The 288358-nt window shown below is 43.1% G+C and overlaps 2 protein-coding genes across 2 annotated transcripts; one reads left to right on the plus strand and one right to left on the minus strand.

The window, feature by feature from the left end:
* Nucleotides 1-22011: 22011 nt before the first annotated feature.
* UFL1 (UFM1 specific ligase 1) lies at nt 22012-167286 on the minus strand. The gene is made up of 19 exons (XM_030199083.1): nt 167176-167286; nt 161609-161754; nt 145302-145330; nt 136587-136684; nt 112096-112210; nt 103047-103177; nt 91760-91818; nt 68975-69121; nt 65714-65889; nt 61277-61456; nt 60495-60615; nt 57251-57373; nt 45989-46109; nt 44108-44274; nt 43883-44013; nt 41163-41243; nt 36757-36842; nt 29930-30110; nt 22012-22406 (listed from the first exon to the last, which is right to left on the minus strand). The coding sequence occupies exons 1-19, from the start codon at nt 167250-167252 to the stop codon at nt 22191-22193; spliced, it is 2385 nt and encodes a 794-aa protein (XP_030054943.1). The 5' UTR covers nt 167253-167286; the 3' UTR covers nt 22012-22190.
* Nucleotides 167287-186255: 18969 nt separating this feature from the next.
* Nucleotides 186256-212350, plus strand: LOC115467267 (cystatin-like). Its single transcript, XM_030199084.1, has 3 exons — nt 186256-186780; nt 201893-202006; nt 212063-212350. The coding sequence occupies exons 1-3, from the start codon at nt 186271-186273 to the stop codon at nt 212141-212143; spliced, it is 705 nt and encodes a 234-aa protein (XP_030054944.1). The 5' UTR covers nt 186256-186270; the 3' UTR covers nt 212144-212350.
* Nucleotides 212351-288358: the final 76008 nt, after the last annotated feature.

Genomic DNA, 288358 nt, shown 5'->3' on the forward strand with positions numbered 1-288358 from the left:
TCCTTCTGAACAGGATTCCATTTTAGTAGCCACCCTCTGGACCGACTCCATCCTGTTTATATCTTTTTGAAGATGCGTTCTCCAGATTTGTACACAATATTCTAAATGTTGTCTCACCAGAGTCTTATATAGGAGCATCGTCACCTCCTTTTTCCTGCTGGCCATTCCTCTCTCTATGCAGCGAAGCATCCTTCTAGCTTTTGCCATTGCCTTTTCTACCAGTTTGGACACCTTAAGATCATCACATATGATCACACCCAAGTCCCGCTTCTCTTTCACGCAAAGTTCTTCACCCCCTAAACTGTACCATTTCCTTAGGTTTCTCCAGCCCAAATGCATGACCCTGCATTTTTTAGCAATAAATCTTAGCTGCCAAATCCTGAACCATTCTTCGAGCTTTACTAGGTCCTTCCTCATGTTATCCATACCATCAAGGGGGGTCTACTCTATTGCAGGTTTTGGTATCATCCGCAAAAAGCAAGCCTTACCAGACAGCCCTTCAGCAATATCGCTTACAAAAATGTTAAAAAGGGTGGAACTGTGCCATAAAACAGACTACAAATGCTGACAGAAGAACAAACTATATAGTCGAGGTACAGTCAATTGCTGAACCACCACCAAAACGACCAAAATGAGAAGAATCAGAGGCAGAATTTTTTTTGGAGATTAATTCAAGAGCCAGTGATCAACGAAATAGATACACACATTTCAAGTTTGGACGTGGAATTCTGCTCGTCTCTAACTGCCTACTGACAACAGAGGTCCCATGTGTGCCCAAAATGGACACATGTTGCCTGCTTCCTGCTTGGAAATCCTGCCACCAGGAAATGATTTCTTTCGGTTGCAGGACAAACAATCGAGGACCATAGAACAGAACTGAGCTCGGGCTCTGTAGACGGTTTGTTATATTTGAAATGATTATTGTCTCACAGTCCATTTTATATTTTTCTTGCATGTTTAACCAAGTTATGCCTATAGTTTACAGTTAAATTGTAAGAAGTTATAGGACAAATGTTATGTTTTCTTTGAATTTACAAGATCTTTTAAATGCGAGTTGGGCACGGGGATGGGAAAGAAAACTGGGGGGATGGTGAGGGGACGTTACCAATATAATGGGGATGGTGTGAGGATGGAAACGAATTGACTAGGAATGGTGAGGGGATGGCAGCAATATGATGAGAATAGGGTGGGGTCGGAATAGAATTGACTGCGGACAGGTGGGGATGTAGACCAGATTGTGTCCCCTGTACACCTCTAGGCCTCACTCATTGTAGATGTTTCAGCTGTTTTAACTCGGAATCCCCCCCACCCCCCTCTATTATATTTTGTCTGTACTTATTAGATTTGAAGCTTCAAGAAATAGTGATATGCATCTGTAAAATGCTGCCTAGACCTGATAGTGCTAAGTAAATAATAACAGTATTAAGAACAATAGATTCAAAACCTTCCTGCTCACATTCTTTATGTCACCTGTCTTGCAGGTTTTGGAGCAGGGCACATAGCAATTTTCATTGCATTGGTGGATAAAAGTCTTTGCTCAGATTGGTTGCTGGAAATACTGGCAAGTGAAATAGGTTTCATACCAGGTGTTGCCCTTAAATTTTTGTTTTGTAAGCTCCTGTCAGAAGGAAAAAATGGAACAAACAAGTAAATTGATCTTCTCTACCATCTTAACTGCCTCTCTGTTATATTGCAGTTCAGTGGACATTTCAATTGCAGGCTGGCTGAGAAGGATGTGTTTTAAACCCCTGTGACCTTCAGTTTGGAAATAACAGGGAGGCTGCACAATAATTGTAAAGTATATCACACTGAATAAAAAGAGCTTTAAAAATGTGTACATTGAAACACACAATACTGTGAATTGTACACAACATTGTTTTCTTTATGGGGGGGCATGCACAATTTACAGCTGTTACAAAGACATGATCAGTTCTTCACAATGCTGTGAATTAATTTTATTACATGTTTTATTTATTTAAAGCATTCGTATGTCAGCCTACATGTTTGAAACCCAATAATCAGAGCTGTTCACTGTTTGTAAAACAGTGGCTCAGTTCATCAACCTTCCCTTTCCCCATACAATAACCCCCCTCTGGGTCCACGAGTGGAGGAGTGGCCTAGTGGTTAGGGTGGTGGACTTTGGTCCTAGGGAACTGAGTTCAATTCCCACTTCAGGCACAGGCAGCGCCTTGTGACTCTGGGCAAGTCACTTAACCCTCCATTGCCCCATGTAAGCCGCATTGAGCCTGCCATGAGTGGGAAAGCGCGGGGTATAAATGTAACAAAAATAAAATAGATACTATTGGAGATTCTACATGGAATGTTGCTATTCCACTAGCAACATTCCATGTAGAAGGCTGTGCAGGCTTCTGTTTCTGTGAGTCTGACGTCCTGCACATACGTGCAGGATGTCAGACTCACAGAAGCAGAAGCCTGTGCGGCCACATTGGTGATCTGCAAGGGCTGACCTCTACATAGAATGTTGCTAGTGGAGAAGTGGCCTAGTGGTTAGGGAGGTGGACTTTGGTCCTGAGGAACTGAGTTCAATTCCCACCTCAGACACAGGCAGCTCCTTGTGACTCTCGGCAAGTCACTTAACCCTCCATTGCCCCATGTAAGCCGCATTGAGCCTGCCATGAGTGGGAAAGTGCAGGGTACAAATGTAACAAAAAGAAAAAACAGCTCTGTCTGCTCACTCCCATCCGATTCAAGAAACAACCAAGTTTTCAGCTGTTTACACAAAGCCCTATAGTTTAGCTCCAGTCTCAGGCCTTCAAGACAATGCAGTCCACAACCCTTTGGGGGCTCATTTTTGGTTATCAATAGAAATCAAACAAAATAAAACATGGAAAAGAAAATAAGATGATACCTTTTTTTATTGGACATAACTTAATACATTTCTTGAATAGCTTTCGAAGGTTGCCCTTCTTCGTCAGATCGGGCTCATTTTTGAAAGAGAAAAACATCTTCAAAGTGGCATAAAGCAGCATTTGGACGTTTTTTTTCTCACAAAAACATCCAAATCGGTATTTTCAAAACCTATTTTTCAGATGTTTTGAAATCCTCTGCAGTGCCCCCAAGTAAGGGTGCCTTATTGCTCTCCTGGGATGTCTGGGGGACCAGTTTAGTAAATGTGCTGACTCCTCCTACATCCCAATGGCTTGATTTTCTATATTTTTCATTTGGATGGGGGGTGGTTTTTGAAAATGGTCCAAAAAAATAATGTACAAAGCACAAAAACCTTGTTCAAAATGGTATTAAAAAAAAAAGGAAAGATAAACGTTTTCCTTTTTTCAAAAATGACTTTCTTTCTTATTCAGATTTTGCACATTTTGTGCAAAACGTCCAAAGTCAGACTTAGACGTCATATCAAAAATGCTGGCGCCCAGTTTAGGCACACTTCAGATGAATTCTGTAATTCCATGTGCAATTTTTAGGAATGCCGCTTTTCAGATAGGTACAGAATAGCGCACAGCAGCTTGCATGTGCAAATTCTAATTGATGCCAATTAACTGCAATAATTGGTTGTTAGCATCCAATTGCTAGTTAAAGACTCATTGATCAGTTAAATTGCATGCACAAGTTTGGGTGCCATATGTGGAGGGGCATAATCGAACGGGGCGCCCAAGTTTTTATGAGGGTGTCCTCGCAGGATGGCCCCATAAAGGGGCGGGGCAACACGTATTAACGAAATAAGATGGGCGTCCATCTTACATTTCGATAATATGGTCGGGGACTCCCAAATCATGAAATTTAGGTCGATCTTAGAGATGGTTGTCCTTAGGTCATTTTTGAGATAGTCGTCCCCGGTTTTCGGCAATAATGGAAACCGAGGACACCCATCTCAAAAATGACCAAATCCAAGCCATTTGGTCGTGGGAGGAGCCAGCATTCATAATGCACTTGTCCTCCTGACATGCCAGGACACCATCCGGGCACCCTAGGGGGCACTGCAGTGGACTTCAGAAAAAGGTCCCAGGTGCATGGCTCCCTTACCTTGGATGCTGAGCCCCCCAACCCCCCCCCCCCCCAAACCCACAACTGTGCACCTCTACCATAGCACTTAGGGATGAAGGGGGGCACCTACATGTGGGTACAGTAGGTTTGTGGTGGGTTTTGGAGGGCTCATATTTACACTCGAAAAAAATACCGTACTGCAGATTTAAAGTAAACACTCCTTATCTTAATATCCGACGGGGGCCACTGCCGTTTCACCCTTACAACAGGGCTTCCTCAGGGACAGAGTGTTGAGACGCGATGCTGTGATTCTGTAAAAGTAAAAGGTTTTTTAAACTTAAGCAAAAAGGAACCAGGATTGTACAAAAACGCACAAGAGCATAGACACTTGAATCGGCTTACAGCTTGACGGAGCGCCAGTTCTTTCAAAATGGCGTCTCAACGTCATCAGTGTGTCATCTGACATTTATAGGAAACTAGGTCAACTAGCAATACTCATTGGTTGATTGACTGAGAAAATCTACTGATGAACTAATAGAAAACATGCCAGTCAATTGAACTGTTAAGACCATTAGGTTCTAATGAGTTTAAATCAAATATCCACTGAGCTTTTCTCCTCTGTAATTTCAACTTGCGATCTCCCCCTCTATTTGATGCATCGATTCTGTCGATTGCATAACATTGGAGATCTTCAAATCTGTGATTATTATCCATGCAGTGTTCTACCAGCGGCTCTTTAATGGCTTGTCTTCGAATGTTGGAACGGTGTTCCAGTATTCTTACTTTCAACATTCTAGTTGTCATCCCAATATATAGTTTCTCGCAGGGACAGCTGATTGCATAGACAACATGGTCTGATAGACAGTTGGTGAAGCGGCGAAAGACATAGTATTTTTTGGTTTTTGAAATATATATTTGTTTGACTTGTTTGGTGATAGAGCAGATGGGGCAGAGGCCACATTTGAAGTGACCCTGCGGTCGTGTTGTATCTTGTTTTCTCACTGATCTAAGGTCTGCTGGACTGATCATCTCTTTGATGTTGTTGCACCTGGCATAAGCAATCCGTAAATTACTGTTCCTAAAGGCAGATGTGTACTATGGTCATGCAATACAACGAAGACAGTCCTTTTTTAGCCAGATTAATCAAAAACAGATGGTCATCTGGTCAGTTCGGGCACCTTTTTGATGCTTGGTCATGAAAAAAAATGGACCAAGTAAAGTCGCCCAAGTGTTCATCAGGAACGCCCTTCTTTTTTCCATTATCGGCCGAGGACGCCCATCTCCTAAGCACGCCCCAGTCCTGCCTTCGCTACACTGCCAACACGCCCCCGTGAACTTTGGTCATCCCCGTGAAGGAAAGCAGTTAAGGGCGCCCAAAATCAGCTTTCGATTACGCCGATTTGGGCAACCTTGCGAGAAAGATGCCCATCTCTCGATTTGTGTCAGAAGATGGATGCCCTTCTCTTTCAAAAATTCACCTGAAAGGGTCCAGGGGTATGTGCATATTATTATGCAATAGTGAACATAATTGATGACACTGGGAAGGGAAAAAAAGCAACATCTGGGGGGTGCTTTTCATGTTGGGTTAAAAACTACATGAAACAACATGGGAATGTAACTGACATTTTGCATGTTGTTTCAGATGAGTGTGTATCTCTAATGATAACATGGGTGCTGATATTGTGTTCGTGGGAAGGAGACCAAGGGAAGGAGCCCGGTTAACTCCCGCGGTCAGCAGTGTACCCAGAAATTCAACACCGGCCGGTATCCAGTGACTGGCACTGAATTTCCAGGGGAGGTTTTGTGGCAGCTAAAACATAGCCAGTTAAGCTGATATTCATCAGGTCTAACTTAGTCGGTCAGCCCATGAATATTGGTGCGACACAGACGGTGACCGGGCTAGCCGCTAAGTGGTAATATTCAGCTGAGATAGCTGGCTGTCTCATGCTAAATATTAGCGCTTAGCCAGCTTTAGGCTATTTAACTGGTCAGGAGCGGAGTGGCTGGTTAAACATCAGCCGGATGGTGACCAGAGCTAGGTTATCTTGGAGAGGGGCATTATCAAATATTAGAAGGCTCCATCTGCTTGTCTAAGTGCTAAAAATGTCTAAAAATTGAAAAATGTCCTTTGAAAATTGACTTGGAAAAAAGGTCTGCACAAACCCACACCTACTATTTGCAAGGGAAGGATTACTGTGAAAATTTATGGGATTTTTTTTTTGGGGGGGGAGGGGGGGGGGGATCCAAAAAGTATGCAAGTACAATCTCTACTCTAACCCATTTCCAGCAATACTTTTTCAGTGTTTACAATGCATGCATATATGTTGAGCAATCTTTAAAAAAAAATCTCTGCATACAAAATTTTGATTTATTTATTTATGTTACATTTGTACCCCACACTTTCCCACTCATGGCAGGCTCAATGCAGCTTAGGTACTTATTTGTACCTGGGGCAATGGAGAGTTAAGTGACTTGCCCAGCGTCACAAGGAGCTGCCTGTGCCTGAAGTGGGAATCAAACTCAGTTCCTCAGCACCAAAGTCCACCACCCTAACCACTAGGCCACTCCTCCACTGTTGCTACTATTTGAGATTCTACATGGAATGTTGCTATTCCACTAGCAACATTCCCTGTAGAAGTCGGCCCTTGCAGATCACCAATGTGGCCGCGCAGGCTTCTGCTTCTGTGAGTCTGACGTCCTGCACGTATGTGCAGGACGTCAGACTCACAGAAACAGAAGCCTGCGCAGCCTTCTACATGGAATGTTGCTAGTGGAATAGCAACATTCCATGTAGAATCTCCAATAGTAGCAACATAGCAACATTCCATGTAGAATGTCCAATAGTATCTATTTTATTTTTGTTACATTTGTACCCTGTGCTTTCCCACTCATGGCAGGCTCAATGCAGCTTACATGGGGCAATGGAGTGTTAAGTGACTTGCCCACAGTCACAAGGAGCTGCCTGTGCCGGGAATCAAACTCAGTTCCTCAGGACCAAAGTCCACCACCCTAACCACTAGGCCACTCCTCCACTTATGTATAGAAATATCTCCCACTAAAACTTCTCTTGGCTTTTAAGGTGAACATGCAAGGAAAGCAAGTTTAGTGACTCAGTAATTAAAAAAAAAAAAAATACAGGCACACATCAGAATAAATATCAGTTCTTAGATCCACTGCCTACCAAGACTGAAATGACTTTTCCTAGCTTTTCACGGTAAAAATAAACACTCTGTCAGATAAAAGGAATCTTCATAAATAAAAATGAGACAGCTCTCTTTTCTCCCCTTCAGATTTTCTTAAAAAGATAGCGGGCAGCTCAAGCAAGAAAAAAAAACTCAGCTAAAGGCTAAATTACATCAACTCACGGATGCACATTAGAGAATAACTCGGGGGGCGGGGACAGGCTTGTGCCATTCTCTGAAAGCTTGAGACTAGCCTTAAACAGTTTGTTCCAACTAGATGGAACAGCATCTATAAAATGCTAGTACGAATATGTAAAAACTTAACACATCTTATACAACTGGCCAGTGGCGTAGCTAGGGTAGTTGACACCCAGGGCTGGTCATTTTTTAACACCCCCCCCCCCCCCCGAAATCCAGTACTAGGCATACCGAGAATACAAAACACTCAGGACCTATAGAGCAATTCTACCATACCATAAGCAGTAATTTGTACAAGTCACACAAGGAAAAGGAATGCACTACAGTGAGCACTAGAACATCAATTCACCTATTGTAAAACGAAAACCGACAGATTAGTACAGATCGTCGATCCTGCACAGTCAATGCCAACCGAAAGCCATGTCTTTTTCACAAATAGATACACCCTAATCCACTATAGAATAAGTAATCATAAACTTTCTATTTAGACAAAAATTAAACTGAACCCCCGATGCCAGACTCTGCATACAATGCAACACCACAGAAACAGAAAATGTCCTCTAGTACTGTGCAAAATATAAAGACAGCAGATATAAATTAAAAAAAAACTAACAAATACCAATCACCACTTTACAAATTAATAGAAATAAAACAAATAATATCATTTTATTGGACTAATACATTTAGCTTTCAGAGGCCAAAACCTCCTTCCTCAGGTCAATTCAGTATAGTACTGTTACAGTGTCCTATCCTGACCTGAGGAAGGGGTTTTGTTCTCCGAAAGTAAAATGTATTAAAATTAGTCCAATAAAAAGATTACCTTATTTACATGTTCTATTATAAACATTTATTAACACAGCTACAATACTACTTTATCCTAAAGCAAAAAAATAAAAATATATATTTACAGTTCGTTGTCTCTGGTTTCTGCTTTCCTCATCTTTTCACTGTCTTCCTTCTATCCAGCATCTGTCTTCGCTCTCTCTCTGCCATCCAGTGTCTGCCCTCTCTCCCTTTCATCCACTTCTGCACCATCTGCCCCAGTCTGCCATCTCTCTCTCCCCCTTCCATCAACATCTGGCCTCTATCTCTGCCCCTTCCATCCACCATTTGCCCCAGTCTGCCCTCTTTCTCTCTCCCCTTCCACCCACCATCTGCCCTTTCTCTCTGCCCCTTCAATCCATCTGCCCTCCCTCTCCCATCCGTCCAGGGTCTGCCCTCCCTCACGTGCCCCCCCTTCCATCCAGGATCTGTCCCCTCTCTCTCTGCCCCCTCTTTTCAGCCCCCAGTTCCAGTCCCCTTCATCCACCACATGCCTTGCATCCCCCCCCCTTTCAGCCCCAGACCCATTAACCCACCTGCCCCAGGCATGGACCCATTTTCCCTCCTGCCCCCATGTCAGACCCCAGTTCCAGCTTCAGACCCCTTCTCCCATCTGAGCACTCCCCTCCCCCCCCAATCCCCTTCTCCCCTCTCTGAGCACCCATCTGAGCTCCCCCACCCTCCCTAATCCCCTTTAAGCACCCCTCTGAGGTCCCCCACCCCTCCCCAATCCCCTTCTCCCCTCTCTGAGCTCACCCACCCTCCCTAACCCCCTTTAAGCACCCCTCTGAGGTCCCCCACCCCTCCCCAATCCCCTTCTCCCCTCTCTGAGCTCCCCACCCTCCCTAATCCCCTTTAAGCACCCCTCTGAGGTCCCCCACCCCTCCCCAATCCCCTTCTCCCCTCCTTGATGCTCTCCCACCCTCCCTAATCCCCTTTAAGCACCCCTCTGAGGTCCCCCACCCCTCCCCAATCCCCTTCTCCCCTCTCTGAGCTCGCCCACCCTCCCTAACCCTCTTTAAGCACCCCTCTGAGGTCCCCCACCCCTCCCCAATCCCCTTCTCCCCTCTCTGAGCTCCCCACCCTCCCTAATCCCCTTTAAGCACCCCTCTGAGCGCCCCCACCCCTCCCCAATCCCCTTCTCCCCTCTCTGAGCTCCCCACCATCCCTAATCCCCTTTAAGCACCCCTCTGAGCTCCCCCACCCCTCCCCAATCCCCTTCTCCCCTCTGAGTCCCCCCCCCGACCTGAGATCCGTTCTCCTACCCTGTCCTGCTTTAAAAAATTGTTTTCGAAGCACCGGAAAGTGGCAGGCAGCGCGTCTTGCGTCTGCCCTGCTAGTAAAGAAGATCTCGCTGACGTTGTCGCCCTTCCCACATTGAGTCCCACCCCCCTCTGAGGCAACTTCCTATTACCGCGAGGGCGGGCGGGACTCAATGTGGGAAGGGCGACGACGTCAGCGAGATCTTCTTTACTAGCAGGGCAGACGCGAGGCGCGCTGCCTGCCACTTTCCAGCACTTCGAAAAAAAATTTTTTTAAGGCGGAGCAGCGGGAGCGGAGCACCCCCCCCCACCCGATGACACCCGGGGCGGACCGCCCCCACCGCCCCGCCCTTGCTACGCCACTGCAACTGGCAACTGAATTCAATGATAAAAAAAACTGCAGAAGCTGCTTTTGGATTTAAATGACGCACTGTTAAATGACATCATTTATGTTTTGTCTTGCCTTTGATGTGACAACAACAGTCTTGTCTGCTGATCAGACTTCTACCATTTGCAATGTCCTTCCTTCACATGCCCAGTTGCTCAAGCATCTTATTGTTATTGCAACAGATTCATCCATTGTTGTTGGCATCAAGGAGCAATTCCCACCCTTAATTGATCCTTATTTTCCTGTTCATCCACTACACAGTGTTTGCTCTCTTCTACACCCACATCTGGAAGACATAAGAACATTCATACTGGGACAGACCGAATGTCCATCAAGCCCAGCATCCTGTTTCCAACAGTGGCCAATCCAGTTTAAAGTACCTGGTGAGATTCCAAAACTGTACAATATATTTTATGCTGCTTAACCTAGAAATAAGCAGTGGATTTTCCCCAAGTCCATCTTAATAATGGCCTATGGACTTCTTTTTTTAGGAAGCTATCCAAACTGAGCTAACTGCTTGTACTACATTCTCTGGCAATAAATTCCAGAGTTTAATTACACGTTAAGTGAAGAAATATTATTTTATCCAATTTGTTTTAAATTTACTACTTTGTAGCTTCATTGCATGTCCCCTAGTCTAGTATTTTGGGGAAAAGTAAACAAACGATTCATGTCTACCCGTTCCACTCCACTCATTATTTTATAGACCTCTATCATATCTCCCTCCCCTCAGCCGTCTCTTCTCCAAGCTGAAGAGCCCTAGACGCTTCAGCCTTTCCTCATAGGGAGGTCGCCCCATCTCCTTTATCATTTTTGTCACCCTTCTCTGGACCTTTTCTAATTCCGCTATATCTTTTTTGAGATGTGGTGACCAGAACTGCACACAGTATTGTTTATTTGATCACTAGATGACATATCACTCTAAAAAATGGCATGACCCCTGCATTAATTGAAAGAAAAAAAAAACAAGACAAATGGATATTGCAAAAATAATTAGTGTTCCAAAACTAAGAAAGCAGGAAGATGAGGGCATTATTGTCTAATCATAGCTGCATTATGAAACCAGATTGCTGAGAGGCAGAAACATCTGATGGTGCCAGTGTTTGAGATTTTGCATGAGAAATCTAATTATTCAAATGCTGAGAGCTGGAAGCATTTCATTTGTATGTGTTCCCCTGCCCTCTCTCGTCTGCAGAACTCAATAAGCAAGGGATATGTTGACGATGAAAAAGGGTTGTTGGCCTTTCCTGAACTCCTGGCAGTAAGGGGCCTATGTTTTATTGGCTCTTGGCATTAATTCCCATATCACATGCACTCTAACATGGATGATAATAAGTGATACTTGCCCATGGGTAAGTACCACTTATTATTAAAGCTCTACAGTATAAAAAAAATCTGCCAACCAATCATGACTCAGGAGATAGTGAAAACTGAACAGCAACATAAGAATGTTGGTATGTGTGCATGTGTGTGTGTGTGTGCGGGGGGGAGAATCTCCAGTTTGCATGTGGCCTAAAGTATATAATGGTTAGTGCAGTGGCCTGAGAACCTTGCAACTCTGGACAAGGGGATGCAGTGTGGATGTGGATAAAGGTGAGCCGGTTGATATTGTGTATCTGAATTTTTAAAAGGCATTTGACAAAGTACCTCATGAAAGACTCCAGAGGAAATTGGAGAGTCATGGGATAGGAGGTAGTATCCTATTGTGGATTACAAACTGGTTAAAAGATAGAAAACAGAGAGTAGGGTTAAATGGTCAGTATTCTCAATGGAGAAGGGTTGATAAGTGGGGTTCCCCAGGGGTCTGTGCTGGGACCACTGCTTTTTAACATATTTATAAATTATCTACAGCTGGGAGTAACTAGTGAGGTAATTAATTTTGCTGATGACACAAACTTATTCAAAGTTGTTAAATCGCAAGAGGACTGTAAAAACTTACAAGAGGACTTTACGAGACTGGGAGACTGGGCGTCTAAATGGCAGATGATAATATGAGCAAGTACAAAGTGATGCACATATGGGAAAGAGAAACCCAAATTATAGCTATGTAATGCATGTTTCCAAGTTAGGAGTCACTGACCAAAAAAGGGATCTAGGCGCGTCGTTGATGATACGTTGAAACCCTCTGCTCAGTGTGCTGCGGTGGCTAAGAAAGCAAATAGAATGTTATGTATTATTAGGAAAGGAATGGAAAACAAAAATGAGGATGTTATAATGTCTTTGTATTGTTCCATGGTGTGACTGCACCTCACATATTGTGTTCAATTTTGGTCGTCGCATCTCAAAAAAGATATAGCGGAATTAGAAAAGATACAGAGAAGGGCGACAAAAATGATAAAGGGGATGGGACGACTTCCCTATGAGGAAAGGCTGAAGCGGCTAGGGCTCTTCAGCTTGGAGAAGAGACGGCTGAGGGGAGGTATGATATAGGTCTATAAAATAATGAATGGAGTGGAATGGGTAGACGTGAATTTTTTGTTTACTCTTTCCAAAAATACTAGGACTAGGGGACATGTCATAAAGCTACAAAGTAGCAAATTTTAAATGAATCGGAGAAAATTTTTCTTCACTCATTGTGTAATTAAACTCTGGAATTCTTTGCCAGAGAATGTAGTAAATGCAGTTAGCTTAGCGGGTTTAAATTTAGACATCTTCCTAAAGGAAAAGTCCATAGACCATTATTAAAATGGACTTGGGAAAAATCCACTGCTTATTTCTAGGATAAGCAGCATAAAATGTATTGTACTTTTTTGGGATCTTGCCAGGTACTTGTGACCTGGTTTTGCCCAGTGGCGTAGCCATGGGTGGGCCTGGGTAGGCCAGGGCCCACCATATTTGGACTCTGGCTCACCCAGAATTGTGGCACTTTTGCTATGGCTGTCAGAGATCCTCAAACCCCGCCAGCTGAAGATTTCCTCCTCCTCAGGCACCTGGTGCTGCTGGCTACTGTTTGCAAGAGCGCTGACTGACTGAGCAGGAAGAAATCTTCAGCTGGCAGAGTTTGTAGATCCCCTCCTGCTTAGGTATTTAATATTTTGGGCTTGCAGGTGAAGGGAGAGCGGAGCAAAGCAGAACAGAGGGGGGCTAGGGATAGGGGGCATGAATTCCATGTCCATCCACCTTGGACTTAGGCCCACCCAAAATTGGCTCGCTGGCTACGCCCCTGGTTTGGCCACTGTTGGAAACAGGATGCTGGGCTTGATGGGCCTTTGGTGTGTCCCGGTATGGCAATAATTAATGTACTTAACCTCAGGGCTTTGTTTGAGGGGGTACTTGGGGGGTACTGAGTACCGGCACCTTTTCCATTGTGTGCTAAAATTGACCCATGGTCCCCAAGTTTTAATGAAAAAGCTTAGACTCTACACACCAATTTTGCCTTCTCATAGATTCAGTGACTGGTTGCAAGGGGCCTTGCTGTTGGGATGGGGGGCTGGCTATTGTGGGATGGGGTCCCTCAGTGATTACTCCACTCCTGAAGGGTGGCCTGGCATTTGGGCACCAGCACCTAAGAAAGCGTAGCTTCGATTTTATTCTGATGATATAAAGAAAAACTTGCTTTCAACCTTTGTTTCTTATATGGTAGCTTTTAAAGCTGGTGTGATAAAAAGGACTAATGAAAAATCTTAAATGCAAGTCTTCTGAGAGCAAAACCTTATTTTTCTCTTCTACAGATTGTTTTGCCCTGTTTTATCTTCCCCACGGTGCTGTGTGTAACATCTATCCCTGTGAGAAACAAGGCCAAGTCTACACATGGTCATTTCCTATTATAGACCCAAGTGACAGACAAATGAGCTCAGGAACAAGATGGGATAAGGAATGCGTTAACAGAAAGCTAACCAATGTTCCTATCTGTAAGAACTTGATGACCTTGAATAGTATTCTAAGAGCATTCTATCTTCAGCTAAAAATAGGATAAAATTTTGACCCTGATTAGACAAGTTAGCATTATCAACTGCAATTACTTTAATCAGTCTTGTTCTCTGTCTGATCAGAATCTCACTTATCAAGGCATATTTTGAATACAGGAGCAGGAAAAGGATGAATGATATGTAGAGGCCCTTTTACTAAGCTGCATTAAGCGCTAACACACGCGTAATGCAAGAAAAATAGCCTAAGATATGACACACTAAATCGCTCTGCATTAGTTGTTTCATTTGCATTCGCTAATCCCATGCTAATCAGACAGCACATGGTAATACAGGTGTGCCGATTAGGACAGAAACATCCACTCCCTACCCCCAGATACACCCCCTCAACCAAAAACTTGTAAGTATTTTTTAGTCTGCAGCTAGCATGCCTAAATTTGGAACTTATTCCAGGACATGAGCGCATCCAGCGGTAAGCCTTTTAAGCTGCGGTAAGCACGCGCTAACGCAGGAGTCCTATATTTGCATCACTTAAAGACTCCGTTCTGCAGCAAAATTACAAAACAACCCAAACTCAATTATGAAATTATGTACAAATATTTATTTAGTAGGCTCAAAATAGTTTTGACTATATAATTTCCAAAACAGCTGGTTTGATAAAGAGTGATGTCTTGAATTAATTTTCCAATTTTTTTTTTCTTATTAGTAAAAAAAATAGCACACACCATGAAATGTGAAAACCTTTTCATGGCTCTAAGTACACATAAAACTAATCAAAAGTGTTTTTTAACAAACCAGCAGGAATTTTACACTTGGATCATTTGCTGTCTAAAAAGCAAATATCAATTGATGGATCACAGCTATTTGAGAGCTGGTGTTATTTGTGGAAGTTATAGTTTGGAGATTTCAGTGTCACAGGGTAGAAAAAAGGGCTCTATAATTTTCTTTTTCCTCGGTGCTCCTTGAATTTAATTGCATTTCTTGTATGTGTACAGTGCTGCCTTCTTTAATCTTCAGACTACCAACAGCATCCCTGACAGAGCTGTCAAAAAAGCTGCATGAAAAGGTGCAGTTGGTGCTGCTGAAGTTAATGGAGCGGCGACGCTTGACACACACAGCCAAGAGATAAAAAAGGGGCGTGCTACATGGCAGCCCATCAACTCCCCATTTTATGCAGTTTACAATAAAAAAAAAAATGCCACAATGCTTGCAACCTTCCTTGGCCAAAATATCAATACAGTAGTTTGATTAGTGTATTCTTTGTTCAAATGCACGTAGGCAAACCACAGATATATTTTTCAACATACGATTATGGGTCATGTATTTGATATACCGTCTTTCTGTGGTACAACCAAAAATATGTAGATATTATATGCAGGTACTTTCTCTGTCTCTAGTGGGCTCACAATCTAACCCCCCCCCCCCCCCATTTATTAAGCCACGCAGCAATGCTGACACAGCCCATTAACACACGGCAGTCGCTAGCATGACTTAGTAAATAGGGGGATAAGTTTTGTACCTGGGGCAATGGAGGGTTAAGTGACTTGCCCAGGGTCACAAGGAGCTACAGTGGGAAATCAAACTCTGTTCTCCTTGTTCTCAGTCCACTGCACAATGGGCTTCCTCTCAATGTAAAATTCATGAATGCATCTGTTCAAACGTAACCCATAATAAAAGTGGTTACATCAATCCATTAGCAAGAGGGATAGGCTGAGGTGGTCCTGCTCCCATTGCATGCAGGCAGCTGTAACATTGATTTTTAAACATAAATCTCTATACATGCAATGGAGTGAAACCAGAACTAGTTCAGCTGATCCCCCCCCCCCCTCCACACGGAACAATAGTGTCACCCAGCCATAACCCTCTGTGACTGAAGCAAACATGTTGAGAACGACAGCGCTTTTCAATAAGACTGCTTTAATTTAGGTGTAATTTTGGGTGCCAAAGCATTTCACAGGGAAAAACGGATCAATACATCTCTGAACCTCTTATTTTAGCTTTTTCCAGACAATAAAACTTGTAGCAGGATGCCTTTCTGTTTAGTTTTCATCAGAGAAACCTCTTTAACATTGCTTTTGACTCGTAACCACTTGCCTCCACCTACCCTCCTCTCCTCCTTCCTGTACACATTAATCGATTTGATTACTTTATTGTTTGTCTATTAGATTGTAAGCTCTTTGAGCAGGGACTGTCTTTCTTCTATGTTTGTGCAGCGCTGCGTACGCCTTGTAGCGCTATAGAAGTGATAAATAGTAGTAGTAGTAGTCTCTTGTAACCAGAGCTAATATTGTGATGTCATAATGCCTCAGGCCACCAATAAGAGCCAACCTCAGTGATGTCACAATGGCTTGATTGTCCTATACTTGGCTTACTTTTATTACATAGCTCTTTGAGCAGGGACTGTCTTTCTTCTATGTTTGTGCAGCGCTGCGTACGCCTTGTAGCGCTATAGAAGTGATAAATAGTAGTAGTAGTAGTCTCTTGTAACCAGAGCTAATATTGTGATGTCATAATGCCTCAGGCCACCAATAAGAGCCAACCTCAGTGATGTCACAATGGCTTGATTGTCCTATACTTGGCTTACTTTTATTACATAGCTCTTTGAGCAGGGACTGTCTTTCTTCTATGTTTGTGCAGCGCTGCGTACGCCTTGTAGCGCTATAGAAATGCTAAATAGTAGTAGTAGTAGAGAAACTGGGTATCAGTAATACGCAGTCTTGATGCAACCCACAGCCTATTAGCTTTTTCTCTGTGCATGTGAAAGGCAATATTATAACAGAGTATGTGCAGTTATGCATGCCTTCTGCATGTAAGCACACAGAAAAGTGTCCGTTACTGTGTAAGGACACATATACGTGGAGTACAGGAGAGGAATGGGCAGGAGTGCCACTTAAGTATGCAATGTACACAATACTGTAAGTACTTTTGAATTTTATTTATTTGTTGCATTTGTATCCCACATTTTCCCACCTATTTGCATCTGGCTTATCACTTCCGTATGAAACCAATCACTAACCTAACTATGCAAGTGTCTATCAAGAATCTGTAATATCTTTTTTTTATATGCTAGGAGAAAAAGATCTTAGTAGCTCAACCCTCTAGATCAAGAACATTTATCTTTGAATTCAAAATAATGTTCCTTCCAGCACTCAGTCTACTGAGCAATATCTTCATGAGTCTTAAAAAACAAAAAACCTCCTGGATCATAGTTTGTGATTGGTCAGAATACTGTAAGTTACATGCACTGCATGCCACACTTGGGCACGTCCATTTACAACTACTAACCTGGCATAAATGGGCAAATGTGGGTTTATGCTAGTATTCTATACTGGAATCTGGCTGCCCAGATGCCAGTATAGAATAGACACTCCCTATGCAGCACTGGGGTGCCCAGTTACACAACTGCCCCTTAGTATCCAAAGTGCTGAGCACAATTTATGCTCCAAAACCATTCAAAATCTAGATTTAAAAAAAACGTTTCTTTCATTTTCAAAGGGTTCAGTGCGGTTTACATTAGTGGGGCAGCAATTGCAGATTTCTTTGGTGAATACATTCTTATTAATTAGATATAGTGTTGTACAGCATTATTCTGAAGATCATGGTCTATGTTACGTTAGACATTATTACAGTACTTGGCGATCAATGCTCGGTGGGTATTATGTTGCAGTCTTCGGGAAGGAAGAGGCTGCACTAACCCATCCTCCTTACTGCACTGGAATTGAAGTGTGAAGTTAACCAACTTTTAAATAATAATGTTCCAGATCAAGGGTCAGTGAGGTTTTGGATGAAAAAGAAAATGTCTGCAGGGGAAGAGCTGCCAGTTCTCAACACCCTCTTTTTTTTCTCTCATTTAAAAAAAAAAAATAAAAATAACGTATCTCGCGGTACAATATCTTTAAGTCACTGTTTTCCAGAGGAAAAACTGCCAAGTGGATGCTAATCTTTTAAGGCCCAACTAGGTCCCAAATCACTTTTTTGTCCCGTGGAAACACTGTATCAGGAATACATCTCACTAATTTTCTGAAATTTGACAAAATCCTACATAGAAGAATGACATCCCTTTCTTGAAGCAAAATTCCACTATCTATGAGCTGAAATATAGTGGGACGAAGGAAATAACACATGTATTCCAGTTAAAAAAAGGTGTGCCATACAATACACAGTATGCCACTGGGGTCTAACTTCAGAGAAAGTAAGTGAATTATCGTTGGCTACTATTTTCATATAAAAGTGGGCCCCAATTTGTTCTGCAAAAGCCTAAGCCCACTTCTAGCCAAGTCCCCACGCAATAAGGCATCCACACTGTACAAAATGATGGTAACCTTTCTTGCAAAAACTGTTCTTATCACCCTCATGAAATCTAATTCAGTACACTTACATTTGCCATATTCAAGATGGACTGCTGGTAAGGAAAAAGCAAGAACCTTCAGTCACCTAATTATTGAAAATAGCACTCTGTCTGCTTTCAAGTAACATGTCTTGGAGCTTGATAGTTTAAATTCCTGCATTTTGTGCAGGTGAAAGGTCAGGAAGGCGGCAATGTCAGATAACCTTCTTGTTGGTTTTGACCCTCTTCTCCATCTACCACAAACCAGCCCCATATAAATGAAATAAGAGAAAAAAAGTCTAATTTTGGTAACATCTGAATTTTTCCTATAATTTTAATTCTGCACAGTACAGTCTCGATTTTCGACGTGACCAGGACCGGCACGTTATCGGATAAGTGAAAAGTCGGATAATACGGAAAACAATGGTAATCCTTCAAACCATGCATAAACAAAGGCATAGCGTTCCCAATTTATAAAATAAATTACTATTAACAGCACTATATAGCATATTCTGCAGCATGATTTGAGCGCTAAAACATACTGTGATCACTTTACTATACCATAAGATCAATACAGAAAATAAGATCAATACAGAACTGTAAAAATCAGAAAGAATATGTACTGTATACCTAGTAGCAATGCAACTGGTAAACAAATTATAAGATTGTTTCGTGAATTTTTGTGATTAACGTTTTGTTTTCCCATTTATTTCTCTTCCCCGCTGCAAGGTCACGCCAGCATCTCAAAATTACACTAGTATGTGAAGAAACAGTGTGTTTTCAGCATGTAAAATGTATTGGATATTTTCCTGCATTATGATCTGAAGTGTATTTCTCCTTTTTGGCCAGCAGATGGTGGATGTTTATGCATCAAGCTGTTACAGAGGACTGGCTTCTCTTTCTTTATCTGGCACACAGAAAATAGGAAGTGTCTGTAGTGATGTAACCAGTTTTTATCTGAAACTTGACTGTTCTGGGCTCTGATTGGCCTGGAGTTTTGAAAATTACCCAGCAGATGCTGACTGTTGCTTCAGTCTTAGCCAGAGAGACAGATCTCTTTGCTGAGGCTCGGTGAATTATATGTCATGATCTTCCCAGATACTTTTTAGCCAGTATGCAAATGTTTAGTTAGTGTTATAATTGATCTATATTTCAGTTACCTGTTATTGTTTGCCTATTTGCACTATTTTGTTCCACTGTTCAATATTTTTAAGAGAATAAACATGGAACTTATGCAGGATGTAAAGAACAAATTCTAAAGAAACTTCAGACCGCTCAAAACACAGCGGCCAGGCTTATATTTGGAAAAATGTGATTCGAAAGCGCCAAACCCCTCCGTGAAAAACTGCACTGGCTTCCAATCAAAGAATGTATTGCTTTCAAAATCTGCACCCTGGTGCATATAATCATCTACGGTGAAGCCCCGGGATACATGACAGACCTTACAGACCTACCAACAAGAAACACAACAGGATCAATACAAACATACCTAAATCTCCAACACCCAAGCTGCAAAGGACTGAAATACAAATCAACTTATGCATCCAGCTTCTCCTACATAAGCACACAACTATGGAACGCATTACCCAAAGCCATGAAAACAACATATGATCACCTAAGCTTCCGGAAATTATTAAAAACCAACCTATTCAAAAAGGCATACCACACCGACCCCACTTAAATGCCGGTTCCTTGCAACATAACAAAACCAAAGGTCGTAACGGATATATAAGAACTCTTCCTTTCTACGATTCTTTTCCTCTATAAAATTCCCTAAAGTGTCTGTGACACTTGAACCTTGTTCTACCAAAACATAACTGTATTTGTTCATACCGGAATTGACGAACGCCTTTACGGTACTATGTAAGCCACATTGAGCCTGCAAATAGGTGGGAAAATGTAACAAATAAATAAATAAACAAACAAACATTATAGAGGCTGAATTTTGAAAAATATCCACATACTTCAGCCATTCTTACTCAGTGCTGCGGACTGAGAACCTGGAGAACTGGATTCAATTCCCACTGCAGCTCCCTGTGACTATGGGCAAGTTAGTTAAACCTCCATTGCACCAGGTACAAAGTAAGTACCTGTATAAAATATGTAAACAGCTTTGATTGTAACCACAGAAAGGCAGCATATCAAGTTCCCTTACTTTACTACTACTTATCATTTTTATAGCGCTACTAGACGTACGCAGCGCTGTACACTTGAACATGAAGAGACAGTCCCTGCTCGACAGAGCTTACAATCTAATTAGGATAGACAAACAGGACAAACAAGAGACAAGGGAATATTAAAGTGAGGATGATAAAATAAGGATTCTGAACAAGTGAATAAGGGTTAGGAGTTAAAAGCAGCATCAAAAAGTTGGGCTTTTAGCTTAGATTTGAAGACGGCCAGAGATGGAGCTTGACGTACCGGCTCAGGAAGTCTATTCCAGGCATATGGTGCAGCAAGATAAAAGGAACGGAGTCTGGAGTTAGCGGTGGAGGAGAAGGGTGCAGATAAGAGAGATTTACCCAGTGAATGGAGTTCCCGGGGAGGAATGTAGGGAGAGATGAGAGTAGAGAGGTACTGAGGAGCTGCGGAGTGAATGAGGAGTTTGAACTGTATGCGGAAACGGATAGGAAGCCAGTGAAGTGACTTGAGGAGAGGGCTAATATGAGCATAATGACACTGGCGGAATATTAGTCATGAAGCAGAATTTTGAACAGATTGAAGAGGAGAGAGATGGCTAAGTGGGAGACCTGTGAGAAGCAAGTTGCAATAGTCTAAGCGATTTAGCCATTCTTCTGACTTTGAGACAGGTGGTAGCTAAGACCAATAAATGTACCTTTGCTTTAATACCCTGTTCTCCTATCTTAGTGTGAATGTAGTTCCATTCTTTTAATTTTTACATTGTGCACCTCTCTGCTCTGAAACGGCAGCTAGAGCAGCATAGCAAGTTTTAATAAACCATAATTGACAAATTTGTAGAATCTTGAAAAAAAATCCTGTTTGCAATTTTGGCCTCTTTAATCCCGAGTCCACTTGAAATGCCCCTCCCCTAAACTTCGTCTAAGCCTGAATTTATTTTTAGAAAAAAGTCACAGGGCAATCAAAAGACTGGACTCTGTGAACCTCTGGTCTTCTATAAAACTAGCCAGCTAGACAATTTTTTACTGGCCTTTACTGTTTCCAATGTACATAAAAAATTTTGGTTGCATTCTTTCAGACAAAATACGTGCATAACTGTAAAGTCAAGAATTTTTCACTGTTAGGAAGTAATGATCCTGTAAAGCTGTTTATCTGGCTGTGCTGTAATTGTGTGCCATGGTCTGCTTGGTAGCACCACTTCTCATAGTAACATTTATCGAATTTCCTTTTAGAGTCAGAGCTCTGCAAAGGATGTGTTGGTTTGAATGGTAATAACAGTATAAGAAAAAGCAAGCAGCAGGAGCTCCACAAAGAACTGCAGAGGACTACAATTAACACCTAGGATGTCACCTGAGTACTGGTGCCATAATGTAGATAAGGTTAAAACACTGAAATAGCTATACAGTGAGGTTTATGCATCTATCTCTGATCTGATTATCTCTCTCTCTATATATATATATACTAGTAAAAAAGCCCCGTTTCTGATGCAAATGAAACGGGGGCTAGCAAGGTTTTCTTCTGTGTGCATGTGGGAGTGTGTGTGTTCCTGCCCTCTCTCCCCTCCCCCCTCTGAGTCCTTCATTGTTACAGAGAGAGCGATTTGATTTCCTGCTTTGCTGTTTTCCTTCACTGTTTGTGTTAGAGAGAGAGCGAGGGCGGGGCAGACACTCATGGGAAAACCGGATATCTCTCCCTCTTCACACTTCCGGTTGGAGGCTTCATAGAACGTTGGTGTTGCCTTTTATATATATGTATATATATTAAAAGTTCATTAGCATGGTGTTACACCACCATCAGAATTTCTCACTGGTGGAACTTATCTGCTGGGCTCGTGCTTTACATAACTAGTTAACAAAAAAAAAACAAACAATGACATTTAGCTCATATTTTATTTCACAAGAGTTAAAAGCTGCAACTAAGTGCGAAGCAGAGATTTATCTAGTTTCTAGGGAAAAAAGAGAAAACTGGTGAGCAGTTCCTTGATGTTCTGCAAAAATAAAACAGACTATGACTGATTAATGGACCTAAGGAATTTGCAAACAAAAATATCTAGTCCTCTGTTAATGATGGTTTTTTGGACCTGAGAACAAGATCCTTGATAGATATTGACAGTTCCTGCAGCTCCTTTCGAACAGCATCCACACTATCTTCCTCTTCAGCTTTGTTTTCATCAGCTTCTTCGTCTCCTTCGCAAGTCTTCCTGTTATGGCCTATTAGCTGTTTTACCACAAGCCCCTGAAATTTCACCAAGAGCCTATGCTGATCCTGAAAGAAAAAATACATCCAATATTACTCTGAGTCATGACTAAAGCAACACCTGGTGATTACACAGAACCCAAGTTCCATAAGGAGCACTGCATTCAATACTAAAGATCACATTGCCAGGAGGATGTAGACAGTAGACAGGTAACCCACGTGGGAGCTATGAAACTGGTGCATTGTTTGCCCTAGAACAGGAAGAGACAACTTGGATTTATGCACATGCCTACAAGGCTTATGCCTAGAGTGGAAAAACTGCTGTTTCTCCATACCCTGGACATCTGATCCCTTCCTTACCATCTTGCTTTTCTGACACCCCCTGACTGAAATGCTGAAATCAGTAAGTCAGCTGGCAAAGCCCACAAAAGAACTTAGTGCAGTACCCCAGATCATGAAGGCAGCAGCTGCTTATTAGAGTTTGATAAGCAACCAAAGACAGCCTAGAAAAGAGAACGGGACCAGAACTGTACGCCAAAAGATCACACAAGCAATGGTGACTAATCAGTTCAAGAAGTTGCCCTCCACCTCAAAATAATGAGCCCCCAGTTTCGACAAACCACCACTACCAGTTTCTTAACTGACATATCATCCAAGTATGAGGGAGAGTATGAAAATCCTTTTACTTATTAGAAACATGCAGAATGGCAACCAGCTTTTTCTGCACTCAGGGCAGTCAGAATTACTTCCCCCCTCACCTCCATGCACAAACTTTTTTTTCTAATTTGGGCTCATTTCACGTGTGAGAGTTGCATGGAGCAGCAGCACTGGTCTCCTCAGGATCTGTCAGGACCAGGTGATATGTCAGAATGGAGACAAAGGCCAGCAGATCTCCAGCTACCCCCTGGACCACAGGGGACTGGGCTCCATCAGCGCTGTCATCAAAAGTCAGCATAAGTCATTTTAAATGGGAACTGGGATGTGTCAGTTACAGAACCATTATTATCAAGTAGATCTTGGTTCCTAGAGCTCCAATAATGAGGGTAGCCTGCAACTACAGGTGCTCATTTCTGTGCTCCTTCAACAGCATTAACATCTCAGAAACTCATAAATGTAAAAAAAAAATACACAACATTCTTAAATTTCAATAAAGTTCAAAATGATTGTGAAACAGTCTTCTTTTTTTCTATTTTATAATCTTTGCTAATGTAATAACTACAGGCAATTAACAGGAAAAGTAGCTGAGCCAAGTTCAAATGACAGTCTTTTGCATAAAGCAAAAGAAAAGAAAAACAAATGAGTCTCACTTATCTGCACATCACAGGTTTCTTTGGTTCAACAGAGCTCGTTTCAGTTGACAGGTCCTCAGGAACCATTATGTGAGACACATCAAAAAAGCAGCTTTCCCCTGCTATGCTTGAGCTGTGGAGTAATTGTAACTGACACATCCCAGCTCCATACTATATTGTGGCCATCTCAATATAACTTCTTATGGTGGAAATTTTTGTTTTAGCTATTTGGTATTTTCCAGTACAATTAAGGGGTTCATTTTCTGATCAGAAATCGGCAAACACAAAGATGGAGTTGGCCTGCAACCTTGTGTTCATGGGCACCATGGTGCTCCCTTGGTTTCCATGGAAAAGGTGGGGGGTCTGTGGGGGTCTTTAAGTGCACAGCCATAGGCTGTCCCCATGCTCAATGTCTGCTAATGACAGTACCTGAGGTTCAGTTTGGCTAGGGGAGGAGTATTTGGCCATAGGAGAGAAGGAATTGTATAGCTGTCAAAGTAGAAGGGGATCTATCAAACAAAACAGTCAAATACTCTATAAAATATATATATACTAGTAAAAAAGGCCCGTTTCTGACACAAATGAAACGGGCGCTAGCAAGGTTTTCCTCGGAGTGTGTATGTTTGGGAGAGTGTATGTGAGAGTGACTGTTTGAGAGTCAGAATGAAAGTGTGAGTGTGTGAGAGAGAGAGTGAGTCTGGGTGTGAGTGTGTTTGTGAGAGAGTGTGTGTGTGAGAATGAGAGTGTGTGCAAGTGTGTATGTGAGACACAGTGTGAGAGAGAGTGTGTGTGTGTGGGCGAGAGAGAGAGTGTGTGTGAGACACAGATTCTCTGTGAGAGTGAGTGTATGAGACCAAGCGAGTGTGTGAGTGACTGTGTGGCACATAGAGAGTGAATGTGATACAGTGTGAGATAGAGTGTGTGAGAGTGAGAGTCAGAAAGACATTGTATATGAGAGAGTGTGAGCCCTGCCCTCCCAATCCATGCCCATCTGTCCCCTGCCCCCTCCATTCATCCTTTTCCAGCAATTCCCCTCTCTCCCTGAGCCCTGCCCTCCCAATCCATGCCCATCCATGCTCCTCTGTCACCTGTCCCCTCCATTCATCCCTATCCAGGAATTGCCCTCTCTCCCTGAGGCCTGCCCTGCAATCCATATCCATCCATGCCCATGTGTCCCCTCCATTCATCCCTATCCAGCAATTCCCCTCTCTCCCAATCCATGCCCATCCATGCTCCTCTGTCCCCTGCATTCATCCGTTTCCAGCAATTTCTCTCTCTCCCTGAGGCCTGCCCTCCCAATCCATGCCCATCCATGTTCCTCTGTCACCTGCCCCCTCCATTCATCCCTATCCAGCAATTCCCCTCTCTCCCTGAGGCCTGCCCTGCAATCCATATCCATCCATGCCCATATGTCCCCTCCATTCATCCCTATCCAGCAATTCCCCTCTCCCTGAGTCCTGCCCTTCCAATCCATGCCCATCCATGCTCCTCTGTCACCTGGCCCCTCCATTCATCCCTATCCAGCAATTCCCCTCTCTCCCTGAGGCCTGCCCTGCAATCCATATGCATCCATGCCCATCTGTCCCCTCCATTCATCCCTATCCAGCAATTCCCCTCTCCCTGAGTCCTGCCCTTCCAATCCATGCCCATCCATGCTCCTCTGTCACCTGGCCCCTCCATTCATCCCTATCCAGCAATTCCCCTCTCTCCCTGAGGCCTGCCCTGCAATCCATATGCATCCATGCCCATCTGTCCCCTCCATTCATCCCTATCCAGCAATTCCCCTCTCTCCCTGAGGCCTGCCCTGCAATCCATATGCATCCATGCCCATCTGTCCCCTCCATTCATCCCTATCCAGCAATTCCCCTCTCCCTGAGTCCTGCCCTCCCAATCCATGGCCATCCATGCTCCTCTGTCCCCTGCCTCCTCCATTCATCCTTTTCCAGCAAGTCCCCTCTCTCCCTTCCATGACCCTCCCTCGCATCCATGCTCCTCTCTCTCCCATGTCCAAGCCTGGGCCGCCCTCTTCTCCCCCCCCCCCCCTTCGCATCCATGCTGTCGTTTCTCCCCTGGCCTCCCGCTCCCATTGTTCTACTTTACTGGCCACCCTCTTCTCTCCCCCCAACATCCGTGTTTGTTTTTTGTATTCTTTTTAAATTTACCTCCGTGGCGGTTCCGGCAGCGAAGCGTCAGGGAAGGAGGCGGTGCTCCCGACGTCTAAGTTTCCCTTCGCTGTGTTCCGCCTTCTTTTGACGTCATCCTTGACGTCAGAAGAAGGCGGAACACAGCGAAGGGAAGGCTAGACGTCGGGAGCGCCGCCTCCTTCCCTTACGCTTCGCTGCCGAGCGATGCGATTGGTTGAGTGTCATTGCTCCGCCCTCGACGTCATCACGTTTGACGCGTGGGCGGGGCAGACACAAAGCGATCTCACCCCCTTCACTTTTAGAATGTTGAGGAGTAAGTGAGGCTTCATTCGAACGTTGGAGGTGCGTTTTATATAGAGAGATTATTTTTATTTATTTATTTATTTCACTTGTATCCCACATTTTCCCACCTATTTGCAGGCTCAATGTGGCTTACAATGACCTGTTGTGGCATCGCCATACAGGGTGAAGTGAACATATGATGTTACAAAGTGCACATTTTGGTGTTACAACTCATTAACTCATTTTCCTATCAAAGCTTACTCATATAAATGAGAAGGCACATGGATAGAAATGGTCAATGCTTGATACAAACTTACAGGGCTTGTACCATCCAGTTAATCATGGATTCCTTTTTACACCTCTGCAATCTCTCACCTATAGTCAAGCCCACTGAAAAATTCTTACATTTTACAAGTTGTCATCCTCGATTGTTAAAACCCGTATCAGTCACTTTTTGCAGCTTTATTGCTTATGTTCAGGTGTGGCAAAACATAACTCATAGGGTCATATTCTTGCTCAGAGATTTCTGAAACAATTCTAAAAGACTGGCGTAAATACTGGCCAGTTCTTTTACTGGATGCCATTTTAATTGTGTGGTGTTCTGGTATGTAGGTTTTACTTTCTTACAACATTGTAATTCTTTTCTTTGCTTCGATCTGTCTGTCAGTTAAAGTGGTATATCAAAGTATGAATAAATAAATAAATAAATAAATGATAGTGTTCCATAAAATCATTCAAGTGTATACCAAATGTATATTTTCTTATGTATTTTCACCATTCATAATATATTGTAAGCCACATTATAATATAATATATTGTAAGCACTCATTATAGCTACGTCTTGCAAGGTTCCGCGTTAGGAGTTACGGATCAAGAAAAGGATCTGGGTGTCGTCGTCGATGATACGCTGAAACCTTCTGCTCAGTGTGCTGCTGCGGCTAGGAAAGCGAATAGAATGTTGGGTGTTATTAGGAAGGGTATGGAGTCCAGGTGTGCGGATGTTATAATGCCGTTGTATCGCTCCATGGTGCGACCGCACCTGGAGTATTGTGTTCAGTACTGGTCTCCGTATCTCAAAAAAGATATAGTAGAATTGGAAAAGGTACAGCGAAGGGCGACGAAAATGATAGTGGGGATGGGACGACTTTCCTACGAAGAGAGGCTGAGAAGGCTAGGGCTTTTCAGCTTGGAGAAGAGACGGCTGAGGGGAGATATGATAGAAGTGTATAAAATAATGAGTGGAATGGATCGGGTGGATGTGAAGCGACTGTTCATGCTATCCAAAAATACTAGGACTAGAGGGCATGAGTTGAAGCTACAGTGTGGTAAATTTAAAACGAATCGGAGAAAATTTTTCTTCACCCAACGTGTAATTAGACTCTGGAATTCGTTGCCGGAGAACGTGGTACGGGCGGTTAGCTTGACGGAGTTTAAAAAGGGGTTAGATAGATTCCTAAAGGACAAGTCCATAGACCGCTATTAAATGGACTTGGAAAAATTCCGCATTTTTAGGTATAACTTGTCTGGAATGTTTTTATGTTTGGGGAGCGTGCCAGGTGCCCTTGACCTGGATTGGCCACTGTCGGTGACAGGATGCTGGGCTAGATGGACCTTTGGTCTTTCCCAGTATGGCACTACTTATGTACTTATGTACTTATGCACATTGAGCCTGCAAAGAGGTGGGAAAATGTGGGATACAAATGCAATAAATAATAATATACCACTTAGACCTAAGTGGTTTACAGTTTTGTTTTTTTCATTTTACAGGTACTGGGTTTGTCCCTAGTGGGCTCACAGTCTACGTAATACCTTGTACTACTGTTGTACCTGGTGCAAAATGACTTGCCCAGGGTCACAAGGAACTGAAGAGGGAATTGAATCTGGGTCCTCAGGATCTCAGTTCCTTGGCATGCCCCTAACCCCCCACCCCTGACATAGAGCACAACTGAACTGAGATGTAAGTTCAAACACATGCCCCTAACCCACCCCTCCCAGGTCCACCATCAAAATTAGGCACTCAAGGCCTGATTCTATAATAGGACACATCCCCTTTCAGTTGTGTGACTCACAAACTATGTGCAACTCTTTACAGAATATTTATAGAGAGTTGTGTGCGTAAATCCTAATTAGTGCTAATAATTGCTCGTTACCAGTCAATTATCGCCACTGATTGGCTTTTTAACTAATTTAGATACACACACAAACCAGATTTGCGCATGCATCTTTGGACGCCATATACAGAATTTGGGGTCAGTTTATAGAATAAGGGTGTGAGTTTCTCTTTCCTTTTTACCTCAGATCTCTCAGCTTTCTAAAGTCAGTTTCCTTGTATTCCACCAGTTGCGTGCCATTCTCCATCTTTTTAATCAAGAAGGGTTTCCACGCACTTATTCTCTTGTTTTTTAATGTCTCGACTCTACTACTGTAACATTGTTCATGGTGGTTTGCTATGCTCCTCACTGAAGAAATTACAAACCCTCCACAGCACAGCCATTCAATTGCTTTGCCATTCTCGTCATACCGATCACATCACTCCGTTACTGAAAAACACACTGAATCATTCACAATGTAGCGACATTAACATTTAAGGCCTTTGGATTAGGTTTCCCCGAATATCCATCTGTTAGGATTCTTCGCTCTCTAAATGACCACCATCTAGTTCTGCCCAGTCCCAAACACTCATATCTGGAATCTACTAGACATTGTGCTTTCTTCTTCCTTTCACCCTACACCTGGAATAACCTTCCTTCTTCCTATCCGCAACAATGCTCTGCTTAAAAAGCTTCAAAGCTGAGTTGAAGACATGGCTCTTTAAACAGGCTTTAAGGGGCAAACTAACCTGGATTGTCAGACAGAGCTCTACTCCTTTGACCCTGATTTCTTGTTGTTATCTTCCCCGTCTCCTTTTTTGCCTCTCTTGTGTGTTTGCACTGCTGTCCTATTTTAAATGGCATTCTTCTCTTTTTTCTATGGAACCTATTGTAGATTGTACAGCACTCTGATGAGTCAGTTAGAGTGGTCTAGTAAATATTAATAAACTATAAGAGTTTCATATATAACCTGTCCTAATCTGGGAAAATCTAGTGAAAGGTGGAGGAGTGGCCTAGTGGTTAGTGTGGTGGACTTTGGTCCTGGGGAACTGGGTTTGATTCCCACTGCAGGCACAGGCAGCTCCTTGTGACTCTGGGCAAGTCACTTAACCCTCAGGTACAAATGAGTACCTGTATATAGTATGTAAACCCCACAGAAAGGCAGCATATCAAGTCCCATTCCCTTTTCCCTATGTCAGATTCTACATGGAATGTTGCTACTATTGGAGATTCTAGATGGAATTGGAATGTTGCTACTATTGAGATTCTGGTGCTACTATTTGAGATTCTACATGGAATGTTAATGTTGCTACTCCACTAGCAACATTCCATGTAGAAGCCTGCCCTTGCAGCCGCACAGGCTTCTGTTTCTGTGAGACGTCCTGCTCACAGAAACAGAAGCCTGTGCGGCTGCAAGGGTAGGCTTCTACATGGAATGTTGCTAGTGGAGGAGTCGCCTAGTGGTTAGTGTGGTGGACTTTGGTCCTGGGGAACTGGGTTCGATTCCCACTGCAGGCACAGGCAGCTCCTTGCGACTCTGGGCAAGTCACTTAACCCACAAATAAGTACCTGTATATAATATGTAAGCCGCATTGAGCCTGCCATGAGCGGGAAAGCGCGGGGTACAAATGTAAAAAAAAAAAAAAAAAATTGTATTAATTTAGTCCAACAGAAAGTTATTGCCTTACATAATTTCAATACTAGTATCTTTCATGCACTGTAGCCAAGAAGACCTTCAGCAAAAGTTTGGAAGTGGTAAAACACTTGGTGCAATTGTGTTTAATTACCTCTGGGATTCTGGTGATGAGGAAAGTGATGATCTGTGGCACGCATCTTCCTGGAGCATGCAGCATGCAATGTGTGGCCAACTGGAATAAAAGAACTGCTGTGAGGTGGAGGGTGAGGGCTGGATCCTCAGTGGCCTTCAGTTGTTCAATCAGAGCCTGTCTGTGCTGGAACACCACTTGTCTAGAACAAGAAAAGAGATAGTAATTGTGCTGTAGCCTTAGATCAATCAAATGACCATAATCAAACGTTTGTGCAAGTACTCCTGACAGGATTGACTTTTACCTCTAGCTATGATAAAGAAAGGTATATTTCTAAAACAACCCAAGCAACAGACATATAGCAAGGCGTCTCAAAAGTTTCTAAAGTAATGAAAACCGGAGTAGCTTTCCTGCGATGGGTTCCATTGTTGATGTCACCCCATGCGGTGAGGACTTGCCATTCTGCTTGTATTTTCAGAAACATTTAAATATCTCCAAGCTTTTAGAGTGGAAGGAGATTCTGGAACAAGGAGTTATAAGATTAATGTGGAAGAGGTAGTCTCTGGAAATATATGGATTTTATTTTGCATGAAATTTTTATTGACCTTATTGAATGTAGATACAATGAAAACAATTAAAAAAAACCTTACAAGTAACCCTCTTAATGTTAAAGCAGTTACACCCTACCCGCCACACCCTTTCCTATCTCGCGGGAGCACTAAAGAAATGAATCCACTTGTACAATAAAGTGCACAATAAGGCACACAGTACCCCCTTCCACGCAAGCTACTTTCCTAATATTCCATCTCAGAGAATTTGCTAGAGAAAAATCTGTACATTATACATGAGGATGAGTTTTTAAAGTTCAAATATTTTTCAAAAATCATACTGTCGGTAAAAACTAAAAATTTAAACTGCATAAAAGGATTCTATATTTTATTAGGCTTATTGATATTTCTTCTTAATATTCAGGTTAATTTTTCCATCTGAACCACATCCCAAATTTCCTGGAGCCATTCCTCTTTCGAGGGAAGTTGAATTAATTTCCGTTATTTTGCAATGCACTGTTAGCGGAGAACAATAAAAGGTAAATTAAAGCAAATTTTTATGGAGAGATTTCAACTGTTCTAACCAAAACCAAAAGAAATTCTGAGCGGAAATTATTTACAGACTCTTAGTGGAGGTGGTAGAGATGAAGACAATAGGGTGGCTGGCAAGATGGAACTTCCTTATCCGTGGGCTATAAAAGACTATATAGGTAGTGCTAAAACATGTTATGTTACACCAGTTCTTGTATTCCTATACTTATACAGTTCAAGGACGGATTCCATACAAACAAGAACCATTTTGTCAGGGAATTACAAAAAGAATGTTATCAACCAACAGATCCAGTTAATTAAACAGCAGATAATCCAGCCTTACATAACGAAAAAAGCTTTTAAATTCTTTCTAAACCTAAGGTAATGAGAACATGATCTTAAACAAAAAGAGAGTTGATTCCACAAATTGGCTAACTGGTATTGAATAGAGGAAGAAAGATGTCCAGCCGATTTAAGTCCCCTAAACACTGGATATCTGAGTTGAAAAAGACAATGGGGTGCTTTTACTAAGGTGTGCTGAAAAATGGCCTGCGGTAGTGTAGGCGCGTGTTTTGAGCGTGAGAAGAATCATTTTTCAACGCACCTGCAAAAAAATGACTTTTTAAAATGTTTGCCAGAAATGGATGTGCAGCAAAATGAAAATTGCCACACATCTATTTTAGGTCTGAGACCTTACTGTCAGTCATCGACCTAGCGGTAAAGTATCACGCAGTAACCGGGTGGTCATGACCTACGTGCATCCGAAAATAAAAATTATTTTTTGGACATGCGTATTGGACGCGCGCCAAAAATGAAATTACTGCAAGAGTCACGAGGTAGCCGGGCGGTAACTCCATTTTGGCGCGTGTTGGGTGCGCTTAGATGCTTACGCGGCTTGGTAAAAGGGCCCCTATGACTTCTATAACTTGCAGTGGAGCCTTAAGTCGCTAGATTTAACATATAAGCAGCCATGTCCCCTGTCAAGATTTTGAAAGTGGTGACACAGTTTCAACTGAATTCTCGCAGCAACAGGTAGCCAATGAAGTTTAGAATAAAAAGGCTGGAATGATTCAAATTTAGATATACCAAAAATCAATCTTACTGCTGAATGTTAGACTATTTGTAACTGATGCAAATAGCTAAAGTAAGGTTACAATAGTCTACTCTGGAAAGGATTAATGATTGCACCAGAATCCTATAGAAATCAAACAAAATAAAACCTGGAAAAGAAAATAAGATGATACCTTTTTTATTGGACATAACTTAATACATTTCTTGATTAGCTTTCGAAGGTTGCCCTTCTTCCTCAGATCGGAAAGAAGCAAATGTGCTAGCTGACAGTGTATATAAGTGAAAACATTCAAGCATTACTATGACAGTAAAATAGATACCATTGGAGATTCTACATGGAATGTTGCTATTCCACTAGCAACATTCCATGTAGAAGCCTGCGCGGCCATGTTGGTGATCTACAAGGGCCGACTTCTACATGGAATGTTGCTAGTGGAATAGCAACATTCCATGTAGAATCTATAGAAATCAAACAAAATAAAACATGGAAAAGAAAATAAGATGATACCTTTTTTATTGGACATAACTTAATACATTTCTTGATTAGCTTTCGAAGGTTACCCTTCTTCGTCAGATCGGAAATAAGCAAATGTGCTAGCTGACAGTGTATATAAGTGAAAACATTCAAGCATTACTATGACAGTAAAATAGATACCATTGGAGATTCTACATGGAATGTTGCTACTATTGGAGATTCTACATGGAATGTTGCTATTCCACTAGCAACATTCCATGTAGAAGCCTGCGCGGCCATGTTGGTGATCTACAAGGGCCGACTTCTACATGGAATGTTGCTAGTGGAATAGCAACATTCCATGTAGAATCTATAGAAATCAAACAAAATAAAACATGGAAAAGAAAATAAGATGATACCTTTTTTATTGGACATAACTTAATACATTTCTTGATTAGCTTTCGAAGGTTACCCTTCTTCGTCAGATCGGAAATAAGCAAATGTGCTAGCTGACAGTGTATATAAGTGAAAACATTCAAGCATTACTATGACAGTAAAATAGATACCATTGGAGATTCTACATGGAATGTTGCTACTATTGGAGATTCTACATGGAATGTTGCTATTCCACTAGCAACATTCCATGTAGAAGGCTGCGCAGGCTTCTGTTTCTGTGAGTCTGACGTCCTGCACGTATGTGCAGGACGTCAGACTCACAGAAGCAGAAGCTTGCGCGGCCACATTGGTGATCCGCAAGGGCCGACTTCTACATGGAATGTTGCTAGTGGAATAGCAACATTCCATGTAGAATCTATAGAAATCAAACAAAATAAAACATGGAAAAGAAAATAAGATGATACCTTTTTTATTGGACATAACTTAATACATTTCTTGATTAGCTTTCGAAGGTCGCCCTTCTTCCTCAGATCGGAAATAAGCAAATGTGCTAGCTGACAGTGTATATAAGTGAAAACATTCAAGCATTACTATGACAGTCTGACAGGGTGGGAGGATGGGGGTGGGTCGGAGGTATGCATAGGGACATCAAAGCATAGCATTGATATTCTAACAAGATGGGTGTGGATAGGTGAGGGGAAGGGAAGGTGATCAACAGAGAAATACAGCTTTATGGTTTATAATGGGCTAATCAAGAAATGTATTAAGTTATGTCCAATAAAAAAGGTATCATCTTATTTTCTTTTCCATGTTTTATTTTGTTTGATTTCTATTGATAACCTTAAGAGTGGACTAACACGGCTACCACACTCCTCTACCAGAATCCTAAAAATCTCAGAACTAAAATATTTTCTAACAGCTCTGAGTTCTCTCAAAATAATAAAAGACTGTTTAATAGTTGATATAAATTCATCTAACTGTCCTAGTACTATCCATATAGTGGATCAGGGTGGGAATTAAGAATTATCTGTAAAGCAGTGATAGTCACTATAATTTATCCATTTAGTTAAGGCTTGCTGAATGGACAGTGGCAGAAGTGGTCAGTGGCATATATGAAAATTCAGCTCCACTGATACGTGTGGAGGGGCATAATCGAACAGGGCGCCCAAGTTTTCATGAGGGCATCCTCGCAGGATGGCCCCGCGAAGGGGCGGGGAAACCCGTATTATCGAAACAAGATGGGTGTCCATCTTTCGTTTCGATAATACAGTCGGGGATGCCCAAATCTCAACATTTAGGTCGACCTTAGAGATGGTCGACCTTAGAGAAGATGGTCGTTCCCAGTTTTCAGCCATAATGGAAACCGAGGACGCCCATCTCAAAAATGACCAAATCCAAGCCCTTCGGCCGTGGGAGGAGCCAGAATTCATAGTGAACTGGTCCCCCTGACATGCCAGGCCACCAACCGGACACCCTAGGGGGCACTGCAGTGGACTTCACAAATTGCTCCCAGGTGCATAGCTCCCTTACCTTGGGTGCTGAACCCCCCAAAACCCACTCCCCACAACTGTACACCACTACCATAGCCCTAAGGGGTGAAGGGGGGCACCTACATGTGGGTACAGTGGATTTAGGGTGGGTTTTGGAGGGCTCACATTTACCACCACAAGTGTAACAGGTAGGGGGGGATGGGTCTGGGTCCGCCTGCCTGAAGTGCACCTCACCCACTAAAAACTGCTCCAGGGACCTGCATACTGCTGTGATGGAGCTGGGTATGACATTTGAGGCTGGCATAGAGGCTGGCAAAAAATGTTTTAAATTTTTTTTGGGGGGGGGGTGGGAGGGGGTTGGTGACCACTAGGGGAGTAACAGGAGGTCGTCCCCAATTCCCTCAGGTGGTCATCTGGTCAGTTCGGGCACCTTTTCATGGCTTGGCCGCAAGAAAAAATGGACAAGTAAAGTCGTCCAAGTGTTTGTCAGGGATGCCCTTCTTTTTTCCATTATCGGCCGAGGACGCCCATCTCTTAATCACGCCCCAGTCCCGCCTTTGCTACAGTGCCGACACGCCCCCATGAACTTTGGTCGTCCCTGCGACGGGAAGCAGTTGAGGACGCCCAAATCAGCTTTCGATTATGCAGATTTGGGCGACCCTGAGAGAATGACGCCCATCTCCAGATTTGTGTTGGAATATGGGCGCCCTTCTTTTTCGAAAATAAGCCTGACTGTGGCACAGAATATATGTATTAATTCAAATGCCACGGCCAACTTTTAAATTAACATGCTGTGTGCCATCACTGAAAATCTGTCCCAATATTTAAATTCAGAAAACAAGCACACAGATCTCAGACAGGAAGGAATTGGTGTGAATGAGTAGACTGGACAGACCATTCTTTCTGTCATTATGTTCTATGCTTCTACCGCACAGTTTACAATAAAGTCATCAAGAATCATAAAGCCATTTAACAAAATCTTGAGTGGTAATATTACAATTTAAAAGCTACAAACATTCACATACTAAGCAAAAGTCTGGCTAACAGCCAGAATATGTAAATTAAAACCTAATTTCTTTTTAATGTAGTTTTTTAATGCAACATTAACTTTTAGAATTCCTGTTCTAAGGAAAATTATAAATTCGAACACAACAGAAAAAAATGGCATGTCTTAACCTGTTCAGTTTGCTGGCTGAGTTTCTTTAATAAATTATTCAACAGTGTATTCTGCTAGCCACGTACTCAGGCTGTAGACAGACATCGAAAAATAGATTTTACTGTAAACCACTTTAATACCTTGATTGGGCTAAGTGGTATATAAAGTAAAATCCAATGAAATCCAATCAAAGGTATGCAGTTACATGTCTATACTCGATGCCAAATGTAGATCATGCACTAGGTTTCAGTTTAGTTTATTAGCGTCCGAGTTTAATGCTGGTCATCTAAAATTGCAGCTGGATATTTCAAAGCATGTGTATAGGATTACATACCTGATGTACATTATTCACCTTTAGATGTATCATACATTGGAAACTGGTTTAGCATATTTGGTGCGGACCCATGTTTCTAAGCTGCCTGCTTTGTGAGACTCGGCTTACTTGGTGTCTAACATAGTAACGTAGTAGTTGACGGCAGAAAAAGACCTGCACAGTCCATCCAGTCTGCCCAAGAAGATAAACTCATATGTGCTACTTTTTGTGTATACCTTACCTTGAGATTTGTATCTGCCATTTTCAGGGCACAGACCGTAGAAGTGTTGCCCAGCACTAGCCCCGCCTCCCATTCTCGGCTAATCTTCTGAGGATCCCTTCTTTCTGAACAGGATTCCTTTATGTTTATCCCACGCATGTTTGAATTCCGCTACCGTTTTCATCTCCACCACCTCCCACGGGAGAGCATTCCAAGTATCCACCACTCTCTCCGTGAAAAAATACTTCTTGACATTTTTCTTGAGTCTGCCCCCCTTCAATCTCATATCATGTCCTCTAGTTCTACCGCCTTCCCATCTACGGAAAAGGTTCGTTAGCGGATTAATACCTTTCAAATATTTGAACATCTGTATCATATCACCCCTGTTTCTCCTTTCCTCCAGGGTATACATGTTCAGGTCAGCAAGTCTCTCCTCATACGTCTTGTAACGCAAATCCCATACCATTCTCGTGGTTCCTTTGCACAGCTACATTCCAGTAATTTGACAATTACTGGAATGTAGCTGTGTAAAGGAACTAGTTAGACATCAAGTATATAAATATAGCCTTGAGGATGACATAGTACTTGCCAGTTTATAAAATCACATATACTTTGTGCTCCTCCAAAAGTATTAATAACACTGTCAGAGGGACAGTACTTGAACATTACCTTTCCTTCTTTTTATCTCCTTTTTTCAACATGATACCACAGGCATCAGCGGCAGCATCCAAGCATGAAAGGAAATCTTCTAAACTCTGCAAAACAAGTCATTGCAAACAGCACTGATTCTTTGGGGTCCCTTTTTTATTTTTGTTAGTTTCCGACTGATTTTTATAACAGGATGCCTATAAGTGGAAAGTCCAAAAAGGTGCCTATTTTTAAAAGACAACATAGGCATCTATGTCAATAAGCAATACAACTCTTCTTAACCCATTAGTGCCCAACGTTCCCATATGGGATTTTATTATGGGAACATTGGGCACTAACTGGTTAATCGCCATTTCCCCTAAAAAGAGTCCGGTGTGGTGTACAGAAATACAAATATCCACCAAAGGAATTACAGCATTATAAACATTAATATCAAATCTATTAAAAAGGTCTGATCGATACAACAAAATATTATAAGATTATAATCATACATCAGATACAAATCTCATCAGACAGCAGTAGTAAAGATAAGCTCAAGAACAAAGCTCAGACATTAATGTATTATAAAATATAAACATAGTTCATATTTTATAAAACAGCCACCCAGTTCCGATGGTACACAGATGCTGACAGTGGTGTGAATTAGGGAAATGTAATCTTGGAGTGTACACATGCATTTATAAAAAGCATGCAGATACACTGCAATCCCAGGTCCACTCCACCCACACTACACACAGATGTGTTAAATTCAGCACACATTTTCTGTGGGTGTACCTTTTACAAGTGCATGTTTATAAGAGCTCTTTGCTGCATGCACAATAGGTTCTGCGTGCAGAAAAAAAATTCTTAAATTGCCCCAAAAAGCAACTGTTCAGGCACAGTTTGGTTTTATAGTTTCCTAACAACCCAGCAGGCAATGATGGGATGAACTAATGATGACACAGGAATAAGCAGAAGAGGCGTTGGCCTTCTTACATGTTAGCACATGAACAGGGTCGGTTCCAGGGTTTAGGATGCCCTGGGTCAATTTTTTTGCCCCCATCTTTGGGACAATTTTGCAGTACGAGCTGTGCAGGTAGGGGGAAATTTCCATAAGCATGGTCACCCACTTAAGTGAAAAGCCACTGTTTAACTCAATCTCGCCAACATAACCCTTACAAGTAGCAGACTTGAATACATGAATAGTGCATTGTCTGTGCTGGTATCTGTTTAGTTTAGGTCTCTGTGTTGAGAAAATTATTGAAAAATTAATGGATCTCAGGCCCCAAGGCAGCACAGGTAGGTCTTGTCAGATGAATCTGATTAACTTTAAACTGAGGGACATGTCTCCTCCGCTCTGATACCCCAATATGTCTGTTCCACACGAACCTTATCCTATCATAACATCACTTTGTATTTGTTCATACCGGAAGCTCTGGAATGAGGGGACATAGGATGAAGGTGAAAGTGGAGGGTCTCAGGAGTAATCTAAAGAAATACTTCTTTACAGGAAGGGTGGAATGGCTTCCTGGTGGATGTGGTGGTGATAAAGACCGTGAAAGGGGAGGGTCTCAGGAGTAATCCAAAGAAATACTTCTTTACAGGAAGGGTGGAATGGCTTCCTGGTGGATGTGGTGGTGATAAAGACCGTGAAAGGGGAGGGTCTCAGGAGTAATCTAAAGAAATACTTCTTTACAGGAAGGGTGGAATGGCTTCCTGGTGGATGTGGTGGTGATAAAGACCGTGAAAGGGGAGGGTCTCAGGAGTAATCTAAAGAAATACTTCTTTACAGGAAGGGTGGAATGGCTTCCTGGTGGATTTGGTGGTGTTAAAGAACGAATCTGAATTCAAGAATGCATGGGACAAGCACAGATGATTTCTAAAAGAAAGCAAGAGATAGACTATATGGCCTATCAAATCTGCCTATTTGCCATTGTTTTCTATGCTTCTATTATCAACTTAATATTGCTACTTTCCAGGTAATTATTTGGCCTGCCCATGCTCCTCCCCTCACCCAGCCCATATATAGATACAGATCATATGTGGCCATTTAGCGATTGAAATGGCCAATATGTATCTTTAGTTTTTGAAAATACACGAATAGGCTAATTATACGTTGGGTTGTGTACAAATAGGGGCTCATTTTCAAAGCACTTAAACTTACAAAGTTCCATAGGTTCTGAAGTTAAAGTGCTTGTATAGCATAAAACAACAGTATTTTCTCAGGCTGCAAAGCCTATATCCTAAAAAAACTTCAGATCACCCAAAATACAGCAGAAAGACTCATCTTTGGCAGATCACGTTTTGAGAGTGCAACTCCTCTCCGTGCAAGACTGCACTGGCTCCTAATCAAAGAATGTATCAATTTCAAAGCCCAGACTTTAATCCACAAGATAATACACGGAGAATCTCCGAACTATATGATAAATCTGGTCGACCTTCCAGCAAGAAACATGTCTGTATCCTCACGAAAGTACCTCAACCTGCATAATAAGTACAAAACTTATTATGGATCCAATTTCTCCTTCCTGGGCAGCCGTCTATGGAACGCTCTCCCTAGACCTATCCGAGCAATCCATGACCACCTAACATTTAGAAAAGCACTAAAAACCCATCTATTCAAACAAGCCCTTTGTCCCTTTCAACTGCTTCTCAACCTCTCTCCAAATACTACAAACTTCCATAGGTTATTATGGAACTTTGTAAGTCTGAGTGCTTTGAAAATGAGCCCCTTTAGGTCCTTCAAATCGTCTCCCCTCTCCATCTTTCTGTATTGAACCTCACAGCCCTACTCATACCCCTCACATGTTCACTCAAGCTCTGTTGCCCTCCTAATCCATTGTCAATTTCTTAATCCCCTTGGCCCCACTCTTCCACCCTACCCAAGCCTGAGTCCTCACACACAATTCCATTCAAGCCTCAAGCCCCCAATTACACTCCCAATATCCAGACAATCTTAAAGTCTGCCTTCTTCTGGTCTCTTCCAATTCTATTCGAGTCCCTGCTCTCCCTCACCACCTGTGTGTCCAGTTTCTGCCCTCCTGTCTCTTCCTCCCCCTTCCTCAGCACCCATTGTTTCTGCTGCTCCCCTTTCCTCTCTGAACACACCACCCAAACTCTCGTCCACGCTCTCATTACCTCTCGCCTTGACTACTGCAACTTACTCCTCACCGGCCTCCCACTTAGCCATCTATCCCCCCTTCAATCTGTTCAGAACTCTGCTGCACGTCTTATATTCCGCCAGAACCGATACACTCATATCACCCCTCTCCTCAGGTCACTTCACTGGCTTCCAATCAGATACCGCATTCAATTCAAGCTTCTCCTTCTTACCTACAAATGCACTCAATCTGCTGCCCCTCACTACCTCTCTACCCTCATCTCCCCTTACGTTCCCGCCCGTAACCTCCGTTCACAGGACAAATCCCTCCTCTCATTACCCTTCTCCACCATCGCCAACTCCAGGCTCCGTCCATTCTGCCTCGCCTCACCCTATGCTTGGAACAACCTTCCTGAGCCCTTACGCCAAGCCCCCTCCCTGCCCATCTTCAAGTCTTTGCTTAAAGCCCACCTCTTCAATGCTGCGTTTGGCACCTCTTACTGTTCAGGAAATCCAGACTGCTCCAATTTGACTGCCTCTTTCGGACTGACTGTTCACTTGTCTTTCAGATTGTAAGCTTTTTGAGCAGGGACTGTCCCTCTATGTTAAATTGTTCAGCGCTGCGTAACCCTAGTAGCGCTTTAGAAATGTTAAATAGTAGTAGTAGTAGTATACCATCTTCCTCTCGTCCCCATCAACCATCACCCTGCCTTTTCTCCTCCTTATCCCAGAATCCATCTTCCTCCATATATGGCCTTGCTTTTCCTCCCTCCCTCCTCCTCTGAATGACCAATATCATTTTATTTATAGCGTTCCTTTTTTATTGATTTTATTGAAGTGTAAGCCGCCTTGACTTGAGCCTCAAATAAGGTGGTATAGCAAATTTTAATAAACTATAAACTACAGTATCTGTTCTCTAATCTCATTCCCCTAACATCTGCCAGTCTCAGAACTGCCCCTCCCCCACTCCTAGCCCCACCATCACCAACAGCACTAGCCTCCTCCTCCTGTCCCAGTCCCACCACTGGCACTGTTCCCCCCTCCCATCCCATTCTCACCCCATCATCAACATTGCCCTAGCTAGTTACAGTTTTGTGTAGTAAATTACAAACCTGCAACAGACTGGTGAACTTTTCAGACATCACTTTCTTAACAAAGCAGCATCTTTCAGGGACTGTGCAGACTAATACACCTGGTGCAGGACGCATGAACCAATACTGCTAACTTGAAGAATTCTAAATGAAAAACTGTAATAAGGAATTCTTCACAATTGTTACCCCTGTGCAAAGTGTTTGTAAAGGCAATAAAACAGAATGTTTAAATGATAGTAGTCTGTGAAGCAACCTACCTTTCCATTGAGCGCAGTGTGGAGTTTGGTTAGAGGAATCTGGGTTTCTTCTTGTAGCTTACCTAGCAATTTTTTTCTAACCTACAAAACAGAATATAACATCATGTTATGGATAAAGGTCGATACTTTCTAAATGTTGGAGAAGGCCTCTCTCCCTCAGGGAAATCTCTTGTAAAGGTTGTTTCCAAATTAACTGATACATGGAGAAATCAGATGGCCTCAAGAGTTTCTTTTAAGCTAAGGACCTTGGAAGGAGTGGATAGGTGCTTGGTCAACCTTCAGCAACTAGTGAGTTTCATTTGCACTAGCAGAACCTCAAAGCACCATCCAAACACTTTTTCTAGGTGTTTTATGAAAAGGATACTGCCTGGGTTGGCAAAAGGAATTTGGGGAAAAAATACTAAAGAACCATTATTTTAGGTTAGTTGTTACTCTCCCTTATGTACAGCCATAGGAGAGGACAGATAGAAGTGCTTTTCTTCTGTGCTGCCTCCCAGAGCCTATTGCTGTGTTAGCAGGCATACACAGAAAGTGCTACCTACTTACTACTACTACTACTATTTAGCATTTCTATAGCGCTACAAGGCGTGCGCAGCGCTGCACAAACATAGAAGAAAGACAGTCCCTGCTCAAAGAGCTTACAATCTAATAGACAAAAAAAAGAAATAAAGTAAGCAAATCAAATCAATTAATGTGAACAGGAAGGAGGAGAGGAGGGTAGGTGGAGGTGAGTGGTTACAAGTGGTTACGAGTCAAAAGCAATGTTAAAGAGGTGGGCTTTCAGTCTAGATTTAAAGGTGGCCAAGGATGGGGCAAGATGTAGGGGCTCAGGAAGTTTATTCCAGGCGTAGGGTGCAGCGAGACAGAAGGCGCGAAGTCTGGAGTTGGCAGTAGTGGAGAAGGGAACAGATAAGAAGGATTTATCCATGAAGCGGAGTGCACGGGAAGGGGTGTAGGGAAGGACGAGTGTGGAGAGATACTGGGGAGCAGCAGAGTGAGTACATTTATAGGTTAGTAGAAGAAGTTTGAACAGGATGCGAAAACGGATAGGGAGCCAGTGAAGGGTCTTGAGGAGAGGGGTAGTATGAGTAAAGTGACCCTGGCGGAAGATGAGACGGGCAGCAGAGTTTTGAACCGACTGGAGAGGGGAGAGGTGACTAAGTGGGAGGCCAGCAAGAAGCAGATTGCAGTAGTCTAAACGAGAGGTGACAAGGGTGTGGATGAGGGTTTTGGTAGAGTGCTCGGAAAGAAAGGGGCGGATTTTACGGATGTTGTAAAGAAAGAAACGACAGGTCTTGGCAATCTGCTGGATATGAGCAGAGAAGGAAAGAGAAGAGTCAAAGATGACCCCAAGGTTTTGAGCTGAGGAGACAGGGAAAATGAGAGAGCCATCAACAGAAATAGAAAACGGGGGGAGCAGGGAGGTGGGTTTGGGGGGGAAAATGAGAAGCTCGGTTTTGGTCATATTTAATTTCAGGTGGCGTTGAGACATCCAGACAGCAATGTCAGACAAGCACGCTGAAACTTTGGTGTGGATGCAAGGTGAGATATCAGGGGTAGAAAGGTAGATTTGGGAGTCATCAGCATAGAGATGGTAGGAAAAGCCATGGGATGAGATTAATGAACCAAGGGAAGAAGTGTAGATAGAAAAGAGGAGGGGACCAAGAACAGAACCCTGAGGTACGCCGACAGGCAGAGGGATAGAAGTAGAAGAAGATCCACCAGAGTGAACACTAAAGGTGCGGAGGGAGAGGTAGGAGGAGAACCAGGAAAGGACAGAGCCCTGGAATCCAAGTGAGGAAAAAGAGGTGGAAAAAATACATGTGGCAAGAGAAGAGTGACAGCTATGGGGGGAAAAGAACAGGGGAGGAGCAGCAGAGTGTGTTACATCAGGGAAAAGATGCTGTGGTCCTGAAGAGGGAGAAAGTCCCATAGACACAAGGAAAGAAAAAGACGTGGTAGGGAAATGCAGGGAGAAGAGGAGAAAAGGGAGAAGAATATATGCAGGAAGGAGCAAAAGAGAGTGAAAGGGGGTCAGTGGGAAGTTAGTCCAGGAGATTAGCAGCCTGTCTATGCCCAAGATCGAGGGGTGAGAAACAGACTGTAGTGAAATGTAGTCTTATGGGGAGGACAGAAAGGAAGGGGTGGGATTCTGAATTTAGCTCACACCTTATTCAGGCAATCTATGTATTTTTCCTGTCTCAAAGTCTTACAATCTAAATTTGCACCTGAGGCAATGGAGGGTTACGTGACTTGCCCAAGGTCACAAGGAGCAACACTGGATTTGAACCTTGGATATCCTGGTTCTCAGTTCGCTGTTCTAGACTGCCCTCCAATGGCAAAAGGTAGCAAGTGGAAAAAAAATCATATTTTGAGAAAACCAGGGAAAACATATTTTGAACTGTAGTAATTAGTTTATACAGCCAGGTAACTTTCACAAAAAGGACCATCTACAGCATTTAGTTCAAGCAGGTTTACACGCATGTAAAGTGCTTGCTTTCCAAAGTGAGATAAGCAATTAACCCAATTAAAACAAAATAAAAAATTCAACTGCTTCCTTGTGCCACTGGAGGGCAGTAGACTCCTGCACTCCACTAATCAAGATTTTAACATCCCTGACTTAAATAAGGGTTTTGATGAACTAACGTATTGCAAACAGAGGCTATGTACTATTACACAAAGTAAACTTCTGGGGTGGTTGAAAGAAAGTAGCAACAAACCTCACTAGTAATGGTAGTGTAGTCCTCTGTTGCCAACATGGAATCAGCAGCTAAGAAGTTGAAAATAAGGTTTGTGATGTCTGTACAGACGGTCCTCAACATATGTCTGGCCAGGTGACTCTGGATGTCATCTAAAAAAAATCAATACATATTTCATGACATGAGCTGACACCACCTATTCCAGTTGAAAACATGATAATGTGACTAGGCCATGGGAACGTCTACCTGTAAAAAGCTTAGCTCCCTTTTCAAATAACCTGATGTTGGTATACTGGTTTGAAACCTCTTCCTGAAAGTCCTTCATGGTCTGTTTCCTGCTTGCTCCAGATGCTACTGAAGCTGAAGACATGAAGACGGAACGTACCACCTCCTGGTAACTTTTTGTCAGGGGCCTAAAGACGGAATAAGAATTTCATTTCAACTACAGAGCAAAGATTCATTGAAACAAGGAAGAAAAGCTACCACCTGGCACTTAGGAAAAAATCATTAACTAGTTTGAACTTCTGCAGCCGAATGACTGTACAGATGCTCAAGACAATAGCAATCTAACCAGGAATGTGAAACATGGTGAGGTTGTACTACATACTGGTTTCTACGTATGAAATATATAATACCTTGGTGAACGTTCCACTGAACTGAAATACTGATTTGCTTATGGCACATAAGGGATACATTTTCAACTGGTTAATCAGGACCTGTGTGTGTAAAATACAAAAGGTATGTACTCAACTAGGCTCTTTGGGTTCATGCATACTTACCATATAAAATCGAGGCATTCTGGTAGAATGTTAAAGATTTAAATGTGTAACTTGATTTTTCAAAATTCTAGGTGCCTAGACAGCAACTCTATACCCCATTTTGCAACGGGTAAAAGTTATGCTCACATATTTAGCCATAGAGTGATGACCTTCAAAGTCAACTTTTGCATTAGATTTCAGACTGAATTACTCATCCGCCCAAATCCAAGTTCAAGAATGAGCTGCAAGTTGTACATGTACCTAAGTTTAAACATCATTTTGGCTACTCATATGCTTTAAATTGCATGTGTAACTTTGCAGTTATGAACACTGCTGAAAATATATCCTTAAATATCCTTCCTACCTCAACTAGTGTCGCAATCAATGATTCAGTCTAATACAAGAAGATAAGAGTTAGGAGATTCATAGACCTTGCACAGCAAAGACAGAACATGTACTATATACATTGGTTTTACTAATAAACTCCTAGTGGTGCACAGACTTGAGGATTCAGATATTCTCATCTTTAATAGCTACAGATGTATTGCTTTACATCTCATCTAATATTTCACCATTCAGAGCAGCATGTGATAAAACATTTGGTTAATGTTCGCCAAGCCATTTGTATCACACTGTTCATGACATGCTCTTTACCACATCTGAAGTTTGAACATTGCTGCAGTTGCAAGACACTCAAGTCTCCGGAATGTACGTGCAATGGGTGTGCCATAAGCCAGCATCCTGCAAGCAGAGGATCCCAGGGGCATGTACTCATGAGATTTTCCGGAGAGAAACAGTACATGGTGCGCTTTTAACGTGGACAGTCAATAAATTTAAATTTAATACGATTTGCTAATTACCTTTCTAGCTGGACTGCCCAAAGCAATGGAGTGTCATAAAATCCATCATTAATGAATATACAAAGCACATCATAGCGAGAAATTAGAACACATATAACCAGGGACGGCGGAGGGGTAGAAGGAAGGAATTCAGCATCTTTTTCTACAGCTGGTGGCTTAAATGAGGTACCTAAATTTAGGAGACACAATGTTGACCTATGTTTAGGGGTGCCTTAACTTTGAATATAGGCCCCTAAATTAAGGTGCTTAGTGTCTGTTAAAAATCTGGCTGAAAGTATAAAAGCTTCCAGAAATTGCCTGAAAAATGCAAAGTCAACTGCAGCTCTTTGTTATTGCAGGAAATTACTAATGTGTTTATGGTAAGCAGAGCAATTTTTGCTCTCTAAAATATTTCTTTTGTTCCAGTAATTAATGTAGGACAGAATTGATTAAGTAGGTATCATGGCAGACCACGCCTGATGGTTAATTCGCATTAATTAAATAAGCCCACTAAGTCCCTCTCCCCTCACCTTATTAAATATTCTGCGAGTTCTGTAAGAAGCTCCTCTGGACAGTCCTGGATGTGTTTCCTTAGAACATCCTTAATCTCTTCTTGTGAAAGAAAGGGGATTTCTTGCTGTTTGTTTTTACCTGTAATGGCCAGAAACATTATAGCTCTAAGTTTAATGGCAGGCAATGACTTTTTAAAGCCCACAGAGGTTTTCAGATTCTGAGAAGAAACGGTGTAGTTGGTAAACAGTAATCTTGTGGTTTTACTTTAACATACCCAGACAATATTACAGCACTAAGGACATTTACCACACATGCACACCGGGGAAGCCATTCCAGTACACCTGCTCTTTTGTTCTGCAGCAACACAGTACAAAGAGGTAAACTACAGTTAGAAGGACGTTAATATAGTATATTCTCTGCTCTTCCCAATATATGTGTATACACATACACACATTTTCATACAAACATGCTTTGGTGGGTGAAGGCTGGAGTGGAAGGGGTGCGTGGTCTGTGGTGGGTGAGGGTAAGCCTATTTGAACAGATTGTTTTTTTTAATGATTTTCTGCGTTTTAGATGGTCGTGGATTGTTTTCACAGCTTTTGGCAGTGCATTCCATAGCTGAGTACTTATATAGGAGAAGCTAGATGCATAGGTTGTTTTGTATTTGAGTCCTTTGCAATTTGGGTAGTGGAGATTTAGGTATGTTCGTGATGATCCGGTTCTGTTTCTGGTTGGTAGATCTATGAGGTCTAACATGTATCCTGGGACTACACCATAGATGATTTTGCGGACCAGGGTACAGATTTTGAAGGTGATACATTCTTTGATTGGGAGTCAGTGCAGTTTTTCTCTGAGGGGTTTAGCACTTTCGAATCATGTTTTACCAAATATTAGCCTGGCTGCAGTGTTTTGGGCAGTTTGGAGTTTCTTTGTGAGTTGTTCTTTACATCCCGCGTAAATTCCGTTGCAGTAGTCTGCGTGGCTTAGGACCATAGATTGTATTTTCCAGGAGCAGGGAAATACCTACTGTACATCACCTCAATAGGCTTCAGGCTTACAGGTGTCAAATATTTAGGTACAGTACACATAAGCACCTCCACGCTGGGAAAAGACCAAAAGTCCATCAAGCCCAGCACTCTGTCTCCGACAGCGGCCAATCCAGGCCCCAAGAACCTGGCAAAAACCCCAAATTTAGTAACATATATGTCTGTTTCTGGAGGGCTCACAATTTAAAGGAAAAAAAAATAAAAAAAGCTGAAGTGGGAATTGAACCTGGATCCACTGGTTTACAGTCCACTGAACAGACCACTAAGTTAATGCTCAAATGTGCTTTCTGCTTTGTTCAGAACCGCTATAATACCTGACATGCTGTCATAAAGCCAGGTATTCCTTTCCAGTTTCACTTTCAGGGGAGAGGGAAGGGGCAGCAACTGCTAGGGGGATTCATGAGGGTCCATGCTTTAATCACTCCAGTAGTCAGCTGCTCCATCAGAGCAGTTTTTTTTTTTACTTTCAAGTTTTTATTAGTGTTAATTGAATAGACGGTACAACAAAGAAATCCACAACAAACATGCAAATAGACAACACCCCCAAAGCCCCCCTACTCCAATATACCAAAGAATAAACCACATATGGCGCCCAGCAGTGGTTCTTCAGTGAGCGCCAATCCCTATTAGAAAGCCCCCCCCCCCCCCCCCCCCCCGAAAGCACAAATCCAGTGTCTCAAATATTGGAAAGCAGAAGAGACAGGTCAGTCTATTGCTCCAAGTTCTGAACCACACAGAGGCGAATTGCCCTATCATTATATGTGGGACCAGTGGGTTCCTTCCATATTGCAGCTATTTCACATTTCGCTGTTGCCAAACAAATCCTTTTAACTTCAATTTGCCATTTGCGACCCCTTGCATTTCCAAGGCCCAACAATCTACAGACTACTGCAATCTGCTTCTTGCTGGCCTCCCACTTAGTCACCTCTCCCCTCTCCAGTCGGTTCAAAACTCTGCTGCCCGTCTCATCTTCCGCCGGGGTCGCTTTACTCATACTACCCCTTCTCCTCAAGACCCTTCACTGGCTCCCTATCCGTTTTCGCATCCTGTTCAAACTTCTTCTACTAACCTATAAATGTACTCACTCTGCTGCTCCCCAGTATCTCTCCACACTCGTCCTTCCCTACACCCCTTCCCGTGCACTCCGCTCCATGGATAAATCCTTCTTATCTGTTCCCTTCTCCACTACTGTCAACTCCAGACTTCGCGCCTTCTGTCTCGCTGCACCCTACGCCTGGAATAAACTTCCTGAGCCCCTACGTCTTGCCCCATCCTTGGCCTCCTTTAAATCTAGACTGAAAGCCCACCTCTTTAACATTGCTTTTGACTCGTAACCACTCGCCTCCACCTACCCTCCTCTCTTCCTTCCCGTTCACATTAATTGATTTGATTACCTTATTTATTTTTTGTCTATTAGATTGTAAGCTCTTTGAGCAGGGACTGTCTTTCTTCTATGTTTGTGCAGCGCTGCGTATGCCTTGTAGCGCTATAGAAATGCTAAATAGTAGTAGTAGTAGTACAAACAAACAAAACCAGTCTGACATCTCTAGCAAACTTCAGTAGCCGTATCTGGAAACATCGCTTTCAATTTATCTGGTGTATAATATCAATGTGCAACTATTTTGTAAGCGTTTTCGTAAATCAACACACATATTGAAGCTTTTTTAACTTCACTGAACATCCTTCTCCATGTACTCAGTAAGCTCTTTACCCAAATCCCTTTCTCAATTTAACATAAATTTGTACTTCTGAAACTCCCTCCCAGTGAGGGACCTATATAAAATCAAAATAGGGCTTTTAGTTTACCCAAAATCACCCATAAATTTGCAAGATGTTCTTTATCTTTATGGTTCACCTGCAACAAATTTTGAGAAATAATGAAGTGCTCATTGCAGTTCCTTGTGACTCTGGGCAAGTCACTTAACCCTCCCTTGCTCCAGGTACAAAATAAGCATCTGTATAAAATATGTAAATTGCTTTGAATATAGTTGCAAAAACCACAGAAAGGCGGTACATCAAGTCTCATTCCCTTAGCCTGCAAATAGGAGAAAAATCTCTTGAAGGCAGGTGATACATCTCTTTTAAATCTTTTAAAATTAATGGATGACTTTCCCCCACACCCAAAAATTGTCAAAAACGTACCAATCTCTCGTATTTCCACATTGAGAAAATTCTGCTTCCCCTCCCCACCTCAAACACTGGCTCAGACTTTCATCCAGATCCCAAGTGCCTCGTAAAAGGGATGATAACTCGAGTTCGAAGAAGCTGCCTTCATAAGCAAATGCTTCAATGGAAAATCTGGGAAATGGGCTTGTTCCAAAACTACTCCCGCTTGATGTGGGTAATTTGTCACTCTAATAGTTGACATACCTGCGCAGCCCAATAATACTACACTACGTTGGGGACTGCTCTCCACCCCCCTCAGTTCCACCCTCTGCTGCATAAGTTGTTTAGTGAGCTTAGGCTGCTTTCCCCTCCAAATATATGTATTAACATCTCTTTGTAACTGACCGAATTCAGCAGGGGGAATCGTTATTGGCAAGGTTTGAAATAGAAACAATAACCTGGGCAAGATTTTATTTATTTATTTAGCGCATTCGATATGCTGCTGAGGCCTTCACATAGGCATACAGCAGTTAACAAGTACAATTTTGTATACAGGTACTAGTATTGTCCGTAATGGGCTCATAATCTAGGTATATATTGTACCTGGGGAAATGGAGAGCTAAGTGACTTGCCCAGGGTCACACAGAGCAGCAGAGGGAACTGAACCTGGTTCCCCACGATCTCAAACCACTGACAACCATTAGGCAGCAACAAGAATCAAACCCAGTTCCCCAAGTCCGCAACCCATTTTACTATCAGGCCACTCCTCTCATTTTGATATAACAGCAATGTGACCCCACCAAGAAAGCCACAAGCCCTTCCATTTACCCAGGTCCACCCTAATCTATTGCAAAATCCTGCCATAATCTCTCTATATAAAAAGCAACACCAACGTTCTATGAAGCCTCCAGCCGGAAGTGTGAAGGGGGCGAGATATCCGGTTTCCCTATGAGTGTCTGCCCCGCCCTCTCTGTAACACAGTCAGTGAAGGAAAACAGCAGAGCACGAAATCAAATCGCTGGCTCTGTAACAGTGAAGGACTCAGAGGGGGGAGGGGAGAGAGGCCAGAGGGCACGGACACACACACTCCCACATGCACACAAAAGAAAACATTGCTAGCCCCCGTTTCATTTGCATCAGAAACGGGGCTTTTTTACTAGTTTCTGTAATATAAGCAAGATAACTGTCTCAGGATATGTAACCCTAAATAATAGATCCTCCCATTAGCTCATTTGAAAGGAAAGGATAATTGAAAATAACTCTTCCTCTGTCCCTTCAGTAGTTAAACCCAATAATTCTGATTCACTTTGAAACCAGCAAAATGGCCATAATCCTATAATTCCCCAAAGATAATAGGTAGCATCAGCTGTGGGGAGGCGACAAAGACCAGCAGCAAGGAGCTCCAGCTTATGACTGCCCTCCCATCTGATACCCCTTAACATGGGATAGATTGTATTCCACTGATAGATCCAGCATTGTTCCTTCCTCAAAAGTAAAAAAAAAAAAAAAGTTTACTCTGCCCCCACCACCCCAAACTACATATTTCAAATCAGAAATTAAATGTTGTGTCTCTCGCCAATGCTGAACCAGTAGAGCCTTCTCTTTACTTAAACAGGCACTACTCAAATGTTCAGCTATTGGTGCTTAACTTTTCTTCTCATTTGACCAATATAAAGCCTACCACTTTAACCAATATAAAACAAACTAAAAGGGCACTGAATCAAGTAAATCATTTGTTCAGTCTCACAGGTAGTGCATTTTTCAACCGATACTGTTAACCTGATTGCAGATGGTAGATTGTATTTGTCTCCTATACATGCACAATGGCTACACTTCACATGGCCAGAAATACCAGCACCTTATCTCCAAAGAGATTCCCTCCATGGCCTCATTTTTCCTGAACGTCATATTTTAGGTCTGAAGTCCAGAGTCAGGCGGGCCCTCTGGGCATCAATACCCATTGCGGAACTCTTGCTGTCAAATCAAGAATATCTAAGTTGCATGGATCTTGTATTTTCCACACTCCTTCCCTTTGGTTACTAGAGAGCGGAGTTTTTTTTGGCCTTCTCCCTAGGAAGAATGCCAGCAAACTCTGCCATATTGTGCATGTCATACAAGCACATGCTCATAAAGTGCTGGTAGGATGGTATGCAGTATGTTAGCACAGAATTCTGAAAACAATTTCTTACAAAAGACAACAATGTCTGAGCTTCCCTCCCAGGGGGTACTGAGAAGCAAGCCTTAGAACTTCTTGCTCTTTTGAGAGCAGATTCGACCACCATGGAATGGTGAAAAACATCTGGGAGCCTTCTGATTCTGTACACAGTCAATGTTCTTATTAATAGCAGGTACAGATAGGGTGCACACCTTCAGCACTGTCACAGTTTTCTGGGCAGGGTCAAGTAATTAGAGGATATCCAATATTTCTGCCCTGGGCTCCTCCTCTATCTCTTATAAAATTAATGAATGAGAACTCCTCTGGTCTGGATTTTCTTCTCTTCGGGGGAGGGGGGGTCTAATGGTAAGCCCTCTGCAGAGAAAACCTCTGGCTCACCTCAAATTCAGACACAGAAACACACTTTAAAGGAGAAGTCTGAGTCTGTCTGTCTCGACCTACTGACCTCAAGTTTAGTCCTTGGGCGTGGGTGTCGAGATACTGTGGATTTCAGATACACTAGTGAAATCTCCTTCCCTGATGGCTTGGAGATTGTCAGAAACACTGGTGTTGGATTCCAAAAGCCTTTGAAGTCTTGCTGTTGATGTTTCACCCGCAGGCAGTGCATAGGTCTTTGATGATTGATTGGATAACCTCCTGTCTCTACACTGTGAATGTTGAAGCTGCAGCATTGCATTGAGCAAAGAAGCAATCCACCTATCCTCAGATGACTTCATCAGTTACTCTTCAAAGGCTTCTTAAGTGGCCAATAAAGTTGCTGTTTTCAAATTTTTGATGTCATTGATGACGTTTTAGTTAAATATCAGTGTCATGTTGGTAATATGTCATGCTGCCAGGCAGAAAATGTGTGTTTGGTCTGATGCATTTAAGTAAGTCTGTATATACTGCCTTCAGATGCTCTCTTTTTTGTTTTTACACTGATTTTTTTCATGCAGATTAAAAGTTTGAAAATTCCCCTGAAGAAGCCTGCTATTGGTGAAACGGGTCCCTGTTGGGATCTCTCATGAAACCAAGTTAAGCTAAGCGCTTCTTTTTTTTTTGCTGTGTGATATGGAAATGGGACTTGATATACCGCCTTTCTGAGGTTTTTGCAACTACATTCAAAGCGGTTTACATATTTTCAGGTATTTATTTTATACCAGGGGAAATAGAGGGTTAAATGACTTGCCCAGAGTCACAAGGAGCTGCAGTGGGAATTGAACTCAGTTCCCCAGTATCAAAGTCCACTGCACTAACCACTAGGCTACTCCTCAACTCATTCCACCAATAAGAGCCAACCTCATCAGTGATGTCACAATGGCTTGATTTCCCGATACTTGGCTCACTTCTGATATTGTGATGTCATAAGGGAAGGGGGAAGGGAAATGGGACTTGATATACCGCCTTTCTTAGGTTTCTGCAACTACATTCAAAGCGGTTTACATACAGTGGGGGAAATAAGTATTTGATCCCTTGCTGATTTTGTAAGTTTGCCCACTGACAAAGACATGAGCAGCCCATAATTGAAGGGTAGGTTATTGGTAACAGTGAGAGATAGCACATCACAAATTAAATCCGGAAAATCACATTGTGGAAAGTATATGAATTTATTTGCATTCTGCAGAGGGAAATAAGTATTTAATCCCTCTGGCAAACAAGACCTAATACTTGGTGGCAAAACCCTTGTTGGCAAGCACAGCGGTCAGACGTCTTCTGTAGTTGATGATGAGGTTTGCACACATGTCAGGAGGAATTTTGGTCCACTCCTCTTTGCAGATCATCTCTAAATCATTAAGAGTTCTGGGCTGTCGCTTGGCAACTCGCAGCTTCAGCTCCCTCCATAAGTTTTCAATGGGATTAAGGTCTGGTGACTGGCTAGGCCACTCCATGACCCTAATGTGCTTCTTCCTGAGCCACTCCTTTGTTGCCTTGGCTGTATGTTTTGGGTCATTGTCGTGCTGGAAGACCCAGCCACGACCCATTTTTAAGGCCCTGGCGGAGGGAAGGAGGTTGTCACTCAGAATTGTACGGTACATGGCCCCATCCATTCTCCCATTGATGCGGTGAAGTAGTCCTGTGCCCTTAGCAGAGAAACACCCCCAAAACATAACATTTCCACCTCCATGCTTGACAGTGGGGACGGTGTTCTTTGGGTCATAGGCAGCATTTCTCTTCCTCCAAACACGGCGAGTTGAGTTCATGCCAAAGAGCTCAATTTTTGTCTCATCTGACCACAGCACCTTCTCCCAATCACTCTCGGCATCATCCAGGTGTTCACTGGCAAACTTCAGACGGGCCGTCACATGTGCCTTCCGGAGCAGGGGGACCTTGCGGGCACTGCAGGATTGCAATCCGTTATGTCGTAATGTGTTACCAATGGTTTTCGTGGTGACAGTGGTCCCAGCTGCCTTGAGATCATTGACAAGTTCCCCCCTTGTAGTTGTAGGCTGATTTCTAACCTTCCTCATGATCAAGGATACCCCACGAGGTGAGATTTTGCGTGGAGCCCCAGATCTTTGTCGATTGACAGTCATTTTGTACTTCTTCCATTTTCTTACTATGGCACCAACAGTTGTCTCCTTCTCGCCCAGCGTCTTACTGATGGTTTTGTAGCCCATTCCAGCCTTGTGCAGGTGTATGATCTTGTCCCTGACATCCTTAGACAGCTCCTTGCTCTTGGCCATTTTGTAGAGGTTAGAGTCTGACTGATTCACTGAGTCTGTGGACAGGTGTCTTTCATACAGGTGACCATTGCCGACAGCTGTCTGTCATGCAGGTAACGAGTTGATTTGGAGCATCTACCTGGTCTGTAGGGGCCAGATCTCTTACTGGTTGGTGGGGGATCAAATACTTATTTCCCTCTGCAGAATGCAAATAAATTCATATACTTTCCACAATGTGATTTTCCGGATTTAATTTGTGATGTGCTATCTCTCACTGTTACCAATAACCTACCCTTCAATTATGGGCTGCTCATGTCTTTGTCAGTGGGCAAACTTACAAAATCAGCAAGGGATCAAATACTTATTTCCCCCACTGTATATTCAGGTACTTATTTTGTAGCAGGGGCAATGGAGGGTTAAGTGACTTGCCCAGAGTCACAAGGAGCTGCAGTGGGAATTGAACTCAGTTCCCCAGGATCAAAGTCCACTGCACTAACCACTAGGCTACTCCTCCATAAGTTTTAGAGGCAGAATTGACACAAAATATGTATTTTGAGTAAAGCAATGAAGTGGCACTGAATAGAAAAGCAAAATCAATTGGAGGTTTTTGGCTGATGATTGGTCCGAGTTATAAGGTGCTGTGGTTCTTTGAAAATTATATCAAGTGGGTCATGTCCAGTGTGACCTTATCCCACAGTGATAACCTTTGACTGCTAAGGCCTTTTTTCCTCTGTTTTATATATATATATATATACTAGTAAAAAAGCCCCGTTTCTGATGCAAATGAAACGGGGGCTAGCAAAGGTTTTCTTCTGTGTGCATGTGGGAGTGTGTGTGTCCCTGCCCTCTCTCCCTTCCCCTGTGCTCTCTGTCCCCTCCCCCCTCAGAGTCGAGTCCTTCAGCGTTAAGTTTCCTGCTGTGTTTGTGTTACAGAGATAGTGAGGGCTTCTGCCCTCTCTCCCCTCCCCCCTCTGAGTCCTTCACTGTTACAGAGAGAGCGATTTGATTTCGTGCTTTGCTGTGTTTTCCTTCACTGTTTGTGTTACAGAGAGAGCGAGGGCGGGGCAGACACTCATAGGGAAACCGGATATCTCTCCCCCTTCACACTTCTGGCTGGAGGCTTCATAGAGTAAAAACTGGTTGAATGGGAAGTCCGACATACATGGGGAAAATGTACATCTGACTGGCTCAGCGGAAAATGAAAGACTAAAGCGATCCTGTGTAGCAACAGGGTCCATGACGTAACCCATATTGTGAGGACTTCATATCCCACTTGTCCTCAGAGAACTTGTGCTCAGAAGCACTGGCTGTAAAAACATTGCCATGAAGCACGCAGCTTCTCACATAACCAAAGGTATTTAAATGAACAGAGAAGCAGGCCAACCTTGTAACTCAAAACTGCAGAACTGTGATGCAGGATTTATTCATCCAATGGGGCAAGAACAACTCAGGTAAATCTCAGAAGTGAAGAGTTCAAGTTCGAGTGAGTTGCACCAACACCTAAAGACCGAGCCAGTGAGGGATTTTCTGGTGTCTAAGATGGAGGAAAATGCAGCATTTTGGATTAAATAGTGGGTGGGTGGGTGTTTGTGTGTGTGGGGGTGTTATAAACTTTTAGGGAGCCATTAACTAACAGTTCACACTAATACTGTTAACGTACATTTTATAAACTTACACATTAATAGCATTAGCACAGGCTGTTAGTAATTGATCCACTTAAAATATTAAAGAATTTCAAAAGAGGCCGACAGCAACTTAGAACTCAATAAAGCCTCTTTTCTATTTAATACAGACTCTGACAGACCTAAAATTCATTTTTCTGAAAGAGAAGAATGTTTGGTATCTACCACTTAAGCAATTCTCAGTGTATGTATGAGTTTGTTTCTGAAAGGTGACTGCTGCAGTAGCATTTGGTTTGTGGCAATCTTATAACATAACTGAGTTTTGACAAACTTTCAACAACGGCAGGGAAATGCGTGCATATATACCACATACCGACTGAAGGTTTGAGCCCAGAGACTAATCATTTCAGCGTGCCTGATTATAACACAGACAATATAGGTCTGCTGAAAAGTGTAGGCTGGATGGGAAAGGTATTTACAACAGAAATATTCCTGCTCTTTACCACCTACAGGCAGATGATCATAAGTCCCGCGCTGTTCCAAACAGAGCTCTAAAATAGCGCTGGAACAGCACGGGGCGCTATCATACCTATGATCAGAGATAATGCATGCAAATTTAAGCAGCGCAATTATCTCTGCTCATGGGGTAGAAGTGCGGGAGGATTGTGCTGATGTGGGAGAATTGTGCCTGAGCATGAGATCAGCACAATCCTCCCGCACTTGTTTGACAGGTCTGGGCTGGAGACCAATGAAAAGAGAAGGACGCCCATCTTTAAATCGGAAGATGAACGTCCTCAACTGCCCTGTTGCAGGGACGTCCAAATTTCAAGGGGGTGTCAGAGGTATAGCGAGGGGGCAGTTGAGGACGTCCAAAATGTGGACGTTTCTGTGATGGGGCAGTTGAGGACGTCCAAATTTTGGACGTTTCTGCAATGGGCAGTTAAGGATGTCCAAAATTGGATGTGTCTATGAGAAAGATGTCTTTCTCATAGAAACATAACATTTTGGACGTCCTTAACTGCCCATTGCAGAAACATCCAAAATTTGGACGTCCTCAGCTGCCCCGTCACAGAAATGTCCAAATTTTGGACGTCCTCAACTGCCCTCGCTGGCAGGTTTCCTGTAGGGGGGAATGGGGACCTGCCAGCATGCAAATGCATTCTGGACAGGACTCACCATTCCTCCCCAATGATCTGCAAACCTTAACACCAGCTTGGAGCTGGCGTACAGTTTGTCGCGGCCAGCGACCCAATCTTTGGCGCGCTGGTCGCTGATCATTGGGGATGAATGTGTTAAGCGCTGATTAGCATGCATTTGCATGCTACTTGCGCTAAGAGCCCTCGAGCGTGTTGTTTCACGCGCTCGAGGGCTCTGATCATGGGGCGGTAGCAAACACTGGCGCTAGTATGGCGCTAACAGCCTCAAGCGCCGGCATTTGTTTTTGATCATCTGCCTGCTAGAGAGGCAGGCAGATCTGAGCCAGCTTGCTTAGCTTCCAGCCACTAGGTAAGTCAGACAGTCCCCAAAACTGAAATATTAATAAGTGCAAAAAAGCCATAATCATCTAAGCTGAGCTAGCCTAAATAATACATCATCTAATCCATTTTAAGCATACAATCTATAAAGGCTGAAAGGCAGATTTATCAGATTACGAAGAAGGAAGGCACAACAAATAAAAGTTACAAACTTGTGACAGCTGCCTGAGCCTCATCTTCACTGTCGTCATCTTTTCTTCCTTTTTTCTTGTTTTTTTTAATCTTGATCTCTCTGGCATTTCCACAACCACCTCCTCTCATGCTTCCACTGCCCTCTGGAGGAAACAATTTTGAAATTAGCACACAACTGTAAGACAAATATAGCTGATATAAATGTTCAATTGTTTAGTTTTACTCATTTGTGTTTGGATACGATAGAGGTCTACAAAATCCTGAGTGGTGTAGAATAGGTAAAAGTGAATCAATTTTTTACTATTTCAAAAAATACAAAGACTAGGGGACACTCATAACTAATAGGAGGAAATATTTTTTCACCCAACAAATAGTTAAGCTCTGGAACTCATTGCCAGAGGATGTGGTTATAGTGATTAGAATATCCGGGTTGAAAAAAAGGTTTGCATAAGTTCCTGGAGTAAAAGTCTATAGTCTGCTATTGAGATAGACATGGGGGAAGTCATTGCTTGCCCTGGGATCTGTAATATAGAATCTTGCTACTATTTGGGTTTCTGAATCAGCACAGAAAATAGGGAGAAATATAAAAAGTGTAAGAGATCCATTTAACAACAAATTTATAGTCTACTAGTAAAAAAGCCCGTTTCGGTGAGAAATGAAACGGGCGCTTTCTATTTGTTTACATAATACGTTGCCACCTGGTTGACTGTTTGAACCAGGATGACGTTTTGGATAAATTAAAGCTTTTAGAGCGTTCCAAATAGCTCTTAGTTCTAAGAAGTTTATCTGATGATTTTCCTGAACAGCCCGTAGAGCCTGGGTGTGAACCCTACTGAGATGTGCTCCCCCACTCAGTTTGGATGCATTTGTCATCAAGAGCTTCCTGAGCTGGAGGAATTTGGAAGTGGATTCTTTTTACCAGATTGGTAGATAGAGGAGGGCTAGTGACAGACGTCCCAGAGATTTAGACTGAGTCCACTGAACTTGCCTTAAATGAAGGTGACATGTGCTGTTTAAGCCATGTGGCCTAGTATCCTCAACATTTAACAAAATTATTTTTGCTGACTCTCCTGAATTTCCTCCACAGTGGAAATTAAATTGGTTATCCTATAGGGGTATAAGCCTCTGCCACAGCATAACTAGAATATTGTAGAATTTGATTATACCAGACCTGTGGTACAGGCACAAACAGATCAAATAATACACAGTGCTCTATGCTACATTTAAACTTGCCTAGGCATGCCTTTCTTAAGAAAGGAACTTGTGACCCTGTTAGAATTGTGACATGGCAATCTGACTGATGCAAGAAAGAAGGAATGTGGGCAATGTGATAAGAACCCTTGGAGGCATATTTTCAAAGCACTTTGGGAGGCTAAGTTCCATATGTTTCTATGGAACTTTGGGAGGCTAACTGCTTTGAAAATAAGCCTCTTAGTCATATAGACCCCATCCTTCCTGGAACCCATAATTTGGGAAAAATCCTCCAGAGTGACATCGAAAGACATCAAAAGGCATTTCTATGGTTTGTCAAGTCACAACACAAGGGCACGATGTTATTAAATCAGAGACACTGCTGATATCAAAATGATATAAAAGGGCATCCTGTTAATGTCATCAACCTACTTCTTCACCTTGTCTGGTCATCGTTGGAACACTTCACAGCTACAGACTGCCAACAACAGTTGAAGGTCAAGTGTGGACACTGCCTGTGACAAGGCAAAAGCTAGCTGTTCCAGTCGTCCTTGAGAAGGAACAGACTTACATTACCTACTCAGGTGGTATGTCAAGGTGTATAATCATTTTCCTATCAGGGTACACAGGCCACAGGGAATGTGTGTTTATTCCAACTGATACTTGACTAGTGCTCATTCTAGCACTTAAATAACTTTTGTTCTACTCTTTTATTCAGTCACATTCTAAAACATTTGGGCATAACGACTTGGAGTAATTTATGACAAACACTAGCAATTTCAACACCCAAATGGTTGAGTGAACAGATTTTTCTACTCCTTCCTGAGTGTTGCATGCTTGACCAGTCAATTGGCTTAATGCTGACCTGTGAATTTTCCAGTGTGTTACCGTCCACACTGCAACACTGTGGAGGCTGCAGCTTTTATTGGCTTTGTCTTCTACACCAGATATTGCTCTTAGTTTTCTCTGTGTCTTAAGTTATGCATAGCGATCACCGAGGCAGGCGGCTGCATCCGCTGAAACACGGCCCGTGTTGGGTCCTCTTATTTTGGTGCTTTAATAAATCCTCTTTGAACTACATCTCCCTTGTGGATTTGGTCATTGTGTCATCCTCTACACCTGCTTTGGTTTCTGTATCTGCTTAAGGGCTACCACATGAACTCTCAAGGCAAAGAAAAAGCTTAGAGAGGCTTTACAGGCATTTTTTTTTTTGTAAGAGCTTACCACAATACTGCAGATTAGCACAACTGGCAAATCTAACTTTGGAGGCTGACTGGAATGGACCTTGAAACTTTCCCCATAAAAATGTTTCCTTTTTGAGTACTAAATATGGCTTCTTCCTGAACTTTCTAGTGTGACAAGAAAAACACAAAATAGTTTTGAATATGCACCAGAAGGCAAATTTCTTATTACGATTTCCATGTGTTTGTTAATGTTTCAAAATAAATTCATATTCTACTAGAATTAGCCTAGTGGTTAGAGCAGCAGGCTTAGAACCAAGGAACCCTGGGTTCAAATCCTACTGGAGCTCCTTGTGATCTTGGACAAGTCATTTAACTCTCCATTGTCTCAGGTACACTTTTAGACTGTAAAGATCTCTGGGGACAGGGAAATGCCTGCTGGACCTAAACATAACATGCCTTGAGCTACTACTGAAAAGACATGCACTAAATGCAAATCCCGTCCCTTCAACTGAGAAATTTCCTTGATTCCAAAGCTAATCCATGCTCAATTGTGGTGCACATACTAGTGTTTTGAGTAATTTTCCACACTTAAGAGCCTTTTTTTTAACATGGATTTCCAGTTTGTTTGGTTTTTTTTGCTGGTTTGTACTGAAGTTCCCTTTTCTACTTGATAGCCTTCTCAGTTTGGTCTGACTGGATTCAATGTGTGTTTTGTTTTCTTCAGGATAGTATATTTCTTTTCTGTTGCACTAAAATTACACCCCTTATTTCTCTGTCGAGAGATTCTTAATATAAGTATTTTGAAAATTTGAATAAATATATTTTGAAAAACCACAAGTAATGGGCATAGGTCTTATTCACACAGATGTACCTTTACTTCATGCCCTACCTGTTGCTTTCTTCCTCCTTTCTTCCTTTTTATCTTTTTTGCCAGAAGTTGCATTTCCCAGGACAGAGGCCTGTTTCAAGTCCTCTTCTGTGACCACAAACACTGGGTTGCACTTTGTTTCCTGAAATAAGAGATGAAATCTTCACAAAGTAAACCCGAGGAACTCACTCCTTAATGACAATCTCTGTTTTGCAGGACTTCCTTCAGAGTGGCCTAAGTCAAAGTGGTGTTTCTGCAGAAAACCGAGAGGAGTACTTCCTTTGACCACTATAAAGCTGTGCCTTTTAAAGTGGTATGGCAATGGGATGACTCCAGACGGGTTGCCATGGTCTCTCCGTAGGGATGTATTGTACTAAAATTTACTTGTCTTTAATTAATGATAGTGTGTTTTTCTCAACTCCTATTTTTCACATCCTGGAGTGACACTGAATATCAGCCCTTCCTGGGAGGCAATATTCACTTTTGCAAGTAACTTGCTAAAGTTGTATGCTGCAAGAAACCTGATCTATGTGGAACCTGGAACTGAGTGCCAAGCTAACTATACTTAAATACTAATGCAACCTCATGTGTGAAGACAATCTGGTTGCTGAAAAGTACTATTTTAGAGAACTGCATGTTCCTATGAGAAAGAAGTGAACCAGAAGGCATACAGAAAGTGGCTTTAGAAATAATCAACTTATTTCAGAGACAGTGATCAAGGATCACCTTTCTCTAGTCCAGACATTATCTGACAGGATTTTGACAGCTACGCTCAGGTGGATTATCCTGCAGAGAACACATACCATCTCAGCTCTTTGGTGCATCAGCCCACTGAAGAAAGCGGCACAGCTGGATACAAGCTTCTCGCTGACCACAATATTGTCCCCAAAGATTCTGGCAGAAGACTGACTGTTGCAAGTTCTCATCACATGCTGAAGCAGAATTCCCACATCTTCCGTGGATAAACTACTAGGCAACATCGGCTAGGGTTAGAAACATATACCACATATATTTACATGACAGTCATACCGTTGAACACTGGTCAGATTATTTATATGATGTCCGCTGACATGCTTGCAGAACGAGGGCCACAATCTTTAAATATTCAAGGTCTCCCTGAAAATAAGCTTGCAGGCCTGTAGGTACAGAACATATAGAATCTGTAGGTCAGCAAAGGTATATGAGGGGACTGAAAATATCCCCCAATATCTCCATATACCACCAAGCTGGGGACAGAACAGACATTGAGTTACTGGTGTTGGTAAACAGGACCCACAGGGCAGGTGGCAGTTACTGTTTGAGCACCAATTCTTAAATGCAATTCACTGCATCTCATTTGTGCCAAAGGAATGGATCCTCAGGAGCTTAGTCAAGATCGGGAGGCGGGGCTGGCTGTTGGGAGGCGGGGATAGTGCTGGACAGACTTGTACGGTCTGTGCCAGAGCCGGTGTTTGGGAGGCAGGGCTGGTGGTTGGGAGGTGAGGATAGTGCTGGGCAGACTAATACGGTCTGTGCCAGAGCTGGTGGTTGGGAGGAGGGGCTGGTGGTTGGGAGGCGGGGATAGTGCTGGACAGACTTGTACGGTCTGTGCCAGAGCCGGTGGTTGGGAGGTGAGGATAGTGCTGGGCAGACTTATACGGTCTGTGCCAGAGCCGGTGGTTGGGAGGCGGGGATAGTGCTGGGCAGACTTATACGGTCTGTGCCCTGAAGAGCACAGGTACAAATCAAAGTAGGGTATACACAAAAAGCAGCAAATATGAGTTATCTTGTTGGGCAGACTGGATGGACCGTGCAGGTCTTTTTTTGCCGTCATCTACTATGTTACTATGTATATGTTACTGAAAAAAAACAAAGAAAATCCATTCCTCAAGTAGTAACAACTTCAAAAATACAAGTAGAACACAAACATAATAGCACTGAAACACTTTCTTCTTGGCAAAGTCTTTTTTGTGTTATACAATGATGCAAACTAGATTATTTTAGAACAAATCATCAAAGAGGCATCCTGAGAGGCACAAATCTGATGTAAGCCAACAAAACAGCCACATTTCTAAAGTTAATTAGTTGTGCCTGTGATTTCCCCTATTGATGATGTTAAACTTCTGCTCTAAAGAGTTTAACCCTGTTTGATTTCAACAGAAGCTGAACAGATTGCTGAATGTACTGAGTTTCATTTACTTCTAACAGCACCAACCAAGTCTGAAGGTATTATTTTTCCCTTCATACACTAGGCTCCATTATTCGACCATACACACACCCAGCATACCTGGAACAGCTCTCCCCCTTACAGAATCTGTTAAGATACCTGGAATTAAGATTGACTACATATTCACATTCCATGCCATTTTCCAGTGTTGTCACTAGATATTACTACATATTAAGACAAATACGTTTTTTCCATGCTTCCTTGACCCCGCCCCTTTGGATTCTCCTTCTCACTCTCATCTCACATCTGGATTACTGCACTGCTGTATATCATAGTCTACAGTCACAAGCAACATTAACTACTGTAACTCCTTGCTGAAAGGGATTCACTCTACAAACACAACTGTCAGACTTACTAAGGAAGCTACAAAAATGAGACCATATTACACCATTATTGAGATAAGAGCACTGGCTCCCAATTTCACATAGAATAATGTTTAAGATTCTAACAATCTACAAAATGTATCATTCAGGGATACCAACAACCATATCCCGCTTCTTGATATCTTATTCATTACCTAGCTCTCTGCAATCTTCGCAACTAAATTTGTTAGTGGTACAGTACCTTCTTTTAGAATTATTCATTTGGACTCTATTTGTGATTCTGTATTTAATATGATGGGCCCATTGCTCTAGTACCATCTACCTAATACACTGCATCTTGCGCCTTCATATTTACAGTTCAGGAAACAGTTAAGGCATTCTGATGCATTTAATAATTGACATAATTGAGTAATGGAATTTTTTTTGGATAGGGCAGGTGGAGCATGAGCCTGAAGCATATGGTAATTCTTTTCCTATCCCTTTCTTTAACTTGACATTGATGCAATTCCCTCCTTTATGTTCTGGCTTTTAATTATTGCTTTCTTATTCTATCTAATATTATACTGATTATAAACCAATATGCTGGCACGACCTAACAGCAGGATTGATAGAATAGAATGTTGTTACTATTTGGGTTTCTGCCATGTACTTGCGACCTAGATTGGCCACTGTTGGAAGCAGGATACTGGGCTATACGGACCTTTGGTCTGACCCGGTATGGCTATTCTTATGTCACACAGCTGAGAAGATTACAACTAGTGCAAAATACAGCTACCATACTACTTTTCGGGATGAAAAAGTATGACTGCGTCTCCCCACTCTTTCTTTCCGCGCATTGGCTCCCTTGTGGCCTATAGGGTTCCCTTCAAGATCCCGTTGCCCACCAGATCTTCTATACAGGCTTATCACTACTTCTTTCTAGACTGCTCATCCCATATTCTCCAAACAGAATACTTTGCTCCTCTCAGCAGATCTTTCCCATAATCAGGTGCACCTCAACTCTACTAGACATTCTTGTTCCAACTCTTTAGAATAACCTTCCTCTATATATTACAGCCAAGTCTTCCTTTAACAAATATGTCTCCCCTTAAAGCATAAGAGATGACCCCCTCCCCTCTAGCTCACTCCGCATTCACAATACCCTGACCATTTGATGTATTTCTTTCTCATATGCTTCTGCTTGTTATATTGTAACCACAAAATCAACACATAATAGTCTCACCCTGTAATACTAGCACTGAGATTACTATGAGTGAAAAATGCATGAGAGGAAAAAGCCTCAATGAGCCAAACAACCAATGTTTTGCTGCTGTCAGTCACTGGCTACAATGTTATCACTGGCATAAAAATACTTCTGAAGTGCTTATTTACATTTAATCTTCACTTTATCTTTCTTCACTCAATTTTAAGAGCATGCCATTATTCAAAAAAATTTCAAACTTGTTTTAAAAAAATAAAATAACCATTCTGTAATCACTGCCCAACAATGGCAGCGTTTCATCCACCTGCTTCAGGGGCATATGGTATCTCCAGTGCTGAAAAGCTCGGCTCACACCGCTGCTATGTGAGCTGAGCTTTTCAGCACTAGAGATACTACATGTCCCTGAAGCAAATGGGCAAAACAATGTCCATCGTCGGGCAGTTGCACAGCAGTGTATACAGAATGGCTATTTTTTTCAAAAAAATTAAGTAAAAGTTTGAAATATTTTAAATTATGGCGTGCTCTTAAAATTGAGTGAAGAAAGATAAAGGGGTCCTTTTAATAAGGTGTGCTGAAAAATGGCCTGCAGTAGTGTAGGCACGTGGTTTGGGCGAGCGCAGAATCACTTTTCAGTGCACCTGCAAAAAAATGCTTTAAAAATTTTTGCTGAAAATGGATGTGTGGCAAAATGAAAATTGGCTCGTGTCCATTTTGGGTCTGAGACCTTACCGCCAGCCACTGACCTAGTGGTAAAGTATCACGTGGTAACTGGGTGGCAATGACCTGCGCGCGTCTGAAAATAACAATTATTTTCAGTAGCCAGGCAGTAACTCCATTTTCGCACGCATACACGCTTAACGGCTTAGTAAAAGGGCCCCAAAGTGAAGATAAATAAGAGTAAATAACCACTTGAGAGTTTTTTTTATGCCAGTGATAATATTGTAGCCAGTGAATGACTGCAGCAAGATGTTGGCGGTTTGGCTCGTTGAGGCTTTTTCCTCTCATTACGTGTTTTTTTTTTTACTTATAGTAGTCTCACAGTGCTAGTATTACAAGCTAAGAGTATTGTGTGTTGGTTTTGTGGATATACTGCACTTCACTCCCTTCGAGTTTGTTATACTGTAACCCTGCTTCCTGTTCTCTTCCTTATTTTGTTCATGTTATACCCACAGCCCTCATTTCCCCCAATTTTATCCTGTAAATTGCTTAGATGCATAGTTTTGATTTAATGTATATCAAACTTGAAACTGATGAACCAAATGTTCAGAAAGCTTAAGAATCAAAAAGCAGCAGACCACATAAGCTATCCTCTGGCATTTTCAGTAGTCTTGATTTGGCCAAGGACAAAAACAAAATAGCTATTATGACATGTATTAATTGATGTTTCTTCCACCAAAAAAAAAAAAAACAAAGTAAGTATCCTGGCTGAGGAAATCCTGAAGTCAATAAACCTGGCAGTGTCCCAAAGGCCACAGTAGAAATAGGCACTCCGAAAAACCACACACCTTACCTGTATATCTGCCCATGTTCCAGAACTGATGGCTTCTTCAACTAATGCCTCCACCTGATCCACAATCCCCTGACCAACACATGCTGCCTTCAGAAACAAGAGTTGAGATGTTTTGTATTTCTTCTTGATGTAACCCACAGGGTCTGGGATCCCAAGTCTGGTTAACGCATCAAACTCTACATAAGAAGCAAAACTAATTTATACAGTGGACTTATACTTTTGTCAGATCCATCTAGAGGACAAATGCCTCTCTCTTTTAGCTTACACACTAAGGAGGTAATTCTATAACACAGCATTGTTGTAGGTGCTGTGAAGTGCGGTGAAGTCCGGCTCCTTATGAAGCATTGAGCGAAACAGGAGCTCACTGTAGGGCGCGGACAGGTTTAATCGCTCCAGCACAAACCACAGCTAAGTACTACTAGTACTACTACTATTTAGCATTTCTATAGCGCTACAAGGCGTACGCAGCGCTGCACAAACATAGAAGAAAGACAGTCCCTGCTCAAAGAGCTTACAATCTAATAGACAAAAAATAAATAAAGTAAGCAAATCAATTAATGTGAACGGGAAGGAAGAGAGGAGGGTAGGTGGAGGCGAGTGGTTACAAGTGGTTACGAGTTAAAAGCAATGTTAAAGAGGTGGGCTTTCAGTCTAGATTTAAAGGTGGCCAAGGATGGGGCAAGACGTAGGGGTTCAGGAAATTTATTCCAGGCGTAGGGTGCAGCGAGACAGAAGGCGCGAAGTCTGGAGTTGGCAGTAGTGGAGAAGGGAACAGATAAGAAGGATTTATCCATGGAGCGGAGTGATGTTTGTAGCACAAAACATTTAAATTAAAACTGTAATTGATTATTTTGATGCTGAGGGGATCATACAGGCTGATGAGGATTCTCGCCAGCGTGAATAAAAAAACATGTCACACAGAGCAGAGCGGATAGCTGATTAGTTAAAGTTCTATCAGCTGTTCGAGTTTCTGAAGTCTGTTCCTTTATACGGGTTAAGCTATCAGTAAACTAGAGAATTAGACTTGCATTTAGTGGACATCTAAGTATCATTCTGTAAATACCAACTTACCTTATATATCATGTATTTGCAAGGGGGTATACACATGGGCAAGGCTCAAACTTACATTCATAATATAGAATACTGTAAATTATGTGTGTTATCTGCAGCCATTAGGCACTAAGACTTGCACTAATTCTATGGTTTGAATAAGTGCTTGCACCTAAACTTTTAAGCACATATATACCTGGTTAGGCCAATGGCTCCTACCAGGTGACCTACTATAGATTTGCCCTCCACTTGCCACTAGTGTATGCATAAAAAGAATACAGATTCCCCAGGTCTCTCAAAATGCAATTTCCCAATTCATCCCAAAATGTGTTTCCATATTCCCTGTCATTTTGAGTCCTCCACAAATACAGTCTCTTAATTCCCCCTGACCTAAAATCTCTTTCAGAATTTCACACAGACCTCTGCATTTATAATTATAATGATCATAAGCAACAGTGATCAGAAGTTTGTATAATCTGAAATTTCAGGAACTCACTCCAATGTTAATTTACAAGATGAATCAATCTGGGACCCCTCCCCCCCTCTATCTACCATTATTGGTTTTAACAATTCTATTTGTATAATATAGTAAACTCTATGCCATTACCCGATAGTAATTAGATAAAGTGGCTTCAAACGAACAGTTTATAACTATACTAGGTTATCAACAGAAATCAAACAAAATAAAACATGGAAAAGAAAATAAGATGATACCTTTTTTATTGGACATAACTTAATACATTTCTTGATTTCTTGTATTAAGTTATGCCCAATAAAAAAGGTATCATCTTATTTTCTTTTCCATGTTTTATTTTGTTTGATTTCTGTTGATAACCTTAAGAGTGGACTAACCCGGCTACCACACTCCTCTACTTAACTATACTAGGAAAGATCTGAGTACCCTAGTTTAACAGTCTAGCAAAAAATGGTTAGGGTGGTGGACTTTGGTCCTGGGGAACTGAGGAACTGAGTTCAATTCCCACTTCAGGCACAGGCAGCTTCTTGTGACTCTGGGCAAGTCACTTAACCCTCCATTGCCCCATGTAAGCCGCGTTGAGCCTGCCATGAGTGGGAAAGTGCAGGGTACAAATGTAACAAAAATAAAATAGATACTATTGGAGATTCTACGTGGAATGTTGCTACTATTGGAGATTCTTCATGGAATGTTGCTACTATTGGAGAGATTCTACATGGAATGTTGCTATTCCACTAGCAACATTCCATGTAGAAGGTTGCGCAGGCTTCTGTTTCTGTGAGTCTGACGTCCTGCACGTACGTGCAGGACGTCAGACTCACAGAAGCAGAAGCCTGCGCGGCCACATTGGTGATCTGCAAGGGCCGACTTCTTGTGACTCTGGGCAAGTCACTTAGCCCTCCATTGCCCCATGTAAGCCGCATTGAGCCTGCCATGAGTGGGAAAGTGCAGGGTACAAATGTAACAAAAATAAAATAGATACTATTGGAGATTCTACATGGAATGTTGCTACTATTGGAGATTCTACATGGAATGTTGCTACTATTGGAGGTTCTACATGGAATGTTGCTACTATTGGAGATTCTACATGGAATGTTGCTACTATTGGAGGTTCTACATGGAATGTTGCTACTATTTGAGATTCTACATGGAATGTTAATGTTGCTATTCCACTAGCAACATTCCATGTAGAAGCCTGCCCTTGCAGCCGCGCAGGCTTCTGTTTCTGTGAGTCTGACGTCCTGCACATACGTGCAGGACGTCAGACTCACAGAAACAGAAGCCTGCGCGGCTGCAAGGGCAGGCTTCTACATGGAATGTTGCGAGTGGAGGAGTGGCCTAGTGGTTAGGGTGGTGGACTCTGGTCCTGAGGAACTGAGTTCAACTCCCACTTCAGACACAGGCAGCTTCTTGTGACTCTGGGCAAGTCACTTAACCCTCCATTGCCCCATGTAAGCCGCATTGAGCCTGCCATGAGTGGGAAAGCGCGGGGTACAAATGTAATAAAAAAAAAATGGGTCAAATATACTAACGTTTGGTTACAAAATGAAAAAACAAACAAACAAACAAACAATGTATTGTTGATAAAGGCAATTTAAAAAAAGGATAAAAAGAAATAGGGCAAACACAAGAGAATCTGAACTGAGAAGGCAGATATTTCTGACTCTGCCAGAGTTCTCATCAACCAACAAATTCTACAATGACTTCTTTTGTTCTCTAAACAAAATTCTCATTACCTAGGAATCCGTTTTGTTTGAAAAAGGCATCCACCCAATTACTCTGGGTCCTGGAATAGATATCAGGAATAAATACAGCCTTGTCCTGCCTTCCACCAACCACGGTGCCTTTCAAACGGCCACTGGTAACCAGCTCCTCCAGGACAGCTGCAACCAAAAGGAACACAAAGATTTAATGACTACAAAATGCAGTTCTCAAAGTCCACAACCATTTTCTTTTTGAACTTTCATTATGTGACCTAAATAGAAACTACACTATTGCCTATTGGTATGGTGTGAGAGTTCTAACAATTATCAAGCATTTATAAATAAAACATTACTATTATTCAAGTTATATTTATTACGAAGTGTATAACCCAACCTAAATCAGGCCAGCCCAAGGGGTGTATACAAATTTCTGCAGGGATGTCACAAACGTGTATGTAACAGTACAGACAGAACATTCCAATTCTGCTACTCAGTGATCCACATCCATTAACCTATGCTGGAAAGCCACATTATTCACCTGTAGCAGATATTCACCAAGGACAGCAGGATTAATATTCTTACTGATGAGAGATGTCGTCCAACCGAGCCCAGTGCAGGGAAAAACTCACTAGCGTCCATTCTAATAGAATTTGGAAGCTGCTCCTCGTGCACGCACGTGCCCTTCCAGCCTGCTATCATTGTGCATGACTAGTTCAGTCTGATGCAATAGCTGATAGTAACTTTATTTTCCCCAAGGACAAGCAGGATGAAATAATCTCACTGATGGGAATCCCTGGCTACCAAGTTGTCTTAAAAGAAAAGGAGGAGTGCAACTGAGGCCCGCAACAGGCAAAATCTTTAATCAAACTAAAAATACTTTGAAAAATATTCAGCCTGGAACAGAAACCAAATGGGCCGGGGTGAGGGCAATGAGCGTGGAGTTGCATTCTACTATTTGGGTTTCTGCCAGGTATCTGTGACCTGGATTGGCCACTGTTGGAAACAGGATATGGGGCCGGATGGACCATTGGTCTGACCCAGTATCGTTATTATTATGTTCTTATGCCACAGAATGTGGTAACCTCAAATAAATTCTGAAGACTTTCTGACCAAACCAGCTGTCCAGTTGGGAGTCTTGTAGGCAGTAATGAGATGTGAATGTGTGGACTGAAGCCCACATGGCAAATAAGCAGATCTCCTCTATTAAGGATGACCTCAGGTAGGCTACTGACACAGCCATGGGTCTGACGTGGAGGGGCATAATCGAACGCCCATCTCCATGGGCGTCTATCTCCGAGAACGGGTACGTGAAGGGGCGGGACAAACCGTATTTTAAAAAAAAATGGGTGTCCATCTTTTTTCCGATAATACGGTTTGTGCCAGCCAAATGCATCGGATTTGAGCTGGGCTGTATCGTTTTTCAGCGATAATGGAAACCAAAGGCGCCCAGCTCAAAAACGACCAAATCCAAGGCATTGGGTCGTGGGAGGGGCCAGGATTCGTAGTGCACTGGTCCCCCTGACATGCCAGGACACCAACCGGGAACCCTAGGGGGCACTTGTAACAATTAAAAAAAAAAAGGTTAACTACCTCTGAAGTCCATAGCTCCCTTCCCTTGGGTGCTGAGCCCCCCAAAAAACCCACTGCCCAGAACTCTACACCATTACCATAGCACTTATAGCTGAAGGGGGGCGCCTAGATGTGGGTACAGTGGGTTTTGGGGGCGGTTTGGAGGGCTCCCATTTACCACCACAAGTGTAACAGGTAGGGGGGGGGGGGGCATGGGTCCACCTGGGTGAAGTCCACTGCACCTACTAACAACTGCTCCAGGGACCTGCATACTGCTGTGATGGAGCTGGGTATGACATTTGAGGCTGGCATACAGGCTGGAAAAAAAAAGTTTTTTAAGTTTTTTTTTTGGGTGGGAGGGGGTTAGTGACCACTGGGGGAGTCAGGGGTGGTCATCCCCGATTCCCTCCGGTGGACATCTGGTCATTTAGGACACTTTTTTGGGATTTGTTCGTGAAAAAAAAAAGGGTCCAAAAAAAGTGACCCAAATTCGCGCTAAAAACGCCTTTCCTTTTTCGATTATCGGCCGAGGATGCCCATCTCTCCTCAGCCCATAAACACGCCCCAGTCCCGCCTTCACCACGCCTCCGACACCCCTCGTCAACTTTGGCTGTTTCCGCGACAGATTGCAGTTGAAGACGCCCAAAATCGGCTTTCGATTATACCGATTTGGGCGCCCACGGGAGAAAGACTGTTGACCCTGATTTGTCAGAGTCACCAGCAGACACTCTTCCAGATATGGATACTGATATAGAACAGAGACATGCTTTTCAGGAAGCACAACGCTCTGGCCCTGACCTGGAAGCCTTGTGGCAGAGGGCTGGTCAGCCAACTGATGAGACTCATAAAGATCATATCCTTTGGAAAGGGGGCTTGCTGTACAAAGAGACTGATCCTAACAGGCCCTGGACAGCAGACAAGCAGCTTATAGTGCCCAAAGAATACAGAGAACAACTCCTACAGATTGCACATGACTTTCCACTAACAGGACATTGGGGGTAACATGCACACTCACTAGATTGACAGAGAACTTCTCTCTCTATAACAAGTACAAACCCTCAACCTTAATCACTCCTGAGCTTGCCCTACCAATCTCTGTGACTCCAAAAATACTAGGAGTAATTGTTGATAGAAACTTAACACTAGAGCAACAAACAAACTCCACCACCAAAAAAGTATTCTTCTCGCTTTGGAAACAAAAATGCATAAAGCCTTATTTCCCTAGAGAAGTGTTTCTCAATTTAGTTCAATCACTAGTTTAAAGCCACCTTGACTACTGCAATGGAATATACGCAGGGTGCAAAGAAATGCTTCAAATAAATTTACAAACTGCCCAGAATACAGCTGCTAGACTGATCTATGGAAAGCGAGGTTCGAAAGTTCCAGACCACTACGTGAGAAACTGCACTGGCTTCCTGTCAAGGACCGAATAACTTTTAAAATTTGCACCCTGGTGCACAAAATCCTCTATGGTGAAGCTCCAGCTTATATGGATACCCTTATCAACTTGTCACCAAGGAATACTCACAAATCATCTGGTTCGTACTTAAATCTCCATTACCCAACATGTTGTGGCCTCAAATATAAAACCACTTATGCATCCACCTTTCCCTATATTAGCGCACATTTGTGGAATGGATTACCTACATCTGTAAAAACTACTCACGATCATCCGACTTTCAGAAAATCACTCAAGACCAACTTATTTGGAAAAGCTTATGCCAAAGTTCCTCCTTGTATCCATAACTCCTGAACTGTAGCTATCATAACGGCATATTGAACTCTATTACCCTTTCTCCTTTTCTTCTCCTCTGTAATTACTCACTAACCTCTTCAACTTCAATGTACTTGATTGTTTTTTACAGGATTGATGTATGCCTTTTCAGACTGATGTAAACCACATTGAGCCTGCCCATGGGTGGGAAAATGTTGTGGGATATAAGTGCTATAAATAGATAAATAAATATTAGCAGGGAATATCTCAAGCCATAGCCGACTACTGTCGAACCTGTGATATGCGCTAGAGAACGGGGAAGCCCCAAGATCACCCCCGAGCACCCACTACTAGTAAGCCACTTGAGAGAATAGCTATGGATATAGTGGGGCCTCTAGCTGTCCCTAGCCAGGCTTGGAAAAGGTATATATTGACAGTGGTAGACTTTGCTACTAGATATCCTCAATCGGTAGCCATGCTAGAAAACTGCCACTGCCCTGCTAGAAATATTTTCCCGGGTAGGATATCCACGAGAAATACTCTCAGACCAAGGGAAACAGTTTATGTCTGTGCTGATCCAAAACCTATGGACACACTGTGGAGTAAAATCTGTACCGTGTTTCCCCGAAAATAAGACACTGTCTTATATTAATTTTTGCCCCCAAAATGAGCTAGGTCTTATTTTCAGGGGCTGTCTTATTTTTCGGGGAAACATCGGGGTTGGATCGGGGTTGGCCCGCCCGCCCTCCGTCGCTCCCGGAACTAACCTTAAATGCCTCCTTTCACCTTCGCAGCAAGCAGCAGCAGGGCAGGCCACTCCTTCCTTCCATGTCCCGCCCTCGCCTGACGTAACGTCCACGAGGGCGGGGCACGGAAGGAAGGAGAGGTCTGCCCTGCTGCTGCTTGCTGCAAATGTGAAAGGACATTGCTGTGTACAGTCAGATTTGGTATGACCATCTGATCCATTTGAGTGGAGTGTTAGATCAGATCCGGTTGACGGAATGTGAAGCAGCCTTCCAAGCATTAAAGACTGCATAAGCTACAACCCCAGTACTCGTTGCACCGGATTACCAACAAAGATTAGCAGTATAGATTGATGCCTTGACATATGGCTCAAGTGAACAGCAGAGGAGAGGAGCACCCCATTATGTACCTGAGTCGCAAGCTCCTTGACAGAGAGGTAGCATATGCCACTATTGAGAAAGAATGTTTGGGCTTAGTGTGGGCCCTTAAGAAACTGCAACTATATCTGTATGGACGAGACTCTACTTTCATCACAGATCATAATCCATTGGTCTGGCTTAAAAGAGTCTCGGGAGAGAAGGGGAAGCTACTCCGGTGGAGTCTGACCCTGCAGATGTACAACTTCACCATACAGCACCGGAAGGGCAGTAAACAAGGAAATGCTGATGGACTCACCAGGAAGGAAAAGCCAGGACTGTTCTGATATGGACTGTAGAGATCCGACCAGTAGATTGAAGTGACTGCAGTCAGAGGATTCTCTTAAAGAGGGGAGGTATGGACAAACAGGGGTTTTTCAAGCCTATGAACTGTAGTGTATTTCTCTGGTTTGGCTTGCAAGTGCTGTTTGTTTTCTGTTTTAAAGCTGTTGCAGAAAACACTGTTTTCTTTTTCAGTGACAAAGTGTTTAGATAGCTTTAATATTGATCCTTATTCAGTTATCTGTTGTTGCTTGCTGATTTCACCTTTATTTTTTCCTTGTTTACTGTTCCACTTTGATAATAAACCTGTTAGTTTATTAGCTCTATTGTCCTGGACTGACTTAATAATCCTGGTGGTTTGTGGTTTAGGTCTGTGGGTGCTTTCTAGGAACTACGGGATTCCTGGGAGAAAGGCCCCAGTGTCCTACAATCACCAGGGAATAACTTGAGAGTGGGAGACTTCCCAGAGGCCAGCGGGACCCAGTGGGAGCAGTACTGGGGGCAGACCCTCTAGGTGGCTGCAGGGTTAGCCCCAGGTGAGTGCTAGTGCTAAGCATTTCATGACAGCACATGTTTAAAAACCACTCATAGGGCCGCATGACACAACTCGTCTAGTAGCGCTATAGAAATGATGAGTAGTAGTAGTCCACCAGAGATTTCTCCCTTCCAGCTAAGTGGCTCTGAGCAGTACTCTGAGAGGTGGCTCATCTCCACTTTCTGACTACTTCCTGACATAGAAGGTACGAAGCAATGCCTCCCTGCTTGTTGGATCAGGATAATTTGGTTTGCTAGACAATCTCTGAAAGCTTTTAGAGCAGAGGTTCTCTGTTTTACTAATCATCTTAACAAGCATCTTAGTTCATTCATTTTTTAATGTAACAATTCAGCTCCTCAGGTCACTTCCACTCTGAGTCTCACTAGACAACAACCTCACTTTCTGGACAAAAATTAGCCACATGATACGTTGCTCTTTCTACAAACTTTGCCTCATCAGTACTCCCATTATTACAACCTTCTGCATTAAATACTCTCATTCATTCAGTCATTCATTAGTAATAACCCACATTAATTATTGCAATTCACTATACAAAGGTATTCAGGTCAAAGATGTACAACGACTTCAATTAGAACAAAACACCACTAATTGTTGGTAAATACAACCATGTTACACCTTTACTTAATACTGCCCATTGGCTCCCCATTTCTCATACCTATAAAATCCTTCTCTTAGTTTTCAAGACTTTATCTTCTGGAGAACCACTATCTGTCTCAGCATTTAATCCCTTACACCCCTTCCCATTTACTCCATTCCCTTGACCAGAACAGGCTTGTTATACCCAGCTATAAAGAAATAATTCATGAACATAATAAGGTATCCATTTTTATAGTCCAAGGTCCCTAGTTATGGAATTCATTACCACCTCACCTACAAACTCCAATCACCCCTTGCCCAATATAAAGTTATTATTATTATTATTTTATTTTTTTATTATTTATTACATTTGTACCCCGCGCTTTCCCACACAATGCAGGCTCAATGCGGCTTACATAGTAATTTGAAATACAAAGTTAAGAATAGAATTTTCAATAAAACAGTATTAAAACAACATAAAATTGGGCTTAGTAGTGTATGATAAGTTGAGCAAGATAATATATGACTAGGATAAAAGAGGGTAGCCAGGATAAGATAGTGTAATTTGGGAGAAAAGGGGTAAGGAGGGATAAAATTAAGGAGAGATGGAAAGAGAAGGATGGGAGGTTGGTATTTAAGTCAGAACAGAATTGGGAGTGGAGGTTGGCGAGATTAGGTTGGGGCATTAGGGTAGGCTTGCTTAAAGAGATGAGCTTTCAGCATTTTTCTAAAGGGTAAGAAGTCGTTTATTAATCGGATTGGCCTGGGTAGAGCGTTCCAAAACTGGCTGCCCAAAAAGGAGAAACTGGATGCGTAGTAGGTCTTGTATTTAATTCCTCTACAATTGGGAAGGTGTAGGTTAAGATAAGTTCGTGAAGAAATAGATCTGTTTCTAGCAGGGAGGTCGATCAAATCATTCATGTAGCCAGGGGATTCACCGTGGATGATCTTGTGGGTCATTGTGTTGATCTTAAAATGTATTCTTTCTTTGATGGGGAGCCAGTGAAGCTTTGCTCAAAGAGGTGATGCACTTTCAAATTTTGATTTGCCAAAAATAAGTCTGGCAGCCGTGTTTTGGGCAGTTTGGAGTCTCTTCAGTATTTGGGTTTTGCATCCTAAAAAGACACTGTTGCAGTAGTCGGCGTGGGTAATAACATTAGACTGTATCAGGTTCCGGAAAGTGTTGAGTGGGAGATAAGGCTTCACTCGTTTCAATATCCACATCATATTAAACATTTTCTTCGTGGTGAGTTTAGCGTGGTTATCAAAAGATAAATGGCTGTCTATAGTTATTCCCAGTTTCTTTAAGTTGTCAGATATGGGGAGTTTGACATCAGGAGTGTTGAGAGTAGTCGGGAGATAAGGTGAGTATTGGGAAAAAAGAACCAGGCACTGCGTTTTTTCTTTATTTAATTTCATTTTAAAAGCATTAGCCCAGGAGGTTAGAGTTGTAATGGCAGTATTGATTTTGCCATGGATTTCAGATAGATTGAATTTAAACTTGATCTTAGAATGTTCTTATACAACGAGATGCATTCTGCTAATTCCCCTTCTATGCATTTGAGTCTTTTGGAGCACCCTAGAGAGACTTCCAACTCCCCTACTGTGTGTCACTCCCTCTCTCTATTCTATCTATAGTGGAGTTCTACCCGCCTTCCATCATTATTTCATTTGTCTGCATCTTGATGTTTGATCACACTATGATATTCCTTAAGGCGGGACAGAAAATATTAATAAAACTTGGAAACCTGGAACCCAGTTCTTGGGACACACCTAGCCAGTCAGGTTTAATAATACCCAAAATGAATACGCATGAGATAAAATTTGCATACACAACCTCCACTGCATATCTCTCATATGCATATTCATTGTGGATATCTTCGTGTGCCCTGGGGACTGGGTTGAGAACCCCTGCTTTAGAGTGTTCCAAATAGCTCTTGGCTCTAGGAGATTTATTTGGTGTTAATCCATCATGAGCAAACCACCGACACTGGGTGTGAAGTCCATCTACACAAGTTCCCCACCTTATATTGGATGCAAATGTCATAAATATCTTTTGGAAATTGAAATAACAGTCTGTTGCCCAAATTGTTGGGAATTAGCCAGCAAGACAGAGGCTCCTTCAGATAAGTTGCGACAGTGATTACACATGAAAGCTTCCCAAGGCTTTAATTAAACAACTCCCAAGGTTTTTAAATAAACAATTGTAATACTAAGATGCAGACAGCAGTCCAGCAGCGAGAGGAGTGCTATCCAGACTTTTGCACTGAGTGTAACATGTATGATATCTCCTAGTTGGTGAGAGGTTATGTGTGTGTGCTCGATACAAAGAGCTCCTAGTTCTCAGAGAACAAGTCCGTTCTCTCGAGGCGTTGAAGGAGACAAAGGAATATAGAGGAGGCCTACAGGGACACTGTAGAGAAGTCTGACCTCCAGTATGTCAGCCCCTGTGCTGCCTTGGAGGAGGGAGGTCTTCTAAAAGGACAGCATCACCCTGGTGAAGTTGGAAATAATCCTGTAGCCAGGACCAGCGCACCAGGGTATGAAATATCCTCTCGCATGGAGAATGTGTCTCCAGGAGTTTCTGCCCAGGAGGGAACGGTTAGGATGGGAGGCGAGGATAATGCTGGGCAGACTTATACGGTCTGTGCCAGAGCCGGTGGTTGGGAGGCAGGGATAGTGCTGGGCAGACTTATACGGTCTGTGCCCTGAAAATGACAGATACAAATCAAGGTAAGGTATACACAAAAAGTAGCACATATGAGTTTATCTTGTTGGGCAGACTGGATGGACCATGCAGGTCTTTTTCTGCCGTCATCTACTATGTTATGTTACTATGATGGCTTTTGTAGTTGGTGATTCAATTATTAGGCATATAGATAACTGGGTGGCTGGTGGACATGAGGCTCGTCTGGTGACTTGCCTGCCTGGTGCGAAGGTGGCAGACCTCACGCGTCACCTAGATAAGCTTCTAGATAGTGCTGGGGAAGAGCCAGCTGTCTTGCTACATGTAGGTACCAATGACATAGGAAAATGTGGGAGAGAGGATCAGGAAGCCAAATTTAGATATACTGGAATTAGAAAAGGTGCAGAGAAGGGAGACGAAAATGATAAAGGAGATGGGACGACTTCCCTATGAGGAAAGGCTAAAGCGGCTAGGGCTCTTCAGCTTGGAGAAAAGATGGCTGAGGGGAGATATAAAATAATGAGTGGTGTGGAAGGGGTAGACGTGAATCACTTGTTTACTCTTTCCAAAAGTACTAGGACTAGGGAGCATGCAATGAAGCTACAAAATAGTAAATTTAAAATTAATCGGAGAAAATATTTCTTCATTCAACATGTAATTAAACTCTGGAATTTGTTGCCAGAGAATGTAGTAAAAGCAGTTAGCTTAGCAAGGTTTAAGAAAGCTTGGACAGTTTCCTATAAGAAAAGTCCATAAGCCACTATTAAAATGGTCTTGGGGAAAATCCACTACTTATTTCTAGGATAAGCAGCATAAAATGTATTGCACTGTTTTGGGGTCTTGCCAGGTACTTGTAACTGGATTGGCCACTGTTTGAAACAGGATACTGGGCTTGATGGACCTTCGTGAGCCCATTGGGAAGACAGAGTCCACTGCGCCTGGCTCAAAGTTGAGGCATGCATGGGAGTGACATGGACAATGGGTCGAGGGGTGACTTGGGGTAATGTATAATGAGCACTAGTAGCTCCAGCAACTAAATGATTCTGCACATGGATTCTTTTGCATCTTCCTCCTATGTGTTATTTACCAGCCACTTATGTAAGTAGGGAAAGGTGCAGCCCCAGTCCGCATAGAGATACTGTGATTACTGTTATTGATAAAAGCTACTTAACCAGGCCAAATAAGTTGAACAAGGTGGAGGGATAAGTATCATAACATAAGGAAACCCCGCACCATAAACATTTCAAATTCAATCACTCAAATTAGTCATTGTTAATTTTGCGGACCATCAGAAACGGCTCCCAGATTTAAGTTCAATGAATGCCACTGGTATATCAAGTCGCTTAGCTTCCTCATTTATCCTCTTTTATATATATGCATTTTTCTATGAACCAATGTTTGTAAACATTTAGTGAATTATTTACACGTACAAATGACTTATTTTATATTTTCTGTCCCACAAAGTTTGTTTCCATTTTTTTTTAGGCCGCTGAAGCAGGCATTTGGCCGAAACAAGGTGCCATGTTGGGCATTATCAATAAAGATTTTTTCTTCCATTACTTCGTCGTCCTGTTGTTCCTGAAGTTGCCCTGCTGGTCACACTACTCCTTTATTCTGCTCCTTATCACATAGTGGATCACAGTCTTCCGCTCCTGCAGTTCCCTTACCATCCTGTTTATCTGGACAGGTACTGAAGAGAAATTATTGGAATCTGTGCAGTGGATTAATTCTGTTGATCCTCATTTACAATTTACTATGCAATTCAAATGTAAGCACATAGACTTGCTTGATGTACACATATTTAAACAAGGCAATGTGCTTAATACATCTTTATATCGGAAGCCTGTTGAAAGAAGGAGTGGCCTAGTGGTTAGGGTGGTGGACTTTGATCCTGGCGAACTGAGGAACTGAGTTCGATTCCCACTTCAGGCACAGGCAACTCCTTGTGACTCTGGGCAAGTCACTTAACCCTCCATTGCCCCACGTAAGCCGCATTGAGCCTGCCATGAGTGAGAAAGTGCGGGGTACAAATGTAACAAAAAAAAATGCTCTTCTTCATTGCACTAAAAACAAGCATGTGTATTTGTCAGTTTTTATGGATTAGGAGGCTATGTTTTTCTACGGATGACAAAGTTCAATCTCAAATTTTGAGACGGCGCTTCTTGGATTGTGGTTATTCTCCTTCTACCACCAAGAAAGCATACTTACGTGGCAGGTTCACATAGCGTCAGTTATTGTTGCAGTACAAAGATAAATCAGGAATGGAGCATTTGACAGCTGTTTTTCCTTACACTGAACATAGTACTAAATGTGATGGATGTACTTTTACAACATTGGGGAATACTAATCCTAATCCCATGTCTTCAGGAATGACCAGTGGTTGCTTTTCACTGCGCTTGGTGAAATTTTATCATACAAGACATCGAACTATGAAAATATTAATGCACGGGGCATTCGAAACTGTGGATCATGACAATGGTATGCTTCAACTATTGAGGGAGTTCAGTGGACTGTTCCTAAAACATCTCAGGTGGTTGTAGCTTGTGCAGATATCACCTGTGAATCTGCCTTTGTTATATACTGTATTATATGTCCCTGTGATCTAGTCTGTGTTGGTCACACTAAGTGACCTGTTAACATACAACTGACAAACATAAATGAAGGAAAAATTGTGGAGTGGAATTGTCTCCACTAGTGCAACACTGGATCAATAAGAATCATTCTATTGATGATATCCCCTGGCGAATCCTGGATAAGATTAATTTTAGTGTCCAATGTTCCCATCAATCTGTTCCCATATGGCTTATTACAGGAACATTAGACATTAAAGGGTTAAGTTGGGGAGGGAGGGTGACGATGATGATTCAGTGTCTTAACTTACAAAGAACAACAGTGGATTTTCTCTTTAAACACTGCTGAACAAGCTGATTTGAATCCAGAAATAGAATGGATGACAGCTATTTAAATTTGGCTGCGCTATGAGAAGTGCTCTGAGCTAAAGATTTGAAAATTTTCTTTTGTAGCTGTTTTTCACTCATCACTATTTGAATTTTAATTATGAATTTTTGTTCTCTAAGAGACCAGTTTGCCCTGAAACAGCTTGTGAAACATGGCATATGGTTTTCCAGAGTGTTGGAGTTGATTCCCATAATTTTCAAACAAGTATGGATTTTTACCTTATTTTTGATAAAAAAAAGTTTCTTGAAAACTAATTTTCGCTATTAAATATATATGAAGAATTTGAAGATTGTGAAAAAATTTATAAAAAATTAAGGACCAATGAGGAAGCTGAGCAGCTTGATACACCAGTGGAATTCATTGAATTTGAATCGGAAAGCCGCTTCTGATAGTTCACAAAAATAAACAATGACTAATTTGATAACTGAGTGAGTTTGAAATGTTTTTGGTGCGGGGATTCTTTATGTTACATTTATTGTTAGGCATTTGGTGAATGCTTGGGTGCTGATGCAAGGCGGAAGGGTAGTACGTGGTAGTGGTAGTTGAGTTTTCCTACTCAAAATCAGAGATCGTTCCTGTGACTGGGATGTTTCTGGTTTTTTTTTTGTTACATTTGTACCCCGCGCTTTTCCCACTGAATATTATCTCAGCTAGGGTAGGAGTGGATAAGCATGTCCTGCACAGTAGATGCAGCCAGTGTCAGTCCGTGTGTGTGTGTGTGAGACTAGCAAGTTAGTTACTTCTTGCATTAAAAGTCAGGATGAAGAACCAAGTTATCAGAGATGTGAGCTGTGTGAGTACATCCTCACTGTTCTGCAGAAAACTAAAGACTGAATTGATCCTGTGTGACAACAATGGGCAAGAAGGTGAATACATGCACGGTGACCTGCTGCCAAACACTTCTACAATGGATGCTGGGGAGCGTTTCCTGAACTGGGCTCCACTGGATGACATCATCCAACAGTGAGATTTTTTTTATCCTGCCTGTCCTCAAAGAAAGGACATGTATACTGTCTTTACACTAGGTGTATAGCAAGTAACTCAGATCAATAAATTTAAAAAAACAAGTTTATTCTATAGCTACTAGGAAACGAGGGGAAAGCCAAGGCTCAACCTGGATCTACTGCATGCACCAGACTAGATGGACCTACTCCTTCATAATCTCTGGTCCTATACAGACTCCTGACCAGTGCCGAGCTCATGCTCTGCACTCAGAAAACTCAAGTACTTGTGACTGCAGTATTGTAGGAGTATTTGCTGTGATCTCACCCACCCTGTGTGCACATACATGAGAGCACCTTTACAGCCAAAATGGACGCTGCAACCTTTCACCTATATGTCTGACTACCAACTGTGCAGAAGTCAGCATTCCAGCTTGTAATAGATTTACTGAAGCCTGCACCACCTCCAAGGTCACTCTGTATCTGGAGAAAATGCATGTCCTTGGGAGAGAGGGAGAGAGAGTACGAGATAAGACGGACAAAGGAGGCTTCATACAGATGTTGGGAGTACATGATGGGATTATTTCTGATTGGCTCCCTGAAAACTGATGGATCTGAGAAGCGGGAACAGAAAGAAACTAGTTCCTGAGAGAAGAGAGAAGAACTAGGAAGAAGAACAGAAGAGGAGAACACTTGCATTTCTGCAAGCACCTGATTTTCCTAAGAGACTTACTGATAATACCTGGCAAAGCTTCTCCCCAGGTTACAGCTGTCTACAGGATCTATACTGAGTCTGTATCATATGTGGCTGATCAAGACAAGTGCATCACCTGAGCTTGTGGGACCTCGCTGAGACCTTCGGCTGAGGCATTGGAAGGAATCTGATCTGGAAACCGGGACGGTGAGATCATAGTTTACTTCCTTCAGGCTGGGTTAGGTAATTAGTCTGGGCTCGGACCCATCAGATGTGTGACGTCAGGATTTATGATCTCTAGTTGCTGTTAGCCTAGTATAAGATTTGTGTGGTAATCATTAGGATCTTGGTATTGTGTTATCTGTCATTACAGATTTAGCCAATAGGATAATCATAGTTATTCTCTATTTTTGGTATCATTGTGCATGCAATCAGGAATTGCTGATGCTATAAGCTGATAAGAGTTTTCTATATTTTTGTATATAACGCTGTATAAATAAACTAATATATTCCATTGGTCTGTCCGTTATTTTCCATGCAGCTAATGTTGGGCAGAGGCCACGCCCCCTAGACATAAGCGAGTACATAGGTAGGAAATTGGCCTCTTACAAAAACATATATATAATCCCCTACAAATTGGGGCTCTCGTCCGGGATGGTTAGTGCAGGAAGGGAGCAGAATTTAAAACTGTTTCTGGGGCTTTTCAGAAAGCTGTTTTAACTCTCTGTTTTTTTTTTTGCACGAACTGCAGTTCCACCCTAGCTAAAACGACAGACTTTTGTTTATACAGCTGTGTTTTATTGCTGTAATTGGTTGACAGATTTATTACTCTGAGCTCCAAAGAAAGAAAAACTGTTTATCTAACTCTCTGTAAGGAAGGAAAGCAGGGTGTGTTTAGTCTTTAAAATGGCGACCGGCACTGTTGGCACATTGCCTGAAATTCTTCTGAGTGAACAGGAGAGGGGCGTGCTTAAGATATTACTGCCGCTCTCTCATAGTAAGGCGAAACCAGCTCCTCCTACAATAGAGTCTGTACGTGCTTTATTTGGTAGCAGGTCACCGAATAGCTCAGAAGCATATGCTACGGTTTTAAATACAATTATAAAAGAGAAACAGCATTTGTCACAATGGATGCTTTGTGAACTGGGCGTGTCTCTTTTGGCAGTCAAGGACTCTTTGATGAATGAGATAAGACAGATATCTGTACCTCTAACAGATCGCATAGCAGAGTTGCAGTTAGATTTGTCCCAGACTAGGGAAACTGTCCAGGAGCGAGACAGTGAGTTAGCTGCATTACGAGTTGATTTAGACACTGCCAGATCTGCTTTAGCAGGGACCAATGTAAGCCCCGCCCCACCTGACTCCTCTGAAGAGATTTGTACGGAGTGCCAGACACTGTACGATAAGTGTAAAACTTTGCAGTGTGACCTAACTGATTGTGAAGCACTTAATTACACATTAAAGCAGGAAATTGCCCAGTACCTCGTGTCTTTTGATTTGTTGCAAGAGAAATTTTCTCGTTTGACTGATGCATTACACAACCAGATTAGGGAAACAGATAAGTTGCAGACATTAAATCGGGAGCTAAAACAGGTCTCAGAAGGTGTTCAGAGTGAGTTGCGCAGGGAGCTAGTGGCCACTCAAGAACAATCTGTGTCTGTGTTTCAAGATTGGCACGCAGCCAAGCTAGAGTTAGCGGAGGTAAAAGAAAAGCAGGAGACAGTCTCACTACAATTAGAATGTGCAGTGAAGGACAGAGATTCATTGTCTAAAGCATTAGATGAGTGCACTGTAAAGATTTCCACAATGCAGCAAGAGCTTACGCAAATGGCGCAGGAAGAAGTACCGTATACCTTAGAGTTCCCCGACAGTTTTGCTGTGGGTCACCCAAGCCCAGCTCCCGAAATGAACCGTTACGTGAGCCGGGAGGGACCCGAGTTAAACACACCCACTGGGGGCAGGGCTCCGGCTCTTTCCCGCCCCTCTGTACAATTCAGCCCCATAGTGGCTGGTGAACGAAGCAGCAGACCCGAGACAGTGCCACACCCATTGGGGGCACGGGCCCAGGGACTGCCTGCCGAAATCATCAGCTCACTTGGTCAGGTGCCTAGCTCAGGGCCTCAGCCTTCGGCAGATCCACCCAGTTTTAGCAACGCACCTGCCCCGAGGTTCTCTACACCTGGTAGTGATCAGCGGCATGTCAAGCCAGAACCCAAGAAAGGAATGTCTATGGAGAGGCAGGCATATGTTATAAAGATGCTACGCACCGTAATAGCGCCTTTTAAAGAGTCTGCCTTGGTATCCATAGAAACCCATCTTAAGACAGTGCATGAACTCCTGCAGACCATGCACGTCTCATCTGAGAATGATATCAGAGCCCTCCTCAAATGGACCTTTAGTACCGAGTGCCATGAAGTTCTAGATTTGATCATGTCCGATAACCCTGATTTACGGTCAGTGGAGCAAGCCTTAGCGAAGCGCTACGGTCTCTTTGCCAACTCTCTGGAAGCTAAGCGTGCAGCGTATACTATTAGTTGTAAGCCGGAGGAGAGTCCGCGGGAGTGGGCCCATCGCTTGAAGCGTGCATTTTACCAAGGGGGGGTCCCGCCCGATTCTAAAGATCTTGAATTTGGTGATTTCAGGGAACTTTTTATACAGGGTCTGCCTGATCCGATAAAGATTCCCTTGGCAGGAAAAAACGCAGAACCCTATTCCAGCCTTCTCAAGCAGGCTGAAGGAATTTTTGAAATCTGCCGCGCCAAGCCCATCGCAGAGACTCTGAAACCGGCGTCCAAGAGTCGCAACAGGGTGATACCACCTGCTGTTTGTGCGGTCACTTCCACGCTTTCTCTGGAAAACAAAGCGCCGAGACCAACTACGCCGCCGGGCTCTCAGGCCCTGCCGCGGGATGCAGCGCCCCCTATTGCACAGGAGGGACAGCAACAACCTAAAAAGAAGCGGTTTAATCAGAAGAAGTGGAATGCAGAGAAGATCCGCGCTATGCAAGCTCAGCTGGACCAATTGATGGCAAGATGTTCAATCGCGGAGTCTAGCAATGTACCTAAGACACCTCCATCTCATAAAAAGGTCAAATTCCAGAAGCAGAAGGACCAGTCTTCTAGACCGCCGACCCCTCCGGGGCTTAGTGTTAAATCTGTTGAGGTGGAACAGCCATCCTCTTCGGAGGAAGAACAAGCATGACTAGACGTGGCCACAAAACCTGTTACCGCAAGCGTCCCCACTGTCCACGTGGATGCGTTGTCGCCCATCAGTGAGGAGTCCCCCGTGAACCATGCTGCGTCTCAGCCCTCGAACCCGGAAGGGCCTCTTTCAAAAGACTCATCCCAGGAAGTCAGGTATTTTCTAGGTAAGCTTATATCTAAAGGTTACAGATATACCGTGGAGTTGTTGATTCAACAAGTACTTTCCTGTGAAGGTCTCCTGGATACAGCCTCAGAGGTGACTTTGGTCACCCAGGGCCTGTTTCAGAAACTAGAGGCATCTCTAGGGGGGGGTCAGGATGTGCTGCATGTCACACCGTGCGACTTGTCACTGGTGGCCTATGGCAATCAAAGTATTGGAACTGTGGGACAGGTTTGGCTATCTTTACAGCTTGGACAGATGACCGTCAGGCACCCAGCCATCATCTCTACCAGTGAGGGTGAAGAATTTCTGATTGGAAATGACCTTTTGAAGAGATTTCGGCCTGTTTTGGATTATGACGAGGAAACGATCTGGTCTAAAGTCACTCGACCCCTTAAATATGTGCGAGGGAGATACTGGCGTACAGTCAGTGATGCCAACTCTGTGGAGCTACAGGACACTCCCCTGCGGACTGATCTCCGGTGTTCCGCGGATCCGCCCATGCGGGAGCCTCCTTTGACAGATGCACCAAAATGGGGTCAGAAGCATGAAGAGCTGGGGCAACAAGCGGACCAACTAGAGATTGTTTCACAGGACTCAGCCAAGACGGATGACTTAACAGATACTGTGTCTCCCGCATCACTTGAAATATCATCTCCTATCTCTGGTCCGGATTTTGCTCATCCTTGCAAGGTGACTGACATCACCCGGAAAGGTGATGAATTCACCATACCAGTTCAAGTGGCTAACACCCAATTGCTTCAAGCTACTTTACTGTTCACTAGTGATCTCTCCTACATCAGTGACTCTTTGTACAGCCAAATTCGTAAGTCTGTACAACTTCCCTTCAGCAGATGTTCCTCTACTTCGGTACAGGTACCGGGACAAGGCTCCAAGCCGCTTGACGGAATATGTGGCCTTCCCTTGACTGTGGGAAAGAAGACATTCACTCACCACTTCTCTATTGTCCGGGGCTTGAGGGAACCCTTATGTTTGGGGTCAGATTGCCTTGTACGACTGGGAGTTTATGTGGACCTGGTGAATCTTGTCCTGTGGAGTAGAATGCAGAACAACCCAGTGGAACTTGAACCTACGGCTGTTTGTTTGAAGTCTGGACAGACCATTCCCCAGGTCTGTGAGGTAGTCTGTGACAAGGATGTAACCATTCCAGGAAGAGTTCGGGATTTTTCCCTCAAGCTTCGCCTCGCTCAAGGACAACGTCTGCTGGATGATGTAGTGTTCTTTAACCCACATGCCCACTTTCGAGACCTTGGATTGACAATTGGTGTTCTGCCATGTTTGGAGATCACCGGTACCACCTTATACCTGTTGGTCACCAATCCACAGTCTGCTGAAGTTGAGCTATCTGCTGGAGATTCTTTTGGCTTTCTGGTTGGCCAGTCCTTCCATGATGTCGAGGTAAGTTTGCCTATCCTTGGCAGGCTGCCTTCTTCTTGGGACACCTGCCAGGGGGGGGAGACTGACAGTTGGTTTACCTCTCCCAGGGGCCTCATATCTCTCGAGTTTGTTTGGCCCTATGATGCGACGTGTGCTCAGGTACAGGTGGAAGATGACTTCTTGTTTCTGTCCAGGGAAATGTCTGTACCTCAGAAGCCTCGAAGGGTGAATTCTGTGGAAACCTCAACCTTGCAGGAGGACATTGAAGAACAGGTGGAAATTGCATCCAACCAACCTTTCTCCGAGTTTGATGCTATGGTGAAAGAGCAAGTGGAACAGGCTGATGCTTGTACTACTCACACAGAGATGATGACAGGTAGGGAAATGACATTACCAATTCATTTGTTGTACAGGACTAATGATGTGAACTTGTCCAGTGCTACCTCCACTCATGAATATGTCACCCATTTGCGTAATCATTTGCAAAGTGCCTTTGCCTTTGCTCAGAAAAATTTGGAAAGTAGCGCTAGAGGTAGAAAAGCCTATTATGATCAAGGGACTACCTCTAAAGAATACCAAATTGGCGACAAGGTATTCTACTTCAATTTTGCCAGAAACAAGGTTAAAGAAAGGAAGTTTCTACCCAGTTGGCATGGTCCTTTCCCTATAGTGGAAAAAGCTTCACCTGTGACTTACCAAATTCGCCTCAGAAAAAATTCTCAAGGTGAAGATAACCTTAAGTGGGTCCACATCAATCAGTTGAGACCATGTCACCCCAGTCATTTGGTTCCAGATACATGCATTGTTGAAATGACACAAACTAACCATGAAGCAGAATAGCTTCGTCTTCTTTTGTTTTTCAGCTACAAAGAAAAAAACAAAACCTTGAAGATCCGGTGCAGTTGCCTAACAGATTGATTCTGTTTCCGTTCCTGATGTCGTTCTTCAAGATGTTCCTGACGCCCTGCTTCCTAATCCATTGGTGGTTTCAACATCCCTTCCCCTTGTTCCTCATGATTTCCATTGTTTAGTCATGACTGTTGGAGTTTTCTTTGGCCAAGAATCATTCTTCGTGTTGGGGGGAATTGTTTGATTTTATTTTTATTTCAACCGATCCAGTGTGCCTGACAGTGAAGTTTTGGATGTGTGTTTGTTTGTTTTTGGGACATTTCATTGACTTTCTTTTTGAACTGTGTCCAATGCTTATGTTTGAAGACTTTCTTCATCATCACCATTACGTGGACCATTTTGTTCCTGTTTGATGTCTTCTTGATGTGAGAAGTTGTCCATTCACACCTCATTATTCATCACGGTCCACCCTATTGACTTTGCTATGGACCTTATACCATTTTTACAGTCCAAAGACTCTCACACTGTTGAATTATCTGTTGACCATGAGACTCTCGAGGTTGCAGATTACAAACGTCGTTCATCTGATGTCACCCAGTTCCACATGTCCACTCACGTTGTCATCCCACTTTTGACCATCTCGTGGGTCATCATGCTCCTGTGTGCTGTAGTGTTTTGGAGAGACCTTCGTCATTTACGCTATCGCGTAAACACTTTGTCACCTACGGCAATGAGATTGCAAGACTTTATGTAGTTACCTCTAACCAGAGTTTTGCCAACAATTTATTCCGTTTTCACTTTTCTGTACTAATATGCTTTGCTTTGCATGATGTGATTTTCATGATCTATGTGATTATGGTTCATGATTTGTTTGATTAATTTCATGTGTTAAGACTTTTCAACTAACTGCACATGCAGGTTCTATTATTCAGTATTTTGCTGTATTAGCATTTTTAATTTCCTTGTGAACATTATTTTGCTTCATTGAACTGTTTGAAGAGTGTTAGTTTGCATTAGTTGAGATTTACTTTGAAACTTTTTGTAGTTTTGACCATGAAGTTTGTACCTGAATCCTGACTGAACTGTCTGGCTTATTTTTGTAGTTAGGTTGGAGAAGGCCTTTACTCCTTTGTAGTAATTTCCATCTCCAAGGGGGGGAATCTGTAGGAGTATTTGCTGTGATCTCACCCACCCTGTGTGCACATACATGAGAGCACCTTTACAGCCAAAATGGACGCTGCAACCTTTCACCTATATGTCTGACTACCAACTGTGCAGAAGTCAGCATTCCAGCTTGTAATAGATTTACTGAAGCCTGCACCACCTCCAAGGTCACTCTGTATCTGGAGAAAATGCATGTCCTTGGGAGAGAGGGAGAGAGAGTACGAGATAAGACGGACAAAGGAGGCTTCATACAGATGTTGGGAGTACATGATGGGATTATTTCTGATTGGCTCCCTGAAAACTGATGGATCTGAGAAGCGGGAACAGAAAGAAACTAGTTCCTGAGAGAAGAGAGAAGAGAGAAGAACTAGGAAGAAGAACAGAAGAGGAGAACACTTGCATTTCTGCAAGCACCTGATTTTCCTAAGAGACTTACTGATAATACCTGGCAAAGCTTCTCCCCAGGTTACAGCTGTCTACAGGATCTATACTGAGTCTGTATCATATGTGGCTGATCAAGACAAGTGCATCACCTGAGCTTGTGGGACCTCGCTGAGACCTTCGGCTGAGGCATTGGAAGGAATCTGATCTGGAAACCGGGACGGTGAGATCATAGTTTACTTCCTTCAGGCTGGGTTAGGTAATTAGTCTGGGCTCGGACCCATCAGATGTGTGACGTCAGGATTTATGATCTCTAGTTGCTGTTAGCCTAGTATAAGATTTGTGTGGTAATCATTAGGATCTTGGTATTGTGTTATCTGTCATTACAGATTTAGCCAATAGGATAATCATAGTTATTCTCTATTTTTGGTATCATTGTGCATGCAATCAGGAATTGCTGATGCTATAAGCTGATAAGAGTTTTCTATATTTTTGTATATAACGCTGTATAAATAAACTAATATATTCCATTGGTCTGTCCGTTATTTTCCATGCAGCTAATGTTGGGCAGAGGCCACGCCCCCTAGACATAAGCGAGTACATAGGTAGGAAATTGGCCTCTTACAAAAACATATATATAATCCCCTACAGTATTCCCAACAGATGCAGTAATCAGCTATTAAAAGATAACAGGGAGTAAACAATTACAGACTAGAGCTGTGCATTAATGCTGCATCAACAAGACCTGTGTTATGGTCAGCCACAAGATGGAAGCCTTCCATCAGAGCTTAATGTTCATGTCACCTTAAAAACATTCTGACCTCAGCAGAATTGTGCTGCACAATGGTAGCCTGGGATCCATGTTGGCACAGATTAATGTTCTCTAATTCTCCCACTCCAACATGCTTGGACTAAACATGCACACATGCCAAGTATCAAAGATGTTATAAAACCTGATTATTGTAGAGAAATCTTGCCACTATACTGAACACATCAGATGTGATGTAATAAGAACAGGTGTAAACCTGCTGCCCTTGTGAATTCATCCTCTGGGTGCTCTTAATTTACCACACGTCTCTAAGCCTGATAAGGGATGACAGTAAGGTGAATTGCTAGCAAAGAAAATGATGATAACAAAGCCTGCTGACACTTCATTTTCATTATTTTCTTATCTGTCAAGAGAAGACCTGCACCTCACAGTCCTATTGTTCTCCTTTTAGAAACTGGTTACATCTCTTCTCTATATAGAAGACATAAATCCAAAGCAGATAACGGATGGCAAACTTTCACTTTTAAAAAAGCTACCATTTAAGAGTAGAAAAAGAAACAGGTTGCAACAGTGGCGTATTTAGGGTAGGTGCATCGTGGCATACGCACCCCATCAGACCCAGCCCCCCCCTTTAAAAATCCTCTTGATATCTTCGCTCTGCAGCAGCAATCACACTCATAGCCCGCCTGCAGCCTGCTTCAGGATTTCCTCCCTCAACTGCCCTGCCCCTCTGGGAGGAAGTCCCAGAGCATGCTGTAGGCAGCCGTCGAGTGCCGCTGAAGACGCCAAGAGGCGCTGAAAAAAAAATGAGCATTGAGCACTATTCTATAAATGGTGCTCTGAGTTGGGCGCCATTTATAGAAGAGCACGTAGCACCAAGATCCGCACAAAACTTTGGGCAGTGCATAAATTAGGTGTGGATCCTCCAAACTCTATAATAGTGCTTGCATCTTTAGTGAATGTCCCTGAGCAGCCCACGCTCCTCCAATGGCCACGCCCCCTTTTCAACTGCACGCTAAAACATTTACATGCGCATCTTTATAGAATAGCGCTTGGCCAGATGCACATGTAAATCCAAATTGTTGCCAATTAACACCAATAATCAATGCCTAATTATTGGTGCTAATTGGCTCATTACTCTGCACATACAAGTTTGACTTATTCTTGCTGTACATTGCCTTCAGTGAATTCCTTCAAAAAGGCAGTAAATAAATCCTAATAAATTAAAATGTAAGTCTAGCAGTGCTATAGAAATGATAAGTAGTAGTAAGTAGTAATAAATTGGGCATGCACAATTTTGAGCACCATATATAGAATCCAGGTGATAGAGCCACTTCAAGTTTACCTCTGAGTCATGAAGAGATTGTGTTAGCTTCTGTTTATTTAGGGATTCGTTAAAACATACAATTTGACCAGCAGGGTCTAAATGTTTACATACAACTGGATCTGTTAGTTGTTATATTGTAAACTGCTTGAATATTTTGATAAGTGGCAGTCTACTAAATAAACAAATCAAATCAAACAGTTTAAAAAATCCAAAATATGTTAACATTTACCTACTCTTGGTGAAGCAACATTTTAGATTGTCTCTTTGCTGGAAGAAAGTACTGGTTTATGGAGGCTAAATAAAAGTCATTTAGATTTTTTTTTTATGTTTCAGAGTGCTTGGGGTGTAAATTATTCAAATTTGAAAAAAATCCTATTATTAATAGTATCGGGAGAGAAATCAATTAAGTTAGACATGCCTAAAATACTTACAGTAAAGCAGATGTTCCTGAAAGCGATAATGTGTGATTAAATTAATTACAGGTGTAGGTCTGCAAACAAAGAGAAAATATAAAGAGATTTTAACTCCACACAGTGCAACAACCAAGCACCTTAGAACTCCAGTGCAAAGGCACAGAAGTCAGAACCAACAATAAGATATGGGCTTTAGAGACACTGAGATAATAGAGGTAATACTGTCACTAACCAAGGATCTGTACATAATGAGGGAAGTCCTGGACTGCCTGCTAGATTCTGCCTGCAGTGTATGGAATCAGTTATCTCACAGAGGTCACGAGAATGAGAACATTGCCTGGAGTGTGACTGTAGTGTGAATGTGCTTGAGAAAGGAGGGAGGCAGATTATTACTGGAAAGGGCAACCCCTGACAACACCAAGCAGCAAACACTAGTTCAGTCTCAGGAAACTTTCCGCCCAGGAAAATGTGCCAAGGTAGTCGGGGAAAGCTGGGCTATAACTTAATTTATAAAACCAAGACAAATATCCCAACCTGATCATTAAGGCATAACGGGGGCCGTGCTTTAACTGGCCACTGCAACATTTCTCACTTGCTTAAGGCAACAAACATTCAGTGGCGTGCTTCAAAACGCTCTCATATCATACTGTAAGGTCAGAACAAGTACTCACTGTCATGTAATAATGCTATTGTACAATGAAATAAATTGGCTCATCTATCTCTGTCATCTTATGTTTTGGTATTAAATTACCAGAGGTACAGTACCTACATTTGTAATTCCTGCTCCTAGTCCAGCCTTATCCATAAAGCCGCCTGCCAGCTGCAGTGTAAAGATAAGACCTTTGAGTTGCAGGTGTTTCCCCCTTTTAAAGACAGTTCTATCTGCTAAACAATGAACAATGCTTCAAAGGTTCCCAGACCTAGGCCTTAGGTACAAATTCAGTATCACTCAGCTTTCAAAGTACTTACGAGCTGTAATCTTAGCTGATATTCAGGCATGAATGAGTTCCCCACCACACATGGCAGAGCTTCAAAATTATACCCCAAGGCTAACCAGTCTGTTTAGGGGGAGGGGGGTGGAGAAGATCGCTAGATTGTCTCCCTGGTGGGCAGTAATTATTATAAAACTATGGTGGTCAGTATCTCTTACAAAAATACGGATGATATCAGCAGACAAGGTGTACTTGGTCTGCCTACTAGTGCCTCCCTACTGTGCTCTCATAAGTTTTATTCCATCTGTACTCATCTCTTTCCATCCACCATTAAAGTCCCCTTGCATCTATCCGATGTAAGCTTAATTTCTGCTACTTCACAGACCTTTCAGTGAAAAAAAAATATTTAACATAGTAACATAGTAGATGACGGCAGAAAAAGACCTGCATGGTCCCATCCAGTCTGCCCATGACAAACTCATATGTGTATACCTTACCTTGAATTTGTACCTGTCCTTTTCAGGGCACAGACCATATAAGTCTGCCCAGCAGTATTTTCCGCCTCCCAACCACCAGTCCCGCCTCCCATCACCGGCTCCCGCGGGACGCTTGGAATGCCCTCCCGCGGGAGGTGGTGGAGATGAAAACGGTAACGGAGTTCAAACATGCGTGGGATATGCATAGAGGAATCCTGTGCAGAAGGAATGGATCCTCAGAAGCTTAGCTGAAATTGGGTGGCAGAGCAGTTGGGGGGAAGAGGGGGTGGTGGTTGGGAGGCGAGGATAGGGGAGGGCAGACTTATACGGTCTGTACCAGAGCAGGTGATGGGAGGCGGGACTGGTGGTTGGGAGGCAGGAAATACTGCTGGGCAGACTTATATGGTCTGTGCCCTGAAAAGGACAGGTACAAATTCAAGGTAAGGTATACACATATGAGTTTGTCATGGGCAGACTGGATGGACCATGCAGGTCTTTTTCTGCCATCATCTACTATGTTACTATGTAAGCTTAATTTCTGCTACTACACTAACCTTTCAGTGAAAAAAAATATATTTTTCATATTCCTTTTCAGCCTGTTTTATCTTCAACTTCATACAATAACCCTTCAGTGAACTTTTTAATTTTAAGGAAAATGTTTCCTTCTGACACTTTATTGAAGCTTGCTAAAACATTTCAATGTTTATATCATATCTATTTATTTATTTAAAAAAATAACCCACCCATCCACTCACCACAGTCCTTGGTGGAGCACAAATGAACATAAGAAATTATAGATAGAGCATACAAAGCATTACAATTGAAATCAGGCAAATCCTTTAATCATATCATTTGGACAAATGATTCTAAATGTTTCTATCAAGATTTAATAAGTAGGCCCACTGTTGCTTTATATCAAATAGCAACGCATTCCCAAGAGTAACCCCAGCGACAGAAATATCATGTGACTGACAACTTTCATAGGTTCTTTACATTTTAAATCTATGTTTACATTCTAATGATATGAAACCCTAAATACCCACAATAATATTATAAGCTATACTCGCCAAGAGATAAGCAGACTATGAGGCTCTAACATCTCAGGGGTAGTGGAAAAAGTGGCCTGTGGCAGTGTAGGTGCGCATTCTGGGCACGCGCCGGGCTACTTTTTACCACATCTGCAAAAGAGGGCTTTTTAAAAAATATGATGGGAAAACGGCATGCAGTAAAACTGAAACCAGCGCGCACATCTAAAATCGGCCTCAGCCTTTAACCCCACTCACTGATTTAGCGGTAAGGGCTCACACGCTACATGCGCAGTGACCGGTCAGCAAGTACCAATTGCCGATTACCACCAGAAACGGTGCAAGTGTAAGGAAATAAATCAATCATCTAAGCATTACTGGCGCATGCCAAATCTGAAATTACCGCCCGGGGGGGGGGGGGGGGGGGGCACAGTAGCCTGGTGTCTCACTTGGGCGCATGCTGGTCGCCGCATCTCAAAAAAGATATAAAGGAATTAGAGAAGGTGCAGAGAAGGGCGACGAAAATGATAAAGGGAATGGAATGACTTCCTTATGAGGAAAGGCTGAGAAGGTTAGGGCTCTTCAGCTTGGAGAAAAGGCGGCTGAGGGGTGATATGATAGAAGTCTACAAGATAATGAGCGAACAGAGGTGAAGCATTTGTTTACACTTTCAAACAACAACAAAACCAGGGGACACAAGATAAAGCTAGAATATGGTACATTTAAAACAAATAGGAGAAAGATTTTCTTTACTCAGCGTGTAGTTAGACTCTGGAACTCGTTGCTGGAAAATGTAGTGACAGCAGCTGGCCTTACGGAGTTTAAAGGGGGTTTGGACAGATTCCTGAGGGAAAAGTCCATTGAACATTATTAAAAAAAAAATTATTATTTTTTTTTTTTTGGGGGGGGGGGGGGTTGCTGGATTCTTGAAGCCTGGATTGGCCGCTGTCGGAGACAGGATGCTGGGCTTGATGGACCCTTGGCCTTTTCCCAGTATGGCGGTGCTTATGCTGCATGCGCGTAGATCCTAATGCGCCTTTGTAAAAGGGCCCCAGAGTGTCTAATATCACCTCCCCAAGACTATCCACTTCACTTGACAATGCAAGCTCTTTGTCCACTCACTTTAAATTTAGGTTACATACCACACAGTCCCTTGTTAAGCAAAGGAACCACTGTTTTATGATCTGCTACAAAAGAACAAACAGCTCAACTCACATTCGTTAATATTAAAGGCAACCCAGATCTTCAGAACTATAAGAAAACTATTTTTTGGACCTTCATATCAAATTCACATGGAAAGAGAAACGAATGTTCTTTAACTGTGTGTCAGGAGGATATAATCATCAGTCCAATATAAAGGAAAAATTCCATTCAAACCCCAAAGTGTATCTATGCAATATTCAATTAACGCTCAGTGTAAAACATTCAGTAAGAGTTATAAAAGTTTATCTGAACAAAAGCACCATCTCTCAGACTTCAAAACAAAGCCAAACCAGCATATCATCATGTTTTGAGCTTTAGTTTCTGCATCTGAGCAGACTGAAGAACGTAGAAGGCTAGCTGGGTTTGGACCTGCTGCCCTGAAGCTCAAAACATGGTATCATGTCAGCTGGGCTATATTTGTTACAAAGACTGACAATTATGTCCCACTGACATTTCTCATTCAGTGTGATTTTGATATAAAGGTCCAAAAATGAGTTTCTTATCATTTTGAATAGTTATGTTGCCTTTCGGTGTTTCATTGTGTGTAATGGTCTTTTTATTATTATTATTATTGGTTTTGCTATTTAGCTCACTTTCTTTTCTTCTTTCCTTTCCTATTTTAGTTATTTTCCTGTGTGATATATGTTTTATTTTTAAATTTGTACACAACTTTGAACTACACACTAGCAAAGGCGGTATAGCAAGTCTAAATAAATAAAGAAAATTAATATTGATGAATGTGAGTTGAGCTGTCTGATCTTTTATTGGGGAACTTCTCAGCTCTTTTATAGTTGGAGGTTTTCTAACATATACAAAAGTAGCATTCAGTGTTGACTGAATTGATATAAGAAACTTTACATTGTCTACTTACAGGCTGTATTGTGCCCCTTGGCTAACTAAGGGCACTGTTTACTAAGGTACGCTAGCGTTTTTAGCGTGTGCTAAAAATCAGCGCGCACATGTAGATGCTCACAGGAATGTTACAGTAAGCGTGTGCTAAAAACGCTAGTGTGCCCGTAGCATGGCTTAGTAAACAGGGCCCTAAAATTCTTCTAATAAGCTGCAAGTGGTTGTTAACATCAGAACACCTGATATGTCCCTCTAAGTGAACACATTCACGGAATGTACCTGTTGTGTGTGTTTTTATAGCTAATGTTCAAGCCCGCTTAGAACAGAACAATCAATCCTTGAGAGAGACAAACAGGATAACAAGATGGCTAATAGTGTCAAATGCTGAAGAGACATTAATAACACTAGGATAAATGCCTGACCTCTATTAACTCCCTTCTGTTGAGTGGCCAAAATGGACAACAATAGTGCTTCAGTACTGTGACCCCCTTAAACGTTTGCACTGATATGGATCCAGGATATTGCTGACATCCAAGAAATCATGAAAATATTGCAGAAGTGCTTGTGCTACTATCTGTCCTTGAAAAGAGAGGTTAGATACTGGATAGTACTAGCAATAACCCTCCTCCCTATGAGTGCAAGAGCTCATCCTTGTCTCTCCTACGATGTTGCTTAGAATTAATGCCATTAAATCTCTCATACCAATCTGTACATATGATGCTAGGCATGAAGCACCTGGTGTAAGAATTTTTAATTGTGGCAACTGCAAGTCATATCTTGTAGTGGAAGACTTGGTATAAGCCTGCAGGTTGGAAGGATTTTGAGAGACTGAGGAAGAGATTGGTAGATTAGTGGCTGAAATAGAAAAGGAAGGGAGGGTTGTAGCTTTCTCTGAGTGGTTTATAGAAGTGAAAAGCTCTAGGAGAAAGTTTTAAAAGACCACAATGAGAAGGGTGTTGAGATAGCAGAGGAAGAAAGGTGGTGATAAGAAGTTGCAGAAAGAGAGAATGCAGCTTTTCATGCTAGAAAGACTGCATTCTTTTCCTGTCAATAGATGGCTCCCAGCAGGAAGACATTTTTAGCCTGCTCAGACCTGGAAAGCCCACTCATTTTTAATGGGAAGAAGAGTAGTTTCAAGCTGGGACCTAAATAAATTAGATTTACCGAAGTTAGAGCTGCCTATGTCTTTAATAAACAGGAATCCAGAATCAGCCCCAGTACTGCACAAATCATCATGCACTATGTGTATAACTTTATAAAATACACACATGAATCACAACTCTGCCACTTATCTGCCCAAACTAAATCCCCAGGAACGAGTATGCACATGCTTTAGTGTACCTGTTGTGGAGTTGCAGCCTGGTAGGTAGAGCAGTAGGACCAGAATCACAAAAATCAGAGTTCAGAGGTCAAATCCAACTGATGCTCTTTATGACCTTGAGCAGGTCACTTAACCTCCATTGCTTCAATGTACATACTTAAAACTTCAAACCCTCCTGACTCAGGGAAATATCTAGCGAACCTGAATGTAACTTGCTTTAAGAAGAATTACCATACTAGGTCACAGCAAAGGTCCATCAAACCCAGTTTATTTCCAATAAGATCACAAAATGTAGCTCAATTCCACACTGTTTACCTCCGGGGATAAGCACTGGTGGTTCCTCAAGTCTACCTTAATAACAATTTATAAACTTTTCCTCCAGGATCTTGTCCAAAACTTTAGGCACAGTTATGTTAACTACTTTCACCATATCCTTCAGCAAAGAATTGCAGAGCAGTGTGTTGAATGAAAAAATATTTTTCTCCTATTTGTTTCAAATGTAGAAACAGAGAAAAAAACAAAGGCAGATAAAGACAATGATGGCTGAAATGTTGGTTCCATTTATTTGGATGTAGCAAGCCCCAGGCAGCCATAACAATCACTCACAGAATTGCTTGCACGATCAAAGAGGCAATAACAGGGGCACAAACCTTTGTTGCATCCCTTCACTGATACATCGCAGAAGCAGCGCTTATATAATAAGGTACAAGCAAGAACTGATGATATTACCAGACAGAAAGGTGAAAAAGTGCACAGTACAATAAGCAAATTACTGGCAGCACAAAAGAACTTGCAGATCCTCCAGATGCACAGCCAAAAGTTCATCTAAGACTTTGCATTGTTGCAAGATCTCTTTTACTCTCTCCTAGCACAAGACCATTCTTAAGATTTCAGGCAACAGAACTGAATCTATCTGCAACCACATTTTGCACTGCAGAAGGCATGTTTCTGAAAGGGCCACTTGTTAAAAGGTAGCTCAAGTCTAGATCTTCAGCACATCTATGCAGAGGATGTAATATTCAGTTTAACATAGTAACATAGTAGATGACGGCAGAAAAAGACCTGCACGGTCCATCTAGTCTGCCCAACAAGATAAACTCATATGTGTATACCTTACCTTGATTTGTACCTGTCTTTTTCAGGGCACAGACCGTATAAATCTGCCCAGCAGTATTCCCCGCCTCCCAACCACCAGTCCCACCTCTCATCTCCATCACAGACCGTATAATCTGCCCAGCAGTATTCCCCGCCTCCCAACCACCAGACCCGCCTCCCATCATTGGCTCTGGTACAGACCGTATAAGTCTGCCATCTACTATCCTCGCCTCCCAACCACCAACCCCTCTTCCCACCACCTGCTCCTCAATCCAATTTTGGCTAAGCTTCTGAGGATCTATTTCTTCTGCACAGGATTCCTTTATGTATATCCCACGCATGTTTGAATTCCGTTACCGTTTTCATCTCCACCACCTCCCGCGGGAGGGCATTCCAAGCATCCACCACCCTCTCTGTGAAAAAATACTTCCTGACATCTTTCCTGAGTCTGCCCCCCTTCAATCTCATTTCATGTCCTCTCGTTCTACCACCTTCCCATCTCCGGAAAAGGTTCGTTTGCGGATTAATACCTTTCAAATATTTGAACGTCTGTATCATATCACCCCTGTTCCTCCTTTCCTCCAGGGTATAGTTTCTCTGGCTTAGTTGTCCATTTGGATCAAGATTCTCTTTACCAATAATACACTGGTGAAAGCTCTGAGAGCACTGAAAATTGCACATAGTTCAAGAATACTGACCTGATATTTATTTTCCCTTCCTGTCCAAGATCATTGGTTATAAAGGTATGAACAACCAATGCTATATTTCATTTATATGTAATTACAATCCTTGATGTTGACTTGCTGGAAAGGTGATCACTTGTGCACATCTTCCACCAGTGAAGGCAGCCAACAACATAAGTTGCTTATTTGTATTAAACAAGGTAAAGTGCTATATGAACTGATCCTACTTGAACATTTGTAACCACTGGAAATCAATGTATATGGAGGCAAGCATAAGGAGTCACTAAACTGTGGCTGCCATGTGGTCTAGCAATACCATAATCAAGATAAAGGAATTTGTTCTGTTCATGAGATTCCTGGTGATCAAAATGTCTACTTTTCCCACCTGGGTATCTATTAAGAGCTCCAAAAAACTAATGTTATTGTGACATTGCTCCACTACTTGGATGAATGAGGATGCAGAGCTGGGATGATCTGATGGAACCTAAGAAAAATGTAATATTGTTGATTTATTATCATCAATATCTATTTCTCCCTTATTTATTTTGTTACATTTGTACCCCGCACTTTCCCACTCATGGCAGGCTCAATGCGACTTACATGGGGCAATGGAGGGTTAAGTGACTTGCCCAGAGTCACAAGGAGCTGCCTGTGCCTGAAGTGGGAATCGAACTCAGTTCCTCAGGACCAAAGTCCGCCACCCTAACCACTAGGCCACTCCTCCTATGCTGAAAACCTTTTGCCTTTCTCCTTCTAGATGAGAACCTGTGAAGAAAGTCAACCATTTCTTCAATTTTACCACCAAAAAAGATTCTCTTCTATGCGGGGAATATCCACTAGTCTGCTACTTAACATCTTCACATAGCCCCAGTATCCTAAACCAGCAGTTGTCACACCTGTCCTGAGAGACCCCCCAAGTCAGTCAAGGTTTTGGAATACCCAAACTGAATACGCGCGAGACATATGCATGCAATGAAGGCAGTGCAGATGTATTTCATGCATATTCATTGTTGATATCCTGAAAACCTGACTAGCTGGAGGCCCCCCAGGACAGATCTGGGAACCACTAGCCACACCACTAGCTAGTGAGGAGATGCAAGTCTTGGATACTTCATATGTAGACTTATCAGATGTTTCTTATACTTTTTTACGTTCACAAGGAAATCCAGGAATTTACGTTTTTTTCTTTCTGCAGGAGAGACACTGATATGGGCCTGAGCTCCTGGAATCATTTTTTATATATTGTAATATATGAAGCTGATGAGCAACACATCTTGACTTGAACCCTGTACCTAGAAGCACCCTTTTCCCAACAAGATCCACGGTGTTTGTACCCTTCCCTGTGGAGTATTAATGTTTCTTAGAACAAATTGAATCTTTTTAAGGTGGATTTTACAACCACAGAATGATGTGGTAATGAATCACGTGCACCTTTATCCGAGATCTAGTTTCCTTGCTACTGACGTACTAGTCACTGGATTTTACCAGATCACCATCTGAAGTTCTGCAATTACATCTTTTGGAGTATCAATATATAAAGACAACAAATGCTCTATCTAGGTTCTTTTTCCTTTTGAAGCATGAAGTTCATTAGCCGTTTATCAAATAAAACTTCAATAGCCCTCCAGCAGTAAGGTCCTTCTGGGCAAAGTTGGAGAAAAGTCTCAAGAAAGACCTGTAAGCTCTTCCCTGTCTGACCACTCTAGAAAATACCCCCATGAATACAGCGAAAACTGTGAACCTGTAAGCAAAGAAAGATCATGCTCCATTCTCACAGGATAATTCTGGAATACTTCCTTAGTAAATCTAAAACAGAATCTTCATCCTGGACTGAGCTCGTAAAATGTGTGTCCAGTTGATCACTGTGGTAGGTAAGAATCCTCTAGATCGGGGTTGTCCAACCTCGGTCCTCGAGGGCCGCAATCCAGTCAGGTTTTCCGGATTCCCCTAATGAATATGCATGAGATAGAAACATAGAAACATGACAGCAGATAAAGGCCGAATGGCCCATCCAATCTGCCCATCCTCAGTAACCACAAACTGCTCCTTTTCCTAAGAGATCCTACGTGCCTGTCCCATGCTTTTTAAAATTTCAACACAGTCCTCGTCTCCACGACCTCCACCGGGAGGCCATTCAAGCCATCCACCACCATTTCCAGAAAAGAGTATTTTCTTAGATTCCTCCTAAGCCTATTTCCACTTAACTTCATCCTATGCCCTCTCATTCCAGAGGTTTCCTTCATTTGAAAAAGGCTCACCTCCTGTACATTAAAGCCACTGAGATATTGGCATGCACTGCTTCAATTATGCAAATAGATCTCATACATACTCATTGGGGGAATCATGAAAACTCGAGCTGGCGAGAGCTGAGGTTGGACACCCCTGCTTTAGATAGTCTAATGGTAAGCTGATATATTCTTCCAATGAGCTGAAGAATTAAGACTGGATAAGGTACCTACTAAAGATTCTAACAGCACTGGTTCCTGTATCCAAGTTGATTTTGGCATATTTAACATAACATTCTTCAACACATTTTCTAATTTCTTCTTTGGAGAGAACATGTTGAGGTCCTAAATCCCATGAGGAGGACCGAGGAGTCATCTGCCTTGAACAAATATGAGTGACTTTGGGATTGAATATGCCTTCTGTGCTTTGGTTCCTCACCAAGCTCTTTACTGGACAGGATTTAGCCTTTGTTCACAGTTTCTGTGCAGAATCCTTCTGTGACAAGCTGTGTTGGTGTGCCAAAGTTGTTTTCTACAGAGTCTTGAGCACCAACTTCTTCCAAGCTTTGGGCAACTGAGTTTTCTGTGCAAGCAGCTTATGCAACGTAGCAGCTGCCTTCTTCATCATTAATTTCTGCACCAGAACTGCAGTATTTTGCAATTACCTCTTTTTTGAGGCCATTTTTGAGGACTGGCCATTCTTTGAAGGATATCTCCTATGTAGGCACGTATTTCCAGAAGACCCATGACTTGGTGTTGCAGATATTTTCTCCTTAACTCTGCAAATGGAAGAATTGCCATACTGGGTCAGACCAAAACTCCATCTAGCCCAGCATGCAACAGTGGCCAATCTAGGTCACATTTACCTAGCAGGATCACAAAAAGCAGCAAGATTCAACGCTACTAAACTTCAGAGATAATGAATGGCTTTCATTGGGTCTGCCATACTAAGGTTTTATGGACTTTTCCCAAACCTTTTTTTAAACTCAGCAATGCTAACTGCTTTTAACACATCCTCCAAAAACAATTTCAGGGCTTAATTATGTACTGATTGAAAAAATAATAATTCTTCTGATTTATTTTAACTGTACTACTTACTAACTTCATGACATGTCCCTAGTCTTTACATTTTCTGAAAAAAGTAAACAATTTGCGTTTCCCTGTTCCACTCCACTCAAGATTTTATAGACCTATCATATCTCCCCCTCAGACATCTCTTCTCCAAACTGAAGAACCTTGCTTACTTTTGGGAAACCAGGAATAACTGGGACAAAGCAGTCAACTAAAGATGAGTTTTTCAAAACCAAATGCAATGAATCAGGAGTGTTTACAACTTGGGATAAATAAAATAAACAGGATTTCTTGATTTACACACAGTGTAACCCAGATTAAGTCATAGTGAGAGAAAGCTTGAAAGCTTTTTACACAAGTAAACAGCAATTTACTTCTGGAAAAAGACCCACTGAAAACCTCCCCTTTAAATTAGATTTACGTACCTGGTGATTGCACTGAACAGACCACGAATGCGTGCCCTATGACGAGCCACAAAAGCATCTGTAAAAATCACTCCTCGATTGTTATGATCTATCTGCCCGTGAATAATCCTACCAAGTCGGAATGACAATACCTGCAAGCAGAAGCAGTTTAAGAAAAAGATATGGCAAAGAACTCATAAAAAGAGAATCAAATGAAAAATAATTCACTGTCTCTAAGGAAGCAGCAGTACAGACATCTTGTACATGCATACTGAAAGTGATCAATGTGAAATTTTTTTAAGTTAGTGGTCAAAATCCTGGAACCACTACAGGAGCATTACAAGATGCCCAATCACAGTCACACAACCAAGAAAATAAAAAGCACATGCTAAAGAAACAAGGTGCAAATTACACATATTTGTATAATTTCTCAAAAGCAGCATATTTTGATATGTATTTTAAAAGCAAACTGTTACAGGCTCATACTTCATTCAAGGTCAAATCATGGATCCTGAATGAAAATTACAGAATAAATGGGTAAGGATACAAAGAGGCTCATTTTCAAAGCACATTGACTGACAATGTCACATAGACTTACAATGTTACATCGTAGCCTACGTGCTTTGAAAATGAGCACCAAAATGTTCACTTTGCAGTTGGTCAGACAGGCTTCTGACTTACGTATGTAGGGCAACCACCTTATTTTCTTTGTAAGACACTCTCCTTAGCAACATGGATGCTGGTAATGATTCTGTTCTCATTTTTTTGGATTTGTCAGCTGCATTTGACACTGTAGATGATAACATTTTACTATGTCATTTGCCAGACTGTGACATCAAATCCATGGCTCAGCAGTGGATGTCTCAACGCCACCTGAAATTAAACATGACCAAAACCGAACTTCTCATTTTTCCCCCCAAACCCACCTCCCCACTACCCCCGTTTTCTATTTCTGTTGATGGCTCTCTCATTCTCCCTGTCTTCTCAGCTCATAAACTTGGGGTCATCTTTGACTCCTCTCTCTGCTTCTCTACTCATATCCAGCAGATCGCCAAGACCTGTCATTTCTTTCTTTACAACATCCGTAAAATCCGTCCCTTTCTTTCCGAGCACTCTACCAGAACCCTCATCCACACCCTTGTCACCTCTCGTTTACACTACTGCAATCTGCTTCTTGCTGGCCTCCCACTTAGTCACCTCTCCCCTCTCCAATCGGTTCAAAACTCTGCTGCCCGTCTCGTCTTCCGCCAGGGTCGCTTTACTGGCTCCCTATCCGTTTTTGCATCCTGTTCAAACTTCTTCTACTAACCTATAAATGTACTCACTCTGCTGCTCCCCAGTATCTCTCCACACTCATCCTTCCCTACACCCCTTCCCGTGCACTCCGTTCCATGGATAAATCCTTCTTATCTGTTCCCTTCCCCACTACTGCCAACTCCAGACTTCGCTCCTTCTGTCTCGCTGCACCCTACGCCTGAAATAGACTTCCTGAGCCCCCACGTCTTGCCCCATCCTTGACCATCTTTAAATCTAGATTGAAAGCCTACCTCTTTAACATTGCTTTTGACTTGTAACCACTTGTAACCACTCGCCTCCACCTACCCTACTCTCCTCTTTCCTCTACACATTAATTGATTTGCTTGCTTTATTTTTTGTCTATTAGACTGTAAGCTCTTTGAGCAGGGACTGTCTTTCTTCTATATTTGTGCAGCGCTGCGTACGCTTTGTAGCGCTATAAAAATGCTAAATAGTAGAAGTAGTAGGTTGTTCATATGTTTAGTGGGGTAACAAACTCTGCCTGAACCCAAGCAAAACAGAGATTCTTTGGCTAACACGTGGACAAATACCTGACTTTAAAATACCTTTTGGAAAGTATGAACTACCCCTAAAAATCACAGGTCAGTAATTCTGGGATACTGCTAGACTAATCACTCACGCTTGATACTGCAAATTCAAACAACCTTTAAAAATGGTCTCACCTATGGCAGCTATGAAATCTCACTTCATATATTGAAAAGACGAGTCTGATCGCAGTGACCCATGTCATGATAACATCACAACTAGACTACTGTAAGGCACTGTATACTAGTCAAAACAAAAAGAGTCTGCATCAGCTCCAACTAATTCAGAATGCAGCAGCACAACTGATAGAAGGCCGAAGCAGTGTGACATCACACCCTTCCTGCAAAAACTACACTGGCTACCAATACCTTACAGGGCTAAATTTAAAATTCTCTGTTTGGTTTTTAAGGCCCTCAGACAAAATGGGCAGAGTACTTAAAGAATAAGTTAGCCTTTTACACACCTCTGAAACCTCTAAAGTCCTCTCAAGGATCATCACTATCTGTCCCCTCATCAAAAGATATCGTATGATGTGATACTCGCAAGCGAGCCTTCTCAGAAGTAACCCCCGTGCTCTGGAATATACTCCCTAAGGGACTAAGTATAACTCTAGACTACCTCTATTTTAGGAAGCAGGTGAAAGCCTGGCTCTTCTCCCAAGCCTTTAATACATAGGGTGACTGACTATACACTCATCCTGCACCTGGACTAGCTTGCAACACACACTGTAAATCAGATCAGTTCCTTATATCGTGTTTAACTGTATGAAGAACTTGCTTTGAGTTTAGCCACTCATCTATTTATCCCTACTGACTCTGTACCACGCATCATGTCCCCGTTTATACATCATAGTCTCCTATGGCCCAGTGTCTTAATTTCAAAAAAACAGAATTAGAGCAGGGGGTTTTTTAAGGTAAAAAGTCATAGGCCTCAGTGGCGACTTGTTTCATAAGAGCCAGATCAACTCTTAGCTCACCTTGCCTCCTCACTGTTCTATATTACTTGAAGCCTAAATCTGGACTTACTTTTGTTATTTTATTATAATTTATTTTCATTTTTTGCCTTTTTATAAGTTTAAAAAGGCTTGACATCCAAACATTACATTGCTTAGCTCTTTATAGAGATGTTATATCATAGCGAGCATTGTGTGGACTGGACCCTGACGTAGCGTAAGCGAAACATGCTGCATGTCGGCCAGCAGTCCTATCGTCAATAACAGGAAACAAAAGCTAAGTAGCATATCGTTGTAATGTTTTATAGATATGAGCTAAGCAATGTAATGTTTGGATGTCAAGCCGTTTTAAAGTTATAAAAAAGCAAAAAATGAAAATAAACCATAATAAAATAAATAAGTCCAAATTTAGGCTTTAAGTCAGTATAGACCAGTGAAGAGGCAATGCGAGCTAAGAGTTGATCTGGCTCTTATGAAATGAGTCACCATTGAGGTCTATGACTTTTTAACCTTAAAAGACCTGCTCTAATTCTGGTTTTTGAAAATGAAGACTCTGGGCCATATGAGACTGCTATCTGTTTATCCTGTCCCCATCTATTGCAACTGAGATATTCATGTGGGCCTATTGAAGCTGATTTCCCGTCTATACATCTGAACTTGGCCCCTCAGCTTTAAGGTAAGCTGTAATGTAGAAAAGCATTAGTATTGTAGCTATGTTATTTGAATGTTCTAATGTGTGCTGATTGTTACATTTTTACCCCACGCTTTCCCACTCATGGCAGGCTCAATGCGGCTTACATGGGGCAATGGAGGGTTAAGTGACTTGCCCAGAGTCACAAGGAGCTGCCTGTGCCTGCGGTGGGAATCGAACCCAGTTCCCCAGGACCAAAGTCCACCACTCTAACCACTAGACCACTCCTTCACTTGAGTCCTTTGCAACTAGGGTGGTGGAGATTTAAGTATTTGATTCCTTTGGCTTGTTTGGGGTTCCAACATGTTGATTTTCCTACCCATATGGTGGAACATACACTTGATCTGGTTTTTTCCCCCAATTTGATTTAGCTTTTTGCTTCTCAGATTTCTCTGTTCAACCACTACCTTGGACTGATCATTAATTTCCTTTACTCTTGTTTCTTCACTCTTCAGTTTCAATTATTTCCATTTTAGGTGTCCCATCTTCTTTATCTGTGCCCTGGGGTGCACTGAACAGTCTTCCCTCCCTGGGAATCCACTGTTTGAGCTGTTTTGGATGAATTTGCCCCCTTAAGACCTATACGAGAGAACTTCGCTCTTAGGCTTGTTAAATAGCAGTCCAGACAAAGCTCAACATTGTTGGAGACAGAGTAAGTCCTCTGACAGTTTTTGCTGTTGCAAGCAAATTAATCATTTCTACAATAATGAATTAAAGGAAGTTCTTCATTCTTTTTATTCAAATCTGATCAATAATTTAGAGAATCGTGCTAAGAAGATTTTAAAAATTATTTCTAATCTCACCTCAGGGTGACCTAGATCTACTATTCCTCCTTCATTAACTGCAGATACTTTTGCTACCTGTTTTCGTGATAAAATCAATGCCATTTGCTGTTACGTTTCTATCCCTGTTGTGGGATATACTGCCCATACATGTTTGTATACATAAGGCCTGCATTGCCAGAGTAGGCCAGGAACCATACTGTCATGGCTCTTACAAGACTTCCTGTAGCACTGGACACAGACATTCCAAGAGACATTTGTGTTTTCTCTCTCTGGTGTGAAGCTGCAGGAATGTGAACACTGCTATGCGGTAATCTTAGCTGACCATCTCTTGAGGCGCCAGCAGTACCAGATCTGATAGGGAGGGCCATCACCTAGGCCAGGGGCCTCATCATCTGCACAGGCATTCCTATGCTCAGTTAATGACAATTACCATCTGGTTAGCTCAGTGATCCTAGTGGACCAAAGATTTAACATCCACTGTTGAAGTGTACACTACATGCCAGCAGTCTTTGTCTGCCCAGCTCATCCAATCAGAATACTGTTACACGTGTATACGATGTGCACTATATGAGGGACACTGACTGACAGGAGGGAAGTCTATTCAAGGAGTTAGACACAAGAGCAACACAGGCAATTAGCCTGTTCAACTAAGAGGCAGACACCTCTCTCTGATGGGTGTTATTTTATTAGCCAATATGTAGTCCCTGTGAGCATCACTGAGGGGCTGAAGCCTTCTGTGCTCGTAAAGGAACTAAAATAAGAATATGTGCCGTAGTGTAAGAACCATACTAAGATAGTTTCAGAGAAGAGCTGTGTGACCTTCCAGCTCCCTTGCTGATAGCATTCCACAACAAACACAGGAAGAAGACACAGTGGAGCAGGCAGTCTATCTGCATGGCCTTGTCCAGGAGCCAGCGGGGAAACTTCAGCGTGGAGTCCGACAAGGAAAGGAGAGACCTGCCGCACAGAAGGAGCCAAAGGACTTTCAGAAAGACTACAGGGTAAGGTTAGTTATCCTTCCTATAGTCGGGGCAAGACAGAAAGCATTACCAGGTTCCAAGTCAAAACCTTTTGGCATATGGTCTTAGGTTAGCAATGGTAGTTATGTCTCAGGAATAATTATTAGTTGCACTGATATTGTTACCTTACTATTCCACCATGTTATGATGAGTCTTGCTGCTGTTTTCCTTATTGCTTTGCCATACTAATATATCTATCCTTCTATTTTATATCTATCTATATATATGCATGAATGTGTGTGTGTGTGTGTGTGTGTGTGTATATATATATATATATATATATATATATACACACACACACACACTTACACTAGCCGTTAAGCCCGTTAAAACGGGTGAGATTTCCAGCTACCCTCCTCGCCGCCACTCCCTTCCCCCTCCGTGCCGGGCCCCCTGCACTGACCTGACAGCGCCTCTCACCTCCGTGTGAAAGTGCTGCAGGCAGCAGCAGATCGCTCTGCTGCTGCCTGCAGCACTTCCACACGAAGGTGAGAGGTGCTGTCAGGTCAGTGCAGGGGGCCCGATACGGATGGGGGGAGGGTGGAGGTTGCTGCGCGCGATGTTCGTTTCCAGGCTCCAGTGGCAGCGTCCGACAATCTGACTCCGTTTCAATCTCTGTTCCGCCCTCTGACGTCATCACGTCTTGACGTGAGGGCGGGACAGAGAGGGAAGTCTCTACTGCGCATTTGCAGGTGAGTCAGTCACTTGCCATTTATACGTTTGATATATTTAAACCAATAAATTGCAATATATTTCCAAAGTATAGCATTCTTTTCTCATATTGCCAGCAAAGCCGTTAAGAACCCTTTTCTTTCTTTTGGGGCCACTTTAGGGCAAATCATACTCCAAACAGACGAGACAAGCCACAAACTCTAACCAGAGTAATTATTAGCTGATTAGCTAATCACCTTATCAGCCCTGCACCCTTCTTCTATCCATTTCTGTTCTCTGTCTTCTAGTAAGTCATCTTCTCCTTCTTCACTATCACTTTCCCCTCTGCCATATGTGATGTTCTTCCTGTTCTTGGCCACTCACATGCTTCTGGTTCACTTGTAATCATGTTGACGAGGATGTTCTTTTCAATCTTCTATTATCTGCTAAGCTTTCTTATTGCCTCCTGGACCCATCCCCGTCTAAATGGATTAAGTTGTCTTCTTCCTTTTCTCAGTTCAATATTAAAGCCGAGTTTAATATGTCCTTCTTTTTGGAAACATGTATTTGTGCCAAGCTTTCACCAGTTCAGAAATTTACCCAATAAGACTCAGAAAGAATCCATAAGTACGTTCAGTCCATAATTCAGGGCTCACGACTTAGAATGCTGTAACTCTATTAAAAGTAAAAGGTAAAGGATGAGTTGTGCTGGCTTGGTTGAACACTTATCTATCAGAATACTGAGGGTAAAACAGGAGGGAGTTTTTTCCACTCCCACGTCACTCCAGGGGTCAATTTTATTCAATATTTACATAGCCCTTATAGTAACCCTAATATAGGGATATGAAATAGTGCTTATCAATCTTTTTATGGTTGTAATTCCATGATTGCAGTCAAATAAAACTGTGTGACCTCCCCCTCCTCTGGAGGTGCAGAATAATGATGTGCTAATGGAGAGCACACCCAGGTCATGACCCCAATGTGGGGTTTATGCCCCCATTTGGAATCTCGACTGACAGTTTGAGAAGCTCTGGATTAGAGTGTAATCTATGCAGATAATATTCGGTTACTCATAAATGGAGTACGAATGGAGTCAGAGTTAAGACTTAATTCTTGCTTGGAGGTCAGGCTGCTTGGTTGAACAACAACTTGCAAATAGTAACATAGTAAATGACGGCAGAAAAAGACCTGCATGGTCCATCCAGTCTGCCCAACAAGATAAACTCATGTGCGCTACTTTTTGTGTATAGAAGGGCTACTGAAATTTGCCTCCATATACTGCAATTTTTAAAGCAATTTCCATGGAGAAAAAAAAAGTACTTTTACATATATAAGTTGGCTATCTGAATATTTCTCACCCTCAAAGCAGTAATTGGTCTGTATGCTTTTCCACAGAGGCGTTTATCCCCATTAGAAGCAGATTGAGGTCACAGGAGAAAATATGTTCACGTAGATGACTTTCATACCTATATATCTCTCACGCAAAATTCTACTCATGGAAAGAGAAGGTGCAAGTGACCATATGCACTCTGTCCTGGCAGAAATATTCAAAGAGAACATACACGCATACTTTTGCTTTGATAATTACTGAAGACCCATCTCTTTGATAGAGCATACCAAAAAGATCAACCCATGTGAATATGCACAACTCGCCAATCTAATTCCAGAACTGTTTTTTTAAAAATCTGCTTGTATACTATTACTTTGTTTTATTATCATCATGCTGACCAAGATCCTGCAATACTAAATGTTTATTTACTAACATTCTTCCACTACTCATGATGTATTGTAAGCCACTTTGAGCTTGCAAAGAGGTGGGATAAGGTGGGATACAAATGCAACAACAAAATAAAATAAATAAAATTGGTACAAAGGCTTAAATTATGAAGTATGCATCTCCGAATGTGGACAATTTGAAAACTGCCCCAACAATGTACAACTAGGGTACAAATTTCCCTCTGTCACTCCATTCCCACCCATTTGTTTTTCTGCACTTTCCTCTATGTTCCCCCTTGGATTACTTTGTCCTGCAGCAGTTGCTGGCAATTAGCAAAGAACCCTAACAATACAATGAGAAAGGTCATAGGGGTAGACCAAGCAGAAATCCCTTTGGATTCTGGTGCTGCTGTTTTTTTTTTTTTTTTGTTACATTTGTACCCCGCGCTTTCCCACTCATGGCAGGCTCAATGCGGCTTACATGGGGCAATGGAGGGTTAAGTGACTTGCCCAGAGTCACAAGGAGCTGCCTGTGCCTGAAGTGGGAATTGAACTCAGTTCCTCAGTTTCCCAGGACCAGAGTCCACCACCCTAACCACTAGGCCACTCCTCCACTGTGTGCTACTATTTGAGAGATTCTACATGGAATGTTGTTATTCCACTAGCAACATTCCATGTAGAAGTCGGCCCTTGCAGATCACGAATGTGGCCACGCAGGCTTCTACATGGAATGTTGCTAGTGAATCTCCAATAGTATCTATTTTATTTTTGTTACATTTGTACCCTGCGCTTTCTCACTCATGGCAGGCTCAATGCGGCTTACATGGGGCAATGGAGGGTTAAGTGACTTGCCCAGAGTCACAAGGAGCTGCCTGTGCCTGAAGTGGGAATTGAACTCAGTTCCTCAGGACCAGAGTCCACCACCCTAAGCAGTGGGCCATTCCTCCACTAGCAACATTCCATGTAGAAGCCTGCCCTTGCAGCCGCGCAGGCTTCTGTTTCTGTGAGTCTGACGTCCTGCAGGACTGCAGGCACAGGCAGAAAGGAGCTGCCTGTGCCGGGAATCGAACTCAGTTCCTCAGGACCAAAGTCCACCACCCTAACCACTAAGCCACTCCTCGTCGGCTTCCTTCTGTGGGTTCTTACTGCATGCCTCAGGGCTGCTACTTCTGCCCTCCTGTGTCCTGTTGGTTTCCGGCATGCAAGGGGAACTCACAGCAGCACCAAAAACCATAGACCCTCATACTGTGCCACTGGTGATACACAATCAGCTGTCTCACTTTAGAGATTCTGAGACTTGACCCAATTGGGATCTCTGAATTCAGAGGTCCCGAGTTAACTCAGAAAATTGGCCTGGGCCTAGCCATTGGATATTAAAAGCCATCACAGCAGTAAGTCTGCAGAATAAGCTCACCTCCTGCAGAAAGTGTCCTGGTAAATCGTATGTCTTGCAAAGCTCTGATATTGTTACTTGTCCTGTTTCCTGCAGTTTATCATTGACTTCCTCAGCCAACTGGTCCAGATAGTTGCTAATGTGAAAACAAAAGTAAAAAAAAAATTGTTTTAGATAATTCTCCAGTCACACTCTCATTGCCAGTGAAGAGCCACAGTGGATTACACACTTATGTACTTATGTTCCATCTCACCTTTGCTTTGACAGAAATCTGCAAAACTTTCAATCAATCTTCTTCCCTTTTTATTCATCTCTGCACGTTAGCCATCATAAAAGGGAATATAAGCCAGTAATCAGAGCCGAATACAGTAACTCAGTATTACAATCAGAAGACTACAAATACTAATTATGGTTCTGCCATACAGAAGTCACTTTAGCTCCTTTGGTGCTATGATCATTGAATTTAACGTTTATAACCCTTTCGAAAGAACACATGCTCATTTAACATATGTTAACATCCTAACAATACCCTATATAACCATTCACTGTCCCTTCCAATCACTTGTTCACTTTCTCCCTTCTCGTCAACAGTCCCAGATGGATTAGATAGCACAATAGTACTTCCTTGGTTTACTGTCTGGTCCAGTCTTATCTCTCATGTCCTATCTCTGCAGGGCACAAAATGATAAAACTGAAGAACCTTGTCCTGTATGCCATGACCAGGGACAAAACAGAACAGTGCCAGCACCTGGCAATTTTTCATACTATTAACCATTCTGTACATGCCTGACCAAACACAAGAGCAATTGGATATCCTCAGTGAGGAGGAGCTGCAAGACTGGCCTGTACAGAGTTCTCCAGGAGGGAGAGCAAACCCCTTGTAAGCAGAGACCTGTGAGTTAGCAGGGCCAGATGCCACAACAGCTGAGATCCGGCAGATCTACATGTTAGAACGACAGTGGCTAGACCAGCGGCAGCGAGAGGAACGGGAACAGCAGTGGCAAGAGGAACGGGAAGAGCGACAGCGGTGAGAAGAGTGGGGACAGCGTGAGGAGGAGTTCCAGCTGCAGAAATTAAAGATGGAGATGGAAATGGCTCGTATCCAAAGCTCCAGCCAAACCCCACCGCCGAGGCCTGAGGCAGAATCCACAGACTGGTTCGGGCCCAACTTGTTCGCAGTTTGATGATACCTGTATATTCCTTCCTCTGCTTGGTCTGCAAGCACTCAGAACAGCTGTCGTGAGCATAAGTTTCGTATCTCTCTACTGCTTGTACACTGAGTGCATATGTTTTATTTCCCAGTAAATAGCAACTGTTGTTACGCACTGCTAGAAAATCACATGACAAGGAGAAACACATGAGGAACTGAAGTTATGCGGCCCATATATGGCAGACAAAATTGATGTAACCTGATGGTGAGTGAGGCTGAGGACCCTCCAAAGAAGAAAATGTTCCTCCATAAATATGTGTTTAGGGAAGAAGGAGAAAAGTGTTTCATGCAATTTGTTTGCTGTTGTTGCATGAAGGGATCACGTGTAAGAGATAAGGGAATGGCCAATGAGCACAAAGTGTGCATGTGAATAGGAGCAGGAGAGATTGGCAAGAATACCGGAAATAACCTTTTTTATATAATGAGAAAGAGTAGCACAATATTACCTTATATGTATAATGAAGAAAACAGAAAATATCCTTTACGAACAATAAGTTAGAATAGGAGAAATCACATGATTTAGAAGAAATGAAACTTATAACAGTGTATGATTGAGACATTTAAATATCTCAAGGGCATTTATGTACAGGAAGAGAGCCTTTTTCAAATGAAGGAGAGCTCTGGAATGAGGGGAAATATGACAAAGGTAAGAGGGAATAGGCTTAGGAGTAACCTAAGGAAGTACTATTTCACAGAAAGGGTGGTTGAGGCGTGGAATGGCCTCCCGGTGGAGGTTGTGGAGTCAAGGACTGTTCCAGAATTTAAAAAGACATGGGATAAGCATGTGGGATTGATTAGGAAAAGGAAGAGTTAAGGGTTAGAGGATGGGCAGACTGGATGGGTCATATGGCCCTTATCTGCATTCATGTTTCTCTGTTTCTACATAAGTGCAGAATGAGAAAGCCTAGCTGAGCAGATTTTGCAATTTCAGTCTGAGCGTCTTTTTTTTTTTTTTGTTACATTTGTACCCCGCGCTTTCCCACTCATGGCAGGCTCAATGCGGCTTACATGGGGCAATGGAGGGTTAAGTGACTTGCCCAGAGTCACAAGGAGCTGCCTGTGCCGGGAGTCGAACTCAGTTCCTCAGTTCCCCAGGACCAAAGTCCACCACCCTAACCACTAGGCCACTCCTCCACTCCTTGTCTTGTCCACTCCTCCACTCAGTCTTGCTTACTGAGTGACCAAAACTGCTCCAGAGAGAACAATCACTTTTGTATTGACTTAGAGAAATACCAATAAAGATTTTGCTTGCTGCGGCTAAGTCTGATTCTCTCTCTTATTCAAGCCAAAGAGATTTTTCTATAAGGCTGAAGTGTTTTCCCTTCCCAAAGGACAAGGGACGGGATTACATATCCGAGATGATATAGATGGATATCTGTCTTTGAAAAAATTTGCCACCTCAATGAGATTCCTCAGAAAGACTGGGTGTCAGGATAGTGAACCCATACCTGATCTCCTAGCAGAGACAATACCAGAGGGATCTGATACTGAAGAGAGACCACCTCAATGTACAGACTGTGGAAAAACCTTCAGTCAAAAGGCTGAACTAGAAGAACAGGAAACATGTATAAAAGACACACATTTTACATGCTCTAAGTATGAGAACGATTTCAGTATGAAGAAAGAGCTAATGCAGCACCTGAAAAATAAATAAAGAAACTGGAATATGTACAAGTACAGAATATAGGAAAAGCTGTATCAATAAAGCAAACATTACAGAATACCAGAAAAACACTGATAATAGAATATCTTCAAGTCCTGGTTATGACACTAGCTTCAACCAGGAAGAAAGCTGCACAAGAAATGCAAAATTTCACCCAGAAAAGTGACCAGTTTCAAGTACGGAGTGTAAGAAAAGTTTCAGTCACCGGAAGTTATTGCCAAAGCAGCATAAAATCCATTCAGGGAAGAAACCGTTTACATGCACTGAATGTAGAAAAAGCTTTATTCATAAATCACAGCTAACAAAGCACCAGAGAATCCACACAGGCATAAAACTATTCACATGTGCTGAGTGGGGTAAAAACTTCTGTCAGAAGATACTCCTCATTATTCACAAAATGAAACATACAGGATTAAAACTGTTAGCATGTACTGAGTGTGGTAAAACGTCTGTTATAAGCACTGGAAGGGCAGTGAACATGGTAATGATGGCCTCTCCAGAAAGGAAGAGTCAGAACCACCCTGACACTGGACTATCGCGACCCGATCAGCGGTCTGTAGAGGCTGAAGTCTAGGGTCTCTCTCTTGAGCTCATTTAATTTGGACTTTATTGTTTTTTTTCCCCCAGTCTTAGCCAGAAAGAAAAGAGAGTAGCATCTCTTTGCTGAGGCCCTGTAAAACAGTTATATTTGATAACTTCTGAGCAGCTATATGTCCTGATCTTCCCAGGTACTATTTAGACATTATACAAAAGTTTAGTTAGTTAGTAGAGCACAAGTGGCAGGTGCAGGTGGATCTGAGCTGTACTGGGGATAGACCCTCTAAGTGGCCGCGGGGTAACCCCAGGCGGGTGGCTAGGCATTTCAGCACACCATTCTTCAGCTGGGGTGGTGATTCCAGTATCCAAAGGCAAGCTAGGCCAAGGCCGCTACTCTATTTCATTGTGCCAACGAAGCGAGGTTCATTTCAACTGGTTTTGGATCAGCAGAAGTTAAACGCGGTGGGTGACATCATTAACTGTATTATTTGAATGTGTGCTGCTGACTCCTGAGTTCTTCACCTGCTCCAACTCCTCTGTTTGGCAGCTCCTTTGTTCATCGGGAGTTATTGTGTTTACGTTACACTCATAAAATCAATGGATATAACACTCAAATTAGTATGATGGCTACTTTACATATGTTTACTAATCTGTCACCAAATTAAAGCCTATGAAGAACTTCATAATATCTCAGTCATTTACACTATAAGACACCAACTAAGTTGGCTCCCAAACAGAGGACAAGTAAACCTCCCAACATAAAAAATTATCAACTCAGAATTCAGATGCCCCGACTCTTCACAACTTCAATATCATTCTAATAAGAATGGGCGGACAGCACTCAAACACAAATTTCAATTAATTAAAATTATAACTATGAAGAACACTGATGACTCTTATTTACCAATTTCCATAGGATATACTAATGCCAGATCAGTCGTCAATAAACCAGAAATCATTAAAGACTGGATAGAGGAGAAACAATCTGGTCTCACCCTAATCACTGAAACTTGTCGACATTCTAAAGATGACCCCATTATCCATGATATTTGTCCCCCAGGATATAATATCCTAAACTTAGCTAGAAATAAAAAAAAGAGGCAGAAGCATTACTATAATGCATAAATCTTTCTTTCGAATAAAATCAGTCTCTGAATTAATGTCACCACACCTTGAAGCCTTACCCTGTTGCATCTCAAATAAATCTTTATCTAAACAACTCTGCCGTCCTCCAGGAAAATGAGATTCTGAAGAGGAAGGTGAAATTAGGCCTTACCTGCTAATTTTCTTTCTTCTAGACCCTCCAGACCAGTCAAGATGCTTGGGTTATGCATATCTATCAGCCGAGGGAGACTGAGAACACAACTTTAAATACATTACAACTAACCTGTGCAGAACCCCAATCAGCCAGTATACAGATAACAAAGCAGAGGAGAAAACACTCCAAACAAAGAGAAAAACCTCACAGAACCTCGTACTCAGAACTCCTCCCCAAACAGGAGGCAAACTTCTGCAGATGGAGCACAACCTGCACCCCAATCTGCCTTTAGCAAATACCAGGAAAACTTCCCAGAACCTACTAGTACAGAAAGTACAGAGAATAAACCCTGTAGCAGTTATAGCAACTCTGGTTCAAACAAAACTCAATCTTCAAGACTGAAATAAAGATATACCGAAATCTAAGAATACAGGGCGGGCTCCTGACCTGTCTGGAGGGTCTAGAGGAAAGAAAATTAGAAGGTAAGGCCTAATTTTACCTTCCTCAGCAACCTTCCAGACCGGACAAGATGCTTGGGCAGTACCAAAGCAATAAGCAACTAAGGGCGGGACCTCCGAATCCCAGAGGTCAAAACTGCTGCACCAAATCCAGCATCCTCTCTCGCCTGCACATCTACCCTATAATGCTTCACAAAGGAGTGCAAAGAGAACCAAACCGCCACTCTGCAAATGTCAACAGGTGGAATAAAACTGCTCTCTGCCCAGGAAGCCGCAACTCCTTTAGTGGAATGAGCCTTGAGCACGGAGAGAACAGCACGACACTTAAGTAAGTTAGCTGAAGAGATTCCCTCTTTTAACCACCTCGCTATAGACGCCTTAGAAGCGGCCGCACCTTTCTTAGGCCCCCCCATACAGAAGAAACAACCTGTCTGAGCAACGAAAATCCAGTGTTCACGATAAAATCTCAAGACTCACCGAACATCCAATTTTGCGAGTCGTTGTTGAGAAGGATCCCCTGCCTTGTCTCCAAGCACCGGCAATGAAATTACCTGATTCACATGAAAGGAAGACACCGCTTTAGGCAAAAAGGAAGGTACCTTGGAAAACAGTAAAAACGGAGCTCTGCACGACAGAGCCTGCAACTTCGAAATCCTACAGGCAGAGGAAATAGCTACCCAAAAAAACGCCTTCAGAGTAAGATCCTGGAGGGTGCAGGAAGCCAAAGGTTCAAAAGGGGAACCAACCAGAGCCTCAAGAACGAGATTCAAATCCCACTGAGGAACCAATGGACGTTGCAGAGACCGAAGCAATTTTACTCCTCGCAAAAACTGCACAACATCCGGACAAGAGGCCACGGACCTACCCTGCACCTTTCCCCGGAAACAGGCCAAGGCTACAATCTGCACCTTCAAAGAAGACAAGGCCAGACCCCTGTCAAAACCATCCTGCAAAAATTCCAAAATCTGCGAGACGTGCAAACAGGTAAACAAGATCGATCCTGACACCAAGACTCAAAAATGCGCCAAACGCGTACATAAGCCAACTAGGTGAAGCGTTTCCGCGAGCGAAGCATAGTATCTATATCTTTGAAGGAAAAACCCTTCTTCCTCAGCCTTCTCAAGCAAGAACGAGATGGGGGTCTGGCATGACTATTGGACCCTGACACAAGCAGACCGTCTCCCCCAGAGGAAGAGGCTTATGCTCCATTAGACGCACCAGATCTCCAAACCAAAGACGCAGTGCCAATTCAGAGCCACCAGAATCACTGGACCCGAATGATGCTCAATCCCCTGGAGAACTCGTCCTATCAGCGGCCATGAAGAGAACACGTACAGTAACACCTGAGGAGGCCACAGAAGCACCAACGCATTGATCCCTTCTGACCGAGGGTTCCAAAAGCGACTGAAAAAGCATTGTCGGTCAACGCCATGAGATCCATCACCAGCTGCCCCCCCATCTCAACACTATCTGATCGAACACTGAGACATTTAAATAACCTCATGGCATAAATACACAGGAAGCAAGTCTCTTAATTGAAAGAAAGCTCTGGAATGAGGAGGCATAAAATGAAGGTGAAAGGGGACAGATTCAGGTGCAGGGGCAGGCAACCTCGGTTGAAGGGCTGCAACCCAGTTGGGTTTTCACAATTTCCACAATGAATATGCATGAGATCTATTTGCATGCAATGGAGGCAATGCATGAAAATAGATCTCATGCATATTTGGGAAATCCTGAAAACCCACCCCTGCACAGCAGTAACCTGAGGAAATAGTTCTTTATAGAAAGGATGGTGAATTTGTGTAACGGCCTTCCAGTGGAAGTGGTGGAGACGAAGACAAGAACATAGAATCTCTAAGGGAAAGGAAGAGATAGCAGATGGCATGAATGGTTAAACTGGATAGGCCATATGCTCTTTATCTGTCTTCATTCATCTATGTTTTTATGTAATATTCCAGAGTCTGGGAAGAAACAATGTTGCTCTTGGAAAAGTTCTCTATCCAGCCTAAGCCCTGTAGAAACTGAATTACTTGAGCAGCTTCTCTCCTCCCGGGACCGCGCGTGGATTAACCAATCATCCAAATAAGGATGAAATAAAAACCCTTCTTTGAATATAGCAGCGGCTATGACTACCATAATTTCTGTAAACATCCAAGGTGCTGATATTAACCTAATACTGCAAATCTAAGAGACACCCTGATTGGGACGTGAAGATAGGCTTCCATTTGATCTAAGAAGAAAAACTCCCCTTTTTGAACAGCTACAATCACCAACTTCAAGGTCTCCAGCCGAAAACTCAATATGTGTAAAAATCTGTTGATTAATTACAAAGTACACCGAATAGCATCCAGTCCTTTCTTCATGAGGTTGCACTGAAACCACCACTTGTAAATGAATAAATCTTGTTAAGGGTTTGCTTGACTGCTGTTACCTTTAGACAATAGATACCTAACGATTCCAGAAACATCTCAGGAAGAGGACAAGTAAATTCAAGTGCATATTCATTGTGAATAACTTCTAGTACCCAGATATGTCGTTATTTGGATCCACCTCCAACAGAACGATGCTAGTCATTCCCCACAGGAGGTATCGTAGAGTAGACCTGCAAACCTTTGTTGTGTACCTCTGGAATTTCCTGCTGTGGACACAGCGAAACCTGTCATCTCTGCAGGAACCTCAAAAGGACTGGCCTCTGAAGAGAACTCTCACCCTCTGAGCAGAGCTTACCCTGCCCAATCTAGAACTTCTAGTGAGGCAGCATGGGCAGAGAAATTATATTTGTTAATTGGTGTTTAAAAGTTTGGTTCAGTTCTGCAAGTGATGGAGGAATGCCCTCTGGTTTCAATTGCTCAAGAATGTCTAGCTTTTGCTAGACTAAGAGGTTTAAAAGGTCAGAAAGAAGTAATTATTTACCACATCTGAAGGCCATTGGGCATAGTGGATAATCTCGAGGGATCAACAAGCAAGCAGTGTTAGAAGATAGCTTTAAAAAGATTAGGCAAATGTTGATTAGAAGAAAATAGAGTACATTTAAATAATTCTTGATGAGTTAGATTTTGTTTTATAAGGAATTCTGATTTCTGCTTATTTTAGAATATGTTTTATTCTGTGTAATTAATAAGTTCTATTTCTATGTAGAATATCTTTTCAATTCAACTTTGTCTGACCTTTCAAGTGATATTTCTGCAAGTGTAAATAGATCACCTGGTTTGAATTATCCACAGTCCTAGCTAGATGAAAGAGGTCAGGAAAAGTCAACTTTGTTCCTTGATGAATAGCTAAGTGTAGGACTGGTCCTGAAAGTAATAACAAACTATATCTGTGTGAGATTAAGTAAGATTGGCCCCTTAGCCCCTCAATGAACCCAGTTAGTATGAAGTTGATTGGGAAACTGATTATGTGAATAATAAAATGCCAAGAGATAGGTGCCATAATGTCTAGTGTGTGAGGCCCCAGGTCATAGGTCAGTTTAGGAAATGTTTGAAACCTATGTAAATGATATTTTTAAGTAATGTGTAAGTAAGGATTAGTTCAAGGTAGGGTAATCAATCTATTCTTTACCATCTGGAAAGTAAGGGGGGCTAGAGGGGTTTAAAACTGTATATAACTGGGAGCAGAAGCAGCTTACGTTAGAAGAAAGAAGGAGAGAGCTAAGAAGAAGAGAAGGAGCTGAGACAGAAGCCATCAGATCCAGAGAGCTGAGAAAGAGAAGAAGAGACTTAGTGCTGATGTTCTACTTTGTTTGCTGGCAAATAAAGAAGATTTCTCCCTCATTCTGGTGTGTGCTGTTTGACTCCTGAAGTACCACAGATTCTGCTAACAATAGTAGTAATTCCTGCAACAATTCTTGGTGGCAGCGGTGGGATCCTGAACCCTGCATCAATTTCTGGCACCCAACTGACTGAGGAACATTAGCCGGGTTTGTATTCTGTATCCTGTATTCTGTATTGTAATCCTAGCTAGGAAACTGTAAACCAGCCCCTCAAAAATTGAGGGAAGGGGAGTCTGATCAACTCTCAGCGAAGGCCTTAGTACCTCTAGTCTAGTGGAGATTAGTAGGGAAACCGCCAGAGCTTATCTGTATCTGAGAAATCTGAAATTGTTGGGTGGGATTTTTTGTACAGTATGTGTGTGATGCATGAATGAATATTAAATGAGTGTGGACTTCTTATAGCTGCGGTTCCAGTTAACGCGAGTTCAACTGGCCAGCGACGGAAGGAAGCAATTGTTGTCTGTTTACCTTTGTGTCTCTGGATCTGTGGACCCCCTACCACACTTCCAAAAATTCCCTCCCTTTTTGTGTGTTGTAACTGTAAGCATTATGGGGGGGACATCATCTAGACAAATTGCTACTCCCCTAGATTGTATGCTTAAGAACTTTAAGAAAGGATTTTTAGTCAATGATTATGGACAGACTTTAAGCTTAAGTACTCTAAGAACCTTGTGTGAAGTTGAGTGGCCATCTATGGGAGTGGGGTGGCCCCCCTAGTGGCAGCTTAGATATTGAAGTAATCCGGAAGGTCTACAGCATAATTGTAGGAGAACCAGAATATTCTGAACAACTCCCCTATATAGATTCCTGGGACAGCCTTGTGACTGACCCTCCCTCTTGGTTGAAAACTTATATGGGATCCCCAGTAAAGTTCATGTTGGGCCGCGTTCAAAGAAAGATTATTAGAAAATCTAAACTGGAAGAGGGAAAGAGCCCTAGGAAGCCTACCACCCAATCGGTGGCTTCCGCCCCTACCCTGTCCGAGAAACCCATACTCTCTGATGACCCCTCAGATCTTGAGCCACCACCTTATGGTCCATTGTTGGGGTTCCGTGCCACCCCCAGAGATCCACGGCGTCCAGCCGAAGCCTCTCCAGCACAGGCTTCCCCGGATAGTTCCTCCCCTTCTGTGCGAACCCCGCCACATCCTAGGTTGGACTTTTCAGCCAGCCTCTATCCTCCTCTGCCACATCCTTCCCTGCTAACCTCCCAAGACCCGCTTTGGGCTCCACTCCCTGACTCCTCAACTCTCAATAGCCCAGCCTCTCCCTCTAGTACCCCTCCCCACTCATCAGGGGCCCAGCATCCCTTTCAATGGACTGAATCACCTGTGACCACCTCTCAGTCTATGAGTACCCCTCCCCATCCCTCAGGGGTTCAACACGCCTCCCCTGAATGGGTTAGACCCGCTGCAATCACCTTTGAGCATGATAGGAGGGTAGCTCCTAGCTCTACCTCAGGTTCCATTCCCACCTCCTCGAGAGTTCTGCCCCTGCGTCAGGTAACCACCACTCGACCGGATCCTAATAATGAGGGTCAGGTTATGCAGGCACAGGCCTACTAGTATGTACCCTTCACAACCACCGATCTCCTGAATTGGAAGACGCATTACCCCTCTTATACTGAAAAGCCTCAGGCAGTGGTGGACCTAGTGGCTAGCATTATGGCCACCCATAACTCAACCTGGACTGATTGTCAACAACTTCTCCTGACCCTCTTCACAACTGAGGAGAGGCGGAAGATTTTACAAAATGCTGAGGCCATCACGCGAGCGCGTGTCCCCGAGGGGATACAGGACCCAGAGGAATGGGTTAGAACTCGGTTCCCTCGCGCAGCTCCAGCTTGGGATCCAAATAATGGGCAGCACTATGAACTGTTGTCTGGCTATTGCCGGGACTTGCTGGAAGGTATGAGGAAAGGCATAAAGAGGCCCATTAATCTGGCAAAGGTCTCTGAAATTCTCCAAGGGGCAACTGAATCCCCTGGGGCCTTTTTAGAGCGACTAATTGAAGCTTACAGAACATACACCCCATTTGACCCTGAGGCACTAGAAAACCAGAGAATGGTGAATAGTGCATTGGTGGCCCAGAGTATGCCAGATATCCGGAAGAAGCTGCAGCGTCAGGAGGGATTCGCAGGGATGAATACCACCCAGCTAATTGAGATCGCAACAAAGGTTTTCGTTAATAGGGATCAGGAGGTGCGCCGAGAGGCTGACCGGAAGATGCAGAAGAAGGCCGACCTTTTGGCGGCAGCCATTACTAATTCCACCCTTAACCGAGTTCGACCTCTAGCCAATGGGAAGCCAAAGTGGGACCCTGGACCGCCAGCCAGGCCTCGAGATTCCTTCAATCAATTCCGGCCACGAGGGGAGAATCCCAGACCACGATTGGAGAGGGATCAGTGCGCCTACTGCAAGGAAAGAGGGCACTGGAAAGATGAATGCCCCCAGAGGCGCCAGGGACTGAGAAGGGGACCTGGAGATCGAGGAAGCCGAGGCCGAGTTCGAGAGGGAAGGTATGAGCCTTCTGAATCTGACATCATTGGGATAGCCGAGATGGCAGAATGGGATGAATAGGACAGACCGGGTTCCTACAAACTGGGCTCCCAGGAACCCATGGTCAAGCTAACCATAGGGAGCCGCTCAATTCCATTCATGATTGATACAGGAGCTGAACATTCTGTTGTGACGGAGCGATTAGTGCCTGTGTCTGGAAAAACTGTCCGAGTGGTGGGAGCCACGGGGGTGCAGAACCGGAGGCCCTTCCTGACGACCCGTAGATGCCAATTAGGCTCACACACAGTCACTCATGAATTCCTGTATATGCCAGACTGTCCAATCCCTTTGTTAGGCCGGGACCTGCTGTCCAAGCTTAGGGCCCAAATTTCCTTTGACTCTGATGGCCAGACTTCAGTCTCCTTTCGGCCCCCGATATCCAGCCCTAAGGGCATATTGAGTTTCTGCTGCCCCCTTGAAGAAGAATGGCGGCTGCATCAGTCGCAGGGCCAAGTTGACCTATCCCTGGCCGACAGCTTCCAGGTCAATGGGGTATGGGCAGAAGATAATCCCCCAGGGTTGGCCCGAAATATTCCTCCTGTCCATGTAGACTTACTTCCAAGTGCCCGGCCAATCCATCTTCGTCAATACCCAATTCCCCGAAAGGCTCTGGAAGGGATTCAAGCACATCTGAATCGTCTGTTATCCCATGGAATTATTCGACCTTGCCAGTCTCCATGGAATACGCCACTGTTGCCAGTTCAGAAGCCAGGGACTGAGGACTACCGGCCAGTCCAAGACTTACGAGTGGTCAACAAATCCACTATTTCATTACACCCTGTAGTACCTAATCCATATGTCCTGCTGGGATTGATACCTTCTGGAGCTACCCATTTTACAACACTGGACCTAAAAGATGCCTTCTTTTGTATTCGGGTGGCCCCCGCCAGTCAATTGCTTTTCGCCTTTCAATGGGAAAACCCAGTAACAGGACGGAAGCTTCAGTATACATGGACCCGCCTGCCACAGGGGTTCAAGAACTCCCCCACCATTTTTGGGACTGCCCTAGGACAAGACCTTAAGACTTTTAAATCTGAGCCTTCCAAGCGAGTTTTACTCCAGTATGTAGATGACCTCCTGATTGCAGCAGTGACCCAGGAAGAGTGTTTTGAGGCTACCAGAGAATTGCTGGAGCTACTCTTGGATGCAGGCTATAAGGTCTCACGCTCGAAGGCCCAACTCTGCCAGTCAGAAGTGAAGTATCTGGGCTTCTGCATTTCCCAGGGAAGTCGGAGACTAGATGTTAGTAGGAAGCAAGCGGTTGCTGCAATTCCCCAACCCAAGTCCAGAAGGGAAGTTAGGGAATTTCTGGGAGCAGCCGGATTCTGCAGAATTTGGATTCCAAATTTTGCACTGATGGCGAAACCCCTTTACCAGGCCACAAAGGGGGGTGAAAAGGAACCATTTGAATGAGGACCTATTGCTCAACAATCCTTCATCGTCATAAAGAAAGCCCTACTCCAAGCCCCTGCGTTAGGCCTTCCTGATGTGGAGAAATCTTTCTCACTGTATGTCCACGAGCGACAGGGGGTTGCTCTGGGTGTGTTGACCCAGATGATGGGATCCTGGCAGAGGCCTGTTGCATACCTGTCTAAGCAGCTGGATGGAGTGGCTAAAGGATGGCCAGCCTGCCTGAGGGCCATTGCAGCAACAGCCTTACTGGTCCAGGAAGCTGACAAGTTGACCTTGGGGCAAGAACTGGTTGTTAAAGTCCCCCACGCAGTTCTCACCCTCATGGAGTACAAGGGCAACCACTGGTTTACAAATAGCCGCATGGTTAAGTACCAAGCCAGCTTATGTGAGAATCCACGGATACACCTGGAAACAGTAGCTACATTCAATCCCGCCACTCTTTTGCCAGCATCTGAGGGACCACCGGATCATGACTGTATCCAAACCATGGATGAAGTGTACTCCAGTCGACCAGATCTCAAAGATGTTCCTTGGAGGGACCCAGATGTAATTTATTTCACAGATGGAAGCAGTTACGTGGAGAACTCCAAGCGATTGGCAGGCTATGCTGTGGTGACAGAGGACAAGGTGATAGAAGCAAGGGCCCTGCCCCAAGGAACTTCAGCCCAGAAAGCAGAACTTGTGGCCCTCATACGAGCTCTGGAGCTAGCAGCAGGACTGGTGACCAACATTTATACTGATTCCAAGTATGCCTTCACAACTCTACACGCTCATGGAGCTTTGTATAAGGAAAAGGGACTCATAAATGCTGCAGGCCAACCTGTTAAGTATGGACCTGAAATACTGCAGTTGCTAGAGGCTGTTTGGGCCCCTAAGAAGGTAGCTGTCATTCACTGCAGGGGACATCAAAGGATAGATACTCCAGTGGCCCGAGGGAACCGCCATGCTGATCGGGTGGCCAAGGAAGCTGCTCGAGGACCCCCAGTAGGTACTGTGACTCCCCTGTTCCAAATTCGACTGCAAGAATGGACGCCTATGTACACCCAAACGGAAGAGAAATGGGCTCAAGAAGAAGGTGCAGTAAGGAGACCTGATGGCTGGTTACATCTCCCTGATACCAGAGTTCTGGTGCCATGCCACCTAGCTTGGCCAGTAGTGTCTCAAGCTCATGACCTGTCACACTTAGGGAAAACAGCACTAGCCCGCCTACTCAGTCGAGTAGTGGTGCTGGAAGGATTGGATAGTCTGGTTGCCACTGCCTCTGCCCGATGTACTCTCTGTGCCCAGAATAATGCTCGTCAGGGACCCCGTATTCCACCAGGAGTTCAGTCTAGAGGACTAACACCCTTTGAGTCCCTAGTCATAGACTTCACAGAAATGCCCAGGAGCGGTAGGCTCCGATACCTCTTGGTCATGGTCTGTACTTTTTCTGGGTGGGTGGAAGCATATCCTACAGTCACTGAGAAAGCCACAGAAGTAGCTCGAGCCCTCCTTAGGGATGTTATCCCCAGGTATGGACTGCCCCTTGCCATAGGTTCAGATAATGGTCCCGCCTTTGTTGAAGCCACACTTCAGGCCCTGTCCCGCGCATTGCGCATTACTTGGAAATTGCATTGTGCCTACCGTCCCCAGAGTTCAGGGCAGGTTGAGCGGGCAAACAGAACCTTGAAAAATAGCCTAGCAAAGATTTGTCAGGAAACCCAACTGAAATGGCCACAGGCACTGCCACTAGCCCTCTTCCGCCTCCGATGTACCCCAACTAAAGGAACGGCCCTCTCTCCCTTTGAAATTGTGTATGGGAAGCCCCCAGCCATTTTGCAGGGAATTAAGGGAGACATAGGGACTTTAGGGTCTGCCCAGGTGCAGGAGCAGGTAGCCCTCTTGGGCCGGATAATTTCTGAGCTTCAGTCTTATGTGAGAGAAATAAACCCTGTCCCCTTCCAGGCTCAGGTACATTCCTTCCTGCCAGGGGATAGAGTTTGGGTGAAAGACTGGAGGCTCCAGCCTTTGGGGCCCCGGTGGAAAGGACCTTTTACTGTTTTGCTTTCTACCCCTACAGCTGTGAAGGTCGCAGGGATAACTCCATGGGTCCATTGGTCTCGAATCAAATCTGCTGATCAGACTGAGCCCAGTACGGATCAGACGGAGCCTAGACAGTGGAGAGCAGAAAGTGATCCTGCGGAGCCATTGAAGCTGCGCTTGACCCGAACCAAAGAATCTACTAGCTGAAAAGAAGGGTCAACTGCATACCGCAGGAGCTGCTGAACTTCGGCTTCATACTGAGACTCTTTCTTGCCTGATTCTGGCTTTCCTGGAATTTGAGAGCCTGATCCTTGTCAGTTGAGGTTCTATCCCAACTGGTATAAGAACTCAAAGACTGAGAACATTATATTAGAGTAATCTGTGACTAACACAGACTGTTGAAATATTATTGCTTAATTAGTTTGCTGTATTTGTTTTAGATTAGGAAGATCACTATAATCCCCAGAGTTTGAGTTGTGAGACTTATCTCTGCATAAGCTGATTTTAGTCTCAAAGGGGGGAATGAGGCAGCATGGGCAGAGAAATTATATTTGTTAATTGGTGTTTAAAAGTTTGGTTCAGTTCTGCAAGTGATGGAGGAATGCCCTCTGGTTTCAATTGCTCAAGAATGTCTAGCTTTTGCTAGACTAAGAGGTTTAAAAGGTCAGAAAGAAGTAATTATTTACCACATCTGAAGGCCATTGGGCATAGTGGATAATCTCGAGGGATCAACAAGCAAGCAGTGTTAGAAGATAGCTGTAAAAAGATTAGGCAAATGTTGATTAGAAGAAAATAGAGTACATTTAAATAATTCTTGATGAGTTAGATTTTGTTTTATAAGGAATTCTGATTTCTGCTTATTTTAGAATATGTTTTATTCTGTGTAATTAATAAGTTCTATTTCTATGTAGAATATCTTTTCAATTCAACTTTGTCTGACCTTTCAAGTGATATTTCTGCAAGTGTAAATAGATCATCTGGTTTGAATTATCCACAGTCCTAGCTAGGTGAAAGAGGTCAGAAAAAGTCAACTTTGTTCCTTGATGAATAGCTAAGTGTAGGACTGGTCCTGAAAGTAATAACAAACTATATCTGTGTGAGATTAAGTAAGATTGGCCCCTTAGCCCCTCAATGAACCCAGTTAGTATGAAGTTGATTGGGAAACTGATTATGTGAATAATAAAATGCCAAGAGATAGGTGCCATAATGTCTAGTGTGAGAGGCCCCAGGTCATAGGTCAGTTTAGGAAATGTTTGAAACCTATGTAAATGATATTTTTAAGTAATGTGTAAGTAAGGATTAGTTCAAGGTAGGGTAATCAATCTATTCTTTACCATCTGGAAAGTAAGGGGGGCTAGAGGGGTTTAAAACTGTATATAACTGGGAGCAGAAGCAGCTTACGTTAGAAGAAAGAAGGAGAGAGCTAAGAAGAAGAGAAGGAGCTGAGACAGAAGCCATCAGATCCAGAGAGCTGAGAAAGAGAAGAAGAGACTTAGTGCTGATGTTCTACTTTGTTTGCTGGCAAATAAAGAAGATTTCTCCCTCATTCTGGTGTGTGCTGTTTGACTCCTGAAGTACCACAGATTCTGCTAACAATAGTGGTAATTCCTGCAACACTAGCCTCTGTAAAAATGTCCTCTGCCAGAGTACCCTCAACTATAAAAGACTTAGGACAATCTTCTGGTAACCTAGGCATCTTGGACTCTGAAAAAGTCTTTACCAATTCCTCTAACTCTTCACCAAATGGTAAACTTCCTTAAAAGGCAACTTAGTCTATCCTTAGATTTAATGTTCACTGACCAATTCCAGAGCCACAGACAATGCCAAGCCGCAACCAGAAGAGCCATATTCTTGATTGACGCCCTAATTAAGTCACACAGAGAGTGTGCCAAAATAGAAAATGCTCAAATACAAAAAAAGGTTTGAGGCAAAAGATCCCCCAAGTGAGGCGTATTCTGAATTCTGTACCAGATGTTCAGCCCACCTGAAAGAAGTACAAGCTACACAGTCTCCACATACTGCTGCCTGTAACCCTAATGAAGAGATTTCAAAGGCTTGCTTCAACAAACACTCCATTCTATGATCTTGAGGGTCTTTCAGTTATAGCAGTCTTCTTTGTCACAGCTGAAAACCACTGCATCAGGTAGCTTAAACTGATCTTCAGGTTGAGAGTCCACTGCACATGTCAAGACATAGATTGCTTCACCCTAAAATTTGCCTTGAATTTCCCCTTCAGCAGTAATATCATCATCCACTATCTGAAGCAAAAGGAAAAGCTTTAGACCAGCGGTTTTCAACCCAGTCCTCAGGAACTACCTGGCCAGTCGATTTTTCAGAATATTCACAATGAATGAATACACATGATAGTTTTGCATGCACTGCCTTCTAAGTACGCAAATCTCATGCATATTCACTGTGGATATCCTGAAACCCAACTAGTCAGGTGGTCCCTGAGGACAGGGTTGAAAACCACTGCTTTAGACGATTTACGGATCCATATCAGCAAGGGGTCCTGAAAGGAGGAAGTGACAGTAGATAAAACCTGTGCAATTAAGGTTGGCAATTCCTCTTTAGGAAAAATATGGACTACCGAAGGATCCTCCCCAAGAGGAACCCCTCACTCAGAGACAAAAAGCTCTTCCTCCAAACCTTCTAACTGCTGCCCTGCAGACATATCCTGAACCTCTCCCTAACCAGAGAGTACTGACCCAAAGTTCTCCAAAGCCTGGTCCAAATCTAACATAGAACGTTTTGCAATGTCAACCATAGAAAGTTCTGGAGCTATATTAATCCCCAAGGTAGAGGAGGACATCCTTTTCCCCATACAGAAAACTTTATGCAATAAAAGACGACATACCAGATATCCTCACAGGGCTAAAAAATCCGTTGAGACAGGAACAACTGAGGCGGCGCATTTCTACTTGGCACTGGGGCTGACTGCAAAGAGCTTGTAAAAGGCTCCGCTGAAAAAAGGCTCACCTCCTCCAGGCAAACCAGCTGCAAACCGCACATTGAGGGAGGGAGAGCCACACTGCAGAGATGCTAATTCCTCCCCTGAAACTGAAAGTGTGGTGTCAGCCACATGGAGAGCACACTTTCATGCTGAAATGTTCATCTTAACTCTTCTACACACACAGCATTTTAACTTTTTCATGCAACATCGCCATTAAGGCTTATGAACAACAAAACTCCAGTAGAGCAAAAAATTCAAAAGTGTCCACATAAGACTAACTTCCTTCTCCCCAGCTGCAGCCAATGCTAACAAGCACTTCACTTAGCAGAGAAAGAAACAAATTGTCTGCTGAACTGCATAATTAGTTTCAGCTCTCTGGGAACTACAAGGCATAAATTACATACTCCATAAAAGAAATAGGAGGCAGGGGAGAAGGGAGTGGGGGGAAGAGAGGGACTTTGAACCTCAAGGTGCAACACCCCAAACAACAGACTAAAGAAAAAATTAGTATTTTTTTTTGTGTCTCTCAGAGGCCCTGTTTGTTTTATTTAAACTCATGCTTGAGAAACCAAAAACTTGCTTACAAGAAGACAACAAATATTTCCAGATCACTGCAGACTGCACAGGATTACTAGACCCATCACCTGCTGGAGACTGAGAAAAACAGTCTGGCCAAGTTGCTGCACAGGGTTCCAAAGCTATGACATCGCAGCTCAGTTTCTTAGTCTCCATCTGCTAGTAGGATGGCACAAACCAAGCTCTGAACTGGTCTGGTGAGAAGATAAGGAAACATACAATTTTCATCGTGAACATACTTGTTCAGCTCAATTTTCAAAAAGATGTATATGGATGGTGATAGTGTATTTATACAGATACTATCTGTTGATTTTTAAACCTATATGGAAGTCTAACTGCTACACCACTATATTTCTAGGGCTGGGGTGGAATTTGGGCAGAAACCATAAGTTATCTGTATAGTGGCTATATGGATAGTTTATGTAATTTACTTAAGAAAATGCACAGGCAGTGGCTGAATATTGCCACTATGCAGATAATGGCTGGTGGTCGGCAGCAAATACAGATACTCGACACTGTTGACTATCCACACACACTAGTACTGAACATATGTAACCTTTCAAATGCCATGGTCAGTTTAAAAAAAATTATAATGACTGCAAGCTTTAAAAATTGGCCCGCCTGTTTTTAAATCTCCTGCTCCCAAGATCTGGTATACTGAAGCTCTAAATGTCTCAGTAAGATGCCTGTATGAGCAGTTTTGGAATACAACATTTACAGGTGGATATGGCCTATAATGTACAAATTTAAAGGGGGACGTGTTTTGGGTGTGGTTTCAGCAGGTGAAAGAACTATTGAGGTAATTCTATAACTTAGTGCCAAGATGTAGACACCATAACAGGGTATGCTTATTACCATTCTATGATGGCATTTAGGTACACCTATGCCATTATAGAATGCTAGCCCAAAGCCATGCTGGTGAACTCATTTATGGCTGGTCTAAGTTGGTGCATCTAAGTGCATTGTGCAACACACACAATTAATAGTCTGTCTCAATAGCAGACTGTGAACTTTTTCTCCAGGAACTCGTCCAAACCTTTTTTAAACCCAAATACACTAATCGCTGATACTACAACCTCTGGTAATGATTTCCAGAGCTTAACTATTCATTGAGTGAAAAAATATTTCCTCTTGTTCGTTTTAAAAGTAGTACCATGTAACTTCTTTGAGTGTCCCCTAGTCTTTGTTCTTTTTGAAAGTGTAAAAAATCCCATTTACGTTTATCTGTTATGCACCACTCAGTATTTTGTAGGCCTCTATCGTATCCCTCCTCAGCTGTTTCTTTTCCAAGCTGAAGAGTCCTAACTTCTTAAGCCTTTCCTCATAAGAGAGGAGTTCCATCCCCGTATTCACTTTGGCCACTCTTCTCTGAACCTTTTCTAATTCTGCTATATATTTTTTAAGATACAGGGACCAGGATTGCACACAATACTCAAGGTGAGGTTGCACCATGGTATAGTATTCTTGGTCTTATATTATCCTTTCCTAATAATTCCTAGCAATCTGTTTGCTTTTTTGGCCGCTGCCACACACTGGGCAGAAGATTTCAGCGTGTTGTCCACGATGACACGCTGAAATCTTTTCTTGGGTCCTGACTCCTAGGATGGTGTCACAGAACGCCTAACACCCACCTTGGGGCTAACCCTGCAGCCATCTAGAGGGTCTGTCCCAGCACTGCTGAGGTTCACTACCACCTGTGCACATGCTCTACTCTGGCATACCCTTCCTCCCACCTGCTGGGTTACGCTTGCCTCTGGGTGAGTCACCCACCCGCAACTTAATTCTCCAGTGGTTTCTAAGACCACTGGGGCCACAATCCAAGGGGTCCCACAGTTCCCAGAAAGCACCCACAGACCAAAACACAAGCCACCAGGATTGTTAGTCAGTCCAGGACAGCAGAGTCAATAAACTAATAGGTTTATTGTTATAGTAAAACAGTGAACTTTTGAAAAAAAAAAAAAAAAACTAGGTGAAAAAAGTACAGTAAGCAATAACAAATAACCAAAACAAGAATCAACATTAAAACTATCTTACACTTGTTACTACCTGGGTAGCACCTGGGTAGTACATCTAGACTACCCCAACTTGACATTTCGTCCTTTAGATTGTAAGCTCCTTTGAGCAGGGACTGTCCTTCTTCGTTAAACTGTACAGCGCTGCGTAACCCTAGTAGCGCTTTAGAAATGTTAAGTAGTAAGTAGTATAGTATTCTATATGTTACAGAAATGCCCATGCTCCACCCATGTATATGCCCCCCCTTGCAGTTATGCAATAAGCAAATTTGGCGCATACTTTATAGAACACTGCCTAGCACTTACATGCATAGGTGCCAATTACTGGCGTTTGACACATATGAGTGCTACCATTCTATGCACACACTTGCAGACAAGTTACATAATGAGGGGTTATCCCCCGGATTCTATATAGTGCAACTTGAGTTGTGCGCACAAATCTGGGTGTATTATGGATTTACGCGTGCAACTTAACTAGCTTAGCAAGCCAATCGACACTGATAATTGAACTTAACAAGCAATTATTGACTAATTGGCAATTCATTAGAATTTATGCATACAAATGTCTAAGCGTTCTATAAAAGTGATTTTCGACTCCTCCCTCTCCTTCTCTGCCCATATCCAGCAGACAGCTAAGACCTGTCGCTTCTTCCTCTATAATAATAGCAAAATTCGCCCATTCCTCTCTGAACAGACCATCCGAACCCTCGTCCACTCGCTCGTTACCTCTCGCCTTGACTATTGCAACCTTCTCCTCGCTGGCCTCCCGCTTAGCCACCTATCCCCCCTTCAATCTGTCCAAAATTCCGCTGCACGTCTTATCTACCGCGTAAACCGATACTCTCATATTACCCCTCTCCTCAAGTCGCTTCACTGACTCCCAATCCGCTACCGTATACAGTTCAAGCTTCTCCTATTGACCTTCAAGTGCACTCAATCTGCTGCCCCCCATTACCTCTCTACCCTCCTCTCCCCGTATGTTCCCACCCGTAACCTCCGCTCTCAGGACAAATCACTCCTATCTGTACCCTTCTCCACCACCGCTAACTCCAGACTCCGCCCCTTCTGCCTCGCAGCACCTTATGCCTGGAACAGACTTCCTGAGCCCATACGCCATGCGCCCTCCCTGCCCATTTTCAAGTCCTTACTCAAGGCCCATCTCTTCTCCCTTGCTTTTGGCGCCTAACCACCTTCCCCATTCCTGTTACCTACACTGACTACGTAGTCTGTTACCGTTAGATTGTAAGCTCTCTTGAGCAGGGACTGTCCCTCCCTGTGTTTAAACTTGTACAGCGCTGCGTAACCCTGGCAGCGCTATAGAAATGCTAAGTAGTAGTAGATGCGCGTAGATTCTAAGACGTGGATAGAAAAAGGGGCGTGGCCACTGGAGGGGTATGGGTGTTCCTAGAATTTACATGCACTGTTGCAGAATATGCCTGTTCCGTGTGTAATTTAGGTGTCTGCATTTACACCATGTTTTCATTAGCATAAATGGCCACAACTAAATACAGTTGCAGAAAACGGGTGTTGGGCATATTCTGTAAACTACGCCTACATTTAGGTGTATTCTATAAACTGCATCCAAATTTAGGCACGATTTATAGAATATGCATAGGACTATTTTCTTTTTGCGCTGATTTTTAAGGCATGATATATAGACTCTACCCCTATATATCTATTTCTCATTTCACAATGAGAATACACACAATGGAGGATTAAGTAACTTGCCCAGAGTCACAAAGAGCTGCAGTGGGAATCGAACCCAGTTCCCCAAGATCAAAGTCTGCTGCACTAACCACTAGGTACTCCTCCACTCAAGACTGTTTGTTAGTGGCGGGAGAGTGAGTGCTGAGTGTTGTCTATTGTTGGACAGACTGATTACACTCACTAGGTGCAGTAGGTGGAGGTGTGCACAGTCCTTAGTTTGGGATAAGTCAGTTGCAACTGTGGGGTTTGCTAATAGCTGAACTGTACGCACTGTTGGCACACAGTTTGATGGAGGTGTTAGAGGGTTTGGAGGAGAGACACTGCAGGAGATACGCAGGTGACACCCCCGTCCCCAGGTGTTTAGGCCCCCTCCAGTTTCCTGGAGCTCACCAATGCCCAATGCCTCACCAGGTACTGGTTTGACAAGGCTACCATCCAGCACCTGTGTGACCAGCTTCAACCCCTCCTACAGCCTAGGACCCATAGGAACAATCCTACCCCTGTCCACCGCCTCCCTCGCTTTTCTGGCCACTGGTAGCTTCCAGTCTGTCTTAGCTGTGAACGCGGGCCTGACCCAGCCCGCCATTTTCAATTGCTGCACCCAGTTCCTTGATGCCTTCCTGATCCACACCTCAGAGTACATCACTTTCCCCACTATCCCCCTAGGCCCTGCAGAACAACATGGCACAGTTCTACGGCACAGCTCTGTTCCCCTCAGTCATAGGCATCATAGACTACACACACTGTGCATTCAGACCACCACCCCCCCCCCCCCCCCCCGACACCTACATACTACAGCATTCTGGTATCTACCACAGATTCGGGGAGATCACCTGTGACTGGCTCTTAGGTAAGTGCAACAGGGATCGGTCAACCCTATACCCCTCTCCTCCCAAAAACCTTCAGCACTGCCTCTCTTCAGGTGTCTCCACCACTCATTATTCCCACCCCAACTCCACAAGGTACTCAGACTAGCCAATACACAACCATGTCTTTTGTTCTGCTTCCCCCTACAGGTGACAGAGGATACCCACAATGGACCTGAATCATGATCCCACTGGTGCACCCACAAACCACGGCGGATGATTGCAACAGCAGACAGACATTGAACCACACGTGGCATCATAGAGTGCACCTTCAGAAAGCTCAAGAACAGGGTCTGGTGTCTCGATCATGACTCTTGCACCGGGCAGATCAGCTGAATGAAAGTTCTTCTACTGTAAAAGCACACAGACACAGAGGACCCACATGACTCCTGCTCCGGCCCAGCCAACAGATACTTGAATGGTTTTGAGTTGACTGGCACCGCTGCAGTCCCGGGCAACTGGAACCTCTTCATCCTCCTTCCCTCTAGCATTCTGGCATTCGCTGAAGTGTTGTGCTTACTGCACAACTCTTGAGTGCATACGACAGGCACCATCCTCCCTCTGACTTCCAAACAACTCCCTAATGCTCAACGCTATGAGCGCTCCTATATTTGGATCTCATTAGCGTTGAACATTAGAGAGTTCTTCTGATATGTGGCGGCATTTTTCTGGTGCTATTGAGAACAGCACCAGAGTTTTGAACATCGGACCCTCAGTAGTACTTAGTGAACCACAGGACATATCTGTTATAGTTTTAACCCCCCCCCCTTTTTTTTTAATAGGTCCTCTGGTAACCTAGGGACAGTAAACTGTCCACCTCTTAATTAAATAAGCTACTACTACTACTTAACATTTCTAAAGCGCTACTAGGGTTACGCAGCGCTGTACAGTTTAACATGGAAGGACGGTCCCTGCTCGAAGAGCTTACAATCTACAAAGACAAATGTACAGTTAATCATATAGGTCAGACAGATTGGGGCAACCTATATGTTCGAAAGGTTAGGTTCCGAATGCAGCATTGAAGAGGTGAGCTTTAAGCAAGGATTTGAAGATGGGTAGGGAGGGGGCTTGGCGTAGGGATTCAGGAAGACTGTTCCAGGCATAGGGTGAAGCAAGGGAAAATGAGCGGAGCCTGGAATTGGCAATGGTGAGCAAGAATGCTCTGCAGGTACCTTCTCAAACAGGAATCCAAAGAAAACTGTCAGGACCCCAGTCCTGTCTACTGACATATCCAACAGATTAGGAATTCTGATAGTTAGAAGCTTGGCTTACTTAAAAACATTTGAAGAACTCAGCATTTAGCCAGCACTAACAGGTTCTGATTAACAAATGTGGTTTCATTGGGCTAAAGTCAGAGTGCAATACCAGCTAACAAGATTACTTTACATATTTTAATCAGTCTCATTAGATTGGAAAATGCATTAGGACACAAAGCTGACAGCAGCTCAAATCAGTTGGACCCAATATGAGATAATTTATTCACTCTCTCATCCAGTACATGTACTTACTCATCCACAAGCTGCCCAAGCACCAGCTGGATATTTCTGTCCGATTTAATAATGTCATTGGCCCTGCTTTCAATGTGGACCAAATCTACATTGATCACCTAGGAAAGAAAATGGAAAAAAACAAACAAACAAACCCATTAACAGACTCAGGCCACACAGAGTTTTAAGTACATCAGTCAGTCAAACAGAGGGCTCCACTGGCCAACTTGCTAAGGTTATCTAAGGCTAGATTCAGTTTCAACCCCCTCCACCCTGTAAATATATAGAAGGCCTGTTAAGTCAATGCGTTCTCTGGAGACAAAGAAAATGATGGTGTCAAAACCTGTGCAAAATGCTCCAGTTAAGAACCAGGAAAAAAGTTCCACATTACATGCTGCACAAGTTTACGCTTGAAAGCTTAATTAATTATTTATTTATTGCATTTGTATCCCACATTTTCTCCCCGTATGGCAGGTTCATATTAGTAGAAACCAAATTTTTTTTAAACAAATGTGTTTAACTACTGAATATATGTATGCTGTTTTAATGGTTATTAAGCATATTGACTTCTGATCAGAAAGTTAGTGTCAATGGAATTTTTATATGGATGTTTCTTCATATGTATGTATATATATGTTTTTATTGGTGTTGTTTATATGTTATATATATATATTTTTTTTGTTACATTTGTACCCCGCTTTTTTCCCACTCATGGCAGGCTCAATGCGGCTTACATGGGGCAATGGAGAGTTAAGTGACTTGCCCAGAGTCACAAGGAGCTGCCTGTGCCTGAAGTGGGAATCGAACTCAGGTCCTCAGTTCCCCAGGACCAAAGTCCACCACCCTAACCACTAGGCCACTCCTCCACTCCTATTTTGATTTGTAGTGTATTTATTGACCCCTGATGCAGACGCTTTTTAGTGTCGAAACACAGCCTGTGTCGGGTCGTTATCATTGATATAATAAAGACTGTTGGACTCACGTCTCCAGTGGTGAATCGTCTTTGTTTAGTCTCTACTCTTGCCTTCTGAGGTTCAATGTGGCTTACATATTGCTAAAAAGGTGGTTACAAAATTTAGATTTGTAGAAGTCTAGTACATAACACAGAAGTACAATAAATACTTAGGTTGATATATTAGCATACTGTGAGAGAGGTTCATGTTATTGTTTTCTATTTCTGAACTTTTCGTGATGTATGGTGGTGTGGGATTAGGCAGATCCAGGGGGGAAAGACTTCTTGAAAAAATGCGTTTTCAGTTTTTTTCTGAATTGTAGGTCGTTTTCTGTGAGTTTCAGGTCTTTGGATTGTGAGTTCCAAAGTTGTATGCCTATAAACGAGAGGCTGGCGGCATGTGAAAATTTGTATTTTATACCTTTGCAATTTGGGTAGTGAAGGGTTAGGTAGGTTCTTGCTGTTCTCGTCACGTTTCTTATTGGTAGATCGATAAGTTCCGTCATGTAATCTGGTGCGAGTCTGTAGATGATTCTGTGGACTATTGTGCATATTTTGAATGTTATGCAAGCATTAATAGGTAGCCAATATAACCTTCTTAGGAGGGGCTTCGCGCTTTCAAAGCATGTTTGATCTTTGCAGCCTACATAAATGCTATTGCAGTAGTCTACATGGGTTAGCACCATGGTTTGGATCATGTTGCGGAATTAATCCCTGGGAAACTAAGGTTTTATAGGTTTTGCTTCCACATAGTGTGGAACATTTTCTTGGTCGTGTTCTTAGCTTGGCTTTCTAGCATTAGGTTGTGGTCAATTGTTGTGCCCATTTTCCGCCATTGCACTTGAAATAGAAACCTGAAGCAAAGATTTAAATGCTTGTTCCCATTGTGAGAACTCGTATGCTACACCCAAAGCTTTCTCCCACTTAGATAGATAGTACTCAATAGGGTTATGGAATGAGAGGAGAGCCCTATATATTCTCGAAATGCCCCCTCTCCCTCCCCCACACATAAGCCCTTGTTTAATTAGGGTCTCTGACAAGCTTAAGTCACCTCTTGTCCTACGTGCGATAAGATCGCGCAGCTGGTTATATTGAAAGACATGCAATGGAGAAAGCCCATACTCTTTACATTGCTCTTCAAAGGAGAAGACTACACCCTCCTCCCATATTTGACCCAACTCACAAAGACCCATGCCCTCCCACAAGCGATAACAGGAATCCTGGGTACCTGGGGTAAAGTGTGTGTGTATGTGGGGGGGGGGGGGGGGGGGGGGGCAAAGCGGATAACATGTGCAGAAAATATGTACAGCCTGGGAAAACTTTTTCTCGTATCCTACTCCAGGTTGTCAAAGGCCACTGGAGCAGAGGTGGGCAACCTCTAATTATCTCTCCCAGAACCTAAGTAGCCATGATATTGCTCTGTGGGTGAGGGTCTAACCACCCCTGCTCAGGCCGTTTCCAAATCTTTCCTGTACCCTGTAACCAATCTGCCAATATTTTAAGATGGGCTGCTTGGTAGTATAATAGAAAAGATGGGACTCCCATCTCCCCCCCCCCCCCCCCCCCCCCCCCCCGTGCTCTCAGCTGGTACATCACTCTTTACGCACTCGCGGAGGCCTTTTCTTCCATATGAAGGAGAAAACTCTACAGTGTAAGCCCCACAGGAATTTGTCTGGTAGGGAGATAGGCAATGCCATGAATAGATATAGTAATTTGGGGAGTATGATCATTTTAACTGCGCTGATCTGCCCTACCCAGGAGAGTGTCAACCCCTGCCAACGATCTAGTTCTAGGAAAGGTTCCCACACCTTAGAGGGGGAAGTTGACCTCATATAACTCATCAACCCGACGGGTTATATTAATACCCAGATATCGTATATATCGGGTTGCCCACCGAAATGGGAACTAAGATTGCAATACAGCTATATGTTGACTAGTCATGTTCATATCTAGGGCCTCTGACTTATCAAGGTTGATCTTAAAGCCTGAAACTGCTCCACAGTTTCGCAACACGTCAGAAACTACTGGAAAGGAAACCATCGGTTCCACCAGGGTAAGGAGTACATCATCAGCAAAAAGGAGAATCCGGGTCTCAATGTCCCCATACCGTGGACGTCTCTTTGCCACATTGAACTCTCTCCTCAAAGTGCCTTCACCTCCAACTCCCCTTTCACTTTTTTCCCCAGACTCTGAGTACTTTCGTGATAAGGTTCACAAGGTTAACCTTGAATTCTCAACCAAGTCACCTCCTCCTTCCCTCAGTCCATTCTCTCAACCCTCCTTCAACCCCTGCCTTCTTTTCTTTCTTTTCTGAAATTACTTTAGATGAAACTGCACATTTTCTTTCCTCCTGTAAACTGACTACCTGTTCCCTCTGATCCTATTCCCACCCATCTACTTAGCACTCTCTCTCTCTCTACTGTCATCCCTTTTATCTGTCATATCCTCAATCTTTCACTTCCCACTGCAACTGTTCCTGATGCCTTCAAACATGCTGTAGTTACACCACTCCTCAAAAACCCTTCATTAGACCCACCCAGTCCTTCCAACTATCGCCCCAGCTCCCTTCTCCATTTCCTATCCAAGATACTGGAATATGCTGTTCACTGCCATTGTCTGGACTTTCTTTCATCTCAAGCTATTATTGATCCACTTCAATCTGGCTTTCGCTCTCTTCATTCAACTGAAATAGCCCTTGCTAAAGTCTCCAATGATATGTTCCTGGCCAGATCCAAAGGTCTCTATTCTATCCTCATCCTTCTTGATCTATCTGCTGCTTTTGACACTGTAGATCACCGTCTACTCCTTGATATTCTGCCCTCACTTGGATTTTGGGGCTCTGTTCTTTCCTGGTTTTCTTCTTGTCACTCCCATCACACTTTTAGTGTATATCCTGGCAGATCCTCCTCCACTTCTATCCCACTATAAGCTGGTGTACTTCAGGGCTCTGTCTTGGAACTACTTTTGTTCTCCATATACACTTCTTCACTTGGTGCTCTAATCTCATTCCATGATTTTCAGTATCACCTTTATGCTGACGACTTCCAGATCTACCTCTCCACACCAGAAATTTCAGCAGGAATCCAGGCCCAAGTATCAGACTACTTGTCTGACATTGTTGCCTGGATGTCACACCACCATCTGAAACTAAACATGACAAAGACTGAGCTTCTTATCTTTCCCCCTAAACCCACCTCTTCCCCCATTCTTTAACTCTGTGGATAACACTCTCATCCTCCCTGTCTCATCAGCTCGTAACCCTGATTCCTCTTGCTCTTTCTCCGCACATATCCAAAAGACTGCTAAAACCTGTCGTTTCTTTCTCTATAATATCACCAAAATTTGTCCTTTCCTTTTTGAGCACACTACAGTTATCCACACTCTTATCATCTCTCGCTTAGACTATTGCAACTTGCTTCTCACACATCTCCCACAAGCCATCTCTCTCCCCCCTTCAATCTGTTCGTAATTCTGCTGTATGACATATTCCACCAGTGTCGCTATGTTTATATTAGCCCTCTCCTCAAGTCACTTCATTGGCTCCCGATTCATTTCCATATACTGTTCAAACTCCTCTTATTGACTTACAAGTGCATTCACTCTGCAGCTCCTCAGCACCTCTCCACTCTTATCTCACCCTACACACCTCCCCGGGAACTCTGTTCATTGGGTAAATCTCTCTTATCTGTAATCTTCTCCTCCACTGCCAACTCCAGACTCCATTTCTTTATCTTGTTGCACTGTATGCCTGGAATAGATTTCCTGAGCCAGTACGTCAAGCTTCATCTCTGGCCGTCTTCAAATCTAGGCTAAAAGCCCATCTTTTTGATGCTGCTTTTAACTCCTAACCTCTATTCACTTGTACAGTACCCATGTATGTTTTATCATTCCTACCTTAGCAATTCTTTACCCCTTATTTGTCCTGTTTATCTGTCCTGATTATATTGTAAGCTCTTTCGAGCACGGACTGTCTCTTATGTTCAAGTGTACAGCGCTGCGTACATCTAGTAGCGCTATAGAAATAAGTAGTAGTATTTCACAAAGGTGTCCCTCGGGTTGTGACGGCAACATTTTGCATAGTTTTGTTAAGGAAAAGAAATGTAAGTGTCTGTGAATACTTCAACCTTAGGTAATATTTAAAGTGAAAGTGTGTGGGTAGTTTGACTGTGAAAACTGGCGTAAATTTATTTGGTAAAACGTGCCTACAGACTCTGAAGCACCACAAGCACTATACAAATTGCTTTCTTGAAGGTCCAATCTCATCAATTGCCAGATTTTTCAGAGTACAAATAGTTGTACTGATCTAGGAAAAAGCTGGATTCTTCAACAGTTGTGCTACAAGTCCAGCATATAATTTATCTACAGATAATAAACAAATACAGACAGCGTTTACTAGATGAGTGGTAGTTTGATCCTGTATCTCTAGAAGACTTCAGTTTTGCAGTAAGCAGACAACACAGCCAATGTCATTGGAACCATAAGCAAATCGTCCAACTCATGGCACTTGCCCAAAAACCAAGACCAAATGAAGGCACAGACATGTCAGGCTAGGACCCTATCATATGTGCTCAAGTGTCTTGGGTTAGTGTTAGTGTCCTGAAGCCACAGCTAGACTGATCAATGTCCAGCTCTCCAATCTTCGCCCTGCATTAGCAAGTCTGCCCTGCCTGTTTTCAGTGTCATTAGCAGAAGTGGCAAGCCAGTCAGCTTCCTGATGATGTTCCTAGTTCCAAGGACCAATCTCATGCAGAAAAGGCCTAGGTCTGCAATCACAAAGACTGTGGATGGATCCATCCAATGGGACGGCACTGAGAGCAGTAAGAGGCAACTCTAGTCACAGGACGAAAGTAAGGGTGCCAGGAGGAAGAAGTTCTAATGTACAAATGATGCTTCATTACAAGGTAGAATGAATGAATGTGAAAGAAGCACCAGGATGACCCTGGAAGGAGACTGAGAATGGGAAGGAATGGCTGAGGGGTCAGCATGCAGGAGGATATGAAGGAGCTGCAGCAGGCTGAGAAGAGCTAGTGGCAGGACAGAAAGGGCAAAGCTGATTGGAGAGGGGGACACTCACAACTCAGCATATGAGCAACGGACATCAACACAATTCTGGGAGTGGGGTGGGCAGGGAAAGAATTAATGTGACTGATTTTCCAGCGATAGTGGCAGCTTTGGTTTGGTCGCTGTTCTCTGAACATTGTGAGGGAATGGCATCCATTTGCCTGCATTTAAATATAATTTGAGCTAATCTTTGGTAGGTGGGTTGTTTCTGACACTAAAGCCCTCTGAAAATTCTGCGCAGCTTAGTGCTAGCATTAGGTTCCAAGAACTGGCATGATGTGACCCCCAATATGGAATCATAGTGTGTGTAAAACTAACCCATTTGGAGAAACTGCCCCTGAGAGAAAACGGTAGCACAGTTGTATCATCCAGTCATGAGCTTTTGATCATAGAACAGTCAATCCATTGCCGATATTAATCTCTGCATATACTCAACTATAAGTTGAGAAATGTAAGCCAAAAAATGCATCAATAAAACCAGGATCGTCTTATCTACAGGTAACACCTGTAGCACTAAAATAAAATAAAAAAATAATCATCCCCCAAACCCCGCCCCTAGTATGTACCTTCAAATGGAACTTCTATAGAGCAGTGTCAGTGCAGCGATACTTCTAGAATGCCTAAGGCATACTGCGGAGCACTCTCTGATCTGTCCCAACCCTGCAGAAACAGAAGTTGAGTCAGAGGGGATGGGATGGATCAGAGTAGGCTCCGAAGCAGAAAGCAGGCACCCTAGGAGTACTGATGCACTGCTGCTGCTCTATAGAAGATTCTTTGAAGGTACACAACGAGGAGTGTGAGGATTGAGATACTGAGTGGGCTGGCAGAGGGAGAGAGAGGGAGCTGGACCCTGGAGGTGGAAAAGAGAGAGAGAGAGGTGCTGGCCCAAGTGAGGAGGGAGGGCTAGAGGGGAGCCTCAACTTATACATGGGACACAGCATGTGTATCCATTTTAGGCCCATATGCTTGAGATTGACTTGTAGTCGAGTATATATGGTAAACACTTTCCAATCAATGAAGGCATTCAAATCACGTGGTTCTACCAGCTTCAGCGTGAACATATAATTTCATTCTTTTAATTAAATATGGCATTTTTGCCATGTGCCTTCATCGTTACACAGTTATTGTGTAATGAAAAATGGCGAAAAACCTAAATCTTGGGTTCCATTATGCAGGGTACCTCAAGATTCACCGCTCTCACCTATATCATGAGTACTGCAAGTACTATTTCTTTACCCTAGTGGTTAGTGCTGCGGACTTTGATCCTGGGGAACTGGGTTCAATTCCCACTGCAGCTCCTTGTGATTGTGGGCAAGTCACTTAACCCTCCCCATTGCCCTAGGTACAAAATAAGTACCTATATACATGTAAAACGCTTGGAATGTAGTTGCAAAATACCACAGAAAGGCGGTATATCAAGTCACATTTCCCTTTCCCTTCCCTTTACGATTTGGAGCTTGCCTATATTCCTATGCTGATGACTTCTTTATTTGGCTTCCTGTGCTCAACAGTATTAATCTAATTTTGTTGTATCATCATCTTAGGCTACCAGGCATATGTTAAAGCTCCATGCTAAAAAGACTAAGATTGTCTGGGTTAATAATACCATACATACAATTCCTTTTGAGATTCCTTTACATTCATCTCAGTTGTTACCAGTGTATTGAGTATCCCAGGATTCCATCCTATTTGATTCTACTCATGTCATTTAAGCCACAAGTTAGTAATTTGTTGAAAAAGATGTTTCTCAAATTAAGACAGTTGGGCACTATTCGGTCTCATTTTGATACTAAACATTTTGCCTTGGTGGTACAATCTTACAAACTGGCACAGCTAGATTTCTGTAACTCGGTGTAGGCTGGTCTCCCTAAAAAACAATTTGATAGATTGCAGCTGTTACAGAACACTGCTGCCAAAATGATTTTTTGTTGCAGTAAATATAATACGGTACTCCACTTTTGTTAGATTTGCTTTGGCTGCAGGTGAATGTGCCAGGATTATTTTAAATACCTTGCTTGGTTTTTAAATCCTTGCATGGCCTGACCTCAGTCATTCTGCATGATCTAGTCTATTGCTCCTCTGCTCAATTAACCTTAAAATTGAAGAATAGTAATACTCTCCTTTTTTCGCAAGTTCATCACCTGGTATCTAAAAGAAATCATGAAAGATCGTATTCATATTAGGTTGCTAATTACTGGAGGTCTCTTCCGATTGATCGTAAAAGTCTTAAGACATGTTTACTGAACACCGATCTACTAAAGTGAATTTATTATGAATTGGATAAAAGGTTAGTTAACAATTGTAATCAGAGATCTGTTCTATTTTACTGTAATTGTAACAGTATTGTATATTCTATATCTTATTGTAAACCGCTCTGGACCCATGTGGGAATTCAGAGAAAGAAAAATCTGATTAGATACTAAGAAAAGTAAACAACATTACTGAACATTACACTATATGAAGGAGTTTTTTTAGACTGGTAATTAAAATGTGCAGCCCTATATATTAGCCTTAAGGGCTGTTTATTCTGAGATCTTTTTCTCCTTCTTGGTGGGAGAGGTTTTGGTCCTACCAATATTCCTGTATGGCTTAAAAGGCAAAGTTGATACTGATAGATTGAATTGGTTGTTTATTTGCTCTACCTGTTTTTAATATCATGTGAATTAAGAAAACACTACCATTCATTACAGGGCTTTTTTTTTATTATTTTAAAAAACATTTACCTGTTGTAAGTCAACAATGTTTACTCGACCTAAAAAAAAAAAAAAAAAAAGCATTTTAGTAGAAATCAGGTCATTTCTATAAAATAAATCTGTCTTCCAAACATACGTCAGCTGATTTACAAGGCAATGCTTACACCTGGACATATATACTTCAGTGTACAGTCCTGCTCAGACACAGTCTCAGGAAGCCTCTGCACAGGCTAAATGTACTTCCTTCAGTGCTTCAATGTAATCTTGTTCAGCTGGACTGCTATGCTTTTCAAACCACCTTCATCTACCTTTGTAGCCTCCTGTATCATCCCTCTCTAAATCCTCAGTGCACGATGGTTGAGCAATGGTGTTTAACGGAAAAAAAATTGGTACACTGTCTCCTACGAAGAAATAATCTAATAAAAATGTAAATGTGGCAGTGATAGAAAGCTAAGAATGTGTGTATATATATATATATATATATATATATATATATATATATATCCGTCTGCATATGTGGCACTTCTGGACGAATCTCGACAACCTCCTCTCCTCAGCCTTTTCTTTCAAAAACAAAAAAAGCGAGGGAGTCACAGGATATCCAAGCAGAGCAACTGGAACGGTCATCAGCTCATACTTCATTTTCATTCATGGCATGCATAATTTGGGGGCAGCTGGCTTTTACTAATAATATTTTTGAATAAATACACCAAAACTGCTAACATACACATTACTAAAACCATGCTTTGCAAAAAGTCCTAGAAATCACCAATGTCAACAGAATTGTTGGAAAAAAAAAACAAACTTAACTGGCTATACTGAACCTTATTATGTACTAGCCGTTGAGCCCGTTAAAACAGGCTGGTGGTTCGCCGCCCCCCTCCCCCCGAGTTTGCCGCCCCCGCCGCCCCTCTACCCGGCCCATCTCTTTGCTATTCAACTTACATCTCCGCAGCAGGCAGAGATCAGCTGAGGTCCTGTCAGCCTTCCTTCTCTGCCTGTGTCCCGCCCTCGTGTGACGTAACGTCAGCGAGGGCGGGACACAGGCAGGGAAGGAAGGCCAACGGCAGCTCAGCTGATCTGCCTGCTGAGGAGATGTAAGCTGAATAGCGAAGAGACGGCCGGGTGGAGGGGTGGCGGCAGCGGCGACTCCGGGGGGGGGGGTACCAATGGCGGCGACCTCGGGGGGGGGGGGGGGAAAGCGGTGGCGACCTCGGCGGTTCCCTCCCCTTCGCGCAGTTTCCCTCTCTGTCCCGCCCCCCGTCATCACGTATTGACGCGGGGGCGGGACAGACAGGGAAGTCTCTACTGCGCATTTGCGAGTGAGTACGGTCACTTGCCGTTTATATGTTTGATAGTGTTCATTGTTTACACAATTTTAGGATTAGAAACCAGCAGACTCACTCTAAACTCTCAGTCAAGGGGTGGTATAGCCCCAACTGTGTAATCTGTCATGTAATCTCCCTCTTTGTATGCTCTATGACAAATTTAAAAGGCAAGTCTCTACGTAGTGTGTAAAGTTAGGCATCAAGGTTTACAGAATACAAGCACATACTAGTGGGATTGATGCTCTTAATTGGCAATTATGTGCTAGGCGCTTTTATATAAAACTGGCACGCTAGATGCAGAGCACATAACAGCAAATGGACTGTAGGGGTGGGCTGAGCTTAGGTATGTAATGGGTCTTTTGCCTGGCAACATGCACGCCTTCTAGAGTATCATCAGATGTTCACACTGCAAGGGCACACTTAGATGCGTGGCTTATGCCTGCTATTGACCTAGCATAAGCTGTCACAACTAACATTTGCTCTACTCTTCTGTAATGCCATTACAGAATTGGCGAAAAGCCCCTTTATCACCCCTATGTTTAGGTGACACTTTATAAAATTACCTCCTTTGTTTTTCTAGAACTGTGCACAAGTGCTGGCTCTTTCTACTGCTGCATCCAGGCACATTACACAGGTCTCTGCATCAACCCCATGGTCTGTGCTTCACCGTTCTCTCACGTTTGTGCCATTCTACCATGTTAATCTGTGATCAGCCAGTTTGTGCTCACAGATGGTTCAAGCATCAGCTTCCTAAAAGAATGTATCTAGCAGTCATATGCAAGCATGTAGTTGCTTCTGACCACTCTCAGCTAAAGATCACCTGTTTGACAATGTAAACAATGACACTGTCAAACACTTTCTCACCTCCTTACGTTCTACAGTGTTCCTTTCTAGGATTAATACATTTTAACCTGCACTAGGGAAAATCTTGCCTATTACAAGTCAATGAAAGTTAAAAAAATTCACTCACAGACCTAATTAATATAGAATGTCAGGGATTGAGTTTCTCAGCCTGATGGTCCCAAGTCCAGGATTCCAGTTCAGAGAACCTTTGCTTTTTGGGGGTCGGCGGTAAAAAAAAAAAAAAAAAAAGTTGCCTTAGTGTGCTCTTATGAAAGATTTTTCTGCACGCTAAGGCTATTTTTGCCGCAACTGTAAAATGGCCAATTTTCTATTATTTGAATTAATGGATATTTATTTACTTATTAAGATTTATTTACTACCTCTTTGAAGGAATTCACTCAAGGCGGTGTACAGTAGGAATAAATCAAACATAAGTAATAGACAATTACAGCAGTAAAATATTCAAGTAACAAGACAAAAGTATGGTGTAGTATATTATTTACAATGTCAACACATAAGCATCGCCATGCCGGGACAGACCAAGGGTCCATCGAGCCCAACACCCTGTCTCCGACAGCAGCCAAAAGAAGAAACAATTTGTCCCGCCCATCCCAGAAATAGTGGATTATTCCCACGTCCATTCAATAACATTCTATGGCTTTTTCCTCCAGGAAGCCGTCCAAACCTTTTTTAAAGTACGCTAAGACAACCGCCTTAACCACTTTTTCCGTAAACAAATTCCAGAGTCTAACTACGCGTTCAGTGAAGAAAGATTTCCTCCGATTCATTTTAAATTTACTACACTGCAGCTTCATAAACAGACGCTCCACATTGACCCGTTCCATTCCACTTATTATCTTATAGACCTCTATCAAATCTCCCCTCAGCCGCCTTTTCTCCAAGCTGAAGAACCCCAGCCTCTTCAGCCTTTCCTCATAGGGAAATCGTCCCATTCCCTGTATCATCTTTGTCGCCCTTCTCTGCACCTTTTCTAATTCCAATATATCTTTTTTAAGGTGCGGTGACCAGAACTGAACACAATACTCGAGGTGCGGTCGCACCATGGAGCGATACAATGGCAGAATAATATCCTCATTTTTGTTTTCCATCCCTTTCCTAATAATACCCAACATTCTATTTGCTTTCCTAGCCGCAGCAGCACATTGAGAAGGTTTCAATGTATCATCAACGATGACATCTAGATCCCTTTCTTGGACCGTAACTCCTAACGCTGAACCCTGCATGACGTAGTTATAGTTTGGGTTCCTCTTTCCCACATGCATCATTTTGCACTTGTTCACATTAAACATCATCTGCCATTTAGACGCCCAGTCTCCCAGTCTCGTAAGGTACTCTTGTAATTTTTCACAATCTTCCTGCGATTTGACGACTTTAAATAACTTTGTGTCATCAGCAAATTTGATTACCTCACTAGTTACCCCCATCTCTAGGTCATTTATGAATATGTTAAAAAGCAGAGGTCCCAGCATAGATCCTTGAGGGACCCCACTAACTACCCTTCTCCATTGCGAATACTGACCTTTTAACCCTACTCTGTTTCCTATATTTCAACCAGTTTTTAATCCACAGTAAGACACTACCTCCGATCCCATGTCCCTCCAATTTCCTCTGTAGTCTTTCATGAGGGACCTTATCAAACGCCTTCTGAAAATCTAGATACACAATATCAACTGGCTCACCTTTGTCCACATGTTTGTTTACCCCTTCAAAGAAATGCAGCAGATTGGTGAGTCAAGACTTCCCTTCACTAAATCCATGTTGACTTTGTCCCATTAGTCCATAATTTTGAATGTGCTCTGTAATTTTGTTCTTTATAATAGTCTCTACCATTTTGCCCGGCACTGACGTCAGACTTACCGGTCTATAATTTCCTGGATCTCCTCTGGAACCTTTTTTAAATATCGGCATTACATTGGCCACCCTCCAATTTTCCACGCTCGATCTTAAGGATAAATTACAAATCACTAACAGTAGCTCCGCCAGCTCATTTTTTAGTTCTATCAGTACCCTGGGATGAATACCATCCGGTCCAGATTTGCTACTCTTCAGTTTGCAGAACTGCTCCATTACGTCTGCCACGTTTACAGATATTTCATTAAGTTTTTCCGACTCATCAGCCTCGAATACCCTGTCCGGCACCGGTATCCCTCCCAAATCTTCCTCAGTGAAGACCGAGGCAAAGAACTCATTTAGGTTTTCTGCTATTTCTTTGCCTTCCTTGATCGCCCCTTTTACACCATGGTCATCCAGCGGGCAAACCGATTCTTTTGCCCGCTTCCTGCTTTTAATGTATCTAAAAAAATTTTACTATCAGTTTTCGCCTCTAGCGCTATCTTTCTTTCAAAATCCCTCTTTGCCTTTCTTATTAGCGCTTTGCATCTGATTTAACATTCCTTATGCCGCTTCTTATTTTCTTCATTCAGTTCCTTCTTCCATTTTCTGAAGGATTCCTTTGTAGCTCCAATAGCCTCCTTTACCTCATTTTTTAACCATGCCGGATGTCTTTTAGTTTTCCGTCCTCCTTTTCTGATACGTGGAATATGTTTGGCCTGGGCTTCCAGGACGGTGTTTTTGAACAGCATCCACACATCCGCTCCTCTAAGGTTTTTTTTGTTTTTTTTTTTACCGTTCTTCACATTTTATCATAGGTTCCTTTTTTAAAGTTAAACGCTAACATATTTGACTTCCTATCTTTACCTTTTTGAAAGCAAATTTCAAAGGCTATCATGTTGTGATCACTGTTGTCAAGCGGCCCCCGGACCGTTACCTCCCGAACCAGATCATGCGCTCCACAAACGACTAAGTCTAGAATTTTTCCTTCTCTCGTCGGCTCTTGTACCAGCTGCTCCATAAAGCTGTCCTTTATTTCATCAAGGAAGTTTATCTCCCTAGCGTGCCCTGATGTTACATTAACCCAGTCTATATGGGGGGGGGGGGGTAATTAAAATCACTGATATATAATAAAGGAATTAGTAGAATACAAATCAACTAATAACACAACCAAATTCTACTAAAAATATCCGTGTATTGAAGGTGTTTTAATCCATTTAATCATGAAAATGTGGAGAAAAAAGACTTCAGAAACCATGGAGAAATCTCTTAAAGGAAAACCTTTTCAAATATTCAGAGAAACTCCTCTTCAATCACTAGTCTTCACAAAAAAAACTCCACTCTTCATTCATGAAATACTTGTACAAACACATTTTACAATACACTAGGGTAGAGACATTATTTCAACCACATATATCCGGTGAACAAACATTCCTTTATAACTTTAGCTTGAATGATGATGATGCCACTGGTCTTTTGTGAAGACTAGTGGTTGAAGAGGAGTTTCTCTGAATATTTGAAAAGGTTTTCCTTTAAGAGATTTCTCCATGGTTTCTGAAGTCTTTTTTTCTCCACATTTTCATGATTAAATGGATTAAAACACCTTCAATACACGGATATTTTTAGTAGAATTTGGTTATTAGGTAATTAAAATCACCCATTATTATTGTGTTGCCTACTTTATTATCGTCACTAATTTCCTTTAACATGACTGCGTCCGTCTGCTCATCCTAGTCAGGCGGACGGTAGTACACCCCTATCACCGTCCTTTTCCCCTTAACACTTGGAATTTTGATCCACAATGATTCCAAGGGGTCTTTTGTTTCCTGCAGAAATTTCAATGTATTTGATTCAAGGCTCTCGTTAATATACAGTGCTACTCCTCCCCCAATCCGGTCCACCCTATCACTACGATAAAATTTGTACCCCAGTATGACAGTGTCCCACTGGTTATCCTCCTTCTACCAAGTGTCAGAGATGCCTATTATGTCCAATTCTTCTTTCAGTGCAATATATTCCAATTCTCCCATCTTATGTCTTAGGCTCCTAGCATTTGCATATAGACACTTCAAGCTAGACTTGTTATTCCTTATTACAGCATGTTGATTACTTGACAGTACTAATTTGCTAGCTTTTGTCCGTTTTTCGGTTTTGTTTTTTTTATTTATGGACATTAAATCCACTAGAGTCTCTTTTTCACACTCACTATCAATAAACCCTGTCTTCTCATTTTGTACCTTCAAGACTGAGACAACAAAAGTCCTTTATTTAGATCAGACCCAACATGGGCTGTGTTTCGGCGTATGCAACGCCTGCCTCAGGAGTCTATTAATAAAACATACAAATTAAAATCAAACATAAAATGTAAAAAGCAATTGTACAGAAATATAAAATGTACTTGTAGCAGAACACATACACAATAAAATAAGGAGCATCTACATAAATATAACAATAAAATATGAACCATCATTATCACTGTATGCTTCATAAGTCCCAGTGATGTTAAGGTACAAAGTACAGCTTTTGTGAATGGTGTTAATAAAATGAGAGCCACCAAACCATTGTGAAAAAATGAAGAAAAGCACTGCTGTGCATGTCATTAGATAAAGAAAAGTAAAATATAATACAATGAAGAGAAAAGTAAAATATAAATCCAAAAAGAGAGACTGCCCAAGTTCAATATCAAAGTACACAATTAGGGAGTACACTAAAAACAAGTTCCTAGGTTAGTATACAACTCCTATGGGAGAAGAAGGAGAAACATTTTTTATATATAACTAGTAAAAGAGGCCCGTTTCTGAGCAAATGAAACAGGCGCTAGCAAGGTTTTCGTCGCCAACACCCCCTCCCTCCCTGGCCAACCCCTTCGTTGTTCTGCCATTGCTCCGCCCCCAACGTCATGGCGTTTGACGCGAGGGCGGGGCCCGGAGCGATGTCCCACCCCCCCTCCGCCTCCCTGCCAACCCATTCGTTGTTCTGCAATTGCTCCGCCCTCGAGGGCGGGGCCCGGAGCGATTTCCCACCCCGCCTCCCTGCCTCCCTCCCTGCCAACCCCTTCGTTGTTCTGCCATAGCTCTGCCCTCGAGGGCGGGGCCCGGAGCGATTTTGGTGGCTTCACCACCACGAACCTTCGAACCTTTTTGAAGGAAGTCAGGGCTTGGCTTCACTGATGTCAGTGTCCTCAGAACGTTGAGGGTGAGTTTTATTATAGTAGATATGAAACGGTCCTCATGAAATGAGCACACGATCTATTGTCCAATATAAACAACAGTGAAAGAAATACCAAAAATATGCCTAAACATTTGGTTAGAAGGTCTATAAAATACAATGCTGCATCGCCAAATCTACATGCCCGTGGTTATGTTAAAAACATCTCCAGCGCTGGCATTAACAATCTAAAATATAAAGAGTGAAACAGCTGTGGAATGAACCCAGACTAAGAGAATAAAAGACAGAGCACTCACCTAAATATGTTATCTTGAATTTAAAACAAGGTTTCAAAAAAAAGGGGATCGCCATATTTTCCTATGAAATTCAAGGATAGACACTGGGGGTTCGCTCCCACAGACTACAATAAAAGATTCTGCCGCCACAGAGCTACGTTACTTTAAATTAGAGTGACAGAGTCACAAAAGGGCCATGGCCATAATTTCACCATTAAATCCAAGGGAAAAAATGGATATGCTCATTTGGAATGTTAAAAAATGCTTATCCCGCAAAAGAAAAATCAAAGGCTCCTGTGAAATGCCGTCGGTCAGTGAAACCACCAAAGTAAACGGTGATGGCTCACCACGCTCATTTTAACTTAGAAATGGCACCAAGTGAGGTGACGTGGAGGGGCATAATTGAACGAAAACGCCTATCTCCATGGGCGTTAATCTCCAAGAACGGGTCCGTGAAGGGGCGGACCGAACCGTATTTTGGGAAAAAATTCAACGATGTGTGAGCTGGGCGTTTTTGTTTTTCAGCGATAATGGAAAATGAAAGCGCCCAGCTCAAAAACGAATACATCCAAGGCATTTGTTCGTGGGAGGGGCCAGGATTCATAGTGCACTGGTCCCCCTCACATGCCAGGACACCAACCGGGCACCCTAGGGGGCACTTTTACAAAAACAAAAAAAAAAGGTAAAAGAGCTCCCAGGTGCATAGCACCCTTCCCTTGTGTGTTGAGCCCCCCAAATCCCCCTCAAAACCCACTGCCCACAAGTCTACACCATTACTATAGCCCTAAGGGGTGAAGGGGGGCACCTACATGTGGGTACAGTGGGTTTGGGGGGGTTGGACGACTAATAAGCATTAAGCAGCACAATTGTAACAGGTAGGGGGGGGATGGGCCTGGGTCCACCTGCCTGAAGTCCACTGCACCCCCTAACAACTCCTCCAGTGACCTGCATACTGCTGCCAGGGAGCTGGGTATGAAATTTGAGGGTGAAAATGAAAATGTGTGAAACATCATTTGTTTGTGGTGGGAGGGGGTTAGTGACCACTGGGGGAGTCAGGGGAGGTCATCCCCGATTCCCTCCAGTGGTCATCTGGTCATTTAGGGCACTTTTTGGGGCCTTATTCGTGAAAAAACAGGGTCCAGGAAAAGTGTCCTAAATTCTAGGTAAAAACGCATACTTTTTTCCCATTATCGGTGAAATGCGCCCATCTTTGTTCGGCAGATAACCACGCCCCAGTTCCGCCTTCGCCACACCTCTGACACGCCCCCATAAACTTTGTCCGCATCCGCGACGGAGTGCAGTTGAAAACACCCAAAAATCGGCTTTCGATTATACCGCTTTATTCGTTTTTGTGAGATAAACGTCCATCTCCCGATTTAGGTCGGAACTTGGGCGTTTTTCTCGTTCGATTATAAGCTGGATAGTGAGGAAGCGACGTCACATATATGCATTAGCCCAGGCCGCATACTTAAAAATGTAAAATAGAAAAGGAAAGCAGACCGAGCATACATCTTAAAGTGTTACATAGTATTCAACAATGGTAACATCAACACTGTTGTAGCATATACAGAATCCATAAGTATATAAAAAAAATGTAAATATAGACAAGTATTCTAAAATAATGAATGAACATGACATGGGTACAGTGTGCAAAATATAACATCTATTGGCACGTAATAAATGCTTATTTAGCATGGATATACAGCTTGAAAGTTTTTTTTTTAATGTAAAAAACTGGTATAAATCCAGTCAACGTTAGTACAGTAAATCAGGTCTTAAGGCATATACAAAATATGGATAGGTCGTCTTCATGATTAATATAAATCATAATGAGGTGTGTGTACATATAACATCTGTAGGCATATATGAAACATGGACATACACTATGAAGATTAGAATACATATTTTACATGGATATGCAATTTAACAAACTGGCAAACCAATCACTTAACCCTCTATTGCCCCATGTAAGCAGCATTGAGCCTGCCATGAGTGGGAAAGCGCGGGGTACAAATGTAACAAAAAAAAAAATCAACATTAATACAGTGTTTCACGTCTTTCCAGAGGCCAGAACTTCTACTAAATTGCGGCAGCCACCTGGATGTAAAATATCCCTTGGGCAATCTGGACTGCCGAGGTGGCAAAGGGTTGCTAAGGGTGGTCGCCGCTTGGAAAGACTTTAATCTGCAAAAAATGTACCTGAGGCTGCTGCCACCTGAGCGACCCACCAGCTTTGGCCTAGACTTACATTTTTTAAAGGATTATTCAGCTCAAATGGGAATGCGCAGAGTTCCACCAGAAAGGAACAGACAAAAAGAAGGTGCAATGTCTAGCTGACTGTTGTTGGGCATGCTTGGCAGCAGGGAAGACCAAATGGTGATCGTTTATGGAGCAGAGTAGGCAGACCACTGAATATGGGATAGTAAAAGCTAATTGATAAAGAGGGAGTCCTTTCCTGAAAGCCTTGATTGTAAGTGCGAGAGTTTGAAAGATTATCAGTTGTTCAATTGGGAGCCAATGATACTTCTGACGTAAAGGAGAGACATTATCATATTTTTTGGCATAGCATAGACGTCTAATAACTGTAGTCAGGGGTCACGTGATGGGCTGAGGGAAGAGGTCGCATTCCTTTTCACTCTCGGGTCCTCCCTCCCTCGAACCCTCCACAAACTGGATTGACTTGCTGATAAACAAAGGAAAGTAATCGGAATCAAACTTAAGACACATGGACTCTTATATCATCCGCGAAACTAGAGCGATGACGGGGAAAACAGCAAAAAAAGAGCCAGAGAAGCAGCGAGGGGTCGGCGAAAGCAAGATGGCGCCGAGCCCAGCGTCAGACTCGGCGCCAAGGTTCCATCAGGCCCAACTCGAACAGCTCACAGAAGCGGTAAAGTCCGCTTTGGAACCGCAACTAACCCAGATTGCTGAAAGGCTAACAAGCGTAGAAACGAAGCTTGGTGAAACAACAAAAAGAACGGGCGAACTTGAAGCACGTGTATCGGAAGCAGAGGACGCCGCAGTTAGCGCTGTGGCGTCGTTGCAAGAGATACAAAAAGAATTGAAAGCGCAGGCAATGAAAATGGATGATCTTGAAAATAGATCTCGAAGATCCAACTTGAGACTTATAGGTGTCCCGGAGTCGATACCGGATCGGTCACTGGCGGAACAATTAGAACGCTGGTTAAAATCAGAATTTGCCCTTTCTGACAGTATGGGACCACTCTGCCTCGAAAGAGCTCACAGGTTGGGGAAAAGACTTAATAATGGAACTCGACCAAGAGCAATGATTGTTAAAGTACATAATTTTGTACATAAAGAAGAAATTTTAAGGGGAGCACGATTAAAATGGGATTCCTTAAACTTTGATGGAGTTAGTATTAAAGTGTTCCAAGACTATTCACAGGCGTTACAGGAACGCAGGAAAGCTTTTACCCCGATTTGCAGACAACTTGCAGAGAGGAACCAACGATTTTTGCTACTATACCCAGCACAATTAAAAATCAACATGGATGGCACTTGGAGATCCTTTGGCTCTCCTAAAGAAGCTCAAGAGGCACTTCAATGTCAGGATCATAAAAACTCTGAACAGGAGGGAAGCAACAGTTGAAGAGCACAACTTAATTCAATGAGAGCTAGAAACTCAGTAATCTGAAGTCAAGTCTCAGTTGGATGTTAGAAAGTTGGCTGAATAGCCTAATGTTGAATAGTAAGTACAATATGTAGTGATTTACAGCGCTGTGTTTTTTCCTGCAGAGAGAGATGAACCAGTTTGAACAGTGAGATACTATCTATGGCAAGTGTGGAGGGGGGAGGGAGGAGACCCTACCATCGTTGACTCAGCACACCTGATCTAAGATAAGAGAGGGGAGTGCAAGGTTGGAGTCAAGGGGGATAGGGGAGGAGGGGGGAGGGGGGGAGGGGAGGGGGGCGGGAGAGAGGGGGGGATGGGTGGGAAAGTTAAATGTAGGACTTTCTGGGACATATATAGAGATCATCGCGCTGTTGGACACATAGAAAGGGGAAGGGCAACAGAACAGGTCACTGGAGTCATGTGGACAGATAGGAAGGAACACGGGTGGAGCTGGGCCCCGGGGTTCCTCACAAACAAAAAATTTCACCGCTACTCGACAACCGGACATAGTAATGACTAAGCACAATTTAGTTCGGTTCCTTACTTGGAATGTGGGAGGTATTTCATCCCCAATCAAAAGAACAAAAATTCTAGCAGCCCTTAAAAAACATAGAGCGGATGTAGCCTGCTTGCAGGAAACCCGCCTCAATACAGAGGAACATCAGAAACTGAAGCGGGCGTGGGTAGGAGAAGTACATGCGATTCCAGCTGAGGGGAGGAGTAAAGGAATAGCTATTCTGATCCGCAAGGGATTAGTGGCCAAATCGGAAGTTATAGAAAGAGACACTCAGGGGAGATATCTGCTGATTCACCTATGGATTCAACATCGCGAATATACGCTGGTAGCACTGTATGGGCCAAATCTATTTGACAAATCATTCTATGAGCGGGTGGCCCAAAGATGTCTCATCCGCAAAACTATCCCCCTAATTATAATGGGAGACTTTAATCTCGTAGCAGATCCAACATTAGATTGTTCAACACCTAGACGGGCCAGCAGGGGAGGAATGAGATCGAGAGCCCTTCCACAATTCATGCAATCACTAAATTTGGTAGATGCGTGGCGGACTCTACATCCAGACTCACGAGACTATACTCATTTATCACGGGCACATGGCAGCTGGTCAAGGATAGATTACATACTTGTAGATCAAAACATGTTTCATATGGTAGCAGACGCAGTAATAGGGCCAGAAGAGGTCTCAGATCACGCGATGACATGGATTGACTTGACAGATCCAGGGTCATCTGGAGCCGGGGCGGGGTGGCGCTTCCCAACATACTTAGCCGCAGATACTGAATTCAAACGATACATACAAGATAGCTGGGAGGAATATGAAAAATTTAATGCAGTCCACAAAAGCCAGCCATCCTTGTTTTGGCAAGCAGCTAAAGCAGTATTAAGAGGGGCAATTATAGCCTTCACAGCAAAAAGAGAAAGGCGAATCACTAGAGCAATCACCAACCTAGAAAAAAGACTCCAAAAAGCAAAGCGCAGGTACATTAATAATCCCAACACACATTTCAAAGAACAAATGCAGTCAGCAAGAATAGCGTTAGATTCCCTCCTACAAGATCGAGCCTCTAGGGCATTAATACGTAGGAAATATCGGTTACAACGTTTTGGGAACAAATCGGGAGGCATGTTAGCACGTGTAATAAAAACCTGGGGAGGAAGCAGAGTAATAGTGGCGGTCAAGGATAAGGAGGGCCATATTCAAAACCAAAGAGACAAGGTAGCGAAGGTGTTTCGAGATTTCTATCAAGACTTATACTCTACGCCCATGCCCCACTCTACAGACTCTATTAATCAGTATCTAGAGCAGGCAGGGCTAAACAAACTTGGTGAGATGGAGTTAGAGGAACTCAATTCACCAATAACAGGGAAGGAGCTACAAGACATAATTAAAACGATGCCTAAACACTCGGCTCCGGGGCCAGATGGGTTCTCTAGTGCATTCTACCAAATGTTAACCCAGCAGATAATAAGACCTCTGCTCTCATATTACGAAGAGGTGGTGGATCTGGGAGAGTTCCCACTCTATGCTAATGAAGCGTTAATCACATTACTTTTAAAGCCAGGAAGGAAAGAAACGCAGGCAGACTCCTACAGGCCCATATCACTAATCAATGTGGATACAAAAATCATGGCCAAGCTTCTAGCAAACAGAATTCAGAGAGTGTTGCCGACATTAATAGATCCAGAGCAAGTGGGTTTTGTACGAAATAGACATGCCGCAGTAAATGTGAGGCGTCTACTTATGGCAATGGGACAATGTAGTTGTACAGAAACAAAGGCGGTCTTGGTGAGTCTGGATGCCGAGAAGGCGTTCGACAGAGTGGAATGGGAGTACATGTTTGCAGTGCTACAACACATAGGTGTCAAGGGATGGGCATATCAGGCGATTCAATCGTTATACTCGGGTCCCACAGCCGCAGTACTGATTAATGGCTCAAGAACAGCACAATTTTCTATAGCAAGGGGCACGAGGCAGGGCTGTCCATTATCTCCGGCCCTCTTCCTCCTCTCGATAGAACCACTGCTGAGGAGCCTGAAACTAGAAAGGGAGATAGCTGGGGTAGAGGTAGGGGGAGAGACAGTGAAAGCATTAGCGTTTGCAGACGACTTATTGATAATGACCTCTAAACCAACAACGTCACTGAGTGTGCTGATAAACAGGGTCTCCCAATTTGGTAAACTCTCAGGCTTTAAAGTCAATTTAGAGAAATCTAGTGTTATGCACATCCAGTCCAGCCCCGATGACATGAAGAGATTTAAATTCCCATTACGTAGAGCGGCAGGCGCCATCAAATATCTGGGGGTACAGATCCCGAGCGACTTATCCCAACTCTATAATCTGAACATTCAAAAACTGCTGACTGAAACAGCAACAAGGCTGGGTCATTGGCAGGGGCTACCTCTCTCTCTCTCGGGACGCATAGCGTTGTATAACATGATGATAGTGCCACGCTGGCTGTATATCTTTCAAGTTTTGCCATTATACCTTTCTAGTAAAGATGAAAAGCAGTTGAATGTAATGCTAAAGAAATTCCTCTGGCAGGGGAGAAGACCGCGACTGCCTCAGTCAGTGATGGAGATACCAAAAGAATATGGGGGAATGGGAGTGCTGAGCATGCGGCATATGACGGTGGCCTGTGCAATGAGACACATCAATGACTGGTTCCGTAACACATCAGATTTTTCAGCGACTCAAATGGAGAAAAACTTATTAAAACCCTTCCACTTCAGTAGTGCCCTTCATGGTTTGGGTAAGAGAACATTCCCAGTTTTGGCGGCCACTAACATTTTACAGACTGCGCAAAAAACCTGGAAGTGGATTTGCAGAATGCATCAATTCTCTTATAAAACTACTCCATACTTGACATTGAAGGGGAATCCAGACTTCCCTCCCGGAGATTTAAACACGATATTTAAACGATGGGAAGACCAAGGAATAATCTACCTTCAACAAATACTAACAGAGGAAGGGAAACTAAAATCATCTACAGATCTTCAAAGGTCAAAGCTGATAACTCCGAAAGACTATTTCCACTATTGGCAGCTACAGCATTATGTGTCTAGCCTGGAATGGGAAGACCTAACAGAAGATGTCCAAGTGGAAGTGGCAGAGGCATTCTCATTCAACTCTCAACAGAAAGTGCCTTTGAAATACCATCACAGACACATCAAAGATCATAAGCTGGAATTGGACTATGATAAATATGCTGGGGGATGGGAGAGTGACTTGAATATCACAGTAACGTCTGACATGTTCAAAAGACATGTCCTGACAATCCAACGATCCTCCTTATTATCAGCACATTGGGAGATGCAGTATCGATTTGCCCTCAGACTACACATTCCCCCACGGCGAGCGTTTCACATGGGAGCCTCCCCAGACGGAGAATGCCCCAAGTGTGGGAAGGAGGGAGCGACTTTGGGGCATATGTTCTGGCTCTGTGTACAGGTGGAGGAATTTTGGAAGATCATTCTGAGACAAGTCTCTAAATTGTGGGCTATAGATTGGCGATATTCCCCGTTGCTGCTATTTGGTAATCCTGAGGTGAATGCCCCGGTCCCAGGAGGCTGCATTGCATTCATAAACCGGGCCATAGTCATAGCGAAGGCAACAATTCTTGTAGATTGGCTTTCCCCAGATGGTCCCTCAGCACAGGTGTGGAGAATGAAAATGGTGGCATTAATGCGTTTGGAAAGACAGATGTGTCAAGGCAGGCCAGAATCAGACTTGCAGCAATTCCTAAAGAAATGGAACCCATTTATACAGACATTACCACATGCTTCAAAGAGTTACCTGTTGAACTTTTAGTGACAACAGCTTGTATTCAGACTGTCAGAAAGTATCCTAGATTTTGAAGGGAAGGGAGGGCAGGGAGGGAGGGTTTGATAACTGGGAAAGGTAGGAGAAAGGGGTTAATTGCGGATCAAAGAGTTACACTATGATTCATTGTGGAATGTGAAGCGAAACTTGACAACTCCATGATATAAGATTGTTTATTATTATACGCTCTGAAATAGTATGTGTGGTCTCTGTCAATATCAACTGCAATGGTTAAATATAAACAGATTTAAGGCAGAGGGATAAGAAACGGGGTTGGGGTGTCTGGGGATAAAAAGAAATTTCATTGACTGTGAAATGCTGACTGATGTTCTTGTATAAGATTTGTGTACAAGTTGATGTTTCCTGTTCATATGTATTGACCTTTCAGTCAATAAAAAGATTTAAATATAACTGTAGTCAGGAGAGAATGTAACGTTCTTAAATTTGTGTGAGAACAAATCCAGGTACATTATATTGCAATAGTCTAGTCTGGTGATCAATAGTGAAAGAATAAGAGAATGGAAGGCGTTGTAATCGAAATACCATCTGACTGAACGCAACTGATGGAGAATGTGAAAACCAGTCCTACATAGATTAGATATTTGTGAAGAGAAGGTAAGCTGGGAATCAAAAGTGAGAACTAAGTAACGGGAAGAGTCAACAGGTTGAGTAGTATGTCCAAATAGTAGATCATGGCAGATAAAGATCAATTGGCCTATCCCGTCTGTACAGGAATTCTAGCCTATGCTTTTAAGGACATATCTCAACAGCAAAGGCTTGAATGTGTGTAGGCTATCACTTTGTTCTCTACCATCCCAGTTATGAGAGTATAAATTCCCCAACACCCAGTATTCCTGCCTCCTTTCCAATGCTAAAAGACAAGCAAAGACAAACTCACCTCCACGAACATGAAGTTCATCCCGAATCTCCCTGCTGATCTGAGCTGGAGTAATATATTCCTTTCCATCAAGTGTATGCACCACATCCAATTGATTCTCAGCAATCAACTTGGAAACAATCTCTATGCAGTTACGTTCAGACAACCTAAACAAATGCAAAGTTCACAATTTATAATCTGTCCTGGCTACTTTACAGTAACAAATGCTTAAAACAAATCTTGGAATTTGCTTATAGTAAGACACTTTTGTTCAGGATGACTGTTGCTGAGTTTCAACAATATCTTCTTTTAATGCTTTTACCTCTCTGCTCAGGGATATAATTCAAGAGCGTTTTCAGTGGATGAAGCATTTGCTGATCATTATTACCCTGTTAGGGAATCCAAGGTCCAAGGCCTTTTAGTTTAAACAGGACATTGGCAGTAGATACACTGGTCAAACGGAACTACTGCTATTAAGAACTACAGTGTGTTATAAGATTGATCTCTCCCTCTCTTCTAAAAAGAGAAAACAAACCATACAGCCAACATAGGATTTTTATACCTAGTGCGAGATTCATTCCTGTGGTGGTATGCACAAAACTAACCCATTTGGAGACATGATTTCTGGTTACACTACGGGGCTCATTTTCAGATCACTTTGACTTACAAAGTTCCATAGGTTACAATTGGGCTCATTTTCGAAAGAGGACATCCATTTTTCGACATAAATCGGAAGATGGACGTCTTTCTCCCAGTATAATCGAAACCCGATTTAGGACATCTCCAACTGCACTCCGTAGCAAGGACGGCCAAAGTTCAAGGAGGCGTGTTGGAGGCGTAGCGAAGGTGGAACTTGGGCGTGCCTAACACTTGGCCATCCATGACCCATAATTTAAAAAAACAAGGTCCCTGGAGCAGTTTTAGTGGGTACTGCAGTGCACTTCTGACAGGCGGACCCAGGCCCATACCCCCCTACCTGTTACATTTCTGGAGGAAACAGTGAGCTCTCCAAAACCCACTGTACTCACATCTAGGTGCCCCCTTCACCCGTAAGGGCTATGGTAGTAGTGTACAGTTGTGGGTAGTGAGGTTTTTTTTTTGGGGGGGGGGGGGGTTTGGGGGCTCAGCGCACAAGGTAAGGGAGCTATGTTCCTGGAAGCATTTTATGAAGTCCACTGCAGTGCCCCCTAGGGTGCCCGGTTGGTGTCCTGGCATGTCAGGGGGACCAGTACACTACAAATGCTGGCTCCTCCCGTGCCCAAATGGCTTGCATTAGGACATTTTTGATATGGACATCTTTGGTTTCGAAAATCACCAAAAGTCAGAAACGTCCATGTCTAGGGACATCCAAATTTAAGGATTTGGACGTCCCTGACTGCATTTTCGAAACCAAAAATGGAAGTCCATCTTGTTTCGAAAATACAGGTTTCCCCACCACTGGATTTCGCCGTTTTGCAAGGACATCCAAATCGGAACTTGGACATTCCTTTCGAAAATGCCCCTCCATATAACTTTCTATGTCTAGGTGCTTTGAAAATATGCCTCCATGTGTACCAGTCATTAAGAACTACTCGGAACTATTATTGGAAAGTTTGGTTTTGTCTCTGTTCCTAGGGCAATTCTTAGTCTGTGTTTGATGTATGCTAAGCTTTTATGGCTTTCTGGAGATGGTTTGATAATTAAATAGATTAAATCGATAAAAAGATATTTTTTGAACCAAGAGTGGAGTACATTTGTTAGAGTTTTCAGCATTATTTGCCAGAGAAATTAAGTTGTTCTGTGCAACTGGAATGCCATTTGAGAGACCTTCTTGTAGTCTTAATCTTCATATAGACCATAGTTAAGCCATTGCAGCTGATCTTAATTAAAAGGTCTCCTCACAAGACCAACACAGATACACAACTTTAATAATTTCTGCAACAGATAAACAAGCACTTAAAATGCAGTTCATATCACAGAAAATTACCAGTTTGTTATGTCTCTATATAGCATCTCCTTTTTTTTTTTGTTAGTGTTGGTTTTTTTTTCCATAATTGTTTTTTATAGTTCTGTTTCATTTTTTTTTTTATTTGTTACATTTGTACCCCACATTTTCTCACCTATTTGCAGGCTCAATGTGGCTTACATAGTACCGTAATGGCATTCGCCATGTCGGTTGATAACAAATATAAGGTTATACTGTTGAAGATTGTCTATTGTCCAGTACAATCATCGGTTATGCGGTGTTGCCGAGTGTGGGGGATTATGGTGGATCGAGGGGTAAGCCTTCTTGAAGAGGTTGGTTTTTAGTGATTTCCTGAAATTTAGATGGTCATGGATTGTTTTCACAGCTTTTGGGAGTCCATTCCATAGTTGTGCGCTTATGTAGGAGAAGCAGGATGTATAAGTTGTTTTGTATTTAAGTCCTTTGCAGTTAGGGTAATGTAGGTCTAGGTATGATCGTGATGATCAGAGTCTGTTTCTGGTTAGTAGGTCTATAAGGTCTATCATGTAGCCTGGGACTATACCATAGATAATTTTGTGGACCAAAGTGCAGATTTTGAAGGCGATCCGTTCTTTGAGTATGTAATATATTTCTCTGATGAAACATCATTTTGTATACATTTTTATTGCTTTACTGAAAGATTTGAACAAAAAAAAATTCAGTTCCTTTAAGAAAGTGAACACTCTCACTGCTACTTCCACAGTCCTCATATCCTATGATTATGTGGCTAGACACCCTTGCAGACCTTAACAATCCTTACAAGCACTATGGAAACCTAAGTGACCACAAAGGGAGGAACCAGGCTGCAGTACGTATGAGAGGCAACTGTGAGCTCAAAGCCTCTCTTCTTCCCCCATACCAGATAAATCAGAAAGGTTATTTTTATGGTGTTAAACGTTTTACACATTAAATGTTAAAATCTGAGGGCCCTAGCTACTACACTGGTTAATGAGATGGTGATTTTATAACTATTCACACTTTAAAAAGTACATGCATAATTTTCCCTCAACAAATTTCCAAAATAAAAGTACATACACACTTCTACTTTTAAAATGACCCCAGGGAATTTTATTGCTTACATTCATGCCAACTCTTTACCACATGCATATTTTCTGCACTAATGTATATGGATATGGATGAATTTTCAAAAGTATACAACAAAATGCAAAAAGCAAGAGTTTGGTCATAATTTAAGGCATTGTTATTATTACACTGTCAAGTGACAAAATATTTGGTCTCCACCAGATGGGAAAAGATCCTGGGAATCTAAGAACAGGACCAGAGTTAAAGGGCTAAGTTGAGGGGGAAGGGAAAGATACAGAACAAAGAAAGGGAACTGGAGCAGCAAGTGGCTGAGAACCAAGGATGTCAGTGTTCAATCCTTCTTATGCTCCTAATGACACTGGACAAATCACTTGGGGGCCTTTTTACGAAGCGGCGGTAGCCATACCGCCATGAACCAAATCGGCCCTACCACCAGGCTCACTCAGGAGCCCAGAATACTTCCGGCTTCCAGCCCACAACGATTAGGGAACTAAAAAAAAAAATTTTGTATTTTCCAGGGCAGAGGATGCCACACATTTCCCAGTTACCGCCGGAGTCCCTACTGCCTCCTAAATCCATTTCCTGGCCAAATAGGAGGTAGTAAAAGCTCCCCCAGGAAATGGACGTGCGGCAAGTGTTTAACTTACCACATGGCCATGTTCTTTTTTTTTTTTTCTTAAAGCCTTTTACTAGCAGCAGTAAAAGGGAGCTTTGGCATGCGGACACCACCGCAGGACCCCTTTTACAGCCATCTGGTAAAAGGGCCACTTGGAGTGGTGGAGTAGCTTAATGGTTAGTGTAGTAAGTGGGCTAAGAACCTGGGGAACTGCCTCAGACACAAAATCTTGGGACAGGAAAATATGTGAAGACCAACTCCTTAATGTATGAGTATAGGTGCCAACAGTTCAAAATTATTGGAGGTGCCAGACATAATATAAAAGGCCCCTCCCTTATACACAATAAAGGAGTTTGCTCAACACCTACTTATAACAGAGTTAAAGAAAAAAAAAGGAGTGGAGGAGAGTGTTAGGCGACTTGAACCATGAAATGAGATTGAAGGGGGGCAGACTAAAGAAAAATGTCAGGAAGTATTTTTTCACAGAGAGAGTAGTGGATGCTTGGAATGCCCTCCCGCGGGATTTGGTGGAAATGAAAACAGTAACGGAATTCAAACATGCGTGGGATAAACATAAAGGAATCCTGTTCAGAAGGAATGGATCCTAAGGAGCTTAGCCGAGATTGGGTGGCAGAGCAGGAGGCGGGGATGGTGCTGGGCAGACTTATACGGTCTGTACCAGAGCCGGTGGTTGGGAGGTGGGGATAGTGCTGGGCAGACTTATACGGTCTGTGCCAGAGCCGGTGGTGGGAGGAGGGACTGGTGGTTGGGAGGCGGGGATAGTGCTGGGCAGACTTATACAGTCTGTGCCAGAGCCGGTGGTGGGAGGAGGGACTGGTGGTTGGGAGGCGGGGATAGTGCTGGGCAGACTTATACGGTCTGTGCCAGAGCCGGTGGTGGGAGGAGGGACTGGTGGTTGGGAGGCGGGGATAGTGCTGGGCAGACTTATACGGTCTGTGCCAGAGCCGGTGGTGGGAGGAGGGACTGGTGGTTGGGAGGCGGGGATAGTGCTGGGCAGACTTATACGGTCTGTGCCAGAGCCGGTGGTGGGAGGAGGGACTGGTGGTTGGGAGGCGGGGATAGTGCTGGGCAGACTTATACTGTCTGTGCTCTGAAAAGGACAGGTACAAATCAAGGTAAGGTATACACAAAAAGTAGCACATGTGAGTTTATCTTGTTGGGCAGACTGGATGGACCGTGCAGGTCTTTTTCTGCCATCATCTACTATGTTACTATGTAACCATAGGTGCCAACGCTTCAAAATGACCGGGGTGCTAAAGGCAATACAAATTCTCTCTCTTTGGACACTCAACATTACTAATCTTAACACCCAACTGGGCATGCACAGAACTTAACTTGCTGCGGGCCCCGTAGAAATGTTCCCGTTCACATTAATTGATTTGATTTGCTTACTTTATTTCTTTTTTTGTCTATTAGATTGTAAGCTCTTTGAGCAGGGACTGTCTTTCTTCTATGTTTGTGCAGCGCTGCGTACGCCTTGTAGCGCTATAGAAGTGATAAATAGTAGTAGTAGTAGTCTCTTGTAACCAGAGCTAATATTGTGATGTCATAATGCCTCAGGCCACCAATAAGAGCCAACCTCAGTGATGTCACAATGGCTTGATTGTCCTATACTTGGCTTACTTTTATTACATAGCTCTTTGAGCAGGGACTGTCTTTCTTCTATGTTTGTGCAGCGCTGCGTACGCCTTGTAGCGCTATAGAAATGCTAAATAGTAGCAAGTAGTAGTAGAAACTGTCAGTGAAGAGGACGCCTACGGGATTTTTGGACCTAGGAAAGGTAACAGGGGCGGAGGACTTAACACTTCGCCGCTTCCAACGTGAGGTTAAGTAGAGAGCAGAGGCACTTTACTTTTCAGAAACTCTCCTGCCCCAGACACCAGGGGAACATTACTTCGCACTTGTCCAGTCTCGAGCCCTCACCTTTGAGTGGCGTCGGTCAGCTGCGCCCTCTGGAAGTCTGCGGCCAGCCGCCGGATCTCCTCCCAGCCCGTAGCCATACTGAGCGCTTCGTACTAGTAGTAGGCTGGGCTACTGCCGGAATCGGCCGCTCGTGGCAGCCGCGAGCGCAAGCACACGTCAGCAGTGCGTCCCACCGACGGCGGCCGCCAAAGGCAAAACTTCCCTTCGCAAAAGTCGCGCGAAACTGCGAGTCGAAGGGTCGCCTCAAAATAGTACAGTAACCGCGTGGGACGAGTCTCTCTTTTAGTACTTTCTGCAACGCTTTGCTGTTTACCTACAACAATTGTTACGCCGTTAAAATGTCTTGCCTTAAATCAGATTCGCATTCCTTGTTATACTGAACTTCTGGCATGCAGGTTGCTACCTGACATGGACTATATGTGCACGGAGAGCTGTCAAATTGTCCAGTTCCAAGCAAGGAGATTTAAGCCAGTCCTGGATTTATCGTTTATTGTATGTGCACAACTTATAGAACACGATCATTGGGATTTTGCCAGGTACTTGGGTCTGGACTGGCCACTGTTGGAAACAGGATACTGGGCTTGATGGACTTTTGGTCTGTCCAATTAGGGCAACAGCAACACTTATGTTACTATACATGGCAGACATAGGCATGCCAATTTATGGTATAAGTGGTTGGGCCTAGAGTTTAGCATGCCATGTTGGTTTTATGCTAGTATTTTATAACAGACTAGTAAAAAAGGCCCATTTCTGACACAAATGAAACGGGCGCTAGCAAGGTTTTCCTCGGAGTGTGTATGTTTGGGAGAGTGTATGTGAGAGACAGAGTGAAAGTGTGTGTGTGTGAGAGAGAGAGTGAGTCTGGGTGTGAGTGTGTTTGTGAGAGAGTGTGTGTGTGAGAATGAGAGTGTGTGCAAGTGTGTATGTGAGACACAGTGTGAGAGAGAGTGTGTGTGTGCGAGAGAGAGATTGTGTGTGAGACACAGATTCTCTGTGAGAGTGAGTGTATGAGACCAAGCAAGTGTGTGAGTGACTGTGTGGCACATAGAGAGTGAATGTGATACAGTGGAGAGTGTGTGAGAGTGAGAGTCAGAAAGACATTGTATATGAGAGAGAGTGTGAGCCCTGCCCTCCCAATCCATGCCCATCTGTCCCCTGCCCCCTCCATTCATCCTTTTCCAGCAATTCCCCTCTCTCCTTGAGGCCTGGCCTGCAATCCATATCCATCCATGCCCATCTGTCCCCTCCATTCATCCCTATCCAGCAATTCCCCTCTGTCCCTGAGCCCTGCCCTCCCAATCCATGCCCATCCATGCTCCTCTGTCACCTGCCCCCTCCATTCATCCCTATCCAGCAATTCCCCTCTCTCCTTGAGCCCTGTCCTGCAATCCATATCCATCCATGCCCATCTGTCCCCTCCATTCATCCCTATCCAGCAATTCCCCTCTGTCCCTGAGCCCTGCCCTCCCAATCCATGCCCATCCATGCTCCTCTGTCACCTGCCCCCTCCATTCATCCCTATCCAGCAATTCCCCTCTCTCCCTGTGCCCTGCCCTGCAATCCATATCCATCCATGCCCATCTGTCCCCTCCATTCATCCCTTTCCAGCAATTCCCCTCTCTCCCTGAGCCCTGCCCTCCCAATCCATGCTCCTCTATGCTCCTCTGTCCCCTCCATTCATCCCTATCCAGCAATTCCCCTCTCTCCTTGAGCCCTGCCCTGCAATCCATATCCATCCATGCCCATCTGTCCCCTCCATTCATCCCTATCCAGCAATTCCCCTCTGTCCCTGAGCCCTGCCCTCCCAATCCATGCCCATCCATGCTCCTCTGTCACCTGCCCCCTCCATTCATCCCTATCCAGCAATTCCCCTCTCTCCTTGAGCCCTGCCCTGCAATCCATATCCATCCATGCCCATCTGTCCCCTCCATTCATCCCTATCCAGCAATTCCCCTCTCTCCCTGAGCCCTGCCCTCCCAATCCATGCCCATCCATGCTCCTCTGTCACCTGCCCCCTCCATTCATCCCTATCCAGCAATTCCCCTCTCTCCCTGTGCCCTGCCCTGCAATCCATATCCATCCATGCCCATCTGTCCCCTCCATTCATCCCTTTCCAGCAATTCCCCTCTCTCCCTGAGCCCTGCCCTCCCAATCCATGCTCCTCTATGCTCCTCTGTCCCCTGCCCCCTCCATTCATCCTTTTCCAGCAATTCCCCTCTCTCCCTGAGCCCTGCCCTCCCAATCCATGCCCATCCATGCTCCTCTGTCCCCTGCCCCCTCCATTCATCCTTTTCCAGCAATTCCCCTCTCTCCCTTCCATGACCCCCCTCGCATCCATGCTCCTCTCTCTCCCATGTCCCAGCCTGGCCCGCCCTCTTCTCATCCCCCCCTTCGCATTCATGCTGTCGTTTCTCCCCTGCCCTCCCGCTCCCATTGTTCAACTTTACTGCCCACCCTCTTCTTTCCCCCCAACATCCCTTTTCTTTTTTTTTCTTTTTAAATTTACCTCCGTGGCGGTTCCGGCAGCGCAGCGTCAGGGAAGGAGGCGGCGCTCCCGACGTCTAGCCTTCCCTTCGCTGTGTTCCGCCTTCTTCTGACGTCATCCTTGATGTCAGAAGAAGGCGGAACACAGCGAAGGGACGGCTAGAGACGTCAGGAGCGCCGCCTCCTTCCCTGATGCTGCGCTGCCGGAACCGCCACCACGGAGGTAAATCTAATATAATAAAACGCACCGTGCGTGGGTGCGATCCGTTTGTTTTTTTTTTTTTTCCGCCCTCGACGTCATGACGTTTGACGCGAGGGTGGGGCAGAGACGGCTGGCTGGCTTCACACCATGAATCCACGAACCCTACTACTACTACTAATTGACATTTCTAGAGCGCTACTAGGGTTACGCAGCGCTGTACAATTTAAACATGGAAGGACAGTCCCTGCTCAAGGAGCTTACAATCTAAATGACAGGTGTACAGTCTAAAGACAAGTGTACAGTCAAAAGACAAGTGAGGAGTCCATCTGATAGGGCATACTATATTACACGAAAGGTTAGGTGCCGAAAGCAGCATTGAAAAGGTGAGTTTTAAGCAGAGATTTGAAGATGTTTTTTTTTTTTGTTACATTTGTACCCCGCGCTTTCCCACTCATGGCAGGCTCTATGCGGCGGGCTCTATGCGGCGGGTAGGGAGGGGGCTTGGCGTAGGGGTTGAGGAAGATTGTTCCAGGCATAGGGCGAGGCAAGGCATAATGAGCGGAGCCTGGAGTTGGCAGTGGTGGAGAAGGGAACTGAAACCCTACAGGGAGTGTTTGAGTGACTTCAGAAAGTTGTCTTCAGAACGTTCACGGTGCGTTTTATTATATTAGATTAGGTGCACCCTAACACCATTAAAGCATTGGTGCTAAGCGTGCCTCTTTGTAGTATCTTAATTGAGGCACCTCTTTATATAATTGCCACCAATGAAATAAGCTAACTTTGTTTCAAAATAAGCCAAATTAAAAGTGCAACAAAGAATGGGGTTATGTTTTGTTTCTGTTGGTGGAGGTGCAATTATGATGGCCTAGACCATGCGGGTCCAGTGTGGATTACAAAATAAGGCCACTAGGTGCCCAGCACAATCAAGCATCCCCCTTCCTCCCCAGGTACTTGAAAGACAGTGGATCATGCAATTCACTGTTTTTTCAACAGGTGTGTTCATTTGGAGAACTAACTGGATACAGCAGGTTTCCATCTGTTGAGAACTAATTATCATTTGAAGAGAGAAAGGAGATGGACATGGGGAAGAGGTGACAGAATTCCTGTTGGGGGGAAAGGGAAATGGGACTTGATATACTGCCTTTCAGAGGTTTTTGCAACTACGTTCAAAGTGGTTTACATATATTCAGGCACTTATTTTGTACCAGGGGCAATGGAGGGTTAAGTGACTTGCCCACAGTCACAAGGAGCTGCAGTGGGAATTGAACTCAGTTCCCCAGGATCAAAGTCCACTGCACTAACCAATAGGCTACTCCTCCACTCCTTAAGACTTAAGACAAAGGATGAAAAGACATATTGTGAGGGTGGGGACTCTGTGAGAACTGGACCCTTACTCTTTGAAGTGAGATAAGTTTTTTTTTTTTTGAGGATGTGTTTAATTTAAAAAAAGGACTGAAATGTATCTTTTTTTAATTTTATTTTATATTTATTGATTTTAATTATAATACAAACAAATCAAGTTTGTAAGGCAATACAGAGAGTTATTGAGGAAAAAAAATATTCCATTTAAACATACATGAATAAGGCAGGTACAAATCAAAGTAAGGTATACACATATGAGTTTGTCTTGTTGGGCAGACTGGATGGCCGTGTAGGTCTTTTTCTGCCGTCATCTACTATGTTACTATACTGCATATTTTCAAAGCAGTTTGGGAGGCTAAGTTCCATAGGTTTCTATGGAACTTTGGGAGGCTAAGTGCTTTGAAAATGAGCCTCCATGTCAAACTTATTTATCTTATCACTTTTCCTTAGACCACCATAAGATAAGGGGGGAGAGTCCAAACAAATTTAAGGAGAATTATTACTCTAAAACAGAAGGAAAAAAAATCTTAGCACAAATTGGCATAGTCCTGATTTTACTTTCTCTTAATTCTTACTTGCTGATATCAATCGTTCTTCCTATTCAGCTAGATGGATTTTTAGCGTCCAGAAAAACCTTTAACTGAGATGGCTCAAAAAAGACGTATTTAATGCCAGATGTATGCCAATTATATATTTGCATGGATATGCCAAGGTAAATATTGCACCCAGCGCTTTCACTTCATCTCTCAATGCAAGAAATTGCTTTCGCCTCTGCTGTGTTATCTTATTAACGTCAGGGTAGACCCATATTTTCTACCCACAAAACAGGGCTGACGAATGTTTAAAGTACATTTTCATAATCATGTTCAAATCCTGTTCAAAAACTATAGATATTATAAGGGTCCCTCTTGAAGTTATTTCTATCATTGAGTCTTCCAGTAGTGCTGTTAAATTCTGAATATCTATTGCAGGGGGTTGAGGTATTTCTCCTTGCTTTTGCACTTTAGGTAAGTAATAAATCTTATTACATGGTGGAATATCCGCTGGAGAAAACTTCAAAATCTCCTGCAAATATTTTTTAAGAAAGTCACGGGGAGTCAAAGCTGGTGAGATGGGAAAATTCAACATTCTGAGCGTGAGGCGTCGGTTGTAATTTTCTATCTGCTCTATTTTACGAGCAGTGAAAACTTTATCCTTCACAAGAGAATCAACAGTTGACTTAACCATTTTTATTTCTTCTTTTACTGTGGCAAATTGAGTAGCGGATTCTCTTTTAACTTCCTCGTAAGATTCTGACATTAAAGTCAACTTACTTGCAATCGTGGAAACTTCTCTTGTAGATTTCGCCACCTCAATAGTCAGTCTCTGAAGCGGCATCCAGATAGCTTCCATTGTCACCTCCTGGGGCATTTCCCGCTCCAGTGTATTCTCAACCGCTGTTCCAGGGGAGAAACCGCCAGATAGGGACAAGTCGCCGACCACATCGGTTCCCGCTTGATCCCCTAACTCCACTCTAGCTCCAGCGGGACAAGGAGGCGGATTCAGCGTTGGTGGCGATAGTGTGATGTCTAGGCCCCTGGCCGACATCGCTCCTTCGTTGTCAGTCAACGCGGGGATCGCCAAACCGGTATCGAGCGGTAAGCTTCTCACGAAGCGGTCTAATGTGTGCTGGTTAGGGGACGACGTTAGTGCAATTGGCGGTTGCACTTTTGTCGTCCCCTTTCTTTTGGTATGGGGCATAGTAGGAATCGAGGAAAAATTCTTAAGAATTACCCGCAAACAATTCGAGAGCTTCCGTGAGCACAGCTAGGACGCCATCTTGCTCCCCCCCCCCCCCCCCCCCCCAGAGTCTTGAAATGTATCTTTTAAGGAAATTTTTTTTTTAATGTACCTCTTGCAATTATATCCTAGATGATGTATTCTTGAAAAAAAAAACCAGTTCTTTGTGCTTTGGGCTCAGAAACTCTATACAAGTGCCTGGTCTGAAAGGCAAGCGTGGGCACTGATAGTCCTAGGTCTCTGGGGAGCCAGAGGTTTAGTAGGTGCCTCACTTGCTGTTTTTCCCTTTTGCTTATGTATCCAGTTTTCCCCCTACTTATTTTTGCTAAGAAACTAGTTTCTGCGCTGCTGCTAATTTTGTAAGAATAAACAGTTGCTAACATGATAAGATTATTTTGTTTGTAGTTGCCCAGGCTGGTGTCCAAGAAAAATACAGCTGAGGGTATTTGGTTGTGATCTAGCCAGCCCTGAGTATTTCATTCTGGTTTTAGTATTTATTTATTTAGATTTTGTTCACACTTTTTTAGTAGTAGCTCAAGGTGCATTATATTCAGGTATACTGGGTATTTCTCTGTCACCGAAGGGCTCATAATCTAATTTTGTACATGAGGCAATGCAGGGGTAAGTGACTTGCCCATGATCAGAAAGAGTAGCAGTGGGATTTGAACCAGCCACCTCGTGATGTTAAGACTGGTATTCTAACCACTAGGCTACTTCTCCACTCCATGCACATGATTTGTTTGCAAACAATGCCCACCAAAAATAAAAGGACCGATACTCAAAGGCATTTATCTGTTTAGCAGGGGCTAACTGGATGAATGCTGGACAGGATATACAACTGGAGAGTGCCACTGAATATTCCCACTGCCTTCATACTTTCCAGACAATACCAGAGTGGTCTGAGGGTGAAGCTTGGGTAGAGCCATAGGTTAGATTTAGATTTATTATTTATAACCCGCCCTTATCCAGGGCGAGGTACAATATACACACATACAAATTCAAAAAACATACAAAACAAAACGAACATAAAAATTCAAAGTCCAGCCCATGTCACAGTTCAGAAACAGTCAAAATATACAATGCACAGCCTTATACTTGAGCAGTAGTAGCATAGGAAGCCAGACACAACAGGTTTGTCTTCAGCTGACACCTGAGTGGAGGAGTGGCCTAGTGGTTAGAGTACCAGTCTTGCAATCCAGAGGTGGCTGGTTCAAATCTCACTGCTGCTCCTTGTGATCTTAGGCAAGTTACTTAACCCTCCATTGCCTCAGGTACAAACTTAGATTGTGAGCTCCCCTGGGACAGAGAAACAGCCAGAGTACCTGAATATAACTCACCTTGAGCTACTACTGAAAAAAGTGTGAGTAAAATAAACATCTGATTAGCAGCTATATTCAGACCCCCAACCAGATAACAGACAGCAAAAAGGTTGTCCTTTGTCTGATTTATTATCCAGTTAGTGGTCTGAACATGGCCACTAACTAGACAACACCTCTGAATCAGCACTGACCAGTATCTGTATGCTGGTGCTGAATATTCAGTTTTAGTTTAACTGTGGTGGCTGGAGGTTTACTTGACACCTGATCACTGCGGTTGAATATTGGGACCAAATATAATTTTAAAAATTCAAAAGAAATTAAAAAAAACAGTGTTTTTCAAAGTATTAGATCAAAGTACTTAAGTAAATGTCAAAAATAAATGCATATTTTAATACTTACGTAAAAGTACAATGAGGAACACATTAAAAAATTTACTTAAGCGAAAGTAAAATAGTTATTGCCTAATATAAGGTTTTGAGTAAAAGTAAAAGTACCGCGACTACAATGAATGCAACTACAGTTAATGTTTTTATCCCAACAACTGTATTGCTCTACTATTCAGTCCACTTTTCTTTATGCAAAACTAAAACGACTGTCGCTCTTGTGGGCCCAATCAAAGAACCAAAACCAGGAAATGCAAAATATAATTCACAAAACCAAAATTTCCAATATGCAATCACAGTCAAAGACAAAATATTTAGTGAATGGTTCCTTTCAGTTATCCAAGCTGTGATGAGCCACACCCTTGGCTTCTTGGGCAATATAGCGCAATGAACAAGCCCAAAAAGACTCTCATTATATGCCTGGATACATCTTAGAGTGAACCAACTGTATAGTGCTAGTGATATAAATGTGCAATCACAAATCTAAAAAGCATCCACTACTGTCCCCATTTTGGAAGGCTAACGGCTGCTGCACTGCAATTTCTCTCTAGATTTTTGGATGTCGGGGTTCCTGATGAAGGATTTTCCGAAACAGAGCTCTGTAGAGCCAGCATTTGATTTGCACTGCACATCCAAATAAGTAAACTTTTTGAGCAGCTGGGTTTGATTTTTTTTTTTGTGCCGTATCTTATGAATTATTTTCTAACTTGGGGACACTGGATTGAACTGTGACAGTAGTGGATGCTTTTTAGATTAGTGATTGCACATTTATTTCACTAGCACTATACACTTGGTTCACTCTAGGATGTATCCGGGCATATAATGAGAGTCCTTCTGGGCTTGTTCATTGTGCTATATTGCCCAAGAAGCCGAGGGTGTGGCTCATCACGACTTGGATAACTGAGAGGAACCATTCACTAAATATTTTGTTTTCTTTATTAAATCCCCCTACTGTCTTTGACTGTGATTGCATATTGAAAAATTTGTGTTTTTTTTTTTTAGTCATTATTAAACCAGCACAGCTAAAAAAGCATTCAACAATTGCACTGGCAGGGAGTGGCATGTTCAGTCTGGTAAAATAAATAAATAAAAGTTCCTTCAAAACAGACCAGACTACAATATACTGATGTCTTCTGACTGGATCTAGATATTGATCAAGGGCAAGAGAAAAGGAAATGGGACTTGATATACTGATAAACTGAAAGTAACAGGATAGATCATAAGGAATGCCAAGCCAAATGCAAAGCGGAGATAAGGAGGGCAAAAAAGGACTTTGAGAAGAAATTAGCGTTGGAAGCAAAAATACATAGTAAAAATTTTTTTAGATACATTAAAAGCAGGAAACCAGCCAAAGAGTCGGTTGGGCCGCTGGACGAAAATGGTGTTAAAGGGGCGATCAAGGAGGACAAAGCCGTAGCGGAGAAATTAAATGAATTCTTTGCTTCGGTCTTCACCGAGGAGGATTTGGGGGGGACACCGGTGCCGGAAAGAATATTTGAAGCGGGGGAGTCGGAGAAACTAAACAAATTCTCTGTAACCTTGGAGGATGTAATGGGTCAGTTCAGCAAGCTGAAGAGTAGTAAATCACCGGGACCTGATGGTATTCATCCCAGAGTATTAATAGAACTAAAAAATGAACTTGCGGAGCTACTGTTAGAAATATGCAATCTGTCCCTAAAATCGAGTGTAGTACCGGAAGACTGGAGGGTAGCCAATGTTACTCCGATTTTTAAGAAGGGTTCCAGAGGAGATCCGGGAAATTATAGACCGGTGAGTCTGACGTCGGTGCCGGGCAAGATGGTGGAGGCTATTATTAAGAATAAAATTGCAGAGCATATACAAAAACATGGACTGATGAGACAAAGTCAGCACGGATTTAGTGAAGGGAAGTCTTGCCTCACCAATCTAATGCATTTTTTTGAGGGGGTAAGCAAACATGTGGACAATGGGGAGCCGGTTGATATTGTATATCTGGATTTTCAGAAGGCGTTTGACAAAGTGCCGCACGAAAGACTCCTGAAGAAATTGCAGAGTCATGGAATCGGAGGTAGGGTATTATTATGGATTAAGAACTGGTTGAAAGATAGGAAGCAGAGAGTAGGATTGCGTGGCCAGTATTCTCAGTGGAGGAGGGTAGTTAGTGGGGTCCCGCAGGGGTCTGTGCTGGGTCCGTTGCTTTTTAATGTATTTATAAATGACCTAGAGATGGGAATAACTAGTGAGGTAATTAAATTCGCCGATGACACAAAATTATTCAGGGTCGTCAAGTCGCAGGAGGAATGTGAACGATTACAGGAGGACCTTGCGAGACTGGGAGAATGGGCGTGCAAGTGGCAGATGAAGTTCAATGTTGACAAGTGCAAAGTGATGCATGTGGGTAAGAGGAACCCGAATTATAGCTACGTCTTGCAAGGTTCCGCGTTAGGAGTTACGGATCAAGAAAGGGATCTGGGTGTCGTCGTCGATGATACGCTGAAACCTTCTGCTCAGTGTGCTGCTGCGGCTAGGAAAGCGAATAGAATGTTGGGTGTTATTAGGAAGGGTATGGAGTCCAGGTGTGCGGATGTTATAATGCCGTTGTATCGCTCCATGGTGCGGTCGCACCTGGAATATTGTGTTCAGTACTGGTCTCCGTATCTCAAAAAAGATATAGTAGAATTGGAAAAGGTACAGCGAAGGGCGACGAAAATGATAGTGGGGATGGGACGACTTTCCTATGAAGAGAGGCTGAGAAGGCTAGGGCTTTTCAGCTTGGAGAAGAGACGGCTGAGGGGAGATATGATAGAAGTGTATAAATAATGAGTGGAATGGATCGGGTGGATGTGAAGCGACTGTTCACGCTATCCAAAAATACTAGGACTAGAGGGCATGAGTTGAAGCTACAGTGTGGTAAATTTAAAACGAATCGGAGAAAATTTTTCTTCACCCAACGTGTAATTAGACTCTGGAATTCGTTGCCGGAGAACGTGGTACGGGCGGTTAGCTTGACGGAGTTTAAAAAGGGGTTAGATAGATTCCTAAAGGACAAGTCCATAGACCGCTATTAAATGGACTTGGAAAAATTCCGCATTTTTAGGTATAACTTGTCTGGAATGTTTTTACGTTTGGGGAGCGTGCCAGGTGCCCTTGACCTGGATTGGCCACTGTCGGTGACAGGATGCTGGGCTAGATGGACCTTTGGTCTTTCCCAGTATGGCACTACTTATGTACTTATGTACTTATACCACCTTTCTGTGGTTACAATCAAAGCGGTTTACATACTATACACAGGTAGTTACTTTTGTACCTGGGGCAATGGAGGGTTAAGTGACTCAGGCTGGGCACAAAAAAACTTTGGATTGTTTGATATTTGGACACTGGAGATCAGGACATCCCTATTCCTTTTTTGCTTGATTATCCTGGGCAGCTATCAGTTCACTTTTTATTCGGTCTAATTCTAGCTGCATGGTATATTTATCTTGCTCCCACTTAATTTGCTGCTGTGCTAACTGGTCTCTCTGTGCTTTGAGTTCATGAAACGGGATGTAGCCTGAGGAATTTCTAAAATTACCTCTGCCCTGCCCTCTCCATGGGGCCTGTCCTGTGTTTCCTGACCTATTGCTGTGGGATGGCCCTTCTGCTTGCCATTTTTCCGCTTCTGACACAGTAATTACCTGGGATGGCTGAGTTTTCCACACAGATCCAATCCTGAGCATTAGCCTGTCAAAAAGAATTTCTTTGGGGTCCTCAACAAACAATCTGAGATATTTAGTAATTTCAGGGGATAGGATTTCCAATAAAAATGCTTTATGATGTTCCTGACCATAATCTTCTGTTTTGGGCCAACCCTCCTGGTCTCGAAAGGCTGCTTCCAGTACCCACAATCTGTGTGCAAATTGTTCTAGTGTGTCATTTGGCAGGGGTGCAAGTATTCTAAATGCTTGCATTTGAGTACAGCGAAATAATTGCTCAAGACCCTTTTTCACCAACTGGTATGGGTGGGTGAGAGATCCTACTTTAAAATAGTGGGGTTCTAAAGCCATGTGCATACGTCTGTCAAAGTCAGACGTTTTCCTTTTATACTTTCCTAGGCCCCAGTGAATCAGAATATCAGTGGCCCATTTGCACCATTCATTCATATTAAAAGGCATAGGGCTGACCTTCTGTGTTATCCTTTCAATGTCACTATCCTTTTTAATTCTGTTTTAGCCTCGTCCAATTGTTCATTTACATGTAAGAAGGAATTTGTTGCTTGCACAACCTGTGCTCGATGCATAGAGATGCAAACTTGTGCTTCCTCAAGGTCCCTGGTTAACTGAGTGCACTGAGTGGTCAGCTCTACATTTTCCTGTTTCAAACTAATGAGCCCTCTACACAAGCCTTGTATAAAAAGGCATTTCCGTTTATTTGTTTTCTTTTTGAACTCTTGTGAATGGTGTATCGTTTGTTTTTGGATGTTATACCAGGAATCCTCTGGGAATTCCCCTTCATATGGGCCTCCCTTTTTGTTACAATAAGTCTGTGCCTTTACTTTTAGTTCTTTAAGATCAAAAGCGTCCATGGTTGAGGCTGCTGAAAAATACTTTTATTGGTACTGGGGCCTGGCTAGTTTCTTTATAGATATACATATATGGAACTAGCTCTGTGTGGCTCTTGGATTTGGAAAAGCCCTCTTTATAAAGGAGAGGGACTAAAGAGACAGGGCAGAATGAATACAGATTAAGCAAGGCAGGTGTTAGATTAGATATGCCAACTGTCAGTTCCTGTCAGGCAGAGCTGACTTTCACCAAGACAGAGACTGGCCGAATAGAGAGAAATAGTTTAAAGTGACAAAAAATTAAGTGATTACCAAAGACAGATATGTAGTGTTTAAAAATGTGGGACTGTTTAACTTGGTACCCCTTCCAATAAAGTTGGAAGATCTATCAGTCTTTTCTGAGCAGCCCCAAACACAGCATTAAATTACTTCAACTTTCAATCCCCCTTAACATGCCTAGAATTACATCTGCAAACATGCAGAAAGCAAAACAATTTCTTACTTACCCAGCTGGAGATCCTCTTTTGAAACCAAGAGGAGCCCCCAAATGTCAGCAATCGTTGTCTAGGGTTGGTCCCGGGTCCAGTTCACAGAAGCAGTGGGTTCCCAAAGAATACATAATCCACACGGGTTTGGATATATAAAGTATATTTTATTTGCAGATATGTATAGGCTCACAGCACTTAGTACAGGTAACTGGTACAGGGCTGTATCTGTGTTTAGGGAGAGAAAGAAAGGATAGGGTGTTTGTTCAGAGGAAGAGAGAAGCCTTGGGGTTGTGCTGCAAGAGGTATATATGTGGGCAGAGGGAAAGAAAGAGAGAGAAGTGCAAGCAGAGGTCTATGCTCTGCTGCCCAGAGAAAGACAGAGAGACACGTAGTGCCCTGGACAGAGAGCAGTGCCCTGGACAGAGAGAAGTGCCCCGAGCACCATGTGCTCTCCTTTATACCTCCAGAACAGAAATAGATCAAAAACTTATCTTCCTTCCCAACCAAACTCCAGTGCACCTTCTCTGAAGTCAGGAAATGTGACCAATTTCACAGTTTCTCCTGTTTGAAGTCCCAAGCTATGGGAGCCTCTCTGTCTGGCCTCCTTTGTTCTCAAAGAGAGCTCTGCTCCCAGATGGAACAAAAGGTATGTTAATCAGGAGTAATTAAACACAGGGCTAGCAGGCAGCTCAACACCATTTGGTCCATGTCATCCTCAGATTCCTGAGGGAGGGGGGAGTTCTCAGAGGTCAGAAGCTGGTTTAATAATAATCTAAGTATGTCAAGCTGGTTTCACATTAATATAAGTATGTCCAGCAATAATTTTGACCTCCAGCAATCCTGACAACTACCAAGACGCCCAGATTTAAAATCTGGCGTTGCATGTCATCATGCACAATGTGTGACCCCTAGAGGGTTAAATACTGCTCTTGAATGGAAAGCATTTTTGTAATTCATTTAGTTAGTGATGTCAATACTTTGTGCATGATGACGTGCGACACCAGATTTCAGACCAGAAGATCCATAAATTGGTACATTCATATATCGTATGTAGAAGAGTGACAGGTGACTTATAACATGACCCCTTTTACCAAGCTGCTGTTAAGGGGGCCCTGCGGTAGCGTCAGCACGTGGATTTGCCGCATGCCAAGGCCCCCCTTTACCGCAGCGGGTAAAAGGCATTAAAAAAACGGAAATAGCCATGCAGTAAGGTAAACACTTGCCGCATGGACATTTCCTGGGGGAGCCCTTACAGCCACCTATTTAGGAGGTGATAAGGGCTCCCGCGGTAACTGGGCCCCCAGCGCTAAAAATAGAACAGATATTTTTAAGTGCCAGAAGTGGCACAGGGTGGGGGGCAGGAAGCCTGGCAGTAGTGGTGAATTCTATACAGATATGAACTACCTCTAGGGAACAATTCTGTGACTATCCCACCAATTATATAACACAAAACTTTATAGGAATAGATATTCTTTTAAATTATAAATGTTATCAAATTACTCTTTATTAATACAATTATTCCATCATTATTTAAAATCCACACTTTATATAGTCCATTTCAGTTGTATTCATGGTCTTCCAAAATTCATGGCATACATTAATGCTATTTCAGCTCATTGTCCATAAATTCTTTGTACAAACAATTCCTTTCTTGCAGCTCTACACAGTGCTGTGTTTCACCAACGGCGTCCTCAGGAGCTGTCTAAACATCGCATAAGCACAGTGATATATCATTCTGATTCATCCATTGTATATAAGACAACTACAATGGAATAAGCAGATTTTACATCCAGCTTCTTTTGACACTGTCTCTCAGACAGGAGATCCGTTCAGTGGATTCATCCCGTACACATCCGGTCAATCGAAGGCAAACAAATTTGCACACAGCAAGCCTGCGGTAGGCTTGACGTGCCTTTGTAAAAGGGCCCCATAAATTGCTATTAGTTAAACCACTTTTCAGGGTTTAATTGGGGTCCATAAAGAAGGATGATAAAGTAAAAATAAAGATTGAGTAATAGAGGTGGAAAGTAAGGTTCATGGACCTTGTAACCAAAATGTTGTCCATATTTGTCCAGTAAGAGTGCTCCCAGTATCTTCTTCCCAGACTTTCTGTGTGCCTAAGGAATATTTATAGTAATTAATCTGAAATATTTTTGTTATGTTTCTTACAAGGAGTAGATGAGTAGGCATCATTTATTAGGTGTTAATGCAAAATAATAGCGTTCTGTCCTTTTAATCATTCATGTTATGACTCATTCAGTACAATGCTATCAAAAGCAATCTAGGCTTTGGGGATTTACTTGCTTCCTTGTGTTTCATTGTGAAGTGATTGATGCACTACTCAGATCCCTTCAGTGCTAATTAGGTGACCAGAATCTGTGAAAAGCTAAAAAGAAGGAGAAAAAAAAAAAGGGGGGGGGGGAGGGACAAAAAAAAAAAAAACAGGAAGGGTTTTACAGTCCAGAATTTTTAAATGGTGAAATCTAAATTACATGTCATAGTTTCTGCTTAAAGAAACATAAAGAAGAGCTCACTACATTTGCCTCCCCTAATTTTTATTATCTGATGCAGGAGTAACTGCTGGGCTTTCTGTTCCCTGGCTGCACCCCCTCCCATGCACTGCTTTGTAAGGTTGCCAACTGACTCTGTATTTTCAGAACAGGGTTATCTGGTCCTGGTTTTTACATCCCTGCCTGCTTCCTGTTACAGTATTAGGACAGTGGTTCTAATACTGAATATGCATAATACATTTGCATGCCGTTGCTCCGTTGCAAACACATTTCTGGTATAGATATTGAAAGAGAGTCAGCAGATGCCTTTTTGGCTGGGTGGCCAAAGAAAACCCGAAGCCGGGTCTGTGGCATAGCCACAGGTGGGCCTGGGGGGAGCTGAGGCCCGCCCAGTTAGGGTTCAGGCCCACCCAACAGTAGCACACATTTAGCTCGGCCAGCTGAAGATTTCCCCCTGATGGTAACAAAAACACTGCTCTCCACAATAGTGTAACATAGTAGGTGATGGCAGAAAAAGACCTGTACAGTCCATCCAGTCTGCCCAACAAGACAAACTCATACGCGCTACTTTATATGTATACCTGACCTTGATTTGTATCTAACATTTTCAGGGCACAGACCGTAAAAGTCTGCCCAGTACTAGCCCCACCTCCCAGCCACCGGTACCACCACCCAATCTCCGCTAAGCTTCTGAGGATCCATTCCTTCCGAACAGGATTCCTTTATGTTTATCCCAAGCATTTTTGAATTCCGTTACAGTTTTCATCTCCACCACCTCCCACGGGAGGGCATTCCAAGTATCCACCACTCTCTCCGTGAAAAAATACTTCCTGACATTTTTCTTGAGTCTGCCCCCCTTTAATCTCATTTCATGTCCTCTAGTTCTACCGCCTTCCCGTCTCCGGAACAGGTTTGTTTGCGGATTAATACCTTTCAAATATTTGAATGTCTGTATCACATCACCCCTGTTTCTCCTTTCCTCCAGGGTATACATGTTCAGGTCAGCAAGTCTCTCCTCATACGTTTTGTAACGCAAATCCCATACCACTGTTGTAGCTTTTCTTTGCACTGCTTCAATTCTTTTTACATCCTTAGCAAGATATGGCCTCCAAAACTGAACACAATACTCCAGGAGGGGCCTCACCAACGACCTGTACAGGGGCATCAACACCTCAATTCTTCTGCTGGTCACACCTCTGTCTATACAGTCTAGCAACCTTCTGGCTACGGCCACCGCCACTGTTTCGTCGCCTTCAGATCCTCAGATACTATCACCCCAAGATCCCTCTCCCTGTCTGTACATATCAGACTCTCACCTGCTAACACATGCGTCTTCTCTGCCGCGTTCCGCCCCCATTATCAGAACTTCCTGTTTCTGCTGGGGCTGGACGCGGCAGAGAAGACGCTTCCGGGTTAGAAGGAGGCAGCGTGTATGATTCCCTACCGGCGCTGCTGCTGATGTGTGCTGAGAGATGGAGGGAGGTAGATCCTGCGATCATGGACGTGGTAGGCAGCGTCTGGGAGAGGGAGGCAGATGCAGGAACGGAGCTCAGCCTGCTTCCACTGTAAATTTTTGGGGGGAGAAGAGGGCGGGCAGGTGTAATTGATTGGGAGGGAAGGTTGGGGGCGGGAGGGAATTGCAGGGGAGAGAGGAGAATCGCTGATGGCTGGAGGGAGGGGACAGGGGAGAAAATAGAATTGCTGGGTATGGAATATGTCCACTTTGAGAATCAGGTGGTCAACATTAAAAGTTTATATTTACTTACTTATTTATGCCATTTTATCCCACAATAAACATGAATTAGATTGGAACCTGGGATCATTTAATTTTTTTTTTCCTGGAGAGAGTAATGCATTGCCTCCCCCCCGCATTGCCTCCCCCCCCCCCAGGCTCTCTCCCCAGCTATAGCCAGCTCTGCAATTTTGAGGGGAGGTGCACAGGTGGACGGGGGGGGGGGGGGGGGAGGGGGGTGCAGAGGTGGACGGGGGAGACAGCCTGTTGTTAAACATTTACCAGCACACCACTGTCTAGTGCCCACCCATCCAACCTGTTGGCCCACCCAAAAATTGACTTCTGGCTACGCCACTGGCTCAACTCCCAGCCAGCTTTTACTCCAAACAAGAGAACACTAAAGGGTTAACATAGTTTGCACTGCTGGTACTAGGCTGTGTGGGGCCACCTGAGATTATTTGATGATTTGTGAATGATCATTGCTATAATTTCCAGATGATTGTAATTGATGCAGATTGGAATATCATAAGTTTAAAGCGTGACAAAAATCTGCCTTTTCTCTGCCTTTCCATCCTGCTCATCAACACCCATCCAGCTTTTACTCCAAACAAGAGAAGAACACTAAAGGGTTAACCTAGTTTGCACTGCTGGTACTAGGCTCTGTGGGGTCACCTGAGATATTAGATGATTTCTGAATGACCATTACTATAATTTCCAGATGATTGCAACTGATTAGGTATATCATAAGTTTAAAGCATGACAAAAATCTGCTTTTTCTCTGCCTTTTTGTCCTGCTCATCTACACCCAGCCAGCTTTTACTCCAAACAAGAGAACACTAAAGGGTTAACATAGTTTGCACTGCTGGTATTAGGCTGTGTTTTGGCACTTGGCCTTCCTCAGGGGTCACCTGAGATTATTAGATGATTTGTGAATGATCATAGCTATAATTTTCAGATGATTGCAACTGACTAGGAATATCATAAGTTTAAAGCGTGACAAAAATCTGCTTTTTCTCTGTCTTTCCGTCCTGCTCATCAACACCCAGCCAGCTTTTACTCCAAACAAGAGAAGAACACTAAAGGGTTAACATAGTTTGCACTGCTGGTACTAGGTTGTGTGGGGTCACCTGAGATTATTAGATGATTTGTGATGTGAATGATCATTGCTCTAATTTCCAGATGATTGTAATTGATGAGGATTGGAATATCATAAGTTTAAAGCGTGACAAAAATCTGCTTTTTCTCTGCCTTTCCGTCCTGCTCATCAACACTCAGCCAGCTTTTACTCCAAACAAGAGAACACTAAAGGGTTAACCTAGTTTGCACTGCTGGTACTAGGCTGTGTTTTGGCACTTGGCCTTCCTCAGGGGTCACCTGAGATTATTAGATGATTTGTGAATGATCATAGCTATAATTTTCAGATGATTTCAACCGATTAGGAATATCATAAGTTTAAAGCGTGACAAAAATCTGCTTTTTCTCTGCCTTTCCGTCCTGCTCATCAACACCCAGCCAGCTTTTACTCCAAACAAGAGAAGAACACTAAAGGGTTAACATAGTTTGCACAGCTGGTACACTAGGTTGTGTGGGGTCACCTGAGATTATTAGATGATTTGTGATGTGAATGAATGATCATTGCTATAATTTCCAGATGATTGTAATTGATGCAGATTGGAATATCATAAGTTTAAAGCGTGACAAAAATCTGCCTTTTCTCTGCCTTTCCATCCTGCTCATCAACACCCAGCCAGCTTTTACTCCAAACAAGAGAAGAACACTAAAGGGTTAACATAGTTTGCACTGCTGGTACTAGGTTGTGTGGGGTCACCTGAGATTATTAGATGATTTGTGATGTGAATGATCATTGCTCTAATTTCCAGATGATTGTAATTGATGAGGATTGGAATATCATAAGTTTAAAGCGTGACAAAAATCTGCTTTTTCTCTGCCTTTCCGTCCTGCTCATCAACACTCAGCCAGCTTTTACTCCAAACAAGAGAACACTAAAGGGTTAACCTAGTTTGCACTGCTGGTACTAGGCTGTGTTTTGGCACTTGGCCTTCCTCAGGGGTCACCTGAGATTATTAGATGATTTGTGAATGATCATAGCTATAATTTTCAGATGATTTCAACCGATTAGGAATATCATAAGTTTAAAGCGTGACAAAAATCTGCCTTTTCTCTGCCTTTCCATCCTGCTCATCAACACCCATCCAGCTTTTACTCCAAACAAGAGAAGAACACTAAAGGGTTAACATAGTTTGTACTGCTGGTGGTATTAGGCGTAATCTTCAAGCTGTGGCAAGAAGCTGGGAAAGGAATGCTGAAACTTTTACAATGTAAAAAAGGAGCAAGAGTTTCCCAGCGCATTTCGCTGCAGCAGGAGTCTCTTGTCTTTCAAGCCGAGAGAGAGCTCTGTAAACACACAGGGGGTGTGATTCATCATCACGCTTTTCTATTTGAGCAGCTGAGCTGCCCTAGTGCCCTGCGGCTGCTGCATATATCACTTGTTTCCCATTTCCCAGAATCAGAGTGGAGAGAGCAGCACGCAGTGAAAACAGACAAAACCCAGCCCGAAGGAACAGAGATAGATACAAAGATGGCTGCTATGTGGCCTATCTCCCTGCTATGCCTGATCGCTCTGGCCCTAACCACCGGGGCATTCGCTGTCAATGAAAGGCAACTTCCTTTGGTAGGAGGCTTAAGGGAAGCCGGAGTAAATGAAGAAGGCGTGCAAAAGGCAATGAGCTTCGCCATGAGAAAGTATAACCAGGCCAGCAACGACAAGTATGCCATGAACGTGTGCAGGATGATCAGGGCCCGGAAACAGGTCAGTATCTGATGATGATATATATTTTTTAAAGAAAACATGATATGAGAGCGAGAGATGCACACCGGCATGAAATCGCAGCACAAGAACCTTGATTTATAGTAATAATAATGGGAAAGCTTGTGCTGGCATGTAGGAAAGGATACGATCAGATAAAAATCCCAGGGGGGTCTGCTGCTCTTTGCAAACAGACACCATAATCAGTATGAATCCTATAGGCAGGCTCTTTTCGTTTGTATCCGCCTCTGTTTCCTGCTTGAGCAAGTCTCCTGAGGGACGGACGGTGCAAAAGCCAGATCTGCTGCGGGAGCCCTGGGATAAAATCGAATCCGGGAGGATCCCGCTGTATCCGGTTTTTACCTTTTGCCGTCTCCTGATGCCTTGGGCATCGACTGTAGGACGTAATTTGGATCTCGTGGCTTTATAGTCTTTTATTTTTTTTGTACGCTGGCAATAGTTTTGTAAGCAGAGCATATCTAGCCTAGCATAGTATATTCAGGTTCGGGTAAAACTATGGTTCTCGCGGATTTAATCCGCGTGGCCTCAAACATCTCCTGCCCCCACAATGATGGTACTTTGCGCCTGAGGGTGGTGCCTGGTGGTGCGCCCTATAGGATCCACCTTTTACCGGAACCGTTATGTTGCATCTGTGTTTGTTGTTGTACGAGCCGAGACAGGTCAGAATCTGGCAGTATTCCTTCAGAAACGCACGGTTAGAAGTTTTCCTCTGCACTTTTGGCAAGGTCGATTTTTAATGCTCTGTTTATAAGAAAAAAATAAACAACCCTCGGGTTTGTTGGAGTACGAATTCTATAAACTTACAACGGTGCGTGTATGGTTCGTGCTACTCGCACACAGAGATTTTCAGTGATGGTATAAAATGTAGCTGCAAGATCTGCTTCTGAATTCTAAAGTATTGAAAAAAGTGAAGGATGCAGTGTGTATGCTGCTGGGAAGTGGAGATACTACTACTACTTATCATGGATCCACAGAAGCTTAGCTGAAATTGGGTGGGGGGGGGGAAGAGCAGGGTTGCCAGGTGGAAAATATTTTTCCAGCCTAAAGGAGCCCAAAATCCAGCCCAAAACCCGCCCAAACTCAAACCCCGCCCCTGACACCCCCGCCGTCATCAACCCCGCCCCCGCCGTCATCGGCCCCGCCTTGCACGTCACTAACCCCGCCTCCACGTCACTAACCCCGCCTCCCACGTCACTAACCCCGCCCACCGCGGCCGAAAAAGCCACCTAAAAAAACCGCCTGAAGCACAAAAACCAGCCCAAAAAACCGCAACCCGCCGCGGGCAAAAATTTCCCGCGGCGGGTCGCAGAAAACCACCCAATTGGGCGGTAAAACCGCCCACCTGGCAACACTGGGGAAGAGGGGTTGGTGGTTGAGAGGCTAGGATGGGGGAGGGCAGACTTATACGGGGTCTGTGCCGGAGCCGGTGATGGGAGGCGGGACTGGTGGTTGGGAGGCGGGAAATACTGCTGCACAGACTTATACGGTCTGTGCCCTGAAAAAGACAGGTACAAATCAAGGTAAGGTATACACATATGAGTTTATCGTGGGCAGACTAGATGGACCGTACAGGTCTTTTTCTGCCGTCATCTACTATGTTACTATGTTACTACTATAAATCACTTCTATAGCGCTACCAGTCGTACGCAGCGCTTTACAATTGAACATGAAGAAAGACAGCCCCTGCTTAAAAGAGCTTACAGTCTAAATCAGGACAAACAGACAGGATCGATAAGGGAAGGACAGACAGAAGGACACAAGGATAAGATAAAAGTGACAAGTCAGGAGTCAAAAGCAGAATCAAACAGGTAGGCCTTTAGCGTATTTGAAGGCAGCTAGGGATGGAGCTAGACATAATGGCTCAGGAAATCTATTCCAGGCATAAGGTGCTTTACAAGTTCCATTCCAGGGTGGTAGTTCTGTGGTCTGACAGAATTATACAAGTTGTTCTTTGGAAAACACAGCCTCAGCCATGCGGCCTACTACTACTTATCATTTCTTCGGAAAAACACAGCCTCAGCCATGCGGCCTACTACTACTTATTTCTTCGGAAAAACACAGCCTCAGCCATGCGGCCTACTACTTATCATTTCTATAGCGCTACTAGACGTTCGCAGGGCTGTACACCTGAACATGAAGAGACAGTCCCTGCTTTTAATATTCCCTTATTTCTTGTTTGTCCTGTTTGTCTGTCCTAATTAGATTGTAAGATTAAAAGTGAGCATGCTAAAATAAGGGTTCTGAACAAGTGAATAAGGGTTAGGAGTTAAAAGCGGCATCAAAAAGTTGGGCTTTTGGCTTAGATTTGAAGACGGCCTGAGATGGAGCTTGACCTACTGGCTCAGGAAGTCTATTTCAGGCATATGGTGCAGCAAGATAAAAGGAACGGAGTCTGGAGTTAGCAGTGGAGGAGAAGGGTGCAGATAAGAGGGATTTACCCAGTGAACGGAGTTCCCGGGGAGGAATGTAGGGAGAGATGAGGTACTGAGGAGCTGCAGAGTGAATGCACTTATAGGGCAATGAGAGGAGTTTGAACTATACGCGGAAACAGATAGGAAGCCAGTGAAGTGACTTGAGGAGAGGGCTAATATGAGCATAATGACACTGGCAGAATATTAGTCATGAAGCAGAATTTTTGAACAGATTGAAGAGGAGAGAGATGGCTGTGGGAGACCTGTGAGAAGCAAGTTGCAATAGTCTAAGTGAGAGGTGATAAGAGTGTGGATGAGGGTTCTGGTAGTGTGCTCAGAAAGGAAAGGGTGAATTTTGGTGATATAGAGAAAGAAACAGGTTTTAGCAGTCTGCTGAATATGTGCAGAGAAGGGAAATGGGACTTGATACTGCCTTTCTGAGGTTTTTGCAACTACATTTAAAGCGTTTTACATATGTTCAGGTACTTATTTTGTACCAGGGGCAGTGGAGAGGGGTTAAGTGACTTGCCCAGAGTCACAAGGAGCTGCAGTGGGAATCGAACTCAGTTCCCCAGGATCAAAGTCCACTGCACTAACCACTAGAAGGAGAGGGAGGAGTCGAAGATGACCCCAAGGTTATGAGCGGATGATACAGGAAGGCCTCCCTTATCTCTCAACCAAGTCAAAACACCTACACATTAACATAAACCAGATTTCATTAAAAAGAGAATACAGGGGCTGTGCTTTTGTAAAGTTATTTTTTTGTAACTTTATTTTTATCATCAGAATATCAACATACATCATGAGACTGATACAGTAGTGCGTCATGAGACTGATAAGTAGTGCAGTGGGTCCCAAACTTTTTCAGTTTGCGACAAGGTGTCAGAGCAATTTTTCGCGCCCCCCCCCCCCCCCCCCCCCCCAGCCATACAGGTCTCCATCCCTCCCTGGCCACACAAGTCTCCATCCTTCTTCTCTGCACAAATATAACAGTGCTAGGGTGTCCCTGTAACCAGCCCCTCTAAATGACACACTGATTACGATTTATTTCATTATTATACTTCCTCTTTGTACATCTGTATGCTGCACAAGCAAGCATGATTAAAAATATAAGTGAGATTAAATACAAAATGTTACCAACAAGAAAGAATGACTAAATCTGTGAACGTATTGTGGAGACCTATGTGACCCTGACGAAGGTTTTTCCAAAATTTGGCCAGTTCGGGTCTTGTTGACATTTGGATAAACTCTTGCAGTATTTGTCCTTCCTTGGATCGCTGCTGCTGTTGTTTGGTTGTCTGAACAGCTTAGTGGGACAATAATTACACTCCTCCCCATGTTTTAAATGTGTAGACCGAACAGTGGAGGTATGATAAAATATGCCAAAGAGGAAGTGAAAAATCTAATCAAATAATCAAACAATTTTGAGTAAAACTGGAGTGAGGTCACGGGATCAATTCCTAATTTCATATTATCGTAAACCATCTTGAATGGTTATGGCTAAATTAGTAGTATATAAGGTTTTATAAATAAAATTCTTGTCAAGAAAAACCCCTTAGAATCAAAAACTGGAGCAGGTATGACGCAATGTAGCTTCGGTGGAAGTTCGCAGTTAGCAAGATTTCTGCACACAATATTATAGCTGCATGATGCAGAGAAGTGTTTCATGCAGAAGATAAGGCTGTATGAATCCGCGTGTAAGACACTGACAAATAGAGGCTCATTTTCAAGCACATGACTTACAAAGTTACGTGGAGGGGCATTTTCAATATTTATTTTATTTTAATTTATTCGATTTTCAAATTACAAGTATACAAACACTTGTGTTAGGCAAAATTGGATAGAGGAAGAAACATTATTATAAAACAGGAAAACTATTACATACATAATTTCCTTCACTCCAACATAAGTCCACTATAAGGAGTTCAAAATATACAATAATGTTGAAGAAAAATAGCAAGCAATTCAACCTAATTAAATGAGAGAACGGACATATATAGGTCGCTTGATTAATTATCAAACCCGATCACTAGTTGGAAGCACTGTTCTAACAGTCTTTCTAGCTGTTATAAACATTTCCAGTTGGGGTGGATCAAAAAAGATAAATTTTTCAGTTTGATAGGTGACTAAACACTTGCATGGAAATTTTAGGAAAAAAGTAGCTCCCAGATTGATCACTTCTTCTTTCATCTGAAGAAACTTTCTCCGGCGCAGCTGTGTTTCCCTTGATACATCTGGGAAAATATTGAATTTTAAGTCTTTTCACGATTTTTATAAAACATTCTCAAGATCCAAGGTTTATCTAGCAGTAAAGCCACTGTGGCCACCAAAGTGGCTGGCACTGCTAAATCTGTGTCTGATGTCTCTAATAATGCAGATACATCAAGGGGTTGATTTTCTAATTGTTGCTGTCGCAAATTCCCAGATGGTAAATAAAATACTTGTGTAAAAGGAGGCATATTCTCCTCTTTAATTTGAAGAATATCTTTAAGGTATGATTTTAATTTTTAGGAGCCATATTAGACACATAGGGAAAATTCACAAACCGCAGATTATTGTTCCTAGTAAAGTTCTCCATATTCTCTGCTTTTCTTCTTAAGTTAGCTAAATCCTTTAACATAACATTTTGAACATCTTGCAACTGTTGTATTTCTTTGGCTTGTTTTTCAACCTGTGTGTTTAACCGTTTAACTTTATCATCAACACAATCTACATCTTGTTTAAGTTTTTGTATTTGCGGTAACAAAGGTTTGCCCAGATCAGCAATTAAATTCCAAAGACAATCAAGTGTCACTTCGGGGGGGCTTACTTTTTGAAATACTGCAAGTGAGAAGGCTCCTACCTCCGTTTGCAAGGAAACTTCACCCCCGCTGGAAATAATTCTTTCCTCCATTGTTGTCTCAGCCAACGTGTCCAGCACTACTCCTTCGCGTTCTTCAGCCTTTGGTCTACCTTCCACTAATTCCCTTTCCGGGATTAGATTTGGTGACGCCGCTAGTGGAGAGGCAAATCCTCGTTGCGCTGGAGGAAGAGGTGACGTTCGAGCGTCGGGGCTCAAAGATACTTCCAGCTCCAAGGATCCTCTGCAAGCCTCCAACTGCGGCAGAAGACACCAGCGAGCCGCTCACCAGCGTACTTGCGTCCTGAACCCGCTGTAGAAAAGAATCTAAAGGACCGCTTCGGGTCAGAGTTCCCAGTCGCTGGTGGGCTACGGCAGCGGCTTTCCCCCTTCTCTTCGGCATTATTAAGGTATTTTTTGGTGGAAAACCACCAAAGTAACAAAGGAAACGTCTTTCTGCAGGAGCTCCAAAATACGTCCATTCTACTCGGCGGCCATTTTGAACTCAAACCTATTTTATTTACAACATTTGTATCCCACATTTTCCCACCTATTTGCAGGCTCAATGTGGCTTACATAGTTCCGGAATGGTGATTACCAGTTCCAGAAAAAAAGAAATACATAGTTAAGGTAGAGTAGACAGAATGGAGTAGGTATTCAGGAAAGGAAAGTTTATCTTATAATAAAAATCGGGATAACTTAGCTTGGAACAATCATGAATATTAAACTTCAAAATTAGTATGAGCAATAGCAAATAAAAAAATAAGATGTGAAAAGTCCAGTGTACATCTTGTTAATTGACAATTAGGGTACGTTGTTCATGGTAAGCTTTCTTGAATAAATTGGTCTTCAATAATTTACGGAAATTATGTCGTGGGTTGTTTTTATGTGTTTTGGTAGTTCATTCCAGATTTGTGTGCCTATGTAGGAGAAACTAGATGCATATGCTAGTTTATATTTTAGTCCTTTGCAGTTAGGATTGCAGTTAGGATTGCTTTTGACTCGTAACCACTTGAAACCACTCGCCTCCACCTACCCTCCTCTCTTCCTTCCCATTCACATTAATTGATTTGATTTGCTTACTTTATTTATTTTTTGTCTATTAGATTGTAAACTCTTTGAGCAGGGACTGTCTTTCTTCTATGTTTGTGCAGCGCTGCGTACGCCTTGTAGCGCTATAGAAATGCTAAATAGTAGTAGTAGTAAGATAGCGTAGATTCAGGAACGTACAAGATGAGCTAGTGCAGTTCCTGGTTGGTAGGTCTATGAGGCCTGACATATATCCCGGAGCTTCACCATGTATGATCTTATGAACCAGAGTACAAACCTTGAATGCAATGCGTTCTTTTAATGGAAGCCAATGTAATTTTTCTCTTAAGGGTCTGGCGTTTTCATATTTCATTTTGCCAAATATGAGTCTGGCTGCCGTGTTTTGTGCAGTTTGAAGTTTTTAAATAATTTGTTCTTTGCACCCGGCATAGATAGCATTGCAGTAGTCTAGTTGGCATAGTACCAGTGATTGTACCAGTCTGCAGAATGTTTCTCTTGGGAAGAAAGGTTTTATTCTTCTGAGTTTCCACATTGAGTGAAACATTTTCTTTGTTGTGTTTTTCGCATGGTTCTCTAATGTAAGGTTTTGATCAATTGTAACTCCTAGAATTTTCAGACTTTCTGAGACAGGAAGGGTAAAGCCTGGGATATTTAAATGAGTGGCCTTGTACTTGTGTTGCGATGAGAGAATGAGACATTGTGCTTTGTCTGCATTGAGCTTCAGTTGAAAAGCATCCGCCCATGAATTCATAATATGGAAGCTGTTGTTGATTTCTGTAGTGATTTCTCTTAGGTTATATTTAAATGGGATGTAGATCGTGACATCTGCGTAAATAAAAGGATTAAGGCCTTGGTTAGATAACGTTTTGGCTAATGGTGTCATCATGAGATTAAAGAGGGTCGGCGAGAGTGGTGATCCTTGAGGAACTCCACATTCCGGTTTCCAAGGTGATGATATAATTTTGATATTACTTGGTATGTTCTTGTTGTTAAGAAGCCTTTGATCCAGTTGAGTAAGTTTCCTGTAATTTCAAAGTATTCTAAGTTATTTAGCAGTATTTCATGGTTAACCATATCAAACGCACTGGACATGTCGAATTGCAGGAGAAGTATGTTGTCTCCAGTTCGATTGTTTTCTTAAGTTTGGAAAGGAGAGTGATCAGCACAGTTTCTGTACTGTGGTTAGATGTTGTAACATATGATTTAGGTGTTTCGTGAGGTCAATTATGAAGCATTTAGGAGCAAATTTTATTAGGTTGTTGGGGCATGTGTCAAGCCTGCAGTGGGACTTAGCATACTTATTGATTGCTTGAGTGACGGATTCATCAGAGAGGATATTGAAATTAGGCCAGATTCTGTCAGCTGGATATTCTTCAGGAGTTGGATCTAAGCAATCGAAGAATAATTCGTGGTCAGCAGTAAAAGGTGATAATGTGAGTCGAATCTTAACATTTTTCTCATTAAAGTATTTAGCAAGACTATCTGCTAATGGGGTATCTATAGTGGTTGAAATGACTGGGGTGGTGTTTAGTAGTTTGTTCACAAGTAGGAAAAGTTTATGTGTGTCTTTGTAGTCTGGTCCAATTTTGGTTTTGTAGTAAGATCTTTTAGTATGTCGTATAGCATATTTGTATTTCCTTTGGATTTGTTTCCATGCGTTTAATGTGTGTTCATCTTTTCTTTTATTCCATGCTCGTTCGTGTCTCCTAACCTGAGTTTTTAATTTTTTCAATTCTTCATTAAATCGAGGTATCGAATTGTTTTTTTGTTCGTAATGGTGCTATATTATCTAATGTATTTCTGCATCTGGTGTCCCAATCTTGGAGATAATTATTCGATTCTGTTTATGTTGTCCATTCATCTTTGTAAAGCTGTTGCCAGAAAGTTGTAGGATGAATTTGTCCTCTTGAGGTGTAGGTTGTGCATTCTTGGTTATGGTGTGTGCTTTTTCTTCGCCAATGTAAGGATAAGTATAATTTATGATGATCTGACCAAGGTACTTCTTCCCATTTTAGTATCTACTAGGGTTAAGTTTAGATCTGATGCTAGTTTGTATGTAATAAGATGAAGTATGTGTCCTTTGTCATGGGTTGCTTGTATATTTGGACATTTAAGGTCGCAAGGTTGAAGGAATTCTTTACATTCACATACATTGGTTGAATTGGAATCATCTAGGTGTAGGTTTATATCCCCTATAATGAGTATGTTGGAGTTAGCTACACAGGTATTCAATATAAAGTCCATAAATTGTGGTTGGCAATCGTGCCAATTGCCTGGTGGTCTATAAAACAGGACAGCGTTCAGATAGTCAAACAAGGAAATGTGATGGATTCTTACTGAGGCTATTTCAAGATGGGGCATTATAGACTCAGCTGTTGTTGTTACGATGAATTGAGATTTATGGATTAATGCTATACCTCCTCCTCGTTTTCCTTTTCTTGTCCAATGAGTGATTTTATAACCTGGGGGACATAAGTCTAAAATTGTGGGGTCATTTTGATCGTGAAGCCAAGTTTCAGTAATGAATAGAAGGTCGAGGTAATCTGTTGTAATCCAATCTGTTATAATTGTTGTTTTATTAACCACTGATCTGGCATTTATATAGCCCAGGTGGAGTGCTTGGTAAGGGTCAGTTGGGTTCGAAGTTGTTTTGATTTTTATCTATTGTTTATTCTCTTGAATTTTAGGTTTGTTAGAGCCTTTTTTTCCTTTATTGATTGTGTCCTCGTGTGTTAGTTCTTCCATTGATCTGGTTGTTGTTATTTTGGTAGGATATATTGTTATTTGGTAGCCTATTAATATTATATATTGTTGGTATGTTATTAGTGTCTGTGAGAGGGATAGTTAATATGTAATGAATAAGGGATAAGGAGTAAATTAATAGAAGCAGTTTGGCAGTTCATTTTGTGATGGTATAGCTATTAGTGGATGAGATTTTCAATAGACCCTGGTTATATATTTGATATGTTAACTTGGTGCAATTATACAATCAAATAAGAAATGCTACAAAGAGAGTGTAAAGCTTACAGGTGACGTACAAACATAAGCATTACAGCACTTCTATAAAGGTGCCTATTCAATCATAGAGATGGTACTTGGAGAAGCACAAGCCTACAGAAGTGAATAAATGTGGTTATTGCATCAAAATAAGGTACAATATTCAGTCATAGAAGTAGTTCCTAAAAGCATAGGAATCTGCAGATAATAGTAAACGTAGTTATTGCATCAGGACAGCATAGGTGCAGATATTAAATCAACGTGTTTGATTGCATCAGAGCAGCATAGTTGCAGAGGATGCAGATAGTAGTATAACGTAGTTATTGCATCAGGACAGCATAGGTGCAGATATTAAATCAACGTGTTTGATTGCATCAGAGCAGCATAGTTGCAGAGGATGCAGATAGTAGTATAACGTAGTTATTGCATCAGGACAGCATAGGTGCAGATATTAAATCAACGTGTTTGATTGCATCAGAGCAGCATAGTTGCAGAGGATGCAGATAGTAGTATAACGTAGTTATTGCATCAGGACAGCATAGGTGCAGATATTAAATCAACGTGTTTGATTGCATCAGAGCAGCATAGTTGCAGAGGATGCAGATAGTAGTATAACGTAGTTATTGCATCAGGACAGCATAGGTGCAGATATTAAATCAACGTGTTTGATTGCATCAGAGCAGCATAATTGCAGAGGATGCAGATAGTAGTATAACGTAGTTATTGCATCAGGACAGCATAGGTGCAGATATTAAATCAACGTGTTTGATTGCATCAGAGCAGCATAATTGCAGAGGATGCAGATAGTAGTATAACGTAGTTATTGCATCAGGACAGCATAGGTGCAGATATTAAATCAACGTGTTTGATTGCATCAGAGCAGCATAGTTGCAGAGGATGCAGATAGTTCACATGTTTACCAGAGTTTAAGTATACTTGAATCTTCTCTCTACCTTAATAGGCAGTCCGTCGACGGTACTGAAGGTATTTGTTTCAGCGGGTTTGGAAGGGCAGCCTTTGCTAACCGCCCAGGTTGATGGAATGGGTGCGAGTTTGAATTCCCAGTCGGTAATGGGGCAACAACACCGGTGTTATAATGGGTGAATTCTGTGCTGTTTGCCAAACAGCCACAGTCACACTGTCTCAATCTGGAGCATTTCTCCTAAATCCACAGCAGGAGTTCTTAATAATTCTCTGCAGGAGGTGTGGGCTTTCGTTGTTGATCTACCCCAGTCAACCTGATGTTGGTTTTAGGGAGGTCTATGCTGTGGTGCTCCTACACCCCTTTGTGATATTGCTATACAACCACAATGGTCGATGTAAGTGGCATGGAACCACGTGGGTCGGCCGCGATTTAAACCAGGTCCCACGTGTTGCGGCTCGATGGCGTTGTTGGCGGTCGTTCTAATCACACTCTTTCTCAACTAAGAAGCCGTACATGTGGCGCTCATCACCGCTTGCTTCTTCTCGCAACCTCTGACGAGGACTCCACTGGTTGGCGCCTCGCCCGGTGTGTGGCTAGGCTGGTCCGGTTCTCGGTGGTGATCAGCTCGGTATTGCAGTGCTGCAGCTCACCCTCAATGGCAGCGTTGCAGTGATTGTGGCGATCAGTTCGGTCCAGCTATGCTGCAGTTACCCACAGTGGTAGAGACCTCGACCAGCCAGAGGACAGCAGTGCCGTGACGATCGTAGCAGGCAACTCACAGGCGGTAATGTATATGGTTACAGGTGGTTGGTACGTCGGCGAAACTGGGGTGAAAGCCGTCAATTCAGTAGTCAGGCCGATGTCGGGTCAACATACGATCCTGGGCATATGTGAGAGGGCACACTCGTCCAACTCCCAGCAGTGCTTCGCTCCGACTTATACAGGGGCATTAAAACCTCCTTTCGTCTTAGATATGACATCTAAGTCGGACTTTGGACATTTCCCCCTGGATTCAATCGCAAATCCAGTTGTATTCTGGATTTGCGTGCACAACTTAATTAGTTAAGCCAATCAATGCTGATAATTGTCAGTTAACAAGCAATTAACACTGGCATTAATTAGAATTTACACGCACAACTGTCTAAGCGTATTCTATAACATGATGTGGGTAAATTCTAAATTGTATAGTTGAAAAGGGGGTGTTGCCACGGTCATGGCGTGGCCGTTTCTAAAGTCTGTGCTCATTGTTATAGAATACACCCGGTCTGCACATAATTTAGGCATCGACATTTATACCAAACTTTACTTGGCGTAACTGCCCACAGCGAAATGTAATTACATGGATGGGTGCTTGACATATTCTATAATCTGCTTGGAAATTTAAGCTTATTCTGTAAGTATGCCTAGGTAGTAAAACTTGGTGTAAATGCTGATGTCTAAATTAAGCGTGGACTGGATGTATTCTATAACCACATGCATAGATTTTTGAAATGTTGACGACTCGCCCATTCCACGCTCATGGCCATGCCCCCTTTTCAACTATGCAACTTAGAATTTACATGCATCACGTTATAGAATACACTTAGTTCTGCACGTAAATTCAAATTAATGCCAATTAGTGTCAGTAATTGCTTAAGTGGCAATTATCAGCACTGATTGGCTTGTTCTAATTAAGTTGTGCATGCAAATCCAGAATACGACTGGATTTGCGCATGCAACTTAAGTCACACTATATAGCATCCTGGGGAAAACATCTAGAAAACATTATGAAATGGCAATTTTCGAAACAAAAAGAGAGATTTTTTTAGGTTTGAAAATGGCCGTGTTCAGCACTTGATTTTTGGACGTTTTCAGCAATATTGCCAAAGCTGAATTTAGACATTTGGATATTTTGTTGAAAATGCCCCTCCGCCTAACTTGGTAAGTCTGTGTGCTTTCAAAATGAGCGCTGTTATGTATCAAGATGAACGGTAGTGAGTCTACTAGTAATTTGACCCCAATGCAGACAAGTATGTTGAAGACTTTATAATGCAAGCACAAGGTCTGAGGAGATGTGAAAGGGTTAGTTGAGAGGATTTAAAACCAAGTTTTGGAATCTTTATGTGACTGTCAAAAAAAAAAAAAAAAAAAAAAACCCTCGTCTTACTGACTCCCCTTTCCCTCCAGATATGTCACGATCCTCCTGCTGCTGACATAAAAAATAAATCCCTGGTAGTCTAGTGTTCCCCCTCCTTTCCTCAGCATCGCTTAAAAAAAAAAAGGCAAGAGCGATGCCCGCTCACTTCTGCCTCTGGTGCCGTCGTCATTCAGAATGGTGATACTTGACCACTAGGGGTCAAACATTGCCATTTGGAATGACGGCACTGGAGGCAGGAGTGAGTGGTCATCGCTCTTGCTTTTTTTTTTTTTTTTTTGAGGTGGGGTTGTTTTCTTTGTGAATTTGCAAGTAAGTGACATTTCTGCCCATATGTCTTTATAAAATAGCATCTAAGTAGATGCCTAGTTGCCCTCTTAAACCAGGCACCATTATGAAATTACCCTCAATGACCGTTTATGAAATATGGTAAGAGAATGGGCTTTGCTTACATTGTTTTAAGACAGAGATGGTAAAAGTGTTGGGGTTATTATACATATGTAGCTGACAATTAACGCCCACGTAAATAGTATGATGAAGGCCTGCTTCTTCAATCTTTGGAAGGTTGCTTGGATTTGAGGAATCAGCGTAAGCGTTGAGTCTAGCTGTACCTCAAGGTTCCTGACCTGCTTTGCATGTTTCTAGCTTTAGAGAGTACATATAATAGTATCTGGAGATATGGGCAATACTGACTGGATGTTCTTTAACTGAATTCTTTTAAATGAATTCTTTGCTTCGGTCTTCACCGAGGAGGATTTGGGGGGGACACCGGTGCCGGAAAGAATATTTGAAGCGGGGGAGTCGGAGAAACTAAACAAATTCTCTGTAACCTTGGAGGATGTAATGGGTCAGTTCAGCAAGCTGAAGAGTAGTAAATCACCGGGACCTGATGGTATTCATCCCAGAGTATTAATAGAACTAAAAAATGAACTTGCGGAGCTACTGTTAGAAATATGCAATCTGTCCCTAAAATCGAGTGTAATACCGGAAGACTGGAGGGTAGCCAATGTTACTCCGATTTTTAAGAAAGGTTCCAGAGGAGATCCGGGAAATTATAGACCGGTGAGTCTGACGTCGGTGCCAGGCAAGATGGTGGAGGCTATTATTAAGAATAAAATTGCAGAGCATATACAAAAACATGGACTGATGAGACAAAGTCAGCACGGATTTAGTGAAGGGAAGTCTTGCCTCACCAATCTAATGCATTTTTTTGAGGGGGTAAGCAAACATGTGGACAATGGGGAGCCGGTTGATATTGTATATCTGGATTTTCAGAAGGCGTTTGACAAAGTGCCGCACGAAAGACTCCTGAAGAAATTGCAGAGTCATGGAATCGGAGGTAGGGTATTATTATGGATTAAGAACTGGTTGAAAGATAGGAAGCAGAGAGTAGGATTGCGTGGCCAGTATTCTCAGTGGAGGAGGGTAGTTAGTGGGGTCCCGCAGGGGTCTGTGCTGGGTCCGTTGCTTTTTAATGTATTTATAAATGACCTAGAGATGGGAATAACTAGTGAGGTAATTAAATTCGCCGATGACACAAAATTATTCAGGGTCGTCAAGTCGCAGGAGGAATGTGAACGATTACAGGAGGACCTTGCGAGACTGGGAGAATGGGCGTGCAAGTGGCAGATGAAGTTCAATGTTGACAAGTGCAAAGTGATGCATGTGGGTAAGAGGAACCCGAATTATAGCTACGTCTTGCAAGGTTCCGCGTTAGGAGTTACGGATCAAGAAAGGGATCTGGGTGTCGTCGTCGATGATACGCTGAAACCTTCTGCTCAGTGTGCTGCTGCGGCTAGGAAAGCGAATAGAATGTTGGGTGTTATTAGGAAGGGTATGGAGTCCAGGTGTGCGGATGTTATAATGCCGTTGTATCGCTCCATGGTGCGACCGCACCTGGAGTATTGTGTTCAGTACTGGTCTCCGTATCTCAAAAAAGATATAGTAGAATTGGAAAAGGTACAGCGAAGGGCGACGAAAATGATAGTGGGGATGGGACGACTTTCCTATGAAGAGAGGCTGAGAAGGCTAGGGCTTTTCAGCTTGGAGAAGAGACGGCTGAGGGGAGATATGATAGAAGTGTATAAAATAATGAGTGGAATGGATCGGGTGGATGTGAAGCGACTGTTCACGCTATCTAAAAATACTAGGACTAGAGGGCATGAGTTGAAGCTACAGTGTGGTAAATTTAAAACGAATCGGAGAAAATTTTTCTTCACCCAACGTGTAATTAGACTCTGGAATTCATTGCCGGAGAACGTGGTACGGGCGGTTAGCTTGACGGAGTTTAAAAAGGGGTTAGATAGATTCCTAAAGGACAAGTCCATAGACCGCTATTAAATGGACTTGGAAAAATTCCGCATTTTTAGGTATAACTTGTCTGGAATGTTTTTACGTTTGGGGAGCGTGCCAGGTGCCCTTGACCTGGATTGGCCACTGTCGGTGACAGGATGCTGGGCTAGATGGACCTTTGGTCTTTCCCAGTATGGCACTACTTATGTACTTATGTACTTATGTTATCCTATTTTCTGTTTCTCTGGGGCTTCTTTGCTGTTTTGCCTTGCCGGTGAACTTACAGTTGATACGCAGACAATATTTATCAATTGTAAACTAGGGTTTATTTTTGTTCTAGTGAGAAAAATAGTAGTTGGACGAGAAATTTCAATAATAAACTTTTGCAGAAATTATACTGTAATTTTGTTCTGTCTCCTAAACATATTTATTTCCTTGCTTTGAAGATTGTATCTGGAATCAAGTACTTCATTGATGTTGACGTTTGTCGGACTCAATGCGATATATCAACAAGTGAGCTTACAAACTGTGCATTTCATCAAGGATCTGAGCTGGAAAAGGTACCCACATTCCACTTGTATCCCATTTTTCATATTTTGAAATGGGACTTTTATAAATCTCATTTGCATACCTGTCATTTGCATTCCTGTTTGTTCTACATGTACATCCTACCAGAATGACTAACTGGGGGCTTCATTTACAAAGCTGCCCTAGCGATTCCCACTCAGCAAATAAGAGGAAGCCCATAGGAATTGAATGGGTTTCCTCTCATTTGCCGCACCGAGAATTGGTAGGGCGGCTTTGTAAAAGAGGCCCCGGGTGATGTAGGTATATGTGGTAGACACTGCAAGGCAAGACTTGACTCTAACAACATGTGTGATTGAAGGACTAAAGTCATTACTGATGCTAATATTTCTCAGCATTAACAGATACAAGATTGTTGAATATATGCATGACCTAGCATTTGTAGATTAATACATATTTTCAAGGTTCCAGGAGCCTATATACATACAAAAGGAATGATTTTTGCACTACAGAATTATTGTTTGATGATTAGAAGATAATGCTTTATTGCTGGCCAAGTCTATTGTTTGCTATTAACAAAATATTGAGAACTTAATGGGAAACATTGCCAAAATAATTTGCAAGGTAAAAAAGCCTAGGGTTTTTTGATTCTGCCTGTTTTGTACATTTGGATTTTTCTTTTGCTAGTTTTAATTGCCTAAGACCCCATCGGGGCAGGTTAAATACCCATCTCTTTACTTCAATCTCTTCCAAACATGTTTATGTCTAATAAAAGTTTCCTACATCTGATAAAGACAGCATTTAAGAATCTTGAATACAGTCTTGACCCACTATAATGGCAAAAAATGTGACGATAAAGCACTTTATATTAAAGGGAAGGAAAAAGCCTCAAAGAGCTCCAGACCAGCCGGTCTATAGAGCTGAAAGCGATCAATATGATCTGTTTCTCATCATTGGCTGAAAAAACCTTCCCTAAAGTTCAAAAATTCGTTCTGGAACAAAATCTTCAATACTAACGATTCAACTTCAAAACGTGCAAAACCCAGATACCCACTAACTTAGGGTGTCAAATTCTCAAATCTTGTCAAAACATATTGTCCATTCACATTATAGTTAAAAACGCGCTCGGCTCAAACACTCCCAGGATTAAAATCTTAGCTTGAATAAAGTCATCTGTCTTGAAGTCCTATTTTCAACTCTACACAATCCCCCAGACCAACGTTGGCCAGTGTTTCGCTTCAACTCAAATGAGCAAGGCTGCTTCAGGGTCCAAATAGTTGGGGCTGCAAAGAGAAGAAACATCAGCATGTCAACATCATCATTCAATTGTTCATCACATATTTAATGCTTTATTCTTACAAAAAAGACAGCGTCTCAGCTAAGCAGCACTCTCTGATGACATTCCAGTCCAAACAAATGGCGAACTTATTAACTTAACATGACGTCAGACACTGGAAGAGGACAGTGCTGCTTAGCTGAGCTTTATCTTCAAATATTTTTTGTCATTATAGTGGGTCAAGATTTTTTTTTTTTTTTTGTATTCAAGATTCTTGATTTGATTGACTCCACATCCATCCGAGTTGTTTTGTAAACGATAGCATTTAGTCATTTTCCATCTTATTTGCTATACTAACATTTAACCTCTAATATTCCTCTCTATGAATGGGGGGGGCACCCTGATTTTCAAATATAACCTTAATATCATCAGTATCTGGTGTACATGCATGCTTTTGGAATGATTTGGCAACACAGATTCAGCTGGCTGCACACAGATTCCAGAAATCCAAAAAATAAGGGTCTGTTTACTAAGCCGTGTTAGCGGTTGTCCGTGCGCTAATGCTGACGTGTTTTGGCGCACAGTGGTCCGTGACAAGTCCGTTATTCTGATGCACGTGTAGTCCGAATGCTGCTGTTGCTATCAGTACAAGTTTTATACCATCTACTTTCAAGTGTGTCCTCTGGACTTTATTTGGGAGGCCATTTGTCAATCCCTACTTTTTGTTTGCTTAACTAGGAGACACACTCGTGGCCCGCCCCTGCTAAACCCATGTGTATGCCCCCTTCCAGTTAGAAGCCATGACAGGCACTACCTTATGAAATAGTGTCTAGTAGTCCTAGAGCGGCATTTCAGAAAAGACTTCCAACTCAGAATATGGATGTCCAAGTCGGAGCATCACAAATGGACGTCCATCTCGCATGTATTTTATGTTTCAACAATTTTTATTGATGATACGACAGATTCACAATCATCAATCGCCATATAAGCATATGAAACAATACAAACTGAATACTGGTTAATGCATTATCATCAAATATTTTATAACATTCCCTCCCCTCCCCCCCTACCCCCTATACCCTTTACCCTTTCACAGGTTATCGCATGTATTTTAAAACAAGATACAACCTGTTCTAAAATACATGTGAGATGGACGTCCTTGTGCTGGAGACGTCCAGCCTGAACATCCATTTCACAAACTGCAACGTTCAGGTTATGAGTAGGGTAAACAAGGGTCATGGACATCTGTATGGCAGCATAGGAATATCCATCTTATGAAATGGCCACATAGAAGCCCGTGCAAGGCAGAGGGGTAGCCTAATGGTTAGAGCACTGGGCTGAGACTCAGGGACACAGGTTCAACTCTCACTTCAGCTGTTTGTGATTTTTATAAAAATTGTGAGCCTCCTCCTTTTTTCGTGACACCACTTCAGTAGCCTTCAGGCTTGGAGGTGGTGGCTTATATATTCAGGTACAGTAGGTATGTTTCTGTCCCTGGGGGGCTCACAATAAAAAAAATAAAAGCTAAAGTGAGATTGAAACTTGGGACTCTTGGATTTTAGTCCATTGCACTAACCATTAGGCTACTCTTCATATCTGCAAAATGCTTTATTAAGAATGTTACTGAATGTTAGCTGAAATTGGGTGGCGGAGCAGTTGGGGGGAAGAGGGGGTGGTGGTTGGGAGGCAAGGATAGGGGAGGGCAGACTTATACGGTCTGTACCAGAGCCGGTGATGGGAGGCGGGACTGGTGGTTGGGAGGCGGGAAATACTGCTGGGCAGACTTATATGGTCTGTGCCCTGAAAAGGACAGGTACAAATTCAAGGTAAGGTATACACATATGAGTTTGTCTTGGGCAGACTAGATGGACCGTGCAGGTCTTTTTCTGCCGTCATCTACTATGTTACTATGTTCATAATATCTGAAGCTGTCATAGAGCCTGGTATCCCTTGCTGGTTTCATATTCAGGGAAGAGAGAGGGGGGACAGCAATCACCTGGGGAGTATTAAGGAGGTGTCATGTCATAATTCTTCCAGTGAATAGCTGCTCAATCAGAGTACCTTTCTGTACCCTGGACATGACAAGTACCAGGTCTAAATAACAATGTCCATCTTTTTAGTTAATCAGGCAAGTTGGACCGCACAAAAAGTTGCTATCTAGGTGCCAGCATTGAATATCGGCAAGCACCGGCATAACGTCTGGGTCCGCAGAAGACCCAGTTCCTTGTCATCAAGCAGATGAAGCCATTACGTATGGGTTGTGTCCATCAACCAGCAGGGGGAGATAGAGAGCACTCAATTTGTCACAGTGCCTCATGGCCAGCTAGCTCCACTGCCTCTTCAGTATTCTCTATCTCCCCAAGCAGGGTGGCTGCAGCTTCTTCGAGCTCCATCAAAAATCTGCCTGGGGGTGGCTCCTGGCTTGCCAGTTGTTAGCCGGTGTGTTAAAAGCTATAGCAGCTTCACTTTGAAGGCACATAGGTCAGACCTTTCCCTGCCTTACCCATGCCCCTGTGGATGTGGACATATTAGCTTGCTTTTCCCTGTCCTTTCCCACTCAGTGGATGCAGGCACATTGGTTCGCCTTTCCCTGCCTTTCCCACTTATCTAAGCCTCCGGAGTGTTTTTATTTACCTCTTTTGCCTCTGCTTTCCTCACAGCGTTAAAAAATAATAATAATTAAAGTCGCGTCGCGCTTTAGCGCAGCGATCTTGGAAAAGAGTTTTTTTTTTTCTTGAGATTCTACAGGACCAGAGCTGTGATACTCAGTCTAGTGAGGTAAGAGTGTTTTTTGACTCCTCCGGGGTGGGCCCGCGATCGGGGCGTTTTTGGCGCGAACTGCCATTTTTGAATTTTACCGCCGTTTTCGGCGATGGCTGCGGAGACTGTAAAGCGCTGTTCTAAATGTGGCAAGCGCAAATCAGCAGCGGGGCTCTGTAATTTGTGCTGTACAGACGGTAGAGCCGGCCCGAGCATGGCGAGCGGCGATCTTTTGCGCTCTGAGCTGGCAGCGGACGCCATTTTGGATTTTCCACATGGCACGGCCTCCGTTGCGACGGAGAGCCCTGAATCCGGGGGGGGGGGGGGGGGGGGGGGGGGTCCTCTGAGTGAGGCTAATAATAGAGCTGTTAGCCCTGGGCAGGATCTGGGCGGTCAGAGAGCGGTTTTCTTCCCTGATTTTGTTTTAATGCTGCATAGGGCGTACATGCTTAAAAGAGCTCTTCCACAGGGTTCTTCGGACCCTCTGCCTGCCCCCCCCCCCCCCCCCCCCCCCCCCCCCCCCCCCCCGGTGGATCCTGGCCTTTTGGAGTTGGCTTTGCCTGTTTCTTATCCTCCTGATAAACGCAGAAGGGCTAATTCCCCTCCTGAGTGTGGTGCACCCCCCTTCCCCCCCCCTTCCCACTCCCTGCTGTAGTCCCTTTTTTAAAATTCTAGCGCCCCCATATTTAATCCCATTTTGAAAATATCCCTGGTGTTGGGGGGGAGGGGTGGTGGAGGGATCAGGAGTGATGCGTGGTGGTTGTTCCTGACTGAGTGGTTCCCTTTTCAAAAATGGTGATGTATTGTGATCAGATTTGGTATACTTGACATTTCGTCCTTTAGATTTAAAGCTCCATTGAGCAAGGACTGTCCTTCTTTGTTAAACTGTACAGCGCTGCGTAACCCTAGTAGCGCTCTAGAAATGTTAAGTAGTAGTAGTAGAGTAAGTACACACAGGAAATCCAATATGTTAGCATTTGACTTTCAGAAAGGAGACTATGATAAAAAAAAAAAATTAGAGGAGCAGCTGCAAAGGTCAAAAATTTACATCAGGTGTGGATGCTGTTTAAAAATATCATCCTGAAAGGCCAGACCAGACATATTCCATGTATTAAAAAAGGAGGAAGGAAGGGCAAACGACAGCCGGCATGGTTAAAAAAATTAGGTGAAGGAAGCGATTAGAGCTAAAAGAAAATCCTTCAGAAAATGGAAGAAGGATCCGACTAAAAGTAATAGGAAACAGCATAAGCAATGGCAAGTCAAATGTAAAGCGTTAAGGAAGGCAAAGAGAGACTTTGAAAAGAAGGTTGCGTTGGAGGCAAAAACAGGATGGCTCTCTCCCCTCCTGCAGCCCTTCTACCCCCAGTTGGCACACAGACACTCGCATCTGTCTCTTCTTGCAGTCACCCTGTCCCCAGCACAGAGACTTCCTGGTAAACGAATAACGCAGTTTGCAAATAGTCTCACACAGCCTCGAGCAACACATGGCCTGATGCTCTCTGGAAGCCTTTCTTAAAGGAGATGGCACTGTAGAACCTCCCCCTCCCCCGCATGCCATGAAGATACGTGATAGGCTAAATTCAAGTCATGCCCCCATTCCCTTTAGGCTTCTCTTGACTCCCATTCATGACTCCCCTCTCTCCTCTAGGCTCCCCCCAGGCCTACTTCAACTATTCCATGATGGGCAAATGTACTGGGCAAAATCAATCCCTAGTTGCTTCTGCTTTTGATGGTTCTAGATTCAAAATGGTGCCTGCCACCTCTAGTGGTAGTCTCCTGGTTCCACCTCTAGGGGATCAAGCTGCCGTAAAAGAACCTTATGGGCCCATAGCAGTAATACCAGAGAGGACTTCTGTCCTTCTGTGCGGCTTGACGTCCAGCAGTAGCACTGAATAATATAACTATGCATTGCCTGTGCCATTTTGAATGTGCCGTTGGCAGGGAGCAGAGTGACTAGAGTTTGCTTCTGCCTTGTATCTTTTTCCCAGGATGGAATAGTTGAAATAGCCCTGGTGGGGCCAATGGAAGTGGAAGGATGGGGTGGGGGGGAGAGCTTAGGAGGGGCTTGGAATTAGCAAATAATATATTCGGGGGGAGGGGGTTGTGTCAATGGGGATAGTCTTTCTTGAGAGGGAAAGGAAATAGTGGCGGAGGGACTTCTGGACCATGCATCTTTTTCTACAATGCCGTGCCCTTTAAGATGGCATCCAGGAATATCAGGCTGTGTGATGGTAACCCAATGAAAATAATGCTAGCTTTCAGTTGACAATATTTTCCCTAGAATATTGCAACTTGTGAAGTTCAACTCTAGATGCATTATTTTGATTTATATAATAGGTGTTTTGTAGAGCGATTCAAGATGGCGACGTAACAAGCAGCACGGAACAGCAGCTCCGAAACTCGATTTGGCAAACCTAAAATTCCCCGTGAAAGAATGCCTCACACTAAAAGGAAGGGGGTAACGAGGGTAGTTCCCCCACCTACCTCGACTCCCCTGTCGGTCCAAACGGGTCTAGAGCACTTTTTCGCGCCAGTTTCCCATGCAATTGTAGATACGGATCCCATAGCGGGGCTCTCTGGGGAAGCGGAGGCCCTGCTGGGAGAGGAAATATCTCTCTCTCCACCATCAACTATGAAACCTCCATGCCCAGCGTCAGCGACGAAGCCTGAGGAGGAGCGACGCCCTACCGGAAGTGTTGCGGGTGAGACTCCCAGTGAGGGCCGGGAAGCGTTGGAGAAGACGCTGAGAGCAGAAGTAAGATCGCTAGGAAAAATGAAGGAGGTAAATCTGGAAATGATATGGACAGTGTTGAATAAAATGGATGTGACTTTACAACAAACTTCAGGAGAGGTCAGTACAAATTTCAAGAACTGAATTCAAAGGTAGACCTTTTAAAGGGGGAAATAGCTGAAAAAGTAACTGATCTCCAGAAGAAAGTAGATTCTTTTCAAGAATTTAAAAGCTGTGCGGTGAAAGATAATGTCGATATTCGAAGAAAAATGGAACAGCTTGAAAACTTTAACAGAAGATTAAGATTATTGAATTTTCCCAGGATCCCAGGGATTAATCCTCATGATTTATTCAAAAGATACCTTAATGAAGTTTTGAAAATGCCTTTGGAAGCAATGCCGCCTCTTAATAAAATATATTATACTAGTAAAACCCCGTTTCTGATGCAAATGAAACGGGGGCTAGCAATGTTTTCTTCTGTGTGCATGTGGGAGTGTGTGTGTCCCTGCCCTTTGGCCTCTCTCCCCTCCCCCCTCTGAGTCCTTCACTGTTACAGAGCCAGCGATTTGATTTCGTGCTCTGCTGTTTTCCTTCACTGACTGTGTTACAGAGAGGGTGGGGCAGAGACTCATAGGGAAACCGGATATCTCGCCCCCTTCACACTTCCGGCTGGAGGCTTCATAGAACGTTGGTTTTGCCTTTTATATATAGAGATTTCAACTTCAAAAGGAGAATCTGGGAGAAAACAAGATGGGCCACAAGCTAATTTAGATCTTGATAATATCTCAGCTATATTAGAACAATCAGTGGATGAAAATACAGATAGCTCAACTTTGATTGTGTCCTTAATTTTTGAACAAGACTGTGAACAACATTATGAAACGTTACTTTAAAAATCTACAAACTTGTTTTGGTGGGATAAAAGTACAGATCTTTCCGGATGTCACAAAATCGACCCAACAGAGAAGAAAAGCTTTTCTGGCACTGAAATCAAGAAAGTTGGAGATAGGAGGGGTGTTTTTCCTTGCCTATCCGTGTAAGTGTCTTGTAAGATTGGGCCAGGTGAAATATACCTTTTATTCCCCAGATGGTCTAAAATCATTTCTAGATTCAAAACAGCTGTAGTAATTATAATATAATGGGAATATTTACTTCACCTTGTTTCTTTTGATTAAGATTTGTAAAAATTCTTCCCTAACTCTATTTGCTCTCCCCAGTTAATGGGGTCTAAGAAAGTATGAAAGAATTATGGAATGTAAGGAAGATAATTATTTGAAAAGTATGTTAAGTACTCTTTCTTTTTTGGTTTGAGTTTATTTATAAACAAGTTATCATTTATTTTCCTAAGTAATGTAATTATGGCTGTATTGCAAAACAAGTGTATTCTTGTTAAAAGTGAAAAATTAATAAACAAATTGAAACACATAATAGGTATTTTGCATAATTTGCATCTCATTGTTATATATCCCATGGTAACTAAAACTATTGCACATTTCGGTAAATCAACCCGCGATACTGCCATTTATCATGTGTTAAGGGCAAGTATTGTGCGTTATTCCCTTAATGCACACTAGTAACTAACCCCCCCCCCCAAGCAATCTGGCCAACCTGAGTAACAAAGATAATAAAACTAGAGAAGGTAATCAACATAAATTACTATGGAGTTACAAAAATGGCAGAAAATATTGATTGAAGATTATTTTTAAAAGAAATCATTAACATGCTGGAGAGTTTGCTTTTTTTTTTTTGCTACTAATCTGATCCAAAGCCTCAAATGTCAAACTGTTAGAATGTGCAATCAACGTTTATGATAGCAGTACCTTTGGTCAAATAGTGAATGAAAATGTTCACATATGTATGTTTGGAAGTGTATTTTATAGAGACCACCCCAGGTTTTGGAGGATCCCCCTTCCCAAACCCACACTTGGGTCAATATTTAAAATTCATAGTCCGCATTTCATTTAAAAATGTTTAAAAATATTCCCAGTATTCAGTGCTGTCTGTTTAGCAGCTCTGAATACCCGGACAGACCACCAACTGTTAGAGTTATACAGATAATGTCAATGTTAGTGGCATAATCCAGATAACTAGTTGGTTAACTCAGGGCAGAAAGTTTTCTGCTCCGTATGCCCCAAGTTGTCTGAATGTCACTACTAACCAGATAATTTCACACTGTGCCCTTGCACCGCCAGATCAGTATTCGGATAACACCATGTTTGTCTGTAATGATTTTCGGTTGCACTCAGGGCTTGCCCTGCCAATAGGCAGACTAGATGTCTGCCCAGGGCAGCAGACGAGCCACATCTCCTCTCCCCTTCCCCACCCTTCTGTCCTGGGTCCAGCACTTCACCCCTTTGCCCTGCAGCCACTGCCCTACCTGCTCCTTGGCTCAAATCACAAGTAGGCACTGTGCAAGCATGAGCCTTTAAACAGGCCTGTGCTGAAGCTTTGTTGCATCCCCCTCTTTCTGTGACACTTCCTGTTGAAGAGAGAGAGAGCGAGAGTGGGGGCTTGTTTTGGAAGCAAGAGTATGGGTCTGCTTTGAAAGGCCCTACGCTGGTGCTGCATCTACTTGTGATTTGGGCTGGGGAGCAGGTAGGGCAGTGGCGGCAGAGCAAAGAGGGGACATGCTAGGCACCAGCTAAGGAGATGCTGGATAGGTGGGGGTGGGGGGGGGCAAGGAAATGAAAGGGTTATGCTGGATACATGGAGGGGGAGTTTAAAGATAGGAAATAGGATTCTGGGCACCTGGGGAGAGGAAGGAGAGAGAAGCTATGGCAGGATTAGGGAATGGAAGAGAAGATGCTGGAGTAAAGGGAAGTAGGGCCTTGAGCTACCCCAGGGGAGGAGGGTGCATGGCTGAAGGTTTGCCTAGGGTGTCAGGTTTTCTTGGGTCAGCCCCAGTGGCACTATATGGATTATTATAGCCTTATGGTTCCCACAAACTATAATCATTCAAACAATTTACTAAGGCTATAATTTGAATATATAATCCCAGCAACGTAGTTATTTCTTGGTTAAATTTGCCTATTGTGTAAACTATACGAATAATGCCATTGAAAATCAACAGACGGCCCCTGTCAGTGGCACTTGGATATCAGGTCTGGGCTATCCAGATCTGGACTTTTGAATCCTGGGGCGACTGTTTCTAGAGGTACCTCTTATTTTTGAAGTTTTCTTGGGTGGGTGGGTGGGGGGGTGGGAGTTGTTGTTCCTTCACATAGTAAGAACTTCAAAGGTCTTGCCATGCCCTTTTTTCCCAGTTGTGTAAGATGTATAGAATTGTTTGCAAACTGTTCATTTTGCATTTTTTTCCCCCTTCAGACTCTCACTTGCCAGTTTGTAGTGCGTGTTATTCCTTGGCGGAAACAATCTGAACTGGAATCCCAGGAGTGTCGTCAGTAAGAAGATTCCTGTTTTCTCCGGAATTTGTGGCAGTCAGCATTTCACGTACATAACACTGGCTCCTGCAATAGCAATAATCTCCCTTTGGCACTAATGTAGACTCGTTGCTGTTTGTAACACTGAAAATAATGCTGTTAGCTCTGTACAACCACCTTTCACAGAACTCCTTGCTTGTAAGCACAATTAATAAATATGAAAAGAAACGCATTTTGGCTCTTTTTAATATGTACTTTTGTTCCTCTATTGCCATTAGTTGCGATGAAATCAGACAAAATTTGAAGGTTCTTATCTGCTAATTCCATTTGTAGAATATTTACTCCTGGGGGGGATTCTGTGCAAAAACCCTCCTGAAAATTCTGCACACTATATGTAATTTTCTTGGTCACAATTTCCCCTATTATGAGGACTGCCATTCCCCATTTTACTCCCTCTTTCCAACTCTCTTGATTCCCCCCCCCCCTCCCCAAAAGCTCCCTACCTACTAATGTTCCTGGTGGCCTCTGGACCCCCAACCACTCAACCTTACCCTGAAGACTTCTCTAGTGGCCCAGGTGACCCATTGCAATTTATTTCCCATCTCCCTACCCCCTCCATTCTCCCACAAAACATAAGCTGGGAGCTCAAGTAGACCCTCCAATACTCCCAGAAAGCCACTGCAGAGCTCCCAACGCTGGGACACTGGAGTGTGAGCCCTATGGGCTCCTGTCTTTGTGCTACAATCTTGGACAATGGCGATACCTGACCCCGCACATTACATTTTGTCCTTATTTGGCAGCTTGACCTCAAGCAGCAGTGCAGCAATATTTCTGCTAGGAGTCAAGGGTGCCATTTTGAACCTGATGCAGCAGTGACTAGGGATTGCTCCTATTCTCGGTAGAGCACCAGGGACCCTGGTGAAAGCTGAGCCTGGGATTGGAGGGTGGAGGAAATGGGTGATGCTGATCCTTAGGAAGGGATCGGAAGGGACTATGGTGGGTTGGGATGGTTTGCTGGCCCTATAATGTGCATAATAACACTAGACAAAACATGAAATATCAGGGGGGGGGGTTTCCTGTTGTTCCAGTTTGTCGTGAGGCTCGCTGTCTGGGTGTAATAATAGATGCACAACAGATCTTTTATTTTCTAACTAGACTTTGAGCCCGTAAAAACGGGCTATTATAGGAAGGGGGGGTTGAAAGGCCCGCCCCCACCGCCGAGTTCGCCGCTGCCCCTCCCCCTCCGAGTTCGCGCCCCCCCACCGAGCCGTCACCACCCACCTTCCACCCGGCCGAGCCCTCGCTTCGCTACTGAAACAGCGAGGGTCCGGGAACGCAGCACTGAGCTCTGCTGAGCTGCCGACGTCGGCCTTCGTTCTTCTTCTCTGCCTGTCCCGCCCTCGTGTGACGTAACGTCGTCGAGGGCGGGCCAGAGGCAGAGAAGAAGAAGGAAGGGCGATGTCGGCAGCTCAGCAGAGCTCAGTGCTGCGTTCCCGGACCCTCGCTGTTTCAATAGCGGAGCGAGGGCCCTACCGGGTAGAAGGTGGGTGGCGGCGGCGACTCGGGTGGGGGGAGCGTTAGACGGCGGTGTCCCTCCCTCAGCAATGCGCAGTACAGACCCGTATTGACGTGGGGGCGGGGCAGAGGTCTCTACTGCGCATTTGCGAGTGAGTACGGTCACTCGCCGTTTATATGTTTGATGTTTCACCTTCGCTTACACCATATGCTGTCTATTAAGATGTTTTATTTTGTATTGTGTTGACACTGTAAGTAACATACTAGGAGGGGCATAATCGAATGCGAACGCCTATCTCCATGGCCGTCTATATCCGAAAACGGGTAAGTGAAGAGGAGGGACAGACCTTTTTTTTCGAAAACACGGTTTGTACGGACCAAATGCCATGGATTTGTTCGTTTCTGAGCTGGGCGGGTTTTTTTTTTTATTTTTTTTTGTAGCGATAATGGAAACTAAAACCGGCCAGCTCAAAAACGTCCTAATCCGAGCCATTTGGTCGTGGGAGGGGCCAGGATTCGTAGTACACTGGCCCCCCTAGAGGTCAGTATGGAGGACTTCAGAAACAGCTCCCACATGCATAGCTCCCTTACCACGGGTGCTGAGCCCCCACCCCTCCCCCAAAACCCACTACCCACAAATGTACAACACTACCATAGCTCTTAGGGGTGAAGGGGGCACCTACATGTGGGTACAGTGGGTTTTGGAGGCCTCCCATTTACCAGCACAAGTGTTACAGGTAGGGGGGATGGGCCTGGGTCCGCCTGCCTGACGTGCACAGCAGTACCCACTAAAAGTGCTCCAGGGACCTGTATACATGCAGGCCTCTAGGACTTGTTGCTGCTGTATAACCTTGGCACACCAGTTGACACCTGAAGACTAATGTCTCCAAAAACGTCCTTTATTTGAATAAGCACATTTACTCACAGTTAACTGCAGATCAGAGGTTGTGGCCCACTGGCAAAGAGTCTCCCTGGTACTGAGATTAGCAGTAGGTCCGAGCTGGCAGAATACTATACAATGCCCACTTTCAGTAACGTGGGTCACACATGAAAGGGAGGTAAAACTGGCTTACAAAAATGGCCACTACCTCATGGACTACCGGAAACAAAACAGGGCACACTTTGACCCAGTAAGCAGGGGAAAAGCACCATGGGAGTAGAGTCTACCAACATCATGAGCATGTAACACAAGCTGGTGGAATCACGGAGCCCAATACCCTACACCCACCACAATGCATTGCTGATGTGATGCTGCAGTGCGCATAACAGAAAAGGTGTCACACTCACCCGAGAGCCACATCAGAACCAGGGAAAGGCTGTCACAGGATAGAACACATTCTGCTGTCATGGAGGTGGGTACGGCATTTGAGGCTGGCAAACAGGCTGGGAACAAAAGTTTGTAAAGTGGGTTTTTTTTGGTGGGAGGGGGTTAGTGACCACTGGGGGAGTCAGGGGAGGTGATCCCCGATTCCGTTCGCTGGTCAGTTGGGGCACTTTTTTGGGACTTGGACCTGAAAAAAAAGGGTCCAAATAAAGCAGACCAAATTCTCATCCAAAACGCCCTTCTTGTTTCGATTATCACCTAAAGATGCCCATCTCTCCTCAGCCGATAACCACGCCCCAGTACCGCCTTCACCACACCTCCGACACCCCCCCCGTCCACTTTGTTCATTCCTGCGACGGAGTACAGTTGAAGACGACCAAAATCGACTTTTGATTATACCGATTTGTTCGCCCACGGGAGAAAGACGCCCATCTCCCGATTTGGGTTGAAATATGGGCGTCTTTCACTTTTGAAAATAAGCTGGTAGGTCAGTGTACTGTTGATTGAATATATTTTCTGCTGAAATTGTCTACTGCGTCTGCCCAAGTTGTTCTTGTACATTGCCTTGGGTGAATTTCTTCAAAAAGGCAGTATATAAAATTCTGAAAAATAAATACAGAAGATGTTGCAGCCCTTTGAATTACCCTAATATGAAACTTTTTGTAGTTCACATCCAGGCTGCTATTGCACAGCTCTGTGGAAAAGTCTTTAAGCTGCTCTGTCATTATTCCAAAAAGTTTCCAAAATATCTTTTGCGCAATTCAGATATACCGTTGTATCAGCTGATACTAACCCACAAATGAGATTGGTCTTAAAGTGATGGACTAGATCATAGGAACTAGATCTGTGAGTGCCAATGGGTGCTCCGCACCCTTAATACTCTGAACATAAGAGTAGCCAAACTGGGTCAGACCAGTGGTCCATCCAACCCAGTATCCTGTTTCCGACAGTGGCCAATCCCAGATTTTATGCTGCTTAACCTAGAAATAAGCAGTAGATTTTCCCAAGTCCATCTTAATAATGTCTTATGGACTTTTAGAAAAGTAACCAATCCTTTTTTAAACCCTGCTAAGCTACTGCTTTTACCACATTCTCTAGCAATGGATTCCAGAGTTTAATTACATGTTGACTGAAGAAACATTTTCTCCGATTTGTGATAAATTTACTACTTTATTGCATGCTCCCTAGTCCTAGTATTTTTGAAAAGCGAAGACAAGCGATTCACATAAACCTATTCCACTCCTCATTGTTTTATAGACCTCTTTCATATCTTTTCTCCAAGCTCAAGAGCTCTAGCCTTTCCGCATAGAGAAGTCATCCCATCCCCTTTATCATTTTTGTCACCCTTCTCTGTACCTTTTCTAATTCTGCTATATCTTCTTTTGAAATGTGGTGACCAGAATTGTACACAGTATTTGAGATGCAGCCACACCATGGAGCGATACAAAGGCATTATAATATTTTCGTTTTCCATTCCTTTCCTAATAATTCCTAACATTCTATTTGCTTTGTTAGCCACTGCTGCACACCAAGTAGAAGGTTTCAATGCATCATCAATGATGACACCTAGATGCTTTTCCTGGGCAGTGATTCCTAATGTGGAACCTTGCATCACGTAGCTATAATTTGGGTTCCTCTTTTCCACTTGCACCACTTTGCACTTGCTTACATTAAATGTCGTCTGCCATTTGGATGTCCAGTCTCCCAGTCTTATAAGGTCGTCTGCCATTTGGATGTCCAGTCTCCCAGTCTTATAAGGTCATCTGGCAATTTTTCACAATCCTTTGAATAACTTTGTGTCATCAGCAAATTTAATTACCTCACAAGTTATTCCCATCTCTAGATCACCTGAAACCCCACCTGTTCAAAGCATCTTTCCCCTGGTGAACCCACCTAGCCTAACAGTTAACAGGTCAACACTCCTTAGCCACGAACTTGAACTGATCTTAACTTGACCTGTTCTGAACCTGGCACAATCACAGCATATGGCTTTTAACATGTAATCTGTGTTCTAAGTTAATTGTAAGCCACTTTGAACCTTCCACCAGGGTGGAAAATGTGGGGTACAAAAGCAATAAACAAATTTATAAATGGATCCAGTCTTTGCAAGCATGGTGTTTGGGATATGATGGGCAACTCCTTTCATTCTTTCCCATGATCCACCCATATAAGAAGAGTGAATTGAGTTGAATACCCATGTACATTTTTTGTTTCACAGATATTTGTCAATGGTGAAATTGTCAATTCTAGTAGATGTGATGTTTAGTTCTGTAGAGGTGCCCATAAAGTTGGTTCCACAATTGGAATGGATCTGCTTACCTGGACTACGAATCGAAAAGAATCTTCTATGGGCGTTTATGAAGCTCAAGGTGTCCATAGACTCAAGAACCTTGATATGGACAGCACATGAACATAACAGCCCATCGCTTACTGTTTGCACTTCTTCCTCTGGTACATCTCGAGATGACTGGACGGGACCCAAAGATATCTAGCCCCACATAAGTAAAAGATGGTTCAATATTGAGTCATTACACTGGCAAGTCTGCCATTCTTTGCCCTCATTATTGAATATCTCTCTTTTAAATAGTAGTAATAAACAATATTAAGTGCGTTTTTATAATATACCACTGCATTCCACAAAACAAAAGGAGCAAGTTCCCACAAACCATCTCTCTTTTGATCTTGGCACTGCATTCCACAAAACAAAAGGAACAAGTTCCCGCAAACTGTCTCTCTTGATCTTGGCACAGGGAAAACATTTTTAAAAATGCTCCCAGGTTTCAACCTAATTCATGTTTAATGTGGGCTATAAGTGTCATAAATAAATAGACACTCTGAATGTTGAGCAACTGATTCTCATAATATGATGTCTGTTTTAGTGGCCCTTTACCAGGAGAAAACAAAATCTCTGCAAGAATATAAGACATGGTAGGGTGTTCCTATAACCAGCCCCTCCAAATGACACACTGATTATGATTTATAACAAATTACTACTTTACCTATGAAAACATATTCTGTTATATGTCCTCTGTGTACATCCGTATGCTGTACAAGCTGGCATGTTTGAAAATATAAATGAGATTAAATAAAAATGCAACCAACAATAAAGATAGACAACGTGGATGCAGCAGCTCTTGGGTTTGTTTGCTTTGTTTTGAGTGTATGCAGAACAATAGCTGCATGGGGAAGGGGAAACACAGACTAACCCAAGTGGCTTCAACTTTTTTGATATCATGCCTTCTGTTCTCAATCAACCCTTCTTGGTGTCTCCTCAGCTACTGCTAGTGTTGCACTCTTGTACTAAAAGTTTTGAAGCTAACGTTGAAGCCCCTTAAAATTTACACTCAACCCCATCCCTATCCAGTCAAGATCAGGTCATAGACTGTAGAAGTATGCCCAGCACCGGTTTCACTTCCCAATTACCAGCGTAGCCACCCACTCTCCGCTAAGATTCCGTGGATCCATTCCTTCTAAACAGGAATCCTTTTGTGTTTTTCCCACGCATGTTTGAATTCCATTACCATTTTTATCTCCACCATCTCCCGCGGGAGGACATTCCACATATCCACCACCCTCTCCATAAAAAGACTTCCTGACATTACTCCTGAGTCTGCCCCCCTTCAACCTCAATTCATGTCCTCTAGTTCTATCTAGTTCTACCACCTTTCCGTCTCCAGGAAAGGTTTGTTTGCGGATTAATACTGTAACCCTTAGCAAGTTCCCACAAACCATCTCTCTTTTGATCTTGGCACTGCATTCCACAAAACAAAAGGAACAAGTTCCCGCAAACCGTCTCTTTTGATCTTGGCACAGGCTGAATGTTCCTGGGGAAAGCTGGGCACTTCGTTGGCCAGGAGACATCAGGTGTACAAGCTGAGTCTCTGTTGCCTTAGCAACAGCAGTGTTGCCAGGGCTGCGGGTTTCTCGCCCAATTGGACTCCTTTCTGTTAGCCGCTGCGGCTTTTTCACGTCACGTGCGGGTTGCGGGATTTTGGGCTGCTTTTTTAAGCCCCGCCGGTGGTTTCTTCACCCACCGTGGTTTTTTTCCCCGGGTTGGCTGGTGGTTTTCCTGCAGCCGCGGCCAGTAGAAGCCCCATGGAGGCGGGCTTAATGATGTAATTTGTATGCAAATTGCCTCATTAATATTTATTAATGATGTCATTCACATGCAAATTGACTTTGTGCGGTTTTGGGCTGGCTTTGGGCGTGACAAATTTTTCCCATCTGGCAACACTGCTTCTCTGTAAGTTGCTGAGAGAGGGCAGGAGCAGCTGAGGAGAGAGGATGTATGGTGAGAGTGTTTGTGGCAGGGGGAAAGGAGTAAGTAGTTAGGAAGTATTTGAAGGGAAATTGTTTGTGCTAAACAGGGAAACAGTGATCCTGTGATCAGTGTGGTACTCACACTGGTAACAGACAGCAGTTCTAAAAGAGTTTGTATGGATTTGGCTGATGTGCGGGGCAGAGTGGGTAGAGATGATGTAAAGCATTATTAAAGGTGATCTTGCTGGTTAGGGGGGGTGAGATTAAATTACTGGAGTATGGGTGACTTGAAGATTTTTTGTGAAAGTTTGTGAGGGAAGAGGTAAGAGTGCAAGGGGTGGATAAAGTGCCAGCGTGAGAGCTTCTGTTTGTTCTTTTTGCCCACCTCAGTACAGGGAAATAAGTGTAAAGCAGTAGGCCTGGAAGAAAGGGAATATTTTAATTAATTTTGTTTTAATTAGTATAATTGGCCACAATGTTTTAATAATCCCTTAATGTCACTTATTGGAGTTTTATGAACAGTGATAGGGAGATAGGGTTTTCCTTCAAATTTGGTTTGATTAAGGGAGGTTTAGGAAGAAGACTACAAGGAGGAGGAAGAGGAAGTTGCAAAGCACTGTCTGGAAGCTCCTTTGGGCCCCCACGCAAGAAAGAATTCTGCATTTCTGTATTCACCTGGACAACTACATGTTCTGTTACAGCTAAGTAATGGCGTGCAAGAAAAGTTAAGATGATGTACTCACCTGAACATTGCTTGATTTTCTAAGGTGAACTCTGTGAATAAAAAACCCCACAAAGATTCAAATTCTTATGATCAGCAAGAAAATTACAAGTTTATAAAGAAAATGTATATGTTCTAATGTTAAATATATACATGTATATATACTTATCTGATGGTTGTCTTTTTGCTAAGGTCTGTAACAAATCTGTGGGGAAAAAAAATAAACCAGTAAATTTTATAAAGGCATATTGAAGACGTTTAAAGGTTTGGAAAAATATATTATTAGGTTATTGAGATGAAAGTTAAATACTTCTCAGATTGAGTTACGGGAAAATAAAAATAAGAAAAAATTGAATATTTGTATTTGATTTTATAAAATAAAGTAACTGAAATTGATTCAACTTTTTTTCTCATACCTTGGGGTTAAGAGTGGAATTTAAGTTCAATGTGCATCCTCCCTCTGCTCTCGGCGGTGTGATCTTAAACACTCGGTTCGACTACAAACATTGACATCAGGTATCCCGGAACACACCCTTTTACGCCGAGGATCACAGGGGGTGGAGTCTACAATACGTTTCAAATATTTGAACGTCTGTATCATGTCACCCCTGTTGCTCCTTTCCTCCAAAGTATACATGTTCAGGTCGGCAAGTTTCTTGTAAGGTTTGCAACGTAAATTCTTTGCATCGCTTCCAGTCTTTTTACGTCCTTAGCTTGATACGGCCTCCAAAACTGAACACAATAATACAAGTGGGGCCTCACCAACGACTTGTAGAGGGGCATCAACACCTTTCTTCTGCTAGTCATACCCCTTTCTATGCAGCCTAGCATCCTTCTGGCCACAGCTGTCGCCTTGTCGCCTTGTTTCTTCACCTTCAGATCCTCGGACACCAACACCCCAAGGTCTCTCTCCTAAGTTGAGTTTACTAATCTCTCCCCTTCTTCCCAGTATCTCTCTTTCGGGTTTGTGCAGCAATTAGTAGCTCATATACTGACTGATTTCTGGCATCAGTTCAATGTCCTTTGAAACAGTTACCTTTCGATTCAGGTACTCTGAATACCACTGACACAACTTTTTGAACTTTTTATTGTGGCTTTCTCAAGCCGAAATCTCTCAAACACAGCAGTAAGGCAGTGTTTTTGTTGTTGTTGTTGGTTTTTGTTTTTTTTTTTTAATTAGTTTTGGCCCCTACAAGGTGTTTCCTACTAAGTATATCCAGATAGGTAAAACCTGTGGCTGTACTGAAGCTGTTTTATTCCAAATAAGGGAGACTTCAATCCTTCATCCCAATTCACATTTAATATAATTGATGACAAATGAATAAATCAAATGAATCACTTGTAATAGAATTAAATTGGATTAGGATTCTGTCCATACAGATTGAATTTATGTCTGTAACTTAATCCTCTCCCAGACAGGACAGTTGTCAATGACTGATAAATGAGATACTTACAGACCAGCACCAGCAGACAGCAGTTACAGCAGCAGTCAGCAGCTAAAAGTCAACAGGTAAAAACCACTATGGCTTTATATGTCAGAGAAGAATATAAGCAGCTGTATACTGCCTCAGTATGGAGCATTCAAGCTCTCTACACACTGGATTAATGCTTAAGAGGCAGCTCTAACAGCCATGTATCATGTCCTTCTACTTTCTGAGTTTACTCGGTTGGTTGGGGGGGAGGGGGGAACCAAAACCAGTTCCAACCAGCAGGCCGAGAGGGAGGCATCAACTTCAAGCTCCAAGTAAGGCTAATCAGTGAGGACCACAGAAATACAAGGACGTAGTCCATTCTACACAACTCTATACAGACCTAAAATCCGTCACACATATATACAGCACAGGTTGTCCCATGCAATGGGGCCAGCACAATGTATGCAATCTGATAGGACCATGCACACTGCCTCTGTGACATAGTGATGTCATCGGTTTTTTCCATTTGGGATTTTATGAGCTGTGGTCCAGGTGAAATATTTAATCAGCTGAACACCAATATAATGGCCTCACACCGCCACACAATGCAGAAGTTGCTCAGATTATGCCTATATTAACTCCAACTAGGTCAATGCAGGCAAGAGACCTGTGGCTCACATAGCCATTCATTGCCTATAGCAGTAGGATTATGCAGTCATCCATGCAGCAGATATATCCTTTCAGGGATATCAAACACAGCACAGAATGTACAGTTTGTTCATGATGCAAATACCTTTACTACAGAACAGTTGTTTATAAAGACAGTTACAGAAGGCAGGCCATATCTCTAGGCCACATCAAATAGTAGCTGCCATGTTGGCAGGCCCCTCCCTATAGCACACTGCTATAAATCATATGTACATCCCCTCACCACCTCATCTATTTCACTGTTTAATGGAGAACCCGTGCTATATTTTAAGGAGGCCTACCATACATGCTGGTACAGTTGCCATTAACACAGTCGCAAACTGAGGGTAAGCAGTCTATGAAGCACCATTTTACATGCCCCAAAATGTGAAACGCTGCTATCACCCCTCCTTACAAATCATAAAGAAACTCCAAACTGCTCAAAACACAGCAGCCAGGCTTATATTCGAAAGAACGAAATTCGAAAGAACGAAATTCGAAAGCGCCAAACCTCTACGGGAAAAACTGCATTGGCTTCCAATCAAAGAACGTATTGCGTTCAAAATCTGCACCCTGGTTCATAAAATTATATACGACGAAGCCCCGAGTTACATGACAGACCTTATAGACCTACCAACCAGAAACACAACAAGATCAACACGAACATACCTAAATCTCCACCACCCAAGCTGCAAAAGCCTCAAATACAAATCAACCTATGCATCCAGCTTCTCCTATATAAGTACACAACTATGGAACGCATTACCGACCACCGTGAAAACAACGTATGACCACCTAAACTTCCAGAAATTACTAAAAACTAACCTGTTCAAAAAGGCATACCCTAACGATCCAACTTAAACGCTTGAACCCTGCAACATAACCTCCTCCTTATGATTCCCCAATGTGTCTGTCACACATGAACATTTACTCTACTACTATATCACTTTGTATTTGTTCATACCGAAACTGGCGATCACCATTAAGGTACTATGTAAGCCATATTGAGCCTACAAATAGGTGGGAAAATGTGGGATACAAATGTAACAAATAAAATATATACAGATCTAGGGTTCTGCTGGCAAACCCCTATTACATCAAGCTAAAAAAAAAGGACCTACCCTTATCATATACATGGTAAAATCAGTCCTGGGGTCCCCAATAAAAGTTAATATTTTTACAAGGTTAAAAGCAGAGTCTCCCACCACCAAAGTTACATCCAAATCAGGTTCAAAGGGCTTCCTAAAAGGACTCAATGACTCCTTTGACAGAGCCTCTAGTCAATCTAAATTAGAGAGAAAGAAAGCTTGTCAGTGCATTTTCCATACACCATGTGACACATATCCCTGTGTCAATTCACCTTGACTGAAGCATGGTCTCCTACCCACTACCATCATTAGCAGCATCACCACCTAGGTATGCATGAGGGATACAATCATGGACAATGAGCCCTAACTAATCATTAATAGGTTCCATCACATATGCCTTAACTAGTATGGGATGAGGGCGAGTAGTGATCTGACAGTGCAGCACAGGACCCTGCAATTAGTTATCATGTACTCTAGGAATGCATGTGGAAGTCCATGCTATAATTCACCAGACTCATGTGCAAGTAATATAAACATCTGTGATCTCCTTCCAAAATGGCTAAGATAGTTGTGTGTTAGTGTTGTGGCTGTCAGCACACCTATCTTCGACCTGGGGCTCCGGGCCAGAGACGTATGCAACATCAGGGTGCGGTAGGAACGGTGCTGGCATCATGTTCTTGACCTGAGTGTCTTCCATACCCTTCACAAGATGGAGCCTGGTGAGGTCTTTTAGGCATGAGTGCGTTCTTGATGCGCATCTTTCTGAGTTTGGGGCTAGGCGTGGTCAGGTGACATCACCTACGAAGCATCCTTTTTTGGGCGCTGATGCCTTGCCTCCCTGCTCAGGCAACTGCTGATCTCCATCTCTGCTCCAGGCCTGTTACTCCTTGAATCCTGCACATCTGAAGCCCCCTTGGGATAGGCTGCTTCATGGCTTTTGGCACCTCGCATCCTGCACAACCGAAGCCCCATTGGGATAGATTGCTCTGTGCCTTGGAACACCTTGAATCCCACACAACAGAATCCTCCTTGGGATAGGCGCACCCTGTATCCTTTGCAGCCAAAGTCATTGGGATTTTTCTACACCTGGTCCCTTGCTTTCTCTTCTTCTGTCTTACCTGGTGACTTGTCTGTGCCTGGTCAGTTGTATACAGTTGTTGCACCTTGCCATCAGCCTACGAGCTCACTCTCCTAGGGCTTTACAGTTAGGTATCAAAGTATACAGGTGTGGTGTACACACACGAATGTGAAAAATCACACCAAGCAAATTCTGCCTTTCAGATGTCCAGAAATCTATCCAGCCAGGGGAGGGGCAGCATGCAAGTTCCGCCTCAGGCGTCATCTTGCCTTGGGCCGTCCCTGCCCATTCAGTTTACAATATAAAAAGGGACATTTTTGATATGATGTCTAAAACCAATTTTGGATGTTTGCTGAAACCATCTAAAAATCAAGTGGCAAACATAGCGATTTTCGAACCAGAAAAACGTCTATCTTTTTTTTTGCATTGAAAATGTTTATTTCATAGATGTTTTGTAGTCATTTTTGTGCTCAGTGCATTCTTGTGTGACTATTTTTGAAAAAAAAAAAAACTATCAAGGAAAAACACACAAAAACAAGCGAGTGGGACATGTGGAGGGGCATAATCGAACGCGAATGCCTATCTCCATGGGCGTCTATGTCCGAAAATGGGTACGTGAAGAGGCGGGACAGACCGTATTTTTGAAAAAATGGACGTTTTTTTTTTTTTACTGATAATTTAAACTAAAAACGCCCAGCTCAAAAACGTCCTATCCGAGCCATTTGGTCGTGGGAGGGGCCACGATTCGTAGTACACTCGCCCCCCCTGACATGCCAGGAAACCAACTGGGCACCCTAGAGGTCAGTGCGGTGGACTTCAGACCGCTTCCATATGCATAGCTCCCTTACCACGGGTGCTGAGCACCCAACCCCCCTCCCCCAAAACCCACTACCCACAAATGTACAACACTACCATAGCTCTTAGGGGTGAAGGGGGCACCTACATGTGGGTACAGTGGGTTTTGGAGACCTCCCATTTACCAGCACAAGTGTTACAGGTAGGAGGGGATGGGCCTGGGTCCACCTGCCTGAAGTGCACTGCGGTACCCACTAAAAGTGCTCCAGGGACCTGCATACACACAGGCCTCTAGGACTTGTTGCTGCTATATAACACTGGCACACCAGTTGACACCTGAAGACTAATCTCTCCGAAAACGTCCTTTATTGGAATAAGCACACTTACTCACAGTTAACTGCAGATCAGAGGTTGTGCCCCACTGGCAACGAGTCTCGCTGGTACTGAGATGAGCAGTAGGTCAGAGCTGGCAGAATGGTGTACAATGCCCTCTTTCAGCCACATTCAAGGTAAGAACTAAGTTCTGTAATGTGGCTAACACGTGAAAGGGATCTAAAACTGGCTTACAAAAATGGCCACTACCTCATGGACTACCGGAAACAAAACAGGGCACACTCTGACCCAGTAAGCAGGGGAAAAAGCACCATGGGAGTAGAGCCTACCAACTACCAACATCGTGAGCATGTAACACAAGCTAGTGGAATCATGGAGCCCAATACCCTACACCCACCACAATGCATTGCTGATGTGACTCTGTAGTGCGCATAACAGAAAAGGTGTCACACTCACCCAAGAACCACATCAGAACCAGGGAAAGGCTGTCACAGGATAGAACACATTCTGCTGTCATGGAGGTGGGTACGGCATTTGAGGCTGGCATAGAGGCTGGAAAAAAAAGTTTGTAAAGTGGGTTTTTTTTGGTGAGAGGGGGTTAGTGACCACTGGGGGAGTCCGGGGAGGTCATCTCCTATTCCCTCCAGTGGTCATCTGGTCAGTTGGGGCACTTTTTTGGGACTTGTTCGTGAAAAACAAAGGGTCCACAAAAAGTGACCCAAAATCGCGGTAAAAATGCCTTTTTTTGATTACCGGCTAAAGACGCCCATCTCTCCTCGGCCAATAACCACGCCCCAGTTCCTTCTTCACCATGCCTCCGACACGCCCCCGTCAACTTTACCCGTTTCCGCGACGGATTGCAGTTGGAAACGCCCAAAATCGGCTTTCGATTATACCGATTTGGGCGCCCACGGGAGAAAGAAGCCCATCTCCCTATTTGGGTTGCAATATGGGCGCTTTTCTCTTTCGATTATAAGCAGGATAGTAGACTAGCCACACAAATATATCAGCAGAGCAGTGGGGCACCCTTAGGGGCGCTGCAGCAGACTTCACATAAAAGGTCCCAGGTACATATCTCACAGTTACGCCCTTATATTGTATGGTGAGCCCTCCAAAACCCACCAAAAACCTACTGTCCCAACCACTAGGCTACTACAGGGACTTGCTTGCTGCTCTATTAGGTCTGGCCATAACATCTGATGTATCATAGAGGCCGGTATATACTGTTTCTTTTACATCTTTGGGGGGGTGGGAGGGAGTCAGTGACCACTGGAGAAGTAAGGGAGGGTCATGCCTTAATCCCTAAAGTCATTTAGGGCACCTTTTTGTGATTTAGTCACAATTGAACAGGTCTAGGCCAAAACGTCTTAACTTTTAGCCCTAGATATTTTTACTTTGTTCCATTATGGCAGAAAATGTCCAAGTTTTGGGAACCCCCAAATCCCGCCAGGGGCGTAGGCAGACCTGCCATTTTGGGTGGGCCCAGAGTTAACCTGGGTGGGCCCCTGTACATACATACAATATAGTGTTTCTAATGACCAGATGTCTGCCCGTTTCTCTCTGAACCCCATCCCCTGGTCCTACCTCAGAGATGTTACCCGCCACAATTCCTATAGGCAACCTACACTGGCCCTGCAGGCTTCTCTCTACAATGTTCTCACCAAAGAAACGAGAAGTGACATCACTGAGGGCAGGACATGATAGAGAGAAGCGGCGCATGATGCCTATAGGAGTTGCCGCCGGCAGTAACTATGAGGTAGACCGGGGGGGGGGGGGGGGTCCACAGAGAGACGGGCAGCTTCCAGACCATGAGTGGAGAAGAGGGAGAGAGAGTAGTGCGGCATCACCACTGAAGAGTTTTGGGGGCCTCATGGGCTACTTACTGACTGAGTGGACCTGAGGCAAGAACGGGTGGGCCTGTGCCCACCCAGGCCCACCCTTAGCTACACCACTGAATCCCGCTCCCAACATGCCCCCTTGTGGTTTGGAAGCATTGCAGATGAACTGCAAAGAAAAACGGCTTAAACATTTGTTTCAAAAATAGCAATTTGGACAAAACAAATGGCCATTTGCCACTTTGTGCCACTTTTTGGATGTTTTTCTGTTTCGAAAATGAGTCCCGGAATATAAATAGATAAAACAAACAACCATACAATTAAAACATAAATTTAAACATAGGAGCTTAAAAGGACATCATGAAACCCCTCTAAAAATTCAAGCAGGAAGGAAATCTACCTCACCAAACCCCAAGACACACAACAAGATGTACAAATATTCAGCTATTTCCCATAGCATTTAAATCTACTGTATGATGGACAGAGGAAAGCTTTCAATTTTTTTTTCCTAAAAGAAAGAAAATGATATTATTCTACAGACTGTCACTGAGCCAGCAGTTTCTTCCATTAGGTTTTCTTATTTATTCCCGTAAATGGGATACGTAATAAACATCCCTGACTTGATCATAAGGTTCTAATTGGCAAATACTTCTGCACCTTCTCCTGCAAACATGTAGGTTTATGAATTTGGAGAATTTTAAAGATCAAAGCCATTATTTTAAACTGAACCTACTCTTGTATGCAAAGCCAGTGCAGTTTTTCCAAAGATGGACTGGCGCTTTCCCACCTGCTGACACAAGTTAACATTCTTGCTGCAGTGTTCTGGGTCAATTGCAATCAGTTTAGATGGACGTTTGACATATGCAGTAGTTCAAAACACTTAAAAACCATAGCTTGCATTACCAAATACACGACTGTGTCCTTTACTGCAGGCAGCTGAGCTCCAATATTGCTAAGTGATTTCTGCCTTTATTTCAAGCTGTGATTTTGCTTTCAAATTTCTGCTCTATATAGTTACCTGCACTTCTTAGTTATTTATATCTACTAAAGGAAAAAGGAAATGTATGTATGTATGTGTGTGTGTGTGTGTGTGTGTGTGTGTATATATATATATATATATATATATATATATATATATATATATATATATAAACTGCATTGGCTCCCAATCAAAGAACGTCTTACCTTCAAAATCTGCACCCTGATCTACGGCGAAGTCCCAAGCTACATGAAAGACCTCATAGATCTTCCAACCAGAAACACAACCAGATCATCACGAACATACCTAAATCTCCACTACCCAAACTGCAAAGGACTCAAATACAAAGCAACCTCTCAAATACAAAGCAACCTACGCATCCAGCTTCTCCTATATAAGCACACAACTATGGAACTCACTGCCAAAAGCTGTGAAAACAACCTACAACCATCTAAACTTCAGGAAATCACTAAAAACCAACCTGTTCAAAAAGGCATACCCTACCGACCCAACATAAATGTCTACACTCTGCAACACAGCAAAACCAAAGCTCGTAATGGACAATATATAACCTCTCCTCTTTTCGATCCCCATTGTGCCTGAACCTTAATCGACCACAACATCACCATGTATTTGTTTCTCTACCGGACTTGGCGAACGCCTTTACGGTACTATGTAAGCCACATTGGGCCTGCAAATAGATGGGAAAATTTGGGATACAAATATATATATATATATATATATATATATATATATATATATATATATATATATATATATATATATTGCTGTCTGTTTCTTGCCTTCTTGAACTGCAATGTGTTGGTGAATTGCTAAATTTTTGGCTAGTAAACTGTTGAAAAATGTGGCTAGTTTCTTTTACCATTGCCATTCATAGATAAGGGATTTATTTTTAATCCAGAAAAAGTCTCCAGGCCCTGGAAGCAAAAAAACTATGGGCTTGATATTCAATGTGGTTTCAGTGAGCAGAAGAGGCTTCTGTACATTTAAATCATCCTGAGCAGGCTGGCCAGCAATATTGAGCAGCACTTATCTGGGCAGGGACAATGAATATTAGCATTAACTAACCAACCTGAATCCGGGCAGAAGAGAGGCATTGTGAGGGCAGAGTTGGGGAGGAGCTACCAGTTATGTGGGTGCCAGCAGATATTCAGTGGCAGTACCCGTGTAGCTAACCAGGCAAATAGGACCGAATAGAAAGCAGTCCTATCTTTGCTTAGTTATCTATCTGGGCACCAGCTGATATTTAGTGTGGATAACTTCCGGGATGCAGCCTAAAATATGCTGTTGTCCTTCTCTTTTGACCTTCTCCAGATGAGTAAAAACTGCCTCAATCTGATCTCCCTTTCCCCTCCCACAGAGCTTGTAGCCCCACCTCTGGGCGAGTCTCCCACTCTCAATTTATCCCCAGTGATTTCTAGGTTACTGGAGCCACACTCCCAGTGGTCCCACAGTTCCCAGAAAGCACTCATAGACCCAACACACAAACCACCAGGATTCTGTATCAGTCCAGACAGGCAGAGCAACAAAAAAATGTGTTTATTCTCAGAACTTGGAATAGTGGACAAAAAATGTACAATTAGCAAATAGTTACAAGTGATTAAAAAATGGATCAATTAGAAAACTAACAACATTTTCATACTTCCTAGAAAGTACTTGGGGAGATCAGGACATATATAGCTGTTCATCAGTTATCAAATATAACTTTTTTTTAGCAGGGCTTCAGCAAATAGCTCTCTCTCTCTCTCTCTCTCTCTCTCTCTGTCTCTTCTCCCAGATAGAAACTGAACTCAAAACCTCTAAAGTCCAAATGAGATGAGCTCCTGTGCCAATCAGAGCCCAGTCAACAAAATTTCAAATATATACTTTTTCTTGCTTCCTGTTTGTGTCAAACTAAAGAAAGAAATACTCAGTTCTCTGTAACAGCGTTGTTACAGCAAAGAAACACCACCTGCTGGCCAAATAGGAGAAATGAACTTCAGATCATAATCATTGCAGGAAAATATCCAATACATTTTACATGCTTAAATCATACGTTTTCTTCACAAATACCCTGTTGTCTTTTAGAAAGGTTCTGGTGTAGATGCTAGTAAATATTAAAAATCAGTCCCTGAGGAATAGGCAGTGAATGCCCCACAAGAAATATAAATTTATTTACTTGCAAATTTTTATATGCTCAGAATAGTAATATCACCAAGCGATTCTATGGTATTAATATATAGTATTAGATGAAGTGTGATGCTATTAAATATCAGCTTTTCTCAAAATCTGTCCAAATAGTAATTCAGTGTTTGATAAACAGTAATTTTTTCTCTCAAGATACTTATTTTAACTGCTTCTTTAATAGCAGCTGACTCCTTCACTTAATGGAAAAACTTTTGAAACAGCAACAAGAAATCTATGTCAGAGAGGGTGGGACCCAGGAGCTACTTACAGTCTGCCTATGCACGAGGCTTCATGGTGGGCTACTGTTCTTTACAGTGCTGATGTTGTGGCAAAAATAAGATACTGCTGGTACAAAGATTTCAGAGGAGTGGGCAGACCACAGGGGACAGCAAGAAGGGGAAATCATGCTGGACCACATGTAGGAGGGAGGACAGGAGGAAAGATCAAGCTGGACCATTTGGGAGGAAAGATAGGAGATGTTGGACAAGAGGAAGGCAATAGAGGGAGAGATGCTAGACAGGGAGAAGAGGCAGAGATGGTGGACCACTTGGAAGAGGGAGAAGAAGAATGATGCCATACCATACTTGCTGGGGGGGGGGGCATATAGACAAGGGGAGGGAGGTGCTGGGCAAGAAGAATAGAATAGACAGAGGGGGGAACCTGGATTGGGGAGGAGGCAGGAGGAAAAGAAATGTAAGAAGACTGACACTAGCAAAAGATAGAGTAGAAGAGAGTCTGATGCTAGAGTTGGGAAAAGGGGGCTGACTGGCAGATCTTAGGGATGGGAGAGGGGGAGTGATGCTGGGGCTGGGTACTGAGTTGGGAGGAGGTGGGTTGATTTTGGGAGAATTAAAGAAATCTCAGTGAACCTGGAAGATGTACTGAGCCATAATTGACAACTTAAAGAGTAGTAACTCACCTGGACCAGATGGCATGCATCCAAGAGTACTGAAAGAACTCAAACATGAAATTGCTTATCTGCTGTTAGTAATCTGTAACCTGTCATTAAAGTTGTCTTTAGTATTTGATATTTGGAGGTTGTACAATGTAACACTAATTTTTAAAAGGGTTCCAGGGGTGATCTGGGAAATTACAGATTGGTAAGCCTGATGTCAGTGCTAGGTTAAATAGTGGAAACTATTATAAAAAATGAAATTATGGAACACATAGATAAACATGGTTTAATGTGACAGACTCAGCATGGATTTAGCCAATGGAAGTCTTGCTCACCAATTTGCTTCATTTCTTTGAAGGCATGAATAACCATGTTGATAAAGGCAAGCCAGTTGATGTAGTGTATCTAGATTTTCAGAAAGTTTTTGACTCATTTCCTTACGAGAGACTCCTGAGAAAATTAAAGAGTCACAGAATAGGAGGCAATGTTCTGTTGTGGATTAGGAATTGGTTATTGGACAGGAAACAGAGGATTGGGTTAAATGACCATCCTGCTTATAATCGAAAGAGAAAAACGCCTATATTGCGACCCAAATCAGGAGATAGGCGTCTTTCTCCCATGGGCGCCCAAATCAGTATAATCGAAAGCCGATTTTGGGCATTTCCAACTGGAATCCGTTGCGGAAAGGGGTAAAGTTGACGGGGGCGTGTTGGAGGCGTGGTGAAGGTGGAACTGGGGTGTGGTTATTGGCCGAGGGTCACTTTTTTTGGACCCTTTTTTTTCACGAACAGGTCCCAAAAAAGTGCCCCAACTGACCAGATGACCACTGGAGGGAATCGGGGATGACCTCCCCGGACTCCCCCAGTGGTCACTAACCTCCTTCCACCCAAAAAACCCCACTTTAAAAACTTTTTTCCAGCCTGTATGCCAGCCTCAAATGCCATACCCACCTCCATGACAGCAGAATGTGTTCTATCCTGTGACAGCCTTTCCCTGGTTCTGATGTGGCTCTCGGGTGAGTGTGACACCTTTTCTGTTATGCGCACTGCAGAGCCACATCAGCAATGCATTGTGGTGGGTGTAGGGTATTGGGCTCCGTGATTCCACTAGCTTGTGTTACATGCTCACGATGTTGGTAGGCTCTACTCCCATGGTGCTTTTCCCCCTGCTTACTGGGTCAGAGTGTGCTCTGTTTTGTTTCCGGTAGACCATGAGGTAGTGGCCATTTTTGTAAGCCAGTTTTAGATCCCTTTCACGTGTTAGCCACGTTACAGAACTTAGTTCTTACCTTGAATGTGGCTGAAAGAGGGCATTGTACAGCATTCTGCCAGCTTTGACCTACTGCTAATCTCAGTACCAGCGAGACTCGTTGCCAGTGGGGCACAACCTCTGCAGTTAACTGTGAGTAAGCGTGCTTATTCCAATAAAGGATGTTTTCAGAGAGATTAGTCTTCAGGTGTCAACTGGTGTGCCAATGTTATATAGCAGCAACAAGTCCTAGAGGCCTGCGTGTATGCAGGTCCCTGGAGCACTTTTAGTGGGTACCACAGTGCACTTCAGGCAGGTGGACCCAGGCCCATCCCCCCTACCTGTAACACTTGTGCTGGTAAATGGGAGGTCTCCAAAACCCACTGTACCCACATGTGGGTGCCCCTTCATTACTAAGAGCTTTGGTAGTGCTGTACATTTGTGGATAGTGGGTTGGGTGCTCAGCACCCGTGGTAAGGGAGCTATGCATGTGGGAGCATTGTCTGAAGTCCACCACACTGACCTCTAGGGTACCCAGTTGGTGTCCTGGCATGTCAGGGGGGCGAGTGTACTACGAATCGTGGCCCCTCCCATGACCAAATGGCTCGGATTAGGACGTTTTTGAGCTGGCCGTTTTTAGTTTCCATTATCGCTAAAAAAACAAATGCCCAGCTGAAAAACGTCCATTTTTTTGAAAATACGGTCTGTCCCGCCTCTTCACGTACCCATTTTCAGACATAGACGCCCACGGAGATAGGCGTTCGCGTTCGATTATGCCCCTCCACGTCTCTCAATGGCGGAGGGTGAATAGTGGAGTGCTGCAGGGATCTGGAAATTGGAACGACAGATGAGGTGATTAAGGGCATCTTTTATCAAGCCAGGCTAGCGGTTCCCACACTGCAGTGCCAATGGAGCCATTCAAAGTGAATGGGCTTTGTTGGCATTACTGTACTAAGAGTCTCTAGTGCAGCTTGATAAAAGATGCCCTAAATTGCAGATGACACAAAACTGTTCAAGGTTGTTAAAAATTGCAGGAACACTGGGCATCCAAATGGCAGATGAAATTTAATGTGGACAAGGGCAAAGTTATGCACATTGGGAAGAATAACCCAAATCATAATTACCTGGTGCTAGGGTCCACCTTGGGAGTCAGCAACCAAGAAATAGATCTAGGTGATGTTGTAGATAATATGTTGAAATCGTCTGCCCAGTGTGTGGCGGTGGTGGCCAAAAAAGCAAACATGATGCTAGGAATTATTAGGAAAGAGATAGTAAATAAGACCAATAATACTATAATGTCTATTTATAGTTCCATAGTGTGACCTCACCTTGAGTATTTATTTATAACAACATTTATATCCCACATTTTCCAAACGGGGTTGGTTTAATGCGGCGAGCATTTAAGTAGTGAAAGGAGCAAGGTTACATTTTAAGGATTAGAGGTTATAGACGATTCATCTTAGTGGATTTACAGGAGAGAGGATGGCTTTGGAGGCAGAGAGTACAATATGAGGATTAGGTTGGATGAACAGCTTAGGTATGGTGATAAGGTAATAGTTAATGAGAAGAATTAGGTCAAAGATATGTATAGCCTAGATATGATGATAAAGGAACTATACAATGAGATGGCAGAATGGATGCAGGTGAAACAATTGTCAATTTGAAGTAGTCAGATTTTGGGCTGTGGTGGATGTGGTTTGTTAGTCTTTCTTTATTTATTTATTGCATTTGTATCCCACATTTTCCCACCTTACATTGTTCTGTCATGACAATTGCCATTTCCGGAGTAAGAGATACAGTGGTATTACAGTAAAGGTCTTGATATAGTAGATTGAGCAGTCAGGTATAAGGAGTGCATACTCGGAATAAGTGGTAGAGTGGTATTGCGTTAGAGTTCGTTCATGGTAGAGTGGGGCTTTGTAGTCAAGTATAGAGAGTTAGGTTTTTTCCAGTTCAGGTTTGGATTTCGTTGCTTGGTAATTAGGATGGATCGTTGTGGTATACCTTGTTGAACAAGCTGGTCTTCAGTACTGTCCGAAAGTTGGTTATCATTTTTGAGATAGAAGTTTTTGAACAAGAAGGTCTTGAGTTCTTTTTGGAAGTTGGTGTAAGGGGTTAGGGTCCTTAGAGAATTGGGCAGTGCGTTCCACCACTTGGAAACCCATGACTTATAGATAAGTTTGTGACATCTGGGGTAGTGGAGAGTCAGGTAGTTCCTTACATCTGATTATGTGTTCTTTAGTGGTAGATTAATCAGGGCTGACATATGTGATGGGGCTTCACCAAAGATTATTTGCCAAACTGTGGTGCATAGTTTGAAGGCTATGAGCACTTTGTTCGGGAGCCAGTGTAGGGTCTGGAGTAGTGGGCTTGCTCTCACAAAGTGTGGCTCATGGAATATTAGTCTGGTGACTATGTTTTGGGCCTTTTGTAGCCTTTTCAGGATTTGTTCTTTGCAACCTGCATATATTCCATTGCAGTAGTCCATGTACATGAGTACAGTTGATTGAACTAGGATATGGAAAACTTTGGTGGGGAAGTAGTTCCTGATCCTCCTTAGTTTCCATATAACTTGGAACATTTTGGAAACCACCTTTGCAGCCTGGGATTCGAAGGTCAGTTTTTGATCAATGAAAACTCTCAAGACTTTCATGTTTTTGATAGGGAGTATATGGTCCTGTCTATGGTGATGCTGATGAAGGCTGTGTGGATATGTGGAGATGTTATTACTAGGATCTGTGTCTTGTCTCTGTTTGGTTTGAGCTTGAATGCGTTAGCCCATTTTCCCATTGTGTTTAGGTCTTCTTTGATCCTATCCATAATTTCACCAGGTAAAGTTTTGAATGGGATATGTATGGGCACATCATTGGCTTAGATGAAAGGGTTGAGACCTTGTTTGGTTAGTATTTTGGCTAGTGAAATCATTCTGATGTTAAACAGTATAGGAGAGATGGGGATCCCTGTGGGACTGCACAAGTTGTTTCCAAGAAGGAGATATCACATTTACCATTTTAACTTGGTATGATCTGGCTTTCAGGAATCTCTAGACCCATTTGAGTACTTCTCCTCCAATTCCAACCATGTCCAGTAGTCATAAGAGGTTGTGATAGTCAACCATGTCAAAGGCCAATGACGTTGAATTGTAGGAGTAGGATTTTTCAGCCCAGGCTGATTTCTTTTCTGAGGTTGGCAATGAGGGTACTTAGGACTCGAGTCCATTACATATTTTTGAATAAGCTCCTGCTGTGAACTCTTCAAGTCCGTTGGATGTTTTTTTCCATATCATCCTTTGTGTCACCTTCACAGTATTTGTCTGCTTACATTCAGTTCTGGTCGCCATATCTCAAAAAAGATATAGCAGAATTAGATCGCCATATCTCAAAAAAGATATAGTGGAATTACAAAAGGTTCAAAGAAGAACAACCAAAATGATAAAGGGGATGGACCTCTTATATAAGGAAAGGCTAAAGAGGTCAGGGCTCTTCAGCTTGGAAAAGAGATGGCTGAGGGGAGGTATGACAGGTATACAAAATTCTGAGAGATATAGAATGAGTAGAAGTGAATCAATTTTTTTCACTCTTTCAAAAAGTACAAAGACTATGGGACACTCAATGAAGTTACATGGGAATACTTTTAAAACAAACAGGAGGAAATATTTTTTCACTCAATGAATAGTTAAGCTCTGGAACTTGTTGCTGGAGGATGTGGTAACAGCGGTTAGCATGTCTGGGTTTAAAAAAGCTTTGGGCACATTCCTAGAGGAAAGGTCCATAGTCTGCTATTGAGATAGACATGGGCAAGTCATTGCTTACCATGGGATTGGTAACAGTGAATGTTGCTACTATTTGGGTTTCTGCCAGGTACTTGTGACCTGAGTTGGCCACTGTTGGAGCAGGATACTAGGCTAGATGTACCATTGTCTTAACCCAGTATGGCTATTCTTATGTTCTTGTGATTAGGCTAGAAGAAGAGGGATGCAAAAATGGAGATGATTCTGGCAGATGTTGGAGATGGGAGAAGAGTGCTGATGATGGCAGTGCTGGGTCTGGGAGAAGGTCTGATGGTGGGGCTGAGACAAGAGGACTAGAAGCTGATGTAGTGTTGGGGATAGGAGAAGGGGGTCTGATCGTGGCAGATGCTGGGTCTGGGGGTTGAGTTGGGAGAATGGTGCTGATTTTGGTAAAAGGGTCTAATGCTAGAAGTACCTGGCAGAAACCCAATTAGCAGCAACATTCCATGCTACCAATCCCGGGGCAAGCAGTTGGGCAGATGCAAGAAAGAAGGATTTATGGAGCAGAAAAGGGAAAGAAAAGCCTCAAGGGGGGCTGAGGGAGAGAATGAAAGGAGTGAGAGAAGAGCAAAATGGAGAAATACAGGGAGTGGGGAGCCCTCTCTGGAGGTAAGGAGTGTTGCAAGTGGGTTGGAGTGGGAAATAATGGTGGAAAGAACATCAAGTGAGTGGCTGGGTAGTCTCTAGTGAGGAGAGGGTGCAAGAAAGAGAAGAAGGGAACAAAAAAGAGAGTGAAGAGCCTCCAGTGAGAACAGAGAGAAACAGGGAGGAAGAGGTGAACCGGGGGGGGGGGGGGGGAGAGGGGTACCAGAAGCAATGCGATGGAAAGGGGGACTGCCAAACAAAAGTTGGCTTAGGGCACCACTTTCTCTTGAGCTGGACAAAAGAAAATAGGATGGAGAGATTGGTGGAGAGATGGTGTGAAGGATCAGGGGGCTGGGGGTCCTGGGAAGCATAAGCATTGTCATACTGTGACAGACCGAAGGTCCATCAAGCCCAGTATCCTGTTTTCAACAGTGGCCAATTCAGTTCACAAGTACCTGCAACATCCCAAAAGAGTAAAATGGATTTTATGCTGCTTATCCTAGAAATAAGCAGTGGACTTTCCCAAGTCCATCTTAATAATGGTTTATGCATTTTTCTTTTAGGAAATTATCCAAACCTTTTTAAAAATCCTGCTAAGCTTACTGCTTTTACCACATTGTCTGGCAACAAATTCCAGAGTTTAATTACATGCCAAGTGAAGAAATATTTTCTACGGTTTGTTTTAAATTTTCTACTTAGTAGTTTCATTGCGTTCCATCTAGTCCTAATATTTTTGGAAAGAGTAAACAAGCGATTCGCATTTACCTTTCCACTCCACTCAGTATTTTATAGACCTCTATCATATCTCCTCTCAACCACCTCTTCTCCAAGCTGAAGAGCCCTAGCTGCTTTAGCCTTTCCTCATAGGGAAGGCATCCCATCCGCGTTATCATTTTTGTTTCCCTTCTCTGTACCTTTTCTAATCCTGCTATATCTTTTTAGAGATGCGGTGACCAGAATTGCACATAGTATTCAAGATGCAGTTCCACCATGGAGCAATGCAAAGGCATTATAACATTCTTACTTTTGTTTCCATTCCTTTCCTAATGATGTCTAACATTCTATTTGCTTTCTTAGCCACCACTGCACACTGATAAGAGGGTTTCAACGTATCATCAATGATGACACCTAGATCTGCAATGAACTAAAAGCTTTGGTATTTGTGGATAAGAATCCCCTTATAAAGCTACTGTTGGGAAATTAGAACAAGCTGGAGTGCTACAGATCCTTACACCATAAAGGAATCCTGTTTAGAAGGAATGGATCTATGGAATATTAGCGGACATTGGATGGCGACACCGGGAATTTTGGAGAATAAAACCGGTGCAGGGCGGACTTCTACGGTCTGTGCCCTGAAAAAGGCAGGGACAAATCAAACTCGGATATACATATAAAGTATTACATACCATATAAAATGAGTTTATCTTGGGCAGACTGGATGGATCGTTCAGGTCTTTATCTGCTGTCATTTACTATGTTACTATCCTGCTTATTTTCAAAGGAAAAGGGCGGCCATCTTCCGACAGAAATTGGGAGATGGCCGGCCTTCTCCTAATGGCGGCCAAATCGGCATAATTAAAAGCCGATTTTGGCCGGCTTCAATTGCTTTCCATTGCAGGGCCGGCCAAAGTTCAAGGGGGCGTGTCGGCAGTGTACCGAAGGTGGGATGGGGGCGTGGTTAAGAGATGGCCGTCTTCGGCCGATAATGGAAAAAAGAAGGGCGGCCCTGACAAGCATTTGGCCAACTTTACTTGATCCCTTTTTGTTCACGACCAAGACTTTAAAAGGTATCCAAACTGACCAGATGACCACCGGAGGGAATTGGGGATCACCTCCCCTTACTCCCCCAGTGGTCACCAACCCCCTCCCACCCCAAAAAAATATTAAAAAACATTTTTTGCCAGCCTCTATGCCAGCCTCAAATGTCAAACCCAGCTCCATCACAGTACTATGCAGGTCCCTGGAGCAGTTTTTAGTGTGTACTACAGTGCACTTCAGGCAGGCGGACCCATGCCAACCCCCCTCTACCTGTTACACTTGTGGTGGTAAATGTGAGCCCTCCAAAACCCACCCGAAAACCCACTGTACCCACATCTACGTAGGTGGGCTATGGTAATGGTGTACAGTTGCGGGGAGTGGGGTTTGGGGGGATCAGCATACAAGGTAAGGGAGCTATGCACCTGGGAGTAATTTCTGAAGTCCACTGCAGTGCCTCCTAGGGTGCCCGGTTGGTGTCCTGGCATGTGAGGGGGACCAGTGCACTACAAATGCTGGCTCCTCCCATGACCAAATGCCTTGGATTTGGCCAGTTTTGAGATGGCTGCCATTAGTTTCCATTATCGGCGAAAACCAATGTCGGCCATCTCTAAGGGCGGTGATCTCTAAGGGCAGCCCAAACGTTGAGATTTGGCCGTCCACGACCATATTATCTTGTTTCGATAATACAGTCGGGTATGCTTCTTTACGGGGCTGACCCTAGAGATGGACACCCTTATAGATGGGTGCCCCGATTCGATTATGGCCCTCTATGTTACACCAGAATCCTTCACCACATATGCAGAATACAGACAGACCCTCACCCAACACAGCATAAGAAACCATAAATTAAACAGGCAATAAATTAGAAAGAAACAGGCAGACAAAAACTGACATGGAAACGTCTAAACTAGCCAGACTCTATAAGCAGTGTAGTACTGGAATACACACTTTTCCAAAAGTGGCCCAATCCACCATCAAAATTTTTTTTCTTTTCTACATTACATTACATTATATTACAGTATTGGTGCTCTATGGCAGACCAGAGGAAGGTGACAAAAATTATATGAGGCTTGCACCAAAAGACATAAGAACATAAGAATAGCCATACTGGGTCAGACCAATGGTCTATATAGCCCAGTATCCTGCTTCCAACAGTGGCCAATCCAAATCACAAGTACTCGGCAGAAGCCCAACTAGTAGCACCATGCCATGCTACCAATCTCAGGGCAAGCAGTGGCTTCCTCCATGTCCATCTCAATAGCAGACCATGGACTTTTCCTCCAGGAACTTGTCCTTACCTTTTTAAACCCAGATATGCTAACCGCTGTTACCACATCCTCCGGCAACGAGTTTCACTATTCTTTGAGTGAAAAAATATTTCCATATAATTTAATTGAATGTCCCCTGGTTTTTGTACTTTTTCAAAGAGTGAAAAATCGATTCACTTTGACCTGTTCTACACCACTCAGGGTTATATAGACCTCAATCATTTCCCCACTCAGCCATCTCTTTTCCAAACTGAAGAGCCCTCATATCTTTAGACTTTCCTCATATAGGAGGAGTTCCAGTCCCTTTATCATTTTGGTTACTCTTCTTTAAACCTTTTCTAATTCCGCTATATCTTGTGATATGGCGACCAGAATTGAATGCAATACTCAAGGTAAGGTCGCACCTTGGAGTGATACAGAGGCATTATAATATTCTTGGCTTTATTTTGCATCCCTTTCCTAATAATTCCTAGCATCCTGATTGCTTTTTTGGCTGCCATCACACACTGGGCACAAGATTTCAGCATATTGTCTACAATGACACCCAGATCTTTTTCTTGGGTGCTGACTCCTGAGGTGGACCCTAGTATTAGATAACTATGATTTGGGTTATTCTTCCCAATGTGTATCACTTTGTATTTGTCCACATTAAATTTCATCTGCTATTTGGATACCCAGTCTTCCAATTTCCTTAGGTCTTCCTGCAATTTTTCACAATCCACATGTGTTTTAATAACTTTGAATAGTTTTATGTCGTCTGCAAATTTAATCACCTCACTTGTTGTTCCGATTTCCAGATCATTTATAAATATGTTAAATAGCACTGGTCCCTGTAGATATCCCTGCAGCACTCTGCTATTCAACCTCCTCCACTGAGAAAAATGGCCATTTAAAAACATAAAAACATATAAAAATAGCATGTACGTCCAGCTCCATCTCTACCTGTTTTCAAATCTATGCTGAAAACCCACCTTTTCACCATTGCTTTTGGCTCCTAGCCACTACTCAATTGCCCTCCCCTTGTTCCTTCTCACCCAGTACGTCCCTCGCCCTTAATTGTCTTGTCTGTCTGTATAATTTTTTTAGATTGTAAGCTCTATTGAGCAGGGACTGTCTCTCTATGTCAGGTGTTCAGCACTGCGTGCGTCTGGTAGCGCTATACAAATGTTAATAATACGTAATAATAATTTAATTCTACCCTCTGTTTTCTGTCCAATACCCAATTCCTAATCCACGAAAGGACATTGCCTCCTATCCCATGACTTTTTAGTTTCCTCAGGAGATATATGAGAACAGACTGGAAGACCTGAATATGTACAATCTAGAGGAGAGGATGGACAGGGGAGATATAATAATACAGACATTTAAATACTTGAAGGGCAGTAATATAGCAACAAATCATTTCCAGAGTAAGGAAAACAGCAAAACTCGAGGACATGAAATGAGGTTGCAGGCAGGGTTGCCAGCTGGGAAAAATTTTCCCAGCCCAAAACCAGCCGTAAACCCGCCCAAAAACCGCCCGCAGCCAACCCCCGCCTCCCGCGTCACCGAACCCCGCCCCCGTGTCACTAACCCCACCTCCCGCATCATTAACCCCGCCTCCCGCATCACTATCCCCGCCCCCGACGTCACCCCTGACGTCAACCCCGCCCCTGAAAGGCTTCTATTAGACCAAATTGGACCAATAGAAGCCCCAGCAGCGGGAAAACCGGCCAATCGGCGGCCGCGTAAACCCACCCAATCCCGCACCGCGGCCGCTCGAAAACCTGCCCAAATCCCCGCAACCCACGCGATTTGAAAATTCCCCGCAGCCGTTCCCGAAAAGCCGCCCAATTCTGCGGCTTAACTGCAACCCTGCCGACAGTGGTTGCAGGATGGATAGACTTAGGTGTAATGTCAGGAAATTCTTTGTCACAGAGAGGGTGACTGATGACTGGAATGCCCTCCTGAGGAAGGTGGTGGAGACAAAAAACAGTGACGGAATTCAAAAAGGTGTGGGATGAACAGAGGATCTCTAATTAGAAAATGAATGGTTTAAAAAAAACAAAGCTTTAAATTGCTGCTTGTGTGTTTGATGTGTTGAGTGGTGCTTATGGTCTGTGTCCCATATATGGCAATCCAGTTTAGGATGGGCTGGAGAGGGCTTCAACAGAAACTCCAGTAACTGGAACGTAAGGACAGTGCCAGGCAGAATTTTACGATCTGTGTCCTGCAAATGACAAGCTGGATTTGGATAGGCTGCAGTGGGCTTCGAGGGCAGTAGTTGGAACCAGAAATGTTGCCAGGTTGTGACGTCAGGGGGAGAGGACTGTGTAAAAAATAGGCACCAGCAAGAGTCACCGCTTAGCTGCCGTTTTCGTCGGAAGTCTGTTTGGGGGAGCAGTCGCTCCCCTTGCGCCTCCCCTAGCTACGCCTCTGGTTCGAACCTAAGGTCGGTGCTGTGCAGACTTCTTTGGTATATGTCCCAGAAATGCCAAAGAAAGACAATGAACAAGCATTTTATATCACATTCACTGTTGGTCTGTTGGTTTAATCATGAAACCATAATGAGTGTGACTGTTGGCCAGGCTGGATGGACTGTTCAGGTCTTTATCTGCCATCATTTAATATTCGGTGTAATATTTACAACGTTATCCTAAATCCTAAGACAGGGAAAGCGACTGATAGGGAAGTTAAGGTAAAAGTAGAGTTGCAAGAAAAGACAGCATTCACTCTATGAGGGTTTTTGATGGGCTTCCTGACGCAGCTGGACAGAGTCTTTCTCATCCAATAGTACAGACGTTAATCTGTCAGCACATTGTTTCCTGTAATATCAAAAATCTGCTTAAGCAGGTAAGTGCCTTGCCTTTTTTTTTTTTTAAACTTCATTTTTAAATATTGAAATGCTCTCTATTTCCCCAGAAGGAAGATGCATTTGTCGGTGTCATGATACACCTTCATCTACTTATCCCCTGGATTTTAGGGGTTCTTTTACTAAGATGCACTAATGGATTTAGCATGTGCTAAATGCTAAGAAGCTCATAAGTATAAAATATACCTATGGGTTTTTATATACCATCATGACCACAAACAAAACTTAGATTGTGAGTCCACTGGGGACAGAGAACATACCTGCATATAATGTGTACAGTGCTGCGTACATCTAGTAACATAGTAAGTGATGGCAAAAAAAGACCTGTACGGTCCATCCAGTCTGCCCAACAAGGTAAACTCATATGTGCTACTTTATATGTATACCTGACCTTGATTTGTATCTGCCATTTGCAGGGCACAGACTGTAGAAGTCTGCCCAGCACTAGCCCCACCTCCCAACCACCGGTGCTGCCACCCAATCTCTGCTAAGCTTCTGAGGATCCATTTCTTCTGAACAGGATTCCTTTATGTTAGTAGCGCTATAGAAATGATTAGTAGTAGTATGATAGGAAGAATAGAGGAAATGGTTATTTGGGAAATGGGACTTGATAGACCATCTTTCTGAGGTTTTTGCAACTACATTCAAAGCAGTTTACATATATTCAGGTACTTATTTTGTACCAGAGGCAATGGAGGGTTAAGTGACTTGCCCAGAGTCACAAAGAGCTGCAGTGGGAATTGAACTCAGTTCCCCAGGCTCAAAGTCCACTGCACTAACCACTAGGCTACTCCTCCACTCATTCCACCAATAAGAGCCAACCTCATCAGTGATGTCACAATGGCTTGATTGCCCGATACTTGGCTCACTTCTGATATTGTGATGTCATAAGGGAAAGGGAGAAAGGGAAATGGGACTTGATATACTTTCTTTCTGAGGTTTTTGCAACTACATTCAAAGCGGTTTACATATATTCAGGTACTTATTTTGTACCAGGGGCAGTGGAGGGTTAAGTGACTTGCCCAGAGTCACAAAGAGCTGCAGTGGGAATTGAACTCAGTTCCCCAGGCTCAAAGTCCACTGCACTAACCACTAGGCTACTCCTCCACTCCACGCCAAATTTGTAGTTCTCATCCATCCGTATTGTCACCAAAGCAAATAAGGTATTTTCAAGAATGGCTGTGGGATTGAGGTGTGCCAGGGTGTGGATCCAAACTGGGAATGGTGGGGCTGAGGTGGAGTAGGGCATGGGTAATTGTGTGACTGAGACTTGTGATAGCTGCAGAATTCTTTTGTTTTGTCTGCTTTTCTTCTTCAACCCTTCTTACTGGTATTTATAATTTTTCTTCAGGGGTTTTCTAGTTTGGAACAAACAAGGGTCATACATAGTAACATAACATAGTAGATGACGGCAGAAAAAGACCTGCACGGTCCATCCAGTCTGCCCAAGAAGATAAATTCATACGTGCTACTTTTTTATTTGTACTGTCGTCTTCAGTGCACAGACCGTATAAGTCTGGCCAGCCCTATCCCCGCCTCCCAACCACCAACCCCGCCTCCCAACCACCAGCTCTGGCACAGACCCTATAAGTCTGCCCAGCACTATCCCTGCCTCCCACCACCGGTTCTTTTTACTAAGGTGTGCTAATGGAGTTAGCATGCGCTAATGATCATGGCTGTAAATGACATGCAGACCATCATATACCTATAGACGTCTTAGCACTTAATGCACACTAATTTGTTAGCTCTCGCTAAATCCATTAGCGTACCTTAGTGAAAGGACCCTTCAGTTTGGGCTGCATTTTTGGTGCAGGAAGACTGGGTGAATGATTCCTGAGGCCCTACAGTATAGGCTGTTCTTCATTCTGTGTTCCACACTCAGTGGCTGATTGATTTTGCACTTTGAAACCTCTAAAAGTGTCTCCTTAGGTTTGCAGGGAATGTGTCATCAGCAAATGTAATTACCTCACTAGTTATTCCCATCTCTAGCTCACCTGAAAGCCCACCTCTTCAAAGCATCCTTCCCCTGATGAACCCACCTAGCCTAACAGTTAACAGGTCAACACTCCTTAGCCAGGAACTCGAACTGATCTTAACTTGAACTGTTCTGAACCTGGCCCAGTCGCAGCATACGGCTTTTAACACGTAATCTGTGTTCTCCTAAGTTAATTGTAAGCCACATTGAACCTTCTACCAGGGTGGAAAATGTGGGGGTACAAAAGCAAAAAACAATAAACAAAATAGATAGAAAGAAAGCGGGGAGGGGGAGTTAAATGTTGATTTCATTACTGCATTATATATTTGCAGCAGCAAACCTTTTTTGATCAAGCATTCATGATGGTCAGAAGATGTGGAACAGGGCTTCCAAAGTTTTGCTCAGGGACATCCAACCAGTTGGGATATCCACAGTGAACATGCATAGCATAAATGTGGTCTCCAATGTATTCAACTGTGTTTTATGCATTGTGGGCATTCTTATGTTTTTTTAAGTGTTTTCTTTCCCAAAAATAAGCACAAAAGGAAAACACTATGATGAACAGCAGGTTCTGACCAAGCCAATAAGCTGGCATTTCTATTCAACACAAGAATCCAAAATGAATGATCTTCCCCACTGACCACTTAACCAGGCACAAAAAACATCCAAAGCTGATCTTACAGCATGAAATCCACAGTGCATGTTATATTTCCCCTCAGCCACTGCTTCATATTTATAAGTAAAACAAATAGTGTTCCACTGTGCATTCATAAACTTCAACAACCGTTTCCACTGTTTTGCTAATGGACATGCACAAAATTCAGTTGGCTGAAGGTGCCAAAGCCCAGGCTTCTAATGACCAAAGTCAGTAGTGGATATGCTGTCATTGCAGAAATTTTCATTTGCTTTGTCTTTTAAGTTTGAAGGAGATTAGTAGACACACACACATAAAAATTTGACTATCTTCACGTATTACAAAGCCAAACAGGTTCCTAAGACTGACAGTATAATACATTACCTTACACAGGGGTCCCTTTTACTAAGGTGCGCTGAGAAATGGCTTGCGGTAGTATAGGCATGGATTTTGGGTGCGCGTCAATTCATTTTACAGTGTGCCTGTAAAAAAGCCCTTTGGGGATTTTTTTTTTTTTGCCGAAAATGGACGCGCAGCAAAATCAAAATTGACGCGTGCCCATTTTGGGTCTGAGACCTTACCACCAGCCATTGACCTAGTGGTAAAGTCTCACGCGGTAACCGGGCGGTAATGACCTACGTGCACCATGTGCCACTTGCATGCGTAGCTGACGCGCGCCAGAAAATAAAAAAATATTTTTTAGGGTGCATGCCAAAAATGAAATTATCACAAGGGCCACGCGGCAGCCATGTGGTAAGTCCATTTTGGCGCACATTGGGAGTGCGTAGATGCTTAAGTGGCTTAGTAAATGGGCCCCACAATTTCCTTTTCTGGTTACCTAGAGATTGGAAACATACATGGGCCCTAAGTGGCGGTAAGCCCACTGTGGGCATAGTGCTGGGCAGAATTATACGGTCTGTGCTAGAGCCAGTGGTGGGAGGCGAGGCTGGTGGTTGGGAGGCGTGGATAGTGCTGGGCAGACATATGGTGTGTGCCAGAGCCGGTGGTGGGAGGCGGGACTGGTGGTTGGAAGGCGGGGATAGTGCTTGGCAGGCTTATACGGTCTGTGCCAGAGCCAGTGGTGGGAGGCGGGGATAGTGCTGGGCACACTTATATGGCGTGTGCCCTGAAGAGGACAGGTACAAATCAAGGTAGGGTATACAAAAAAAGCAGCACATATGAGTTTATCTTGTTGGGCAGACTGGATGGACTGTGCAGGTCTTTTTCTGCCGTCATCTACTATGTTACTATGTTACAACATGCCAAACAGGAACTACTGCCGGGCTACCGCAGCAGCTTGGCAGTAGTTCCCACCCCCAGCTACAAAAATATTTTCTCTTGTTGTAGCACTGGTGTTTACCTGGTGGTAATCGTGCAGTGCTGCACACTGCCCAGTTACTGCTGGGTTAGTGCAGGAGTGCTCCCCCCTGAAACAACCATTTCTTTTTTCAAAAAGACAGCCTTTTACACGCTGCAGAAAAGGGGAGCCTCAGCATGCATCAAAAACTTAGTAAAAAGGACCCCCACAGAGCATGGCAAGGGACACCTACAAATACAGCACAGGTGTTATGAATCCCTCTAGCAAAGGATAAACTTGAATAGCCTCAGACAGTATTCCGTTTTCTGTGGATTCTGGGCTCCCTGCTGAAAGACTGGTGTAAGGAGTCCCTACACCCATGAGATGACCTTACCCTACGATTTACCAGATTTGAAATACTGAAAGTCACAAGGCCAAGATGATCTACCTCAAGTAAGGAGCCCTGGAATTGGATGATCTACCTCATAAAGAAGAATCTTGCCCTTCTCTTTCAAAGAAAGAAGGAGGAATATTTGAAATTAGTTTGTTGCTGCAAGTGAATTTAGTACAGACAGAGAAAAGGTGTTATACTCTGTTAAATATAGATATCTGGTTAAGATGGTATGGTACTAAAACAGATATTTATGGATATAAAGTTATAAAGATTTAAGTTTAAATTAACTGTTTGAACTCTTTGAAATTGTTCAAAACACAATAAAGTTCCAAAACACAAGGTAGAACATCTTATAAACTTATTTTAAGCATCAATTCCCTTTTAAATAAATTCAACTGAATTTTCACAGTATTTATTTATTTTCTAAAATGTATGGACTGTATGATATACAATTCTCAGCCGTTCACAATTGTACGTACATATCTCTCTATATAAAACGCACCGCCAACGTTCTATGAGGCAAACTTACCCAGCATTCCAAGTTCAGTCGTCATGGTCCAGATCAGTTTTCCACCATGAGTGCTTGCCCCACCCTCGCGTCACAACGTGATGACGTTCGGGGCGGGGCTATCACACTCAACGAATCCCCATTTCCACCGCCCTCCGACGCTCCACTCCCCCCCCGACGCACACAGAAAAACAGCGACCTACGCAGATCCCCCCCCCCCACGGAGTGCCGTCTGAACAGCTGATCCGCTGCAAACAACACGGAGGGTAAGTCCCGCAACAAGGGGAGGGGGATATTAACGAAAGCGCCTTGCTAGCGCCCGTTTCATTGGCTTCAGAAACGGGCCTTTCTTACTAGTTAATATATAAAATTATAAAACATTATACATCAGACAGCAATAAAATTCAACAGCAAAAATTAATTTTTCAATTCTTATAATCAATGACCCATCAACTATCATTGTCAAAGGCACATTGAAACAAATGTTGATCTAATTTCTTAATCGTTCTCCACGACAAAGGCAGATTGTTCCACAAGCTAGGCCCAAAGACATAAAAAATTGATGACCTATATTTTTCCAGGCGAATCAGCCAGAAGGAGGGAACATCCAACACATTCAGGTGCCCTTTTATGAAGGCGTGCAGGTAGCACTACTGCCAAACGCTCCCAGGCACCACCAGGTGGTAGTTCTGATTTTGGTATCTGCCGTTTTCTGTGGTAGAAAATAATTTTCTATCATGGGGGGGGGGGGGCGGGAGCCTTCCCTCCAGTAATTGGAAGCGTAGCCACATTGGCATGTGTTGCCCAATAATGCTGGGTTAGCATGTAAGCCCTTCCCACTTCTAAATAGGAGGCGGTAATGGCTCATGCAGTAAATAGCCAGGCACTAATTTTGAGCTTAGCGCCTGGTCATTATTGCCATATATGGAAAATCAGCTTTTTTTTTTTTGCAGCTGTGCTAAGAGGTGACCAGAGCGCATGGGAAAACCTTGCTCTACCACTGGCCACCTTTTAGTGCACCTTAAGGAAACAGACACAATGATCTAGCTGGTTTATGCAAATGAAAAGTAGCTGAAACCACACAAGGCATTAAGGGTCTTTTTTATCAAGCTGCGCTAGCAGTTCTCATGCGGCAATGCCGATGGAGCCCATTCGAAGTGTGGCTTGATAAAAGAGGCTCTAAATCTATTAACATTTTAAAAAACAATAATATCTTAAAAGGTATCCTGTATTCCACTGGCAACCAATGTACGCAAAGAAAAGCACCAGATATACAATCATATCTGGACAAACCGCATAAAACCCTGGCAGTCACATTCTGTGCCAACTGTAGAATCCTCAAAGACTTTTTCGGCAAGCCTATCTGTAAACTGTTGCAGTAATCAAAATGAGGCATTATAACACTTTGTATTATCATTCTAAAATTTTCAGCAGAAAGAAAATCTCATAGACGCCTAACGATCTTAGGGGGTCTTTTACTAAAGCTTAGCTCATGTTATCTGCAGCAGGGCCCATTTTATTCCTAATGGGTCCTGCTGCAGATAACTTTAGTAAAAGACCCCCCTAAGCGTAAGTAAAAAACAGTCCTCACCATAATATATTCCTTCATAGTCAGAGAGGAGTCAACTATCACTCGTGGAGGGGCATTTTTGATATGACATCTAAGTCCGACTTTGGACGTTTTCCACAAAACGTCCAAAATCTGAATAGGAAGGAAGGTCTTTTTAGTAGTACAGGGCTTTTTGGAAAGGTTTCAATTTGTTTTTTTTCTATGTTAGAGGATTTTTTTTTTTTAATTGTCTCCCAGCTAATCTTGAGTCCTGTTAAATTGTGAACGGTTGCTATGTTCAGATTATTGTTTCTTTAAATTTGGATTTCTTTATCATATATATATTTTTTAATTCTGGAATGGCTTTACTATATTTGAAAATTAAAAAGGTATAAATTAGAAAATGTAAAAAAAAAAAAAAACCATAAACAGACTTCTTCTGCCTCACGTGATACCCAACACAATGTTTGACAGAGAGTTAAACCAGTATTTTGTAACATCATCATGCAGAGACTCAAAACTCTAGTTCCAATTGTTCTTTAATACAAATAATCCAAAAGAAAAAAAAAGAAAATAAGCACTTATGGTTGAGATATTATTGGTTTATAGAGTTACTGCCTCTGCAGATATGAGGCTGTTCTTCATCCAGCGCTCTTAGACAAGAGAGGCCGGGGAATTCAGCCACACAAGGCTTGTTGGTGAAGGTTGTAATAATACTTTTATTGTAAAAATATAACACACTTTCAGTGGTTTAAAGGGTTCAAAGTAGAAGCATTACAAACATTAAGGCACACAAACAAACACTTTTTGTTTTTGTTTCTTTTTACCTCAGGTACACGATGGAAGGGGGGGACTGATTTCTCAGCAGGCTTGAAGCCAGAGCAGAAGCAATAAGAAAGGCCCATTATCATTATTATTATTATTTATTGCATTTGTATCCCACATTATCCCACCTCTTTGCAGGCTCAATGTGGCTTACAATACATCATGGATAATGGAAATGAGAAGAGAATAGATTTTAGGTGTTACAGAAGGATTTTGGTTTGCATGGTAAAGGAATAGATGATAGTAATATAACAGAAGGCATTATTAACATTTCTGGATATATGTGGGAGTTTTACATGTTTTGATCTTTGTGGTAGATCTTGTCGAAGAGATGGGTCTTTAGTAGTTTACGGAAGTTGGTCAGTTCATAAGTCGCTTTTAGGTTGCGTGGCAGTGCATTCCTCAGGAGCTTAACCGGGATTGGATAGCAGAGCCGGTAGTGGGAGGCGGGGCTGGAGGTTGGGAGGCGGGGATAGTGCGGGGCAGACTTATACGGTCTGTGCCAGAGCCAGTGGTGGGAGGCGGGACTGGAGGTTGGGAGGCAGGGATAGCGCTGGGCAGACTTATACGGTCTGTGCCAGAGCCGGTGGTGGGAGGCGGGGATAGTGCAGGGCAGACTTATACGGTCTGTGCCAGAGCCGGTGGTTGGGAGGCGGGGCTGGTGGTTGGGAGGCAGGGATAGCGCTGGGCAGACTTATACGGTCTGTGCCAGAGCCGGTGGTGGGAGGCAGGGATAGTGCTGGGCAGACTTATACGGTCTGTGCCAGAGCCTGTGGTGGGAGGCGGGGATAGTGTTGGGCAGACTTATACGGTCTGTGCCAGAGCCTGTGGTGGGAGGCGGGGATAGTGCGGGGCAGACTTATATGGTCTGTGCCAGAGCCGGTGGTGGGAGGCGGGGATAGTGCTGGGCAGACTTATACGGTCTGTGCCAGAGCCGGTGGTTGGGAGGCGGGGCTGGTGGTTGGGAGGCGGGGCTAGTGCTGGGCAGACTTATACGGTCTGTGCCAGAGCCGGTGGTTGGGAGGCGGGGCTGGTGGTTGGGAGGCGGGGCTAGTGCTGGGCAGACTTATACGGTCTGTGCCCTGAAGAGCACAGGTACAAATCAAAGCAGGGTATACACAAAAGTAGCACACATGAGTTGTCTTGTTGGGCAGACTGGATGGACCGTGCATGTCTTTTTCTGCCGTCATTTACTATGTTCCAGAATTGCGTGCTCTCAAAAGGATGATGCGTGCATTAATTTGTATTTTAGACCCTTACAGTAGACAATGGGAGCAGGGAAAATTTGCTCAAAAGGGGCTAATAGCAGCAGGACTACTAGTACTTTCAGGAAATTCAGCAATCAAGTAGTTCACAGCACAACTGGGTTACAGATACATATAAACAATATAAAATGCTCACATTTAAATGGGGGCAGAACAGAGCTCTAAAGAGGAGGAAGGTTGGTTATTCTCCATCTCCTTCAGTAACAGGACAAATAGAAACAAGCTTACATTGCAGCAGGGGATATTTGTGCTCAGCCCCCTCTCCCCCTTTCTGGGTTTACAAAGTAGCCAGGTGACTCACGGCCAGCCAAGTCTTAGCTTTGGAAACTTCAATCAAGATCTGACGTTGGCTCTGTAATGGAGAAAATTATTATTATTATTATTATTTTTTACTGTTGTTTATTATTGGATTAGGTATTTATACAATGCTTTAAGGCCCAAGGCCTATCAAAGTTAAAGCAGATACTCCATTGGTGCTCTAAAATAAATGGGTCAATATTCAAAGTGATTTTTAACCAGGCAGGAGAGTCTTCTGCCCAGTATAACTGTACTGGGTGGGCAAGGAGGAGATGGACCCTAATGTGCCTGAAACATAGCTACCTTATTCGACCACATCACCACCCTGTATTTGTTCCTCTACCAGACTTGGCGAACGCCTTTACGGTACTATGTAAGCCACATTGAGCCTGCAAATAGGTGGCAAAATGTGGGATACAAATGTAACAAACAAACAAACAAATAAATAAATAAAATATTTGCTCTGACTGCTGTAGCATTCTCTGGTTAGTGTCAGATCAGTCTGGAGGCAGAATTGCAGCAGACCTTGAAGTTATCTGGGCACTGCTGATATACAGTTCTGGTGCCCAGATAGATAACTGGGAATGCTGGACTTCACAAAAAGCAGTACTAACTATGCCCGGTTAGCTATGCGGATACAGCATTGAGGGGTCCTTTTACTAAGCTTTGGGAAAAAAGGCCCTGCAGTAGCAGCAGGGGCCGTTTTTCCCACACACCGGTAAAATGCTCCTCCCCCTCCACAAAAATGGCCACACAGTAAGACAACTTACTGCAGGGCCATGCGGCGGGGAGCACTTACTGCCACTCATTAAGGTAGCAGTAAGGACTCCTGCTGTAACCAGGCAGCGTGTGCCAATGCCCGATTACTGCCGGGTTAGCGCCAAACTAGAGAAAATGTTTTTTCCTGAAGTGCCGGAACTGATGCACGCTCCTGTTGGAACTACCGCTGGCGACCGCAGATGTAATGGAACTTGATATAGAAGACACTGAATATCGCCGGCATCCACATAACCTGACAGTACTTTCCTGACTCTGCCCCCATAATGCTTCTCTCCTGTCTGGTTTTAGGTTAGCCGGTTAGTGCTGGGCCGCTGAGTGCGATTTACATGGTTAGGAACCTCTCCTGCCCACTTAAGTCGCTTTGAATATTGATCCTTACAGTTTTATTTGTGGTGACTCAAGTAGACTTTCACCAAACTTGAGAGCACACACAAATGCTTTGAGGTAATTTTTCCCCATAGTTGTAGAGCATTGATTTAATACCATCTCTTCCTTTTACTACAATGCTCCATTATTTATCTGTATCTGTGATACCTTTTGTTCCCCACAATTTTTTAGGATTTAGGGACGCTTTTACTAAGCTGTGTAGGTGCCCACGCACGCCCAACGTGCGGCAATTTGGAGGTACCGCCCGGCTACCGTGTGGCCCTTGTGATAATTTCATTTTTGATGCGCGTTTGCTACGCGCTCCGGAAAATAATTTTTATTGTTTGGCGCACGGCAGAAACCGGGTGGTAATCATCATTCTACACACATAGATGATTACCACACGGTTAATGTGTGAGACCTTACCACTAAGTCAATGGCTGGCGGTAAGGTCTCAGACCCAAAATGGACGCGCCAATTTTTATTTTGCCGCACGCCCATTTTCAGCCAAAAAAGGCCTTTTTTGCAGGTGCGCTGAAAAATGGACCTACACGCATCCAATACATGCATCTACATCAGCGCAGACCATTTTTGGCGCACTTGAGTAAAAGGACCCCTTAAAGTTTTCCCAACTGCCAGATAACCTAGTTTCTTGAACTTAGTGCTCAAATTTACTCTTACAGGGGACTGCCCCCCTCCAAATGGGAATCTTCCACCACACACAGAAACAGTACCACTCTCCTTATAAAACACGAGCTGGGGCACCTATACTAATCCAGAACATCCGTAGCTCCATAGCTTATTACTTGCATTGTCGTCAGCACAGAATGAGGAGGATGAACCTCTCACATGCGTTTCACCAAGGGCACAAGTTACAACTCAAGGGAGATTCTTCACAATTCAGATATTACATGCCCAAAGTGATCCAAGGGAAACCTAAACTACTGCACACAGAAACCACAAATCAATCCATATTGCCACCTAGGGGTGTCTGGCTAATATACTGTAGATTTAATCAGAACCATTGCAGTAAGCCTGGATGGAGTTGCTGTAGCAGAATGTTTGATATGTTCTCACTATTGTGAAGTAGATGGTTTTGTTGCCAGGATCATATGGGCCTAGTGAGTCTCTCATAAGTATCCTATATAATAAAACGCACCTCCAACATTCTGAAGCTGACTGCATGGCTGAGGCATTCCTGCTGTCTGTATCCATCTCCTGAATTGACATCACGTACTTCCGGGTTCGTCACAAGCAGAAGTGACCAACCACAGGAGGTTTCTCGGCTTCAGAATGTTGGAGGTCCAAAAATGGAGTTACCGCACGGCTACCACATGGCTCTTGCGGTAATTTCATTTCTGCCACGCGTATCGGATGTGCGCCAAGTGGCATTTGGCGTGTAGGTCATTACCGCCAGTTACCGCATGAGACTTTACCGCTAGGTCAATGGCTGGCAGTAAGGTCTTGGACCCAAAATGGATGCGCGGCAATTTTCATTTTGCCGCATGTCCATTTTAGTCAAAAATTTTCAAAATATGGCTTTTTTTTACAGGTGCGCTGAAAAATGACTCTGCACGTGCCCAAAACCTGTGTCTACACTACTGCAGGCCATTTTTCAGCGTGCCTTTGTAAAAGGGCCCCTAAATTTGGATGTCATTTACTGAATCTGGCCCTATATGTTTTCTGGTAGCTGATAGAGTACAGAGGTGCGGTAGCCGTGTTAGTCCACTTTTAAAGGTAATCAATAGAAATAAAACAAAATAAAATAAGACATGGAAAAGAAAATACGATGATACCTTTTTTATTGGACATAACTTAATACGTTTCTTGATTAGCTTTTTAAGATTGCCCTTCTTCGTCAGATTGGAAATAAACAAATGTTGGTAGATGACAGTATATATATAAGTGAAACATCAAAGCATTCCAGTGACATTCTAACAGGATGGGGGTGGATAGGTGAGGGACAGGGGGATATACTGTACATGGAGACAGGAAAGTGACAAAGCAGTACAATTTTATGGTTTATAATGTGCTAGAAAACCCAGTATATATATATCTTTGTTAAGTCCTGTCTGGTGGGTGTCAAAATATTTAATCATTCTGACTTCAAAGGTCTTACGTTCCTGTATTGTTTTAAAGTTCCCTTTTAAGATTCTTACCATGAAGTCACTGCAACAGTGTTCTGGTTTTGTAAAGTGCTGCCCCACAGGTGTGACATCTTTATTAGTACTGGCATTTTTTATATGGTGTCTATGTAAATTAAATCTCTTCTTTAGCATCTGACTGGTTTCTCCAATGTAGCAGCCTTTGTTGCATTTTTTTACACTGAATGATATATACCACATTTGAAGATGACTACGTGAAAGATTCCTTAATGTTGAATATTTTTCCTTTGTGAATGACCATGCAGGGGCGTAGCCAGACAGCAGATTTTGGGTGGGCCTAGGCAAGAAGTGGGTGGGCACCAAATGTTCTCTCCCCCACCCCCACACCAAAAAAATAATATCTCAGCTGGTGGGAAAATGCTTCTCTCCAGTCTCCACCTTGGTAGTCTGCAGCAGGCATGCACTGAAAACTGAGCATGCGAAGGTGCCAGTATTGTAGAGAGCAGCATTTTCATTACCATGTGCTACTGTTGGATGGGCCTGAGCCCTAAGTGGGTGGGCCCCGGCCCACCCAGGCCCACCTGTGGCTACGCCACTGTGACCGTGGGGTCCTGCAAAATGTTTTAGCATAGTTTGCAGCTGGATATATTGCAAGGATGTGTGCCATTCTTTTCTTTTTGAGTCTGTGTTGGGAGCTTACTTCTAATTACCTTGTGTTTTAAGTTGGGTGGCTGTCGGAAGGCCAGCACTGGTGGGGATGGGAATATCTCTTTCAGTAATTCATCCTCCTGGAGTAGAGGCTGCAGATCTTTTATGATATGGTAGCTCATAAATATTAAGGATGGGCTGCCATTTGAAATGAATGTTGTCTGCTGGTGATAGGGAGCCCTCTTCTTAAGGTAAGTGCTCAATTGGCTCATATTTACATAAGTAATGCCACACTGGGAAAAGACCAAGGGTCCATCGAGCCCATCATCCTGTCCACAACAGCGGCCAATCCAGGCCAAGGGCACCTGGTGAGCTTCCCAAACGTACAAACATTCAGATTAATTATAAAAATGACAGCATTACATATAAAAAATCACAAAAAGAAAATAATTAAAAAAAAAAAAAGCAAAAATGTATTTTTTAAGGAGGTTTTTTAGACCAATGAAAGAAATAGAATAACCCAAATGAGAAGGCATGATCTATATACCATATCTTTGGGTGTTTGAGGTCTTTTCCCTCCTTTTATATCAATACATCTACAACTTGGCAATTTAGCCACCAGACTTCTATTTGCAGTTACCTATTTATGGTTTTCAAAATAAATATTTTCTGCATTGCCTGTTTGAGGATTGCTCCTGTCCCCATCATCCCTGAGACTCAGTGCAGGATTACTCATGCAGCAAACCTCAGGAACCTTTAGATAAGTATTTTTAACATTTTCTCCCCAATTTAAACTAGAAATGCTAGCTTCATATTGACAGAGAAACAAAACAATTGGAACTAGATACTTTAATTTTTTTTTTCAGAATGTATGGCAAAGGTTTTGAGGAAAATCAATGGCGAAGAAAGAATTATGCAGAACCAGGTAAGTATAAACTTTTTTTCCTAGTTTTCTCCCTGTCTAGTTATTCTTTTCCTTTAACTGAGTCCTTGTGTCAAGTCACTTTCTTCCAGGCCTTTTTTTCTTCTCCTTTTCTCGTGGGTGCCTGCGCTGTTTTCTGATGTTGATGTCTTCCGGCAGCAGACCTACCAGCCTAACTGTACAAAATCAACAGACAGAAAGCTACTTCCCTAGTCTACTTGATTTATGGTTCAGAAATTAGAAATCTGGACAAAAGTGTTCCCTAACTAGCTACCACAAATAAAAGATAATTAATTTTCCCTACAATACCCCTCCCACTTCAGTTAAGAGGATTTTTCAGACTCATTCTTACACTCTCTGCTATTCACCAATTTTTTCACTTGCTCCTCAGCTTTAGCTTCCCGGCTAGAATATATCTCTCAGCCTAAACTGTGATCAATTACTCTATGTTCAAATGCTATACCCTGTTTCTTTTTTTTTTAATGAATTTTCATTTTACATTCATGCATAAACATAAATTTAGCAATTATAAGAAAAAAGAAAAACATCAATATAATTATTATTTCTCAGAAAAGATCATACAATACTTAGACCACAATGATTTTGTCCAAGATCAAAGAAATACAAAGAAATTTAAGGATTAAGTAAAACTCAAAGGCAGAAGGGCTCGTCTTAGAGTGCAGCCGGTGCATAGCATTATATTCAGAGATTAAGTCGCTATTCCTTACTAGAAATAAACTCTAGAAGTTTCTCAGGTTCAAAGAATACATAATTTTGAGAACTAAAAACTACAACACATCGACAGGGATATTTAAGCAGAAAAGTTCCTCCTATAGTAAGCAATCTAGATTTAAGCTGTAGAAATGCTTTTCTCAGTTTCTGCGTATCCTTGGATAAGTCCGGAAAAATTTGAACCTTTGCTCCTAAGAAATCTTCATTTATATGGCGGAAATATAATTTGAAGACATTATTTCGATCCAGCTCGAACGCAAATGTCACTAGCATGGTTTTTCTCTCAGTAATTAACTCAAGTGAGTCTTGAAGAAATTCAGTTAAATTAACTTGTGGAGAGGACCTCCCAACACTAATACCAGTGATATACTGTATCCTGGTTATAGGTGGGAGATTTTCCATAGGAATATGCAATATCTCTTTCAAATATTTTTTAAACATCTCCAAAGGTGAAATTAAAGGTGACTTAGGAAAGTTCAGTATTCTTAGATTATTTCTTTGAAGCTGGTTTTCTAAGAACTCAATTTTCCTAAACTGGATAAGTCTATCTTTGGAGAACGACGAAGAAACATTTTTTTAAAGTTTGTACCTCTATATCCAGAGCTTCCATTTTAGTGTCATGTGCTCCGAGCTTGATTGAGTAACTTTCCTGAGTAAATTTTATCTCCGCTATCTCCTCCTGGGTCGACTTCGCCATTTGTTTCAGAGTAGTGTTTAGGCCCTGAATAGCATCCCAGAAATTTTCAAGAGTCACTACAGCTGGTCTAATTATTTCTCCGGGAACCACTGGAGGCATCTCGTGCTTATTCTCAGACAAGGGCAAAACTCCTCGCCCCTGCTGGATTGGTGTTTCAGCTGGAGAAGAGGTAGCGACGGGGCCTCCTACAACATCCGCCAGGGACAATCCATCTTCGGGCGCCCTATGGCGTTGTTCATCCGGCGTTCTCATTTCGCCCCCAGGCCTCAGAGGAGCCGCATGAGAGGGAGGGCTCAAAGAGGCTCCCTCGATGCTATGTTCCGACATCCCTGTCGGATTCACCAAAGTGCTCATAGCGGGTCCCAGTCTGCGCACCACCATGGCGTCCAAGGTCCCCTGACACATCCCAGAAGACTCTGTCCAGGAGGTGAGTACGGGGGGCTTCCCCTTTCTCTTACCCAAATCGGGCTCCAGAAAGTTCAGGCACGTCAGGAGATTAATGGCGTTTAGGAGGTGCAACACACACTTCTGTCTCAGGCCTTCCCTGTTTCAATTACTCCTTTCCCCTGTGAAGGCAACACCAGAGTATAGCTGAAGCTCAGTTAAGAAAACTCAGCAATGTTGCAGAGTTTTACTTGCATTTTATCGTCTTCAAAATTGACACAAACTATAATCTCACTTAATTCCAGTTCTTTTATTTCCAGTCTTTAAGTAGGTGTCAAGGTTTCTTAACACACCATTTTGAACTCTTGTTAACAGTGTTCTGAGCAATGGGTTTACCTAATCCACAGCTGCGGTTGTCTGACTACAGAAGCATTCACTGTGTGGAATGCCCTCCTGCGGGAGGTGGTAGAGATGAAAACGGTAATTTTTTTTTTTTTGTTACATTTGTACCCCGCACTTTCCCACTCATGGCAGGCTCTATGCGGCAGGCAATGGAGGGTTAAGTGACTTGCCCAGAGTCACAAGGAGCGGCCTGTGCCGGGAATCGAACTCAGTTCCTCAGGACCAAAGTCCACCACCCTAACCACTAGGCCATGCGTGGGATGAAAACAAAGGAATCCTGTTTAGAAGGAATGGATCCATAGAATCTTAGTGGAGATTGGGTGGCAACGCCAGTAGTTGTGAAGCAAAACCAGTGCTGGGCAGACTTCTATGGTCTACGCCCTGATCGTGACTGAATAGATACAGATAGGCTTGAGTGTAAATTTTTAGGGGTTTCGACATTAGCTTCAGAACTTTTAGTACAAGAACAGTGCTGGGCAGACTTCTACGGTCTGTGCCCTGAGAATGGCAGACAAATCAAACTCGGGTATACATATAAAATATCACATACCATGTAAAATGAGTTTTTCTTGTTGGGCAGACCGGATGGACTGTACAGGTCTTTATCTGCTGTCCTTTCATTTACTCTGCATAATTGATGGAGCATGCATGAAGTGTGGCGCGCAGGATGCACTATTTGGTCATATGTTTTGGTCTTGCCCGAAAATATCTAACTTTTGGAAAACACTTCTAAAACAGATTTCGAGAATATGGGCAACTGGATGGCATTATGATCCACTGTTGTTGTTTGGGCAGCCTTGCCTGGGTCCACCAGTGCCTGCAGGATTTCAGAATTTTGCTTTACAAGCTATTATTATAGCCAAGAAAATGGTACTATCAGAGTGGCTCTCTAATCGCGCCCCATCATTCCAGCAATGGTGTTGTCAAATGATACAATTAATGAGATTGGAAAGACTGGCAGTGGATACTACTACTACTACTATTTAACATTTCTAAAGGGCTACTAGGGTTACACAGCGCTGTACAATTTAACATAGAAGGACAGTCCCTGCTCAAAGAGCTTACAATCTAAAGGACAAATGAACAGTCAGTCAAGTCGGGGCAGTCAAATTGGGGCAGTCTAGATTTCCTGAAAGGTATAAAAGTTAGGTGCCGAAAGCAACATTGAAGAGGTGGGCTTTGAGCAAGGATTTGAAGATGGGTAGGGAGGGGGCTTGGCGTAAGGGCTCAGGAAGTTTATTCCAAGCATAGGGTGAGGCGAGTCAGAATGGGCGAAGCCTGGAGTTGGCGGTGGTGGAGAAGGGTACTGAGAGGAGGAATTTGTCCTGTGAGCAGAGGTTTCGGGCGGGAACGTAAGGGGAAATGAGGGTAGAGAGGTAATGAGGGGCTGCAGACTGAGTGTATTTGTAGGTAAGAAGGAGAAGCTTGAATTGTATGCGGTATTTGATCGGAAGCCAGTGAAGTGACCTGAGGAGAGGGGTGATATGAAATCAACCATCAAAGAACTGCTTTTTCAACGTAGATGGTCACCTTTTTGGATGACGCTTACTCCTACTGCAAAAGGACTATTGTTAAACATGTAAATATTATTATGGACATTATATCTAGCGACAATGTTTAATTCTGAGAAAGAGATGTTGAGAGGGGGAAAGGGAGGGTAGGTGGGGTTGGGGAGAGAGGGTGGTGATATGTATAATTCTACTGATTCTTATTACTTGTATTGTGTTTGTTGTGATACTTAATAAAAAGATGTGAAACATATTTAAGACACCACAAGTCTGGATATTATACAAACAGAGAATCTGTAAACATACATTCAAATTCCGTGCTTTGCCTCTAAAAACCACTAATGATTTTTTTCAGCATTTACTATCCTAAATGGACAGTATGGTAGTGTTAAAGTTTCTGTGTTGCTGCTCAATCTACACCAGTGAACTAATTTGTAATAAACTTGACTTTGAGCAAGGAATTATCTGTCTCCTACTTGAATGAAAATGTAAAAACAGAATTCATTAATGGTCAGGGAACAACTCACAGGCTGAAAAAAACCTGGTTGATTTTCAGAGAGTGAGACGCTTCATGGAGCTTCTCCAGCTGACATAGATAGCGGTTTACGTTCTAAATTTGGCAGACTTTAATAGCGACTATTGAAGGACCGTGCATACAGTCTTTTCGCACAGGTCTTGCCCTTCGATCAAGAGTTCGTTTGATAGAACTTTTTTCATATATAATTGTATATGACAAGGGAATATACATATGTTATAAAGACTCCTGATGCAGGCCAGTTGGGCCGAAACACAGCTGTGTCGAGTCATATTACCCTTTAATAAATTTTGAGTTTTAATATATCATATTTTTCTGTGTCGTCTTTTTTTTTTGTCATCTTCGCTGTTTTTTGGCAATTAATATCTACATCTAAAAGGTTCCTGAGAATCCATTCATGTCCCAGACAAATCAGATATTGAAGACATGCCTCTGAACCTCAGAACCCCTGAGACTCATTGCAATAATAGCCAGTGCTTTAAGTGGAAATCTTTTCTGAATATATTTCTACTCTTCTATAACCAGTCATACGACCAGTGAGAAAGAATGGAGAAGTATAGAAAGGAGTAACAGGAGGATTGTGGGTTCTTTCTTTTCCTCTATGTTTAGGAGTGAGGCGATAAAGATCCAGAGACCTTGTAAACATTTCCTTTTGATACCTGTACTGCCTCTACCACATTGCAATGGCTTCATCTGACTTTTGTGGTTTCAGTAAAGAGTTGGTTCAGAACACCATCTATGAATTGGACTGAGTTATTGAGAGAGTGGAAGCGTGGCTTCCTGGTGATGAGCATTTCCAGTCCTAGTCCCACAACAAATAACCACTGAGACATTCTATGATGGGTAACATGAGTAACATAGTAGATGACGGCAGAAAAAGACCCGCACGGTCCATCCAGTCTGCCCAACAAGATAAACTCATGTGTATACCTTACCTTGATTTGTACCTGTCTTTTTCAGGGCACAGACCGTATAAGTCTGGCCAGCACTATCCCCTCCTCCCAACCACCAGCCCCGCCTCCCACCACCGGCTCTAGCACAGACCATATAAGTCTGCCTAGCACTATTCCCCACCTTCCAACCACCAGTCCCGCCTCCCACCACCGGATCTGGCACAGACCGTATAAATCTGCCCACCACTATCTTCGCCTCCCAACCACCAACCCCTCTTCCCCCCACTGGCTCCACCACCCAATTTCGGCTAAGCTTCTGAGGATCCATTCCTTCTGCACAGGATTCCTTTATGTATATTATGTATATTAGCACTGAAGAAACCGTAAACTGTAAATACTATTATATAAAGACCCCATCTATATCTGGGCATACACCAGGGTCCCACTTACACAGGAAAAACAGGGCAATCATTTTGCTGCTTTTTTTGGATTGACTTGCTATTTCTTGCAGGTGAGGCCAGTGCTTTGTTTCCATCATCTCCCTAGTTCTTTGGTTAGAAGAAGCTCTAGAATAAAACCCAAGAAGAAAGTAGAAGGATATGAATTATTTCCTGGACAGATAATATTGTCCAAGTGCTATTTTAGGAGCAAAGAACCAAAAAAATCAATCCAAGTCAGTATATATTGCTAACATTTTGCTTTGCAAATTCATGGTACATTTTGACATAATTGCAGAAATAGATTAGAAATAAATTAGTGAGAACATTCATGACAAACCACGGAATTCAGGCATGAAGAAAATCAATGTGAGGAAGCTCATGTTTGCACATGAAGCAGTTTCGCTCATTTCTGCTTCCCAGCTGCTGGTTTAGTCTCTTTGCAATTTGCAAAAAAAACAAAAAAACGTATTTCACTTATGGAGTGACCCTGCTGTTGTGTACGAAGATGGAGCCTGATCTCTGTAAGACAGAGTTCTAGAAATACTGTAAATAAAAAACAAAATTAATAAAAAACATGTATGACAGTCAAACATTTTGGAGAGATCAATACCTGTCCATGGATTGCTGTATATGTTTCAAAGAAATACAGGTATTTTCAGCATAAATAGGAATAGATGGCACAATGTGGAGGTAAATTGAGTTCACGGTAAAGGAAAAAAGGTGAGGAGTGGAGTAATTCAAAGATTGATTCTGTTCAATTTCTTTGTCAATGATAAGGAGTGTGGTAGCCGTGTTAGTCCACTCTTAAGGTTAGCAATAGAAATCAAACAAAATAAAACATGGAAAAGAAAATAAGATGATACATTTTTTATTGGACATAACTTAATACATTTCTTGATTAGCTTTCGAAGGTTGCCCTTCTTCGTCAGATCGGAAATAAGCAAATATTGGTAGATGACAGTATATATAAGTGAAAACATTCAAGCATTACTATGACAGTAAAATAGATACCATTGGAGATTCTACATGGAATGTTGCTACTATTGGAGATTCTACATGGAATGTTGCTATTCCACTAGCAACATTCCATGTAGAAGGCTGCGCAGGCTTCTGTTTCTGTGAGTCTGACGTCCTGCACGTACGTGCAGGACGTCAGACTCACAGAAACAGAAGCCTGCGCGGCCACGTTGGTGATCTACAAGGGCCGACTTCTACATGGAATGTTGCTAGTGGAATAGCAACATTCCATGTAGAATCTATAGAAATCAAACAAAATAAAACATGGAAAAGAAAATAAGATGATACCTTTTTTATTGGACATAACTTAATACATTTCTTGATTAGCTTTCGAAGGTTGCCCTTCTTGATTTCCGATCTGAGGAAGAAGGGCAACCTTTCGAAAGCTAATCAAGAAATGAGTGGAGGGGAGGAGCGGAGTGGAGGAGTGGCCTAGTAGTTAGGGTGGTGGACTTTGGTCCTGAGGAACTGAGTTCAATTCCCGGCACAGGCAGTTCCTTGTGACTCTGGGCAAGTCACTTAACCCTCCATTGTCTGCCACATTGAGCCTGCCATGAGTGGGAAAAAGTGTGGGGTACAAATGTAACAAAAATAAATAAATAAAATATTAAGTTATGTCCAATAAAAAAGGTATCATCTTATTTTCTTTTCCATGTTTTATTTTGTTTGATTTCTATTGATAACCTTTGTCAATGATATAATTCAAAGAAGAGTTGGGAGGAAAAGTTTACTTTTCTGCAGATGTTTTACGATCTGTCACAGAGGGACTAGACATTATGGAGTCCTTTTACTAAGGTGCGCTGAAAATTGGGCTGCGGTAGTATAGGTGCGTATTTTGGGCACACGCACAATCATTTTTCAGCGCACCTGTAAAAAATGCCCTTTTTTTGGGCCGAAAATGGACGTGCGGCAAAATGAAAGTTGGTGTGCGTCCATTTTGGGTCTGAGACCTTATCGCCAGCCATTGACTTAGCGGTAAAGACTCACATGGTAACCAGGTGATAATGGTCTATGTGCATCCAAATGCCGATTACCGCCTGCGCACCAGAAAATAACAACCTACAGACTCTGCACGCTTTATCTTTTCTCTTTTTTTAAATTTTATCATCATTTTCTTCACTATTTTTGTATTCTGCACTGCATGAACATTCAAATAGACAGAATTTACCATCAGAAGTTGAAATGTGGTCTATCTTAATACTCTCAACCATCTTCTGCTGATTGCATATGCTACTACTACTATTTAACATTTCTAAAGCGCTACTAGGGTTACGTAGCACTGCAGTTCCCCCTGCCCTGGAACAGGTTACTTCCTGTTCCGGGTCAGAGGGAGCACTAGCAAACGCGCGAAGTCAGGGAACTCTGAGCAGGCGTGCGCTGCGGCACCCCTCCCCCAGTGGCGTGCACCCGGGGGGGGGGGTTCCGCGCTGCATTGGGGGGGGGGGTGCTGCAACCGGGGGGGAGTCCGCGCTGCATCGGGGGGGGTGCTGCACCTGGGGTGGCGGGGCGCCGCCCCGGGTGTCCGCCCCCCTAGGAACGCCACTGTTAATGGGTCACTTTCAATTCATAAGGCTAATATTACCCAGTATTAAATATGAAATAATCTCTTCTCTCATAACATCTCTCACTACATGGGCTAATCTCATAACTCCACAACCCTTAACAATCTTCTCTAGTTGTTTTCTTTTCGTTTCACTAATGTACACTTACTATCATAGATTGCAGAATCTTTCTACTTATGGGAGTGTTTAGATTCACGCTGGACCCCCCTGTCCTAGTCACTGGTCCCCATATATTCTTCTTTCTATGTTGACCGAGCATTTCTTGCTCTCTATGTTGTTTGTTGTTAATACATTTCAGAGGCAAACCCCTTCATCATTACTCATACCACAGCTGAAAACTGCAGATCTGCACACTTACGTACCCATATATAATAGCGTATAAGTGATCTGCAAAGGGGGCATAGGCATGGGGGGGGCATGGGTGGGAGGTGTTCACTTAAAATGGGCGCAGAGTTATAGAATTCGAGGAATCCGCGCTCAACTTGTGCACATAGATTTACACCTGGTTTCAGTTGGTGAAACTCCTTGCGCCCAAAGTTGAGTGCGCATCCCAGCACTACACACTATTCTATAACGGGCACCAATCCCAGAATGCCAGTCATAGAATGCTATTCAGTGCTGATTTTTTGGTGCCAAATTTTGAGTGCCATTTATAGAATTTCCCCCTTGGTGTCTAAGGGGCCTTTTTACTATGTCACTTAGGCCCAATTGGAACTACCACCCCGCTACCACGTGCCCCAGGCGGTAATTCCATTTTTAATGCATGTCCAAGGTAGAAAATATTTTCTATTTTCTACCGCATGACACTTACCTGGCAGTTATCGGCAGTTTACGCGTGCTGGCTGTTGGCGTGTGAGATCTTACTGCTAAGTCAATGGGTGGCAGTAAGGTCTCAGGCTGAAAATGGACGCGCACTGGTTTTAATTTTACTGCACATCCATTTTTGACCGCAAAGAGAAATGCCTTTTTTCAAGACGCACCAAAAAAAAATGACCTGCACGCGTCCACAACATGCGCCTACACCAGCGTAGGCCACTTTTAGGCGAGCCTTAGTAAAAGGGCCCCCAAGTATGGTCTGGCATTGAATATCTGGATAGAAAACTCCATGGCAGTCAAAGTTTAAAAACCAGCTTTCTTTGGGCTCCTTTTACCAAGCCACAGTAGTGATTCTCGGTGCAGCAAATGTGAAAAAGCCCATTCACTTCCTATGGGCTTTGTCATGTTTGTTGCAAAGGGAACCACTATTGCGGCTTTGTAAAAGGAGCCCTTTATTGTTACTGCAACAGTGTGATTTCCAAAATAAAATGTTTTTGTGAACCTGAGTTGTGCTCAAAACGTTTCTTTTCTCAGATAAATTGAAGTGCTAATTACAAGTCTCATATCTGGTATCTTATTTATTTATTTATTTGCTGCATTTGTATCCCACATTTTCCCACCTCTTTGAAGGCTCAATGTGGCTTACATTATGCAGTAATGGCGATCGCCATTACCGGAATGAAAAATACAGAGTATTATGCATTTAAAGTACAGAAAATATAATATAAGTTGGACATGAATAGATATTCAATTCGTTAAAACATTCAATAATGTCAATGAGATTAAAGTAAACAAATAAAAATCTTAGCAGTATTGTTAAGATCTTCTCCTGAGCTTCTAACAGTAGGTTTGAGGTGGGGGCTTCAGGTTATCCATGGGGGTAGGGGGAGAAGTTATCAGTATGGGCTTCTGTTAAGATGGTTTGGTGTTGGAAGGACCCGCACAGCAGAAAACAGCAGACAAGCTAAGTAACTTGGATTTTGCACTGATAAGAATAATACGGAGCTCAAGATTTAAGAGATCTATGAGAATTAAAGAGCTTTTCGGTTGATGATGAAGAAGTCCAGCCCCCGAAGTTAAAACTTATGCTGGGGGCTTCTTGAGGCCTTTCCTCTTTATATATAGAGGGGTGTGGTAGCCGTGTTAGTCCACTCTTAAGGTTATCAATAGAAATCAAACAAAATAAAACATGGAAAATAAAATAAGATGATACCTTTTTTATTGGACATAACTTAATACATTTCTTGATTAGCTTTCGAAGGTTGCCCTTCTTCGTCAGATCGGAAATAAGCAAATGTGCTAGCTGACAGTGTATATAAGTGAAAACATTCAAGCATTACTATGACAGTCTGACAGGGTGGGAGGATGGGGGTGGGTCGGAGGTATGCATGGGGACATCAAAGCATATCATTGATATTCTAACAGGATGGGTGTGGGTAGGTGAGGGTAGGGTGATCAACAGAGACATACAGTTTTATGGTTTATAATGGGCTAGGAACCCCAGGTCCTTGTTAAGTCCTTTCTGTTGGGTGTTAAAATATTCAATCATTCTGACTTCAAAGGTCTTATGTTCTTGTATGGTTTTAAAGTTACCTTTCAGGATTCTCACTGTGATACCTCCTACCCACCCCCATCCTCCCACCCTGTCAGACTGTCATAGTAATGCTTGAATGTTTTCACTTATATACACTGTCAGCTAGCACACTTGCTTATTTCCGATCTGACGAAGAAGGGTGACCTTCGAAAGCTAATCAAGAAATGTATTAAGTTATGTCCAATAAAAAAGGTATCATCTTATTTTGTTTGATTTCTATTGATAACTCTTTATATATATAATATCTTTTCCCTAAGATTGAATATTTTGCTGGGACGTACCTATGCTCTATGCTCAGAATCTCCCAATTTTCTAGATATTGAGCTTCTGTTCAGATGGGCCATTTTACCACAAATTGTGCTATTTTAGTGTAAAATGGGACCCTGTGCTACAATAGCACTTCTTGTGATAAAATAACCTGTCTTAATGGTAGCCCACATTGATAACTTCCCACCTAAGTCTGGAAGGAGGAACAGGACATCAACACTCTGGGATGGGAGAGGGGGGACTTAATTTTTTTTTAATTGGGAGCAGAGAGGGATAGCAGGACAGGGATTGGTTTTCTGCAGCCGTGTTTAATATAGGGGCTCAAACAGAATGAGGCCTGATTTTGCAGCCCTTAGATTTGGCCAGCCATGTTTACCTGTTATTGCCCTAAACCATGAGATTATTAAAACCATCTTCATGGCACTCCCTCAAGCCTTGCCCCTTTTTTGTCTAGATATGTTCGGCTGGTGATACATTTGAACAGCCAAATTCAGCTGGTTGATGGAGTTACATTTTCGAAAACAAGCTGTTTTACTTAGCTGAAGCCTAGCTGAAGCCAACTAAAAAATTTACTAATCAATCAACGTGGAAAAATAACTGTTTTCAATCATATTTAAGCACACTTTAAATTATGGGTTCTTAATTCCAGTCATCCCAGGCTGCAGACATCTGTTTTTTAAAATTTTTTTCTTTAGGGTAATCGAGCTATTCAAATTAGTCTTCTTAGACTATACAGAACGTATACAGATATCTTAGCTGAGATCAGGTGGCAGAGCTGGTGGTGAGAGGCGGGGCTGGTGGTTGGGAGGCGAGGATATTGCTGAGCAGACTTATACGGTCTGTCCCAGAGCCAGTGGTTGGGAGGCAGGGATATTGCTGGGCAGACTTATACAGTCTGTGCCAGAGCCGGTGGTTGGGAGGCAGGGATAATGCTGGGCAGACTTATACGGTCTGTGTCCTGAAAATGACAGATACAAATCAAGGTAAGGTATACAAAAAAAGTAGCACATATGAGTTTATCTTGTTGGGCAGACTGGATGGACCATGCAGGTCTTTTTCTGTCGTCATCTACTATGTTACTATGTTACTATCCAGCTTATTTTCGAAAGAGAAAAATGCCTATAGTGCGACCTAAATCGGGAGATAGACGTTTGTCTCGCAAAGGCGCCCAAATCGGTATAATCGAAAGCCGATTTTGGGCATTTCCAACTGCGCTCCATCGCGGAAACGAATAAAGTTGACGAGGGCGTGTCGGAGGCGGAACTGGGGCGTGGTTATCAGCCGAGGTGAGATGGGCGTCTTTAGCTGATAATTGAAAAAAAAAAAAAAAAGGCGTTTTTACCGTGATTTTGGGTCACTTTTTTTTTACCCTTTTTTCTCACGAACAAGTCCCAAAAAAGTGCCCCACCTGCCCAGATGACCACTGGAGGGAATCGGGGATGACCTCCCCGGACTCCCCCAGTGGTCACTAACCCCTTCCCACCAAAATAAAACCCACTTTAAAAACTTTTTTCCCAGCCTGTATGCCAGCCTCAAATGCCGTACCCACCTCCATGACAGCAGAATGTGTTCGATCCTGTCACAGCCTTTCCCTGGGTCAGATGTGGCTCTCGGGTGCAGTACAGGGTCACATCAGCATTGCATTGTGGTGGGTGTAGGGTATTGGGCTCTGTGATTTCATTAGCTTGTGTTACAGTCTCACAATGTTGGTAGTTGGTAGGCTCTTCGCCCATGGTGCTTTTCCCCCTGCCTACTAGGTCAGAGTGTGCCCTGTTGTGTTTCCTGTTGTAGTCCATGCGGTAGTGGCCATTTTTGTAAGCCAGTTTTAGTTCCCTTTCCTGTGTTAGCCACGTTAGACAAATTAGTTCTTCCCTTGAATGTGGTTGAATGAGGGCATTGTACAGCATTCTGCCAGTTCTGACCTACTGCTCATCTCAGTACCAGGGAGACTTGTTGCCAGTGGGGCACAACCTCTGATCTGCAGTTAACTGTGAGTAAAGGCGGTTATTCCAATAAAGGACATTTTCGTAGAGATTAGTCTTCAGGTGTCAACTGGTGTGCCAAGGTTATATAGCAGCAACCAGTCCTAGAGGCCTGCATGTATGCAGGTCCCTGGAGCACTTTTAGTGGGTACCGCAGTGCACTTCAGCCAGGTGGCCCCAGGCCCATCCTCCCTACCTGTAACACTTGTGCTGGTAAATGGGAGGCCTCCAAACCCACTGTACCCACACATAGGTGCCCCCTTTCACCCCTAAGAGCTATGGTAGTGTTGTACATTTGTGGGTTTTGGGGGAGGGGGTGGGGTGTCATCACCCTTGGTAAGGGAGATATGCATGTGGGAGCTTTTTCTGAAGTCCACTGCACTGACAGTAGGGTGCCCAGTTGGTGTCCTGGCATATCAGGGGGGGCGAGTGTACTACGAATCGTGGCCCCTCCCACGACCAAATGGCTCGGATTAGGATGTTTTTGAGCTGGGCGTTTTTAGTTTCCATTATCGCTAAAAAAACCAAATGCCCAGCTCAAAAACGTCCATTTTTTCGAAAATACGGTTCGGCCTGCCCCTTCACGGACCCGTTCTTGGAGATAAACGCCCATGGAGATAGGCGTTTCCTTTCGATTATGCCCCTCCACGTATACAGATATCTCTGAATATTCACTAGATATCCTGAACACCAGACCTATCTGTGATCTTCTTTGAGTCACCCTACTATAAACTGAAGTTGACTTTTAAATGCATTATGAAGAAAAATAAATGTTCTTTGCAGTAAAACAAATGTTTTAACCATGCATAAACCTAGTTAAATTCTTTCACTTGTCTTCCTTTTCTAATTCCTTGGCAAGAGGACATTCAATTATTAATAGCAAATAAATGGCATACCTTAATTACTTTTAGATAATGCTATTAATCTAGGATTTAGAAAAATTAAATGGCCTGAATGTACTTGAGAATAATCCTTGTATAAAAGTATTATTTCCCCAGGAAAAATCAGCTAGAAATAGGATTAGTTGTCCAGAAAATTCATTTGCAGGAATTTTGACTTGCCCATCATACCAATCACCACTACTGTACGAGGACATATGTGTAAGGCATCTGTTGATTGATCAGATTCTTCAAATGAAACCTATAAGCTATAACCAAGGGTTTGGGAAAAATCCTTTTTACTTTATTCTCCGGAGGATCTTAATATGATCACTCTGAGGCCAAAGGGAAAAAAGAAAATTAAATCCAGTCATGCTAGGAGAGATTGAATGAAAAGATCCATGATAAATAGATTTCTACTGTATGGTCATGGGATTCGGTCTGACAAATCAAAGTACTTTATTTCTGTGTGTCATGAGGGAGGGCCAAGGCCTAGAGGGTGTGTGGTATACAGAGCCTAGTCTATAAAGGAGGAGGTGCTTACTTTCCTTTAGTACCCTAGCGTACTCAGGTACGTATGTACTTAACATTAGGCTCAAGCACTTAGCCAGCCTTAGGGCTGATGTAAGTGTGAGCACTTAAGTGTGTATTTAGCGAGTGGGATGATCCTTCTCTCCCAGGAAACTGAAAGTCAATGTCCAAAACCAGGGGCGTATCTGAGGTTCAGCGGTAGGGGGGGGGGCAGGGGCTAGAGTGAGGGGGCACATATAGCCCCCCGCTGGCCGCCGCCGCCGACCCCCCATGCCGTCAACCCCTCCCCCGCCGTCAACCTCCCCCGCCGTCGCCGTCACCTACCCCTGCCGAGGTCCGCTTCCTCCTGCCTGCCGGTGCCTTTTACTTCAGCTGGCAGGGGACCCAACCCCACCAGCCCAGCCGAGGTCTTGTTTTAGTTTTCTTCCTCGTACTGTGCTGTGCTGTTAAAAGCTGCATCCCTTCCCTTCCAGTTTCGGACGGAGTCTGACGTCGTGCCCCTTTTTTGCCTACGTGTGTTAGAAGTTCGGCGCACATTGTTACAGAATACGCTTAGCAAGTTGTGCGCCTAAATTCTAATCAGTGCCATTAGTGCTTGTTAAGTGATCAGTGCTCATTAGCTTGTTAATCTTGTTAAATTAGGCACATTGTTATAGAATCCATGCCGATTTCAGCACCGATCTCTAGGCGTGTTATATAGAATCCAGGGGTGAGGGACTGAATATCAGCACTTAACCTGACTTTGCTCCTGGAATGCCCACAAGTTAGCTGTTTTTTTAGTTTGGCACTAACCGATCATTGTCAGTGAAGATAACCAGTTAAGTGCTGCTGAAAATGACCGGATAGCTGCAAACAAGCAATTTAGCTGGTTGGCGGCAGTTTTTGGACAATTAAATCATGGTTGAATATCGGCCGGTAAAAGTTTAGTCCCAGAAAATGGACATGTTGAATTTTGTTTCTGAGCTGTTACTTTTGAGCTCATTTTCAAAAGAGATCGCCGGCCATCTTCCTACACAAATCGGGAGATGGCCGGCGATCTCCTGATCCCGGCCAAATCGGTATAATCGAAAGCCAATTTTGGCCGGCCCCAACTGTTTTTCGTTGCGGAGCCGGCCAACCTTCAAGGCAGGGTACAGAAGGCGGGACGGGGCGTGGTTACGAGATGGCCGGCTTCACCCCATAATGGAAAAAGATGGCCGGCTCAGACGAGCATTTCGCCGGTTGCACTTGGTCCATATATTTTTAGGTCTAAGCCTCAAAAAAGTGCCCCAATTGACCGGATGACCACCGGAGGGAATCGGGGATCACCTCCCCTTACTCCCCCAGTGGTCACCAACCCTCTCCCACCCAAAACAAATTAAAAAAAACATTTTTTTTGCCAGCCTGTATGCCAGCCTCATATGTCATACCCAGCTCTCTGACAGCAGTATTTAGGTCCCTGGAGCAGTATTTAGTGGGTGCAGTGCACTTCAGGCAGGTGGACCAAGCCCATCCCCCCTACCTGTTACACTGTGGTGGTTAATGTTGAGCCCTCCAACCCCCCCAAAACCCACTGTACCCACATCTAGGTGCCCCCCTTCACCCCTTAGGGCTATGGTAATGATGTAGAGTTGTGGGGAGTGGGTTTTGGGGTGCTCAGCACCCGTTAAGGGAGCTATGCACCTGGGAGCAATTTTTTTTATTTTTAGAAGTGCCCCCTAGGGTGTCCGGTTGGTGTCCTGACATGTCAGGGAGGCCAGTGCACTACAAATGCTGGCTCCTCCCATGACCAAAGGGCTTGCATTTCACCGGGTTTGAGATGGCTGGGCCCAGTTTCCATTATGGCTGAAAACCGAAGCCGGCCATCTCTAAACCCGGCGAGCTCAACATTTTACCTAAATGTTGAGATTTAGCTGGCCACAACTGTATTTTGAAAATACGGTTGGCTCCGCCCCTTTGCAGAGCCGGCCCCGAAGATGGCCGGCCATCTATTTGGTTGGCGCCATTCGATTATGCCCCTCTTTGTGAACCTTAACAAGGTTGATGTTATCTTATTTTGTAATGCATCTTTGACCCACTAAAGGTTAAATCTGTTGAACATGGAGGCATGGGGGGCGTTTCCAAGATGGCGGATTAGACTTGATGGTGGTCGGAGAGTGTTTGAAATCCTTTCGCCTTACCTGAATCCTTGAACGGTGATTGTTTCTGGAAAAATAAAAATGCCACATACTAAAAGAAAGGGTGTTGTGAAAAGCATACCGCCGGCAGCTCCAGGTACAATGCAGATTCAAACAACGCTGGACCGATACGCCACAAGCACCCCACGTTTAACCGGTGAGAGCGTACCCGTAGTATGGGCAGGTGAAGGAGCATCTAGCCCACAGGGTTTGGAACATCGTTGTCCTCACCGGAAGTGAATCCTCCGCCGTGCCCCGCTGTAGCCTGGGCGTGTTTGGAGACCCAGGAGCACTCGGAAGTCGTTGCTCCAGGTTCTCCGGTCGGCGGTGACACCCCCAGGGAAGCGGGAGGGTAACAGCAAGGGAGAAGTTGTAGCTCCACCGGCGCCACACTGGAATCTATTGGTCCGCGATTCAGTCCTTAACATCTATGGTCTCACAAACTGCCAGGAGACAACGTCAATAGTGAGTAAACTGGATTTGCTAACAACGCGTTTGAGACATTGAAACAGGAATCTGTATTAAATAAAGCACAGGTTCAACAGGATATTTTCTTCTTTGACTAAAAAAACAGACTCATTGATTAAAGATAAAATGATAATCCATCGAAAATTGGAGAATTTTGAAAACTATAATAGACGCTTGAACTACGAATTCTTAATTTTCCCCATTCTTCGGAAATAAATGCAACTGAGATGTTTAAAAAGTATCTAATTGAAAACCTATCTGTCAACTCGGGCATTCGGCACACACTCAGACGTATCAACCCCCGCCCCCTTCAATACCACACTACAAGTCGTATCTTCGATAGAATTGGATTTATTTTGGCCGCAGCCAGTAACATCAAAATTGTTACAACTTAAACAAATTACATTACATCTTCTACTAATCATTATGCCAGCATGCATTTCTACCCGGGTACACAGCTTCTACACGTAGTTGCATATTCTGGGCCACAGGCCAAGCCGTACCAAGCCCCTGTGGCCCCCTGTGCTGTTTTCCAAGCACCCGATGTCACTTGGTGTCTCCCGTTGAAGGAGGCACCTACCACATTTACAAAATGACATTCTAGGCCTCCTGGCCGCCCAAGCCAGGAGACAAGCTGTATACACGTTGTTTCCTGTTGAAGGAGGCACCTACCACATTTACAAAATGTCGTTCTAGGCCTCCCGGCCGCCCAAGCCAGGAGACAAGCTGTATACACGTTGTTTCCTTATAACAAGGCTGCTCACATGCAAGCCTACCATTTGCATCAACTTGATAATTTTCCACACAACTCTTTCTGCAGCAGTAGTTACCCCAAACTTGTAACTGTTATGTGTCAAGCTGCTGTGTACCCATTGCTGGCTGTGCGTAAACATTGTAGTCTAACGCCTCGCTGCGACAAATCTTGCCTCTCAAGTGGGTGGGCGGGTGGGCGTTGCTCTTCTCCTGCTTCCAAATTCAAAAGGACTTCCTGTGCAGTTCAAATTCCTCTCTCCTCCTGCCTTGCTCCTCCCCTTCTTTCCTGCCCCCTCCCCTTGCTACCCCTTGTTTCCCTCCCACTACTACCTCTGCTCTCTAGCTAGGCCCTCCCTGTACCCTCCCCCACACTTCTGTCTTCACTGGCCTTCAGCCCGGTTGTGGTCGGCCCCCCTTTAATGGGTGTGCCTGGTTCTTTCTCCCAAATTTAATACCTCCTATAAATAAAATATTTTATATACCTATTCCTAAAAGAGAACAGATGGGAATCAAGAATTTCAAGATTTGACTGATTTTTTGGAAATTCCAATGATGGGATATTTGAGAGGCGAACTCTTCTTGTCTCAATGGTTTTCGAACAAGATGTGAGCATGATTAAAAAACTTTACTTTCGTAACCTTGCAAAACCATTTTATGGCGAAAAACTTTGGATTTTTCCTGACGTTGCGAAGATCACTCAGGAGAGACGTCGATCTTTCCTGGCAATGAGAGACGAAGTTAAGGCTTTAGGAGCCAGTTTTATACCGTCCTATCCTTGCAAATGTCAGTTAAAATACTTGGATAACAAATATCACTTTTTTGATCCTGGACATTTGAGGAGTTTTTATAGATATGAAGAAGGTGAACAGATAGATCTAGTGCTAGTTTAAGATCTGGTAATTCACAAGAAATGTATTTGATGGGGTGATCCAGGCCATATTCTTGTTAAAAAATTTATTCTAATAACTCCTTTTAAATTTCTAGTCCCTTGTCCTAATTTTGTGGTCTAAGAAAAAAGTTTAATTGAAATGGGGAACTATATACAGTATATTGAAGTAGAATTTTTCTGTTTCTGTTTTTCCTAAACAAGATGTAATGCTTGTGTTATGTTTGAAAAAATTTATAAATAAAAATAAAAAAAAATAAGGTTAAATCTGTTATATATAGATAGAACTGGAGTCATTGCCAGAAAATGTGGTAAAGGCGATTAGTTTAGCGAGGTTTTAAAAAGGTCTGGACGGCTTCCAAAAGGAAAAGTCTATAGACCATTATTAAATTGACTTGGTGGAAAATCCACTGCTTATTTCTGGGATAAGCCACATAAAATGTATTGGACTTTTTCAGGATCTTGCCAGGTATTTGTGACCTGGATTGGCCACTGTTGGAAACAGGATGCTGGGCTTGATGGGCCTTTGGTCTGTCCCAGTGTGGCAATACTTATGTACTTATTGGCTGTGAGTAACAAATGCATTGCATGCTTAAATAAACTGCGTGCAAGAGCCACATACAATTAATGTTCCTCTGCTAACCTGAAAATTTTTCAGTAACATTAAGAACTTAAGCAAAGCTTTGTCTTGTGCTGCCTGCCGGCTTGTATTAAAAGAAGACAGGTCTGGCAGGAGGTTATATATTATCAAGTATCTGAGCTCTAATCCACTTTAATTCTAACACCGTTCACCATGGAAAAGCAAGGCCATCTCAGTGTTGTAATTTAGTACAGTGGGCAGGATGTTAATGGCTGAATCTGGGCCAAATGATCAAAACCAAGGCTTCTGTAGGTAATTAGGAACAAGCAGAACAAAGAGGAGGAAAAGTCCCCGATGCAAACGTGAGCAACAAACAACAAAGTGAGGAGGGCTCAAGGAAGATGTCAAATAAGTCTTTAATTCTAACAACAAGCATAAAAATGACCCAACTGTTACGGTTGTGAGTTCTTGTGCTCATTGGGAGTACAGAGATGAGGGCTCAAACCTGCGCTCCGTTAGGCAGCCGAGCAACCCCGCGGCTTCACCTGTGGTGACCGCTGTTCCCGAGGGTTGAGGCCCCCAGGTGCAGGCAGCTGACAGGACTTCTGGAAACAGGCAGGGAGGAATCCGGTGTTCAGGCAAAGGTCAGGTCAAGCGGCAGGCCAAGCGTTAATCTGGTGTTCAGGCACAGGTCAGGTCAGGCAGCAGGCAAAGTGTAATCTGGTGTTCAGGCAAAGGTCAGGTCAGGCGGCAGGCAAGGCGTAATCCGGTGTTCAGGCAAAGGTCAAGTCAGGCAGCAGGCAAAGCGTAGTCAGGATTCCAGCCGATGGTCAGATCAGGTCAGGTAGCAAAGAAGTAGACAAGTCACTCAGGAGCACAATCCACTCTACAAAAGTAGAAGCCGAAGCAACGAAGTGGCGGGGAGCAGCTCCTAAAATAGTCTTCCCCCAGGGAAATCCGAATCAGCTGGCAGGCCGAGCCCATAGCCCCTCCCATCAGGAAAAACTAGAATCAGCTGGCTGGTCTCCCATTGGTTGCCAGCCGAAGGAGAAGGAGAGACCGGGACCAATCCTGGACAGCAGGAGGCGGGGCTTCCCGACGAGCTGGAGGTGGGGCGAAGAAGTCAGAATTCCACATGGTAGGGAGCACCGGACTAGTCAAGATGGCCGGTGCTCCACATCGCAGGAGAGCCCCTCCCCTCCGGAGCATTGAGCAGACAGGGGCCAGAAAAGCAGGGGTCCTGGAATGTCGCAGGAGAGGCGGTGCAGAGACAGAGGAGCATCGCGGCAGGCAAGGGAATCCCCGGAGTGCCGGACCAGCCAAGATGGCCGACGCTCCGCGTAGCTGAGAGGCAGAGGAGAACCCTGGGAGTGTCGTGCTCGTAGGAGCGGAGCCTTACCAAGGCGAGGAGCGTGACACCAACACAGCACCAACGCCTACCTCAGGGGTCAAATAGATCTCTTATATTCTTGACAACAGACCATACAAGAGAAGAAAACAGGGTCTCACTGTGGAACAGTTGTGTTAACCTTAGAAGAAAGCCACTGTTATATGACTGCCGTTAAAACCGGGCAACCGGCAGTGACGCAATTCAAGCAAATTAGGAACAGTCATACATGTAGTTCTCCAAAATGGCAGACATTCACACGATAGGGCCAACACATACATTGTAACTTCTGAACTGCCATGTTACACATGTATGTTGCCACGTTTCCTCTGTTGATATTTTCTACATAAACTAAAAGGTAAAGAATTCCACTGTTTCGCCCCCCTCGACATCAAGTATGGAAGGGCAACAGTTGTTAATATGCTGTGGTGAAAGAAGGAATATCAAGCAGTAATTTATCTGCAGAATGCAATGTCCGAGAAGGACGATAGCTCTTTGAGAATTACTGCTTGATATTCCTTCTTGAAGGGGGTGAAACAATGAAATTGTTTAGCATTTAGTTTATGAAGTATTTCTTTGTTCTTCAATTTAGTTAAAAATTTAAAAGCACATCTTTTACTCAAGCTTTTGATGCTGATTAGAGATATGTTCTTTGAGATGCTGATGTTAGCTGTTTGATTACTGTAGTTGGACTGATTTGGATTTTATTTTTATTATTACACATCTGCTTGGAGGCCATTTTGAGGGGCATAATCGAAAGGGACGTCCAAGTTTTGCTGAGGATGTCCTCGCAAAACTTCCCGGTGGAGGGGCGGGGAAACCCGTATTATCAAAGCAAGATGGACGTCCATCTTTCGTCTCGATAATACGGTCGGAGACGCCCAAATCTTGACATTTAGGTTGTCCTTAGAGATGGTCGTCCCTAGACTTGGTCGTTTCTGATTTTCGGTGATAATGGAAACTGAGGATGCCCATCTCAGAAACAACCAAATGCAAGCCCTTTGGTCATGGGAGGAGCCAGCATTCGTAATGCACTGGTCCCCCTGACATGCCAGGACACCAACCGGGCACCCTAGGGGGCACTGCAGTGGACTTCACAAATTGCTTCCAGATACATAGCTCCCTTATCTTGTCTGCTGAGCCCCCCAAAACCCACTACCCACAACTGTACACCACTACCATAGCCCTTACAGGCGAAGGGGGGCACCTAGATGTGGGTACAGTGGGTTTCTGGTGGGTTTTGGAGGGCTCACATTTACCACCACAAGTGTAACAGGTAGGAGGGGATGGGCCTAGGTCCTCCTGCCTGAAGTGCACTGCACCCACTAAAACTGCTTAAGGGACCTGCATACTGCTATGATGGACCTGAGTCTGACATTTGAGGCTGGCATAGAGGCTGGCACAAAATATTTTTAAAGATGTTTTTTGAGGGTGGGAGGGGGTTAGTGACCACTGGGGGAGTATAGGGAGGTGATCCCCGATTTCCCTCTGGTGGTCATCTGGTCAGTTCAGGCACCTTTTTGTGCCTTGGTCGTAAGAAAAACAGGACCAGGTAAAGTCGTCCAAGTGCTCGTCAGGGACGCCCTTTTTTCCATTATGGGTCGAGGACGCCCATGGTTATGCAAGCCAAGTCCCGCCTTTGCTACACCTCCGACACGCCCCCATGAACTTTGGTAGTCCCCGCGCCGGGAAAGCAGTTGGAGACGCCCAAAATCGGCTTTCGATTATACCGATTTGGGAGACCCTGTGAGAAGGACGCCCATCTTCCGATTTGTGTTGAAAGATGGGCGTCCTTTTCTTTCTAAAATGAGCCTGTTTGTTTTGCTTGTCTTTATTATGTATGTGCTATTATTATCCACCTAAAGCTGTAGGAAAGTACAGAATACACATTTAAAAAAAAGAAATAAATTGTAAAATGGATGGTCATGTTGTCATATAACATGCATTCCTGCATTTATTGTAGAAATGTTATATGTCAGGAAATCTTTTTCTAAAACACTACCAGAACTGTACACGCCCTCACCTGAACATATAAATTCCAATTCCTATGTTCAAACTACAGTGATTGCAGGGGATTTACTTATTTATTTGTGACATTTATATCCCACATTATCCCAACAAGTTTGAGTTCAATGTGGCTTACAATAAACAGTACAGGATACATAACAAAGAATAATGCATAAGAAAGTAATTTGTTGTAAGACTCTAATTTTACAATACAGTATCATAAACATACTGGGATAGCTACAGATGTTCAACATTTAGAAAATCTATTATGAACGAGAAATTGTACATAAAGCAAAGAGAAGGTTAATGGTAAATAGAGTAATTTCCAAATCAAGTAATAATTAGTTGTTTGAGATATTGTCGTCTTTGTGAGGGTTCATTTGAATAGGAAGGACTCAGCAGAAACATGATGCTATACATCCTAATGATTTAAATGATTTACAGCTAGTCTGATCCCAAGCCATGTATTTCAGTGGTTCTAAGGCCAGTCCTGGGGATCCACCAGCCAGTTGGGTTTTAGGATATCCATAATGAATATGCATGAGAGAGATTTGCCTATAATGAGGTAGTAGGCATGCAAATCTCTCTGGTGCAAATTTTTAAGAATATCCTGAAAACCCGACTGGTGGGTGTGGCCCTCAGGACAGGTTTGAGAACCATGATCTATTTATCTCCCATAGCCCAGCCTGCATGAGCTAGGCACCGTGAAATCCTTCTAGGGAGCAGTAGGCCTGATTGCTTTCATAGTCTAGGTGTGCTGTTACAGAATTACCCTCTGCACAGTTAATAGGCTCATAAAACTTGATTTGCTCTTAAGATGTCTCACTATGGAGTCCTTTTTGAACCTGCAGCAATTTTTCTTCACTCAACATGTAATTAAACTCTGGAATTCGTTGCCAGAGAATGTGGTAAAGGAGGTTAGTTTAGCGGAGTTTAAAAAAGGTTTGGACGGCTTCCTAAAGGAAAAGTCCATAGCCATTGTTAAATGGACTTGGGGAAATCCACTATTTCTGGGATAAGCAGCATAAAATGTTTTGTACTTTTTTGGGATCTTGCCGGGTATTTGTGACCTGGATTGGCCAGTGTTGGAAACAAGATGCTGGCTTGAGGGACCTTTGGTCTGTCCCAGTATGGCAATACTTATGTACTTAGCATGCCCTATTATGAGTTTTTCCCATGTGCTACGGCCATTTTACTGCAACTGGAAAATGGCCAATTTTCCATTTTTTGCGTTAACGGCCGTGCACTAATTTTGTCACTAGTGCATGGCCATTTAAAAATATTAGTGCATGAGCACTTACAGACACCTATTTTGTAGGAGGTAAGGGCTCACATGCTAATCCTTATTCAGTTAGGCTCTGCTAATATAAATGTGGTAACTGATTAGCGTAGAAATGCTCTCTCTCTGCCCCCAAATATTTTTTAGTGTGTAGTTTGCATGCATAGATTGAAATTTTACTGCAGGACATCTGAGCCATTTTAAGCACACTAGCGCTAACCGCAGCGTAGCAAAAGGAACTCTAGGTGCCTACTATTTTATACCTTTGGCACAAATGTTAGAATACCTGACCCTTACTGACAAAGTCTGAGGATTCACTTTCTTTGGAAACAAGAATCCATTCGTTAAAGCCAGATGGCTTGATATTAAAGCTACTTATCTGGGCAGCAAGTGCTGCTACCTGCATAAGTAGCACTGACCAGGGCCATAATTTTCAGTGGCCAAGCACTATCTAGATAGCTTTGGGGTGATCTATGGGAGGAGCCTAGGTGGTATCGGGAGTTAATCAGATAATGGTGATGTTCAGTTAAAGTATCTGAAGGTCAAGTAGGATAACTTAAAAACAGCAAAAAACAAACAAACAAAAACTAAACAACAACCCCACAAAAGCAAGAAAACAAAAACAATAAATACATAGAACAAACAAATAAAAATACTATCCTAAGTTATCCAGATAGCTCCCTGGTTAATGGTGCTGAATATCACTGTTATCCAGGTAACTCCCAGCCTGTCTATTATTCCCAGATGTCTAGTGCTAGGCAATATCTGGATACTGATGCTAGACAATCAGGTATAAGATGGCCATGACGGATGAAACTGTTTTTTAAACTTGATTTTTAAAAATTACAAATTAAAGATTTTACAAAGAAAAACTTTGCACAGAGATATTGTCCATATTATATGTTGTACTAAAACAACAGGAAAAGAATATAGTCCACCAGAAGAAACATAGGGTAGGAACAGTCCACAGTATGAGAGGATCCAAGAGAACACAAATCAGAGGGAAAGAGGAAAATGTATTTAAATAAGGAGGAGTAGGGCTATAATCCCCCAATAAGCTTCGTCCCTGAAAACAGAACTCAGACTTGAGTAGTACCCAAAGAACCTTTAAGGATGTTGCACAATAGTGTACAGAATTATAGAAGTGGTACGTTCCCCCCCACCCCTGAAGTATAGAACATATTTACAAGGAAAACAAAATTGGAAATGAGACCCCAAATCTAACACTTTTAGACATATAACCAGAAACATTTCCCTCCTGGGGCACATCTGGAAAGATTTGAATCCAGCCCCCAAACAAGTCCCCAAAGGATACAGAGACTATAAACTAAGTTCAAATCAACCAAAATGGTGCAACCTTATAAGTGCTAGGTGGAGTGTCTGTCCAATTCACAGTTTAAAATTCTGCCCCTGAAGCAGGCACTATGTAGTGAAATGAGTTGGGGTGATGGACTAGTATAAAGAGTGTTTTTTGGACTTAATATTTCCACTTGTCATAAGATTATTTTTGATTCATTAAAGGATTTTAATAAACAGGTACTGGCTTACCATTGCTGCTTTGTGTTTGTGATGCAATTGGAATACAACATCTGGACCTCTTGTATCCTATGACCTAAAAATAGGTGCCTCTTTACACAATTATCCTCATTCCCCCTAATTTTCCCCCTAATTCTATAAACATATGTACACATTGCTATGCTTAGAGTACAAAATTGCAAGTGTAAATTATAGAATAGTAAAATAATTAGATGATAATTGCCTTTAACAACTAATAATTGACTATAATTTGGGTTAATTAGCACCAATTGGCACTAATTGGCAGTTGTACGTGTAACTGCCCCTAGTTGGGATTCATAAGAACTTAAGAATAGCCGTACTGGGTCAGACCAATGGTCCATCTAGCCCAGTATCCTGCTTCCAGCAGTGGTCAATCCAGGTCACAAGTATCTGATAGAATCCCAAATAGTAGCAATATTCCACTTAGAATCTCAAAGTGTAGCAAGATTCTGGAATCCCAAATAGTAGCAACATTCCATGCTACCAATCCTAGGGCAAGCAGTGGCTTCCCCCATGTCCTTCTCAGTAACAGACTATAGACTTTTCCTCCAGGAACTTGTCCAAACCATTATTAAACCCAGATACACTAACCACTGTTAGCACGTCCTTCGGCAACAAGTTCCAGAGCACAAAATCCATAGCATATAACTAAGACGGGCATGGGCAGGTCAGGGGCATGCCTAGCACTTACACACACATCTTATAGAATACCAGCAGTTACGTGCCTAAATACCTACAGTTAGGCACAAGCATTTACACCCACCATTGAGCTAGGAGTTAAAGTTAGAAGCATAAATGCAGACTTACGCTCGTATCTTATAATGGCAACTGCACATGTAATTGCTGATATAGAATTTGCTTTTAGCGCATATCATCTCAGCGCCTAAATTTAGGTGCTCTATAGAGAATTACTCCCTTGTGTTTTTTTCTGGCTCAGTTGCAACCTTCCTGCTTCATTTCAAGTTATTATTGCTTTGTTGTCAAATGTCAAGTTATCTGGTGAGCTGAATCTGCCATTTTCTGGCACCCACCCAAGATTTCCTGTCAAATTGGCTGCTGATTTCCTCCCTCTTATTAATTTGCCTGTTGCCGCCCACCTAGACTTACTAACTTGCTCTAGACAATGGGGAAAATGAGCTCTTCAGTCATGACTTGAAAATGCATGACACAAACCTGACTAAATTCCCACGTAACATGTTTAGATTCTACTTAGCTGTGCTTAATGATCCCTTCCCTGCTGTCTTTTGACCATTATAAGTAGAGAAAAATGACTGCAAATCCAGTGTATAATGGGCAGCTTACAGCTGTTAGAACAAGGCTTAATATACTCAACCGACCACAGAAAAGATCAGAGGAAAGCTGATTATTTATCCCTTCAAAAATTATGTTTTAACGCTTGCAGGATGAACACATTTAGCATAATATTTTATATCTTCTTTCTTATTTGGAAAATTTTTTTTTTTTTTGCTAAACACAGCTGCAAGTAAGGAGCCTAGGAGTACCTGGAACTACACAAAACTGTGAATAACAATCAATACCTTATAACCCTCATTAGTGATCGACAGTTAACTGCACAGAGCTTACTGCTCAAAGGCTGAGCATCAGCACTGAAGGGGAAAGGTGAAATAAAATGAGATACCATTAGACACTGGGTGTTTTCTAATTTGATTGCTGGTAAGTGGATGAGCCACTGATTTTCTCACCCTTGCTTTCTAAGGGGACCCTTTTACACAAGGGCGGTAGGCGTAGCACCAGCTTGGCGTTGGTGATTTGGCCCTGAAGCTCTGACTCCTGCCACACACCAATTCCAGCACTAGAAAAATATTTTTTAATTTTCTAGTGCCAGGGGCCTGCTTAGCGGTAATCAGCGCTGCCTGCTTACTGTTAGGCTACAGCCAGAGCCCCTACCAACTCCTAAATAGGAGACGGTAAGGGAACCCCCCCCCCCCCCCGATAATGGCCATGTGGCAAGTGTGTAGCTTACCGCATGACCGTTTCCTTTTTAAAAAGAATACAAGCCTTTTACCAGTGGTGGTGTAAGAGCGCCTTGGTGTGTGGCAAACCCACATGCCAATGCCTCCGCAGTGCCCCTTTTGCCGCCGTTTGGTAAAAGGGCCTCTATATCAGCAGAGTTTTACTTCCTGTCATCTACCTAGTTGAGGGGGAAGTTATCAACCTAGGCTACCATTAAGACACGTTATTTTACCACAACACGTGCTGTTTTAGCACAGGTCCGTAGTCTGCTATTGAGGCAGACTTGGGAAGCAACTGCTTGACCTGGGATTTGTAGTATGGAGTGTTGCCAGGATTTGGGTTTCTACCAGGTACTTGTGACCTGGCTTGGCCACTGTTTGGAAAACAGGATACTGAGCTAGATGGACCATTGGTCTGACCCAGTTTGGCCACTTTTACGTTCATTTTATGCAATGAGATCTAGGGGTGGTGGTGGGGGGTGATATCAATATGGGCTGCCATTATGACAGGTTATTTTACTGTTAACCTGGGCTATTAGGCCATTAGTAGCTAGGTCTAATTGAATAAAGTAGCACAAGTTAGAAGTAAAATAACCCATCTTAATGGTAGCCCATTGATAACTTCCCTCCCTAAATTGTTGATTATATCATTTCAAGTTTACTTATTTTATTCTCTATTCCAAAATTAGGGAAGTGGGGAATGAAATCTGAGCTTTAAAAATATTTAGGATTGTATGCCACATTTCGGTATAGTGTGATTTCATTTACTGGAAAACAGTTTGAACCTGAAGACAAGCATAAAGAAGCAACATATGCTTTTCCAGGAAAGAGACAACACAGTTCTATTTTTAACTTCTGGTATAGTTATCTACAAAGATGCAGTCTCATGTCTGCCTAGCACTTTAATTCAAGCTGGATCTTTTAGGCTTAGAATATAAAAAAAACAACTAAGGGCCCGATTCATTACATTTGAGAGAAAAGCCTCACGGAATCAGACCATAAGTTGTAAAAGTGAAATGAAGGACTTAAATAGATCAGGCTGTTGAAGCAGAAAGTCTCCCAGTTTCCATGTCTTCTGCTCAGTGCTATGGATTTATGGATGGATAAAAATCTACATATGCATTTAATCAGCTTTCTGGTCTGCTCAATTCTGAAAGAATGTGCGAACTTAAGAATTGCCATACTAGGTCACGCCCAATATCCTGTTTGCAACAGTGGTCAATCCAGGTCACAACTACCTGGCAGGGTTCCAAAAAGCAGGTAGTTTTCTTGCCACTTCTCCCCCAGGGATATGCAACAGTTTTCCCCAAATTGTGAGCCCTCTAGGGCTGGACCACTAGATGAACAAGGGGTAAAATGGGCACTCAGGGAAGACAAAGCCATAGCGGAGAGATTAAATGAATTCTTACCTTCGGTCTTCACTGAGGAAGATTTGGGAGCGATACCGGTGCCAGAAATGGTATTCAAAGATGACAAGCCAGAGAAACTGAATGAAACCTCTGTAAACCTGGAGGATGCAATGGTGCAAATCTCCTGGACTGTATGATATTCATACCTGAGTACTGATAGAACTGAAAAATGAACTTGCAGAACTACTGTTAGTAATATGTAATTTATCTTTAAAATCAAGTGGGGTTCCAGAAGATTGGAGGGTGGCCAGTGTAACGCCGATTTTTTAAAAAGTTTCCAGAGGAGATCCGAGAAATTATAGACCAGTGAGCTTGACGTCGGTGCCGGGCAAAATGGTAGAGACTATTATAAAGAACAAAATTACAGAGCATATTCAAAAGCATGGTAAAAACTGGCCCGGTGCGCACCCAATACATGCGCCTATACTACCGCAGGCCATTTATTACCGCGGCTTAGTAAAAGGACCCCTTAGAGACTTAAGAATCAGAGAAGTCATTAGCATGAATGTTAAATTCTCCAAGAATGAAGGAAGGGGAGGATGGTTTGACAAAGGAGTCAAAGTCAGTGAGAAAGGGAGGGACTTATTGGGGGGGGAGGGGGGTAATTTGATAAATGACCACTATCCAGGGGGACAGCCTGAATAGTTGCTTGACTCTGCCTCCTTTCTAGCCTCAGAATGTGCATCAATTTATTAGTCTGTTGGATCACTTGAACCAGCCTAGAATTTTTTTTTTAACTTTTCAGTTTAACTGATTCTGGCTAAACACTTCTAGAAGCCATATTGATACCAGAGAAACCTGTAATCTTTGTAGAACATGATAGCAAAAGCCTTGAAAACCACATATGGCCATCTACACTTCCGGAGAACACTAAAAACTTACCTGTTTAAAAAGGCATAGCCCACCAACCCAACATAAATGCCTGATCTCTGGAACAAAAGAAAACAAAAAAATAGAATAACACAACCCTTCCAGCTACGATTCCCTTATGTGGCTATACCACGTGAACTTTATCTTACCACAACTTCACAATGTATTTGTTTACACCGGAGTCTGCAATCGCCTCTCCGGTACTATGTAAGCCACATTGAGCCTCCAAATAGGTGGGAAAATGTGGGATACAAATATAACAAATCTCTATATATAAAAGGCAACACCAATGTTCTATGAAGCCTCCAGCCGGAAGTGTGAAGGGGGAGAGATATCCGGTTTCCCCATGAGTGTCTGCCCCGCCCTTGCTCTCTCTCTAACACAAACAGTGAAGGAAAACAGCAAAGCAGGAAATCAAATCGCTCTCTCTGTAACAATGAAGGACTCAGAGGGGGGAGGGCAGAGAGGGCAGGAACACACACACTCCCACATGCACACAGAAGAAAACCTTGCTAGCCCCCGTTTCATTTGCATCAGAAACGGGGCTTTTTTACTAGTAAATAAATAAATTAGACCAACCAAAAAGGTCTTAAAGGTCCATGACCACATTGATTTCTTTATCACATATGTACTTTTGCTTGGTTATAAAAAAGCTTCCGATAATGCCACTCATACTAGCTGAACAATGAATTTCATACCCAAATTAATGGTTAAATGAAATGAAATTATTTGGTTTGTGATGGACCCTACACATAATTCAATCACTTTGTGTGGGTTATGCTTATTCTACCAATAGTAGAAATTGCACACAAGGAGTTTTGTATTCTTTAGAAATTAGTGGTGATTAGGTCTGGCCTTGACCTGCCTTCGATTTGTTAGCTGTCACCTTCTTATTGACATGCACTAGCAGATTACAGAAGAGGCCAGTGGGATCAGGCAACCTATTTTCACTTCGTCATTATCTGCACGAAAAGGGTTTTCATAAGCTATTTGTCAGAAGATCAATATCTGACAGAAGTAAGTATTTTCTATTGATTTTTATATCTTATAGGGGACCTTTTAGTGATGGATTTTGATTTTCATTTTGATAGGGGTGTCTGAAAACATCAGTGTAGAAATATGTGGATTTACCATCCCCGTTCATCTATTTTGCTGCAAAGGCTGCTGCTTATTACAGAGCCAGGGTTGGGCATTTAAATACCTAGGTAACCACTGACAGGGACCCTGACCTTATGACATAGCAATGTCTGATGTGAGTTCTGTTACTATAAATATACTGTTGGGGAAATATAATATCCGCTTAGTGTTAAAGTCGGTCATTGAAACCCACGGTGTTGGGCGTGCTTCATTCCAGGGGAGTTTGGTGTGATCGCTGATACATTTTGGAAGTTTTGTACCTGCTGGAGCCCAAGACGTCATTCAACGTTAGCTGATGCCGGGCTCACATGATAAGTACTTTTTCCATTCACTTTCATAAGTTGGCTGATTAATATTATCTTGCTATTTCATTATATTTCTGCACATTCGTTTGATAGCACAGTTGGGCACATGAATGCACAGAAAGTATCACTTAGAGAGCGTTGCCCGATGAATGATGTGCAATACTTCACCCTTTAGTGGTCTCTGAAGCTGACTACCACGTGGGTGTGTTAAAATATCTGAGGGCACTCCTCCTTAAATTTTAGTGCTTTCTCCTGGTTTTGTTTGCTATTGCTTATTAGGTATATCATCAGTATTATACTAACATTGTATTATTTCTCTGGTATTTGAATTCCAGTGCTGTTAAATGTGTATATTTTTGATACTTTCATGGTAATTCTATTATTAGGTTTCAATTTACTGTTTTCAAGTTTACCTCATTTATTGTATTTATGTTTATACTTGGCTATTTTACTTTTGTTATGCTGTTGTAAGTTTATGTTAAACTGTACCTGCTGTAACAGTGAATTGGGTGAATCTCTTCATTAAGCGGTTAATAAATCCCAAATAATAAATATACAAAGTTACTTCTGCTCCAAGGCAGGTATAATAAGTTTGAGCATATGTGTGCTGGTAGAAATTGACATACATACCTTCCGTAAACTAATACAATCAATGGTCCTAAGCCATGCAGATTACTGCAACGGAATCTACGCGGGATGCAAAGAACAACTCACAAAAAGACTCCAAATCGCTCAAAACACAGTAGTCAGATTGATATTTGGTAAAACACGATTCAACAGCACCAAACCCCTATGAGAAAAGCTGCACTGGCTCCCAATCAAAGAACAGATCTTCAAAATCTGCACTTTGGTCCATAAAATCATCTATGGCGTAGTCCCAGGATACATGACATATCTCATAGTTCTACCAACTGGAAATAGATCAAAATCAGCGCTATCATACCTAAACCTACATTACCTCAACTGTAAAGGGTTAAAATACAAAACAACATATGCATCTAGCTTCTTCTACTTGAGCGCACAACTATGGAACGGACTCTCGCATGCTGTGAGAATAAAAC

Source organism: Microcaecilia unicolor, chromosome 3 (genome assembly GCF_901765095.1).
Source record: "Microcaecilia unicolor chromosome 3, aMicUni1.1, whole genome shotgun sequence".
In the NCBI taxonomy this organism is placed as follows: Eukaryota; Metazoa; Chordata; class Amphibia; order Gymnophiona; family Siphonopidae; genus Microcaecilia; species Microcaecilia unicolor.

Bases quoted from the DNA above. Each gene is read 5' to 3' on its own strand.
- UFL1 (XM_030199083.1), bottom strand. From the start codon at position 167,252: ATGGCTACGGGCTGGGAGGAGATCCGGCGGCTGGCCGCAGACTTCCAG. The intron at 61,457-65,713 runs GTAAGGTGTGTG...TTCTAACCCTAG, and splicing joins GAACATGGGCAGATATACAG to CCGATGTTGCCTAGTAGTTT. The intron at 41,244-43,882 runs GTTTGTTGCTAC...TCTGTTTTGTAG, and splicing joins ACACTACCATTACTAGTGAG to GTTAGAAAAAAATTGCTAGG.
- LOC115467267 (XM_030199084.1), top strand. From the start codon at position 186,271: ATGCTGAAACTTTTACAATGTAAAAAAGGAGCAAGAGTTTCCCAGCGC. The intron at 186,781-201,892 runs GTCAGTATCTGA...CTTGCTTTGAAG, and splicing joins TGATCAGGGCCCGGAAACAG to ATTGTATCTGGAATCAAGTA. The intron at 202,007-212,062 runs GTACCCACATTC...TTCCCCCTTCAG, and splicing joins AAGGATCTGAGCTGGAAAAG to ACTCTCACTTGCCAGTTTGT.